The sequence below is a fragment of the Leguminivora glycinivorella genome, chromosome 12 (genome assembly GCF_023078275.1).
Source record: "Leguminivora glycinivorella isolate SPB_JAAS2020 chromosome 12, LegGlyc_1.1, whole genome shotgun sequence".
Lineage (NCBI taxonomy): Eukaryota > Metazoa > Arthropoda > Insecta > Lepidoptera > Tortricidae > Leguminivora > Leguminivora glycinivorella.
This window is the reverse complement of record NC_062982.1, coordinates 18,130,121-18,418,478: the sequence shown is the minus strand read 5'-3', so window position 1 is coordinate 18,418,478 and position 288,358 is coordinate 18,130,121. Positions and strand designations below refer to the sequence as shown.

General features: G+C 38.1%; 19 protein-coding genes across 29 annotated transcripts; 6 read left to right on the top strand and 13 right to left on the bottom strand.

Annotated features, from left to right (window-relative positions):
* Window positions 1-43,477: 43,477 nt before the first annotated feature.
* On the bottom strand, window positions 43,478-46,582 carry LOC125232032. The gene is made up of 4 exons (XM_048137642.1): window positions 45,597-46,582; window positions 45,073-45,501; window positions 44,567-44,963; window positions 43,478-44,149 (listed from the first exon to the last, which is right to left on the bottom strand). The coding sequence occupies exons 1-4, from the start codon at window positions 46,580-46,582 to the stop codon at window positions 43,478-43,480; spliced, it is 2,484 nt and encodes an 827-aa protein (XP_047993599.1).
* An 11,866-nt stretch (window positions 46,583-58,448) lies between these two features.
* LOC125231762 (mitotic checkpoint protein BUB3) lies at window positions 58,449-62,021 on the bottom strand. The gene is given in 7 exon segments (XM_048137333.1): window positions 58,449-59,022; window positions 59,025-59,041; window positions 59,578-59,710; window positions 60,131-60,242; window positions 60,681-60,839; window positions 61,089-61,313; window positions 61,630-62,021. Coding segments are annotated over 7 exon segments (996 nt in total). The 5' UTR covers window positions 61,843-62,021; the 3' UTR covers window positions 58,449-58,885.
* Window positions 62,022-62,479: 458 nt separating this feature from the next.
* Window positions 62,480-75,342, top strand: LOC125231560 (brefeldin A-inhibited guanine nucleotide-exchange protein 1). The gene is given in 5 exon segments (XM_048137017.1): window positions 62,480-62,856; window positions 63,338-66,502; window positions 66,505-68,034; window positions 68,037-68,182; window positions 74,325-75,342. Coding segments are annotated over 5 exon segments (5,109 nt in total). The 5' UTR covers window positions 62,480-62,732; the 3' UTR covers window positions 74,469-75,342.
* On the bottom strand, window positions 74,982-78,036 carry LOC125231561 (actin-related protein 2/3 complex subunit 1A-B). Its single transcript, XM_048137018.1, has 3 exons — window positions 77,801-78,036; window positions 77,641-77,722; window positions 74,982-76,405 (listed from the first exon to the last, which is right to left on the bottom strand). Exons 2-3 carry the CDS (start codon window positions 77,711-77,713, stop codon window positions 75,354-75,356), a joined length of 1,125 nt encoding a protein of 374 aa, XP_047992975.1. The 5' UTR covers window positions 77,714-77,722; window positions 77,801-78,036; the 3' UTR covers window positions 74,982-75,353.
* A 6,132-nt stretch (window positions 78,037-84,168) lies between these two features.
* Window positions 84,169-89,995, top strand: LOC125232115 (translin-associated protein X). The gene is made up of 6 exons (XM_048137731.1): window positions 84,169-84,229; window positions 84,296-84,530; window positions 84,974-85,115; window positions 85,959-86,118; window positions 87,541-87,660; window positions 89,127-89,995. Exons 1-6 carry the CDS (start codon window positions 84,217-84,219, stop codon window positions 89,306-89,308), a joined length of 852 nt encoding a protein of 283 aa, XP_047993688.1. The 5' UTR covers window positions 84,169-84,216; the 3' UTR covers window positions 89,309-89,995.
* Window positions 89,988-95,112, bottom strand: LOC125232114. Its single transcript, XM_048137730.1, has 7 exons — window positions 95,014-95,112; window positions 94,423-94,584; window positions 94,140-94,211; window positions 93,532-93,900; window positions 92,456-92,532; window positions 91,856-92,049; window positions 89,988-90,293 (listed from the first exon to the last, which is right to left on the bottom strand). Exons 2-7 carry the CDS (start codon window positions 94,513-94,515, stop codon window positions 90,112-90,114), a joined length of 987 nt encoding a protein of 328 aa, XP_047993687.1. The 5' UTR covers window positions 94,516-94,584; window positions 95,014-95,112; the 3' UTR covers window positions 89,988-90,111.
* LOC125232118 (cytochrome c oxidase subunit 6B1-like) lies at window positions 94,944-96,037 on the bottom strand. The gene is made up of 2 exons (XM_048137735.1): window positions 95,872-96,037; window positions 94,944-95,212 (listed from the first exon to the last, which is right to left on the bottom strand). Exons 1-2 carry the CDS (start codon window positions 95,934-95,936, stop codon window positions 95,047-95,049), a joined length of 231 nt encoding a protein of 76 aa, XP_047993692.1. The 5' UTR covers window positions 95,937-96,037; the 3' UTR covers window positions 94,944-95,046.
* A 2,139-nt stretch (window positions 96,038-98,176) lies between these two features.
* On the bottom strand, window positions 98,177-100,955 carry LOC125232116 (oxysterol-binding protein-related protein 11). Its single transcript, XM_048137732.1, has 5 exons — window positions 100,696-100,955; window positions 100,261-100,422; window positions 99,750-99,847; window positions 99,278-99,356; window positions 98,177-98,333 (listed from the first exon to the last, which is right to left on the bottom strand). Exons 1-5 carry the CDS (start codon window positions 100,879-100,881, stop codon window positions 98,226-98,228), a joined length of 633 nt encoding a protein of 210 aa, XP_047993689.1. The 5' UTR covers window positions 100,882-100,955; the 3' UTR covers window positions 98,177-98,225.
* Window positions 100,956-101,205: 250 nt separating this feature from the next.
* LOC125232112 (aprataxin and PNK-like factor) lies at window positions 101,206-107,574 on the top strand. 3 transcript variants are annotated; one of them, XM_048137727.1, is made up of 7 exons: window positions 101,206-101,399; window positions 101,677-101,748; window positions 102,238-102,676; window positions 102,873-103,219; window positions 103,722-103,813; window positions 105,484-105,644; window positions 107,327-107,574. In XM_048137727.1, exons 1-7 carry the CDS (start codon window positions 101,304-101,306, stop codon window positions 107,548-107,550), a joined length of 1,431 nt encoding a protein of 476 aa, XP_047993684.1. In that variant the 5' UTR covers window positions 101,206-101,303; the 3' UTR covers window positions 107,551-107,574. The 3 variants fall into 3 exon arrangements, with proteins under 3 accessions (XP_047993684.1, XP_047993686.1, XP_047993685.1); XM_048137729.1 differs by having other exon boundaries at window positions 106,702-107,468; XM_048137728.1 differs by having other exon boundaries at window positions 106,699-107,468.
* A 552-nt stretch (window positions 107,575-108,126) lies between these two features.
* LOC125232117 (cytochrome c oxidase subunit 6B2) lies at window positions 108,127-114,603 on the bottom strand. The gene is made up of 3 exons (XM_048137734.1): window positions 114,452-114,603; window positions 109,697-109,780; window positions 108,127-108,452 (listed from the first exon to the last, which is right to left on the bottom strand). Exons 2-3 carry the CDS (start codon window positions 109,774-109,776, stop codon window positions 108,284-108,286), a joined length of 249 nt encoding a protein of 82 aa, XP_047993691.1. The 5' UTR covers window positions 109,777-109,780; window positions 114,452-114,603; the 3' UTR covers window positions 108,127-108,283.
* LOC125232111 (serine/arginine repetitive matrix protein 2) lies at window positions 109,799-114,266 on the bottom strand. The gene is made up of 2 exons (XM_048137726.1): window positions 110,694-114,266; window positions 109,799-110,194 (listed from the first exon to the last, which is right to left on the bottom strand). Exon 1 carries the CDS (start codon window positions 114,145-114,147, stop codon window positions 112,180-112,182), a length of 1,968 nt encoding a protein of 655 aa, XP_047993683.1. The 5' UTR covers window positions 114,148-114,266; the 3' UTR covers window positions 109,799-110,194; window positions 110,694-112,179.
* A 101-nt stretch (window positions 114,604-114,704) lies between the features above and the next one.
* LOC125232110 (histone-lysine N-methyltransferase E(z)) lies at window positions 114,705-133,229 on the top strand. The gene is made up of 16 exons (XM_048137725.1): window positions 114,705-114,891; window positions 115,001-115,184; window positions 115,835-116,050; window positions 116,872-116,975; window positions 118,438-118,625; window positions 119,206-119,369; window positions 123,846-123,946; window positions 124,783-124,912; window positions 125,886-125,963; window positions 127,189-127,319; window positions 127,954-128,102; window positions 128,692-128,798; window positions 130,010-130,160; window positions 130,868-131,058; window positions 131,697-131,862; window positions 132,414-133,229. Exons 1-16 carry the CDS (start codon window positions 114,817-114,819, stop codon window positions 132,472-132,474), a joined length of 2,196 nt encoding a protein of 731 aa, XP_047993682.1. The 5' UTR covers window positions 114,705-114,816; the 3' UTR covers window positions 132,475-133,229.
* Window positions 133,230-134,012: 783 nt separating this feature from the next.
* Window positions 134,013-135,982, bottom strand: LOC125231878 (FAD-linked sulfhydryl oxidase ALR). The gene is made up of 3 exons (XM_048137471.1): window positions 135,644-135,982; window positions 135,209-135,411; window positions 134,013-134,800 (listed from the first exon to the last, which is right to left on the bottom strand). Exons 1-3 carry the CDS (start codon window positions 135,749-135,751, stop codon window positions 134,638-134,640), a joined length of 474 nt encoding a protein of 157 aa, XP_047993428.1. The 5' UTR covers window positions 135,752-135,982; the 3' UTR covers window positions 134,013-134,637.
* Window positions 135,983-136,832: 850 nt separating this feature from the next.
* Window positions 136,833-145,468, bottom strand: LOC125232124 (cytosolic Fe-S cluster assembly factor NUBP1 homolog). Its single transcript, XM_048137746.1, has 9 exons — window positions 145,299-145,468; window positions 145,141-145,221; window positions 144,473-144,633; window positions 140,863-140,964; window positions 140,322-140,412; window positions 139,106-139,177; window positions 138,598-138,791; window positions 137,416-137,602; window positions 136,833-137,022 (listed from the first exon to the last, which is right to left on the bottom strand). Exons 1-9 carry the CDS (start codon window positions 145,327-145,329, stop codon window positions 136,988-136,990), a joined length of 954 nt encoding a protein of 317 aa, XP_047993703.1. The 5' UTR covers window positions 145,330-145,468; the 3' UTR covers window positions 136,833-136,987.
* On the top strand, window positions 142,750-149,884 carry LOC125232121 (tektin-3-like). 2 transcript variants are annotated; one of them, XM_048137738.1, is made up of 11 exons: window positions 142,750-142,954; window positions 146,006-146,145; window positions 146,306-146,557; window positions 146,738-146,828; window positions 147,031-147,172; window positions 147,248-147,345; window positions 147,456-147,575; window positions 147,989-148,121; window positions 148,319-148,449; window positions 148,821-148,975; window positions 149,452-149,884. In XM_048137738.1, exons 1-11 carry the CDS (start codon window positions 142,910-142,912, stop codon window positions 149,660-149,662), a joined length of 1,518 nt encoding a protein of 505 aa, XP_047993695.1. In that variant the 5' UTR covers window positions 142,750-142,909; the 3' UTR covers window positions 149,663-149,884. The 2 variants fall into 2 exon arrangements, with proteins under 2 accessions (XP_047993695.1, XP_047993696.1); XM_048137739.1 differs by lacking the exon at window positions 142,750-142,954 and adding an exon at window positions 145,817-145,906 and having other exon boundaries at window positions 149,452-149,883.
* Window positions 149,885-150,422: 538 nt separating this feature from the next.
* On the bottom strand, window positions 150,423-152,605 carry LOC125232125 (cytochrome c oxidase assembly protein COX11, mitochondrial). Its single transcript, XM_048137747.1, has 4 exons — window positions 152,258-152,605; window positions 151,602-151,757; window positions 150,994-151,161; window positions 150,423-150,669 (listed from the first exon to the last, which is right to left on the bottom strand). The coding sequence occupies exons 1-4, from the start codon at window positions 152,492-152,494 to the stop codon at window positions 150,523-150,525; spliced, it is 708 nt and encodes a 235-aa protein (XP_047993704.1). The 5' UTR covers window positions 152,495-152,605; the 3' UTR covers window positions 150,423-150,522.
* A 16,542-nt stretch (window positions 152,606-169,147) lies between these two features.
* LOC125232122 (longitudinals lacking protein, isoforms A/B/D/L-like) lies at window positions 169,148-185,037 on the bottom strand. Of its 5 annotated transcripts, none has more exons than XM_048137744.1 (6): window positions 184,831-185,035; window positions 184,118-184,327; window positions 183,440-183,697; window positions 182,234-182,471; window positions 175,900-175,971; window positions 169,148-169,557 (listed from the first exon to the last, which is right to left on the bottom strand). In XM_048137744.1, the coding sequence occupies exons 2-6, from the start codon at window positions 184,289-184,291 to the stop codon at window positions 169,196-169,198; spliced, it is 1,104 nt and encodes a 367-aa protein (XP_047993701.1). In that variant the 5' UTR covers window positions 184,292-184,327; window positions 184,831-185,035; the 3' UTR covers window positions 169,148-169,195. The 5 variants fall into 5 exon arrangements, with proteins under 5 accessions (XP_047993701.1, XP_047993697.1, XP_047993698.1 ...); XM_048137740.1 differs by lacking the exon at window positions 169,148-169,557 and adding an exon at window positions 170,252-172,385 and having other exon boundaries at window positions 184,831-185,036; XM_048137741.1 differs by lacking the exons at window positions 169,148-169,557; window positions 184,831-185,035 and adding exons at window positions 170,252-172,385; window positions 184,470-184,632.
* A 5,223-nt stretch (window positions 185,038-190,260) lies between these two features.
* LOC125232213 lies at window positions 190,261-217,294 on the top strand. The gene is made up of 12 exons (XM_048137848.1): window positions 190,261-190,619; window positions 191,300-191,392; window positions 200,960-201,046; window positions 202,302-202,439; window positions 202,964-203,072; window positions 203,285-203,427; window positions 203,777-203,954; window positions 204,193-204,369; window positions 204,985-205,087; window positions 207,252-207,342; window positions 207,841-208,018; window positions 214,636-217,294. Exons 2-12 carry the CDS (start codon window positions 191,303-191,305, stop codon window positions 214,662-214,664), a joined length of 1,323 nt encoding a protein of 440 aa, XP_047993805.1. The 5' UTR covers window positions 190,261-190,619; window positions 191,300-191,302; the 3' UTR covers window positions 214,665-217,294.
* A 3,017-nt stretch (window positions 217,295-220,311) lies between these two features.
* On the bottom strand, window positions 220,312-286,566 carry LOC125231689 (frizzled-2). Of its 4 annotated transcripts, none has more exons than XM_048137213.1 (3): window positions 286,548-286,566; window positions 223,313-223,490; window positions 220,312-221,910 (listed from the first exon to the last, which is right to left on the bottom strand). In XM_048137213.1, the coding sequence occupies exons 2-3, from the start codon at window positions 223,472-223,474 to the stop codon at window positions 220,441-220,443; spliced, it is 1,632 nt and encodes a 543-aa protein (XP_047993170.1). In that variant the 5' UTR covers window positions 223,475-223,490; window positions 286,548-286,566; the 3' UTR covers window positions 220,312-220,440. The 4 variants fall into 4 exon arrangements, with proteins under 4 accessions (XP_047993170.1, XP_047993169.1, XP_047993168.1 ...); XM_048137212.1 differs by lacking the exon at window positions 286,548-286,566 and adding an exon at window positions 263,992-264,047; XM_048137211.1 differs by lacking the exon at window positions 286,548-286,566 and adding an exon at window positions 254,142-254,487.
* Between the last annotated feature and the right edge of the window lie 1,792 nt (window positions 286,567-288,358).

The following is a 288,358-nucleotide window of genomic DNA, read 5'->3' as shown; positions in this document are numbered from 1 at the left end:
CGCTGTTCTTCGAAATCTATTTCAATATTTCTTTGTTTTTTCTATACCTAATTAAAATATACTTATAGGTATATACAACGTATTTGTGTAGGTAGATTATTTTTCAGATTAATCAACCTTAAAGCAGAATGGATTTACCCGAGTTTGAAGTTAAGCGACACATTTATCATGTCAAATTCGAACTGTGTTGCAATATCAAGAGCCCGAAAAAATCAAAAGGTTATCACGCCTATACATATTCCTTGCTCAGTGTCATCATATAGACAAAGAATTAGAAATAGGCTAGTTTCTTACACTTAGGGCCGGTTGCATCGAACCGTCTGTCAACGTTAAAGCATTCGTTAAAAAAAATGTATGGGTAATTCCATAGACGTCTGCTGCCTGACGATGATGTGTCTGTTAAATTTCGTTGATGCAACTGGCCCTTAAAATAAAATATTTTATGCAATTTTATGGACGAAATAAAGCACTGCATAATAAAATTAGAAGAAAAATGTGGACAATAGTAAGTTACAGTAAGTAGTAGTAATGTTTAAACATAATTTATATTTAATAAGTCAAAGAGAAAGAGATAAAGTAAATCAATTGACCGTGACGTCACTCCTCAGAATTTCATAGTAATTCCATATTAGCAAATCGTTTCGACAGTTCTTAAAAAGAAGCTGATTTGACTAGTAGGAAACTAGTCTAATGTATTATTGTAAAACAAATAACTATTGGTCTATAGTTGCTAAAATATAATTTTATATATGCAAGGATGCCATCCAATCATTGATGCCAAGTGATTTGTTGATATTAGAAATTCAAGATCATCAAAGACCCGCCACTCGTTTCAAAATCATCATTAGCTATGCCGCATAAATCACCTGAGCCGTTGTCAGCGACATAATCGATATAATCGGTGTAATCGTAATAATCGATGGTGATTGACCTAGCCGTCTTTACAGTTTGAACTTAGGTCAGCCGTTAAAATCTGAGGATCTTAGCTTAGCCGGTTCGGGTCACTATGAATTTTGCGACCTTCCTCATCAAATCAAATGTAAAGTAACGAGTTACATGTCGATTAAAAGTTCCGAGTAGCTATCATTTATTATCATTTTATCACCCATTCAAAAATAATAGCAGTACAACCTAGAAAAATAAGTTTTGCTCTGACTACCAATACCTACTTAAATGTAACAAAATATTCTTTACATATGAAAATGAAAATGAAATATTTATTTTTCAAGTAGGCATATTACAATGCGCATATGAACGTCAAATAAAGCTACGCCGGCTCTAACCCTACGCCTCAGCCTCGAGAAGATTTCAGTCCCCCCTCAGTTGGGAGGGGGGTATCCACTATGGGACCGGCAAGAAACTCGGCGGGCAACTTCTTTTCAAAACATTACATCTTATAACTAACATGCATTAAATAACAAGATACAATTTAACATGCAAAAGTATTCATCAAAGAATATGAACAGACTAGGTACTCTATGGAAATTAATTTCAATAAATTATATTATTGCTTAATAATACGTCGTTCTTCTTCAGAGAAAACATATCAAATTGTCACAGAAGAAAAAGATAATATGAATCTCAATATCATTAAATATGTAATTTACCTACACAACATAAAATATAAAATATTTGATGTGCTTTCTTATCTGAACTGTGTCCTCTATACATAATACAATTATTTTAATTGCTATTCGTTTTTTGTAGTTTCTGGTTCGGGCCATGCATGTTTGTCTGTCAAATAGTCCTCGACTCTGTAATAAGCCTTTAACATCAATGATTTTTTTAAGTAGTTCTTAAGAGCTGGGAGGGGTAATCTCAAAGCAGTGTCAGGTAACTTATTATAAAAATGAATGCATTGCCCAACAAATGACTTCTGTACTTTACGGACACGAAACTTCTTTATGGCAAGCTTATTTTTGTTTCTAGTGTTATAATTATGGATATCAGAATTCTTAGTGAAACAGTCTAAATTCTTAACAACATAAATTATACTATCATAAATGTATTGGGAAGCTACAGTTAAGATATTAATTTCTTTGAAGAGTTCTCTTACTGATTCACGTGTTCCTAAGTTGTAAATAGAACGAATGGCTCTCTTTTGTAATACAAAGATAGTCTGTATGTCAGCTGCTTTGCCCCAAACCAGAATACCGTATGACATTACACTGTGAAAATAACTATGATACACTAGGCGAGCTGTCTCAACATTAGTCAGTTGCCTGATTCTCCTAACGGCGTATGCGGCTGAACTTAATTTGCTTGCTAGTTTCCTTATATGAGGACTCCATTGTAGATTTTTGTCCAATGTTAAGCCAAGGAACAGTGTTGTATCTACCATCTCTAAGCATTCATCATTCAAAAGTATTTTTGTATCGATTGGTTTAACATTCGGCAGAGAGAATCGAATACATTTGGTTTTCTTAGAATTAAGAAGTAAATTGTTGACAGTAAACCACTGCAGTACATCAGCTAACGTGCTATTAATTACATTGTAATCCGTAGATTTTCGGTCAACATTAAAAAGCAGTGATGTATCATCAGCAAAAAGTACTATTTCACAAAAGTTTTTTACTATACATGGCAAATCATTTATATAAACCAAAAACAGGAATGGACCTAAAATTGAGCCTTGTGGCACTCCTAATTGGACAACAGTCCCGCTAGAGCGAGTTTTGTTAACAACTACTGTTTGTGTTCTATTGCTAAGGTAAGAAGACATAAAGTTTAGGGCATTTATAGACAAACCATAGTGTTCTAATTTCAAAATGAGCGTTCCATGATCCACACAATCAAAGGCTTTTGAAAGATCACAAAATATGCCAATTGCATCACAAGAATTTTCCCAAATATTATATATATGTTTAATGAGTACCGAAGCAGCATCGGTCGTGGAACGGCCCCTTGTGAAACCGAACTGTTTGCTTGTAAGTAATCTATGTCTGTTGAAGTGTCCCAGTAGATCATTTAACATTAGCTTCTCAAAGACTTTACTTAGAACAGGAAGTATTGATATGGGACATATGTCAACTTTACCCTCATGTTGCCTAAAATTACCATAAAGTTGAAAATTCGGAAAAATATCTAGTTTCGCAGGAAATAATTTTCACGGAATTCCCCAATCGTAACAATAACCCTTTAGTATCCGTGATGGGAAAGACCCTTTAGTATATTTTTGCAATAAATAAAATACCTAAATAAACCTAATAAATAAATTCAGATACCTATTTCTATCGTTCTATCTGTTAGGTACTGTACTTATTTATTTAGAAATATATGTACGCTTCTTTCTAATAGATTACTTAGTTGCTATCCGCTAATGATGTTACCTTACCGCCCGAGGCGTTTAATGCCAATATAAATTATAATATAAAGAGACGCTGCTGCTGCTAATATAATAAAAAGCTTCTAAATCTTTGTATTATATTAATTCAAGGATTTGCGATTGAAATGTCTATATTGCGATTGAATATATTAGGAAAAGATATACTAATTATAAACAATTAATCAAAAACACAATGAATCAAAGTAAAATGTCTAGAACACAAGCAATCTAGGATTACTGGGTTAATTTCCTTCCAGTGCTACCCAAGTAACAATTTCTGGTCCTATAGTGGTCGAGAGCACCAAATTAAATCACATTAAATAGTCCTATAAATAGTCTATATTGGTACTGTAGAGCCGATTTGGCGCAATTATGCAGCCATTTAGTGATATAATAGGGCTATAGCAGTATCATCCGTGACGTTTAAGGTCTATAATGGTGATGTGATGATGACTATTGTGCCAATTTGTTGACATAGATGACACAGTAACGCTATTATAGTATCAATTTATGCTATAGTAGCATTTGAGATTCCGTTATACAGGTTTTTTGTTCTGTAATAGCAGTTGCCGTCCCTTTTAATGCGAATGAATGAAATTTCTAAAATAATTTAATGTGTGTAATATTTAACAAACGAGGAACTTTATGAAAAGTGGCGTGTGAACTTGTGAAGTTTAGTGTCAATCAAAATAATTTGGATTTCGTATAATTCCATCATTACTGCAAAAAGGTATGCGATGGAAATTTTACCGTTAAAAGAATATTAGTTTAATGGAGTATTTTAAGTGCGCCCTCGATTTATACCTGTTTTGAATAAAATAAATAAATATAATTTAATACAATAAAATTATTGGCACCATAGTTTCTACTATGGATCCAAGAAGTAAAACATACGCTTTTATAGTTCGACTATGTCACTTATCATACGCATTCACTGCCATAAGCCCGCCATTGTGGATTCAATTAGGATTGCATGAGACTTTAACTATATGATCCAGTTTAACTTATAAGTTCTTTATATAGAAAACAATACTTGTTTTCAATGTTTTACTATAGAAAGATCTTCTAACCAATTTTTTTTTTATAAAACATATAGTAAACTCAGCTATAACGCTATTGTGTTTTAAAAGAGATACCGAAACCATTATTCCACAGTTCTGTTATATAAAAGAGTAATTGTGACGTATACGGCGATGAGATATAAAAGGCATTAGAAAACGACTATTAACGCTTTTCAGAGCTATATAAACGTATCCTGAAAACTTCATTATACAGCAAAATAGCTCTATAATGGTATTCATATCACTACTACAGTGTTAAATACTGTAGCAGTGTTTTCCAAAGCCACTATATCCCAAAATAGTGGTATAGTTAGGTTTTAATTTCTGTTAAAATACGACTACTAAAAATACTATAAGCGGCTTATTGGGAACCTTAATAGCGCAAATTGATAGCATAACAGTGATTCCTAACACTATTATACAATAATATTGTTCTTTAGTAGGTTATTTGATCCTGTTATAGACCAGGCCTATAGCGGCTGTATAAAATGGTGATATAAACGTTTACATCACTTCCTAATAACACCTTTTAGCTGTATAACACAACAACTATAGCGGCTTGTCGGGAACCTTAATAGCGTAAATTGATTGCATAACAGTGATTTCTAACACCATTATATAATAATATTGTTCTATAGTAGTCATATTTGATCCTGTTATACATCAGGCCTATAGCGGCTCTATAAAATGGTGATATAAACGTTTACATCACTTCCTAATAACACCTTTTAGCTGTATAACGCAACAACTATAGCGGCTTCTCGGGAACCTTAATAGTGCAAATTGATTGCATAACAGTGATTTCTAACACCATTATATAATAATATTGTTATATAGTAGTCATATTTGATCCTGTTATAGACCAGGCCTATAGCGGCTCTATAAAATGGTGATATAAACGTTTACATCACTTCCTAATAACACCTTTTAGCTGTATAACGCAACAACTATAGCGGCTTGTCGGGAACCTTAATAGTGCAAATTGATTGCATAACAGTGATTTCTAACACCATTATATAATAATATTGTTCTATAGTAGTCATATTTGATCCTGTTATAGACCAGGCCTATAGCGGCTCTATAAAATGGTGATATAAACGTTTACATCACTTCCTAATAACACCTTTTAGCTGTATAACGCAACAACTATAGCAGCTTGTCGGGAACCTTAATAGCGCAAATTGATTGCATAGCAGTGATTCCTAACACTATTATACAATAATATAGATCTATAGTAGTCATATTTGATCCTGTTATAGACCAGGCCTATAGCGACTCTATAAAATGGTGATATAAACGTTTACATCACTTCCTAATAACACCTTTTAGCGGTATAAGCTTATAGAGCTAAAAGGTGTTACTGGAGGCTTTTATACGACAAGCGGTCACGCCGAAAACCTTTATACGACATCTATAGTAGCTTTTGGCGTCGAAAACCAAAATTATAGCACTAAAATGTTACTTGGGTAGTTTTTGTTCATTAGACAGATGTTGAATATAAACCTCACTTTGCAGAAATTAATGATCTTTGTCTAAACACACTATATCTACGAGTATCTAAACAAGTAGAGATGCATAAAAATAACTTTTCGCAAGAAGTTTATTACAAATGTTATAAATCATTTGCTAGCTATTCCGTGTGTGGACGAATACTATTTAAAGTATAATACGAGTACAATGACATTATATTTTATTCTTGACTACACAGGCGGGCGTTTCGCGGCCCTCTACCACTTATACATTATATTGTACGATTATACCCCCGCCTATACATTGACTTAAAAACAAGGGCTACCAATATCTTTATTAATTAACGGACAAAATCAGAAAGTTAATGTTCAAACCATAACATAAAAGATAGTTGTAAAAAGCCAGAGAAAGAAGTAAAATATGATATGACGCCAGTCATTAAGGAGCAGTAGGGTGCCAAATAGGCCTAAAACCATATCTGATTACAGAATCGGGTGACATTCCTTCCCATACCTCTTCCAAATCTAGGCGTATCAACTTTTAAATTAAATTAAATTAAATATTGTTTAATTCAGAAATAAATTTCCATATTGTATTAGTAACTTACTAATACAATATGAAACTACTACACATTATAGTTTTTATTATATACTTTATTTCGGATAACAACATATTTACAATAAAAAACTTAATTAGGTATATACAATATAAAACAATAATAACTATACAAAACTAAAATATAACTAATTAAACTAAATACTTACTTAAAAATAAACTTATAATAAATAAAAAATAATAACTGTAATAAATAAAGTTTTTATTATACGTTTAGTCATATTCAACAATTCATTAATCTTTATACAGCACGCTGCCCACACGTTTACTACTGCGATGCGATACGAAGTGCTATGCCATTTCACACTTCAAGATTTTATTCATGAATTACCAATTTATACTCGGCCACTTGCTTTCGTGAGAGAATATTTAGCCAAGAGACCTGTGAACTTTTAAAGCCTTTAGTACCTTTCCATGTTAAAGAAATACATGCAGTTACATAAGAAGCTACAACGCTTTTTAAAGTGACAAGGTATCAGAGGTATGTTAGGGTGACTACATTTCAAAACTCCGATGTAAAGAGGTTTTATCACTAGATGATCGTTGTATTATGAGCAATATTGTTATCGCGGTAATCCCTTTAATGATTCAAGCGCTTCCACCTCTCATTACCTTTATATAAGGTTAAATTTTCTTTGGTTTAACAGTAAATAAGTGATGGTGTGAAATGGTAGCGATGCTCAATAGTACCAACATAACGCGCGCAGCACAATTTATCTATAATTTATGGTTAGTTTAGAGTTCACGCGCCTCGATTACAGATGGATTATAAACGTATATTATTTGGATTAGGGTTTCTAAAATCAGTTTTGTGAATTAAGTATGGATTAACATACAAATAACTATCTAATCTGTGTGTGGGCGGATGTCGTTATATATTTGACGGCTGCGAAATATAATAAAAGGAATGGGTTTTTTATTTAAGTACTGGTTGTACCGAAACGTACGGTAGCTGAGCATGGACAATATAAATTGTTTAATAAATATAAAAATGGTCAGTTTAGGATCCGCCTACGATCGAATTTTCCGATAAATGTATCATTATTTAAATCGGCTGTAAAGTTGCGACACGTGCGAGTCAGGTCAGAATAAGATATGATAAGTTCAACCCTGTTCTAGTCATCAATCGTATTCATAATGCGTAAGTCTCTTTGCGTCCTTTTTTTTATTTATCCGGCCATTTTCGAAGTGCGCAAAATATATTATCTTGGAAAAAATGCAATACTTAATTACAACAATTAAATTTTATATGGGATATTCTAAAACTATTTATGCGAAATATCAAATTATCAATGCTTAGATTTTATACGACACAATATACTAAAATTAACAAGGTTGTCAAAGCTGCTGACAGTGAAGATAATAAAGATAAAGAAGTAAATATCACAGGCATAAATCACCAATTTTCTGTCAAACTCCGATTAAAAAAAAAAAGAATGCTTAGGGCGTGAACGACATCCGCAAATATAAATTAGGACTTGAACTTTCTCCGACAAAACTGTCAGAAACGTGACACTGGCCGTATCGCGTCACGCGCAATATAACAATAAATAAATAACCAATAACGTCAACATTTATAGGCGTGTCCACATAGCTGAACTTTAAACAATCACTGCCATGTAATAAAAAAAAACAACTTTAAATTTGAAACCATAGTGTTTGTATTGCATTGTTTATCTTGGTTTAAAGATGTCATTGAGGCTGTACTAAATCAGCATAGTTGATGTAAAAATTGATTTCCCATGTCGAGTGGCGATTGGTGGCCGTTTGGAGCGTGGGCGCAGTGCCACAGAGCAAATTGATACAGAAGGTGTGGTGGTACACAAATAGCTAATAGCTAGCAAATCAATGATGTCAGTAAAAAAGGAGAATACCCACATTTGTATGGAAAAATCTAACCTTTTGAATTTGCTGCCTTTTGCTACTGATACCGCTGGCTTTTATAGCACCAAAGTTGCGATACACATGCAATCAGAACATCAATGCAATAATATCCGAATCCCTGAAGAGCCACAGAGCCAAGACCAATTGAGCCTAACCCCCTTTCAAATAATTTTGATAGATTATTTCAACAGTGGTTATCTCCTGTATTTACGTGTATAAACTTGAGTTACAAAATCGTGCAAAAGTTTTATACAATACAGTTACGCCGACAGAAAATGCTTTGTACTTTACCATATTTTAATAGAATAAAATTTTGAAAAAAAATCCCCGACATAGTGGACCGATTTTCATGAAACATGGCTAAGAACACTCCCGACTAACTCAGCTTTCAAACAAAAAAAACTAAATCTAAATCGGTTCATCCGTTCGGGAGCTACGATGCCACAGACAGACACACACACGCAGACAGACAAGCAAACAGACAGACAGACACGTCAAACTTATAACACCCCGTCTTTTTTGCGTCGGGGGTTAAAAAGCCGTTCAAAAGAAAAGTTTCTAATGGGTTGGCAACGCGCATGTGACACCCCTTGAGTTGCAGGCGTCCATACGTTACGGTGACCGCTTTCCAGCAGGCGGACCGTATACCTTGTTTGCCACCGACGTGGTATAAAAAAAAAAGTTATGACAACGTGCAACGTTCCTCATAAATCATAATGCGAGCTTTCTGTACAACATAAGCTGTATTTTGGATACGGTGATAAATAATATTTTACTCTTCTTTTCGCCTTTTTCCACGATTGTTATCTGAGAGATAAGGATCCTCTGTCCCTGTCTTAAGGGTTGTCGGAACCATGGGAGGTGCTTTATGGAAAACTATAAAATGTTAACTCGTGGTAGGAGACAGGAGAGCTGCAACGGGTTGACATTTGGAACAAAATTGATTCAAACCGTAATTAATTTGGTAACTTAGGACTATGTTTACAATCTAACTGATTTTCAAAGGGTGCAAAACTCCTCGTTTGTTATTTTTAGGTCCCCCCCACATCTAGCGTCTCGCGAGCGTCGCGTCGGGCCAACTGTATGGGCAAAGCCTGACGCCGCGTCGACGTCGCGTCGACGCGACGTCTTTTTCCATACAGTTGGCCCGACGCGACGCTCGCGAGACGCTAGATGTGGGGGGACCCTTAACCCCCGACGCAAAAACGACGGGATGTTATAAGTTTGACGTGTCTGTTTGTCTGTCTGTCTGTGTGTGTGTCTGTCTGTGGCATCGTAGCTCCCGAACGGAAGAACCGATTTAGATTTTTTTTTGTCTGAAAGCTGAAAAAGCCATGTTTCATGAAAATCGGTCTACTATGTCGCGGTCGGGATTTTTTCAAAATTTTAGTTTTGTGGTTATTTATATGACTACTTTTGAAAACAGTTTTATTTTTGTGTTAAAATGTGGCGTAGGCAGAGGCTGGCAACCTGTCACTGTAATGTCACAGTTTCGTTTTCTGTCAACCTCAACCACAGAGAACCTCCTATAGAGTGGCAGTCTTGTATATTTGGTTCGCGATACGAGTCACCAGTGTTTGGGGTGCGAGGAGCGGGCGGGGAATGTGTTAAGCGCGCTGTGATTGGCCTTTTCAAGGACGGCGGGCAGTCGCGCCAGATGAAAAGGGACAGAAGTATGACTGTCCCTCTACTGACGCGTAAGTGGCCAATGTAAGTTGACCTATGCCGGCTCTGAATAAATTATAAATATGACTTATTTGTGGAATTTAATGCCGTCTGTTTTTAAATTTGAGCTTCTTGTTACCTTTCCACACCATTTCACACTACAGGTGGACATCTTTAAGGCATCAAAATACCCTTTTCCAATTTTTTTGTGCGAAAAACACGCGCTGCTTTCGGGTCTGTTACTTGGTCGATACTGATCGGGCACGGCGAGCGCCCGCGCTTATATCAGTGCAAATACTAGGAAGGCTGGCGACCGCGAGTCGTCTTGTAATAGATGTCTATAGGGGTTGGTCTGTGACCTCAACCCCTTACTTGCCAAGAGTTGCACTGAAACTTAGTAGTCTCATGTGCCTACCCCTTTAGGTGATACAGGCCTGATTTTACGTATATATGTCATGTATGTGTATGTACTTTTGAACTTATCTATGCATTATATTTAATGAAAGTGATAAATGATAAATGTGAAAAGGACACACTGACGCGGCTACATCACGCGACCGTGCTTGCCCTCCTGGACTTAACGGGACAAGACGGGAGTAAATATATACCAGCATGTAAGTACCTACATATATAGTCCATAACCTAGGATGCACAAGTAAGCGTAAACACCTAACGGCTCAGCCACGACATTGGTCTAAGCGCGACAGCGATGAGCGGCGGCCATACATTGGAGCGAGACACAGCGATGGGACTTTTCATTCGCACGTATGGCTGCCGCTCATCGCTGTCGCGCTTAGACCAATGTCGTGGCTGGGCCGTAAGTGTGCTACTAAGTAGGCATTAAGTAACGCGGCGTAACCCCAAGATTATCGGCGAGTCCTTATCGCGTAATTTCGCATCAGCTGATATACAACCTGGACGCCCCATAAACTAGGAAAGCTCATGTCGTACCATTAAAAAACAAAGCCCTAACCTCGTATAAAACTAGTGTCATTAACAAATAGATAGATTTACAGGCACCATAATGCTTTCTGAAACTCACTTGTTATTACCAACTTATTTATGTAACTGGAAATTTTAAAACCATTGAATACTATCTCTTAAGGATAAGTGCGTTAAAGGTTATGCAATAGTTTGATAGAAGCAAAGTTATGTTGGGATACCACTGCCACCCAGAGCGCATTGCCTATAAAGGCAAGCAATTTACAACCGAGCAAACTGCCAGCCTAGCCGAAGTGACAATCGTTGACGCCACGTTGCGATCGAAACGCGGTCTAGCTCTGTCGCGCCAGTATAGAAGAGCGATAAGGAGAGCTAGGTACAGAGCGTAAGTGATTGCGACGTTGGCTAGGTACCCAGAGTTGAAAACTCCAGCGTGTTATTTCTAACTAATGGAGGAGATAGAAAAATGTAAGATTTATAAGTACATATGAGCTTGACAAGACTCGATTTAAGTCCCATAAAGTAAAGTGATGGATATTATATCAGGTGTTTTTAAATTTAATTCCATTGCATTATTATAAATCAGTCTCATTTCTAGTTTATATGTCGTAATTATTTCAGGAAAAGTTTTTTTAACAGTAAGCTCTATAGCGATAAACGAATTAAAAATAAGGTTTTGGTTACAGTCACTTACTTTAATAATAAGCATGGGGTCTCATCCGGAACAGTGCAAAATTATTTCCAAATAGATCTCATAGATGGCTCTAAGTGTCACGATTGACGATTATTATTTTTTTATCAAATAGATTTAAAGGTATTTGAAGCGTCATAAATTAAATACATTATAAATTAAATACAAACATCGATGACAACACAAATTTAATGCATTATTTTAGAAATTTTCAAAGAAATAATATCACGTAATATATTGCTACTGACTATGACGCAACAACGTGAACAACCTGCGCGCGACAGTATCGAGCTACCTAAATTTTATTGCATATTGTCACTAGATGGAGCTGTCACTATCTACAGTATACTGCCAACGAAACGGTGCGATTGTGTGCGTTCCGTTCATTGAGATATATGTACTACGTACTATAGGCGACGTTGCCAGACGGAAACTCTGCACAAGCTGACAAATGCGCGGAGTGCGCGAAGCGGTAATTTACGCGTAGAGTAGTAAGTCCACCATCAGATGTGACACATTATTATATTCCGCCTGTCAAAATTATTTATTTATTTATTTACAACTTAAAAAATACAAAGTAAGCGATCACTGCCGCCCATGGACACCCGAAACACCAGGGGTGTTGGAGGTGCGTTGCCGGCCTTTAAGATGGATGTACGCTCTTTTCTTGAAGATTTATCTTCTTTTTTTAAAATACAAATATATACTTATATATAATAATATATATATAGTGCGGTCAGTTTTTTTGGACAAAGCGTAGGTATCCATTGTTCTCTTTTTTCATGACCAGGCCAAAGAAAACAGCAAAAAGTGAGCGTGCTAAAAATACAATTTTACTCAATAATGTTACCAATCAATAAACAAATTAACTTTTTTTTTATATTATAGTAACATAATTCATAAAGTAGTAAGTAGTTACCTAATAATTTTCCAAATTGAAATAAATATATTTCGCAAATCTATTAGAGGTGAAACACATTAGTAGGAACAATGAAAATGGCACATCTGCGCGGTTAACTTTTTAGTCTATGATTGCGTCACCAAAATCGCGCAGCCTCGCTCCCGCTCGCGTGTTCGTAGAATATTCAGCTGTCAGCCGATAATATTTGTTTGTGTACGTTAATAATGTAGGTATACGTTTGTAGTAGTGTGCGTGACAAAAAATGTCGTCTATTTCTATTAAACAGCTGCCAATGATCGAAATTCAAATTAGTTGAACAATTTCCATTGAAAAAAAAAAAAGTTTGTAATGCATCGGTCCGAATTGTGGATACTAGTTTTATCATCTTTTAGTAGATACAATTGAATGTAAAATTATTTATTTTGCCTGACACTCTTGAGTATTTTTTATGCCGTTATTTTAATTTTACAATATAATATTTGGAATATGGTGCTTATAATTATTAAATATAAAACATTTTTTAAATACTTTTTGATACAAAATCATACTTCATTGATTTGGAACAATGCTTTTTATCGGACCTACAGTCAACCAATTGGAACCCTAGGCCACTGTAGAACTATGTCATAGTAACGTTATAAATCAGATTGTAAGAAACCTCTTACTGCTTGTCATTTTGACATGGTTGTAGAGTGGCCTAGGGTTCCAATTGGTTGACTGTACATCCGACACTATCGGAAGCGTTTATCGGATGTAGGATGTCGATCTGACACCCGATATCGGATCGGATAATGTGAAAACGGCCTAAGCATTAACCGTTAGTGTGTTTTCACATTATCCGATCCGATATCGGATGTAGGACCGATATCCCATACATTGAAGCCGCCATCTTTGATTTTTGCCTTTGAAATCCTTCCGACATTTGCTACATGCACGACCGATGCGATGCATGCGAAATCAAACCTTATCGATATGGAAGTATGAGACACGACGATTGCCGACTGGCTAGGATTTCCGAACGCACACGAATGCGCGCTCGGTCGCCGATTTGCGGCGGAGTGGGCCTAGACCTCGACGCGACGCCGCACTTGCGTCGCGCGAAGCGCAACAGCATTTTAAAACATTATTATTGTACAAATATAATTATTTATTAACCACATCAGCCCCCCCCGACCAAACCAAACCAAAACACACTACATTTTTGCATTTTCCCCTCGCTAGGTCGGAAACACGCGTTTTGTCCTTCAATACCAGCAGGTAAAAACCCACTAGTGGATAAAGTAATTTGACCTTGAATATAGTCATATAGTGAATCTAGTGATGACGATATGTTTTACCACCTGTGGAACTCCTGGAAGCAGTGATAAACGCGTTTTTTGCGTTGTACTTTCCTCGCTATAGTGAGGGAAAATGTTGTTGTGTATCGTGGTTCAACTATAGAATACTTTCGCTTGCTCGTTTTTCAATTCCACACTCGCCGTTAAAATACAACTTTGCACTCTTGTATAACAAATAACTATGTATTTTATATTTTTGAATATATTTTTTCAGACTGGCACTTAAAAAGAGTTTAAACGTTTTTTTTTCTAAAAACCTAAATTTTTCAACAAAGGTTACCAAGGCTCGATCGGCGCGCCTAGTGGACGCCAGGCTTAAATTGTCTGGTCTTGGTGTTTTAATAATTTTATGTGTTTATAGTCGTAATTTATTTGCGAAGTATTAATTTTATATCTGTATTTTTAAATTACACTATGTTGTGGTACCGGGAAGCATATTTTAACTTAAAAGGACGTAATGACAACATTTCATACCATGTTTCAGAAAATAAATAGTTTCGGAGTTTAAATTAAGTTTGCAGTGTTTGCACAATTTTATGAATAAAAATATTACTCTCGAAAATGTTTTATCAAATACGTACTTTACATTTTGTTCATTATGTTTACTACATGTACATTCTTAGCTATTATACTTATGTATTTCTTACATAATAATATTCATTTCCATATTTCTAATTAACTACGCGCCTGCTTTAGAGTGCTTATATTTTAACAAATCAATGCATCCTTTGGTCGGGGCACAGATCAAATAATACTAGTACAGATACCTAATCCCATACTAAAAATGGGCGCCGTCCTAAGTATTCTAGACCTGTAGGCTAAATTTAATCCACACTCAAAGAGCTAGATGGCGCCAGTAGCCACGCGTGGCCAACAAAACTCTTATCAGTATCCTACGTCGAAATAGTCATCAAACTGCAACATCTTGCGACATCTGTTTTAGCTTTCACGGACTAAACCTATAACGTCACATGGACGATTAAAGTCGAACATTACTAGATGGCGTTGCCGTGCGGCTTGTATGTGTGCTCGCCGCGTACGTATAATATACTCGCTCTGTCCGCAACACATGTAAGCGGAATTGAATGAACGAGATCCGCGGCGCCCCACCCCGCGCCCCACGCCCCGCGCCCCGCGACCACGGCGCCGGCGACCTTGAGTTGAGAGGCCCCAGCCCCCGACCAAAGGATGCATTGATTTGTTAAAATATAAGCACTCTAAAGCAGGCGCGTAGTTAATTAGAAATATGGAAATGAATATTATTATGTAAGAAATACATAAGTATAATAGCTAAGAATGTACATGTAGTAAACATAATGAACAAAATGTAAAGTACGTATTTGATAAAACATTTTCGAGAGTAATATTTTTATTCATAAAATTGTGCAAACACTGCAAACTTAATTTAAACTCCGAAACTATTTATTTTCTGAAACATGGTATGAAATGTTGTCATTACGTCCTTTTAAGTTAAAATATGCTTCCCGGTACCACAACATAGTGTAATTTAAAAATACAGATATAAAATTAATACTTCGCAAATAAATTACGACTATAAACACATAAAATTATTAAAACACCAAGACCAGACAATTTAAGCCTGGCGTCCACTAGGCGCGCCGATCGAGCCTTGGTAACCTTTGTTGAAAAATTTAGGTTTTTAGAAAAAAAAAACGTTTAAACTCTTTTTAAGTGCCAGTCTGAAAAAATATATTCAAAAATATAAAATACATAGTTATTTGTTATACAAGAGTGCAAAGTTGTATTTTAACGGCGAGTGTGGAATTGAAAAACGAGCAAGCGAAAGTATTCTATAGTTGAACCACGATACACAACAACATTTTCCCTCACTATAGCGAGGAAAGTACAACGCAAAAAACGCGTTTATCACTGCTTCCAGGAGTTCCACAGGTGGTAAAACATATCGTCATCACTAGATTCACTATATGACTATATTCAAGGTCAAATTACTTTATCCACTAGTGGGTTTTTACCTGCTGGTATTGAAGGACAAAACGCGTGTTTCCGACCTAGCGAGGGGAAAAATGCAAAAATGTAGTGTGTTTTGGTTTGGTTTGGTCGGGGGGGGGGCTGATGTGGTTAATAAATAATTATATTTGTACAATAATAATGTTTTAAAATGCTGTTGCGCTTCGCGCGACGCAAGTGCGGCGTCGCGTCGAGGTCTAGGCCCACTCCGCCGCAAATCGGCGACCGAGCGCGCATTCGTGTGCGTTCGGAAATCCTAGCCAGTCGGCAATCGTCGTGTCTCATACTTCCATATCGATAAGGTTTGATTTCGCATGCATCGCATCGGTCGTGCATGTAGCAAATGTCGGAAGGATTTCAATGGCAAAAATCAAAGATGGCGGCTTCAATGTATGGGATATCGGTCCTACATCCGATATCGGATCGGATAATGTGAAAACACACTAACGGTTAATGCTTAGGCCGTTTTCACATTATCCGATCCGATATCGGGTGTCAGATCGACATCCTACATCCGATAAACGCTTCCGATAGTGTCGGATGTACAGTCAACCAATTGGAACCCTAGGCCACTCTACAACCATGTCAAAATGACAAGCAGTAAGAGGTTTCTTACAATCTGATTTATAACGTTACTATGACATAGTTCTACAGTGGCCTAGGGTTCCAATTGGTTGACTGTAGGTCCGATAAAAAGCATTGTTCCAAATCAATGAAGTATGATTTTGTATCAAAAAGTATTTAAAAAATGTTTTATATTTAATAATTATAAGCACCATATTCCAAATATTATATTGTAAAATTAAAATAACGGCATAAAAAATACTCAAGAGTGTCAGGCAAAATAAATAATTTTACATTCAATTGTATCTACTAAAAGATGATAAAACTAGTATCCACAATTCGGACCGATGCATTACAAACTTTTTTTTTCAATGGAAATTGTTCAACTAATTTGAATTTCGATCATTGGCAGCTGTTTAATAGAAATAGACGACATTTTTTGTCACGCACACTACTACAAACGTATACCTACATTATTAACGTACACAAACAAATATTATCGGCTGACAGCTGAATATTCTACGAACACGCGAGCGGGAGCGAGGCTGCGCGATTTTGGTGACGCAATCATAGACTAAAAAGTTAACCGCGCAGATGTGCCATTTTCATTGTTCCTACTAATGTGTTTCACCTCTAATAGATTTGCGAAATATATTTATTTCAATTTGGAAAATTATTAGGTAACTACTTACTACTTTATGAATTATGTTACTATAATATAAAAAAAAAGTTAATTTGTTTATTGATTGGTAACAGTTATTGAGTAAAATTGTATTTTTAGCACGCTCACTTTTTGCTGTTTTCTTTGGCCTGGTCATGAAAAAAGAGAACAATGGATACCTACGCTTTGTCCAAAAAACTGACCGCACTATATATATATTATTATATATAAGTATATATTTGTATTTTAAAAAAGAAGATAAATCTTCAAGAAAAGAGCGTACATCCATCTTAAAGGCCGGCAACGCACCTCCAACACCCCTGGTGTTTCGGGTGTCCATGGGCGGCAGTGATCGCTTACTTTGTATTTTTTAAGTTGTAAATAAATAAATAAATAATTTTGACAGGCGGAATATAATAATGTGTCACATCTGATGGTGGACTTACTACTCTACGCGTAAATTACCGCTTCGCGCACTCCGCGCATTTGTCAGCTTGTGCAGAGTTTCCGTCTGGCAACGTCGCCTATAGTACGTAGTACATATATCTCAATGAACGGAACGCACACAATCGCACCGTTTCGTTGGCAGTATACTGTAGATAGTGACAGCTCCATCTAGTGACAATATGCAATAAAATTTAGGTAGCTCGATACTGTCGCGCGCAGGTTGTTCACGTTGTTGCGTCATAGTCAGTAGCAATATATTACGTGATATTATTTCTTTGAAAATTTCTAAAATAATGCATTAAATTTGTGTTGTCATCGATGTTTGTATTTAATTTATAATGTATTTAATTTATGACGCTTCAAATACCTTTAAATCTATTTGATAAAAAAATAATAATCGTCAATCGTGACACTTAGAGCCATCTATGAGATCTATTTGGAAATAATTTTGCACTGTTCCGGATGAGACCCCATGGTCGGGGGCTGGGGCCTCTCAACTCAAGGTCGCCGGCGCCGTGGTCGCGGGGCGCGGGGCGTGGGGCGCGGGGTGGGGCGCCGCGGATCTCGTTCATTCAATTCCGCTTACATGTGTTGCGGACAGAGCGAGTATATTATACGTACGCGGCGAGCACACATACAAGCCGCACGGCAACGCCATCTAGTAATGTTCGACTTTAATCGTCCATGTGACGTTATAGGTTTAGTCCGTGAAAGCTAAAACAGATGTCGCAAGATGTTGCAGTTTGATGACTATTTCGACGTAGGATACTGATAAGAGTTTTGTTGGCCACGCGTGGCTACTGGCGCCATCTAGCTCTTTGAGTGTGGATTAAATTTAGCCTACAGGTCTAGAATACTTAGGACGGCGCCCATTTTTAGTATGGGATTAGGTATCTGTACTAGTATTATTTGATCTGTGATAATAAGTAAATAAATGGCACCACGGAGTTTTTCTATTTTTTCTGAATTGAATAGGTAAAGGTGAGTTACCTCCATATTTTATTTTCATTTGTTTCCAGAAGCTTCCTATATGGGGTACGAAGTCTACGAAAATGAAACTTTGATTAAGCTGTGAATATTTCCGTATTTATAAAGGTTTGAATTGGCGTTTTCTCTATCAACTAACTTGACTAGGTCCCAACAGGTTTTTATTATCATCATCATCAGCATTGGCCACTTTATCTATTGCAAATGATTGTTGCAGCATCTAGTAAATCATGTGTTGTAGGGAGGTTGATAGCAACGTCTTCGGTGGCAAAAAAAGTCCTATAGGTACGGTCACGGACTTTAATTGTTGATCCACTTCTAACTCATTTTATACTAAACAAGTCATAGTTAAGAATAGTTGAGGTATGACATGTCCAGCATAAAATTAGCTAGAAGTGGATCAACAATTAAAGTCCGTGACTGTACCAGAGCGGCATTTCCTACCACAGATTTAATTATTGGGTTGGTAAGAAAGTAATGAGCGGATCATAACCAATATTGTAATTTTTATTTAATTTATTATTTTAATCATTTATCAAAAATATAACGGCCTTCGTTATCTACTACTTGTCTCCATCGTTCTGGTAAAGAATGAATAGCATCGGCGAAGAAGTTCTTAGGTTTAGATTCAAAAAACTCAGCTATGTACTGTCGTAGATGGGCTTGATCATCGAACTTTTTTCATTCAAGGCATTTCTTAGCGATCTGAACAATGCGTAATCCGTAGGTGCCAAGTCTGGAGAGTACGGTGGATGAGGTATCACTTTCCAATCTAGCTCCAATAGCTTTAGCCAAGTCACTTTTGCAATGTGTGGGCGAGCATTGTCGTGTAAGAAAAAAACTTTAGCATGCTGTGGACGATTCTGACAGATTTTTTGGTTTAAATTTTCAAGCTGATTACAGTATACTGATGCGGTAACAGTCATTCCACTTGGTAGGAGTTCCCAGTGAATAATACCATGAATATCCCACCAAACGGACAGCATAACTTTTTTTGGGTGAGGCTCTGTTTTTGGTGCCTCTATTCCTTTTTCGTTTGGAGCTAGCCACTGACGTTTGCGTGTGTGATTTATACATAAGACCCATTTTTTTCATCTCCAGTGATAAGATGGTCCAACCAATTGAATGTGCGGCGAAAAGACAGAAGTTGTATGCAAATATCGGCACGGCGGTTTAGTTGATCTCTATCAAGTTCGTGCGGTATCCAAACACTGTATTTGTAGTTTTTTCCCAACTCGTGTAAATGTGTTTCTATGGTGACATGAGAGCAGCCTAACTCGGTAGCAAGAGTACGACTCGTTAGCCTCGGATCTCCTTCAATTAAGGTTTTTAATTTGGCTACATCAATCTTCACCGGTCGACCAGACTTAGGTTGATCTGATAATGAAAAGTCGCCACTACGAAACCGCTGGAACCATCGTTTCGCCGTGGCCTCAGACACAACTTCAGGAGCAACACGCTGACATATATTACGCACTGCTTCGGCGGCTGAATGGCCAGACTGAAATTCATATAGTAAGCAATGCCTTACATGCACTTTTAATTCGTCCATTTTCTTCCTTATATTAGCTCGGCGACAGCTAGTGAATGACTGACGAGAAACTGCGCGACTCGCCCTTTATATACTTTCGACCATAGAAGATTCTAGAACTCTCTCAAAAATTTTATGTGGAATTCAATCGATCGCTCATTACTTTCTTACCAACCCAATATAATCTTACAATTATTTTAGTTAATTTATTATGTTAATATTATTAATAATCTATGGAATGTATTTCCGGCAATAAATAATTTCATTTCATTTCATTTTCATTTTATTTCATTTTTATTTTTGACAGGACTCTGTATACCCAGATATTGTCACCGGTTGTATTGTAATTACTGACAAATCTGTATAATTTCTTGACTATTAAATATTTTTACATTGCAACATACCGAATATTTAAATAAACGCATATTAAATACTTATGCAAAATAAGCCTAAACATTCAAAAATAACAATTATCAAAAAAATAGCAGTCATTTACTTTCTAATTTGAACGGTAGTGTAAGTTAGTAACAAAGCATATTTTCGTTAATACAGCAATTCCCGTTTAGTTTGTACATTTGTATCACGTCTCCGATTTGGATAAAAATTGGTAGGCTGATAGAGTCCACGATGCTGAGCAGAATCCACTAGGTTTCCCAAAATGTCCTAGGTTAATTGTATGAAACTTTCATTTTTTGTTACCGAAAATGTATAGAAATCTGGTAACAAAAAAGGAAGGTTTCATACAAACTACATAGGACATTTTGGGAAACCTAGCGGATCTTGCTCAGCATCATGGACTCTATCAGCCCACCAATTTTTATCCAAATCGGAGACGTGATCCAAATGTACAAACTTAACGGGAATTGCTGAATAATGGTTGCATCCTTGCATCCTTCTTTGTTTCTGTCAAAATCATGTATGACATATTTAAAAAATCTAAAATTTAAATTATTATACAAAATCAAAGAGTTATAAGCTGTTATAACTTGATTAAGTTTCATTTCGTGTAAGAAAAACTTTTTAACAAAAAATAAAACCGCCTTCAAAAATAAGCGCATTACAAAACACGGAGAAACTAAAAAGCAAAAAATAATAAACCTTTGAATTCAGATTTCTTTTCGGATAGCAATAATCTAAACATCCAAATTATAAACAAATCAATTATTTTTGTAGTCGGTACCAGACCTGTTCGTCGCCTTGCTATTTCCCCACCCAACCATACGCAGGCTGGCCCCGACTCCAAAAATAATTGATTTGTTTATAATTTGGATGTTTAGATTATTGCAATCCGAAAAGAAATCTGAATTCAAAGGTTTATTATTTTTTGGTTTTTAGTTTCTCCGTGTTTTGTAATGCGCTTATTTTTGAAGGCGGTTTTATTTTTTGTTAAAAAGTTTATTTATTTGTTGATTTTTAGTGGTTCCTATTGATATTTTATGTATCAGTCCGAATATTATGTACAGTAGTGAAAGAATTATCCTTTAACTCCTAACCATTGAGGAGTTGACCTTCAATCATCAGCTCAGCCACATAAAATTATTACCATCAGGCGTAAATACTGGTGTACCTTTGAAAAATACACTAAAAACATTACATGTGCCTATAACATTTGAAGGGTTCCCTCGATTTCTCCAAGATCCCATCATCAGACCCCGACTTGGTGCCAATGGGACCATCTCAGGGTTATACCTGATCGATTGAAAAAAAAATTTTGAAAATCGGTCCATGATTCTCGGAGATATCGAGTAACATACATACAAAAAAAAACAAAAAAAAATAAAAATAATAAAAACATTCAGTCGAATTGAGAACCTCCTCCTTTTTTTGAAGTCGGTTAATAAATAGATTCAGCATTTTACAACTGTCAGAAATTTTCCACGGTGACTACATTTTCAAACAACACTACCATGGCCGTTGACAATGTCTCAATGTTGACGCAAAATTGTTATTTGCGTGATAATCTCAAATAATCAAACATAGACACTAAAGTCATGACGTTATAATTTATATGTATCTAAACAATTAAAAACCGTAATACAATTCCGGGATCACGTACACAATCGGCCTTACAGGTCCATTCGATCTTAAACTGATACCGTTACATCTGAAGGATCTCATTCGGATATATTATCATGCATTTCGCTCGTGCTTGCCTATATAAGTAATGTACGCTTTACAAGTGTACATACTTACGGCACAGTATAATAAAGAGTACTATCGCACAGTATGGTCACTCCCGCTCCCCGCTGAAAGTGCCGCCCACCCCCGCTCGGTTACCTCACAGTTACCGCCTGTCAAAAACGCGAACAGTGGACCTGTCATATGTCACTCATACAACCATAGACGCGTTCACCTACACGAGCTTAGAATGTGTGCTAGGAACGCGCCTCTTTCATATATTTGATCGCCAGTGTCCGAGATATGCTTACGGCTTGATCTTGTGCCTTAATTTTATTTCACCACCAATGGTTATTAATATACAAAGTTTGCTTATATACACATCGGAATTTCGGCACTTGACGAAACATACCTTACATTTAGGTATTTTGAGACCGCGGGCGTATCAGACTAGTTCGATAAACTTTATCGCATCGCTGCGTCCCTAAGTATCCCACTTTACAATTAATGCGGAAAGGACAACATAGCGTTATATCGTTTATCACGCGACCAGGCTTGCCTACCTGGACGATATAAATGTAATAATTCTGGTATTTTAAGAAGAATACAATTTGAAATTTAATACTTTGAGACTAAATCAAAGCCAAAGCTGAGTCAAAGCCTTTTCCCCTCACTAGCTCGGAAACACGTGTTTTATCCTTCAATACCAGCGGGTAAAAACGCATTTTATCCACTAGTGGATAAAGTAATTTGACCTTGAATATAGTCAAATTTTCTGCTTTAAAATTAATAAAAGTGTGTGAATCTAGTGATGAAGATGATTTACCACCTGTGGAACTACTGAAAGCAGTGATAAACGCGTTTGTACTTTCCTCGCTATAGTGAGGAGAAAAGTTTCGTGTTACACACGGGTGCAAATGTATTTTACTTCTCGTGTGTTGAAAAACTCGCAAGTTCAGGATTCTATTCTCGAACCACTCGCTTCGCTCGTGGTTCAACTATAGAATCCTTTCACTTGTTCGTTTTTCAATTTCACACTCGGCGTTAAAATACAACTTGGCACCCTTGTATAACAAATAACTATTTCCCTACTGCACACATTGCTGGACACACAAGTGTAATTTTCTGTTTGTGTGTATATAATTTTCTTAGGATATTTTTGTGTATTTGTTTTTATTATTAATTTCTTTTTTTTTATTTCACCATTTTGTCCTGTGTATGTGTGCTGTACTGAATAAATGTCTTTTCTTTCTTTCTTTCTTTAAATACCCATCAACCTGTTGGCGAGGACAAATAGGTACTGTGTCCTGTTTCACCACGATGATAATTGTGCCCGACCGACAGTGACACTTCGCCGATCATTGCCTGTTTAACAAGGAATTATTGACGCTGAGTAACAATGTTATTCGTTGACCCAGACATAGACACAAAATTGTCAATATGGTTAAATCCTTAAGCCACTGAATGACATCTTTCGGATACCGATCTGATGTCAGTATACGTTTGAATTGGCCCGTTAGTCGCAAATCATTTTATTACCCTGTCACAGTAACTTGTAAAACGCAAGTATAGGTTGAATAACTCAATTCAGAAAACGAAAAGGTGCTAAAGCGCCAACCGAGTTTTGAGATTGATACAAAGGTGCTAATGACAGTTGAGGTGGGCGTTATTTTAAGAAATGTCGCCATTAAACTGTAAACACGATGGAACATCTATGAGTTATATTATAAACATGCTATGGAAGTCAGTGTATGCTAATGAAGTATATCTAACCTTAGGCTAAAGGTGACACGGTTATTTCATAAATGATTTCATCGTCCTTAATTTATCGCAAAATTATACCAAAGCTGATCCATTCAAAATCATCATCCTCCTTGCGTTATCCCGGCATTTGCCGCGGCTCATAGAAGCCTGGGGTCCGCTGTGACAATTAATCCCAAGATTTGGCGTAGGCACTAGTTTTTCGAAAGCGACTGCCATCTGACCTTCCAACCCAAAGGGTAACTAGGCGATTTTGGAATCAGTCCGGTTTCCTCACGATGTTTTCCTTCACCGAAAAGCGACTGGCAAATATCAAATGACATTTCGCACATAAGTTCCGAAAAACTCATTGGTGGCTCACTCAACTCACGAGCTGGGGTTCGAACCCGCGACCTCCGGATTGAAAGTCGCACGCTCTTACCGCTAGGCACCAAAGCTGATCTATTCAAAATACGGATACAATAAAATGACAACTGGACCGCCACCGAAGCGGTAGACAGTTCTTCCCTTTTCATGAGTAGCGCGGCGATCCTAAATGGAATGATGAAAATCCCCAAAATGACAACACATTACTTAGGTACCTAATTGGTGTTTGGCTTGGATCAATTTCAGCGAGCACCAAATGAAATAAGAACCATGATAGATTATTTCGCGATTATTTTGGAGCATGGTTAATGTGGAGATGTGGAGCACCCAGATAGAAGATATTATACGCACGTTGCTCAGATACAGTGTGAATGAAAAAGTTTTGCTCCTTTGTCTCACGAATATCAACAAATTAGCATCTTGGCTAAGTTCTCTAGAGAGCTTAACAGTTAACAATCCTAAACATTAGCCATAAAAATACGCAAAGCTCAACATTTTCTCAGAACGATTATAATTTGAATTTCGAAATGTTTGAGCATAGACAATGAAGACGTTTTATTGGTGCAATATGAAGATGATGTGTGCGGTGTCATCGGATTGTAAAACGGACCGTGTGTGTTAGCTTTATATTGCTATTACTGCGTTGGCGCGTGTGACACACCCTTTATAACGTCATTGAAATGATTCCGATGTTGAGTCCCATGCCCACCAAAACACAATAAACAGAATAGAGGAAATTACCGAATTTACCGATACCGTAGCTTTTGGGTTGTCTCATGGAACATTTTGTATTCTGCGCCTTTCTCTAGTGACAAACATGTTTGACCGGCTAAAAGTATACATCGAAACAACAAAAGAGTAGGTAGTGCGCATGGTAAATAAATAAATATTATAAGGACATTCTTACACAGATTGGCTGTTCCACGATAAGCTCAAGGCTTGTGTCGTGGGTACAGCGGGGCAAATCCTGACTGGGGGGAAATTGTAACTGATCATTTTTTCCATTATTACGCTATTAAGTTGAATTCCACATGTATCCACTGAACACGCGTGCCATATATAACCAGTGGACACTCTAATTAATAATGAAAACATTGTAAAACTTGGATCAGTTGCATCTGTCCCCAATCGAAATTGCCCCGCTGTACCCTTACGTAGAAAACATCCATGACTTAGAAAAAAATATCTGTGCTCATCACACAAATAAATACTCTTACCGGGATTCGAACCCGGGACCGCGGCGTAGCAGGCAGGGTCACTACGCGCTAGGCCAGACCGGTTTTTACCTACTTTTTTAGCTGTAGTACTAACGTACCTAGTAAGCCCTAGCTGTTAGCCTTAACGGCCCAGCCACGACATTGGTCTAAGCGCGGCAGCGGTGAGCGGCAGCCATACGTGCGAATGAAAAGTCCCATCGCTGCATCTCGCTCCAATGTATGGCCGCCGCTCACCGCTGTCGCGCTTAGACCAATGTCGTGGCTGAGCCGTAAGCTAATTTGCAGTCAAAAGCTCCGTGGGCGAGCGCTAATGTAAAGCACCACTTACCGCCTTATTTCAGTCGACAATATACCACTTTCTCACGTTTAATGACAAATCGCACAAGAATTAATACAGCGCGCGTTTGTCCTGATAAATCAAAACGCAACACTCACAGCATGACTTGTATTACTACCAACATACAAAACAGCTTGCATACCCTTATTTGAAAGGTATTTGCTTGAAAATCGCCTATTTCTCCTGAATAATGACTCCATTGTTGTGCAATATTGTTCGTGCAGTTGTAAAAGATTTTATTGTTTATGTACTAAGGGTGGTAATGCTATGGGGGATGGTAAGTGGGGTTATATGGTGCCTTTGGAGGATGTTATTGCTCAGTGTCTTCGCTGAGGACTAGGGATGGGGCGAAATACTTGTAATTAAAAAAAATCGGCTTTCTTTAATATTTTTGTATGTTAATAAAATGTTAAACCAAGAACGATTTAATGCTGGACTGACAAAGCCCATACAAAAAAGCGTACCCCTGAAATGTATGGGACTTTTAGGCTTAAAACTAGATGGCACTGTTCGCAGTCTGGAAGTGGCAGAAATCTTATTTTACCCAAATATTTTTGCGTGTTTTTATGTTTTATTAGAACAAATGATATTTCTTTCTTATAAAATCATGATATCACGTCAATAGACATTTTGAAAAAGAAATTGTAGGCATCATCAGTGTTTCAGTGTAGTTATGATTCAATAGGTGGCGCTAAAAAATCGAGGTACGATTCTTAGTATGAAGTATGTAAATCCTATATAAAAACCACCATTCACAAAAGTGACAAAGGTATCATATCTACTACGTGTATCAAATCAAGCTTGACAGACTTTTGTCTACCCCATACAGATTAGAACATAACTTAATATTGTAAAGTAAGTGTAATACAAATAACAAATAAATCAAATTAAAACTACTTATTCGAAACTAATAGTTATTTTAACTAAATTACGTTCCGGCTATCACCTGATATGACACTTTTGTCAAAAATGCTAGCAGCATTGCCGCGTTGCACAGCCAGCGAAATTTGGTGGACCCGGTAAATGTTCTTTAATGTAACCAAATAAACAATGTTTTGAAAAAAACAATTTTCAAAAATAAACAATAAAATAAACTTAATATTGTAAATGTTCCCATTTGAATTTTTAGTGCAAAATAAAAAATTATTGACAGTAAAACTACATACTCCATTAAACCTTTTCCTTAATTTCACACATTTCACAATTTTTCTAAATTTCTGACTAAACATCAGTACTAAGGTCCCCTCCCTATCCCACTTTGTCCTCGCGCAGGGAGTTCCGCTAACTAATGCGCGCGCGCAGCCAGCCCGCTAATTTGACCAATTGGGTGGCCGGACTCCGGGGCTATGCGACTAATTTGGCACCAGTCCGCTAAGGGTATTGTTGAGGATTATTGAAATAGGTACCTATTGGAAAAGATCATTTTGAGAAATGTTGTTCAGCTAACATAATTATCTATTGAGTTTTTTGACTTTCATACTAGCCCTCAAATAATTGCTTTTCTCAGACATGGTATAAAATCAATAAAAGCCTGAAAAACGTTTAATGGCTGTATCTCCTAAACCGTGCGTCGTAGCGCAAAAATAATCTAATTTTCGTTCTCCTGTGAAACCCCCTTACATAGCCAAAAACCCCATTAAAAAAAAAAAAAAAAAGCAAAACTTCAAAACGTAGGCACCAAAAAATAATATTACTTCGTAGACCCCACACAAGTTGCAGTATGAACATCTGTAAAGCCCCTCTTTTTTTAAATTTGCTAAATACTTAGATGCTATATGTAATATATGTCACAAATATCTGTGTCTGGAAATTAAAAACGAAACTTGGTATTGGTACCCAATATACATTTTTGACCGATTGGCGATTAGTTGAAGAATTTATTAAGGATAATTATTTTTCAATAGTTATGTTTATCACGTATCCTCGACCGTTGAAACAGAACCTAGAGCAGTTATATTTTATATTTAAACATGAAATGTAAATCAATTGAAAACTATGACAAGACTAAACCGTATTGCAATTGCAAAAAAACTTCTTTCACGTCAGTTCAACACTTCAACTTGAAGAAGAACTGCCAACATGTCAGGTGAAACAATACTATCATTACTGGCCTATAAAGAGGTTGTTGAAGCTCATACTATTATATGACAACAACTAGTTGAAATTTCGCTAATTTGAGTGCTTTTTTTATCAATAATCGTTAACTAAGACACTTCACAGTCAGTCTCAGTCTCAATTGATATACATTCTAAGAGCCTTATTGTTGTTAAACAAAGAGCAAATTAATTGAGATGAAATTATTTTTTTACAATAATTGTAAAAAAATAATTTCATCTCAATTAATTTGTTTATACATGTATGCGTCCGTCCTTACGTTAATCCTCTTTATACTGTTTGATATCTAGAAAACTTTGAACTTTTACGGTTCGGTTTTTTAGAGAGAAGTTACTTTTTGAACAGAGTAACGTTCATTGATTAAGTGAAATATTTTATACCTACGCTATATACATCTTATTTTAGCAGTATTTGTTTTACATTAAGTGAAGACATTATATTTCCTTAAAATTAGAAAAGCTTAAACAACTATAATATTACTTTCGTGCAAGGAAAACACCAATTTTCCCAGTTTTATATAGGTACCTACAACATGTCTAACTCTCATGGGAGTACTAAGTAGTTGCACCTTTAATTCCCTTGTGTTTCTACACCCACGTAATCTATTAAAGCTCGCTCACACGTACGCGTCCTACCTCCGCCGAGCTCTCGTATCCGTGGAGAGGCGTGGAGTGGCTGATTCGGCGTATTGCACTGTTTCGAGTAACAAGTGCAGTTCCCAGGCGAGATGACTGGACATAGTCGTTGTGACCAGCTATCAATGAAACAGACTGAAATCCCATATTGACAACCGAGAGAGTATATTCATCGACAAAGAAATTGCGTACCTAAGTAAATGCCAAAGTATCTGTTTGGAAATTTTCCGTTTTTTTTTTTCGTTTTATATATTGTATTCCTGTCGACGAACGACGGACGATTGTCATCATTACCAAAATTTTGTATATATTTTTAGAAACTTTCTACTTGTACATACTTGACTAAATTGCTACAACGATAATAGTATGAAAACTCGGAAATTAAGATTTGCAGTTAGTCATAAATGTCATAATAGAGAAGCTAAAGAAATGTTTGAAAATGATTGAAAAATCCTTGTTGTGTTTTCCTTTTTCGTGCTGTTGCATCTGGGGATATAATTCATATAATTAAGCCACAGTACATTGCACTGTTTCCGCTTGATCAAACATCAACCTTTCCCGATTCACTAAAGCTATGATTCACACTTTCGAAACCGGGCTCTACGCGGCGCTACGACATTTTCGCTACATACGGGGAAACCCATGTAATCGGCTACGCTTCTACGAGCGGTGTACCCGACAGTCGGGTTCTTGGTAGCGAAAGTGTTAACTAATGACAACCATAATAATGGACACCCTAGCGAGACAATCGCGTTAGATGACGACTGTTTGATTTAGCTATTGTTGTTTTTGTTCTCTCAACGGTGGGATACTAATACGGGACTATACTTTAATAGCAATCGAACATTCCAGAGAATTAATCCATTTTACGACGTTAAGACGTGACTGGGCCTTTAAATTGCTTAGTTCAGGTACAACAACAATTTATTAGCTTTGCTGGTCGACTAATAGATATTGCACTATTGACCACAGTTTCTAAGTACGGTTTCTTATGTGATTTGTATTACATTACAAACAGAGACACATCCTTTCAGATAGAAAGACAGAGATGTATACAAAACTCTATTGTGAACTAAGATCGGACTAGCAGGGCTAAATAGCAATTGTAGGTCCAGTTATTGTTATCCCTTTGTTGCTTAGACTACTGAACTCTATTAATACGCCCTCTAACTCAAATCTATTAGTCTCAACTCAAAGCTATTAGTTTTCATAGGATTCACTAGAAATTAGAAAAAATGGAATTAAATTTGGTTCTAAAAAAATCCTATGCTATGAACAACTTGACATGTTTCTAAAAAATTAGAAAGTCTAAAATTTTTGAAAAAAAACTGCAGGTAATGAACTTTCAATGCAGAAAAGCTTTAGAAAATATAATGAGATACGTATTTGCTTTCCCGAAGAACTTGCTAAACACCATCAACCCTGCCTGCGCAATATATGACTCGAAAGGTCTGGGACACTTTGGTTATTTAGGTCACCAGTCTTTATTTTTTTACCTCCGCCGCGCCCACTACAACTAAGATATCAAATCAAACATAACTTTATCAAAGCATAAACCACATTCAATACCCCCACGACCGCTAAAAGTGTCATATCCTCATACGAGATATCCCCAACAAAGCCCAAGGCATTTATATCAAATTAGCGTGTGTCTGTTTGTGTTTCTCACCGCTATTGCCGCTACACAATGACTTTATTACAACTGTTACAGCCACTGGGCTTGCCTTCGTCTATCTTAGGAGCAGGTAAATGATATCCCAGAAAATAACGACTTGACGACCGTCGTCCTCGACGCAATGAAATAATTATTCTTTGGCAACTTGCTGCTGGCAACAAGCTTTGAAACCCGGTCATCTATTCAGTTGGGAATAGACGATCGTACGTTAAGTTTTCGTTTGTACTTATTATGACGAATATTCATCGGTACTTACCAATGGTACCTACCTTGTCCGATTAAATCGTCGGATATGTAGTATAGTAATCCAATCCAAAATAATTGCTTGTGGTTAATTTTGTCATTCGCAAAATTTGTCAAAACCTGCGACTATGATTGAGATTATCTGCAAGCAACCGACAGGCTAGGCTATATTAAGCCGCCAGAAGGAATATATAAATACATGCAAGTACTAATGAGAACCTTCGGTACGTCACGTTTTTACCCTTATTTGGAAATTATGCTCTTTAAGATTTATATAGGTGGAGGATAACCCTACTTTGTTTAGCGGATAATTTTCGTAATGGTTTTTTTCATGCCTTATACTAGGTTTTGACTTTAGTTAGCTATTGCTACAGCTAGTACAGGTCCAGATTAGAGGAAGACAGTTATAAAGATCATAATAAAAACTTGCGTAACGCCCGAATTGTTTTCATTGATAATACAGAAACGATGGAGGAAGGTTGTAAACAGATTTATTGGTGGCTGAAGCTACTGTCTTGCGTGTTTTAGCGGGCGTATGTGAAGATGTCTTTGAAAAATGTCGTTCGTTAACAACGGCATTAAAGTTTGAAGTGTCAGCTTCTATCTGCTTCGTATGGCATTTAATTTAGATTTCTAGCCCCCCTCCCCCCACCGTAAATTGATTGGGCTCCCAGATTACCTGGATAGACGTCCAGGGACGGGGAATGTGTGCCTAGGAGGAAATCCGTTTCTGTTCTTAAGTAACATGCGTTTTCTAATTTGATAAACATCAAGCATTTTATCCGGATAGGATATTATCATAAGTCATCATATTAATATTAACATAACGTTTCTTGATCCAAAAATATGATTTTCCATTGAAAAAATTTTGTTTGCATACTTTGGCCGGAAGTGTATTTCCTCTTTCCACAACGCCCCACAAAAAGAATGAAAAGCATCTAGTATTCATGGCGCCGTGGCTTGCGTGGGCGACGGTCGCGCGATGGTCGCGCGACGGCGATGCGACGCATACGAAAACAAACCTTATCGATATGGAAGTAGACGACGCGATGAGACGCGACGGCGCCCACGCAAGACACGGCGTGAGCAAGAAGAGTCAAGGGTCGCTCATGTAAACATCTAATTTAGGACTTAGGACACTCATATTTCAAGCTCAAGAATAAATATGTCTTCCGGATTACGAGCGTATTGACATAGGTTACGACTTTTGCAGATTTTACAGTTTTATCGGCATATTAGCAAGATTAAGCTAGACTTTACATCCGTCTTCAATCAGGCTTTGACCTCTCATGTCTAATAAAATAATATAATTCGTACAAGTCCGCGAAAACTCTTAAGAGGGGGTCGTACGAAATCCTCGAAAAGAGCATTCGGCGTTTAACAAATGCTGCTCACATTTCTCAATAAAATGAAATAAAATAAATGTAGTTATTATCTTAAAGAGTGTGTCTACAACTTTTGACTATTCAGAATCTCTAATTATTAAGGGTATAATAAATAAACCCACGCAAAGTTGACCCAAAATGAGAAAAACGTATGTCGCCGTTTAGTAAACTTTGTTAAAAAAATTCAATACTTTAGTTATAACATTAAGTGATTCTAAAAGCCAGATAAATGGACTAGAAGTTTTGAGGTTTTTTATATTTTTCCTCTCAAAGGCGACACAGAAATTTTACCTTAAATTTAAACTATCGTAAAATTTCCATACATTCGCCATTGCTGTCAGAATTCTCCTTTCGATTAGACGCCGTGAGCGGCTCATCGGAGGCAGACGTGTCGCTGGTCGCTCCGTGTTGACAATTAAATTTGACAAATATTTTGACAGAAAATAGTGTACGTACACGAAAAACCATACCAGTGTAAAACTGTGCTCAAAATAAATAGGGTAAATCAAATATGTCAGGTGGAGATCCAATCTCATTTAAAGTTTAAAGGTGCATGGCTTGTGCATAAAAAATAAATAAAAATATATCACATTATTAAAGAAAACAACGAACACAACCGAATGAGTATAAATTATTTCATTCTAGTTCGGTTAAATTGAAAAAAGTTTCATGTTTTCTTTTACTCATTGGAATACATTTTCATTACGCTGGTATTAACAGTACGTCATTTTAAAAATATATACGACAGCACCTACGTCAAATTTTGTCAACCAAACTTCACAGGTTGTATGTAAACAATTACAATTTAATTTATCCATACATATTTAGATACTTATTAATCGATTCTTACTTAGAATAGAAAAAAAGGGAATGCGAGCGGGTATAGGTATAGTGCTTCTGGTTCAAATTTAATTGTATATATAAAACAATGTCTCAATTTCATTAAAGATTTACTCTGTGCATACCGCGAACACGTAACCGTAAGTTGAAAACAATAATAATTATAAAGTACCTAAATACATCGTTGTTTAGAAAGCGCTTGTTTTGAATGGCACTTCTCCACTCAACTAGATATTCATGGAATACCAGCTGGTGACCAGCATAAAATGACTATGAACGGCCGTGCAAAAATATCTGATTTTCTATAGGGGGCCATAAGTATATGACGACATGTTCCCGGCAAAAATTGGTGATGCTCCGTGACTGTCAAAAACATCGTCTCTCTTTCTAGCGTCTCGCGAGCGTAGCGTCGGGCCAACTGTATGGAAAAAGCCGCCGCGTCAGCCCGGCTTAGTCATACAGTTGGCCTGACGCTACGATCGCAAGACGGTAGATGTGAGAGGGTCCTTATCCGGATAAATATCTGATCGGGTCGCTTAAAAATTTTTGATTTGATTCCTTATAAAAACCTAAATTACACTCTCATCCGCATAAATGTCTATCCATTGTTAAAGCAAATATATATCTTACGGGCTAGAAATCATTAATATGTAATTAATTTGCAATAACAAACCCTACTTAGTTGCCTTACAGCCGTAAGTTGTATGAGGTGATTTGACAGTTCATGAAAACGGTGTAGACTTATTGTCATTGGATATGTCTGTCTCATCTGTTTTTAAATTATGACAAGTAAACTTATTAGTCATACTTGTTATGGAGAATTTTTGGCCAAAAGCTGCACTTTTGGATGGAAGCAAGCCGCTTTGCATGGTGATAGTAGACATCATAGTAAACGATTTTTTCCGAGGATATCGAAATTTCATCCCTTAGGAAACCGAGCGTAGTGAGGTGTTTTATGAAAATAAAAAAAAATCTATCTTTTTATTGTATCGTCCGATTTTGACAAAACGTATCTCAAATGAAAGATATTGCTTTATATAATTAAAAAAAAATGAAACAAAAATTATTTTAAAAAAAGTAAGAAAAAAATTAAAAAAAGTAAATTTACGTCTCGCACTGAATAACTTCAAATAATGACAGACAAATTTTGTACAATGTCGATATATGAGTTTTTTTAAATCAAAGACAGATAAATTCATAGTTGAAAACTAAAGACCACATCGAAATCGGATTAGCATTTCTTAAGATACAAGTTGCCAAAGTTGGGAAAATTTGCTTTATATGGCCACTTTGAAATTCCTTTGCCAGAAAGTCAGAAATAATATATATTTCTTACACAGAAAAGTACATAGTGATAGTAGAACTCAAAATAATGTAAAAAATTCCGAGGATATCATAATTTCATCCCTTAGGACGACGAGCGTAGCGAGGTCTGTTACGAAAACCGAAAAAAAAAATCTAATTTTTTTGTGCGTCGTCCGCTTTTGACAAAACATATTTCAGTTGAAAGGTATTGACTCATGTAACTTAAAAAAAAATATTGAAAAAAATTGGGAAAAAAATGTAAAAGTTTAAAAAAAAAACTTAAAAGATTTTCGTATCACACTGAATAACTGCAAAAAACGGTAGACACGATGTATAATATCGATATATGAATTTTTTAAATTAAAGACAAATAGATTCATGATTATAAACTAAAAACCGAATCGAAATGTCTATTACCAATGCATACTTATAACTGTAAGAAAAATATAATGTTTCTGACTTTCTAGCTAAGGAATTTATAAGCGACCATATAAACAAACTAAGCCAACTTTGACAACTCGTATCTTAAAAACTACTGATCCGATTTCAATTCGGTTTTTAGTTTATAATCATGAATCTATTTGTCTTTAATTTAAAAAATTCATATATCGAGATTATACATCGTGTCTACCGTTTTTTGCAGTTATTCAGTGTGATACGAAAATTGAAGTTTTTTTTTAAAAAATCTTACATTTTTTTTCCAATTTTTTTTTCAATATTTTTTTTAAGTTACATAAAGCAATACCTTTCAATTGAAATATGTTTTGTCAAAATCGGACGACGTACAAAAAAAACTAGATTTTTTTTTCGGTTTTCGTAACAGACCTCGCTACGCTCGTCGTCCTAAGGGATGAAATTATGATATCCTCGGAATTTTTTATTTTATTTTGAGTTCTGCTGTCACTATGTACTTTTCTGTGTAAGAAAAATATATTATTTCTGACTTCCTGGCAAAGGAATTTCAAAGTGGCCATATAAAGCAAATTTTCCCAACTTTGGCAACTTGTATCTTAAAAAATGCTAATCCGATTTCGATGCGGTTTTTAGTTTTCAACTACGAATTTATCTGTCTTTGATTTAAAAAAACTCATATATTGACATTGTACATTTCGTCTGTCATTCATTGAAGTTATTCAGTGCGAGACGTAAATTTACTTTTTTTATTTTTTTTCTTACTTTTTTATAATTTTTTTTTAATTACATAAAGCTATACCTTTTATTTGAGATACGTTTTGTCAAAATCGGACGATACAATAAAAAGATAGAATTTTTTTCATTTTCATAAAACACCTCGCTACGCTCGGCTTCCTAAGGAATGAAATTTCGATATCCTCGGAAAATATCGTTTACTAAGACGTCTACTATCACCATGCAAAGCGGCTTGCTTCCATCTAAAAGTGCAGCTTTTTTTTCATAACTAGTATGACTATATTGCAAATCTAGTATCAGAAGCCTTTATACAAGTTTTTATTCAACGTGCCTTGTTAGTAGGTATGTTAGTTTGAGTCAAAACGTAGAAGCTAAATTTGACCCACTTTCCGGTTTCCGATTGAGCTGAAATTTTGCACACGTATGTAAATCAAGTGACAATGCAATATTATGGTATCATGGAGCTAATCTGATGATGGAGCAGAAAGGTGATCATAGGAACTGTTATGAAACGTCGTATCCCCATTGAGTCAGGGTTTTTTAGACATGTCTCGGAGAGCAATAGATGATTGTTGAATGAAAGGTAAAGTCGGCGATAATAGCTTGTGCCAAAAATGAAATTTTTGCAAAAAAAAACTTATTATAAATTGGGAGGTGTAATTTTTTATTATCTCTTAAATAGCATTAAGAAGAAAAACCGATCAAGAGCGCGTCAGTGTAGGGTTCCGTAGTTTCCGACATTTTACATAATGACAATTTAATAAATACCGTATTTTGGGGTGAAAAGGGTTCCGGGGTATATATTGTTATTATATTTCTAATATATAATGTTATTATATTTCTAATGTATATAATGTTACATATTCCTTCTATTTTCCGCAATCAAAGTAGGAAAATAATATATTTACAGTTTCATGTCTGTCAAAGTTGACGTTCAAATTTATTGGATTTTTACTTATTTTAATCGTTCATTATCCTTTTGAATGTGTATACACTTCTAAAGTTTATGTATAACAGAAAATCATAAGACATTTATTTTCATTTTTATAATGGTTTTCATGAAGAAAGCGATGCAACTGTGTTGGGAGAATTTTTACGGGATGAATAAATATCCGCGGCCTGAGGGGTGAATGGGATCAGGAATGGGGGGAATCGGGTCGCAAAGGGGTGAATAGGTTTACGAAGGGGGGATTAGGGTCGGATGAGGGGTGAATTGGGATGTATGGTCAATGCTTGTCACATTGTATAAAAGATATATAACTTGTTAGATAGATAGATAGTTAGATAGATAGCGTTTATTGGTAAAAAATAGTATTTTACACGTCAATAATTAATTAGGTTTAAAGATTCTTTATTCCCATAAGAATTTGTACAATTCACTTAAAATGAGAATATAAATATTATTAATGCTAACAAAATACACGACAATTTCTAGTATTAACTAAAAAACTTTAAATTGTTATTACATTTGGTAGTCAATTATACATTTATCGGTATTTATTATTTGTTATATAAAGAAAATTCTGTTAAATTTATAAATCTTAATATTTGTAAAAATTTGTAGAAAATGAAATTATAACATTACTTTACATTTTTAGTTGTTCCCTGTGAGGAATTCGTCGATAGTGTAGTAAGCTTTTTCTAAAAGTAGCATTTTTAAATTACGCTTAAATATTTGGTCACTGGCAGAATCGATTATTGATTTGGGTAGTGAGTTATATAACTTGGGTCCCATGACACCAAGCGACTTTCCAAATTTTGCTAGCCTGTACCTTGGAATAAAAAGTAGGTTTTGTCGGCGGGTGCTTCTAACGGAAGTTCGAGCGAGAATTATATGATTATGTAGATTTTCCCTTACATGAGTGCAGGCAATTTGTATATAAATACTTGGTAGCGTCAATATTTTATGTTTTTTGAATAGTTCTTGTGCCGGGTAGTCTAAGGGTTTGTTATCAATCAGGCGTACTGCACGTTTTTGTAACTTAAACAGTTTTTCACGGTCGGCTGCTGTCCCCCATAGGTCCACACCCTGAATGAGTATGGAATGAAAGTAGCCGTAGTAGGCTTTTTTCAGGTTTTCAGTAGATAGGCTATTCACAAGCCTGGAGAGCGCGTAATTTGCCGAAGCAAGTTTGTCGCAGCGCGCGTCTATGTGCGCGCTCCACGTTAGGCCAGCGTCAATAATAAAGCCTAGGTACTTTACCTGATTTACTTGAGGGACTGTTGTATTATTTACTTGAACATTTAATCCATCGGTAGGAACAGTGCGTAGCTGGAAGTGTACTAGATTTGTTTTTTCGATGTTCAAAAGCATGTTACCTAAAGTGATATTTTTATGAATGACCTCTCTGTATATGGACGCAATTTATACGTCAATGTATTGCTTCGTAGTTAGACTAAATACAAGAAATTAACACTTAGAAATATTAATCACACTTCTGTCAACCTCTACGTTTCTACTTAAGTCCGCAAAAATCACCCATGGTTGCTATAATATAAACGGATTACTTTAAAATAAAAATCATAAGTATGAAACTATACAACTAGGGAAGAAATAAAATTATTGTTAACCGACTTCAAAAAAGGAGGAGGTTCTCAATTCGACTGAATGTTTTTTTTTTGTATGTATGTTACTCGATATCTCCGAGAATTGTGGACCAATTTTCAAATTTTTTTTTTTGATCGTACGGGTATAACCCCTAGATGGTCCCATTGGCACCAAGTCGGGGTCTGATGATGGGATCCTGGAGAAATCGAGGGAAATCTTCAAATGTTATAGGCACATGTAATGTTTTTAGTGTATTTTTCAAAGGTACACCAGTATTTACGCCTGATGGTAATAATTTTATGTGGCTGAGCTGATAATGGAAGGTCAACTCCTCAATGGTTAGGAGTTAAAGGATAATTCTTTCACTAGTGTGCATATATTCGGACTGATACATATAATATCAATAGGAACCACTAAAAATCAACAAATAAATAAACTTTTTACCAAAAAAAAAAAAAAACCGCCTTCAAAAATAAGCGCGTTACAAAACACGTAGAAACTAAAAAGCAAAAAATAATAAACCTTTGAATTCAGATTTCTTATCGTATTGCAATAATCTAAACATCCAAATTATAAACAAATCAATTATTTTTGGAGTCGGTACCAGCCTGTGTATGGTTGGGTGGGGCAAACAGGCAATAGCAAGGCGACGAACAGGTCTGGTACCGACTACAAAAATAATTGATTTGTTTATAATTTGGATGTTTAGATTATTGCAATACGATAAGAAATCTGAATTCAAAGGTTTATTATTTTTTGCTTTTTAGTTTCTCCGTGTTTTGTAACGCGCTTATTTTTGAAGGCGGTTTTTTTTGTTAAAAAGTTTATTTTATTGAATAATTTTTGATTTGTTCTTTTTCAAGTTCATATAAATAATAAATTTTCAATTCGCTCAAAGGTTGGATGAGATCCCTTATAGGGATAAGATCGCCTTTGTGCGTCATAACTATACTGTATTTTTATGTCCTAACTTGTCTTATGTACAATAAAGTGTCCACATACATACATACATATATTTAAATAGATATCATACACGAAAGAAAAAAACGACAAGGCCCACGGTGGCTGAGCCGGAAATCGAACCCGGGCCTTCAGCTTACGCAGCTAACGTTATTACCACTAGGCCACCAGGCCAGGTTAAAAAAACCGGCCAAATGAGAATCTATTATCGCACAATTGTAAAACTAAATTATTTTTACTAGTTACCTCCAAAATACCAATTAAAATTGGGCTACATAGTACATCGTTTTCTGAAGATTTTGGGTTCATGGGGTCGGAACGGGTATAAACTAACGTAATTTATTGTGAATATGGCTAAAACCGACTTTTGAACGTCGATAGCAGTTTTTTTATATGTGCCATGCTAATTTTTTACACAAAAAATCTTCCGACAGTGTGAACTTTGGTTTTTCTTTGAAAATATGACGTTTTATTTAGTAATTTTCGCTCACCCTAACGTTGGGGTGAATAGGGTCGGGAAGGGGGTGAATAGGGAAAAGTGCTAGGGTTGACTCTTTCGGATTGCGAACAAAATATGACCTGTCACGAGCATATTATATTTATTTGACCAAAAAAATAAGGATTTAATATGTTATGAGTAGTCGGTAATGAAATCTACACATATCATAACGCTTAACCAACCTCTATAGTTAGATGGTGCTCTGACGCGGTGAATAAGTAAGTATGGTCGTGGGCAGTGCGGATAATGTGTCAAAATAAAAGCATAGTTTGTTGCTATTTTTCATGTTTAAATAAACTTCTAAACTAACGAAGTGGGTATTAAAGTAAAAGGTTCACAGTGAATATTAGCTTGCCAGAAATGTGTTTATCTATACCATTGTATTGAATTTTGTATCATAAAGTCAAACTAGGTATTTACTACTAATGATTTACTCTGTGGGGTGTCTTTGATCACTTGCATGGGGTAACATTGACCATAATGACACATAGTTGATTATTGTCTGATTATGTCACGGTACTTGTTGAGTTGAGGCTGATAATTGGATCTCTTCTTATGATAAATATTGAAATAATTGCAAATAAAGTTGGTTTTTTGAAGATGGTAATTTTTATTCTTGATCAAAGTAACCTCAAAATAGCGTTAAAGAGTTGTAATATTTGACTCTGCGAACCATTTTTTTTTTATCTTTTCTTGAGATAAAATACTTTTGTAAGGAATTACATTCGATTATCATTAAAAAAAATATAGTGTATCAAAGTAACCCCAATGTCAGTTTAAGTTTGATCACATCTTTTTTTTTTCTGCGTACATTATTTTATTTATTTATTTATTCTTTATTGCACATAAAACACTAAGTACAAATGGTGGACATAATGCCTTAAGGCCTTCTCTACCAGTCAACCACTGGGTTAAAAAGAAACATTTGATACGTGCAGGCATCGTGACAGAAAACAATAATCCTGATATCACTTATTTTGTTACCTTTTTATATTTTTAGCAGGAAAAGACTTAAAAAGTTGATGGTCCCATTTTTTTCTTTCTTAGTTACGTTACGTTGACCAATTTTGGAATTTATAGTTCTCTTACTCCTACATTTAATGGGTAAAAATACCCATTAAATGTAGAAACTAGAGAAGTTTAAATTCCCAAATCGGTCAATGTAACCCCAGTTTACGGTAGACACCGTCAACCTATTCTAATAATTATCTTTTTATTTGAAAGAAAATTCGTTACGATACTAAAATATGCAATCTAAGATAAAAATGCTTTTCATATAGTTACAAACTTAGTTCAGATTTTTTTTGTACAACTTTTAAAAATTGTTCTACATATCAAGTTCAAAATAATTTTCCTAGAAAGTCTTATTAAAATTCTGCTTTTGAGATTTTTTCATATTTGAGAAAACGGCCCTTATGGCCTGAAATACGGCATACGGCAGTGATATATCCTGTATATTATTTTCATACCTTAAACAGATAATTTTTGTATCCTATAACTAATTGTGCATAGACACCTATTGTCTTGTATATTGCGTCTTGTCTAAGATTATTTTTTACGTACCTAATCCGGGAGAGGTGGTGCTTCCTGCCGTCATACAGTTTTTACTAGTACGGAGGAATTGTTTCCTACCCTATTTTTATGTACAACATACCCACTGTAAAGTTATAATTATTTACTAAGGAAATAAATAAAAAAATAAATAAAAATATTGACATTGACATATGCTTTTTCGTATTTTGATGGTATTTTGACTGCACTGTATTTTTTGCCATGCTAATTTGAACCTTATCTTTGAGCGATGTTTTTTAATTTTCAGTTACATCACAGATGTTTATGACATGACATCTAGGTATTTAGCCATTTAAAAGAAACTACAAGGGGCTTTACAGACGTGGCGACTGCAACTGGTACAGGGCCTAAGCCATAATTTAAAATTATATTGTGATTTTTATATGTATTTGTGTTTTATTTAATACTAAGTATGAGTTTCAACATTTTCAACTCAAGGAACTGAAATTAAGAGAAGAGACTCGGAAATTGGGTGAGATCAAGAGTCTGATGCAGATGGCGATGGCGGTATCGGTATTGGATAAGATATGCGTCGATATTCCTTGTCTTTCTTTGTGTCTCTGACTTGACTGCTACTAGCTCTGTACTCTATTCATTAGGTTTAATTTTATACACATGCTTTATTTTTGTATTAAAATAAATGATAAAAACCTAACGACCAAAAAGAATAAAGAAAATATCTGATAGTCTTTAATACAACCCGTATATACGTAATGCGCAGCACAGGCAGGCAATTATGGTCGCGCGATAAGTGATAAAATAGCAGGCCGTCCCTATCGCACTATTTCTAAGTGCGATAGGGACGGCCTGATATTTTATCGTCTATCGCGCGACCATGCTTCCCGTACAGGCCTCTGAAGACCTGCAGGACAATCATGGTCGCGCGATAAATGATAAAACATCGTGCCGTCCCTATCGCACTTACAAATAGTGCGATAGGGACAGCCTGATGTTTTATCATTTATCACGCGACCATAATTGTCTGCCTGGAGGTATCGGCCTTCACACGCGTCTTTGATTAATGTTTTACAGAGATAGGCAGGCTGACGATTTTTTATCTAAATGTAGAAAAGTAACGCAAAATGAAGTGCAAAGTAATTTGAAATACACCTAGGTAAACAATCAACTGAGTAAGGAACGTTATCTACATATTTAGGTAGGTAAGTAAATTAAATTCACATGAGACATGAACAGAGGAGGAAAGCTAGATTACACGGATTTTATCTCTGTCTTCTTATAAGCGAACCTTTTTACAGTTTTAATTTTTCAAAGGAGGTCAGTAGTTAACTACAAACTCAAAATAACGCCCGTAAAAAAATTAAGGGTCACTGACCTTTCACAGTAAATTGAGGTAGTGTGAGTGAAGGGTGTTTGTGTGTGTAATGGGGTAATTTGACAGATTCTGAAAATTCTCCCTGCTCTACCCCCTCTTAACGCTTCGGCAAAACCTCCAATTTTGCTTGAGGTTGATATTTCTGGGGATTTCTATTTAATACCGTAAAATTTTCGCAAGTTAGGGCGCGGCTGAGACGAGATTTAGGTATTTCTCAATTAATAAAACTTACACAGTATATTAATATAACTTATAAGGAAAATGTGATAATTAATTAAATGTTTCGTTCGTACCTACACGGGCCGTTTTCACATTATCCGATCCGATATCGGGTGTCGGACCGACATCCTACACCCGATAAACGCTTCCGATAGTGTCGGATGTCGGTCCGATAAAACGCATTGTTCCAAATCAATGAAGTATGATTTTGATACTCATACTCATACATTTATTCAAGAAACAATACAGGTATTGTGTTTGAATCCTTAAAACTATATATGATGGTACGATAAAAATGCTAAATCTAGATACCTACTATACATTATAAAAAATTTTGTCTACGGTGTAGAAACAACTTCTCAACAAGAACTTTTTTAATTCTCTATTAAATAAAGAGCAATCTGTAATTGTTTTGAGTTCAGTAGGCAACCGGTTATAAATACAATATGCCTTGATGACCAGCGGAATGTGCAACAACCTCAAGTCTAGGACGAAACTTCACTTTCATGTTTTTGGTGCGCAGGTTAGGTTAGGTTAGGTTAGTCTAGGTTTTTTTTTTTCTCCTCCCTCCATCTTTTATGTATTTTAGATTTTTATATTTCAAAACTTGTGTCTTTTTGTTTTATGTCTTTTATTCTTTCTTTTTATTTCTTTTCTTTTCTTTTCTCTTATTATTACAATAAAATCAGACTAACTTAATTTGACAATTCCAAATTCTTTAATTACATGTTTAATTGGCATAACATTTGAATCAACTACAAAATAACAGAAATAACAAAACTTTAATACAATTTACTACATTCTTATGGATGTGAATGCAACTAAACTTAATAGCCTACATTTCTTATTTAAGGATTTAAACACTTGTCCATTATCAAACCTAACTAAGAATTAACAATTCCAAATCTTTCAAATTTGAGTTGATCACAGAATACAAAAATTTCAAAACTTAAATTACATACAATCAGATATGAGAATTTGCACACTTGTCCATTATCAAACTTAATCAACATTTAAGAATTCAGATCTCTTAAATTGGATCGATTTAATAATACAAAATTACCAAAAAACTAAATTAATTATAATCAAAATTGAAAAAGTTCGCAGGTGGTGACAACCTCGATCCTCCACTAATTGTGGTTGCCATCGAGGCTGCCAAGACCCAGCCACACCGTGTTCAGCCGACTAATTTTATTAAGAATCGCCCTCGGGGGGATGTACTTCGGCGGGCAGAACCTGTGGGGGGCTGGGGTCCTAAAGAACCCATAATATATGAAAATGTTCTTACTCTCGTCGGCTCCCAGTCCCCCTTTGTGCATTCGGTTAAGGTGTCTGTGGATATTCCTCGATACCGAGGAGTATCCACAGAACACACACTGTTGGAAACGTCCCTCCCTAGTTTTGGGGACACCCGCGGCAGAGGGTCCGCGGGCCAGAAGCTCCTTCTCTCTCCACCTCCTGGTCCGCGGAGAATCCCGGAGACACTCCCGCGGAGACAGAGCCGGGCCCGGGGGCAGCGCGATCTGCTGCTCGGTCTCTTCAAGGTGTGGGCTTCTGTCCCGCGGGGTCCCCGGGCCACGGTCTCCCTCGACCAGCTCCCCCATCCGTTCTTCTCCTGGCGTAGGCGTGCTTGGGGACCGCTCCGTTAGGGATGCTGGGTTAAGCAGTCTATATATGAGATTCTGCTGCTCTTGGTTCCGGCGTCGCATAGCGTCAAGCTCCGCCTGCTGTGACGCCATCACCACTATTATCAGTCTCCCCAGCTCCCTAAACTCTGGCTCACAGTTGCTGCACACCATTTTCTGTAATGCAAAAGATTCGTTATTCCACGCACTCACTCACACCGTTACTACTGTATATTTAACTGTTCTAACTTTGCACTAGCAGAGCAATACCACAACGACTAGACTACTACCAGCTACAAGTTTGGTCTACACACTACCTTCTTAGCAGGGTAATTTTGCCCCGTTAGCTATCGCCGCCCCTCGCATAACCCTCCTACAGAAATTCCAGAATGCCGGTCGGGTGTCGTCGCTCCCGATCAGTTCTCCAAAACTAGCTGCGCTAAAGGTCCTTCCCATGCTGTGCTCGCATTCCAACCTGAGGTAGTCGAATCTGGGACACTGCGTTAAGATGTGTGTAATTGTTTCCACCTCGGTATTGTCACAAACACAGCATGGGGAGGGGGCCAACTTAAACCTATAGAGGTATTGCCTAACCCGACCATGTCCCGTAAGAATCTGTGACCTTATGTTGTCAGCGTCCATTTGGCTGAGGATCCTCTTCGCTCTTTTTACGTCCTCAAAGAAGAGCCTGGTTCCGGATCCGGCCTCCGTGGTAGAGTATAGTCGCTGCCACCTTACCAGCGTGTCGTCCCTGATGGTTCGTTTAGCGAAGGACAGGGGGAAACTATCAAATTGTGGAGCCCGCTTGTCTCTCAAAGCTGCGTTTTTCGCCAGTTCATCCGCCCTTTCATTTCCCGGCATCCCCACATGGGCTTTTATCCACATGAGGGTGATGGATTTTCCTCTGTCTCGGGCGGTGTCCAGTTTAGCTCTGACTTCTGCCGCAATGGGGTTCAGCGACTCCGGATCTGAGATGGCCTGCAGTGCTGCTCTTGAGTCACAAAATATATAAGCTTTTTGCATTTTTTTTGTTTATAATTTCAGTGGCCCGGTGTACTGCCATCAGTTCAGCCTGAAACACAGAGCAGCAGTCATCCAACCTGAAGCCCGTCGCCGCAACCTCTTTGTTCTCTATATAACAGACCACGCCACTTCCGACTTTTCCCTCGATTTTGCTTCCGTCTGTGTAGCACTCGAGCACTCCCTCCTCCACTTGCTCCAAGTCTCGAAGTCGGTTTATATACCCGTAATCGATGCGGCTGCGCTTCGAAGGGTGTGGGAGCTGTGCGGAATGTAAGCGTTTTTGCAGAGATCGGTCCGGAAGGGTCTCTAGTTCTTTACCCCTCTTTACCTCGTAGAGGTCTCTTTGCTCCTTTAACCTCAGGTCCAATGGGATTATTCCTGCCAGAAGGGCGGCCGACACTAGGGACACAGTCCTATGCGCTTTCGCTACCCTTATAGCGAACGCCCTCGTCAGCTGGTGCAGCCTGTTCCTTGCGTACACTCTACGCCAGATCTCCCCCATGCTCCTGCCGCATACAGAATTGTTGGTTCAACCACTGAGATGTAAATGGTCCTAAGTATTTCTGGGTTAAGTCCCCATTGAGCTTTAGCCATGCGCGACACTCTCTTGTAAAGACCAAGTGCCTTTACTGCCACTCTTTCAAGATGGGACTTGAAACTGAGATTCCTATCGATGGTGAGGCCTAGCATTTTTATTTCATCTAGTAATTTGAGCGTGGTGCCTTGAAGAATGAGTTTTGGTTCGTCATATTTTAGTTTTTTGGTAATCAGCATGGCCTGAGTTTTGTGCGGAGCAAATTTCATTTTATTGGAGTGACCCCATTTCTCTACGAGTTTTAGAGTCTCATTTATCTTGGCCTCCAGTTCCTTAGTCGTGTCAGCGCTTGCCATCACCAGAATATCGTCTGCAAAGGCTTGGACTTCTTTCCCTTTTTGTTCTGCCTCCTCCAGGAGTGGGTCTAGCTGGAGATTCCACAGTGTCGGTCCTCGTCCTATGGATCCCTGGATGCAGCCTCTTCCCGTTTCTTTCTGGACTTCCTCTCCCAGGTAACCCAGCTTCACTCCCCGATCTTTAAGATAGCTACACAGTATACCCATAGTGTAATGGCTGACATTCTTTCTCCTGAGTTGCACGATTATCGCAGGCCACCATGCGGAGTCAAATGCCCCTCCGATGTCCAGGGATACGAGGGCCACCAGCTGTTTCTTCTTGAGGCCGTTGTGGACGAATGTGAGAGTGTCGTAGACTGCATCCTCTGTACTCCTCTGGGGCACAAACCCGTACTGCCTAGGATTCATTCCTTTCCCATTTTGGATCTCCCATGTCAGTCGTCTCACTATAATTTTTTCCAGGATCTTTCCTAACACTGGGAGCAGTCCTATGGGTCTATATGCCTTGGGCGTGTCGTAAGCGTCTTTGCCTGGCTTTAGGATGACTCTGATGTAGGCCCTTTTCCAAGCTTTTGGGAAATACAACGATCGGAGGCATTTATTGTACAGGTCAAGAAGTAGTGGTGTGGATTTGGCTATTTCTTGGGCGATATCAGCCGTAATACCGTCCTCCCCTGGTGCCTTCTTCGGGTTCATTCCCTGAATGACCGTTATCAACTCATTTCTTGTGAAGGGGGTAAAGTCTTCCGCTGTTGCCCAGTTCGAAACTTGCTCCCTGACTACTTCTGCCTCATTTCTAATTTCCTTGTGCTCCTGGTCATCTTGCGTGGGGTTATCATTTGGATAGAAAGTTTCCACCAGTTGGTTTCTTCTGGCTGTGGTTGTCCTGACCCCCCTTGCTTGCAGACCTTTCGCTTATTTCCCGTAGCAGTGCTATGTGTTTCCTCAGCTCCGGGAGAAAGCTATCTTCACTTTTTCGCCTCATTTCCTCTATTCCTATTTTTATTTCCTCTATTCCCTGGACGTCAGTTGATCGGTCTCCTATTGATTCCCTGAGAGCCACGACCTCCCTGGTGAGCCTCTCCACCGCCATGGGAGCACTGTCCATTATAGCTCTCCTCAGTTCCCTGATATCATGGGTTAATTCAGACATGTTGAACCCACTGTCAACTGGGGTGATTCTGGTGCACGTGGAGGTCTCCTTGGCGGCCATGCGGATCTCTTTTTTGAGTTCTTCATGTCCCTCAGTGAGCCTGTCGACTGGTTTGACAATATCATGCTCCAATACTCCTCTGATCGCGCAAGAGTCTGCCTTTAGCTGAGACAGCTCCTTTTTAAGGGCAATGGTGTCTGTAGCAAGCTTTTTCAGCTCGTCTGCGCGTGATTTCATCAGCGAGGAGACTTCCCTCGCCCTGCCTGCCCTCTCCCTCTCAAGTTCCCCGCGCATCCTCTGCCTCGACTCAGAGAGTTTCATAAAAAGGGCCAGCATCGAGAACATGCGGTCCACCACCAGTGTTCTGACCGATTTCTTTAAATTCCCCGCCGCCTTGCTCTCCAGCGCCTCCTTTGCTTGGGACATGGCAAGTGTTGCCTCTCTAGGTGCGTCCTCTATGGTTCCTGTTCCTACCGAGAGCCGGCGGCTCGCTGGGCTGTCGAGGTCTCCCTGTGGGGGTGAAACAGCGGTCTTCGCCAGTTTGACTAGAGAGTCAGGTGATTTAAGCCGTCTCTCAATACCAGCAGTTCCGCTAGATCTTATGTCTTCCACCACCGATACTCTTTTTATCATGAACCCGCAGGCCTGCACCCCTGTGAACCCCTCTTCGCCCACTAGCGATTCATGGGCTTCTACCTTTGGTGGTGGTGCCGTCCGACATTTCGGTTACTATGACAAATTGGCTCTAGAAAAGTGGCGCAAATGACGCAAGGACGCCGGAGACTCCAACCGTAGCAGCGACGCAGGCGACGCAAAGGACGCCGGACGCAAGGGACGCAGGCGGAGTAAAGGACGCAAGACGCAAGGGACGCAGGTGACGCAGGACGCAAAGGACGCAGGACGCAAGGGACGCAGGGGACGCCGACGACGCGGTGTGAAATGACTCGAGAGATTTTAGCTACTATAAAACAATTAAATAAACTACTTAAGCAGTTCTATACCCAAAACAATTTACAACACTATTGACACCATTTACTACTACTGAACAAAGTACTAGAAATATCCAGCATAGATGAACTTTACTGACCTTCTATCTTTCCCTTTTCTGTTCCAGGCAGCCGAGCAGTTGCAGCGTCACAGCCGACGGCACCAATCGCTTCAATAAGAAGAGGAGCACTCACACACTCACTCACAACTACCCACAGAATGACACTCCAAGAGAACACACGAAAACACACGAAAAGACTCAGAGGACGCAACAGACGCAAACGACGCAGGGGACGCAGTGGACGCGGGCGACGCAAAGGACGCAGGGGACGCAGGGGACGCAATCCGGGACGCAGAAAAGGACGCACCCGCCCGCTCCCGACCACTGACGACGCACGACTCGGGTTAGGTTAGGTTAGGTTCCCCCCCGAGGGTGCCCACCTTGCCGTGGTGGGGGGGCTTAGTAACCGTGGACTGGTCACCCACGGCGAAGCTAAGAGGTACCCAGGGCCGGCTTGTTGCTGGGCGAGCTGGCCCGAGGAGGATGCTCCAAATGGGCTTGTAAAGCCCACTTGAGACGCATTTGGGATCCCACTGCCGTGGGAGGGAAGATCCGGCAGTATGGGATGCCGCTCTGTGCCCTCCCTCGGTAGCCGAGGTGGGATCGCAGGGGGAGAGGCGTGATGGTATAGCGGTGCGCCACTCTCCCTACCCCCTGCGACCTTGGCGGGGCCGCTCCGCTGTAGCGGCATTGGTGGGGCCGCAAGGGAAGAGGAGTGCCGGACGCCGGTATTACGGTGCGCCGTTCTCCCTATCCTTTGCGGCCGACTAGGTTAGCGGTGGAACCAAAGACCATGTCCACCGCCGGGCGCCGGAACTTCTTTGGCGCCCATGAAACCTGCGGGTGATGGATCGGGAGTCCCATCACCCGCCTAAACGAGGTTCCGAGCTGGAAGGCCCTCCCGTGTTCCGAGGGCCTTCAGCGCAGTAAGCTGCCTAAGCAGCCTTCGAGAAGGGCCCGCAAGGGAAACGCTGACGGGGTATCGGAGGCCTACAACCGAGTGCCCGAAACCCCGTCCAAACAGCGAGCGGCGGAACGCCCCAGGGGGTTTAGTCCGTGCGAGTCGGACATACCCACTGGCTTCTCCCGGGCCAGTGGGATCCATAATGGATTCCCCCTGGGTCATCAAAAAAAAAAAAGGTTAGGTTAGGTGCCCCCCGCAGGTTGCTCACCTTGTCGTGGTGGAGGGGCTTAGTAACCGTGGCTTGGTCACTCACGGTGAAGCGAAGAGGCAACCAGGGCCGGCTTGTTGCTGGGCGAGCTGGCCCGAGGAGGATGCTCCAAGTGGGCTTCATAAGCCCGCTTGTGACGCATTGGTGGAGGACCGTCGAGGAAGAGGAGTGTCGGTAGTGCGGTGAGCCGTTCTCCCTGTCCTCGGCGGCCGAGGTGGGATCGCAGGGGAAGAGGCCTGTTGGTATAACGGTGCGCCGCGCCGCCGCGCCACTCTCCCTATCCTCTGCGAACTCGGCGGGGCCGTTCCGCTGTGGCGGCGTTGGTGGGGCTGCAGAGGAAGAGGAGTGTCGGTGTTACGGTCTGCGTTCTCCCTGTCCTCTGCAGCCGAGTTGTGGTGCGCGACAGGACCATAGACCTAATCTGTCGCCGGGTACCGGAGAATTTTCTGGCGCCCGTGACTTCCTTGTGGCGGACTCGGGGGGTCCACCACATATACAAGACGGAAGTCGAAGAGGAAGGCGCTCCAGCGTCACGCCCAGCTTGGCGGCGACAACCGTCACCGTATGCACCACATTTTCCCCTTTCTCCTCTGGGATATGCCCGATTTCTAAGTCGGCAAGCAGCGCATCCTGGTCCCGCTCATTCAGCTCCTGCTGTAGCCGTGACACTGTTTGATGCAGTTCGTTCACCTCCTCGCTAGGTCCGCAGGGTGCCGCTTCCACCTCTGCTACTTTTCTCTCGATCGCATCCAGGCGGCCCTCGACTCCATTCATGCGATCCGTGAGGCTTCTCAGTGTGGCCCGAATCTCCTCTCGAAACGCCCTTTGCTCCTCCATGTACTTATCGAGTCTCTGTTGCCAGTCTAACTCCCTGGGGTCGACATCAGGCGACAGTGGCCTTGATACCGAGGCGGGCGAAGGGGGGATGGTCAGCACGGCTCCGGCCCCGACAGGAGCGGGCGTGCCGGACGGCGCGGGCGCAGCAGGAGAGGGCGATCCAAGCAGCACGGGAGCGGCAGGAGAGAGTGCGGGCCGGGCAGCTTCAGCAGAAGAAGGCGCGGCTTTGTTGTCGCCTTGCGAGCTGTTGTCCCCGCTCTGCTTCGTATGGCATACCTTACAGAGCCAACCTTTGGGGACGGCTACATCCTCTGGTAGCACTACTCCCTCACATTGCCGGTGGAAAACCCCACGGCAGTGCGCGCAAGTGGCGGCACCTTTCGACGACAGGTAGCGTCCGCATCTCGAGCACTTTCCCATTGTGCAGTAATTCGCTTTGCCTAGTAAAGGTTTCTTGCAAGGAGTTCCGGCAGCTGTCGCTAGATGGCGCCTTTATTGAAATGCAAGTGAGTTCCGTCGTCTGCCGCTAGATGGCGTTTTATGACTACGAGCAATTCTTCACGGTACCCACTAACGTAAAAAAAGTCACTTTGTGATTACGCCTATAAAAGTGCTATCAACGCACTAACACTAGCGCGCAGCAGGCAGCGCTCACTCACACAGCTTTATACGACACCAGTGCACACAACGATAACGACCTGTGCAGGCAATTTATCGAATCACTATTTATTTAAGAAGGCGATAGCACGAGCGCAATAGTGTGTGTTACCGTTCGTGACGTCACTCTGTTACCGTTCGTGACGTCACAATGCATTTTCCCCCAACAAAAAAAAAAGGTTAGGTTTACTTACAAAAAATATTTTTAATTTTTTTTATATTTAATAATTATACGCACTACATTTCAAATATTTTATTGTAAAATTTAATAACGATTATAAAAATACTCCGAGTGGCAGCTAAAATAAATAATTTTACATTTAACTATATCTACTAAAAGATGAAAAAAATAGTATCCGCAATTCGGACCGATGAATACCAACAGCTGTTTAATAGACGCCATTTTTGTCACGCACACTACTACAAACGTATACCTACATCCTACATTATATACGCACACATACAAATATTATCGGCCGACAGCTGGCGGGGGGTCCGGCATGCCAAAAATGTCGGAAGCGTCCTGCCGATATCGGCAGTTCGATGGTGCCTCGGACAAAAACTGTCGTAGGATAGTGCCATCTGGATTAAATCCGCAATTTTTGCGTTTTATATCGTTTTTTAGTAATAATGATCTATCAAATACATAAATAAAGACCTGAAAGCGCATAAATCTTACATTTTACATCCTTCCTACATCCGATATCGGATCGATGTGAAAACGGCCTAAGATAAAGATAAGATAAAGATATTTTATTTTGCATTAAGCATTACCACATACAAGATGTTTTTATTTTTATTTTTTATTTTATTTATTATCCACACTTACAACTATTTTTACAGGCTAACCTAATACAATAGTGTAACTATTAATAACTATTATCTAAAGTATTTCATTACGTCTAAATGATATTATATCTAATGCTAATTTCGTAAATTCATTCAGAGAACATGAGAACAGGTCAATATGTTCCGCTATTATGTTGAGGGTCCGCACAGCGCGCGTCAGCGGCGCCCGGGCGACCAGGTTGGTGCGCCCGCGCGGCTCGGCCAGCAGGCGCGGCCGCCGCCGGCGCTACACGTACCTGTCGGGTACATGCACACTAACGTACCTCAACACCTCACTGTTGTACACTATACCTCTGAGTAATTTAAAAATATATGTCCCGAGACATAACTCCCTGCGCACCCGCAGTTCGTTGTACCCCACCATACCCAGCACGAATAAAGTCGGATACATTAAGGGGTAGAAAGGGTATACGCCATATTTCCACAAGTATAAAAACCGGATAAACTTGTTCTGAATACGCTCCACCATTAAGTGATATTTTGTTTCATGGGGAGCCCAGATCACGGCATTACATTCAAGGCTGCTGCGGACAAGTGCATTGTATAAGACGATAATATGTTAACAATTACATATTGGTAAGTTTACATACTTAACCAAATTTGGTATGCAAAAGAGGAACTTAAGACTAAACTTACAACTAACAAGTCTAACAACACATTTTTGAATGCTACACTCTGTGTCAAAAAATTCACTAAGGCTATAGAAATTTTTACTATTGAGCCATTGATGTAATTTCTTTTTAAATAATGTAAGATTCATTGTACGGAATCCAACCTTATTATAAATTTTTCTTATAAATCTTATTATAAATTTTTACACTTCAAACTAGACAGCTTTTTTGGTGTTTTGCTAACCGAGAAGGAGCATCCGGTAGTAATCGGTCTGGGTCACGGCAAGAGCGAGGATGATTATCACACGCTTTTTTTATTTAAACATGGACTTGTACGAATATGCACACGTAAAACGTCTTATTGACTCAACTCACGGCAGACTTCAAACTTTTTAAAGTGACCATTTGTCGACACTACGTGGCGATCGAAGGGTAGGTAAGCATTAATTGTGAAGTACCATTGCAGTAGGTATATCTTATACTTTTAAACGAGCAATTCTTTTATATTTATTCATTTATTTATACCGACGATCTCGGAAACCGCTCTAACGATTTCGCTGAAATTTGTTATGTGGGGGTTTTCGGGGGTGAAAAATCGATCTAGCGTAGCCTTAGATCCCGGAAAACGCGAATTTTCGAGTTTTCATGAGTTTTTCTTTCGCGTTAGTAAACGTAAAATCTTATACTTTTAAACGAGCAATTCTTGTATATTTATTTATTTATTTATTTATTTATATATATATATTTATTTACACTGACGATCTCGGAAACCGCTCTAACGATTTCGCAGAAATTTGTTATGTGGGGGTTTTTGGGGGTGAAAAATCGGTCTAACTTATCCTTAGGTCCCGGAAAACGCGAATTTTCGAGTTTTCATGCGTTTTCTTCGCGCGCCATCTCGTGTGCAGTAGTTGTACTGTTAAGACAGAATTCTTTCGGTCGATGTAAGTACTATTTATTGCAAACACTAGATGGCGACACAGGTCAAGGCTAAAACGAATAGAAAATACACTATTTGAGTTTTTGTGGCGAAATGCGCGCCATCTCGTGCGGAGTAGTTGTGTTGTTAAGGCTGAGAATTCTTTCGCTCGATGTAGGTACTATTCATTTTTGAACTAGATGGCGACACATGTCAAGGATACGACAGAACCGAGCGAAGCTCGGTTGCCCAGATATTATGATCGTTAATTTCGCCGCGCGCGCATCGATTCCGCTTAGCTCAGTCGTACGAGGTCGGTCTAATGTACGCAGATAGATCGTAGGTGTCAGGGTTTCGAATCCCGACCAGAAATTAAGTTTTTGTTTTTTGTCTTTTTTTTTGTTTTTGTATTTATAAGAGTTTTTTTTATCTAAAGACGTGATATATTAAAATAGAACCGAGCGAAGCTCGGTCGCCCAGATATTTAGTTCTAAAAAGAAATCTATAGGTATAACCACTCAACGGGATCGAATCACTTTTATGTATACCTACTCGGAAATCTATTTGATTGACTCAAGGCAATATTGCACAAATGTAACTAAGAGAAACCAACGCCTACACACTTGTTCTGGAGAGCACTCGAACAAACCGCGATTTAATTACTAATCATTCAGATTTAATGAAGAAATCCACGGCTTAGTCCCTCAAGCTTTTAGCCTAATTCACCGTTGATCAGAAAACAACCTTAAAAGTAAGAAACAAAGTTTTCATACGGATGCGTTGTACAAATGATATAGGTCATTCTGGATACAAATTGTCGAATCTGCAGACCGTACTTTCCTAAACTCTTATCTTTCTACTCTAAGTGCTTAAAATGAAAACTAGTGTCATGAAACATAAAGTTCACTTTGTCAATCGACATTTATGTGGCATGTATTCTTCTGAATACGGCCAGTCGAAATCTGCTACATGAAACCGTAGATCCAAAGAGGTATAAGTGTTATAAATTTGAGTATAAACAACGTCTTTTTATATGGAATGCGTGGGAGCAGGCCTCGGGGCCTACCTCAACAATGAGATGCGTGGAACAGTTTTAATTGAGCAATGAGTCTGTGGGCGGGTACTTTAATATGATGAGCATGATAAAAACCTAGTGAGGATCTGGGTTTCGCCCTGAGGCTTCGCAGTTTGAACGCAAGTGAATTGATCAGGTCAGGATTTGGCAAATCTTAGCATGCGAGGTCTTTCTACTTCGGTATCAATACTAATATTATAAATGGGAAAGTGTGTACATGTGTCTGTTCGTTTGTCCATCTTTCACGGCAAAACGGAGCTACAAATTGATGAGATTTTTTAAGTAGAGATAGTTGAAGGGATGAAGAGTGACATAGGCTATTTTTGTCTCTTTCTAACGCGACCGAAGCCGCAGGCAAAAGCTACTACTAGTTTATCAGTGATCTAGCTAGGTTTCCAAGTAGGGATTTATTGTTAAGATAAATATACCTTGTGAGAGGTGGATCTTTTTATAAAAGATGTTCTACCAACGATACAATTACCTAATACTTACAGATGTAAAAAAGTTCTTCACAAGTCATGGGTTTCAGGAAAATGTCAAAGTAAGCAATAACAAGAAAACAGCACACCGTTCATAAGCCAATCAAGAGCGATAAGTGTAGGTAACCAAATAAATTTTTAATAAGACGTTAAAGTTCTTTTCCCCTCACTAGCTCGGAAACACGTGTTTTGTCCTTTAATACCAGCGGGCAAAAACGCATTTTATCCACTAGTGGGTAAAGTAATTTGACCTTGAATAAAGTCAAATTAACTGCTTTAAAATTGATAAAAGTTGGTGAATCTAGTAATAAAGATGATTTACCACCTGTGGAACTACTGAAAGCAGTGATTAAACGCATTTTTGCGTTGTAATTTCCTCGCTATAGTGAGGGGAAAAGTTTTGTGTTACACTCGGGACTCGGGTGCAAATGTATTTTACTTCTCGTGTGTTAAAAAACTCGCAAGTTCAGGATTCTATTCTCGAACCACTCGCTTCGCTCGTGGTTCAACTATAGATTCCTATCGCTTGCTCGTTTTTCAATTCCACACTCGGCGTTAAAATACAACTTTGCCCCCTTGTATAACAAATAACTATTAAAAAAATCTATTTTAATCTATTTTATGCCTTACAGTTTGCTTTAATGATTTGATAAACCCTTCCGTAGTCCGCGCTGTTTAGCCTGTTTATTCTAACTGCGCAGACCCACGACCTCTGAACTAACCTTAAACTGTTCAAATTAGGCTAAAGATTTCACTAATATTATAAACAAGGTTACAGTTAACCCTCGTTAGCCCGAAGCTTTATTTAACGACTCCATCTTGTCGTCGCCATTTTGACGCGCACCGCGAAATGGCGTCGCTTGACCTCGGCCAGGGCGTGACTAAATGATCTGCTTTGAACCTTTATCTTAGATCTGAGGAGTAAGGTCAGTATTCCTGGGAATGAAAGTAGTAGTGATGCTTATGAATTTTGAATAAAAATATAAACAGGGATATTGAAAGCTGCAGCTCTCAGCCTAACTCTAACTATTCAACCGCTTCTTTTAGTGATATTGATGTTAGACAATATTGAAGGCCTAGAACACGACAAAACGCGACGTTTCTAAATAACAAAATTACTTATATTTCGATTAATATCAATATCGTACAGGTAGGTAATTCATATTACGATTATAGGTACCAAATGCAACTGAACAACGATTTTGAAGATAAAAAAAGAAAATGAAAAAATATCAGATAAAGTGGAAATATTGATCGATCGATTTTTTCGTTCAGTTTTCACAGCTTGATAGATATCGATCTATCTCCATGTATGAGAAAAGGTTACCAACACACCACAGATAAGCTCAGAACATACTAAAGACATGTTAAAGGCTGCAATAAGCTGAAAAGTGCACACGCACTAATAATAGCGACCCATAAACGGGACCCCTGACCTGGGAAGCGATGTGGGAACCGATAGCCACAATCGCGATAGCGTGTAGGTGTGGATAGATGATTCTGTGGAGTGGAATGTATGAAATTAAGGAAGGTAGGTACCTTGAGGCCGCTGGACTGGTCATTTTGGGTTCACAGTTGTTCACTTTTCACAAATCTTCCTGAATATTGTTAGTACATAACACTTTATGTATGTAACATACACTACACAAAACACCAAGCTGGAAACACACAAATATATAAACCACACGATGTGTTTTTAACTTTGCGGATAGAACACCTATCTGCATACCTATTTAGATCTAGTGTTCATTTTCTAACACAAGTAGACACATAATTAATAATTATTTTGACCTTGACATACCTACACGTGCATATTAATGAACATACATCAACATTCTTTTTAAAGATTAACGTAATACGTCTAAAAAGTTTTGATAAGTAAGTAATAAACGAAAAATTTAAATGCTCTATTGCACAAGTTATTTGTTATACAAGGGGGCAAAGTTGTATTTTAACGCCGAGTGTGGAATTGAAAAACGAGCAATTGAAAGGATTCTATAGTTGAACCACGAGCGAAGCGAGTGGTTCGAGAATAGAATCCTGAACTTGCGAGTTTTTTTAACACACGAGAAGTAAAATACATTTGCACCACAAAACTTTTCCCCTCACTATAGCGAGGAAACTACAACGCCAAAAATGCGTTTATCACTGCTTCCAGTAGTTCCACGGGTGGTAAATCATCTTTATTACTAGATTCACCTACTTTTATCAATTTAAAAAAAGTTAATTTGACTTTATTCAAGGTCAAATTACTTTACCCACTAGTGGATAAAATGCGTTTTTACCCGCTGGTATTAAAGGACAAAACACGTGTTTCCGAGCTAGTGAGGGGAAAATTACGTTTATTGCACATAAACTTATTTGGAGCAAAAATAATGAAAATAATGCATAGGTAGTAGGTAGGTAGGTACAGACTGTACCTACGGAGTTTTATACGGGGATCTTTCTTAGTAGTTAGGGAGTTATTCATTCTACTTAATTTGTATCTCACGGGCCGGGGGTCGCATGATCAAATTCTAGGCGCTACCCAGGCCCCAGGGTAATGAGGGCAAGGTTCATGATCCCCATCTCCCCATGAAGGATATATGGAAGAGTGATAGACTGATAAAGAAAACTTTTCGTTGCCGTAACGTACAACTCTCATGTTGGCTATCTACCCAAGCCAAAATTACCTGAAGTACTTAGCAGACCTAATCTCTAAAAACATTGTCTCTACAGGTCTACAAGAAACTTCTATTACGAACTGCATTTATTTGTACACACAAAAACGTACCTACAGCTAAACTTTGCACGCGTAAAATCAGAAAGGAATTCACAACGTGTTTTACACCCTATAGATAAAGGCGCACCAACCAACGCTAAATTAACACATTCGCGAGCACACAAGGGAAGCAGGGATTTTGCAATTAAAATTTAAGAGCGCTTGCCTATCTACTCACTTCTACACCCACCCATTCAATCCTTATTCGAATAATCTTTAAGTCGAAATTGTATTTGGATGGTACTTCATTAAATTTGCGCGTTTGGAACTGAGTAAATTGGCACTCAAACAAAAGAGTCGAGGTGTTTGCGACCACCTAAAGCTTTCTTAAGAAGTTGTATGCGAAGCCCATAGAGGTGTGTTTGCAGAATCCGTTCTGGTCGGTGGTAATTGAGGAAGTGGTTCGATGTTTGGTAAAGGCGTGTTTAGCTATCATAAGTGGATGCATGTTTCTAATTTCTAATGTGTTAACTATTTAGATTTAGCGTACCGTTAAAAATTAAAAGGTAGTTGAATATTTGAGGTTTTGCTAACAACTGCTAATCATCCGACTACATGCGTCAATGTTGAATCAAATAAATAGGGTGTTTATTTAATAAAGTCCTAAGTAGGTCCTTAAAAAATATAGGTGTGCTCTTTGTCCCATACATCGGTACTCCCAGATATAGGTAATAATTACTACATAAAATTAAACAACCTTTCATTATTCTGAAGGCACATTGCTTGCTATGTTGTTGCTGTTACATATTAGTCAGGCGCTTGAAACATATCATTTCTGTTTTATCAGGGGCGGCTGACTCCACGTTTCTTTCATACATTCCGGGGGCCGCGAGTTCGCGGCCCATAAAGTTTGACGACCTTCTCGCTGCGCAATAGAAGTCAATGTCGCATGCAGTCCGTTGACATTGAACTTTCTGTGCTTGTACTTTTATATATTCTGTGGTTTTAGACAGGTTATTTTGGTTAAAAGCATTTTTTGGGAAACAGGAAAACACTAGACAATTATGAAACTTAAATTTATTCGTCACTTATAGTAAATAATAGCTAACTTAACACATTTTTTCTACTGCCCGATAGTAAAATATGTCCGGTATTCAGAACATACCTAGTCAAATTACAGGTTAAGAAACCTATTTAAGAATTCTTCCCATTCGGACATCTTTTTTGTAACGAATGTTCATGCTAGACCGAGCCGGGCTACGGTTTATAGTTTTTAATTTTATGTAATTAATAACGAGTAATCTCGTGATTATTTACATTAATAAATTTGTTTTGGGAGGGAAAGGGAGTCATCTTTATAGAAACTTAAGTAATTTTAACGCTACACCTGATGTAAATGGTATGACAGAACGTATCAACCGAGGTCGATAGAAAACAATTGACGAAGAGTAGAAAATCTGAAACAATAGACTATCGGGGCGGGCTACAGTAATCCTTCTCATTTGGGCTTGGTCTCCTGGTCGGTGACGTATCGGATGTAGATGGTGTCCTCGGGCTTGGGGTCCTCCTGCTGCGACTCGTCCAGCTGCGAGCACGCGATGGCCAGCGCGGACCCGTCCGCCGAGAATGAGAGGAAGACACAGCCGTGTTGTATCTGGAAGACATATTCATATTGCTATCTCTTTTTCGAAAAAGGCTTATAATAACTCCTATACACTCCTCCAAAAACCGGTTTATCCTGATATCACCCCAGCTATATTCTAGGACAGCATCATTTATAATTATAATGTACGACGACGAGTGAAGCGAGGAGCGTTGCGAGTCCGATTATTACACACACTCAATCTGCTACTAATAAACATCTCTGTCTCTCACTCATTGTTCTGAACTTACGACCTAGGATTTGGAGTCACAAATAGGGTACAGGCTAAATTGACAAAGCCTCCTCTTGTAGACCCATCTCACCGATCTATGTCTGTCTATCTATCTGTTTGTATGTCACATTCTACGAGGTTTTTTTTTTCTTTATTATGCGTGGTCAGATAAAAGGATGCAAACTTACCTAAGGAGTTGACAGAGCCTCTTTTAGAAGCCGTCCCACTGGTCTAGTTCTGTCTGTATGTCCCACAGCGTAGTCTTTTCCCTCTATTGTATGTGGCTGTGTCTAACCTTAGCCAGTTTTTGACTTACCTGTGGAACTGACAGAGCCTCTTCTTGTTGAAGCCGTCCCAGATGTTAACATATCCGTCAGAGCCACCGGTCGCGAATGTGTTGTACACGGAGTGGAAGCTGATGGCATTAACTGGGTAAATCTTTTCTAAACCTGGAACAGACGCTTTTATTTCAACGCAACACTGGACACGGAAGCATGCAGTGTGTAGAGTCATACCAAGCTAAGTTGGCAACGATATTGATACCCCTCCTGTTAAGTAAATTTTAATGTAAAGAGTGTTCTATGGAAAAGAATGTTGTTGTGTGGTTGCCATCCACACTTCTAAGGCGCAAAAGCGGTATTAACAGACTGACTTGTCTATAAAAATATGGTTTCCAACTGTCACTTTATGGCGGTAGGTTAGTCTCCTGGGTGCTAACACTATTAGGGTCTCGCGAGCGTAGCGTCGGGCCAGCTGTATGGCAAGGCCTGACGCTGCGTCGGCGCGACGTCGACGCGACGTCTTTTTTCATACAGTTGGCCCGACGCTACGCTCGCGAGACGCTAGATGTGGGGGACCCTTATACCCACCTCCATCCTTGATCCGGTGACATTTGAAGGCATATTTCTTTTTCTGGACCTCTGGATTGCTATCCAGGTATTCCACCGCCACACGACCCTCGATAGAACTTAGAACGTAACCCTGAAAATATTAACTATTAGTATATCAAAATGAAATTTTTTTCACTTGAGTGTGTTTTGTTTTCCAAATGTTCACACAGAAAGCTAACTATTTGCGATCAACTTCACATCTGCATGGTAACCCCTAACCACGTCCTTAGGTTTTTTATGTTATAATTCAAATATCCAAGTGATAAAGGAATTTGGATATTTGGGGTTATTCCAAGAATGAGCCTACATACATTTCTTGAAACGTAGATAGCAATCACTTAGCAATCAGGAAAAGTAGTAGTTAACACTTTATTGCACAGAACAAATTACAAGTACAATGAATAATTATAATGGTTATGTACAAAGGCGAGCTTATCCCGGGAAAAGTAATAAGACTATACTGGGATTACTTCAATTTCCTCCCAATGTCTTTGATCACTGATAATTGAGTGAATAAATATTAGCATACCTGTTTGTTGGGGAAGACTCGGATGCATCTTGTCTGATATTTCAGCGAGGACTCACGTCGCTGGTTCACATGCCCCATGTTACGGACATCCCACACGAAGATCTTGCGGCCAGATGTGCCCACTACAAACTTCTCGCCAACTATGCTCATGGTGTAGACCTGAAAGTTTATAAAGAAGGTACACTATAATGCAGAATTTCTGAAACTATTGGTTGCAAGCGAATATTAATTTTGTCATGACTGCACTAGGAAATCTGAGCTCTAAGATAAATATTATGTAGAAATTTTTGTAGCTTTATACTTTAACTTTATTGATGACACACCCATCAATGCACAAAGGTAGAGGTACATATTGGCCTGAAGCTAAGTAGATAAAATAAAAACAAAAACAAGCAAAACACCAATTACCCTTTCATTTCCTTGATTATATGTCCCAACACAATTTGGTACTCTGCTGTCCCACATTTTAACAGTGCCATCCCAACTGCCCGTCAAAACAGCATTGACTTCATTAGCATACTCCACACAGCGGATAGCACCCTTGTGCTCACCGAGGCTTGTTTCTGAGCCTGCATTGAGATCATACATCTTGAGTGTCTGGTCAAGCCCTCCACTGTATGAGTGGACAGCATCCTGTAAAAATTGATTGTTTTTTATTATTATGATCTCTGTTATAGAGAAAAAATCTAGACACATTTATGAAATGGTAAAAAAAAACAACAGCACTTTAATTGCATTCAAAATATTTGCAAAATGTATTAGTTAAAAAATATACATTTTTATGTATTGAAAAAATACCACGACCTACTTTACAAAAACATTTAGGTTATAATTTCAGCCAAGGCAGTGATTTAATGTAATTTTGATTTTATCTTACAAAAACCTACAGCCTACTTAAAACAATATTAATTTTATACCGGACAGAGAAGAAATAATAGATTGTTCTCACCCTAAAGCAGACGTCCAAAACGGGAAGCTCATGGCTGTATTTATGCCGCTCAACATTCCCGCTAACATCGTACAGCCTCACGGAACAGTCCCATGATGACACCAAAAGGAACTGGTTGGACTTAGGGGCAAATTTAACGCTCGATATCACGTCTTCAGGTAGACTTTTCAATTTAAATTCGGTGCGGGATTCCGCGACCCGCGTCACTGTCATTGTGGAAGCAATTTTGTTAGGTTTGTCTAGTAACTTTGATTAATATGAATTGTCCGTTCTGTTGAAAAGGGCGAAGTTACTTATTACAAGCGATAAATGCCAATACCGGTGCTGAAAAGCTAAAACAATAAAGAAATCAACGAAATCACGAAGCTTGGCTCGGTAGCGACTTGAGTGACGTTTAGTTTCGTTTTGTTAAGTCGCTGTTTTAATGTTGTATGCGTAAGGCTACTGTATTAAAATATTTTTGTAATATTTTTAGATATTTATTAACTACTCTGTTTAGTACAAAAGTACGTTATTATATCCTATCAGCCTATCAGCCTATTTTTCCATTAGTATTCTCTTTCTTATATTTTTTATAATACAAGTTTAATTTTTTTTATGAGAAATTTGGGAAACAAAACGCTAGCCAACAAAGTAGTTGTATCGCAGCGTTCACATTAATTTATATTTTGTACATTGGAATTATTTTACTTGAACGTAATGAAAATAAGTTCATAAAAAACCTCAAAAGATAATTTTTAAATAAACAAGATGCAGTCATCTGTTTAACAATTATATTGAACATTGGTTCTTAAGTTATCTACTATAATTAAATGTCGATAAACACATATAACCTGAACGCAACTTTATTGACTTGACATGTTTGTGATGAGGTGTGAATCGTACTGTGGAATCGTAGATTCCGTCTCGAAATGATTTTAAGTAAATCAGTTGTTGCATAAAGTTTTGTGATGTTACATTTGTGTTACCTTAACTCATGCGAATAAATTTACGAACACGATACAATAGTGCCTGTTTAGAGTTATGTAAATATCAACAGAATCACCGCACACCACAGTCGATTCCAGTGGGAACGAATGGAGTGACTTCCAAATAAAATAACGATGCAAACCAACCTGAAAACTAAAGAAATGTTTATAGTACGAGCTTTAGAGAAAATATTAGCCGATAAGGACATAAAGAGGTCCTATCACAGCCAGCTAAAGAAGTCCTGTGAAGTGGCTTTAGGTAAGTATCGAATTGTCACTTGTCGAACCCGTATCAGATTGTTGTATAGAGACGGGCATTTTATTTTTACTAATTAGATTAGCACAATATATTCACTTGAGGAATTTTAATGGTGTAATTAGTTAGTAAATGTATTACAACCTTGGGAGTGAAAGTGGTGGGAGGTACCTGCTTGCCTTATCAAAGTCATTGGAATATAATCTAACTACTACTTATGTTCGAACCACTTCAATATGCGATGCTCATTAAGTGTAGACTTATTCAAATTGGTTTATAATGGCTTATGTTTTTTTGTACTAAACTGTCTGTAGTAAGATAATTAGTAAACAACTAAACATTGTATGAAGTCATGTCACTGCTAAGATGCCTCTAAATATGTACAACTGTGTGTTCAAATCATTATAGCACTGCATGAATTATTGAACAAACACAGGATGTGTCATGATTGTTTAACTGTACACATGCATTTGTTTTGTTACAGAGGAAATCAAAACAGAATTAAAAAATGGAGGTCAACCAGAAACTACTGAGAGTCCCACATCAGGTACACTCCCATTGCCCAAAAATGATGCATCTAACATCATTACAGCTGAAAAATACTTCTTACCGTTTGAACTGGCCTGCCAGAGCAAAGCATCCAGGATAGTGGTCACAGCTCTTGACTGTCTACAGAAACTAATAGCTTATGGGCATCTTACGGGTAATGTTCCAGATTCTACAACACCAAGAAAGTTGTTAATTGACCGCATAGTAGAGACAATCTGTGGCTGCTTCACTGGCCCGCAAACTGATGAGGGAGTTCAACTTCAAATCATTAAAGCTCTCCTCACCGTCATCACAAGCCAGCATGTAGAGGTTCATGAAGGCACGGTCCTCCTGGCTGTCCGAACCTGTTATAATATTTATTTAGCAAGTAAGAATCTTATTAATCAAACTACGGCGCGCGCGACCCTCACACAAATGCTTAATGTCATATTTACTAAAATGGAAAACCAGGCTCTTGAAACGGAAACTACTGAAGTACACCATAAAATACCCAATGGCAATATTGTAACTGATGACCAATCAAATCACATCAGTGAAGAAAATAAGAGTATTACACCAGGCCCTAGTGATAGTATGGATGATATTTTAGAAGCCAAGATCATTGCTAAGCAAATTGTGGACTCAGTCATTGACAATGCTGTAACAATAGCATTCAAAAAATCAGCTGAAGATATCAGTCAAAATGGTCAAGAAAATAATGAGAATCTAGATTCTCAAGACAGTGGCAGTGTATCCCACGAAAGTAATGGTCAAGCACCAACAGAATCTTCAATGACAAGAATACCATCCCAAGAAAGTGTGGATGTTGCTTCAGAAAATGATAATTCAGTTACAGCTAAGTTTACACACATCCTACAAAAAGATGCATTCCTAGTTTTCAGAGCTCTTTGCAAATTGTCCATGAAACCCCTGCCTGAAGGCACTCCTGATCCTAAATCACATGAATTGAGATCTAAAATTCTTTCTCTTCACCTCCTACTATCTATCCTTCAAAATGCTGGTCCAGTATTCAGAAACAATGAAATGTTTATCACTGCTATAAAACAGTATCTTTGTGTAGCTCTGTCTAAAAACGGAGTGAGCTCTGTACCTGAAGTATTTGAACTGTCTTTGGCTATTTTCTTGGCCCTACTCCAGAATTTCAAGGTACATCTAAAGAAGCAAATTGAAGTATTTTTCAAGGAGATCTTTATGAATATTTTGGAAACATCCAGTTCGTCTTTCGAACACAAATGGATGGTAATCCAAGCTCTGACGAGAATTTGTGGCGACGCGCAGAGTGTTGTAGACATATACGTCAACTATGACTGCGATTTATCGGCCGCTAACTTATTCCAAAGACTAGTCAACGATGTCTCAAAGATAGCCCAAGGGAGACAAGCTCTAGAGTTAGGAGCAACACCTAATCAGGAGAAATCGATGCGTATCCGAGGATTGGAATGCCTCGTTTCAATTCTAAAATGTATGGTAGAGTGGAGTAAAGAGCTCTACATTAACCCAAATCTTCAAACAACATTGGGCGAAAAACCAGTAAAAGAAGACCCAGACCATCACAGCATCAAGTCACATGGAGGTTCTAGTCTTAGCTTGGTCTCAACAGGATCAAGCAATGTTGGAAACAGGGAGACCTTGGATTCCCCTGAACAGTTTGAAGTTTTAAAACAACAGAAGGAAGTTTGGGAAACGGGCATAGACTTGTTTAATCGAAAACCGAAAAAGGGCGTAGCTTTCCTTCAAGAACAAACTTTGTTAGGAACCTCTACAAAAGAAATAGCAGAGTGGCTGCTAACGGACGAGCGCCTTGATAAAACATTCATTGGAGAATTTTTAGGTGAAAACGACGATCATTCCAAAGAAGTTATGTACGCTTACGTTGATTCCATGAATTTCTCAAACATGGATATTGTGGCAGCTCTTCGTCATTTCCTAGAAGGATTCCGACTTCCTGGCGAAGCCCAGAAAATCGACAGGCTAATGGAAAAATTCGCATCACGCTATTGTGAATGCAACCCAAGCAACACTTTGTTCACAAGCGCGGACACAGTTTACGTACTCGCGTTTTCCATTATAATGCTAACAACTGATTTGCACTCGCCGCAAGTAAAGAATAAAATGACAAAGGAACAATACATCAAACTGAATAGCGGTATAAGTGACAATAATGACTTGCCGCGTGAATACCTGTCGCAGATTTACGACGAAATAGCTGGCCATGAAATTAAAATGAAGAACACATCTAAACCGGGCAAGCACATGATCGCTAATGAAAAGAAACGCAAGTTTATTTGGAACATGGAGATGGAGCAAATTTCCACGGCCGCTAAGAATTTGATGGAGTCTGTTTCTCACGTCCAGACACCGTTTACGACAGCGAAGCACGTCGAGCATGTTCGACCAATGTTCAAAATGGCCTGGACTCCTTTCCTGGCCGCTTTTTCAGTGGGACTCCAGGATTGTGACGATCCAGAAATTGCCTCCCTATGTTTGGATGGTATCCGCTGTGCCATTCGCATAGCCTGCATTTTCCACATGTCTTTAGAAAGAGACGCTTACGTGCAAGCTTTAGCACGATTCACATTACTGACTGCTAACTCACCAATCACAGAAATGAAAGCCAAGAACATTGACACCATAAAGACATTGATTACAGTCGCGCACACTGACGGAAACTACTTAGGGTCGAGTTGGTTGGATGTCGTCAAATGCATCTCACAGTTGGAATTAGCGCAGTTCATAGGCACAGGAGTGCGGCCTCAATTTTTGTCCAGCTCTGGTATTAAACCACAACCTGATTCTCTAAAATTCGGCCTTATGTCTTCTTTGGATCCGAGTGTAAAAGAACACATTGGAGAAACAAGCTCACAGAGTGTCGTGGTCGCAGTTGACAGAATATTTACTGGATCTACGAGGCTCGATGGAGATGCCATCGTTGACTTCGTTAAAGCACTCTGTCAAGTGTCATTAGACGAATTGAGCCACCCAACAAACCCTCGAATGTTCTCCCTCCAGAAAATTGTCGAGATCTCGTACTACAACATGGGCAGAATCAGGTTGCAATGGTCTCGTATTTGGCAAGTGTTGGGCGACCACTTCAATAAAGTAGGTGCAGTAGCAACGAAGATATTTCCTTCTTCGCAGTAGATTCCCTAAGGCAACTGTCCATGAAGTTCATAGAAAAAGGCGAATTCGCCAATTTTAAATTCCAGAAGGACTTCTTAAGACCGTTCGAACATATTATGAAGAAAAATAATTCACCAACTATAAGAGACATGGTAGTCCGCTGCATCGCCCAAATGGTAAACTCCCAAGCTCCCAACATCAAATCAGGTTGGAAGAACATTTTCTCAGTATTCCATTTAGCCGCAAGCGATCAAGACGAAGCGATAGTTGACTTAGCATTCCAAACTACAGGAAAAATTATAACTGAGCTCTATGAAAAGCAGTTCTCAGCTATGATAGATTCATTCCAAGACGCAGTGAAGTGTCTGTCAGAATTCGCTTGCAATGCTAAATTCCCTGACACGTCCATGGAGGCTATAAGACTTGTAAGATCGTGCGCGACGGCAGTTGGAGCATCTCCACATCTTTTTGCAGAGCACGCAGGTCTTGAAGGCGAACAAGGAGCGCCAGAAGAAGATAGAGTTTGGCTCCGCGGTTGGTTCCCGCTATTGTTCTCCCTTTCCTGCGTAGTCAGTCGCTGCAAACTAGACGTCCGCACGCGAGGCCTCACCGTCCTCTTTGAAATCATCAAAACCCACGGGGAATCATTCCGTCCGCATTGGTGGAGAGACTTATTTAACATTTTGTTCCGAATATTCGATAACATGAAGCTGCCCGAACACCAGTTGGAAAAGAACGAGTGGATGACGACGACATGCAATCACGCGTTATACGCTATTGTAGATGTGTTCACACAATACTTTGACGTTCTCGGATCGTTGTTACTCGAGCAGCTATACGCTCAGCTTCATTGGTGTGTGCAACAAGACAACGAGCAACTCGCTCGTTCAGGAACCAACTGTTTAGAAAACCTAGTGATCTCCAATGGAACAAAATTCGACGACGCAACTTGGAGCAATACCTGCCAGATTATGTTGGATATTTTCAACAGCACGCTTCCCTCGGCACTGTTAACGTGGAAACCTGAAGAGGAAGATGAGGCACCCGCGCGCGGAATCCTTAAAAAGCCTCAAGCGGACGACGCGCGTTCCAGCAACCGCGTATTCAACAGTCTTTTGATCAAATGTGTGGTCCAACTTGAGCTAATCCAGACCATAGACAATATTGTCTTCTATCCTGCAACATCTCGGAAAGAAGACGCAGAAACGCTGGCGTTAGCTGCAGCAGAATTAACCGGTGGAGCGCCAGGCAGTGGGCAAGATTGCCAACGAGAAGAGCAAGGAATGTACAGACTTTTGAGTTCTCCGCATTTACTACGACTAGTCGAATGCCTGTTATGCAGCCATCGTTTCGCAAAGACGTTTAACACGAACAATGCTCAGCGCAACGTTCTCTGGAAAGCGAACTTTAAGGGTTCAGTTAAACCTAATATGCTGAAGCAGGAGACGCAGTCTTTGGCCTGTGCTTTGAGGGTGTTGTTCAAGATGCACGGAGACGAGTCGAGACGAGCGCACGCGGGCCTGTGCAGGCGCTGCTGTTGTCTGTGTGCTGTGAGGCTCTGGAGTACTTCGCGGCGCTGCAGCACGAGGCACATCGCGACGCGTGGACTTCTATACTGCTGCTAATACTGACGAGAATACTGAAGATGCCTGATGAAAGAGTAAGTACTTTTCAGTTTACTTAATAAAATTAAGGCTTTTCGAAGCTACAGTGTAACCAAAGTGACCAACCAATTAAGTCAGATTAACAGTCATGTTTAATTACATGTTCTTATAATACATAACTCGTTATTTTCAAATCTAATTCAAATTATTTCTAGGTATTTTATTATAGTCGTAAGACGAAGTGGCATATCTAACCAAGTTTAACTATTAGATAATTAAGGCTATCTCTGGCTTATCCCATATCAGAATCAGAATCAGAATATTTATTGGTAAAAACAATTTTACATGTCAACATCTTAGAACAAGGTAGATATTATTAAATATTTACACATTATATAAGTAATTATTATGTATCAGAAGGTACAGTGATTTTATTATTATTATTTTATACCTACTTATGTGGATCAATGAATTCCTGATATGTATTCGTCAATCGAGTAGTAAGCCATCTTTATTAAGAAAAGTTTTAATTTATTTTTGAATACTGTGTCACTGGCTGAGTTGACAACATCGACTGGAAGCGCGTTATAAATCCTAGGGCCTAGCACAGTAAGTGACTTACGAGCCTTTGAGAGTCTCCTCGTCGGAACAAGTAACAGGTGCTGGCCTCGCGTGCTCCTCCCGGGGGCGTGGTGATGCGCACGGGTCGGGAACGCGCTGAGGTTGTGCCTCACGTGCAGAGCGGCCTCAAGAATAAACACGCACGGCAGAGTGAGTATTCTCAACTCTCTGAACAAGGTCTGAGCAGGATGGTCATGCGGTTTATTTGCAATTATTCGGATTGCCTTTTTTTGGATTATAAATAATCTGTCGCGATCCGCTGCGCTAGCCCAGAGGTCTATTCCATAAATAAGTATGGAGTGAAAGTTACCGTAGTATGCTTTCCTCATGTTTTCACGTGATAAGGTGGGAGCTAGTCGTGAGAGGGCATATGCCGCCGAGCTCAGCTTGGCGCAGGTGGCATCAATGTGGGGTGACCACGTGAGGCCGGCATCAATCTTGAATCCAAGGTATTTGGCGTGGTCAACCTGTGGTACAACTTTTTTATCTGATACTATGTTGAGTTTATCACTATTTGTGTTGCGGAGTTGAAAATGAATCAGATTCGTTTTTTCAACGTTAAGAAGCATACCGTTTGCTTTGAACCAAGACGACATTTTTTCTATTGCCTGGTTCAATTTAGTTTGTAAGTTTGATACACTGTCGGCATTTACTATGATACAGGTATCATCAGCGAACATTACGTATTCAGGGTCGGAGCAAGCTGCCGTGATGTCGTTTACCAGTAAAAGAAACAGGTAGTTGCCCATCGTCGATCCCTGAGGAACCGCAGAACCAGCCATCGATTCAACGCTCGACCTTGAGTTTAATACGAACGTGCATTGTTTTCGGTTTGACAGGAACGATGCTACCGTTTTATGAAAGTTGCCTACCACACCGTATCGCGCCAATTTTTCGAGCAGTAGTGAATGGTCAACCAGCTCGAAAGCGCGCGACAAGTCGCAGAATATCGCTGCGACTTGTCGCCCGCATTCGAGGTGCGACAAAACCCGCGCGACGACTTCGCGCGCCGCGTGTACCGTGGATCGCCCAGGCTGGTAAGCATATTGCTGGACGTTCAATATTTTATTTGACGTTAGGTGGTCAATTATCCTTTTACTTAGCAACCGCTCAAAGACCTTGGAGACAATCGGTATTAAGGATATAGGTCTGTAATATTTTGGTAGGTCCATTTCACCCTTACCCTTGTAGATGGGCTGTACCCTTGTAATTTTTAAGGAATCAGGATATTCTCCCAGTTCTATACATCCGTTAAACAATTTTAGCAACAGAGATACGACAATCGGTGGCAGATAGTCAAGAGTACGTGTCGACATATCATTAATATCCTTCGAGTCTTTTGCTTTTATAGAGTGAATAGTTTTTATAATTTCGTCCAGAGTGAAGGGTTGAACCTGGAATGTAAACGATTTACCAGAAAGATATTGTTCCAAATATGCGAGCGCATCATTAATACACGGACCACTGTTGTTATCAGTGGCCGTGACGTAATAGTGGTTCAGCTGATTTGCGGCGGCGGTGGCGCGCGCGGCGGGGCAGTCGCCAGGGGACCGCTTGACGAGTACGTCGAGTGCCGTATTTCCCGTTTTATTGTTTTTGCAAGTCTCAGATGCAACGACTCGCCATATACTACGACGAATGTCATCTGTATTGGAGATAATGTTGTTTATAAAGTCGGTTCTAGTCTGCTTTACTGCGGTTGTGTAACACGCCTCCAGGTGCAATAATTTGGAAAATAACTCGGGAGTAGCTAAACTTTGCGACAACGTTGTTTTTAGTGAGTTAATTTGATTGCGCAATTCGCGTACAAGTCCGTTGACCCACATATTTACATGTTTTTTTACAGGGTGTTTTTTTAATGGAAAGTGTATTGTAAAGTAATGTTTAATTACATTTAAGACGGATTCTATCTGTTGACTAGGTAAAGACCATTTATTGAGTACATACGTCCAGTCATGATCATTTAGGCTACGAGTGAAATTATTTACATTTGTTCTCGAAAATAATCGCTTTGTGATATGACTACATTTCATGTTACATTTGCTGATTTTACACACTATACCTGTGCATAAATGGTCAGATAGATTCATGTCGGTACACAGGGTTTCTCTTATCTCTGACGCAGACAAATTAGTATAGATATGATCAATACAGGTTTTGGTTACATCGGTAATTCTAGTCGGTAATTTAATTAATTGTTTTAAACCATATTGTTTTAAGGTGTTAATTAAAGTCTTTGTATTCTTATCCTTAGATAAATAATCAATGTTTACATCTCCGGTTATTATCACTTTATATCTTTTTAAGGATTCTAGGTTACATAACGTGTGTAATTTCGAGAAAAATAGTAATACGTCACCACTCGGGGGTCTGTAGACGCAAACGACGATTAGGTCCAAACCGACACATTCGATTCCACAGATTTCAAAGTGGTCCTCCACGGCCAAGTTAGAGATTTCTTGACGATCAATAGCAGTGATGTCATTCTTCACATAAATGCAGGCACCTCCACCCTGGCGTGAGGATCTCGAGTACTGTGCACGAAGATTGTAGTCTAGAATGTTGACGGAAGTGATGTGATCTGACTTAAGCCAGTGTTCAGTGAGGCACACTACGTCTATAGGATGTCGTAATTGCAACTCGCATTCTAGTTTATACGTTTTATTTTGTAGGCGATTAATATTCTGGTGCAGAATAGTTATTTGAGTGTATAGTCGCTCGGCTTGCTCGGGTTCAGGGTCGGCTGTGGCTGGGAGACCTGGTCTCCCTGGGTCGGAGAAACGGCTGCCATATAGATACACTAGTGTTTATCGGCCAGGCAGATGTCGAAAGAAAGTCGTCGTATACACTATTTGGTATGCCAATTTTAAACGAGTTGTATGAGTCGTGTTTCGAAGGTATTTTTTCCACGGTGTATTTGTAGCCATCCTTTATGCTTTTTAAATGACCTATTAAACTTTCGGGTGTTGTGTCTGTTTTAAAAAAGCATCCGTGTAGATATTTCAAGGTATCAACTCCGCTAATTGATGAATTCATAGCGGTTCCTTTTATTGTTGTCGGTTTGTCGATTCGCCGGCGGCGGTTACTGTATTGATTTCTATGAGTTTTTTTATGTTCAAAAACTACTTGATCCTGCGTCGAATTTATTGTCAAGTCAGTGTTTGACTCAAGTTCTTGAGATTCAATTAAGTCACAGTCAGTAATTATCGGAGCATTACTCGTGGCAGTAGTTACGGTTAAGGTCTTTGTTCTTGCGTTATCCGTGGCGGTCGAATTTTGCGGGGAGTCTTGTTTCGCTGGTCGGTGCTTTGGCTCGGTTCGTCGGCTCTGTTTAGTACCTGCAGCCATCTTCTCTTTCGCTCGTACGGCAGTAGCTCTCTTTGCGCGGGGAGATGCATTTGTGGGAGCAGGACGGCCGGTTGGAGTCGATGAGCTTGGCGGTTTTTGGTTGGCTGTAGCAGCAACTGCGCCCGCTGTTAATCCGGTTTGGTTTAACTCTTTCGGTGACCCATCACTTTTCAGATATCTCACGAAGGCGACGGCTTCGTGTCGGCAATCTAAGCATAACATCTTCATTATTGCCTAAAAACGATAAATATTACGTCTGATTTCATCACATGAAGCTTATGTGATTTTATGTTTTAGGGACATTATCCCATTATTTTGTTCTTTGTTCCGTCTTAAACTTTCGAGTTTAATACGGCCAAATCATTTTATAGTGCACATTTATAATCTGCTTATCTTCAGCAAACATTATTAGAGTAGTTTGTCAAAGCGAACTCTACACCACACCAGTTGTGCTTACTAGTCTGACTTCTACAGTTTAAAAGATTGAAGGCGAATCGATATTTTAAGGAAAATCACCTCTTTCATTTACTTGCGGTTATAAACGAATATTGAGGTTAATATCTACCTACTGTATTGTTATCGTTTTCTTTTTTGTTTCCTGATTAAAACCCATAAATATCCTTGACGTAACGTAATGGATGAACTACAATACCTACAATACAACGGAGATGCAAATTTGTTTACAAAACTTAACCACAGACAGTAGGTATAATTGTTACGGCAAAGGCAAAAACCAATGCGGCAGGTTTCGTTACACAAATTACTGTACACATATTAAATTGTGACGCAGTTTGATCAGCAAACAATAAGCCTGGAGATTAAAGCGGAGTGGCTTATTGCAGGGCATCGTTCCGATAAACCAACGCGTCAGTGAATGTTGCATGGTTACAAATGCGGATTGTTTCTTTTTGTTTACCAAACAACACCTTGTTAAGTCTGTTATTAGACCCCATCTGGCATTCCCCGTTAGTATCACTGTCGAGTGAATAGATTTGCGAGATGTCTCCCCGTGATGTCCCTCCGGGACATCACGGCGTCCGATTTGCGGATAGGTTAGAGGATCCCTCTAAAATCCCAATTCTCTTACAAAAACAAAAAAAAGATTTGCGAGATTAGGTACCTACTGTTTTCTTATCGAAATCGTACCTTAAGAACGTCGCTCGCTTACACATGCGCCGGCCACCCCCTCTCAGTTACCTCACAGTTACCGCCTGTCAAAAACGCGAACAGTCGACCTGTCATATTTCACTCATACAAGCATAGTACGCGTTCACCTACACGAGCTTAGAATGTTTGCTAGGAACGCGCCTCTTTCATATATTTTATCGCCAGTGTCCGAGATGTGCTATAAGTATACTGTACATAATATGCGTGTGAGATGGTAGCCGATCGCATTGTGCATGCTTACCCAACTTACTCTCGCTACATCCATGCCTGTCTTTTAAGTTCCGCTCCACTGGCTCGATTAATCAAATGTAATGAACTGTGAATGGAATAAGACGATATTGGAATCCCTGGCCTTGCAATTACCATGAAATTTCACTAGCAAGTTGACAACCAGCATAGCATGAACCTAGAGGTGTTAATATCTAGTACCTATCTACTTAGATTCTGATATTTTTTCAAAGAACCGCTTGTAGAAACCGTTAGGTAAATAAAAAGAGACTAGTAAAATGAAATGATAATATACCTACCGTTATTACTTTCTTATGTAGGTTTCAGAATTATTTTATACTAGCATTTGCCCGCAGCTTTACTCGCGTTAGAAAGAGACAAAAAGTATCCTATGTCACTCTCCATCCCTTCAACTATCTCCAATTCAAAAATCACGACAATTCGTCGCTCCGTTTTACCGTGAAGGACGGACAAACAAACACACACACACTTTCCCGTTTATAATATTATTTTATAATTTCATATAAGTATGTACAATACGTAATCAGTGAGCTCGTTCTACTCTCTTATTACTGCTAGTCAGCCTTAACCTTTAACTCTTCGGTGCTCTGTGAGCACTTTGAATGGGCTGACTCATTACTCTATTTCGAATTATTATTTGCAAAGTATAATTATTTCCACCTATCAGTGAAGAAGATTGAGCAGGAAAGCGGAGCCTGGCGCTAGACCGGGAAAACGCTAGGTTGCAGAATAATAATTTCCACCTATCGTTACATTTGTATGTTGTTTCATGGATATTAGATTAGTCGACATCATAACTGTAACTTATTCCAGTTCGCCGCTCACGTCTCCCGCTACTACCCCCTGCTCTGCGAGGTGACATGCTTCGACGTGAAGCCCGAACTGCGATCCGTGCTGCGACGCGTGTTCCTGCGCATAGGACCCGTGTTCAGCATCACCGAGGCGCGCGCGCAGTAGCTAGTGACATCTAGCGACGAATGACGAAACTAACACGTATATCGCTGGTATTTTGAGAGTAGACGTAATAGTGCTGGAGTCGAAGAAAATCATGCAATGAAAACAAAACGGCCAATGCCATCTAGTGCTGTAATTGCAAATGCATGGTAATTTCATGACTTGCACGTGTATACTCTCTGCTTTCAATTATCATAAGTGTTATTTGTAGCAAATATGAGAGGAAAGAAGTAACCAGCGATAAACGTCGTGATGATGTAAGAATTGTAAGATATCATAAACAACAGATGAGATTTTTTTAGTGACTCGTTATTTATTATAGAATTTTAAACCTTATTTGGAGTAACGTTTTTTAAATGGGTACCAATAATCTTGAAATTTGAAGGAAATTTGGCTTAAGTATATTTATTACTTTATTTCTGCTGTTTATGATATCTGTGACGAAAGCAGTTTACGAATGTAAACAAAATGGCCTTATATTTTTGTAGGTTAACTTCGATGTTAAAAATAATACTGTTTCGTTGATTCTTAAATTTTAATGTGACATTGACGGTACTTCAGTAGTATTAAAAGTGATCTATTATAAATAGGGAGTAGTCTTATGTCTAATTTATATAAATTATTTCATTGTCGACAGTTAAAAAGTTAAATTGTATTATAGAAGTTGTACCTATAAATTATTGTGTTATTCTGTATATTTGAAAGTTTTTATTGTCTGGGAGCTGAATCCACCGCTGCTTTTCTTTTTTCTGGCTAGACTGATCTGACTGTGATCGTTCGTTCCCACGCTTTTCATGCTATATTATATTTTCTGACGGAGTGATTCAGAGCTCGCACGCGACTATAGTTATTCCTATGAATAAAATTATACATTAATCTGGTGTCGTTTTATTGGATTTTCAGACCCTCAATAGACCTCTCGAGGGAATCCAAGTCCCAGATAACTAGTTGTCCGTCCATGCCGGATGTGCTGAATTTTTTGGCATTAGCCTTTGTGCCCTTGTACAAATTGATGCTAGTTATAGCATTCTGGTGGATAGAGTCTAGGAACGTGTCATTAGTCTCGATCCGGGCCTGCCGGTCAAGACTTTGGAACTTCTTCATGGCCGAAAGTCCCCCAGACTCCTTCCTCTGAGTATTATCCAGCTTGGCAACGAACCTCAATCCGTTTCCATCATGGCAGTAGAGTAGTGGAATGCAGCTGTGGCCTGCCACAACAAGGGAGTTGTTGGTCACCCAGTTGCATCCCAGGAATGGCAGATATTCAGTCTTCAGTTTAATGACTTCCTTCTTCTGATTGGCGTCGGCAACGTTGATCGAGCTGTCATGGCCGACCCAGGCCACTTTGTTACCGTCAGCAGAGAAAGACACGCTATGGACCCAGCCGCCGCCTGAATGAGAATTAGGGAATTCCGCAAGCAGCTGGCCCAACGGGAGCTTAGTTCCCCACACATTTGGTCCAGGCTGGTCTTCAATGTCCTTGATATAAGCTGAGAACACCCTCACCTTAAAATCAGCAGAGCCAGCCACTAACAGCATATTATTTGGATGCCAATCCAGAGTAGTCACGGTAGAGCGAATAGGCTTCTTGATATGCTTAGAGACCCACCAGTTATTCTCCTTTTCGAAGTAACAAATAGAGATCAGGCGGGCGCCAGATCCGACAGCAAACTTGTTTTCCATTGGTGACCATTTCACGCAAGTGGCAGCTCGGTTGATGCGAAGAAGTACTAAAGTGGTGGTCCACTTGCCATCTTCGCCCTGGGTCCAGACATAAGCGTTGCGATCGACAGAGCAGGTGACAATGCGGTTGGTGTTGGGCGCCCAGTCAATGCCCATGACCCTCAGGTCATGTTCGGCGAGATTGTTGGTTTGCTTCCAATCATTGCCCTCCTTTTGGTAGATATGGACCTCATTGTTGTTGGGAGAGAATGCAATTTCTGCAACACAAATAAAAAAACAATAATAAATCCCGCCTAGGTGCATATATTCTTTTCATGGCTTCTGTTTAGCCATTAGAGCGAGGCACGTCGCTAGGCAATGTGCTCGCAAACATCGTGTTTTCCTCGGTCGAGCGACTTTCCTCGGCCGAGTCATGTCTACATTGAGATTGAGGAGGATTTATGCACAATATACAAGTTTTTCTTTATCAAAAACTACAAAACTCTGAAATCTGACCTGCTTGTATTTATTTTAGTTGTAGTTTGACCAACAAGGCATACTGAATGAATAAGTACAGATTACCAACAATTAGAAAAACAGACAACAAAACAAAATTGATTATATGGGTGAAGTAAAATGAGTTTTTGAACAATGTAATTTTCCTCAATCACCCATTGACCATGAAAGCTGTAGAGTTTGAAACATCGGGATGTATTGTAAAATTCACTATGGGCAATATAATTCCATTTCCATAGTTTTATTTCATAAGTTCATAACTATCGCGCTAACTGAAGATAATATTTTGTAAAACTGTCCATGTTTGACAACTTTAATTTTATACAAAGTTTGTTAATTTTTTTTTTAATAAGTTGATTTAACAAGGAAATTGGATGTTTTCCCCCCAATCAGTGTTTATATTCTAAAAAAAGAAAATATGTTATAGGCCGCATTATTATGCATTATAGTCTTATTTATCACAAGCTTATGTGGTGACCTATGTAAATTTAATTATTAGGACAAGCTAAAACTGAACAGTTTTTGTGAGCTGTGAGGAAGGAAAGTCCCAAAATTCTTGTTAGCTAACGGCATGGTTCTTCCTCAATCAAATCAATTACATAAAATTTAAATTAACATTTTATTATTTATTCATTAATTTAATTTAATCTTAATATAAATAATCTTTATTAATTAAACAAACATAAACAGAACTATCTGTAAAGCAAGCCAGGAATACCAGTCCAATGCTGCATTTTTACATAGTTTTACATATCAAGCTCAGACAGATGTCTTATCTTTCCTATGCTATTTCCACATTATTATTCAGTTTTTAGAGCCTCTCCTAACCCACTGCTGAGCAAAGAACTACCACAATTTTGATTTGATTGTTTTTGATTTGAAATGATTTTTTATTTTTATTTGAAATGATTTGTTCATGCATGTGGTGAATTTTCCACTGATCTCTATTGAGAGCAGTGTCCAGCCTCTACTTCAAACAGAATAATATTACACTTACGAGTTCTATCCTTGTTCCATGCATGGCAAGTTATTGGAGCGCATGAGTCACCGAAAGTCAGCGTTTGAGACATCGTAGCGGCCTGCAATGAGAAATGAATGCTTAAATTTTTCGCTATTCACTTCAGATCCAAGCAATGCATAGTTTTCACAACACTTACCTCAACTTTCTACAGGAAACACTGCAGTATCGTCACTCCCGCAAGGGTGTAGTAGAGATAAGAAATTCGTGGACTCTGGGCAGTCAACACGAATTTCCACAAAACTATTTACTAACAGCAACGAAATGGAGTTAATAGACACACGAAATAATGCAGAAAATGCAACAATAATGCGAAATTTTAAAATCTGAATCACCGGACGAAAACACCCAACTCGGCGATTATGACAGCATTGGGCTGTTAGAGATATAAATAAAACCGTCCCAATAGATAAACATAATGAAATTTTTAATAGATGTCAGAACAGCTTTTAACCATAGACAAATGCCGATACTAGACGGTTTTGACATCACTAAAAGTAAAGCCCCCATTCATGAGGATTAGGGCCCGCGCACACGGATGCAACAGTTGCACGGCGACATTTTTTGTCTCTGTCGTCACTCTTGATACGCACGACAGAGACAAAAAATGTCGCCGTGCAACTGTTGCATCCGTGTGCGCGGAGCGTGAATCTTTGAGTCTGTGCTGTGGCAAGCTTTATTAAAAAAAAACATTTGTCAAAAATCAGCGGAGCGGGCATGTAAATTTGGGAAAAGATTGGCGGTTGAGTGTCGATAGCGGGTGGTTGATCGTTAAAAATAATTGTAGTTTTTTGTAGTTTTTGGAAGCGATTCTGATTAAATTGCATTAATTACTGTTGATAATCCATTTTGATAGTGTCTGGCGTAGCGGTAAGTGTTTTGTGTTTGTGATTAGAAGTAGTTTAGTAATCATAGTAATAAGAGGGTAGTTTCGGGTTACCAAATCAGCATCCTCATGGAGGAGGGTGCTGGTTTGGATGATCCTGACGATGAAAATTGTAGCTTAGTGAACTTTAGTAAATTCACTTTGTCCCAACACGAGGATTTTGAAAGGTCGCAGGCACATGCTACAGTTTTCTCTACAGTCATGGGCAGAAAAAAGAAACGTGATTTAGAGAAACGTAAGGAACGAGAACGGCAGGATAATCATAAAAAAAATAATGCATCCCGCTCGAGGTCTCCCAGTCCGTCTGGGAGCCGATCTGATCAGTCAAGCCATTTGAGTAATTCAGATACACAGATACCCCCAGGACAGCAATCGCAAGCCGAATCTCAGACTGCAACTCCGCCGGCACATTTGATAATCGACCCGCAGGAGAATGTGACGCAGACTCAGACGCAGACCCCTAGTACTCTTTTTACCCAAATAGGTCGTGACAAATATACAGATAGGGACCAGGGACCTTATGTAGTCCATGTTCAAAGAATTGAGTCAGCCCCGGACTCGGGAATTTCCTTGCACCCGGTAGCTTTTGGTCGTTTCGTTCAAGATAGGATAAGGGAGTTCCCAAATATAGTGGCGGGCTCCATTAAGAAAATCGGACGTAACCGTGCTTCTCTGAGTTTCCATTCAGCAGAGGATGCCAACCAATTCATAGAATCACCCACTTTAACTCAAAACAAGTACAAAGCGTTTGTTCCGACATTTAATGTTACGAGAATGGGGCTGGTACGTGGAGTCCCGGCTGACTGGACGCCTGAAGAGGTGTTGACGAACATTCAGGTGCCAGCCAATTCGGGGGGAGCCACTCCCATTAAAATTAGACGTCTAAATTATAAAAAGACCAAACCTGATGGTTCTTACGTATGGTTACCGTCTGAAACAGTGATAATAACTTTTGACGGGCAAACTTTGCCAAAAAGAGTATACTTGTGCTTAAATTCATTAATAGTAGAGCAGTATCAATACCCTACAATTCAGTGTTTCAAATGCTGTCGTTTTGGGCACACTAAGGAAAAATGTAGGTCGCTCCCCCGTTGTTTCCGTTGTGCAGGGTCCCACACTGGGGACACATGTGACGTTGAAGATGATTCTGGAGCTTTGTGCTGTAATTGCCCTCAGGGATTGGGGGCAGGACATAGGGCGAACAGCAAATCATGTCCCGAATATATTAGACAGTTAAATATCAAGAAAACCATGGCTGATGAAAATATTTCTTATAATGAGGCGTCTAACCAGCACTCCAAGGTCAGAAGTAAGTCGTACGCAAATGTGACGGCTTCATCCCCACAATCTCCAGTCACTCAATCATATGTAAAAACTGTATTTCGGCAGCCTCGCCCACCACCTCGGCTTGCTAAAGGGTACGACAGAAAGGCCCACGAGGCTTTGACTAGGGACCCCGTAGTTGAGTCTAGACCCGTCTATCCTGACCAACAACAACACAAAGAAAACAATTTAATTTCTGATATTATAACTTTGATCACTTCTTTTATTAAAATATTTTCTCCGGCCACCCCCGTAAACCCTTCTCTGCTGTCCCACGTTGCGCCTATTATTTCATCTCTGATTACATCACATTATGGATCAAACAGTTCTTCAATGGAATTGCCGTAGTATCTCTAATAAAAAACATGAATTACTCTTCTTGGTCAACAAATTCAACCCTATAATTTTAGCCATATCAGAAATATGGCTCAAAGACAACTCAACTTTTAAAATCCCAAGTTTCTGTTCTCTAATGGACTGTCGCGCAGATGGCCGAGCTGGATGCGCCTTGTTCATTAGAGACCATATTCCTTTCCAGAAAATTCCTTTACCTAATAATAGTCCTCTTTTTCATTCCACTTGTGCCCGCCTAGAAGGTATTACCTTTTTATCTTTATATATACCGGATCCTTCCCCTCATATTTTAAAGCTACTGAGAAAGCTAATAGAATCCCTTCCCCAGCCCGTTATGATTCTTGGAGACCTTAATATCCATCATACTTTGTGGGGATGCGATAAGAAAGACGACGGTCTAGGTGATACTTTTTTGTTAGATATCATGGACAAATGCAACTTATGCCTACTGAATACTGGTGCACCTACGCTACGTTCTCTCCCTAATCACGCAACTAGTGCAGTGGATTTATCTCTGTCATCTCCAATTCTCGCGTCTCGTATAACTTGGTCGGTCTTGGATAGTACACACGGAAGCGATCACTTCCCTATTTTATTAAGTCTTCCTCTAGGAACCACTAAAAAACCTACGGAAAATAGACCTCTATTAAAATATAATATCAACGGAGCGGATTGGGATTCGTACAAAAAAGCTCTAGAAGTTGAATCTAAGGACTTGCCTCATATCACTCTAAATTCCATAGATATTTGTTCAGATGCTCTAATCTTAGCTATAAAAACGTCTGCAGATAAGGTTTTCCCTCTTAAAAATGTAGCCAAAGGTAAATTGGCTTCCCCTCCCTGGTGGGACAAAGAGTGTACTATAGCTGTCAGGAGTAGAAAGGCAGCAGAACGGTCATATGCCTTAAATATGTCGACCGAGAATTTCAATGTTTTGACTAAGGCTATGGCAGACACAAAAACATTGCTCAGTAATAAGAAGGCTGAGGGATGGAAATCCTTTTGTTCGGCTTTAAGTCCTTCTACTCCTGATGCAATAGTATGGAACAATATACGAAAATTTAGAAAATCAGGTAACCCTAATAACTGTCCTTTTCCCACTTCTTTGCAATGGGCTGAATCTTTTCTAGATAGAATCGCTCCTCCTTATGTCCCTGGAGTCCTTGATTCTCCCATTGGACTGCTTAATAACCAATCGACTGATGCCTTGGATCAATTATTCACCATGTTGGAGCTAAAAAACGTTCTAAAAGCAGTCAAAGACTCCGCCCCGGGACTAGACGGAATTCCATATTCATTTATAGCCAAAGCAGGAGATTCATTCCTTAAATATTTCCTCGATTTGATTAACTGCATTGTACTTTCCGGCCATCCTCCCACATCGTGGAAATCCCAACTGATCATGCCCATACTTAAACCCGGTAAAGATCCTAACGACCCTCGGTCGTATCGCCCCATAGCATTATCGTCAGTTCTAACAAAGATTCTAGAGCACTTGATTAAAAACAGGTTAGAGTGGTATGTGGAAAGTCGAGATATGTTAGGAAATTCGCAGTTCGGATTTAGAAAGGGAAAAAGTACAACGGACAGTCTGGCCATTTTCACATCCGACATTCGCCTCGCATTTTCAAAAGGAGCTTCGGTAGTCGCTGTTTTCCTAGATGTCGAGGCTGCCTATGATAATGTCCAGCTCCCTATTCTCAGGGAAAAATTCCGCAAGCTGAGAATCCCGGTGAGGCTGGCCTGCCTTATAGGTAACCTCCTCTCTGAAAGACAAATCATCTTTCGGGGTAAAGATCCCCAAATTCACCCTTCACGACTGATCTGGCGCGGACTACCTCAGGGCTCTGTGTTGAGCCCCTTGTTATACAATATATACACACATGACTTAGAGGAGTGCGTCTCAGACTGCCAGGTGCTTCAGTATGCTGATGACTTGCTAGTTTATTCTTCAAATAAAGACATAAGTACAGCCTGTGCATTCATGAATAACTCCCTCATGTCTTTAAACAACTGGCTCTTCACACATGGTTTGTCTCTTTCTCCCGCCAAAAGTTGTGCAGTCATTTATAGTCGAAAATTAGTTCTGCCAAACATTAATTTAACAATCAATGAAGACAAAATCCCTGTCCGTTCTTCTCATAAATTTTTGGGGGTTATACTTGATTCAAAATTAAGTGGGTCTTTGCACTTTGAATTCCTAATTAAAAAGTGCGAACGTGGGCTTAACACTCTCAGATGTCTTTCAGGAGTTTGGTGGGGTGCTCATCCTATTTCTCTTAGACTGGTATACAATGCCACTGTACGCAGTATTTTAGATTATGGCACTCACTTATTGGTGCCTGCAAACAAAGCCGGGTTGTCTCAGTTAGATAGAATACAATCAAGAGCTTTACGAATTATCCTGGGTGCTATGAGATCTTCCCCTATCAAGGCCATGCAGGTGGAATGCGCCGAACCACCTCTTAATTTGCGCCGCCAATTTCTGGCCGACAGTTACTTATTTAGATCCCTACAATTTTCATATCATCCCATTATCCATCGCTTATATGACCTAAAAGCAGTTTCGGTCTCGAACTGCCATGATAAACTACCATGTCTTGTGAATAGTCTAGCAAAATTTCAGTCTATAAGAGACCCAGTTTTTCATTCCTCTCGGCTTCCTCTGTTTGAATTTGACTATGAGGTTATTATACACCAACCTCGTGTTATCCTAAATTTTGACATTTGTCGTGATGACCCACATGCCGATGATTACATGTCCCAGATCCTTTCCCTCGAGTGGCGTGATTGGAACACAATATACTGTGATGCGTCTAAAATGACTCCGACGGGGTGTGTAGGAGTAGGTCTTTATCACTCCCAGTATGATATTGTTCAGAAAATTAAGTGCCCTCCTGAGACATCAGTTTTTACTGGGGAATGTATTGGTGTATTGGAGAGTGTAAAATATATTTTATTGTTTAAGTTACGCAAGACTATAATTTTCTCGGATTCCCGTAGCTGTCTTCAAGCATTGCTAATGAATCCTTTCGCGGTTCGCTTCCACAATCCTATCATATACCAAATTAAGGAAAACCTTATAAGATGCAGAGAGATGGGGTTTGAGGTTGCCTTAGCTTGGATCCCAGGTCACTCGGGGGTCTCAGGAAACGAGCGGGCCGACCGGATCGCCAAGGAGGCCATAGTATGCGGTGACAAGGTCCCGTTTAGAAACTACTGTCATGATTTGGTTCCTCTGGCGGCCAGGATGCTAACCCGGGCTTGGGCTGCTGACTGGACTGCCTCCAATCGGGGTAAGTCAAAACATTATTTTCTTGTGCAACCTACTGTATCCAGAAAACCCTGGTTCTCCAAAATTTATATTGAAAAACAGTTTTGTTCTGTTATTATTAGATTGAGGCTTGGCCATTGCTGTTCCCCTGTTCACTTGAAGAAAATACATATTAGGGATTCTTCTTTATGTGAGTGTGGATTGGACGACGGAGACCTTAATCACATATTTTTTGCGTGTCCATTATATAACCATGACAGCTTTTTTGAGGATCTTTTAAAACTCAAAGTCTCTTTCCCCACTCATATTTTGGAGTTAATCCATGTTAAGGATAGGGACATCCTTATGGCCCTCACTTCTTTCTGTAAGCTTAATAACTTAAAATTTTAATTTTTATTGTTATATTACATGTTAATCCAATTTTTTTTTTGCTTTCTATTTCTTCTCAATGTCTAATATTACTAATCCAGTAGTTGTGTTTCGTTGTCATCTAACTCTAACTAACCCCACTAAATTTTAGAACTGATTAAATTTATCAAAATGGATTGATAGCTATTACTTCGAACAAAATTTATTTAATTAAAAAATCGACATGACACTGGCAAATCATTTGGAAGCCAATAAAAAAAAAAAAAAAAAAAAAAAAAAATTGGGAAAAGTTGTTGTCAAATTTACATTATTTTGGCCTTCCTAACACATATTATTAATTTTCAGTATAATGTCAGGACGAGGTAAGTATTAAGCAACATCAGGTCTACCGCCGAACCGCGCCAAGTTTCTAATTTAACTATTTTCAGGCCGAAATCGCCGTGGAAACCGCAGCCACCACCACAATCAGAGCCACACATTATCCTCCGTGGCCAAAGAGACGGCCGAGTCTCTACCGGCAGATAGTCCGGTGTTAGCACTGTTTAAAGCCACGGCGCAGAAGCTCACGGATCGTCAGGACCGCCACGAGAGGCTCGTCAAACTTTCGAGGGATATCACCATCGAGAGCAAGCGGATTATCTTTCTGCTACATTCTTCTATAACGTAAGACATTAATTAATATTTTTTAATGAAAGAACAGCATTCTGCAGTTTTTATTGTGTAAGTATTTTTCTTGTTCTATCATTTATATATTCAGAAATCATTAGATTGGAATGGAAGATTGGTAAATTTCATTTCCCACCTTGACTCAATAAATATAGTTTAGTATTTATTTAGTTCAAAAGTAGCAGTAATTTATTAAAAGTTCCTCCAATGCACTTTATCTATTTTTTTATTTTTTTTTTTAATTTATTTATTTTTTCAATTATTGCATAGAATTAACACTAACAGTTAAACCTTACATGCTAATTGGCATTATATTTCTTAATATCTAACATGCATTAAACAATAACAAGTGCAGTGAAATGATTATTTTAAATAGGTAAAGTAATTTATTCATCTAAACAACAGTCTTCAACAGTTTTATTTATTATAAACTGTTTTAGCAAAGAGTCTGCAGACAAAGTCATCCAAGAGGCTAAGGAGCGAATTCAGAAGCTGATCCAAGGGCCCCTCAAGTATATTGGTTTAGAGCTAGAGAACAGCCCCGCACATCTTCACGGGAGAGCTGTGACTGCAGGCTTTCAGGTAAAAGATATCTTATTAGAATTCACAAGATAGGCTAAGGGTTTAAACTTGACTAACTTGAGCACAGACCAGCACACCTGGCCCCGTAGCCGAATGGCATTTCTCCGACGCCAAACGAAAGCGATACGCCGCTGGCTCTGTCGCGCCAATACGCAAGCGCGATAGAGATAGATATCTACTAGCGCTTCGTTTCGTGAGCGTTTCGTGAGCGATTGTGCCATTCGGCTAGCCACCCTGTATAGAGTGCATGATAGAGCTGTGTTTGTAGGATTTCTTGTAAAGACATTTTTAGATTTTGCTTGGTGATAAATACACTGACATTTTTAGGGTTCCAACTGTATCATAAAAGGTACAGTCAACCAATTGGAACCCTAGACCACTGTAGAACTATGTCATAGTGACGTTATAAATCAGATTGTAAGAAATCTCTTACTGCTTGTCATTTTGGCATGGTTGTAGAATGTAGAGTGGCCTAGGGTTCCAACTGGTTGACTGAACAAAAGGATCCCTTACGGTGCCGCTCTGTCCGTCTGTCTGTCACATTACTAAGTATCTGGAGAACTACTTATTCTTTAATTTTAAAGCATGGCATATGCATCTGAAGTGTCCCCGCTAGGAATTATAAAAAAAAAATATTTTAAATTCTTTTAAAGCAAGTAACACATAAAACCTATGCTCCAAATATTCAAATTATAGCTTTCAAGTGAATAGACTGTAGTGTGTAGTTCCTTTTTGCCATTTTGGTTACTAAAGAATTAATGAAAATATGTAAAATACATTCAATTACCAAAAGGATGCCATTGATTCATATTTTTCATACAAAATGTTTGAACATGGTTTCAGGAGTTCATAGAGGCATGGACATTCTTCACTCTCATGGAACGGAAGGAGATCATAACTTGGAAGGACGTGCAGAGCCAACTTACATATAAGGTGGTTGATAAGGACTCAGAGGAGGAGCGGACAGTAGTCACCATGCTCACTTATAATGATTATATGCTAGGTAAATATAAAGCAAATAGAAAGTCCCAGTAAAATTAAAGATATTAATCATCATCATTGGCCTTCGAGTCTATAACAGACTATACAAGTTGTGTCACGCAAGGCGACAACGTTTTTCATGGCTGTGTAAGCCAATGCGGGAGCGACAAACACGACCACAATTCTGGCAGGTGTAGTGTACCCGTGGCGAACATGTATTGCGCTGATGACGCTTGGCGCGCTTACTTGCAAGTGAGATATTAATACAAAAGACCCAATTCAATCATACAAAAATTGTCCTCTCTAAACAGGCAGTCTATGCCAAGACTAACCTCCTTATTCATAAACGTACACTAAAGTTATCAAGCCGATAAAGTTTGTTTGTCCCTTTCTATCACACCAATACGTCGGAAAGGGACAAACGAACTTTATCAGCTTGATAATTTTAGTGAATCTTTATGAATAAGGGGATAAGTCTAGTCTTTTGGATCCAAATCTTTCTTGTCTTGGACTAAAGACAAAATTACTTCTAAATGAACTGTATAAGATATGTATAACTACCATGAGACAGTGATGTCCTCTATTTATGTAAAGAGAAAACGGAAGTCATTTGTTAGAGCCCTATGTCCCTGATGAAGGATAAAAGGATATTATCATCATCGTCAAAAAGAAAGGTAATTTTATTAACTGTTTGATCATCAAAAACGTTGTATATAAATTTTCGTGCATTGATGGAGACGCGCTAGTAACGATAATAGTGGCATTAAAACGAAAGCGCCATCTGTGTTGGTTTCTATACCTTCCTTCTTTGTTCCAGTCTAGCTTATGAAAGTTAATCTGGAGAAAAATGTAGGTATGACTGGCTTCACAAGTCAAAAATATTAACAATATATACACTTTCTGACGACTGGTCTGGCCTAGTTGGTAGTGACCCTGCCTGCTACGCCGCGGTCCCGGGTTGGAATCCCGGTAAGGGCATTTATTTGTGTGATGAGCACAGATATTTGTTCCTGAGTCATGGATGTTTTCTATGTATATAAGTATTTATATATTATACAGTATGTAAACTAACGAAAACCATTTACTGTAACCCGTAAATGTCCAGGTGATACTGAGAAACTTTTACTATGGGACCAACACCCAAAACGCGAAATAAAAATTCACTCTCCCATAGAAAATACTTACTATAAAATAAAACTACCTATGAAACTGTCAGAAGATATTTTCGTGATTTCGGGGTTGATCCCATAGTAAAAGTTTCTCAGTATCACCTGGACATTTACGGGTTACAGCATTTACTGTTGTCGTTAGTTTACATACTGTATATATCGTTGTCTGAGTACCCACAACCCAAGCCTTCTTGAGCTTACCGTGGGCCTCAGTCAATCTGTGTAAGAATGTCCTATAATATTTGTTTTATTTTTATTTTTTTTTCTGTTTTTAGGTATAGCAGATCTAACAGGAGAACTGATGAGGAAGGCCATCAACAGCATCTCCAGTGGCGACAGCGAAGATTGTTTCTATGCTTGTCAAGTCGTGCGCGATCTGTACACAGGATATTGTGGTGAGTGACAGGTTTCATTATTAATATACCTGTAAAATATGTAATTATGTATATCTATAAAATTATTAACTCAATTTATTGCTTGTCAAAAAAAAAGCACCTTAACTAGAAATAATTACAAAAAGTAATCAGTCAATACCGCTCTGCACTGCCACAGTATAATAAAGAGTACTATCGTACAGTATGGCCACTCCCGCTCCCCTCTGAAAGCGCCGCCCACCCCCTCTCGGTTACCTAACAGTTACCGCCTGTCAAAAACGCGAACAGTCGACCTGTCATATTTCACTCATACAAGCATAGTACGCGTTCACCTACACGAGCTGAGACTGTGTGCTAGGAACGCGCCACTTTCATATATTTGATCGCCAGTGTATCCCGTTGAATCGCTATGGCCAGCCTTTGCACCAGAAACGATTCGGAGCGCGGGTCTTCTCCCTTTAGTCTAAGTCGACGGCCCGCCGTCTCCACGGCATTGTTAACTTCTAAGTATATTTACTATTATCTAGCTGAGCTGCTATTACTGTAACTTTGGTACCAGACATTTAGTTTCTTCAATTTTGTAACAAGCATTTGTTAGAAAGAAGCGGTTACAATGACGTCACGCCTGACTTAATCAGGTTGCAGGTGCAAATCCTGGCTAACCAATAAGTTTTTCGGAACTTGCGTATTAGCTTTTCGGTGAAGGAAAACATCGCGAGAAAACCTACATACCTACATCTGTGAAGGAATTCAAAGGTGTATGTGAAGTGCCCCATCCCTCTGAATTGTTGCATGTAGAGTCCATCTCTTATATCGGTATCTCGCCAAATGTCCTGCCCATTTCCATTTTTGGGATAGTGCATGTTGAAGAGCATCTGTCAGAATTTTGCTCTTTGCCACAGCACAGTATAAGAGGACTATCGTACAGTATGGCGACTCCCGCTCCCCGCTGAAAGTGCCGAATCGCCGACCACCCCCGCTCGGTTACCTCACAGTTACCCCCTGTCAAAAACGCGAACAGTCGACCTGTCATATCTCACTCATACAAGCACGGTACGCGTTCGCCTACACGAGCTTTGAATGTGTGCTAGGAACGCGCCTTTTTCATATATTTGATCGCCAGTGTCCGAGATGTGCCTAAAGGCTCAATTATTTATTTTTCTCAAACATGCAATGAAATATTGTCTTTACGTTCCTTAAAATGGGCTGGGAAGTATCGCTTTTTGGGCGCAACAACTCGAGAGGACTTTAAAGGGATTTCATATTATTTTTTAGGCCTGGGCCTGCAAAGTAACTTTTTTTTATAAAATATTGTCCTTTAGAGCATTTTTTTTTATTTCATTGTATGTTTGAGAAAAGCACTATACATGCCTCGGCGTGAAAACGGATTCCCGGCCTCGTATCCCTATCCGGGTATATACCCACTTGGCCGGAAATCCTCATTTTCCCGGCCTCTGATGTAATGTACTATATTATACTCGTTCCAGGTTTATTCGGCGGCGGTCGCGAGCTCGCCCGCAAGGCGTCCACCACGCGCGCCAGCGTGGCCAAGGTGGAGGCCGCCGTCTACGCTCTTAAAGTGCGCGGCGGCGAGGCGCCTGCGCAGTTACTGCTGCCGGCGCCCGGCGAGTGGGAGAGGGAACATGAAGAAGACGAAGGGTTTTACTAGTCTAACTTGTGTTCAGTTCGGCAGTCTAGCGTGAGCTAATCCAACTTTAGACACAGCATAAGGCCAGTAACGGGTTGGTAGAGCGAGTGGAGCGGCCGCTCTAGGCTCCATAACTCCATTTCGCTCTACCCTGGTTGAGTGTTCGGGCCGGCGCTGGCCAGTAATAACACTAATGACTCTTCTTAACAAACTGACTCCGCGCGGTATGTATGTATGCGCGCCGTGTACGTACGCAACGCATGTAAACGGGTAAGAATGAACGAGAATAAATTCTCATCCGCTTACAAGTATTGTATGTGTATACAGCGCGCATCGCATACATACGCACCGCGCGGAGTAAGTTTGTCAGAACAGTTACTTATACTGTGCTTCAGATGAAGACACATTTGCGAGGCTCTTTGTAAGTTCAGTGTTTTATATGAGGTCCCACAATAATGACGAACAACTCAATTTACATTTATTGCGATTTGCAATATTTTGTTCTACTTGCGTAGAATTTGTCTATTCCTAAGAAAATCAGTGTTTTTCAAAATATAGCCAGAAATTTACCATCACCTTAATTGAAATGAATCTAATGCTATTTGGCAAAAGGTTATATGACTGATACTGAATTGTATTTGTACTTATTTGAAATTACGGTTTATTAAACTCTTTCAAATTAAAATAATAAAAAAACACTAAATATCACATGTTTTATTATCCATAAAAATTTAAAAAACCTATTTAAAAGTAAAATGCAATCACAAAAACATAATCCATTCCTGTCTGGCACATAATCATTAAAAAAAAGTAAGCAATCTTGTCTATGGTTCAGGAGTCCAGTCCTCACTACCATCGCTCGCGAAAGGGTCTTCTTCAGATTCTGAGCCCTCCAAGTCTTCTAACTCTAAATCTTCCTTCAGCGGAGGTTTTCTTTCCCGCTTGGCTCTTAGCAAGCGATCACTGCGGTATTCTTGGCTGCTGTCAGAATCTGAGTCAGACGTATCTAAAATGAAAAAAAAAAATTAGGTTTTTTTGATGTGTTCCTGTTATCCCTCACCCCTCACTAGTGACATAGGGCTCTTAGAAGAATCTTCCACTTTTCACGATCCTGGGCGACTACTTCCAAATAATTCCAGCCTAGTCCACTTGCGCCAGCCTCCTTCTCCACTGACCGCTTCCACGTGATACAAGGCCGTCCCGACCGTCTACTGCCAGGTGTTTGCCAGCAGAGACCCTGCTTGATGGTTTTTTTTAGGAATGAGGATATTTGTACTCTATGAACGCAGTAAAGCATTCTAATTAACTAAGACATAATTACTCCAGCCAGCCTAGCCAACATCGCAATCGCTTCGACAATGAAACGCTTGTGTATCTCTTGCAGTTGCGTTTCCATAGCCGCGGAATGTGAACGATTGTCCACAAAGAAGTTTATTTGGAACCCCTAGGCCCCTATCACAGGTGCAGCTTAGGGTTTGCCCAACCCTATCGACGCGGAATCGGGTCTAGCCGACCAATAATCGCTAGTTAGTATGAAGACGCTTACGCATCGTCGTCGCTAAACGCATACTGTGTCGATGGATTTGGGGAGAGTCTACTCATCCCTCCCTACATTAAATAAAAACCGGCCAAGTGCGAGTCGGACTCGCCCACCGAGGGTCCCGTACAAACTTTCTTTCAAACTACCTAGTTAAAATAATATAACTCTAATGACTTTACTAGAAGAAAAAAGTATAGGTACTAATGAGCATTATTGTGTATAGCGCCATCTCTTCGTGAATTCGCTAACTAATTTGCGCGACCTGTATACTATGTTGGTTTTTCAGGGATAATTCTTTGTAATGTTAACCGATTTAAACAGTTTTTACTTTATTGGAAAGAAGACGCTTTACGTAACATCTCGTATTAATTTGAAGTACGATATATACATTCGCAAGGGTGGGTAACATGAAAGTAAAAATATGAAAAGTTTTTTGTGAATTAAAAAAAAGTTTCCAAGATACAAACACGATTATATTTTTCCTGTAATATTTAGCATAAAACCTATGTTTCCTAAAATTTTCATAATTTATAGTTGGTAAACTTCGGAGATAAGGGGGGGGAAGGGTATTTTTTTTACATTTTCCTTCAAAATTCTTTTTTTTTCCACAACAAAAAAATTATAAAAAATAGTTTATTTACGTTCAATTTGCGCTCTTTCTAACGATATCCCACTTGATCTAGTAACTTGAAATTTACAGTTTGCCCCCCATTCATTTTGGCCATTTTCTACAATTAAAATTCATAAATTAAAAAAAATTATACTTTCTATTTTTAGAGGCTTACAATCTTCATAACTATTCCAAATTTCAAGTTGATAGCATTAGTAGTTCTCGAGATATTTAGGAATGTGACAGACGGACAGAGTCGCACCATAAGGGTTCCTGTTTGTACCTTTTTGGTACAGAACCCTAAAAAGGCGGGTAGTCTAGTCTTCCTAAACTCGCAACGCTTGTGCTAAGGTCAGGTACCACTGGCGTATTTTAAACACCTGCTTTAAACTTTACACTATAAATGAATGCCACTTACTTTGACCAGGCCGATGTTTCCTAAACCTGATATATTCTGGCGGGTGCTTGTAGTTCTTAAAGTGTTTCGCATCCCGAATTTCGCACCGAATGCCTTGTGGACATATCTTCTTCGTGCCCCAGTCGTTGTCGCGCGGGTGTGAGTACTTCGCTAGGTGCGCTTTGTGAGCTGGGTTGGGGCGAAGTGCACGCAGACTGTAAAGTTAATAAAAAAAATATATTTGAAGTGAAATTATAGCTAAGTTTTTTTTTTAATATTTAATCTACCGCTTTCCATCGGGCGGGCCGTATACCTGTTTGCCACCAACGTGGTATTAAAAAAAAACAATAAATTATTGTACTTACGTTATTATATCGCGACTGTTGCGACATGTTTCGGGTCATTTAGGAGACCCGTCTTCAGGTATATAGCCCATATAGGAGTGCTCGCGGCGGCAAGACTGTGCATGTCGCAGTCGGGATATAATAATGAGTACAACCGTTTATTGATATGAATATGTCTCACGAAAGTTTAACATCTAAGTCTTTAAACTTCACTACTCTCTCTATTAAACTAGGGAACTATTATCGACACACTCAAGTTGGTTTACTGATAGATTACCTGTAACAATTTCCTCCATATTCACAGCGTTCACGCTTTGAAGAAGGTCTACTGTTCTCGTCTCCCACAGAACCATTCTGCAACAAAACATTGCAATTAACATTAAAGAAAATAAAATAAATAAATATTGGGGACACCTTAGGGACCGGCCACATCAGAGCGTCGCATGTCTCGGGGCGCGCAACGGACGTCCGCGCCACGCCACCTGAGTGTAATTCAAAAAACGTCTCCTCAGTACATTTTGTATAGGAAGGATGTAAGACGCGCCCCAGGTGACGTGGCGGCGGCGTGGCGCGGACGTCCGTTGCGCGCCCCGAGACACGCGACGTTTAAGTGGGAACGCTGGCTAGCTTGTACTATGGGTGCTAAGCGACGATATACATACTTAAATAGATAAATACATACTTATATAGATAGAAAACATCCATGACTCAGGAACAAATATCTGTGCTTGTCACACAAATAAATCCCCTTACCGGGATTCAAACCCAGGATTGCGGCTTAGCAGGCAGGGTCACTACCGACAGCCAGACTGGTCATCACTGAATAAAAGTAGACACATACAGTTCAACGCAATATAAAAGTGGTTACTGAAAAATTTTCCATGCCATTTTATTCAGACTTTGATTAGTTGTGACTTGTGACCAAATAATTATTTAGAGCTCTAGACACCCTCATGAATTTTAAAAATTCAAGAATTTATTTTATTCCTCATCAGCAGTCATAGCTAACTCTGTTATTAATTAACACACCCCAGTCATACCTCGGACACTGGCAATCAAATATATGAAAGACGCGCGTTCCTAGCACACAGTCTAAGCTCGTGTAGGCGAGCGCGTACTATACTTGTACGAGTGAAATATGACAGGCCGACTGTTCGTGTTTTTGACAGGCGGTAACTGTGAGATAACCGAGAGGGGGTGGGCAACACTTTCAGCGGAGAGCAGGAGTGGTCATACTCTACGATAATACTCTTTATTATACTGTGCCCCAGTATAAGATAAGCATGGCGGAGGATTCTTGGCTGTGAATGTTTTAAGAGGGGTCAAAACACTTGGGGGATAAAGAAATCTTACCAATTCATCACTCTCAACCTCCTGACTAGTCTGTTCATCAGACACCTCATCCTCTGATTCCTCCTTCCTTCTCTTCTTTGTATTCCTCTTCACAGGATTCTCCCATCCTTTTCTCTTTCTCGGCTTTTCATCATCTAAAGGACTCGTAGGAACTACTGATTCTTTGGTGAACTGCAGTGAGTTGTCTGAAGTATTTACATTGATTTCCTTTAGTGCTCTTTGAATAGGTTCATTACTTTGCAACTCAAACCAAAAGGAGTTTTCTAAGAACCCAAATTGATCACCAAAGTCTAATGTTGTTTTGAAAGTTTTGTTTAATATATCTTTTTCTTTGGAACCTTTTTTAGTTAGGTAAATTTTTCGCTGTGCCTGGAATAAAAAATGAGTGCCACATTAAAAACTGAAAACATCTCTCAAACCCTTTTGTATCAAGAGTCAATGAAAGTCACCAAATAAAATGTTGTATGATGAGATTTATTCCACCTAATCTGTGTAATACCAAAAAACTAGAGATCGGGATCTGTTGAGTACTTATTTAACCTTCTTTGTGATATATTGAGACTTTGGACATAGGGGTGAACGTTCCTGGGTGGGTTCCTTTAACTTACCGATTCGATAGTAACGCTGTCCTCTTTAACGATTATGAGACCCTGATTGTAAGATAGTCGTTTGTCGTCAAACTGAAAAGATAAGATTTTTTCTTAAGTATACAATTACATTTTTTTAGTTCGTTTTGGCTAGACATATTTCGTCTGTGAAACAATTTAACACCATTATATATTTGTCATACTCCAAAAGAAGAGTAAGGACTAAAATAACTAGTAAGAATGTATGTTGAAAAGTACAGTCAAAATAAATAAATAGGTAACAAAATCTTGTTACAGAACTTACTCCAATTAATTTATCTCTACCGATTAAATACGTTCCTGCCGGAAGCTGGATTTCACTAGGCTCCTCTGTATCAATGCGCACTAGTTTATACATTTCATAAATAAATAAATAACAGCAAAAACCAATGAAAAACTTCGAAAACAATATCGATAACAAAGGCGGCTAACGAGTAACGAACAAAATTTAAGCATCGCATTTGACGTTTCTGTGCCAGGGTTACCAGTTACAAATAATGTAAATCAATCGGACTAATAGGACTCACAGACGGGCGTACCGGACCCTAACGTCAGGTTCGAATATCTTCTTAGTAGTTTGTGGGTTCGAGCCTTGTTCGACCGAATGAAATTAGTTCACAAGCGAAGCGAAAAAGAGATATGCTAGATGGAACAAAGATGCGGCCTGGTACGCTGATCTGAGTTTGACAGTATGGTAAAATTTATCATCATCATTATCCTATAACAGTTATGCCTACTTATTACAGTCCACTATTAGCGATTTGGCGAATAATTCAAACAATTAACATTTAAAACAATTTTGAATTTCATTTCATTATTAGTTACAAAAATTTAAATTAATGACGACAGTTCTAACACTAGGTACACGTTAGAGGTGTATATAGAAGCACTATATGCGTCCCGGGAACGCCCCCTTCTCCCGCAATTCATCGAAGTGTTCGATCCAGAAGTTGGGGCATATGGTCTCAAAGTAGCGCTTGAAGATCTTGCAGTCGTCCACGTCACCGAGCAACCGCTTGCAGCGGTAGTAGTCGCAGTAGTTCATGTAGCATGCACTGAAATATTTAGTTACCTAATAATTTCTTACGATTACGAGCTACATTTTGAAACCTTAGCCTGGATACATTATGCTAGTCACTAATAGCATGAAAGCATGTTACCTATATTTAGATCGTCCTACTGCTGTATTAAACAGTTAATGAGCGGGCTTGTTCGCAACCAGGAAGTCTCAAATATATGAACGTTACATTGCTATGTATAAGAGTCAACCCGCTTGCTCAGTGCTCACCAGAGCTATGTCAGCAATGTGCTCGACTGCTCGTAGACCGATAGAAGCCGATAGCAAAGAACTTATCAATTCGTTGTAGGTTCTCTGAATCCGTCTTAAGCAACATAATTCAAGAATTGGCGCAACTTTACAAAAGGCAGAAAGATGATACTAGGCTACCGTACTATATGTACCAATTATAGGTACCTACAGTACCAACATCTGTTACTCTGCTACAGAGAAATAATTGAGGAGTGTGGTTTCAAAAGGGTTTATTTATTTCGCGACTCTACTTCTGATACAGACCCTAGGTGCATCTCATAAGCCACACTGTCAAACCAGTGCTGAAATATAAATAAATCCTTTTGAAAAGACACTCCTCAATTTATCATGGATACATGAAAAATTTGCTACAAAATATAAACAAAGCAAATCTGAAGCACTCACTTTGTCTGATTCTGGTTGGGAAACCTGGGATCGAAGCGAAGAGTCCTGAATTCTTGGTCACACATTTTACGTTTTGAGATTTAAACACTGTTAGAATGATGATGGTAGGAAATTTTGTAATTTAGATTTTAAAGATGGAAAATACTATTGCAAAACTGACATTGCATGAAGACTTGATTTCATGATTTGAAATGTTTGAAAGAACAAATGAAGTTTATTAAAATTATTAAAACTATAGACTATACAATGACAAAACGAATAAAACTCTTCGGTAATTAGGACAAAGGTTTAATAAAAATATTTTCATAAAATTAATAATTTACAAAAGAGACCATTAAATAATATCAGACGTCGATATACCTGAAATTTATAAACAATAACATTATATAACTGAGTAAATATATAAAAATCTTCGACCGAAATGTAGGAACTTAGTCTAAAATGTATCTTTTTTACGACGTTGTCCTTTCGTAAACACTTAAACAGTCATGAATCTGGCTAAAACATTTCGCACGTTTCATTATTTCTTATTAATAGATATCAATGGTATAATTTTATCGTTTCGGCAGCACAACAATATTAACTTAATGGAGCTGCTCTCTGCATAGTGAAGGTTTTTATAGTTTTATAATGTATTAAAACTAAAATTAATTTCGTTTATACAATTTTACCTACCTAAGGGAATGTGATAGAACATTTAATTTTCAAGTTATACACACCTACAGTACAGTCAGCTACAAACAGCTAACACTTCTAAGCCAACGATTTTCATTTACATTCAATACACGTTGGCAGAACTATTTCAACACCTACAAGGTAGAACAACACAATACCAAAACCGTTTTTATTATGTTGTCTAGCAACATGCTCTATGTTAAAGTACATAAATAGGTATATAAAAATAATTAAGAGACAAGAAGTTGACAGTTTGGATAGTTCACTTGTCTCTGACAAAAATAAGGGCCCATTTACACAGTGCGAGAACAACTGGCATGCGAGTTTTACCTCACATACATATAATCACGCCTGTATTCCTATTACATTACACTGAAAAGTCCGCAATATATGTAACAACAATCACATGCGATGCGAGTTTGCGCGCTTTGTAAATGGGCCCTAATACTGTTTCAAGGTCCACATTAAATCGGTACTCCCGATATAAGATTCAGAGATCGGGCGAATTTGCCAGTCAGAATTTAATTTAGATTGTAGTAGTGATATCGCGTCCATGAGACTCGAGGACTATGGCTCCGCGAGTTCCATCTCAATATGCCAGCCAAAATAACCTTGACACTATCCAATCAGGGCTAAAATTTGACCAACATGTCATGAAACTGGTAGGAAACCTCTTCAGTCCATTAAATTTGCCAGCCAAATAACATCTTTGACTCTATTTAGAGCATAGAGGAACAAGCACGGGAAGAGTTGCAACTCCATACATCAGTAAATGCAAGTTATTTGTAGTGACATCTAGCGTCACAATATGTGGGTTAAATTGTGGCGTAGGCGAGAGGCTGGTAACCTGTCACTGCAATGTCACAGTTTCGTTTTCTTTCAACCCCTTATTTGCCAAGAGTGGCACTGAAGCTTTCGCTGTTTCATGTGTTCTGCCTACCCCTTTATGGGATACAGGCGTGATTGTATGTATGTATGTATGTATGTTATATTATTAATTACTGTCTAATTAAACGAAAAAAAATAGTACCATATTTTATTACGACTTAAAAACCCGCAAAAAAATTATTTAAAGTTTACTTTTACGTGATCAGGCAAAAACAACATCAGCCATATTAATCTATAGAATATCTATGACATGACGTCAGTATACTTAGAAAAAAATATTTCACATTATCACACTCGTCAACGACTATGAATTTTAATACAATAGAGGTTGCTTCTATGGAGATCAGATTACTACCTCTAATTTCCATAGTTGATCTGAATTATGTGACGTCACTCCATTGGCCAACACCGTTTTCGGAGTCCATAATTTAAAAAAATCATACACACATCTTTAATTAAAAATACGCAGTCATCACGCACTTTTAATGCCCGCAAGCTATAAATATTGATTTCTTAAGTCAAATACTACAGAAAACAATAACTTGATGTGCTAAATTCGATACGAGTCTAGTAGCCTATACTATTGTAATATTAGCTAAAAATTGTTGAGCATTAGACTTTTTGTTCGTCGCGACATCTATTGACAAGTAGCAGTCCTGATAATTTACGGTAGTTTACGCGTGAATGGCGCTAGATGTCACTACCTTGCATTTACAACTCTTCCCTTTACAACTTTCCCCTCTATGATTTAGAGCACAATTTGGATTGACTGAAACAGTTGAGAGCTGATATTAATGATCATTGTCGTTCTTGAGGCCCGTAGTGGTGGCGTACTGTTGCTGCCGGTGAAGCATGCCGAGGCACTGGAGTAGGCACTGCATGCTTGCCGCTGACGTGGCCTGCATAAAAAAAGAATAAATAGTATTAGCAATGAGATGATGACAAGCACAAGCACACTATCGGCACATCTCGGACACTGGCGATTAAATATATGAAAGAGGCGCGTTCCTAGCACACATTCTAAGCTCGTGTAGGTGAACGCGTACCATGCCTGTATGAGTGAGATATGACAGGTCGACTGTCCGCGTTTTTGACAAGCGGTAACAGTAAGGTAACCGAGAGGGGGTGGGTGTCGTTTTCAGTGGGGAGCGGAAGTGGCCATACTGTACGATAGTACTCTTTATTATACTGTGCTATCGGGAAACGTGCAAACGGGCGGTGCAGATTCTGTCTAGAGTCTGAAGAAACGCCCCTGCATATCCTGGCAGAGTGCCCCTCTCTAATGCGTATACGTAACATGATTCTGGGCAGCTATTAGATACACCCAGAGGATGTGAGGTATCTCGACCTCAAAAAGATACTACAGATCTTCGAATTTGTAGGACTTGATCGAGAGTTGTAGTAGGTGGCGATCACAATAGATCAGAAATGATCGCAGTGATACATAAGGCGCTATGAAGCCTTACATAGCCCCTAACCAAGAAGAAGAAGAAGAATTAGCAATGAGATAGTGGCAGAAAATTATTACAATTACTAAATATTTCTGGGAACATTTTCGACATACAAATTTTCACTTAGCAAGTTCCCTTTCTGTTTATTGATGATTGGTAATGCTGCAATGTTCTCAAGTGTTGATGACTGTTTCATTTAGTTTTTACGTCACTCAAGTATTTCTCCATTTTAAAACTCGATTCTATTGCATGTTATAAACATAATTCAGGTTAGAATACGAGTAAATAAGTTGAAAATTACTGCCTCAATGGCCTCTGGATTGATCCAGACGCCATTGAGGCAGGCAGGATTCAAAGTCAAATTTCATTAAGTTACACCAGCACTTACTGACCTTTAGTAGTAATAGATCTGGGTCTGTGTGAGGGAAAGGAGAGTCTGAAGATTCAATACACCGAGCAAGGGATGCATCACTGAAAAAAAAAAAATAGGTTTATAATATTAATAAGTTTAGAAAAAAGAAAGTAACTAGGGATTGAACACATCATATTATTCTGCAGCTTAGCCAACAGAAGGTTTAGTAGCATTTTATTAGCTCTTTTATTTTATAAGTATCAGGTGACTTGTCTGCTCGTTTGCCTCCTATCCCATTAAAAAAAAAAGTTTTGAATTACAATACAATACTCTTTATTGCACACCTCACATAGTTTACAAGTAATGCATAATAAACAAAAACAAATTAAACAGAGGTAACAACAGGCAGTCTTATCGCTTAAGAGTGATCTCTTCGAGACAATCTTTGGGTACTACTTAATACTAATTACTTGTTGAATAAGAACAGGTACAATATCTGTTAGATGTTTTACCTTAATTCTGTTTGCTGTAGTTGCTGTCGCGCAGATGCCATAGCACCATGCACAGCAAGCTGCTCACGCGGCTGCAGTGGCGGGTTCGCGCCCATCGCCTAGAACAAAGTGTAGGTGCTAGAGGTTTTCTTTTAATTTACTTAGTACTAATGATTCATGGCATTCTTTTGATAAAAAATTAGTAAGAACTTGTTCTTACCAATTGAAGAGCAGTGACTATGAAACAATAACTAGATAATTCAACCTTCACACCTTCAACTAGTACATATGATATTACATCAGCTAAAAATTTACTTGAAAGTTTAGTACCAAATCAATTACATATTTAATTTTTTTCAGTGAACAGTTTCAAAAACAAACTCGATAAAAATTTAAAACTAAAATATAAACAGTAAAAAACAGCTGCTAGTGTATTAAATAATATAATATATAATATAATATAATAATATTGATACTACTAATACGCATTCAGTACATAATAAAATATTAAACAGTTAAAATGTGTAAGTACCTTGGTATGTATCTCTGCAATAGCCCGCAGTCCATCCACCCACTCTTGTCTCGCCCTAGCGTCTGTGGCACGCAATTTGAGCATATCTCCTGAGGCGCAGTTTAGTGTGAATGTGCGTGAATCTTCGTCACTCGGACAAACCACAGCCGCCGCCAAATGTGCCTGTAGATTACAATGTTTTTTTTTTTTTACTTTTTATGGCTGAGCTGGCTCTGGCAGTAAATAGACTCAGTAAACTTTTATAAATTTAACATAAAATAGACCCTGAATCACTACTAACGTCAGATGTATGGTGGCTAGTTCAATTTGAAATTTAATTCCATTAAAAAATAATTAGCAACTTTAGAAACCAAAATACATTACAGTCATAAAACTAGCTAGATATTACTGTATCTGTAAACATCTACAGCAAGGTATAAACTATTAATATCATACCTCTCCTCTAGCAGGCTGCCCTGGTTGTACGGTGTCTCCGGGTCCATCGAACAAATAGTACGAAAGTACTCCTGTCTCGGGGTCCACAGCGAACCAGCGCTGCTGCCAGCCCTTCACCACATTCGTATACTTGTACAGCTGCCCCGATAACGGCCGGTGAGACCCAAGTCCTCCGCCCTTCATCATTTTGTTGAATACGAACTACGATACAGTCGCTAAAATTATTTACATCGACTGTGACTGCTGCTGGTGTTTGACAATTGGATTTTGCGTTTTGTTGTCAAATGTAAGAACGAGTTTTTAATTTTATTTTAATATAAAATACACCTGATTAACTAATAAACTGCTGAAGCTTATTTTTATACCTTCATAATAAAAAACACAAGGCTATCAATTGATTCAACATAAGAGTTTCAGTATTTTAGTAGTTCAGTACCATTTCAGTACATATCCTTTGAGAACTAAACGTTTTTTGACACCTGTCATCAAGAGTAGTTCGTTACAAAAGAGTGTTGTTTTCGTTTCAGTATTCCCAGGATCGTTCTCAAGGTTATTTTCTCTCTCTTTGGATTTAATTTCTTTGTAGTATATGGTTTTTTGTTAAGACAATGGTGTTTAAGTTAGTGCGCATTGATGCGGAAGAGCCGAATAAAATTCAGCTGCCGCTAGGAACACATTTGATAGGGAGAGGAAAATTTCTCGATGTAAGTATTCAATAATTTGTGAAACCTATTATAATTTATAATGAAGGATAATACATCCCTTTAGCGGTGATTTTAATATTTCACTATTACTGTAGATTAAACTGTTTGTGTTTTGGTAAGTACCTTGATTATAAACAAACCTGAAGAGACAAGTTTACGTGATAGCCGTGAGTTATGACGCATCAGTCATCATCGATATTATGATTATTATGTACCGTGCCGTACCTACTCCTGATATTCATACCTATAGTTCCTTATATTATTCTATCTTTTTCAGTGCGAAGATAAACGAATATCAAGAAATCATGGTCATTTAATCATATCTGGGAACAGTGTCGTCATAGAGGCGGTAAGTATATTGATATTGAACATAAAATATTATTCAATTTCTAGAAGATATTAACATAAAAGTAAACACAAAAGGTTCTTGATTAATAACACAATTATAAAAAAACTAGCTTTTGCCCGCGGCTTGGCTCGCGTTAGAAAGAGACAAAAAGTAGCCTACGTCACTCTCCATCCCTTCAACTATCTCCACTTAAAAAATCACGTCAATTCTTCGCTCCGTTTTGCCGTGAAAGACAGACAAACAAACAGACATACACACACACTTTCCCATTTATAAAATTACTAGCTTTTGCCCGCGGCTTCGCTCGCGTTAGAAAGAGACAAAATGTAGCCTATGCCACACTCCATCCCTTCAACTATCTCCACTTAAAAAATCACGTCAATTCGTCGCTCCGTTTTGCCGTGAAAGACAGACAAACAAACAGACATACACACTTTCCCATTTATAAAATGATTAGTATGGATATTGTATTACTTTATACATTTTCAGTTGCACCAAAACCCCTGTTTCTACACAAAAAAGGGTTCAGAAGAAAAGCAAGTATTAAAAAAGTCCTGCAAAGAAATACTTGACAATGGGGACAGATTTGGTCTCTTGCCGGGCTCCTACTGGTATGAGGTGTTGCACTGTACCACAGACACGGACAGTCAAGCAACTGATGTGTCAAACACAGAGGAACTTAACCCAGGTGAAGGCAACACAAGGAATAGTCAGATAGATCAGACTTTAAATGCAGAAAATGGTACTACTAATGTTAACAACACAAGAGATAGTCAGATAGATCAGACTTTAAATGCAGAGAATGTAAATACAAATGTTAATGAAGAGAATAAAAATGAGGATGGAGATAATGAAGATTCTCTTTTGAATTTTGAGTTGAATGAAACAGTTGAAAATGCTGGAAGATCTGAATCACCATCATTACTTGGTAAGTGAAAGCTTCTTAAAAAAATATTCTCAACAACTTGTTGTAAAACCATGAATTCCTAATGTGTTTGAAAATAGTTTCCCAGCCTGAAAACATTTGTTACAAAAAAATACCTTCTATGTGACCTTCATATATTTATTTTATATTCTTCTTAAATGTTATCCAACCTTTATTATTACAAATTAATTATTTTCAGATCAACAAAATTCATCTGCACCTTTAAGTCCAATCACCACAGAGCCAACAGACCCACCTGAACCCACAGCACCCACAGACGTCTCAGAACCCACAACTGCTACAGACCCACCAGACCCCACAGCTCCGACAGACCCATCAGAACCCACAGATGCAATTAAAACAGAAGTTCAAACAGAACAGGAATCAAGAGAATCACCACCTAAAAGAAGTCACAGTCCAGAGGGGGATGATGGAGTGAAGAGGATAAAGACGGAGCCGAATGATGTTAAAGAGGAGTTGCTTGTGAAGCAGGAGCCTGATGCTGGTGATGGGGCAGGACCTAGCAGTGGTCATGCGGACCAAGCTGTGAGTATAAAACTTATCTCTCTCTTCAGCTTACTTTATTGGTGTGTTTTGGCTCTTCCCAAAGTTGTTTGATTGTTGAAATGTACAGTAATAATAAAATTTAAATTTTGTAAAAATCCCGGACCAAATTTCATCAGACATGGCTAAGAACACTCCCAACTAATTCAGCTTTCAAACAAAAAGAAATGAAATCTAAATTGGTTCATCCATTCGAAAGCTACAACAGTCACACACACAGACAGTCAAACTTGTAACACCCTGTCTCTTTTTCGTTGGGGGTTAAAAATGAATATGATCAATTTTGGAGGAAATTGTATGGAAAAACTTTATTATAGTACTTAATCATAATGTGACACAGTCATACATTCAAGGTATACGTAATACTACAAATAAGCACCCTGATTGATTAAATGTTCTGATATAAAATTTACCTAATACTTTTAAAAATCTCAGAATTATAAGTTTTGTCAAAAACTTATAGTAGTTATGTTTCGTATTATAGAGCGCATCAAATGCAGCAGACGGGAAGGCACCACCAAGCCCGGCGCCAGCGCCTCCCAGGGAGCGATGCTTGTATGGAGCTGATTGTTATAGGTAATTTAGTGTTGTACCTACAACCATAAAATTCATACTAACTATCGTCGCTCCGCAATCTAAGTGCGTTTTCACATTATCCGATCCGATATCGGATCTCGGACCGATATCCCATACATTACAGGCGCCATTTTGGATTTTTTCTATTGAAATCCTTCCGACATCCGATATCGGATCGGATAATGTGAAAACGGCGTAAGGCGTGTCTCGCGGCGCGCAACGGACGTCTCCGCCACGCCGCCTGAATGTAATTCAAAAAACGTCTCCTCAGTATATTTTGTATAGGAAGGACGTAAGACGCGCCCCCAGGAGACGTCCGTTGCGCGCCGCAAGACATGCGTCTTATGAGTGTGGATGGTCCCATTGGTCCCTTAGCCTCCAAAACGAGTGCACGCCATTTCTCCTGAAAATTCATACTCCATTATCAATTTGAAATCCATCCATTTTTATACCTGTCGTGGTAAACAAATACTCAACAACCACCGTGTAGTTTATGGGTGCCCAGCTTTAGATGTGCTATTCGTGCGTTGCCAATCCTATAAAAACCTGCAGGTACCTTCACTCCTTTTTTGAAGAATGTAGAACATCGGGAGCAGAAATCCAGCGATATGTGCAGTCGCCATCAGATGTATCGGACCGGCCGAGGTGCTCACAAATATCTGCTTACACCTCTATTGTATCCATAGTACAAGCTTTGCTGAGTTTGGGGCTAAGTTGATCTGTGTAAGGTGAATGAATGAATGAATGAATGAATGATTTATTTGCATGTGAATATTGGGTTTACATTATTAGGTGTTAGGTACAATATTTTATATTCGAATCTCCAAGATTCTACCTATACAGGTGTACATGCACTGTATATTGGCTTGGCTCGCTACTAATAGTAATAGAGTTTCACCATACTACAGAAAACTTACATATAAAGAGACTTATTATAAAATGTTACAATATGAGGCTATAATACAATTATACATCAAAATTATTAACAAATTAGGGATAAACATGTCATAGAAATTACAAAACAATAAAAAAAGAATATATATGGACTAATAATTAAAAATGTGAAAATAATGTCATACACATAAAAATTTAAGTTAAAATTTAGATTGAAATTTATAATTTAAAAAGTCATTAATACTATAAAAACAACACTTACATAACATTTCATAGAGTTTACGTTTGAATTCTTGAATTGGCAAGGTTTTTAGAGCTACAGGAATTTTGTTAAATATTCTAATGCACATAATGTATGCACTCTTTTTCCTGACTACTAAGCTATGTGGCGGTATTGGCATTTGATATTGTCTTAAGGGCCTATTGGAAAGATTCCCCTGTGAAGGAAAGAGTTCAGGATTTAGTTTTACAAATATCGAGGCCTCATAAATGTAAAGGGAAGGCAGTGGAAGTATATTAAGTTTAGGGAACAGGGGTTGACAGGATTCCCTATAGCGGACACCACATATAGCCCTAACACATTTTTTTTGTGCCTCCAATATATTTCATATTTATATTTATTGTGTGTGTTCAAATGGATATTTTTGACCACCTCGAACTGCGATATACTTGATAATGGCGACTGTACTAAAATCCCAGTCTATAATAAGTTAACAGTTTACATATAGCACTATACTCTGTAATTTACTCATTTATCTCGTTCCTGTATTCCACAGACGTAACCCAGTCCACAAGGCGCAGTTCGCGCATCCCCGCGATCCGGACTGGGGCTCCGGCGAGCAGGCGCCCTGCCCGTACGGCGCCGCGTGCCGCAAGCGCGACCCGCGCCACTGGCGCCTGCACTCGCACCCGCCGCAGGCCCGCATGCCTGCACCAGGTATAAAACCTATGCTAATTCTCCAAGAATTAGGGCTGGTTGCATCAAACCATCTGTCATCGTTAAAGCGTTCGTTAATTTTTATTGTATGGGAAGTTCCATAGACGTCTGCTGCGTGACGATGATGTTTCTGTCAAATGTGGTTGATGCAACTCGCCATTAGTCTAAGTAGGCTCTCTGATAACGCATCTTCGTTACGCGTCTCGATGACACATTTTACGGCGCCGCCTGCCGTAAACATAACCCTACACTGGCGCTTGCATTTGTACCCACTGCACCAGGTAACAATTCCATTAAAATGTTTTAGCCATAACACTAGAGTGGGGAATACTCCGCTCATAAAACTAGTGTAAGTTGGCTCTCTGATAGCCCGTCTTCGTTACTTTCTTTACGGCGTTTCGTGCCACAAGCGCGACGTTTAGACACTGGCGCTTGCACTCGCACCTGCCGCAGGCTCGCATGCTAATGTTTTATTAATTCATCCGACTCTGCCTTCCACGGCGCGTTATTCTAATTAACCCGTCATTTTTACGCGTCTCGATGACACATTTTACGGCGCCGCATGTCGTAAACACTACCCTAGACACTGGCGCCTGAACTCGCACCCGCCAACCCCAAGTAACTAATGCAGCCGCCGTGTTGTCATATCGTACATGAGTGACAGAGACACTACTGCTGACACTGGCGTCTTCACTTGCACCTCGCACCCACCGGAGGCTCTCACGCACCGTCACAAGGTAAAACGCGAGATTTGGGATTCGTACGAATCCCAAAACTAAGTGCCTTTCCACGACCTGTACCGAATAAAAGTATACCTCTTCTTTCTTGTGATATTTTGGAATTTTACCACGCCGTGCAAAATTTTGCGTAGATACTAAGTTTTACGAAAGCGACTGCAAGATGTAGAATTGTAGATCCCTCCGCGACCTCCGGTCTGAATATCGCACGCCTTTACCGCTAAGCCACCAGCGTTTCTATCTATATCTAAAAAATAATAAAAGTGCCTGTATCTAATTTTCTCATCAATAGGCCTAACATTGCCCTATGTCCCCAGCAGGTGCGCATGTCGTGGAAAGGCACGGGAACGTGTTCTACATCAACGCGCACGCCGTCAACTTTTACGACGACCACTTCCAAGTCGAGGACGACGATGGCGACAGCGTCGATTTCGACTACGAGTTCTAAACACTTTAGCAACCAAAAACCCGCCTGGTGGGCACTGGTGACCTTTGTTCGGATGCCGGACAACCCGCTGGGCGGGTTGTCGCTATACAAGCGGGAGGCTATAGATAACGACCGTCTGACCTAGTGCGCAATTTTTTGTCTGGTAGCGAATGTGTTGATCCAAAGTGACAGATGCTGAAAGCTGGTGCGATTGTGTTGCTCGGAGTCTGTCCCTCTGTATAAGAACCTAAATGCAACAATGTACCTATATGCTGATGAAGCTAAAGATACAGTCTTTCACTGTCTTTGAAGAAAGTAACTGTAAAATATTAACATCGAAAGTGACAGTCCAATAAGTATGTTTTAAAAGCTGGAAATTATAACCAAAATACGCATTAAGTTAACATTAAGGAACTAGAGTTTATACCCTAATGATTATAAAAACAGATTTTAAAGCCCAGTTCTATCATCTTAAAGAGAAGAATGTACTGTGATGATTACAAAGAGATTATGTTTAGGTCAAAAGCCGAAAGCGAGAAAGCGCCAGCGGTCGCAATCGGCATCAGAGTCCGACGGTTCAGATCGAAGTGTGTCTCCTCAAACCCTGATCCTGACAACGAAAAGGGCCCGGAAACCCCTAGTGAAGATAGACCAGGATTCAGAGGAAGAAGACCCGTTCGCGAGCGATGGCAGCGATGATTGGGTGCCACCGTCTGATTGTACTGAGACGCAGAATTATTGATTGTTATTAAATATTGTGACGTAATTTTGTTTTATTATCTGTCATTAAGACCCAATTGCACCAACCACTTAACTCAGGGTTAGTGGTCTGTCATCTGTCAAATTCCATATAAAATAGTGGGTTACCCTCGAGTTAACCCACCATTTTCGTTGGTGCAACTGGCCCTAAGACTCATAATTTTCCAGCTATTCCCTGTAAGGCCTCGTAATTTGCTGTGTATAAGAACCTAAATGCAACGATGTACCTAAGTCTTCTTATGCTGATGAAGCTAATATACTGGTTAAATCCATGTGTTATTTAATCAATTCATATCACATTATGATCCTGAACCTTTATAATAATAAAATTGTGCTAAAATATTGATATTTTATATAATGGTTTGTTTACATTGTTGACAATTTCTATTGACAGCGATTTTGAATCAACCGTTTACTGTCAAGTATGCTAGTGCTTGATGAGCATGACCCCGATATATTTGGATGCATACCTAGACTAAAGCGCAAGTCAAGGACACCTAGTAATATCGTTGGAGGGATAGGGACTTACATAAGGGATTTACGTAATGAAAACGCAAAGTTCGATTTAACTCATTTAATTTCCTAAATCACTTTGGCCTAAGCCATAACATAAATTAACACAGAATGTTCCAGACTACGAAACAATTTGTTGCACAACCACCCGTATCGTTCAATATTGTGCAATAAATTGGTCCGTATAGTTCTAGTGTAGCCCCTTAGATCCTGCCAGGGAATGTGCCCTCGCTGCGCTGGGAGTCCCACTTCTCAACCCAGTCGATGGGGCAGAGCGAGGTGAAGACTCGCTTGAAGTACTGGCAGGGCTCGTACTTCTCGCCTCGGACCTTCTGGCAGCGGTAGAAGTCAAGGTAGCTCTGGTAGCAGTATCTGGAATGGTTGAAGGTAGAATCGTGTCGTGAAATTGAACCTTTATTGTTTGTGGTACCTAATGTCAAAAAGACTGCCTTTTTTTGTAGGAATCCAAATATATAATGATTTTGTTTGTTTATCTAGAAGTAGAGAACGCAAAGTACCTACTTTTTCTAGTACAGTCGAGTTCATAAATATGTACATATTTTCACCTTAACTCGTTGCATTAAGGTGAAAAAATGTACACATATTTATGAACTCGACTGTACCTACCGTTGATTGTGTAGCTCGGGGCGTACAAATATTGCCAAGTAGAATCTTTCGCTTCGGCAAGCCGTCGCGATTTAACTTACTCTCGTTAGTAATATTCAACTCAACTCGGCCCCACCTTGCACAATGTACTATTATTGTAAAAGGAACCTCTGTTGCAAATAACAATGAGCCTTTATAAAATTTGATACCTACATAAACACTGCACTTCATAAAACAAAGGACCGGCAGGCGCCACCGATTAAACCCAGTTAGTTTACACAACAAAGGTTACCTAACGTTCACTACGCGTTAAAATCTAAACATAAAAGTCACTGGCTTTAGGCCACGACACGACTGAAATAAGTACTGTGTTAATACCCCAAATTATACTTTAGCTTCTAGTAAAGAGCATTAAAATTACTGCGATAAAGGGGTAATTTTCAAAAACGTTCATATCTACTACAAAACTGCTCTAACTTTTTACAGTCGACTAAAAAGACATGAATCCACTTTTTCACCTTATTACAATGCAATAAGTGGATACATCTCTTTGTAGTCGACTGTACTGTTGATTTACGCGATTTTTAAAATTATCTAATCTTTTTAATGCCAGACTGCTAAGGAACATGTCTTTTAAGCGGAATTGAACTTTTAAAATTCTCTACACCAGCTAAGTTGCTAAGAGAGCTGGGCTAAGTACGGCCCGCGAAAGGATAATCCGGCCCTCCACCGGTCCTTCAAAATAGTGTGTGATATAATGGCCAAAACTGTAGTAAAAATGCATTTTTGGTGTAAATCTGGCACTCCTCTAAGGGCCCCTTGCACCAACGAAAATGGAAGATTAACCCTTGGAATTTGACAGTTGACCCTGAGTTAAGTGGTTGGTGCAAGTGGGCCTAGAAGTCCTTCAAATTTTAACCACCGATGGAAAGTTTCCCCAACACTGCTTCTAGGCTCAACTTTCGCCATGTCGACAGTGGGGCCACCTGACAAGTAGGTATTATACTCACTTAGTCTGGTTCTGGTTGGGGAACCGCGGGTCGAAGGGCGCGGTTTTGATCTGGTCGGGCGATTTGATCATCTCAGGCATTTTGCTGTAAAGAAACCACAAATATCTTCACAATCCTTTATTAAAGTCATGTTTAACAGTATAAAATAACCAGCTATAGAGATAAACATGGTACATAAAATAACGCACGATACACTGCTGATGTTTAATTTAAAAAATCTTAATACTATATTATTAAGGCTATGGATTTACAAATATATGCTTTCATTTTATGTAAGGTCAATGCGACGAATACGTCTACACTACATGCTCTTACAGATGTAGTGCGAAAAGATTTGCCTTCGTATTGTTATGGAAACGTTAGGAACGTGTCATGCTATTTCAGTCAGTCTCAATACAAGACTGTACTGACATTGACTGAACTAGCATGACAAATACGAACGTGTCCGGAAAAATACGAAGGAAACCTTTATCGCAATACATCTGTACCACTTTAACCCTTAAATGCATGAATTTTTCTTATAAAGAGATATTAATATATGTGATAGACAATGGTTTTCTGACTCTGGGAAAAATCATAAAAAAAATATTTCAAATCGTTTTTTATACTAAATCATTGTTAGAAGTTAAATGGGCCAAATCTTATTTATATAAATATTTCATAATTGGCAAGTTCTATTTTAAAAAACTGACTACCATTAAAAAGGTACACTAATTTTGAACCGTCTATGATAAAATGTTTAAACATAAACTAATTACTAACTCCGAAAAAATCAGCCTAAATCACATCGTCCTCTTTTTTCACACTTTTCCGCCATTTCATCTCAATCCTTAAATAATAAATAGTAAATCATTATATTATTTAATTGTATATTAAATAATAATAAATAATGAATAATAATTAAGCTATAAATGTGATTTTGGATAGCTACATATCGAGCCACGGGCCATCAAATATATGATGCATATATACATCACCATGCATTTAAGGGTTAAACTGAGTTGAGAGAGCGGGTGTGAAGCTCTTTCTTTCTACATTTACACATGAAAGTTCCCCACACTGACCTTTCCACGGCACGAATAAAAACTGGTGGTGTACTTAAGTGTTCAAATGTAGCGAAAATTATACATAGGTACATTAGATGATAACAAGGAATTCAATGCTATGGTGGATAAGAATTAACGTCAGTACGTTAATTAGGTTGCTCGTATACATTTTAATAAGATTTCGGTACCTGTAGGTACCGTTTAAAGAAAGGAACACTTACATTAATATGATTATACTTTCACCTCGTTACACGACTGTAACTGAATTCTAGATTATATTTAGATTTTTGAGAGCTATGAAATCAGTATACTTCAATAACAATAGGTATTCGTAGTTAGACAAAAATCAGTTATATTCGTGCCATCCGTCTTGATAATAGCATTCGGTTACTTGTAGAGTAGAGCCGTAATGATTAAATTTAAATAACACGTAAATAAATATTGTATTAAAAAAAAATATAGCAATAGAATCATTCGAGAGGAAAAATATTTCAACCCTTTTACCGCCAAGCAACCCTAAAATAAAGGCAAACTGCCGTCGTTACAACTTAGTTTACCAGCTTGAAAGTATTTTATGGCAGTTCTGGTTTTTTTGAGTGACTGAAAGCGTTCTTGGCGTTGAAAGGGTTAGTCACATACATTTATTTTTTGTTCTTTTATAATCTTTCTCGAGCTTAGTCTAATCAATAATCATGATTACCTAATTGGCTCATGTTTTATAAAAATTCACACACATGCTTTTACAAATATTTTGTAATTAGTATACAGCAACAAACAATACTTATAGATGAACGAATTCAGTATTAATTTAATCATTCGTGAGCTATAATTATGTGGGTACAAGATAAATAGAAGTAACTTCCTTTGCGGAAAATGTATTTGACTCATACATAACATGAATTTAATATTTATTGCTATTATTTTAGAGCAAGACAATACTGTAATATTTTCTCATATAATTTATCAGTCTGAGCTAAGTTCTAAAATAAAATATGCAATTGTTTTAAATTTGTACCACTTAAAAAATATAAATATTGAAATACTTTTGGACCCGACAATAAAAAAACATCTTACTAGAGTAATAGTATTACTACTTTCTTATTGGAGTCCAGTATAATTACAATAATTCAAAACATTGATTACTACTGGTACAAACTTAAAAAAATTGAATACTAAATACCAATGAAATGTAAGTTTCACCTTGCGTGTGGTTGCAATTGTTTGAGATTGACTAATCTTTAAGAACATCAACCTTATTGTCTAGGCAAGAAGATGCGTGAAATGAAATGTATACTTATCCCAATCAATTTCAACCGTACGAGTTAGTTGCCCAGAAAGAGAATATCGCTCAAAGTACTTAAACGCAAACTAACTTTACTAAGAAAAAGTCTAAAATATACTAGACGAGACAACAATAAATTTATTTTAGCAGCTACATTATTTGACCAAAGGTCGCGTTTTGCGTTCCTCCTCACACGAGGTTTCTCTGTATTTCTTGACCTCCTGCATGTAAAGGGACCAGGCGTCCTTCGGAGCGTTATCGGCCAGTTGCTCCTCTATAGCCTTCGCTTTTTTTACTAGACCAGTCTTAAGCACGCGCCCGCCGCGCCTCTTCCCAATGAACGGCAAAACCGGTTTTTTAATTTCCGGTTTCTTCTCCTCAACTTTCTTAGTTTCCTCTTGCATCTTTTTGAACATTTCCAAAAAGCTGCCATCATTTTTAATCGGTAGTGGACCCGGCTTGGATTTAGATGATGACGGCTGGTGAAGGTCAGCCGGGCAAGCGGGTAATAGTTCAGCAAAGTTAGGCCCTTCTACCTCAGGTGGATCACCATATTCTATATCGTCAACTTGTTCTGGTTCAATAGCTCCTGGTGGTGGTTTTATCTCTTTAGGTGGAGATTCTGGTTTTTCCTTTTTCTTTTCTTCTTGCCTACTGCGATGAAGCTTCCAGAACCGTTTGCGATCAGCAACAGTGAATTGCCCTCGACGTTCTTCACTTGGTGTTCCGCTATGGCTTCGGCTAGAACGCGAGCTTTTAGAGCGGGAGCGCGACTTTGACGATCGACTCCTGCTGCGTCTTCGTCTAGATTTAGAACGGCTTCGCGATCGACTGCTCTTGCTCACGGAGCGCCTGCTTTTGCTGAGGGAGCGCCGTTTAGACCGGCTGCTTTTGCTTACTGATCGTCGTTTGGTGCGGCTGCTTTTGCTTATGGATCGCCGTTTGGATGGACTCTTAGTTCGGGACCTATGCTCGGACCTGCGCCGGTTCGACCTTGACCTAGATCGCGACGACCTAGAAGACGATCTCGAGCGGCGGTTGCGTTTGCTTTTAGGTTTCGGCGTCGGCGATCGAGAGTCCGACCCTGAGCTGGAAGAGGACGAGCGGCTTCTAGCATAACTTTTAGGCGGTGTTAGTGAGCTGTCTCTATTTTTCCGGACAGGTGTAGTAGGGCGTTTTTTCTTAGGTGGTGTAGTTGACCGTTCCTTTTTGACAGGTTGATAACTCCTGGGCGGAGTTATTGATGACTGCTTTTGCCTCGGTGGCGGAGTCTTAGGTTCCTCTTTTATTTTTCTTGGAGGAGTTATAACATCTCTAGTTTTCTTGGCTTTGTCCTTACTAAGAGGCAATTTACCCTTTCCTTTAATGTCTTTTTCTTGCCTTAATCTAGGAGACTTACTGGAAGAATGATCACTACTTGGTGAGCGTTGAGGGATAGATCTATTTCTAGAATGTGATGAAGATTTCTTCAGAGGCGGAGTGTAAGAATGTTCACGACTTTTACCTTTCCTAGCTAAACGTTTTTTATACGAGTCATTTGACCTAGATGAGTCAGAGGAGGTCCTCCTGCTCTTTACCTTCTTACGCGACAATCTTGATGAGGACCTAGATCTCGAGCGGTCACTGGAAGAATACTTCTCTCTTTTAATACGAATTGATCTACTGCGAGATCTGGTCTTCCGACCCTCATCATAGCTATCTTTTTTCTTTGAATATGCCCTATCTTTCTTTTCAAAAGGACTAACACTTTTGGAGTATGATCTACGCCTTCTTACTACTGTAATTTCTGTGGGAGGCCTTGGCAGAGGTGATGGCATAGCATTGTCATAACCATCCCGGGAGGAGTATGCATCTGTTGATGGAGGATATTTTTGGTAGTAGTTCTCAGGTGGACGCTGGTAGTAGTTAGCGTCGTAATTGTAGTTGTAGTTGGAAGCCCCGTAGCTCTGATAGTCATAGGGAGGAGGTCCATACTGACTGTAGCTGACGCCCGTCCAGGGGTCCGTGGTGGGCATGACTGGCGGAGGCGGCGGAGGCGGCGGGGCGGCGGCCCCTGCGTAGGGCGGCGCATACTCCGCCTCAGCGCCAGGCGGCCCGCCGTCCCATGCGCCGTGATATGACATATTTTAATAAGCCTCTTCGCATAACCTGGAGCAGTTTGTAGGTATGCACACACCTACAAAAAGAATAACTTTTCGGTGTAGACAACAACTCTAAATGACCCGAATCCGAGACGCCTTCGAATGTACGTAGACTAGCTCTTGTCATACATGATACGATAGGTGTTAAAGTTATGACGAGGAATAACATAAATTACGTAATCCGTAGCCTTTTATAAGAAAAATAATCAGACAGTGCATGCGTTATAAGGAAAGCGTATGATATGGATTTAAAATATATAAGAAATACCTTTCTATCCATGCTCACCTTGTTTTAATTTGCTTTTATATCCAATTTATATCGTGGAAAAATGGCAGCGTACACTCGCCTCAAATGCCCATAAACATTATAGATCGAAGCATAGACAAGAAAGTCAGTGAAAGTTACCACATTTCAATATTCTTGTCCTTTTCCCAGAACTTTACGGTTTCTATCGATACATTACATCTCTAAAGTATAGACCATAGATAAAGATTTTTGTCTATCTCAATCAAATTGTCACTGTCACTTTCACGGTATATACTTCTGCTTCGTATCGTACTTAACGCCCGCTCATTTTTACCGGTGGGATGCTTATTATGAAGAATAATTTTTAAGTGTTTCTCATGAGTGGTTAATTGCTTCAACTCGCGATGAGTAAATCGAAGGTTTCAGCAGAATGGAAGAAACGCGTAAAGTCCGAGTATATGCGACTCCGCCAAGTGAAGGCAAGTGCATTAACCTTTGTTTTGATTTAGCTAATGTTCTTTATTAAATCGATTCTTTGCTATAGAACCTAATTCTTTAGATTTTACATAATAGCATGTTTGTTTTTAGCGTTTCAAAAGAGCTGATGAGGTGAAGGTAGCATGGGCGCGGAACTTGCGTCTAATGTCGGAGGCTCTCGAAACACGCGATGCGGAGTTAGCGGAGCGCGGACGGCGACCTTTCTGGCCGCCGCCGGCGCCTAGTCCGAGCCATGAGGGGCTCATGAAGAAGGCTGAAGCTACCTGTACTGATGGTGAGAAATTTCATAATATTCTTTGTTTTCTATGGTGCTGTTACACGGGCAATACAATTGCCAGCAATCTCCATACCATTGCTACGTTTCTTCAATATGCACTAACTAACTATGGAGCGAATGCGGCAATGGTATGTAAATTGCTTGGAATAGTGCTGCCCGTGTAAGAGCACTGTTACACACCACACAGCAATGCTTCTTGAAGTATGATGTACACATTTAGAAGAGACTTGTGTCACTGTTAAAACTTGTTTTTTTATACGTTTGATATTTTAGAGACTATCTCATACATACTTAAACTCACAAATGTATTCCCCTAAATGAGTGGTATTTGCAAAGACATTAAGAGGTTTAAAGAAAACAAAATTGTGGCATTGCATAATCTATCTCCTTCAAAGAGCACTGTTTCTCCTTAAATCTTGTCTCAATATTAGGTTTCTTCACAGTTGGTCATATACAAATTGATTTAGTACAAAGAGTCAAGGCAGAAATAAAGATAGTTCTCTGAGTTTAGCCAAATTCTCTACAAATCAACCTTGCAGCTCTGGAATTGACACTAAAGCGAAAATATATAATTTAAGAATTACAGTTGTTTTACTAAAATTCTTACCAAGTGTACCTATTTACATATATATAACATAAAATTGCAGCTTCCGGCATTGTCACTACCCAGCAAGTACCAATCCACATAATCAACTCTGTCAACCCGATCCCCACGATGTACACCTGGGCACCGACTCAAAAGAACTTCATGGTGGAAGATGAGACGGTGCTGCACAACATTCCGTACATGGGAGACGAGGTGTTGGACCAGGATGGAACTTTCATAGAGGAGCTTATTAAGAACTATGATGGAAAAGTGCATGGTACGTTGGTTTATGCTATTTTTTTGGAACATTGTCCATGTCACATAGTACATTAAGTTAGTTATAATTTTTCATTCCAACAACATTGGTTAACACCAAGTCAGTTTAAGCTTTTAGACATGGAATACAATCATTGACAATTCATTGATGACAATTCTTGTCTTGCATTAATACCCAATTGTAATTTTTGACTTTCTTTTGGGAAATAATCATATAAATCTATTATTACACAATTACAGTAAAATTGTACCAGTACACTACCAGGGGCCTATTGCATAACAATTTACAACTCATATTACAAGCGGTAGTCCCCCTCCAATTCATTTTATAAGAAAGAGAGTTCCACTTGTAATACAAGTTGTAAATTGTTATGCAATAGGCCCCTGTATAATATAAAACAAACATAACCACAAAATTAAAATTTTGAAAAAACCCCCGACCGCGTTATAGTGGACCGATTTTCACAAAACATGACTAAGAACACTCCCGACTAACTCAGCTTTCAGACAAAAAAAAACTAAATCAAAATCGGTTCATCCGTTCGTGAGCTACGATGCCACAGACAGACACACACACAGACAGACAGACAGACAGACACATCAAACTTATAACACCCCTTCGTTTTTGCGTCGGGGGTTAAAAATAAAACTTTTATACTACCTGTTTCATCCAGAAAATTAAAACTACTTTTCAGAGTTCTCTTAAGCTGCCATTTAGTAGTGGTACAATAATAGGGTTGAGTTGGTGGATTAAGTAATAATATAAAAATGCTTCAACAAAACAAATTTGAAATCAAATTAAGCATACAAATTATATCACAGGCGACAAGGAGGGTGGCTTCATCGACGACCAGTTGTTTGTGGAGCTGGTACACGCCCTCATGACCTACCAGACCCGTGACGAAGTCGCTGATGAGGGACGCGAGGTATGTACGACCATTACAATTTGATAAGATCGAAATTCACATTTCTAACCATGAAGAAGTTAAGCAGATGCAGAATTACTTTGTTGTCCTTCCTGTAGGCTACTTGACCCTTTTTTAAAGTCTGTCTGTCTGTCTGTACATAGATTCAGATTCAGATTAATATAATTCATATATTTAAGTATATAATTAAGTACTGTCCAATTAACCGAAATAAAATATTTACCATATTTGATTATGACCTAAAAATAGAAAACTATATTAAAGTATACTTTTACGTAATCAGGCGAAAACAACACAGTCATGTTAATCTGTGCATCAGGTCATTCTACTCGAAAATAACATTTTCTGACTTTTGAGTATGAGACATAAAGTTCATTATGTTATAAAGTTGTGCCTGCTCGTTCACTGAAAAGATCGCTCCCAACTAGTACGATCTCCGAAATCTACTAGTTCGTTCTTTTAGGACATTTAATACAGTAGTACACCGAGAGAGCGAGAGACAAATTGTGCATAATAATATGGCGTACAGCAACGCTCGCTCGTACTAGCCGAGAGCTGATCGGCCGTTTTCGAGCGCTGTCGGTCCTAGTCAGTCGGTTATATTTCGGTTGCGGTCGGATCACACGGATCGCTTTGCTGTCATTGTCACTTCTCGGCTCTTCGCTCCTATTCTGTTGCGCGTGTGTGAGTGACTAAATGTACTAGAGAGCAGAATCATTTGGAAGTAGTTCGGTCTAGTACAGTCAAGTGTAAAAATATGGGTGTACACATCTTACTCAAAAATATGTCCTATAGCATCTTAGTCCGGTGTAATAAGAGCGTAGTACCATATTTATGAGACGATTATTTCGATACGTATTTTTGCACTTGACTTGACAGTGCAGGGAATCGTGTCGTTTGTACTATTAGTACATGTTCTACACAAGCTTATAGTGATTGTTTTGACATGAAGTAAGTTCGAATTCGATGACATCACTAAATTTCGGACCCGTCCGCGCCTCTCTAAAACGCTCCCTTAATACATATTAGTCCGATGCACTATTATTATTATTTATTTTGATAGACTAGCAGCTCTTCGAGCTGATGCGTGTATATCACTGCACTTGAGTTTATTTTGCACTTTTCAAAGTTCTAATATAATTGTCTAGTCTATTTTTGAAACAGTTCACTGACGGCGCGCTAATAACAGTTTCTGGTAGAGAGTTCCACATATTAACTATGCGATTCGGCAGGTAGTGTTTCTTAGGGTTGCTAGCACATGGAGGTTTGATAAGCTTTTTAGAATGCCCTCTTAGTTTTGAGTTCTGGCTTAGTATATATAGGTCTTTCATATTATTCACAATGCCAATGAACTTAATACATATTAGTCCGATGCGGATCGCTCCGCGCGGTCGGTCCGCGTGACGCTAAAACCAGCCTTACACCTATTTGCCTTATTCATGTTTTCACTTCTATTCAACAGAAAGAATCCAACAAAGACAAAGAAAAAGAAAAGCAAAAGGACACAGATAAAGAAAAGGATAAGGATCAAGAAAAAGACAAGGACAAAGAAGGAGCAGACTTGGAGAAGCAGTTCCCGATCTTCACCATCTTCCAGGCTATCTCTTCACAGTTCCCTGATAAGGGCACACCTCAAGAGCTTCGGGAGAAGTAAGCATACTGGGGTTACCGGGACTGGGGTTACTGGGACGCCTAAAAATAACTTGCTTAAAATACTCAGCGAAGTGTTGTAACTTTTTTTTTTCGTGTTCCTCAGCAATCTGTATCATTTTTAACCCCCGACGCAAAAACGACGGGGTTTTATAAGTTTGACGTGTCTGTCTGTCTGTCTGTGTGTGCGTGTCTGTCTGTCTGTCTGTGGTACCGTAGCTCCCGAACGGATGAACCGATTTCGATTTAGTTTTTTTTGTCTGAAAGCTGAGTTGGGAGTGTTCGTAGCCATGTTTCATGAAAATCGATCCACTACGTCGCGGTCAGGGGTTTTTTCAAAATTTTAATTTTGTGGTTAGGTTATTTAAAAGGCTATTGAGCCATAGAATCGCGACCCGTATTGAAAAAGTTTTATAAATATATGGACTGCTTGAATGAGGTGCTCTCAAAATCCCTAGTTAATAATTATCCATTGGTTTGGAAGCCCTTACTTTTCCAAATTTCAGCCACATTTAAAACACTTATGTTATGAAACACTCACGTGTCACATACTACTAACTTATCATAATGTGTTCCACAGGTACATCGAGCTAACATCCCGCAGCGACCCGGATGCCTTGCCCCCGGAATGCACGCCCAACATCGACGGCCCGCTGGCCGAAAGCGTGGCCAGAGACCAGACCATGCACTCCTTCCACACTCTGTTCTGTCGACGCTGCTTTAAATACGACTGCTTCTTACATCGTAAGTACACTTGACATATCTTGTTCCATATGTGGAACATTCATTTTATGACTGGAATTGTTGTCTAGTGCAAGGTTTCTTTAATTTTTTGTAGTCACGGGCGTCTTTTGGAATTCAAACAATTTTTATAAAAAAACTTCTAGGTAAAAAATTAAGAAAATTATTAAACATACACTAAGGGCCAGTTGCATCAACCACATTTGACAGACACATCATCGTCACGCAGCAGACGTCTATAGAACTTCCCTTTAGAAGTCTCACTTCCCTTTGAAGCTTTAACGGAGACAGACGGTTTGGTGCAACCGGCCCTGACTAAGGTTTCGTCAAGTTCAGTCCGTGGATTACACTTTAAAAAACTTTGGTTCTACTGTGTTTATAAAAGACTTACAGGCTGGCAAAAAAGAATGAAAAATAATAGGGCTGCCACCGTCGTTTTGCATGTGGCAACTATGGAGTAATTTTTATATTCAGAGAAAAGTAAGTGATAAAGTATGTACTCTGATAAAAAATTCCAATACAATTTTCGGAACACTTTGTTCTCATTTCTTTTGTGGAACGACGGGTTTCGTTTATGGAACTCTTGTTCCATATATGATATGTTTGTTCCATTTATGTGAAAGTTTTTACTAGTTTGTGGGACGGCTTTTTCGAGTTCTAAGCTATGGAATGCAACACCTAATTCAATTTGTGGAAAAATTTAAAACTGCGTGTTTTATTAGCGAGTACTCGTATGAGTTTTTTTTTCGAAATTTCAATACCATATTTTGATAGAAAATAATTTGTTCTTAGACTACCAGACAAAATTTTATTTTTGTATTATTTAAGTATGTTTATTTACACTTGTAAAGTGCATTTTACTGCAACCGTGTGTGAGTGATTTTATGTATTTACATTTAGGGTATATGTAATATGAGAAATATTGGCTTAGATATTTCAAGTGTGTACCTATAATTATGATATTATTATTGCCGGTTATCAAGTTAAGGTGGAAAAATACCTTATTCGTTTTTTCAATTTCTATAAATAGGTAAGCCATTTTCAACAAAAAAGGTAGGAACTTATTGTCTGTAAAAGGTGCTATTTTCATAATAGTTTCAATATAAAATCGATCTAATCTTACTTTGGGTGACTATAGTGGAGTGATTTGGAGAGACCTTTTATATTATTAAAATGTGACTATAGTATTTTTCCGCCTTTCTTGTGAAGGATTGCTCTTTAACTTAGGACGCCTTGTGATTAGTGTGGAAGCTTGTAGCAACACGAATTAGAAAAAAGTACACGGTGTAACTATGAGAGATAAGATGGAATACTTAATCTATTCACTTTTGCTGCTGTCTAGTGATCGAGAATTCCATACTCGGAATCAGCCTGCTTTTCACAAAGCGTCTCAGTGAAGTAGAGTGAAATGGTCGCTGACGTTGTGTTTCTGTTTGCGGCAGGAGCCCAGCCGGCAGGTAAGGCCGCGCTCACACGTCACGCATTCTCATTACAAGACATAAGGGCTCCACTCATCTTGCAACAAATCACATGCTATGATACATTACGCTATTTATTTGATCGACAGTATTTGTCGCTTTTACTAAGCAGGAAATGTTTTTAAAATTTAATGTGATGTTTTGTAAGCTCTGTGAAGGTCTAAAAGGACTATAACCAGCGAAAGTTGAATAAACCTAGTTCAATTATGTGGCAATACAGTTAAAAATAACGCAAAGGTGATTGATTTAACCGGTTTATAGAAGAAGAAAAAACATACAGGTGATACAGGATGCGACAAAAAAGTCATTTTCGACAAAAAAATTTCATCTCAATCGATCCGATACACAGTTTCACACAGTGTTTTTTTGGTCGACTTTTTATGAGGTGATCAGCTTCGAAATGTGGCTAATTCAACATTCGTGGGCAAGACTTGAAAACATGTCCAGCACAAATTGTAAGGATAAACTCAATAAACAATGAGATATCTTAACGTATAATAACATTTATAACTTTGTGCTTAGACATACATTATTTATAATACTGTTTGTTTATGCCTATTAAGGTCCGACCGAGAACGATATTTTTGTCTCGGCCGAGAACGAGACCGAGACCGAGATTCAATTTGATTCTCGGCCGAGACCGAGACCGAGACCGAGAATTTGTAAAACAGTAAAAAAATATGCCATTTTTACAAAAAAATGTTTTCATAATCGAAATTCACCTATTAACCAGGAAACCAAGAGTATGTTGGGTCCTGCTTAGTGTTTGGTTCCGTAACTACCCAAACCTACCCGCGCTTCTTACCTATCTACCGTAGCAAAATAGACTACGTCAGTGACAAAAACAACTATACGGCTCGCCCGGTGGTAAGCAGTCGCCATAGCCTATAGAGCCGCATTTCAGAGGTTTTACACGAGCAATTAATACCCTGACTTTTTGCAAGAAATCATAAAACAGGTTGTCGAATCGTGTTTTCTACGGGTAGTTTTCCAGGTTTTCCTTGAAAGTCTTTACTAAGCTTTACTTTGATTTTGACGTATTTTTAGGCACATGATTCACAGTTAAGGGACACGATTTTTTTTTTGATAGCGATTATTTCCAAAATTTTATGTATGTATATCAAAAACATGACTATGAAAAACCCATATTTACTAAAAAAAACTCTAAACAGCATCCACAAAGCTCAAAATTTCGTCCGATATTCCGTAATTCGCCATTTCTATCATGTACGGCAGGTATTATTCTAACCTGCTGCTTTGATTTATCGCGTCGTCGTTGTCGTTGTCGTAAATATTTTACACTCTTTTATGAATTATACCTAGGTATTTGTTAGTTTTTGGCTTAAAATATCGATAAAGACCCTACCAAAATCACTAAAATCGGGATACCAAACGGGCGATGTAACAAACTGAAAGCTAAAAACCGGACGCGAGTGCGCAATAAATTCAAAATCGCAGTCTCGGTTTTGCCGAGAATCTCGGCCCATTTTGGCCGAGAACCGAGACCGAGATCTCGGCCCGATTTTCGGCCGAGAATGCCGAGACCGAGACCGAGATCTCGGTCGGACCTTAATGCCTATTGCTTAATGTGAATATCCATACCGATAACCTCAAATATATCTCTTGGTGTATATGTATGTATGTTGGCATGATTGTATATCCAATAGTCCGCTCATCTCTTACCTATCATTTACATATCATTAGTAGTTAGATTTTGAATATTTAGTATATCTAGTTTTTAGTACACTATAGCTCCTTGCACGTTTTTAATCTCCATATAAAATATTGTATTAGCTTTATTACTTATATTATACTAGTATCATTTATACTCCATTTGTTTAGAACTTTACCTATGATTCAAACATACATATTAGATATCAGATCACTCAACACATTATTAGTATTTATATTTCATGTATATCAAGAACCAATAATACTTTTTGATAGTACAAAAAAGTACCTACATGATACATTCAATAAAAATAAGAGGAGAGAATTGGAGCTAAATTCAACCAGAAAATTATTTAAAACAAGGCAAAAGTATGGGGGTTTACAAGTATATTCTAAGGCTTACGGATTTAAAGTAGCTGACGTAGCCGCTACAAAAAAAAGGAGATCGTGAGGGACATGCTCGTGAAATGCACCACGTAACATAGAATAGAATAGAATAAACGTTTATTCGTGAACACAGGCAAGACAAAATACACATAATAACAACAAGACAGAAAGGAATGAAGTGCCACGAAATGGCCTCATCTCAGCGTGATATGAGGTAGATTTAATCTAAAGCCATGAAGAGAAGCAAATAGTTTAAAAAAATACAGCAACCAAGTAATTAGTTACATACATCATTATACTTATCATTCTCATGAACCATTTTTCTGTGAGACACTTGGAGCATTCGTTCAAGACGGAAGACGCAATTTTTTTGCGGGAAGGAGCCGAGGGGCTCTCAAATCTGTAGGCTTAGCACATGATTGCCGCGAGAGTATGTCGCCGCTAGATTAGATGACACGTCTTATTCTAACTATTAATGACATAAGGACGGGTAGTCTATCTCGCGGGAATCATGTGCTAACCCTGCTGTAACCATACCCTCGTGGCGCCAATGTACTTTCTAAAGTACATAATGGTTTCAATGGAATTTTAATTTTCGTGTAAACAAGTAAAATATAATTTCTTTTGTTTCTAAAATTTTTTGAACAAATGAAATGGAATTCAATCTCAAGTACAATAACAATCAAAATTCCCTAGCAAAAATTTTATATGGTGGGCGCTACGAGGCTATGGCAGTATATGTCAGTATATAACGTACAAATAGCCATGTCAGATAAAAGATCATAAGTACAATAAGTATGAGCATTGGCCCATTTTTATCGGCAGAAGTGTAAGCTCCTGAAAGCGTTTCCCGTTTGAATGTTCTAAGATAAGTTTTGTTTATTTTCAGTATAAGTCCACCTTTTATTTGTATAATATGTTAATATATATTCGACTGTGGCAGGTTTGCAGGCGTGCCACCCAGGGCCCAACTTGAACAAGCGGAAGGGCCCCGACCTGAAACCCTTTTCTGAACCTTGCGGTTCCAGCTGCTACATGCTGTTGGTAAGATATTATAGGTTTTTTTCTACTCCCGTGTTGTTATTCGTCATTTACAGTGTCGTGCATAGATCGTTAAAACCCTACATAAAAGATGCCAGCCTCCGCCCGGCGCCCCGCGCACCCACGCAAACGATGTAGCTCTTAAGCATTGTTAGGAAGCCTTTAATTGATATAGCGCGGGTGCACGGGGCGCCGGGGGCTGGCGGCGGCGCGGGGGAGTGCGAGCGACAGGGTGAGGCAGGAACAGAGGGGAGGCCGACGCGTCAAAATACAGGAAACAGTGCGAATATCACCAGTTATTCTAGAAAACTATTAAAATGTAAGTGCATGGTCGTAGAAAAAGTATTGTATGCAACGGTGTTTAACTGAGTCAAAAAATACTCGTGGCGTCTTTATTAACAATTTTCGGCTTCGCCTCAAATTGTTACTCACGCCACTCGTCTTTTTTTACCTCACTTAAACGCCAGTTGCATAAAATACTATTTAATGACAGCGATAAACCGGTGTTCTTATTTTAGCTGCCCTTTAATATTTCAAAATGGTGAATTCTTCTCATGATAGAGCACTTTTCATTCGAGTACCCTGTTACCGTGGCTACGAAGTTCGATGAGAGGCTTAAGTAAGGTACGATATTGAAGATATTGATTATGTTATGATTAAGTATAGCCGGTCTTAACAATGGTTTGAAAATAAAACTATTTCTCTACGTGCTTACGTTTTTTAATTTGTCGCTGTTTTCTATCGATGAAAATAGTTCGACCGACTAAATCACTATAAACTACACTACTGCTTTCACTGAGTGGTTACGCAACTTTTTTTAACTTTACGATTTGTACTAGGACGGCATAAGAGAGAAGCTGGCACGCGAAAAGGCGGCCGGCGAAGAAGACAAGGGCAAGTCCAACTCGATGGACTCGCCCAACGACGCATCCTCTGAAGACAGCAATGACAGCAACCGGTTCCCCAAGGGTAAGTTATTCCAAACTTTATTAATTCATTTATTTATTTATTTATTTAAACTTTATTGCGCAATCAAAAAAAAAGTACAAATGGCAGACTAATTATGTTACGCCGAAAAGTTTGAAACGTACAACCAATTGATTCCTGAATATTGACTTGTAAATAACCCAAGTGACAAAATTCGCTTCTCTAGGTTATACTAGTATTTACTTACTTTTATACTGGCTGCGCAATAACCCAAAATAAAATAAACATAATATTTTCAAGAGTGAACAGGCATCTTCTGGGCGAGCTCACTCCATCGTAGGCCACGTCTTTGCCTTTGGCTAGTCTGTGGCCAAGAGTAAGCCCATTTATAATACAAAAAAAAAAAGAGTTTTGGTCTCCATCATAAAAGCCAACCACTTTGTTCAGTGTAGATCTTTAAGACGCCAGCTTTTGCCGACGCTGAGCTCACGGAGGTCTGAACTCTACCCGCCCAACGATACTTCGGATGATAAAAATAGGACGCCGTCTATTTGGTCGATCCAAGATTTAGATTTATTTATTTCATAATATAAAATTACATTATAAATTATTCTACCTTAATCTATACGAATTTATATTATGATCGTCGAGTATGATTTTTAATGAAATGAAATGTCAATTACAATTTATAATTTGATACTAATTTAAAAAAAATTTAAAATATAACAATAATGATTTATAAGTAATCACAATGTAAATTTTTACATATAAAGAAAAAAAAAAGTAGGCATTATTGATGCGATCCTTCACCCATCCCATCCTTCCGCAGGTGGCCGAGCCAGCGGAGACGATGTGCTTTGGTTCCACCTATTTAGCTAGGCTAGTTCTGTTTACTTGTTGGAAGTAATTTTTGAAATGAAATGAATTTATTTGCGGAGTACGGGTTACATAGGGTTGTTATAATATAATGACAAGTTCTTCATATTCTACTTAAATAAGCATGCAAATCCCATAGGAAGCAGTAGTACAGCCGGGTGGAGCGGCGCGCTCGCTAAACCTGGCGCGCCTGTTGAGCCCGCATACAACGCGCTTGGTAAGTCTACAATACATCATATATTTGTAAACCAGTGCTTAATATCCAGAGATCGTTATCAAGTTGCACTTTTCGTGGCAAACGGTACGGTTGGCAAAAAAAAAACAAATACTTATATTTAAATATTCACTTTGTTCTTAACTACAATATAAATACTTACCTTCTTAGGATTACACCTCTACGGTACAAAGCCTTTTCCGACCAACTATATATTTTTAAAACAATATAGGTACGTAAATGATATTAATTATGTCATAAAAATACATTACGCCAAGTGTAGGTATATTATTTTAATCCAAATAATCAAATGCACTCTAGATAAGACTATCTAGAATTGTTATTAAAAGTACCTAGTTCAAGTCAAAAGTAGTGCACGAAGCCAAATCTGTTGAACAAATTTTAGTTATTTATTCAATGTAATTTAGATAAGTAATTATAAATATGTATATACATACAACATACATACATACAATCACGCCTGTTTCCCATATATGGGTAGGCAGAGCACATGAAACTGCTAAAGTTACAGTGCCACATATATGTATACCTATATTTCATAATTTGTTAAGTATATAATGTTTTAAATACTTGTGTATTTGTTTTTTTGCCAACCATACTCTGCCACCAATACAGCACGCTGATAACGATCTTTATTAATATCCATACAAAACACATAAATACACTCACACCTGTATTCTCAAACGGGGTAGGCAGAGCACATGAAACTATATGTTTCAGTGGCAGTCTTGGCAATTAAGAGTTTGAAAGAAAACGAAATTGTGATACAGTGACAGGTTGCCAGCCTATCGCCAACACTACAATGGAACCCACATTCTACAGTCAATTTCTACGATACGGAAGAAAAAGGAGTGATGAAATTCTTAACCCGTCACCACACGGGACCACATTCCACAGGCTTAACATTTGCTTTAAAATTATATACGGTGTCCCTAAAACCAATGCCAAAACGAAAATGTGATGTCCTATCACCCCTTATAATTTTGGCGTTGGTTTACGGGACACCCGGTGATTAAGCTAATTCTATGTCCTTATTCACTTCAAACAAGGCGTAAGTTTTAAACTCTTTAGTCACCTGTTGTTGTCTTGAAAAAAGTGAATATAAAGGTATCCAGCCGGTATTTTTGACGTTACTAAATTGCAGTAATAAAAACACTTTATCAAAACACTTTATCAAACTACTTAGTTATGAATAATTAACTTTCAGGTTTGACGGTGGGTGACATTCAATCCGAATGGACGGGCTCGGACCAGTCCCTATTCCGCGCCCTACACAAGGTGTTCGCCTGTAACTACTGCGCCATCGCACAGGTCATGCTCTCCAAGACTTGCCAACAGGTAACAATTTATTGAAATCAATCAATTAAATGAATTTTTACAATTATTTGGAGGATATAGCGATTCTATATAAAATTTCAAAATCGCGAGAGCGGCTTGTGTGCCGTGTCGTAGAGGATGGTAAAGCAGGAGAGGCAGTCGCCGCGCCCCCGCGCGGCCGTGTGCGAAATTCGTCGTTTTCTTGGGAGGCCCGCTAGATGGCGCTGCGCTTGCGAACAATATCATACATATATGTGCAAAATTTCAGCTCCATCGGAAACCGGGAAGTTGGTCAAATTTAGCTTCTACGTTTTGACCCAAACTAACATACTATTTTTATTTTTTTTTTATTTTATTGATTTGGGAAACACACAGCATTAATAATACATATGTCTTACAAATTAAAGGTAGCTCACAAGCCAAAACAGTTTCCACTTTAAAGTGAATAAGGCAAATTGAATAAAAGCTTGTAAAAATACGGTTTTCAAATAAGCTCTAGTAAAGCTATCTAGTCCTTGCTAATTTACCCGACCATCCTCATAGGTCATCATCATACCTATAGTCTATCACACATATTGATTACTCGTTAAAAGAAAAAATCATGCATTTAAACTTTTTTTTCCTTAGGCATTCTTATTGAGTTACTTCCTCACAGGTATACACTTACTGGATCAACACGGGGCAAGAAGAATGCCGCGTAGAAGCCGAACTCACCCCGCCACGCAAGAAGAAGAAGAAGCATCGTCTCTGGTCCGTGCACTGCCGCAAGATACAACTCAAGAAGGACTCCAACTCGCATCACGTGTAAGTTAACAAACGCTGCGCTAGAGGAATCATAGTTGAACTTACCTTGTCTTCGATGTAGGGAACAAATCAAATTATTAAATATTTTTTGATTTGTTTTTTTATTTAGTAATAATATAATTATATATAATTTATAAACTGAAATAGATACCATGCACTAGCCTTGTCTTGTTAGAAGAAAATAATCGTGTCAGGTCCGTGCGCTGCCGCAAAATACAGCTCAAGAAGGACTCCAACTCTCACCACGTAAGTATCAACATGGGGCTAGAAGGACAGTCGAACTCCACCCGCCCCGCAAGATGAAGAAGAAGACACATCGTATATGAACCACGGGTCTCTGGCATCGGCATCTGCGTACCTAACCTGACATTGCCGCAAAATATAGCTCAAGAAGGATTCGATTTTGCTAATCAAATGGAATTTTAAGACGGACCGGGTCGGAATTTGGAATACATATGGAATATTTGCGACATAAGAAGTTTTCTGTTTGAAAATATTTAAATTGTATACTTTCCCTATACAAAAGTATGAAGACTAAAATAAATTAAAGTAAACCAAGAGAAATCCAATGAACGAAACTTTGTTACAGATTCAACTACACGCCTTGCGAGCACCCGAACCAGCCGTGCGACGCGATGTGCCCGTGCCTGCAGTCCCAGAACTTCTGCGAGAAGTTCTGCCAATGCTCCAGCGATTGTAAGTGCAACACTTGATCATCATTTCAGCCGTCAATCGCCTACTGCTGAGCATAGGCCTCGCTTCATTTACGCCACTTATCCCGGTCCTGGACTAGTCTTATCCGGAGGTGCCCCGCAGTTTTTCGAATGTCGTCCACCAAACGAGCCAACGTATGCCAGGCGATTCTTACATCCGAAAGGGGTCACCAATCTGGTGAATTCGTAGCATTACGTCGTTTTCCACAGACTTTCGAACGGCGAATTCATGCGTTCGAGATTCAAAAAATCGGTCCCCTGTCAACATTTTGGTCCACCTGCCATCACTGCCTGGCAACATGTCCCGCCCAGTTCCATTTGAGTTTGGGAATGAGTGGAATGACCCACGTCCCGCACCTTAAACAAAGGATACTATAGACTAGACAGCCAAATAATAATACCACTACCGAACGAGATGGTCACATACAAATTATAATAAGAGTGACAGAGAGCAAAATGTTATTTTTTGTCTTTGTCATAGTTTCACTTTTCCGCCGCTGCCACAAACGAGTTTGTGGCAAACAATAAGGATGTGACTTGTTAAGCTTATTATCCGCCCAAATTATGTAGGTTGTGTATGGTAAACTGTCAGCCATTTTTAAAGTGATTCTTAAATTCGCTCCATTATTCTATATCTGTCCCTTACGGGTGTACCCTTGCGTCAAGTCTATAGTATCCTTCGTCTGAGTCCCGCACCAAGGTGCGGCATCGGATCTCGACATTCCTCACTCGGTCTTGAAGTTTAATGCACTTGATATCGCATTGTAACTAGATTTTTATTAGTGGTCAAATGGTTTTTTTAACTTGCAAACAGTTACAAACGTCGCTGTGTGCCTTAACACAAGATGAACACACTGTAGGTTACTTTAAAATAACAATACAAGTCGCGACTGATGCACTACATATATGCTGGCTTTTTTCTGGGACTTCGTTAGGTTTATAAGTTCATTCGGTAATTAGAGTTCGTTACCGGCCAAACGTCTCACTTTGTCGCTTGTTTTAAAGACGATTTGATAATTTGATATGTGTGTATAAAATTACAAGCAAATCTTGTCCTTATTCCCTAACATGCGACAAAGTGGAACGTCTCCGATCGTGAACACATGTATTAATGCATTTTCTGGTGCTTTCACCTTATTATTTTGTTTTCTATTCAAAAAATTTCGAGGTATATCTAAACTCTCTGTTATTCAGGTCAGAATCGGTTCCCCGGCTGCCGATGCAAAGCATCGTGTAACACCAAGCAGTGCCCGTGCTACCTCGGCGTCCGGGAATGCGATCCCGACCTCTGCATACAGTGTGGAGCGGACAGTCCGGTCTGTTGTCGCAACGTGTCTGTACAGCGGTGAGTTTACTAGTTAAGCAAGGCGTACATAATACGCGACCTCTGTCGTGTTTGGTGCAGAGTCCAGTATGTAGGTAAGTAAGTAAGTAAACACTTTATTGTACAAGAAAAAAATACAACACATACAATTTAAAATAAAAAGTCCCAATGCCTCCCCACAACGTTAAGTTATATACAGATTGTCACTACTTTAAAAAAATATCGTATCTCACGCTGTTTCTCAAAGTTAAAACGCAGTAAGTCTATATGTATTACATACTTACTACAATTTTCTGTTCATTGATAGACGAAGATACAAGTTTTTTTTAAAGTAGTGACGAGATGTACTTAGTTCGAAAAACTTTACCTTCGTATTTTTACGGAAACGTACGGACGTCTCATGCTATTTCAGTCAGTCTCAATACAAGACGTACTGACGCTGTCTGAAGTAGCACAAATACGAACGTTTCCGGAAAAATACGTAGGAAAAGCTTTTCGCCCTACATCTGTAAAGGTGTACATAATGCGCGACCTCTGCATACAGTGTGGCCTGTGTGAGGCGAACTAATCGTCTCTAGTGAACGGGTTCTTAAATAGGTACACAAACTCTCACTTTTTAGTTTTTCTTACATTTATTTTCCTTTCCTTTTAAAATATTCCATGCACTTTATTGTAGTAGTCGTAAAAAAAATACGTTCCAGGATAATTTATACTTGTTTTGTTTCCAGCGGCCTTCACAAGCACCTACTCCTCGCGCCATCTGACGTAGCGGGCTGGGGCATCTTCCTCAAAGAGGCGGCTCACAAGAACGAGTTCATCAGTGAATACTGCGGCGAGGTCATATCTCAAGACGAGGCCGACCGCCGCGGCAAGGTTTACGACAAGTACATGTGCTCCTTCCTGTTTAACTTGAATAACGGTGAGTGAACCTAACAGCAAGGTGTACGGAATGCGCGACTAGGCTAGAACGAGTTCATCAAATAGTATTTTAGAGCGAGGTCGTGACTACGTCAGTAATGTCCGCTTCCTCAAAGAATTTGATATGTCCCGATTAGATCGGTGGGTTTCTATGAACAACAACTGATTATAGCAAGAACGGTTTCTCCAAGCAAGTAAAAAATAATATTCAGTAAAGATGGTGTTTTTTTTACGCACTAGTGCGAGAAGTGGTTCATTATATACCAGGTCGAAACTTCGGAGGGCCATCTGTACTGAAAAACGTACGATACACGTGCGAAAAGGAAATTCGTAACTCGTGTCGATTTAAAACACTCCCTTTGGGCGTGTTTTAATTTATCGCCACTCGTTTTGAACTTCCTTTTTTACGCACTTGTATGTACTAATTTCGTTTTTTAATACGATCTATCAGGGACATCAGGGTTTAGTTTGTGACATTTAATATGATTATTGATTATAATGATTATGATTATATATTTTTTTTTCTATTTTATTGAACTCTTAAGAGTTTTTTAAATCGATTGTTATATTATACACATCATGTTTCGTAAAAATAAATAAAACATATGCAGTCTAAGATTATAATTACTTTATTCCCAGATTTCGTGGTAGACGCGACCCGCAAAGGCAACAAGATCCGTTTCGCGAACCACTCCATCAACCCCAACTGCTACGCCAAGGTGATGATGGTGAACGGCGACCACCGCATCGGCATCTTCGCCAAGCGCGCCATCCAGCCCGGAGAGGAGCTCTTCTTCGATTACAGGTACTTTATTACAGACTATCAAACTATTGTCACAGTATAGGATCAGCCGCGCAGTATGTCATTTCTCATCCGCTTATGGCGCGCACACATGCATACCACGCGGCGTACGTTTGTTAGAAGTGTTACTACTGTGCTACTGTGTTCGAAATATGGGTTTTCGCGACATATCGCGTCGGTTATAAATCGTTGACGCTTCTACGGGGATAATGTGAGACTACTTCGACACGAAACGTAAATTGTACCTATCAACGTAAACGAGCTTTGCTTACGCACAGAGGTCGCCTTGCTGTCGTCTTCAGTGGCCATACAGTCTAGTATGCTATTAGCCTCGTCTAGCTGGTTGGTAAAGGCTACAAGGTTAACTAGAGTCCTATTTCAGGGCAGAATATATTCGTTATAAGATCATGCTTTTTAAAGTCTTGGAGGAATTTCCACTCGAAAAAATAAGTCCACTTTAGTATCAATACGAGCTTGCAAGCCTAAGTATTTACCAAGCGGCTCGCGGATGAATTTGTCGGAAACATAATTTTATCCACTCGTATTAATTTCAGGTACGGACCGACCGAGCAACTCAAATTCGTCGGCATCGAGCGCGAGATGGAATTCTTATGAGAACAAACCAAACTGCAGCGCCTCCCGCCGCGCGCCGTCGCTACCGTCACCAGCGCCGGCTGCAAGCACGCGAGAGGCCACGCCAGCAGCAGCAACACCAACTCTAGAAACACTAGTGACAGTAACGGGAACTCGAACAGTAATGGCAGCAATGGTAACTCCCGGAGCAGCAGTGGTAACGGTTCTAATACGAGGAGTGGACTGGTTTCAGTTAGGAGGAGTAGTATTAGCTCGGCGCGGGCGACGCGCTCACGACCCTATGTGAGACCGTCGGGGCGGGATCGACTGACGTGGCGGTACAATCAATAATCACTCTTTGACGCGCTGTGCTTACGTATGTTATAGAAAAAAGCATGCCAGTAGCTGGTCGAACGTATAAGAGGCATGAAGTAAACGATGGCATAGTGCTAGTTTTATTATATATGTCAAATAATTTCAATAATTAATGGCCCTGGTATTATAAAAATATCAGAGAGAGACGGAATTCTCAACTGATGATTTAGATAAGATTTAAAGGTTAGTTATGTATGGTATAAGGCATTGAACTGAACATGTCTTTTGGCATTGATTGTTGTTTTCGGCCATTTTGAAAATGGTTTTAGACGAGCTGTGAAACACTCAATATGCGTGCTGTTCCATTAGTTTGTAAGATGTTTAAATGACAGACTAATACCTGTCCTAGTTTATAAGAATTTTTCGTCACAATATGTATTATATTTAACATCACAGTACACATTTAAATTACACGCAAAAGCGGGTACAAATTGTACTTTTTAATAAAGGATGAAACCACTGACTATAAACAAAACCATGAAACTGAAAAATATACTACTCCTAAGGTTTTATCTATAAAGTACCCGTTTTATATTCGTGATGTATGAACTATATTAGATATAACATGTTTTTCTGTTCCTTTACACTTATTATTAATGACTTTGTACTTTTACATGTTAATAAAAACAATAAAATCTCATATCTTTGTTTTAGCCTCAAACTGTATCGTTATAATTAACGCTATTTCATTGCCCTATTGTGAAACTTATGACACACTGGCTGTTATAAATTAGAGTTGTGCCTGCTCGTTCACTGAAAAGATCGCTCCAAACTAGTACGATCTCCGAAGTGTACTAGTTCCTTCTTTTAGGATAGTAGTACACAGAGAGAGCGAGAGATAAATTGTGCATATGGCGTACAGTAACGTTCGCTCGTACTAGCCGAGAGCTGATCAGCCGTTTTCGCGCGCTCTCGGTCGGTTTCGGTAGGATCACACGGATCGCTTTGCTGTCATTGTCACTCCTCGGCTCTTCGCTCCCATTCTGTTGCGCGTTTGTGAGTGTACTAAATGTACTAGAGAGCAGAATCATTTGGGAGTAGTTCGGTCTAGTACAGTGCAGGGAATCGTGTCTTTTGTACTATTAGTACATGTCCTACACAAGCCTATTATAAATGTAACAGCTTGGTATGGGAGCACCATTATAGGCATTAGCCCTGCAAATAAGGTATCAAAGTTTTACACAAGTAACAAGTAAAACAAAACATCCAAGTATTAACAAGTTTATGTCAACAAAAAAACTAAATAACATATAAATAACACTTGGACTTATCAGGCACAATAAAATTTTAAAACTTATGTAACTACAGAACTTTAGCCCACTTGCACCAACCACTTAACTCAGGGTTAGTGGGCTGTCAACTGTCAAAATCCATATAAAATGGTGGGTTAACCCTCGGGTTAACTCTCCATTTTCATTGGTACAAGTGGCCCTTAAGCAGTTAAAATACTTTATCTTGATACTCTTACTGGGGCAAAATTAAGTATCAGGTATATTTGGTAAATTCTTTATAACATCCAGATTAAAATGTATGTACATAAGTAGCTAATGTATATGAACTACATGTCAACGGTAAACCAATATTTCTACTTGAAGTGAATAAGCATCACATAAAAAACTTATGAAACATGAAAAAAAGAACTGCAATCAAAAATGATTACAGAATTGAATAAAATGTATAACCAAAATCAATATTTTATAACTAGTTAGTGACTGATGCTGTGACTCAGTATTTATGATGCAAATGCTTTCACTGAATTCAAGGACAACATATTATGGCCTCATGAGGTATTCCACTTCAAGGTAAGATTATTTCTAGTTAAAAGTTTTATCAATCACAGGAACCGTCGAGCCATCCGTCTTTCCACCTTTCATGCACTTTGCTGCAGTCAAACTCTGGTTTGCCCAGTTTCTCATTAACTGTGTTATGTCGCTCACACAACCATAGTGCTAGTGCGTTTCTTGATTCTGTCTTTGGAGGGTTTTCTTTTAAACTGAAAAATTCAATGGATTAAATCAAGTTATCTATATTTATCAAAAGGAAGAACATTCGGTCATTCTCAAGACGTAAGGGCAAATTCTAATTACAGTAATTACTGCAACTCATTTGTTTTCAGTGGACTTTCATTTCTAATTCTAATTTGTTTGAATTCAAATTCCATTGAAAATAGAAGCATTGCGGCAATTAGAATATGGACAAGACAATTGAGAATTACTGACTTAAGTATTTTCACTTTTGTAAATTAAAGCACCAATACCATACACACATATTGTATTAATGCATATCCATAGAAACTTATATACATGAACTGTACAACTTGTAGGGACTTTATAACTATGCATTTTATACTAATAATGATCTATAGTGGGTATTTTATTCTACTAATATTTAAAATACTCACTCTTCTCTAAAATCTATAGCACAAGGCTCACAAGGATAAAACTGGGAGAAGATATTGAAGAACTCTGTCATGGATTTGGCCTGAGCCTTTGTGGGTTTCTCAGGGTAGTAGGACGCCATGGAGTGTAGGAAGCCCCATGTCGCTTGCCCCAGCTCTTCCTTGTCTAGTGGGCAGTCCTTCCGACGTGGCTGTGAAGGGGTTTCCTGGACAGAAATATATAGAATACGTATAATGATTAGATGATAGTATATTTCTTTTCCCTTTCAAATGTGAAATGTAAGTTGGATACAGGATTATGAAATAGATTGTATACTTTACAAACATAACCATGTTACAACAAATCAAAACGAAGTATTACAGGAGCTTGTCCTGTTTTTACCATAGAATTTACCAGAAACGTGAAGAAGATTCGAGTCAAACATAACCTAGTCTGACCTTTTTCGGTGCTCCAGGTTTCGGGGGCTTCTGCGACTTGGCCCATGATTTGAAATCGGAACACGCCCGACAAGGCTTGTCCTCCTCATCAGAGCCGTGGGCCGACATGTCTGGTTATAGCCAATTAAACCACTATCAAAGACCAGGGCTCGTGAAAAGATAAAGACTGTTGTGCAACACCAATTTCAAAGGTTTAAAATTAAATATCACTTGACTATTGAACCCATTGACTTAAGCTTGTAAATACGTTTCAATAAATGCAATTGGAGATTTAAAAATTAATTTAAATGAAAATATATCGCCGGTATAAAGACCATCAGCGCTGATCTGTCAATGTCACAGGAAACGTCAAAATATAGTCACGTGTTTTATTTTTTCTGGGTTTGGATGACTTGTAAATTAGCCAATCTATTTTTTTATTGACTAAAACCAAAGACCTATATAACTTCGTATAGACCGATAGTCTAAGAAAAAAACGTACCCCAAAACCATACAGAAAAAGGTATGGTGAACTAGATGGCGATACACCTTTTTGGGGTACGCTCGGCTAGATGGCGCTAATGTTAATATTTGACATTTTAAAACATATCAAGTTAAGAATATGGGCCAAATTGTCAAAACTGAGGTTCAAAAGTTTTAAGGCTGTGTCGCGAGATGGCAGTCTATGCACTGTGATTACTTGGTGATTACACATTTTACTTTGACAGTAACTCTCTTTAATACTCGATACTCTTTGCTAAAACGTAGTGATTCAATGATCTTTGATAACGGTGATGAAAACAGTCATGAAAAAAGCAGGAGGGGTACTTTCATTACAGTCAGCAGTAATAACATAGCACAAAAAAACGCCGTTAAATATATGACACAATCTTATTTTATTTCCAGAGCTATGAGGGCACATCAGCCTTCAGCAGTCTTCTTTTTGTACTATGTTATTACCGGTGACTGTACCTATAAATATAAGAGAAAATTCTTATTTTATTCTTCACTATTACGATTTCGTAATCACGACACAAGTGTCACGTTTGAAAGAGAGGTAATTTATTATCAATAAAATATTTATGCATTAGCATTTCAGTTGTTTCTTTTCAGTGAATATACTGTACTTAGACATGTTTTTTTTAATTATTGATAACTATACTTACCTAATAACTTGAAGGATTGTAGATAGGAAGCAATGAAAATAAAAACAAATAAAATAACATTTATTTATCACAAATAAATAATTCACGGAGACATTATTTTCTGCACTAGCCAATAGCTAAAATACATTATGAGCTGGACTAGCAGTGATAAAATTGTATAAACTTGTCAATGATATATATAACAATAAGGCATTACTTATTAACTAGAAGTATTTTCACAGGCTGCTACAATTTCTGAAACAAATGAAAAATATCTAAATGAATTTAATGAATGCTCCATCACATTGACGGTTTGGGTATGAATGTCATCAACTAAAACGATTACTAAAAAGTGCTAAGAAGTGCTAAGAGCGCAACCTTCGTAAATTCTGACAAGGCTGACGACACACGACATTCGTGACGATCAAAGAATCAATAGTTACGCAGTCCCTTTATGTCGAAGGTTTCTTATAACCGAATTATGTCAGTTCCCGAAGACCACATCCGTCATATCAGCGCCGATCGAGCTCTGGGTCCAGTGTTAATGACCCTAATGGCGCTGCTAGCTTGAGGCAGATCAGGGCTACACCTTCAGTTGTGACAAGGAGTGTAGAAGAGTCATAGAACTTTGTGAAGCATTATACATACTGTCAACAATACCCATCAGCGCAATAACGGCCGGCGAGCCTGGCAATTCTGTGATAAAGTCGCGTCCGTCATCGCAGCAGCGTGCGAGTACTGGGTCAAGTGGCAACGCGCCTAGTAGGGGTACTGCTAGCTCGAGGCACATTTGGGCGGCACCGCCGGTTGTCGCTGGGAAGATCTCGCTGCGAGTCTGTGAAAGGTGAAAAATAATACAATGAAATGAAACAACCAAGGCATAGGTACACTGAATTGGATAAATATAAAATATTGAAATCGATTTATAGTCTGAAGGCGTTATATTTACCTAAACGAATGAAAGAGACAGGTCAAACAATGATATAAAGCCTTGCAATAGGGATAAATAAATAAATAAATATTGGGGGACACCTTACACAGATCAACTTAGCCCCAAACTTAGCAAAGCTTGTACTATAGGTGCTAGACGACGATATACATACTTAAATAGATAAATACATACTTATATACATAGAAAGCATCCATGACTCAGGAACAAATATCTGTGCTCATCAGACAAATAAATGCCCTTACCGGGATTCGAACCCAGGACCGCAGCTCAGCAGGCAGGGTCACTACCGACTGAGCCAGACCGGTCGTCCGGATGACTACATTAAAAAAAATGGCATTCTGTTTAGTCCGTTAGTTAGATCGTCCAAAAATACTAAACACATATTTTTCGCTTTTTCTAATTAATGAAAAAATACTAAGATATAGAGCTTCAAAGTTCCGACGTGGGGGCTTGTGGCGTCACTTCTAAATAAAAATTGTACCTAGGCGAGACGTCACGCGAAACTTCAACGCACTGTACCGTCGTCATTTTTCGTTTACGAGAAAAAATACGTGTCTAAAATTCTTTGATAATTTAAATGACGGACTAATTAGTTTTTTTTAGTCATCTCGCCTAAAACGCCGTTTCTTACGGGATGGTCACCAGTAAGACTCGTGCTGGTCAGGTGTTAAAATGATTTCAAAAATAAAACTAGCTTGGATACCTTACAATTGGGACAAATGAATAGCGACTGACACTGCGACTGCGACATATTCTCCACAACACCCAGTACTCTCGCGTTGAGTTTCACGGTGAGCAACGCGGTCTCTTGCGGAGTAGTGACCATCAACGCAGAAGTCAAACTAGCTCTGTTAAGTTATGTATTAAATATATTGTACCTTGCAATTGGGACATATGAAGAGCGACATATTCTCCACAACACCCAGTACTCTTGCGTTCAGTTTCTTGCAGAACTGCAGTTCTTTACGCACGTCCAGTAGGGCCGTTTCCTGTGGTGTAGTCACTACTAAGGTGCCGGTCAGACCAGCGCCAGTTAGGTATTGCACGGCGGATAGGTGCTCGTCTGACGTGCCTGTGAATATAGTAATTGCGTTACTTGTGTTCTTAAATGTATGAAATATGGTAAATATGCCTATAAACATCGATTAACCTTTCCTAGGACATCGGAGCATTACAACAAAGAATTTGGGCCGGTAACCGGGAGCGGCAGCAGCTAGGTGGTCTAGTTGGCCGTCCTCAGACTTGATCACTTTTTCTTTAGTGTATATTATATCTATTTCAGTTTTAAATAAAAAAAAAAGTGAAAATGTTCTAAATGAAATGGTATATCCGATGACAGAAAATCTAGAAGAGTTCTAATTTTACTTTGCTTTCCATGAGACTTACCTGGAGGCGTATCAATTAATAGGTAGTCTAGTTCTCCCCAGTCTACTTCGCTGAGGAACTGTTTGATCATACCTGCAATCAACAAATTAGTTTGCATTGCAATTCAATAAAAAAATCTGTGAGAGCGAGCTTCGCTTTCGGTAAAAAGGTGACATTTGTCTTCTTAGGAAATTTATTCTCCGGTTGCATCAAACTTTCTGTCACCGTTAAAGCGTTCGTTAAATATTATTGTATGGGAAGTTCCATAGGGTTCACTATTATCTGGCAGAAACTTTTTACGCATATATTTGATTCGTATAATAGTTCTTGGCAGAAGTCAAGTTTGGCAGAAACACCTTACGCAGAATATGCTTTGGCACAAATCATTTTGCAGATTTTTGTAATACCGAATCGTCTGTTGTCATAATGTTGATGAGCCTAATAGTCTTCTAGTCGAACAATACATTTGCAGATAATATTTATGCATAATATTTAGTTCGGCATAAAGTTGTAATTTGCTATTTGATAGTGAGTTGGATGTGTTGGGGATGCAAGATACCTAACACTCCTCGCTTCGCTCGTCGTCGTACCTAACGGAGACTCTGGGGCAGTTTTTCTTTTCTGATAGCGAGTAATAATTCTGCTAATGTAATATTATGCTAAAAGATTATTATGGTACATACAATTATGCTAAACCAAAGTCGACAAAAGTAATGTTCTGTAAAACAATATTCTGCCAAATGTATCTTATGCGTGGTAGTAATAATGCCAACTAAGTTTTCTGCTAAATTACCATTCGACCGAAAGTGTTTCTGTGAAACATGTTATGCGAAGTGTGTTTCGGACTAAAATTATTAGGCCAGATGAGGGTAACCCATTCCATAGACATCTGCTGCGTGACGATGATGTGTCTGTCAAATGTGGTTGATGCAACTGGCCCTAAGACTAGGTTAGTCTTCGTTAATTATTCAAGTATACCGTATACGGCATTATATCGAATACCGTGATGATTTTTTTTCACATGGCGTATTGTAAAAAAAAACTCATATTCCGTGTGCTAAACTGTCATGGTACGGTATTCGATAAAATCTCGTATACGGTACAAAACGGGGCAAACATTACGGCGTGGAAAACTATAAGGACAATTTTCATGAGAACGCCACATCACTACTTGGGGTCTAGTCAACCACTGATGCAAATACAAATTAGTAAGATAATAAACTGAAAATGATCGTACCATTCTTCTTCGGACCTCTCCAAATGACTGCGTCGTCGGGGCTGCCCAGCAGAAAACCGATGGACATTAGAGACAAATTGTCTGTTACGTACTGAAACATTTCAAATTATCATTAAAATATCATTACGTTTTTAGTAAGTAGCATAAAGCGAAAAACTAACTAATATGGCCCTGCGATCCAAAGAGAATCTTGGCCTCCAAAACGAGAGCACGCCACCTATCCCGGTCCTGCGCAGCTTCCTGGCAATCCAATGATTCAGCTACAAGCCGATGCCTGTAGCTGACACAGATCCGCCATCACACTGACTCCCCAGCGGTATTTGGGCCGACCCGTCAAGCGGCCACCAGTTGGTCTTCCCGATACTCTCCCATTTTTAGTAGATGGAAGAACCAGCGAAGTCTGTGGGATTTTATTACGCCGATGATATTCTCTATTTCGGCATTCCTTCTTATCCTCCACGTGCCTCTTGACAGGTTAAAGCGAAAAACGAATGATTCTTTTCTCGGTTTTTTTCCTTAGTCTAATTAAAAATTGACTTACCACAGGCGACCAGCCAGAGCCCGAGTTGTGGACTTGCTCGCCGCTCACGCCGAGAACTCGGGGCTGCGAGGGCCCGCAGATGTCCGCGTCCAGGATTCCCACCTACACACAACGGTTACTATTCATTAATTTCATTATTATACTTTACAAGTATGTACTTCCAAACACGCAAACCGTAGGTTCCTGGCACAATATTTCGTATAAGATAGAAGGACCTTCTTTTAGTGCACAGACGATGCGAGAATTCCTACGTGATTTTAGTTAGATGATGCGCCCACGAGAGTTTTTATGTGGTTTCCACTCAGAATCGCGAACTCTTTCAATCCTAAGGCAGCGCCCCCACTTAGGCGTCGCGTGTCTCGCGGCGCGCAACGGACGTCTCCGCCACGCCGCCTGAATGTAATTCAAAAAATGTCTCCTCATTGTCTCCTCGTTGTATAAGAAGGACGTAAGACGCGCCCCAGGCGGCGTGGCGGCGGCGGCGTGACGTCCGTTGCGCGCCGCAAGACATGCGTCTTATGAGTGTGGATGGTCCCTAATAGGAGAAAAAAGTGTCCCAAGGTTTTTTCCCATTCCGTTACCATTTTTTCATACTTTTGTATGGCGGTAACGGAATGGAAACTTTGAAAAATGTATGGAAATCTTGGGATATTTTCTTTTCTCCTATCAGGATCGAAATACCTCGCAATTCTGAGTATGAATCGCGTAAAAAATACCCATGTTACAAAAGAAGCGGGGTGGACAACCTTGTGGCGCACTTTCATACTATAAGTAGCCCATAGACCGATGTTGAGAGAGACAAAAAAGTCGCAGTTAAAAGTCGCCCGTGGGCGCACCCCTTACACTGATAATTGTTGAGGTTACGTTTCAGCACACCAATCAGACACCGCAATGTAATGAAAGTCGCATGTGAGATCTCGCACACTGTAAATGGACCCTTAGAACAGTTAGCACTGTGAATGTAGAAATACATGTAGTAATGTAAAATATTTAGTAATACGCGATTAAGTTGGCCGACTCGTTACAAAATGGACAATACAATATAATCATCACTTTCTCCCTAATCCCTCTTTATCCCACTCTACTATAATCGATATCATTAAACTGTGTTAACATACCGCTACACGCACTTGATACTATGCAAATGTTTGATGAAGAGCTCGTTAGCTGGCCACTTTGAACCTCGCCCTTTTATAAACAACTAGCTTTTGCCCGCGGCTTTGCTCGCGTTAAATTCGAAAATTGCGGAATGCTCCATACAAACTTCCACTCCCCATTTTAGGGAAGTGGGGGGTTAGAAACAGACAAAAAGTAGCCTATGTCACTCTCCATCTCTTCAACTATCTCCACTTAAAAATCACGTCGATTCGTCGCTCCGTTTTGCCGTGAAAGACGGACAAACAAACGGACACGGACACTTTCCCATTTATAATATTAGTATGGATTTTCATGAAAGTCACCTAGAGTTCAACAATAGAAAGCTACGTATAGAAGCTATGAGAGACTGATGAGCCCTGGGACAACCAACCAATCAACAGAGACTTAGGCAAAATAATTATTTAAATTTTATGAAATGTTTTCCTCGCTTATGAAACGCTTTGTTGAGTCTGTCTGTCGAAGCATGCAGAATATCGTATGTCAATTTACTCAACGCGGCATCCTTGTATTCCTTGTCTACAAAGAGTACCTACATTTTGCATTACCAAATGCTCGATACAATTATATGCAGTTTTACCTCGAAAACCAAAAAGTCGCAAACACCAATAACGTATTAGGTTTATACGCCTTTTTAAAACCACGCAACCTCAGCAAGGCTTATGACATATCAGTGTCGATTTAGGACCGTGCATCAATTGAATAACGTTCAAATTAGCTCATCGGTTAACGGTTTACGTATGGCTATGTTTGACCTATATCCGCGGTGCCTGCTGGTACCGGCACGAAGGCCGTAGGTTGCGAATTCTTCGTTTTCCACTTTCAGCACTTGGGATCAATAGACGTGAAGATCTTGTGTTTGAGGGGACCAAAGTGAAGTGAGTGGTTACAGATGGAGTTTGGAAACTCGCATGAAAGACGCTCAAGGTATAACAGGGTAAGATATTTTTTTAACTTTCTGTAATGTTTGTGTAATTAGTTTATATTTAATACAGTAAGTATACAACAGTATTTATAATCAAGAGCAGGTTGCCTAAAATTTTCATCACTAGCTTGTAACATGTACACCTTTTTAAAAATGTAATAAAGCTTTTTTATTTCAGAAGTGTCATAACATAAACCCAGATGTTTTTATTATTGTTAGTGCCATAAATTGTCTCGTGTTTGACCCATCATGACCCACTTTTTACGAAGTCAGGTCAAAGTCTCGATTTAAAAACATCTAACCAACTACTGTACAGTCAACCAATCTGTATCCTAGGCCACTGTAGAACCCTTTCACAGTAAAAGTCAAACTGACTTCTATAGCAAATAAAGCATGGTGGCCACATAACAGGGTTCTAGAGTGGCCTAGGATTCTAATTGGTTGACTGTACCCATTCACTCATTTATTAATTGACCTTTAAGTTTATTACAGACTATTCAAACAGTGTCATGTAAAGTAGTTCCTACTATAACACTAATTAACTATATTAAAAACAGCAATTTGTTGAATCCTTAAAAGTGGAATTGGAATCTGGCATTTGTTAGGATTCAACTAAATCAAATGGGGTTATTGTATATAGTGAATGTAAATTATCCTCGTGAGACAGAAGACAATTATTCGATTTTGAATTTGGAACATTATTTTATTTCTATGTATAAGAGTTGAAACTCTAATATATAATATGTACTTGTACAAGTATGCCGGGACTTACGAGGTTATAGGTATAGTCTGATCTGTCCACAGTACATGTTGCTAATCAGGTACAGCATTCAAAATTATCTGCACTGGAGTTTGCCCCTCAGACATCCATAACAGAGATACATAATAATTATGTATATTAAAAGGAAAAATGTGATAACATGATAATTTGATTAATGAAATGTTAATGAGTGTATTGCTGGTATTGCAAAAAAATATTTAAGCATATTTTATTGACTATATTATATGTCTACCAGTGGCGGCTGGTTTCAATTTCTGCTAGGCAACACCAAAGCAAAAAGAAACCTACCTTAACATTAGGTACTTTACTAGTAATCAATTTTAGGCAAGCCGGTGGGAATTGGCTTGTATGGACCAGCCGCTGCTGATGTCTACACAATTATTTTTGACTTATCTGAGTGATATGTTATAATAACATTGAACTAATTGCAACACAACTGTTTCATAATAGGTTCAAAGTCAAAAGCACAAACAAAAGAGTAGTCAACATAGACTGTGTATAGAAATATCCAATTGACTTCATTTTATGGCTATGAAGTGACTAAAGATTAGAATGAAAGTATTTTTCATAAATAAAGCATATTCAATAGGTATAGGCAAATATAGGAAAAATATCTTGTTTTTTCTTCAGAAGAGTCCAAATGCCAAAAACAATTACTGTGTATGCAAACTGTAAAACTTTATTAATTTTACCTTTAATCATATGGCAAAATATCTAATCTTCATTCATACTCGATACAAAAAACTTACATTAATATCCGGATTCTTAGCAGCCAAAGCGTGCCCGAGCAGGGAAGTCACAGTGCTCTTTCCGACACCTCCCTTGCCAGAGAGGATGAGGATCTTATGTTTCACTTTAGAGAGTCGCTCCTTGATTATTTCTATAGCTGGATCGGGGGCTGATGCCGCACCTGTTAATATAAGAAGGGTCTTAGGCTAATGCATTGTTGTTCGGACTTTTGATTAATTTCTTTTTAATAAATAAATATTGGGGAAGCTGTATTCATCTAAATAACTATCTGCCGTTTGGTAATCCCTGCTTTAAGAATACTGACACAAGATATACAGAGATAAAACCAGTGATGAAGTGTTTTTCCAGTAGGTATAATATAAAAATGTAAGATTAAGTTATAATATCCTGTTTATGTAATGCTGAATCATCATTAGGTAAATGTTGTTATTTTGTGATAATATGTTTAAAATAATAATGATTTTTTTTTTAAGCTTGGAGTAATACTAATTTAAGAAATTTAAATACGGAAACTACCTCATAAAAGTAATGTAATGTTTTTTTAAAGCCGAAAGCAATATTTGTTTCATCTGTGTTGTTTCAGATAGGTATATTTGCTAGAACTAGAGGCAAACTAAGAATATGGTGCAACATTTCGTTATGAATTTTAAGTATTGTTTACACTTACCCGAGGCACAGAGGTTTTGGTTAGGGCATCCGGCGCAGGCTGAAGCTTTGCCCGCATCCTCACTGCCGGTGCCGGGGCAATCTGATAACCAAACATTGTTATTTATTGCATAAAATTGAACAACTTGTGGTTACCAAGGTACATAACTTGACACTCACGTTGGGGCGCGTTATCCGGGACGCCGCTCATGATAATGTTTGTCTTATATCATCGACGCCGACTAAGTATAATCGATATTATGCTACATATAACATGAATTAGTAAAGTAATGGAGCTATAATGTGAAAGAGCAGTGGAACACCGTGATATCGCGACAAGGGATTGACGGACTGTCAAGTGTCAAACTGTTGATGACAGCTGATTGACATATTTTTTTTTTTTTTTCTGATTGACATAAACACTGCAATGTTGGTAGCCCGCGTTTCGTTTCTGCAGAAAAAAAGTATTTCTTTAAATAGAGTATGAAAATATTCCGTTTTAAATTGTAATTAATTATTGTATTCTTATTCAATTAATTTCGTTATTGTCGTTATAATACGCTTATATGGCTTTTTTTATTATACAGGAATATTATGCCTTTTCCATTAAACGATCGTCTTTTGTTAATAATACAAATAAAAATATTTATCTTGAAGTTTCCCACCTTGACTTGAAATATGTCAAGTTTATTCAAATTTGAAATTAATCCTAAATTTTTTTAACAATTTATTAAAAATCCTAAATTAAATTCATATTTAAAATGGCGAAGGAAGTGACAATGTGCTCGGTAAAACCTATGATAATATCCATAGATCCATACATTATTCATTGGGAAAACTTACCTGTGGGCTGTGACTAACTAAGAAAACGTTTACACCTTTTGCAGCAACTCCAACAATGGAGCCCCACGAAAGAAACTGCAGGGGCACCGTTGGCGCCGCCGCAGGTTGGGTACTGCTTCCACACTCCAAAGAAGCACCCTTGGAGGCCTATCATGGGTTACGAGGAGATCGAGGTCACTCCGATGTAAGATATAGTTCTTGAGGAAAGTAACTTATTTCCTCTATCTTTAATCATTAACTAACTAAGTACACACTTTAAAAACACAATATGCCGCATGGAGAACCTACGAAAAATATTTGAACATGGATAACGGAGTTAAGTCATTGGTATAATCTTTTTCCAGGCCTTCCCAACCCATAACCAACACGATGGTCGATCCATGCTACACCCCAGCGGGCATGGCAGCGGAACCTCTCCGGTTCCCTAATCTGGTGACCGGTTTCGACCGGAGCCCGGAGCACGCGGCCCGCGCGGCGCTCTACACACGATACACGCAGTACGAGTGGAACCAGAACAGCATCAAGAACTATAATGAGTCTGATGCGAAGAGAAACTTCTCGGAGCGCGTGAGGAATGATATCATGAGGATGCTCAGGTGAGTTGGAATGGAATAGCTGCTAATGAAAGCTAGGTTTCTTCAGCGAAAAGGGGAATAGGGAAATCAAAGGATAAATGCATGAAAAGGGAAGGAGTTGCATATAGCTAATTAGCCAGTTGGAGTTTGATTTTCCTGATTTTAAAAGGATAAAATTATTATGCACGCATTATTTTTTAGGGAAACTGATGAAATCGGCTCACAGGGTCAAAGAGACTCAGGCAGAAGGATTGGGGAGCGAATAACCGACACAACCTTTTGGAGGAACGAGGTGAGCTCGTGCAAATTTATACACAAAGCTGAGCTACTGATAAAAGACTAGTAATATATTATGCTCATATAGATATAGGCGGTCCGCTTTGCTAAGACCAAGAATCTACGCCATATAAGCAGTAAGATTATTGTGGACCACATCTTAGAAAATCGGATCGGTTATAATTTTTTTTATTTTTTAAGACTATGGGTGTTTCTAGGTGTCAATAGAGATGGAGCGATTAGTGTCAACATGTGAGAAGCTGAACGACACTCGGAGGCAGTTGGAACGAGCCATCGCGGGAATCGAGGGGCCCTTGCATATCGTACAGGAGTGTCTGTACCATCGAGAAAAACGACAGGGTACGCTTGCACAAAATTTCTACAAAACCCACTACAAGCTCGTATCCAAATCATAAATTCTGTATTTCCATCCAGGTTTGGAGCAAGTCCACGACACGGTAGAACAGTCTTTACTAAGGGAAGTCGGCATTCTGCGCGAGTGTCAGGACAAATTCCGCAATATGCTTGAGAAGGTACGAGACACATTAGTAGACTGGATCTTTCAATTTAACTACATTTCATTTTCCATTATTTTTCTAATAGGATTGACTAAATTTAACTAAGTAGTATGAATGTGCGACAGGTGCGCGCACAATCCAAGAACTGCCGCGCCACACAACACGAGCTTGAAACCGACATGAGGAATAAGGAATACGCACTGGGTATTGACTCTATGTGCCATCAGCTCAACAACTTCTCCAAGGTAAACCTAGTTTGTTTAATTATAACAGATAATCGCCAACATTTTCTTAACTTGCAGTTTTTTTTTGTTTCTTACCGCGAGTTGGAAATAGCTTTGTGATACTTGTGATGATGGTTTCAAATTATAAACCGTACCTATAGCTATTAATTTCTTGTCGTTGATTTAAAATCCGGTCAGTTAGGTAAGTAGTTAGTAAGCAATAGGCAGTTTGTAAACCCCACAGTAATGTGATAAAGAAGTAATTCCGACACAGCCATCCTGTTAGACGCATCAAGTCCTCGTGTTTTGTTCAGCAATTGGGAATCACAATATAATCAATATATTAATCGATTTTCACCTAACCATACTTGTATTCAAAAGTGCAGTGATAAATATAATCTTAGCAAAGATTTAACTACGGAAGTTGATCGCAGGGCTTACAATTCTACGCGGGCATAGAGCGGTATGACCCGACGGTGTGCGACACAGAGCGCTGGGCCGCCGCAAGCGCCGCCACGCTGCAGCGCTCGCAATCCGAACGGGCTAAAGCCATCCAGATGCTTTCAGGTAAATGTCTATATACAGTCATTCTATTGTCCACGGTGGGGTAATTTACCTATATCTGCACTATCTGCAGTTCCCAAAAACACATTTTTAAGAATTTTAACAAGCGTTTGTGTGACGGAATTAGAAAACTATGAGATTCTGTAAAGCTTTGAGCGCATATTACCTATAGTTTTTGTTAATGTATCAATCATTTACAGACACGGATAACTTAATCAACGTGTCGGCGACGGAGATCTGGGATCAATGGAGCAACACCAACAGCGCGTTCACGCGCCGTATTGCGGAGACTATTGAGATCAAGAACAAGCTGCAACTCCATCTTCACAAGGTTTATCAACTCTTTCTTATCTAGATTCTGTAATCTTCTGCTGGGCATGTTTCACTGCACCGATAGCATGGTCGCGCGATAAACGATAAAACATCAGGCCGTCCTGTTCGCATTATTTGTAAGTGCGATAAGGACGGCATGATGTTTTATCATTTATCGCGCGACCATTTTTGCTTGCCCGGTTACGTTTTTGGCTAATTAGCATCTCATCCCAAATTATTCTCCAGGGCATGAAGGCAGCGACGTAATATCACGGTTGAGGTGTCTAGCTTTTGCTTTCTTTGTTAGGCTACCCCCTCCTCCTTCATCTTTCCTAGGTACATTAGCACCAATAACATCCATTCAAACAAAACTTATGTCGCTATTCTCAGGTGCAACAAGAAATCTTCGACATCGAGAAGACTCTAGAGCTCCTGAACAAGGCTATAGAGGACAAGTTGCAACCGATGCGTGTAGCACACACTCGCTTGCAAGCGCGTACCAACCGACCACATCTCGAGAAGTGCCGCGACGAAGCGCAAAACCGGTATTTTGCTCATTTTATACTTTCGTTTCGTTTGATTTTTGGATCTTTTTGCTGATATAGTCGCAGAAATCCATTCCATATTCCTTAAAAATCCCTAAGAGAGTTCCTAGTTCTCACCTGGAAAAGTGCTTGCTATTCCTTTATCAAAAGAATCCACTGACAGACTAAGGTCTCTCGCTTAGGAAATCACTTCCAACTTTGTCAGAAGACGAGCTGTCAGGAATGAGAAGCTACAACCGAACAACAGTCAAAACTAGCGATGTGAACACACTGGAGTTTAACCAAGAGACATTCGTTAAAAAAGATGCAAGGTTACCGGTTGATTTTGTGTTTGGTAGATGATGATAAAATGATGATGATGATCCTTCCGGCAGATTTCGACTATTGCGACTTTCTCGAGTCCTACCTCCAAAGATGACACTCCTAGCCATCAATCGTCCGCAAATATCTTGACAGTTTCTTCATTTTCATTACAGACTAGTCAAAGAAGTGTGCGACCTCCAAGAAACCATGGAGACTCTCCGCTCCAAGATCGCCACGGCGGAGGGCACGCACCAAACCCTGCTCGGTGTCCGCGCCGGGCTGGAGGCAGATCTGCGCAACAAGAGCGCCACGCTCTTCATCGACCGCGACCAGTGCATGGGGCTCCGACGCGGATACCCCGTCACCGCCGCCATCAAGTCCTAAGTCGATTATGGAGCGAATCCGTTGAGAGCGGGGTATCTCTAGACGTACGTATACGGGCGTAACAGGGCTGTCTCGCTCTCAAACAGAATCGTTGAATCAGCGTCTCAGCGTCACACAATCGGATTGTCTTGTACTCCAATTTGCAAATGTAAAGGATCTCGTTGGTTTGGGTTGTTATAAATTATGAGTAAATGTGTAAAAAAATGCGGTGTTTTGATTTCCTAAGGGACTAAGAAAATTTACCATTCTTCCAATAAAATTTTCTACTGCACCAACATCACTTGCTGTCTTGCTATGCTACGTCTCTGTGTAACAGATTAGATTGTCCAGTGCAGTGTTTGGTTTCCTCAAATAATATGCTCAACATTCAACTGTGCTAGATTGACTTCATATGCGAAATTTCTATTTACATACATACAATCACGCCTGTATCCCATAAAGCGGTAGGCAGAGCACATGAAACTACTAAAGCTTCAGGGCCACTCTTGGCAAATAAGGGGTTAAAAGAAAACGAAACAGGTTGCCAGCCTCTCGCCTACACCCTACACCACAATTTAACCCGTATCCCATAGTCGCCTTCTATGACACCCACGGGAAGAAAGGGGATGGTGAAATTCTTAACCCGTCACCACACAGGCTAATTTCTATTTCATTAGAAAATTTCGAGGGATACCCCTAAAACTGCCTACAACACTTATGAATGTCAATTAAATCATTGAACAAGGATGTCGTTACATGTTGCCCGACTAAAAGTCACGTATGTGCATTTCATTATTATTCAAAATAAAACTTAACAACCACAGCATCTTAAGCAAAACAAATGCATTCTAATCTAATCTTATTTACAATGAGTCGTGTCATTATTGCTTGACATACGCGGGCACCGGGAGTTTCAGGCCCTGCTTGGCCTCGAAGAAGGTGTAAGACAGAACGATTTCATCTACATACTCCATTTGGGGGTCCTGGGTAAACTCGGGGTCAATGTAGAAGAAAACTGGCATGTCCACCTGAAACCAATTCATATGGATTCATTTATCAATTATCATTCAAAGTGTTGGTACAGTCTCTAATTGTGATATTAATTTAGATTGTGGGAGAAATTGTGACTACTCTTCTTAGAACCGAGTATCTTCTCTGAATAGGAAGACTTGGAAGGTCAGAGTTCTTAAAATCTTGGGATTGGGTAGCTGTAAAGAGGTGGTAGGATATTTTATTAAAATTTCAGATTAACAATTATTATGTCCATATGCTTTTGAAGTATTGTAAGGGCACAAATGGATTGCATGTATTAATTAACAAATTAGTTAGTGGGGTTCCACACTGTTCAATACCTGTTCGTGGGGGTTGAGTTGCTGCTCCTCAAAGCAGAAGCACTGGATCTTGTTGAAGTATTGTCCGGCCTCAAATGGGATGACATTGTACGTGCTGATGCCCGTCACAGGCTTGTCAGTAGGGTTGCGTGCTGTGTAGAATGCGAGGGCAGTTTCGCCAGGCAAAACCTGAAGAGGTTTGATACCTAATGTTATTCAAATGAAAATATATAGACTAAATAGTTTAAAGATTTCACAACAACAATTGATGGACCAAACAAAAAATTGTGGTCTATTAACTCTGTCATCCTCAAGTTCCGGTTAGAACTTTGGACCGTCAACATCAGCTCCTGAGGACGCCTCGTAGAGAGGCGAAACACGTGTCGAGTTTTGTATTTTTGGTGGTGGGTTGTTATATTTATATGCGTATTTATATTTATTTTTGCGGTGGGAGGGTGGGAAAATTAATTGCATGTAAAACATACGCAAGTATAACGGGTTAAAACTGATTAACTTGCACGTTATCAATTCGCGGATTAGCAAAGTAATGTTCTAGTTAATGATTAACATGGATTTCCGCAAATTAACGCCTGATTCCATCGATTATCATTAAAGCAATAAATACTCACTGTGATATCTGGCTGTTGTGGTTTGAAGTTCCACTGCATGGATGAGGCCACATCAGCATTGAAGCGCACACAGATGGGCCGATGCTTGACTGTAGTCATTGTGCTTACAACATCACTTGCCTCGGCCAGTCCTGTTGTTCCTCCATAACTGTAGGCCTGAAAATATATCCATGTGTTAGCTCACATACTCCTGCTGCTACCTAAAAGACAAGTGGCTATAAAGATAAGTAATTTCAATTGTATGCAGTATCATACAATTGACAACATTGTTTTGAGTACAAAACAATGTTTAGTCAACATACGAATGGATATCAAAATTGGGTTAAAATACATATAATAAAATAAAATACATACTTCTACTGCTGTCTAAAAGACGTGGCTATAAAGATAAGTAATTTCTATTGTATGATACTCAAAACAATGTTTAGTCAACACACAAATGGATATCAAAATTGGGTTAAAATTACTTAATGTGTTATTAAATAATAAAACTAATATCACTTACACTTTTAATATTTAGTTCTCCCATTCATTATAAGTAATTGTGTTTATTAACTGATGTAATTCTTTGTCAACATTTATTGATGTCATTCACAATATGTGCAAACTGTATTCTAACAGGAAAATGTAACAAATTATTGTGAGGTTAGATTTACCTGGCAGAATATCCGGTACAGGGGCACAGCTGCGTAACTTAGACCCACAGTCAAGACACCCAGAGCTACAACATAGTTTAACGTTGATCTGATATTCTTCTTCTGGTCGTGAGCTCCTCGAATAAAGAAGTTGGAAGGACATTTCACAGGAGTCAATAATTTCGGTGTAGATCTGATAATACTGTTCCTTAATAAATTAACATTACACGTATTTATTAATATAAGGCGATTCATCATGGTGTTAATGTTCAGTAGAATATTACAACATTTTTATTAAAATGCGAGAAAATATCCGCCTGATAAACATTTAAAACTCATTTTTTTTATGTCTAATATGACATGCCTGTGACAGATAGAAGACGTATTTTTCTACTCACATGTGACAAGTTTGCAATGTTACAATACAAATTTAAGAGAATGTAATTTATTAAAATAAAATTTATATAATTATTTTTAATTCGTTTCACTTTATCTCAGTAAAATAAAACAAATTATTACGAACAAATCGGATCAGACTGTTTAAACCAAAAACAATTTAACAGTGTTGCTAGCTTAAAAACAAGGAAACGGATATCTCTTTACGTCGTGAGTTATTTGACACTTATTTTGAATCAGAAAGGCTTTTGACACTACAGCACGCTTTTTTGAGATATTAAAAACAGAATAGACTAAAGATTTGTTAATACCGTCGCATTATTTGATTCTTACATTGAAGAAAATGTGTCACCAAATTAATTGTCAAAAGAAAGCAACAGTTCTGTAAGTATTTTTACCTACCAAAGTTTACAAATTATTTACTTCCGTTCCGTAGTAAAAGCTCCACTTTTATACTTTCCGTTGAAATTGTTACTCGTCGGTGACCACGATTGCGTTCTTTCACATAAGGTTAGTCAACGAACCTTGAATTATCATGTTCCATGAACAAAATAGGGCAATTATTGAAACGTTGATTGAAAATAAAACTTTCCCATAAAAGAATAAATTACTTTAATATCACAATTTTGTTAAACCTACGTGTGCCTTTGTGCATCATCGTTTGTATTCTAACGACAGTTTATGTTTCGTCTTGATGTGTGCATCTGTGTGCGTTTTCTGATAAGCTTTGTAATTACAGTCTAAAAATGGACATCGGAACATGGGTTCTTTTCCACATTCATAAGTAACGTGTCGCCTGTACGTGCTTTTATGCCGGTATTTTCTCTTGCATTTCTCACATTCGTAGGACATGTCATATTGGGACCAGTAGTTTTTTGTCTTCATTGGCATAATGGGCATCATGTTTTGCATCATTGTTTTAAAGAATTCAACCTCACCTGAAACAAGAAGTCACGATCGTAATCTACTTCTCATTGACTCACACTATGAATTGTTCTAAAATTCTACTTACAGTAAACTCTAGCTAATGCTAATATTCTCGAGATTTCATATCCTTAGGACTAGGTCAAGGAACTATTAATGAAAAAAATATATTAGGTAAATTGAAACATTTATTCACATGCATTTCCAATTTAAAAAAGAACAAACCAAACACACTCAAAGTCGTTAAAAATACAATAATCATTTACATAAAATTGCGTCTTTCGAAAATTTGAGGATTGATCATTTATTATTAGAAAATCATGTAAAAGTTTTACACAAGTTTGTAAACTACCTAGTAGTGCAACTTCAAAGAATAGCTAGAAAAGATGAGAGAATCCACAGATTTATTATATAGCGCTCCGTAACGGCTCACTAGATGGCGTTGCGCTATTTCAATGATCAAACAACCGAATCAAACAGGTAATGCCATCTATCATTGATGTATAATCCTCGTAACTTTCGTAATCTCACTGTTGCATAGATAGTTTATTATTATGTGATAAATTATACAATTTGATTAACTTCATTTTAATTTTAGAAATTATTTTCGGACAAATTTGTACAATTATACTCTTTCTTCATAAAAATATAACTCTCTCTTTATGATACAACAACTGTTTTACGTATTTATTCTTTAAGTTTGATCGCCTATTAAATATAGCATTAATAAACAGATAGGTAGATCATACGTTTGATTCAAAACAAAATCAATAAACCCCTATTTACGAACCGACCGTCTAATAGATTAATGTCACATCTTTAACTAATATCCAAAACACATTATCTAGTAAATAACCATAATAATTTACCTAACAGTAATTAAATCTATGTATTTTATTAAAGCACTAAAATCTTAGGCTAAGAATCGACTGGTAGATTCTTTGGTTTCAATGTTGCGCGATTCAAATTTGAACTTTAACGGTAACTTAGTATAACAGTAACAAATGCAATAAAATCATTTAACAGAAATACTGTACTAATACATTTTTTGGTTACAAAACGTTTGATATACATAACATAACACTTGCTCACGACAAAAATATCATCCGGGCGGTAAGTGAGTCTGTACCATTACTGCATTACCTAAATACATACCATACAATCTTGTTTTGTTTGTTGGAAATCAAATAAAATGGAAATCTGATGCTACTTTTGGAAGTAGGCTTTATGACAATCTTACGAATTAATTGACCGTTTCGTGAAAGCACCTACATAGTTGGGGCTATATACCTATCTATCTAAACCATATGTCCAAGGAACATTAAGATCGTATGGAGTTTGGGCCTGTTTTTTTATAGCAACTTTAGGAGAGTTGTGTGATATTCGAAGACAAGAACTATAGAAGTTGCAAGTAGAGAAATGAGGAATCTAGGTAAGTCTCAATATTCTGCGGCACTGCACTGTGGGACTGTGGTTTGTTGTAGGTAAATACTATAGTTCTTTTGTCTTTGATAATATGTAATACTATAAGATCTCACTACCGTTTCCCGGTTATACTTTACGATAATACATTTTCTTTGGTAACAAGGAACACACACTTAACAAATAATTATTCATAACAAGAACAAGAAAATATAACAAACTATTCGTAATAATGCATAAATGTCTTCCATAAAACTAGTTACATTTGTCTAAAATTTCATTATAATTTAAAACGTGAATCAACAGTCAAGATAAATAGCTGCCATACAGTAACTGCCAACAATAAGTCATCATACTCATCATCGTTTGAAAAGTAAAATTCATCAAATTCATATAAAAATTATTATCAGTTTTATTTTTTACTGCCTCTAAGTATATTCTCATCGCTCTTAAATAAAGTTCTAATATTTGGTTTCTTACTAAAACTTTCTAATTAAAATATAAAGGCACAAAATTTGGCACTACGTTTGAATACTTACATAGCCTCTACGTTATTGTGCTGACATTAACTCGGTTATGTTAAAGGCACTCATTTACATACTTGAAATTAATAATATTACTAAATCTTGAAATCATTACTTCCGATTCCTAGATCTGTATTTATAACTTATAAAGTGGTTAAGTAGAAAAACTTTATAAAATTGTAAAACTAATTAAACAAATTCCAACAGCCTATCGGCACTATCTTATGTTTAGCCGGTGGGGTGGTTCCAACATTTTCTGAGGCTTTTAATGTACCTAGAAAATCCAAAATTATTTAGGCGTAAACAAAAAAAAACTTGGATACACCGGTGGCATTTACAGTGGGTATTGTATTATTTTTATTAGATAAACAAGCCTTTGACCATTACCTAGCCACACACTGATTACGGACACGATTCTTATGTCGTCCCATTAATGCAAATACCGACTAAGTGACTTTTTGACGAAATCGAGTTTTTAGCACCTATAGAATAAGGTTTTCAAGGGCTACAATATGTTAAAACCCATGTATTGATACGACGCTGCATTCAAAAGATAGCTGTCGCATAAAGTTACTTAATGGTCAATTTTTTGCATTATAAACTGCCAGAATGTGATATGAATATTTAATATAAACTTTTATGCTTTATCCGCCAAGTAGAACATTTTAATGGTGTATAGTGTTTTTTTGCATTCAAAGATTTTGTTAAAGTAGCCATCTTATGTTCTACAAAAAAGTTTAATGTGTACATATTTGATTTTTGCAAATAAAACTATCAACAAAATTATTTATTTTAAGCCAGGCTAAATACACCAAATGTCTTTAAGATGTTTTTCCAGAAGATGTTTGTTTACAAACATCAGCAATGTCATACTACCAAAAAGTTGTATAGGGACTATAATAGGTTTTGCATGTGATGTGACGAAGGAAAGGATAACGGTCTATTACTGCAAATACCGACTATGTGTAAATAGGCGATTTTGAGATAATGCGGTTTTAAAGTTTGAAGGCACGTTTTATATGAAAACATAAAGAAATGTACGTTATGTGTATGGCATTTTAAAACCTATATTTTTTTGTTTATTACTTTGTCGTATATATATTCAGAATGTATTTAGTTGACGATCAAATACGATTTAATGAAACAGTCGAATACCTACTTAGTTGGTTTTTCCTGTAGAAATAAATGTTTGCATATTTCTCTTCTTTATACATAATTATAACCCATTGTTTGTCTTAAATTAAGCTTCGTTTTTCATATGATGTTTTCGTGATTAGCAAAAAGTGCGTTGAGAACCTCCTCCGTTTTTTTAAATTGGTTAAAAATACACTAACACAAACGGTTTAAGCTGAAGTAATCGAATTCAGTGTAATTTTATGTTTCATAACTTCGATGACCGTTACTAATTACAGTGTTACATTTAAATCAAATCTTTTTTGCCACTTCACCGACTGGTAAATTCTCTCTTAGTTCTTCGAAAACGGACGAGAGAGTTGCATTTTATCGACCAAATCTTGTGGTTTGCATTAGTGCAAGGTTATTTCATACTAATTTTAATTTGGTAACCCAAGCTGGTTGGCAAATAACCTTAAATTAACCTTTGAATTACGATAAATAATACAAATCGGTTCAGACGTCTGTGAGTAATCGCATAACATGTATCGTTGTTTTAACAACTCGAAGTGGAATTGGCCTACGAAACTAAATTCACTGCGCCAAAGTCACTGTATTGTAGACGTAGGTAGATGATATTCTTATTATTAATAAAATAGTGATAAAGTTATTAAACGTCATCTTCATCGCTGTTGATTCCCATACAGCGACATCTAGCATCTATTTTTAACGCCTTACCAGGTGAGCGTCGAATCGAGCCCTGCATACATTTACAATGAACGGTGAATCCGATTCGACGCGTCGCTAATGGACGTAGTTTTATAAGAAATTCAGAAGGCGGTTAAGTTCATGGCGAGATCTGGATGTAGCACAAGGCAAGGAAATCAATGCCACAAATTGAACTCCAGTTCAGTAGAATCACCTCAAACCTCGTAACGTATCATACCATATTTCTATCTCGGTCTAAAGCTCGATAAACAACTAGCTATCTCTGCGTTCAAGAAAATGGACTTATGCAGACGTTTTGACAAAGGTATCATAACTAAATAGTACCATGAGTGCTTCCAATCACTTAATACCTAGTTAGTCTAGCATTGTCAGCCGTGTTACGGATGTGTTTGTATCGAATTCCACCAGCGATGAAGATGTTGTTTAATAACTTTTTATCACTCTTGCGCAGTAAGTGTGCAATCGCACGCAGGCGTATCAGGAATTCAGGAGTAAAAGAAAAAACTTTTTCCCAAGGGAGTGTTTAAATTTGTATTTTGGACTACCATAAATACTTTTTTATCTTTTTATTGCAAGTGTGATGAAAAACACTGCGTGTAACTGGGGGCGTAAGAATATTGCAAACATGATTGCTTTAAATCGCTCCAGAAACCTATGTGATTACCGTTACACATTACTTTTCCTTACTTATTACTTCATCTAAGCCTACATTTTAGTGACTTTGGCGTAAATGATTACTAGAAAACTTTAAATAAACTATTACTTCAGGTTATTGTGCGTACAAAAACTATTTACCTATATTAAATGTAACAGTGTAGATAGTGAAATTTTGAACATAAATTATGGCGGACTTCGGATTGCTGAGACAGTGAACTAGTATGTAGTAAGTACCTATGCATATTATGCTATTACCCAAAAACGCATTAACCGATTTGTAAAATTCTTTTTGTGATTTCAAGAGAATGCTATTGCGTTATTTCTTGTTAAATTTTACTGAAATCGGTTAAAGTATTTTGTGAAAAATCTCCTAAAACCGGTTGAAGAGGATTTTTTTCCAAAATTTTTTTTTGAGAATAATCCTTCAAAACCTCAAATAAAGTATTATTAATGGTTAGTAATGTTAAAAAACTTTTTATTACAAATGTACCACTTTAATTAACAATGATAAGTGAAGTTTTGTAACATAAAATTAGAGCAGCTATACTTCCTGCAGCTAAAACCGCCTATGTCATTGAGAATATTTAATATATTTTGAAATAAGTTCAAAACTTTTGTATATTTTTTCTTTTTTTGCAAATCATTAGTAAAGTGTATGAAAAGCAAAGCTTAATCAAAGGGAAACACTGCTTTATATGTATTAATAAAAGAAATATACACATTTTTATTTCTACAGGAAAAACCAACTAAGTTTGCTACTATTTTTTTTAAATCGTAGTTTTATCGGCAATCAAACACAGCCTGGATAATTTTTACGATTAAGTATTAAACAATACAATACGGGCTGTAGAATGCTGTATACAAATAGTAATTTTTTTCATGTTTTCATATGAAATCGTACCTTCAAACATTAAAATCGCATTATCTCAAAATCACTTTTTTGCACATAGTCGGTATTTGCAGTAAGGGGACGATGTAGTCTCTGGGGCGCATATACACGGTGTAACATAAGGAAACCGAAAGATTGTATCGATGCATTTCTGAGACCAAATAAAGGAAAAAATGTTATATGAATTTAAGTAAATTTCGGCGAATAAAATGTATATTTTTATTTTGAAACGGCCTTTTAGCAATATGTCATTTGATAAGTACCTACTGAATGCGCCAATACATCCTATAGGGCACAGCTATTACACTAAGTCGGTGGCTACAGGTAAGCTATCTGTGCCTAGAATTCATAATTATTTTGGTGTCAGATCGCTAAAAAAGCGTATTCCATATCTGCTCAATAGCTTACCTGAACACTGATTTAAACTTTCACGATTATTACACATAATTATTTTTAAAAACCGGGACTTAATCGCGTATAACTACATATTAAACTGACCTCCAACGTTTCAAGGACGGCGTTGTCCCCGTGGTCTCGGAGAAGACTGGCTTGAAATGACATCAACACCTTCTGACAACCGCGCGAGTTTTTCGAACTACCCGCACTTGGTTTTGATTATCAACTTGAACTGTTATCGCACTAGGGATGTTACTCTGTCGACATACAACACTGACGATATTCGATTTAACGACTGTCGATATTATTTTCGGCTTACACTTATTAATGACAGGATTCCATGTGGATGAGATCCTAAAACCTTCGTCCCGATTGAAATTGCGATGTTTTTTGATTTCAATGGCTTCACGCACTTTTCTACTGTAGAAATGGCGTTCCGTGGAAAGGACTTTAGGGTCATGTAGTTCGATCCAGTGGTTTGGCCCTGACTCTAACAAATGTTCAGCCACGGCAGACTTGTTGACCTGACGACTGTGAAAAATCGTCAGGTCAACAAGTCTGCCGTGGCTGAACATTTGTTAGAGTCAGGGCCAAACCACTGGATCGAACTACATGACCCTAAAGTCCTTTCCACGGAACGCCATTTCTACAGTAGAAAAGTGCGTGAAGCCATTGAAATCAAAAAACATCGCAATTTCAATCGGGACGAAGGTTTTAGGATCGCATCCACATGGAATCCTGTCATTAATAAGTGTAAGCCGAAAATAATATCGACAGTCGTTAAATCGAATATCGTCAGTGTTGTATGTCGACAGAGTAACATCCCTAGTGCGCAAACAGTTCAAGTTGATAATCAAAACCAAGTGCGGGTAGTTCGAAAAACTCGCGCGGCTGTCAGAAGGTGTTGATGTCATTTCAAGCCAGTCTTCTCCGAGACCACGGGGACAACGCCGTCCTTGAAACGTTGGAGGTCAGTTTAATATGTAGTTATACGCGATTAAGTCCCAGCTTACCTGAAGCCATCCGAAGTGAAAAGCACCCAAACAAATTTAAAACTATGCTAAAAAAACATTTCCTATATATATTACAATAATTTATATTATCTATTATTTAAGAAGTTTAATGATTTTTCTTTAAGTTAATTTAATTGTTTATGTAATTGAGAGACTGTTGATCCCACAGACAAACTCGTTCTGTTCCAGAGTTTTGTGGGACTATATGTTAGACGTAAGTTTGTCACTGTATATTAATAACAATAAATAAAAAAAATATATACAAATTGCGCCTCGTAAAGGCAGCATCGCCATAAAAAGCATTTTGTACCAAGAAATATAAAAAAAATGTTTATTTTTTTTAATAGTAATAACGCAGTAATAAGGATGAAATCTTTGTATGACATTTTCATCGTTGAAATGTGATCAGGAATATTGTTTTAAAAGGATTCGGTTTCTTCATGTTACACCGTGTATATATGCTTCATACTAAGTATTTTTTTATTATAAGACGTAAAAATTGCAATAAATCTACTGTTTCATATATATTTTAGATGGGCTGTTGGGCGCTTGATAATTTTGTACGCTTTTACTGGATTGTTCGATCGCTTAGTATGTCCTATACCTACTCTCCAATAATTATTTATAACTCCAGAGTAGAATGATCCTTTGTCTGTCAGAAATATAATGGTACTGCCAGCATATTTACATAGACACCAGCCACTTAGGTTGTTAGTGGGGACGTTTATCGACAAAAAGAGGCCAAACCTTTTTTTTCTTGACCAAAGCATGAAACTTGGCACAGTTGTTCCTTATATCAAAATAAGCCGATTAAGATCAGGAGCCTTCGGGAGCCTCCCCCCTGGGGCTCGGGAGGGGGGGTCAAAGTACCGCTTCACCCGGCTTGCTTTGAAAAATTCTAACATAGCCCGTTTAGTTCATAGGTCATGTTTGGTATCGTTTTCGAGTAAATCAATAACGTAGAATTCATTTTTGGTACTAAAATTATAATTTAATGGTAAATAAAAAAAAAAATTAAAAGTTTGAAATTTTCATCTATGATTTACAAATTAAAGTCATCATAAATGTCAAACTGTTTGCTTTTTCTACAAATGAAAAATATGATATGAAAGCCTATTTAATATAGATTATGAATAATATAACTTTTACCCACCTTTACTAACGTTAAGTTTCATAAAAAAAACTTTAAGCCGCGCGGCGTCGGGACGCCGCGAGCGTAATTTTAAAATACCTTTATTTTAAAAAACTCTATTAGAACCCGTTTAGCTATTAGGTCATGTTTAGTATCGTTTTCGAGTAAATTAATAACGTAGAATTTAGTTTTGGTACTAAAATGACCATTTAATGTTAAATATAATTTAAAAAAAAATATTATTTTCTGTGAGTTGCAAATTCAAGTCACGATAAATGTCAAACGGTTTGCTTTTTCTATAAATATAAAAATATGATATTAAATCCTATTCACAAAGGATAGTACGCGTTCACCTACGCGAGCTTAGACTGTGTGCGGGGAACGCGCCTCTTTCATATATTTGATCGCCAGTGTCAGAGGTGTGTTAATGCATAAATAGAAAAAGATTCATTATTATTGACTCTGGTGTCGACAACGGCAACACTCGGGTCGGACCACACGATCTAAAGACCGACTGTACCTGTTATTTATTCATTGTAGTGAATCCTGAAAGAAATTTATATAATAGTATTTTATACAATCGTGATATAATACAAAACTTTTCAGTCGAGTACCATGTGTAGTACGGTACGAGAGTGAAAAGCTTAATTATATCACTATTGTATACAATACTTTTTCTACGATTCATCATCTTCATCATCAATGGATGGAAATATCACCATTCATGCAAGTTAAAATTAATGTCAATAGAGTCGTTCACCGTTGTATCAACATCGAATTACCTATAGCAACCAATTGTTTGTAATAACCGTCTCTGATTGGCCGATAACGCGACAGATAAAAAAAATGTGTTTCAGATGCAGGAAAATTTGCTAGGTATCGCAAATTAGTATAGAAATTGTATGAAGTTCTATTTTTGAAATGATTATAGTTAACTAAAGTCAATTATAATGAGCTTATTATAATTGAGTCGGAACTGCCATAAAGTATCCAATACTGAAAAGTTATCACTTATAGTTTAGTCTGTGGTGTCCTAATTGACAGATTACTCATACTCATACTCATACTATACATTCCCTTCACAGAAACATAGCTGGGTACATATGGAACTGCATAAAGAAGGCTCTACCCTCTTTATGCAGTTGCATCGGTTTTTGCAACCTGATTTACATTTACATCTTGTAACTTCTAAGCATATACTGGCCACTTCAGTGTTGTCTGACCAGTGTGGTACCCATTCGTCTCCTTCTTCCTTCCATCCCCAAGAAGACGGACTTGGCAAATTTTGGTGTGGCACCAACGCCTGACTCCAAACAAGAACGCCCTGAGTCCCATTTCTCAAAACTGAAAGTTACAAGTTACAAGCGGAAGTCTCTTTCCAACTTTTCATATTAGACATTGACAACCAGTTGAAAATTGTAACTTGTAGCTTCGAGAAATGGGCCCCTGGTACACTGTGCGCAGTATATGCTGATCCAAGGCAGCCTCTGAAGGAGGTATGTTCTCCAATTATTATATATTAAGATCATAATATATATGTAATGAACTATTCATAAGAGCTTGTAACTAGGCCTACATGAATAAAGATATTTTGAATTTGAATTTGAATTGTCGATCTTTTCTGGTACCTAAAGAGGTAGGTACTTCGACCACTCATTCACCGTTGCGCAACGACTTGGTCTGAAACAATATGTGCATTATCATTTTAGAGTCTACAACTATCAAATTACAACTTTTTGGTGGATCACGTAACCTTCAGTTTTACCCACTTACGTTACGTACCATAGAAAATTATTACAAACTTTAGTAGAATCTGATTTGCCTCTGATATTGCTCCATCTTGTAATAGTTTGACACCTTGAGTGGCCTGGCTAAGCTTCAAAGCCAAAAGAAAACGTTTCTAGATTAGACATAGTATGGGATAGGTACGATAAACGCAGCTTGAAACGATCAACAAGGGAGAAACATGGCCACCCAAGGCTTCAAACTATTACGAGATGGAGCAATATCATAGATAGGCTAATCAGATTTTACTAAAGTTTGTAATTATTTTGTATGATAGGTAAATGTGTAATAGTGAAGGTGATCCACCAAAATGTTGTAATTTGATAGTTGCAGAATCTGTTTAAATAAAATGACAATGCACATATTGTTTCAGATCAAGGGTCCTTACGCAACAGTGAATGAGTGCCGGAAGAACCTCTTTACTAAAAAAGATCGACACTTGGAGAACATACCTCCTTCCGAGGCTGCCTTACTTCATAATATACTGCCATTTGTCTAAGACTGGGGCTAAAGACATGCCAACCACACCCTTGCTGCCGACGCATTAGGACACCACGGACTCCACTGCCAGTCTATTGCTGGCCGAATTTTGTGACACACTGCACTTAACGATTTAATCCGCAAGGCTCTCGGCACAGCGAACATACCGACAACCCTCGAACCTGTCGGCTTGTCAGCAGCAGACGGAAAGCGGCCTGATGGTTGCTCGCTTTTGCCTTGGTTTCTGGGACGACCCTTGGCGTGGGGCGTGACCTTGGCTCCGTCCAACGTCTAACGCTCGGCCCAGAAACCAGGGACTGCTGCTGCAAAACGCCCAGTTTAAACGCGCAAATATGCATTTTTAAAAAACAACTACATATTTGCGGCAATTGCATTTGAAATATTTGGACCATGGTCATCAGACACCAAGCATTTCGTGAAGGAAATTTCCACCAAACTTGTCTGGGTGTTTGGTGACATACGCATAGGCTTTTACATCATATTTTTTATTTAAAGAAAAAGCAAACGGTTGACATTTTTGTTGACTTGAATTTGCAAATTATAGATGAATTTTTTTTTTAATTTATTTACCATTAAATTATAATTTTAGTACCAAAAATAAATTCTTTGTTATTAATTTACTCGAAAACTATATCAAACATGACCTAATAGCTAAACCGGGTCTAATAGAGTTTTTAAAATAGAGGTATTTTAAATTTACGCTCGCGGCGTCCCGACGCCGCGCGTCTTAAAGTAATTTTTTTGTGGAACTTAACGTTTGTGAAGGTGGATAAAAGTTATATTTTTTATAATCTATATTAAATAGGCTTTCATATTATATTTTTTATTTATAGAAAAAGCAAACAGTTTGTCATTTATGATGACTTGAATTTGTAAATCATGGATGAAAATTTCAAATTTTTTAATTTTTTTAAATTTTACTTACCATTAAATTATAATTTTAGTACCAAAAATGAATTCTTCGTTATTGATTTACTCGAAAACGATATCAAACATGACCTAATAGCTAAACGGGGTCTAATAGAGTTTCTAAAATAAAGGCATTTTAAAATTACGCACGCGGCGTACCGACGCCGCGCGTCTTAAAGTAATTTTTTTGTGGAACTTAACGTTAGTAAAGGTGGATAAAAATTATATTTTTTATAATCTATATTAAATAGGCTATCATGTCATATTTTTTATTTATAGAAAAAGCAAACAGTTTGTCATTTATGATGACTTCAATTTGTAAATCATGGATGAAAATTTCAAATTTTTTAATTTATTTTATTTTATTTACCATTAAATGATAATTTTAGTACTGAAAACGAATTCTACGTTATTGATTTACTCGAAAACGATACCAAACATGACCTATTAACTAAACGGGGTAAGTTAGAATTTTTCAAACCAAGCCGGGTGAAGCGGTACTTTGACCCCCCCTCCCGGGCCCCAGGGGGGAGGCTCCCGAAGGCTCCCGATCTTAATCGGCTTATTTTGATATAAGGAACAACTGTGCCAAGTTTCATGCTTTGGTCAAAAAATTTAAGGTTTTTCAATAAACTCCCCAACTATGTGTAGGTATAGGTATGTAGAGTTTTCCGGCCCGCAATTTTTACTGTTACTTTACGACACTGGATTGCTCAAATTGTACACTAGATACCTGTAAAAAAAAACATTTAACACGTGGACACCCGTCGCGTTGGTGTCGGGTAGACTGTAGGATGGTCTGCATTCTTCATTTATGTCTTCACCATCCTCTTGATGAATTTGTAGAGTTAAGTATTAGGTCCAAGAATTTTCCTTCTTTGAAACTGTTAACAGCTGTAACAGAAATGATTCATAATTTCTTCTATCGACAAACGTATCTTCGACATGGCCATTGATAACATATTAGAACTTATTATTATGTTCATAGTATCGCATTTATATCAAAATAGCTAATGGTTACTAGTTTTCAATTTTTTAATCTAAGGTTAAACGCCATCTAGTGAGTCGAATGCAATTTTATAGACTTTAGTATCCTATGATGAGTCTAATGAATGTCTCATTATCAATGACCATTTTCAATAAGTTTCATTATGTTGTGAGGTTAGGTAACAGGGGGTAAGATTGTAGGGTTTTTCTTGAGGAGAAAGATGAAAAATGTACCGTACTATAACGAAGCACTACGGGCGGCTTTCTACATTACTCGACAAGAAAAATCCGTCCGTCTTACCCCATGTTTCCTTACACTAAAACTACTGCATTCTAGGAATTGAAGCTGTCAAGCTTAAAACGTGCAAAAAGTCAAACAAATTTGTCACTAGAGAAAAAGGCGTGATATTTTCTTATTATTATGGGGCGATATACCTAATACAATACGTTCGCCCTTACATTTTCTAATTTGCCGCTGTTTTCCAGTGACGGAAATGGTTTGACAGACTTATATCTACAGAATGGTAGTGATACCGACCGGAAGTTAGAAAAATTGAATTTAGTAGTCATATAGGGGTGTTAATCTAACATTACTACTGTTGACTAAAGTTATATTCAATAATATTTTATCTATTCTCCAAGTTGGTTAGTTTTATATTTCAGACTTAAACCCAATGTTAGTCGCTACAATAAATTAAGAATTACTGACATTAACGCACTGGTGTGTCATTCCGATACGAAATCCACCTTCTCCGGCAAATCTTTATGTAGATGACGTTCGTGCAATAACAGGTTGTGTTTCTGATAGGCCCGATACACACAGTAAGGGCACTTAAAACTGGGCTGTTTTCGGCACTCATATTTAATGTGCCGTTGGAGAGAACCTTTGTGCTTATACTTGTTCCCGCAGTCCACACATTCGTATAGCGTCCATCCAGCCTTACCGCCGCTCAAACCCGAAGAACCATAACCCAATATATAAGGAGTGTACAACTGTGCAACTGAAATAAAACGCAAATCAAAATAAAACGTGCAGATACTTAAGCTACCACCGTTACTATAAAGCCAAGCCACCTTTAAGAATAATATGTGCCGCCAAGCGTAGGATAATGCACCATGTCTCCCATTAATTTGCTTTGTCTACAGGTATATCTATATCTACCTCCTTATATCATACATACGACCATTTAATTCATATTCTTAATATTAATCCGTTTTCACAGTACCTATATGATTAGCAAGGACCCGTCTGATTTAAATAATGGCATAGCTTGTATAATAATTTATCTTGAGAGCAATAGTTGACGAGTAGGTAAAATTGTGAAAAACTACCCGCTGAATAATAAATCAGACTGATCACCGTTACAATATTTCAAAATACCTAAAAATGTAAGTTTTATCACTTATTTATCATGCAATGTTAGTGTTTGTTAGTTTTATATCCCACACAAGTCGCCCCAATCCATAAATCCCAAATTTGGCATTAGCAAGTGAAACCAAAGAATCAAGTATAGCAACTTTATTAAAATACAAAATGGTTATACAAATACAATCAAATGCATTTAATCACTGTAACTTTATCAACAGATTACACTTGGTTTTATCACCTAGCAATATTCTATAGGCAGTATCTAGATTTGTTCATTAGCAAAAACCCTAATTTCACACACGCGTTTTTTTTTACGCGCGTTAAGTCATAGTAATACAGAAAATCTGTCAGTGAGAAGGTACATAATATGTGTCTTTCTAACACTTTTAACCAGCACTGAATAAACGCTTATGTGAAATAGGGGTAAATACGTCACTAGGATCATGATCTTACCAATAATTAGGAATACATTAGTTTTACTAGTTTGTCATCGCTCAGTTTTGTTCGCGTATTAATTGTCTGCAAACATTACATATCACAGTTATGAGAAATGCTGAACTTTTCAATGAAGTTAGATTCTTCAAGAGGATCACTTTCGTCAAACTAACGCTTCTGTGTTTGAACTAGTGTAGAAACTGGAACGTTTTAAACCCTAATGACTAACAATTGAAGGCACTTAGTTTTATATTGACAAGCTTCGTATGGTTGTACTGTGAACTTTACATTTTGATTGTATGATGGTAACTCCGGAAATAACCTACGATGGTACCATGTTAAAACTACTAAATCACCAGTTTTGATCATTTGTTCACAATTTTTAATAAGCTTCTGTAACATGGTACCGACACTATCTTATAATAATTTCTAAATGGTAATGAATGTGTAAATATTTACTTAATCTACGTGGAAGAATATTTGAACTTTAAAAAAACTTGATTGTGCACTAGGTATTGATACGATTAACGAAATTTTAATGGCAGTGTCTTCCGCTTCAACGATTAAAATCAACAATTTTCATAAGGCACTTGTAGCTATTGCAGGTCTGACCTAACAACCATGATTGGCCCCAAAAGGAATATTTATAATTAAAGATAAAATCACAAGATCGTATCAATTAACAGACATATTTACAATTTCAGGAACTACCGAGTTTGTCAATTGTCCACTCAACTGATACACGGCTATAAGAATTTTAACATATAAAAACTCCTAGACTAAGATAAAATAAATGCATTAGACGTAAGGAGATCTAAAAATAATAGAAAAATTAACTTAAGTGAGTATTACAATATAATGGAACATGCATTATGGCAGAGAACTAGAGCTTGCTTACTAAGCGGTAATAGCTTCATTTTAATTACAACTAAAATATCATTTCATATAATATACGAGTCGCACATCTCTCAATCACGATTTTATGCATCTCAAACTATTGTCAAAATACTTAACAAAATGTGGCAAGTTGTACACCTCAGATCTGACGATACTGAACATTTAATTCTAAATTGTACAGTTGTTTGTACGAAATCTGTTAGCAATGCTGATAATAGTAACTGTAATTGGTAACAATTTTAAATAAAGAGTATGTAACATCAAAGCTCCAAAATCACGGAACTTACGCCCTAGTACAGGAATGATAAGTTTACATAATAAATGCTGTACATAAAATAGTAAAAAGCGTAACTATACAAATCACTTCATCTTAATCTTATTGTATACTCGTAAATGCAACAGTTTCTTACACTGTTGCAATTATACTGCAACTAGTGTGAATACTATGAGTAACTTGTCGTTTGTGGTATCTTATTGTCATCACTCGTTGATGTCGCATTTAGTGGGTAACGATTATAGGCACCATTTGTGACCTAGCTGACGTCTACATCTAACGTGACTGCCTCGTGCCACTATCACAAATAGATTTCATCACAATTATCACAATCAGGAAAACTTCGGATTTTTGATACGATTCTTTTCACGTCTTGACTAATATATACTTCGCACGATTAAATAACTGTAAATATTAACATCAAAATTGGTCCTTGTACAAAAATGTGTCAAAAAATATCAAAAAAAGACTGTAACACCATCAATACATACATACATACATATAATCACGCCTGTATCCCATAAAGGGGTAGGCAGAGCACATGAACTCAATACAGCTTCAAAATTCTTATAATATGGAGTATTTGATAGTGACTATACCGGTCGCGCTATGTGCAAGCGTCGACGTTGTCCTGCTTTATGTACTGCTCGGGTTTCATGTGGACTTCCCGATGCATGCGCTCCATGTGGCGTGCGATATGCATCTTCTGTTTGGCCCGATATACGCAGTAGGGACATTGGAATTGTGGTTCCTTCCCGCACTCCCACTTCTGATGGTTGCGGAGGGAGGACTTGAGCTTGTAGACGCGGCCGCAGTCGGGGCATGTGAAGCTGGGCTCGCCCGGCGCCGGCGGCAGCTGCGGTCCGCTCACGCGCATGGACGCCACGAGCGGCAGCGCTAGCCGCGCCGACCACTGGTCCCAAGACAGCCCCCCGATCCTAGTGAAAGACACGTCCTCCGGCACGGCTCCTGAAATCGCCACAGACGTCATAAAACGATCACACGCGAACACACAGACACGCAACATTCAACATTCCCGTGTGGTTAAACAGTTACAAGCAACGTATACATGTTATATACATAATAAAATATATATAAATACAAAAAAGATACATAAACTATTGAAGATATCTACTGTGAGTATCCACCGAGTGCTGTGATGAAAGCTTTGCAAAGGAAAAGTAAAAAAAAGAAACAAAAAGGAAATCATAACGTTTATTTTTTATGAATAAATTGTTCGATGAAGGTGTATCGTCGTTCAATTCCGTTTATTTTTATGCATATCTATATACCGGCATCATCGGCACGCGATGCTAAGGAATGGTGTTACTGGACCGATACGGTTCTAGCCACAACTCTAACAAGTTTGTTACTTATAAGTAGTCTCCCGACCCATGGGTTTTCTTGTCTACCTGAAATTATTAATTATATTAGTATGAACGAAAAACAGGAAAAACTGGAACATGCAAAGTGAAAAATAAGCTGCGATGGGTTCACATTTAACATGCAGTACATGCACTGTTAATCAACTATATGTAAATATCATGACAAGACTTACCAATAAACATTACCAACATTTCGTACATTTAAAAATGTATATTACCCCTTAATTAAAACATGTTTTGTTGGCAGGTAACTAACGTTTCAAAAAGAAAACAAGTGGTTCATATATATTATAACTATATTTGATTAAACGTTTCTACCAAATAAACCCCAAAATATTCATATAAAAATCACACTAATTAAACTAGTTCTCCAATAAAATTAACAAACAATTTAAACGACGTACCATTCGTTTTGAATAATAATTCATGCTACATATATTCAGTGTCCAAGAGCGTAATAAATATATGATGGGAATATTGCATATTTTAATCAGAACAGTTTGCATACTCGGTTATATGACTTGAATGTTTCTACAACAATAACTTCTTATTTCTTACCATCACGTTAAATCTAATACTGACTTTGGTCAAATAGCTTTGTTATCCTAGTTTAACAAAAAATATTAACAGTCAATATGTTAAACAAAACTCGAATAGGTTATTGCAAATAAATATCAGTTAATATCAAGATAACAATTTACATAATTTTGAACACATTTTCTATCCCAGTTTACCGAATAACAACAATATCAAAAACACCATTAAGTATTATAATATTATAACTACAGGTAACATTGTAGGCACATTATGGATGAGCTTTTATTACTTAATCGTGTTAAAAGCAATAGATTCTCAGTATTCTGATATATTTGCTCGGTGGAATAGCCTCGTCTCGTCAACAAACTCAACACTTCAGACAGTCACTTGAGAGATCTATTGTTTTCCTATAAAGAACTGCAAAAGCAGCTTTATTAACATTATTCTTACACTAATAAATAAACAATTTAAATTAATATAACTTTGGGTTTGCTACAACGGTGTAGAGATAGGAAGACAAGGTAATAAATAATGGTCCCTCGAATTTAAGTCTAAGTTAGGAAAACAAAAAGAAATAAATTAAACAGGACTAACAACGATTTGGTTAATAATGGATGTAAGACTTGACCATCAACAAAAATTATAGTAAGTTTCTTACCCGTGAGATAAAGATGAAAGAAAAATATAACCTACAAAACAATTAGGGTCCCCCCACATCTAGCGTCCCGCGAGCGTCGCGTCGGGCCAACTGTATGGAAAAAGACGTCAGGCTAGATGTGGGAGGACCCTTATATATTTTTACCTAATTAACTAATCATTCTAATATCATTGCACTACAATTAACAAATTTGGAATTACATATTCCTTATAAGGAATGATTGATTATAAAACTAGAAAAATTCGAGCTACATATGGTATGAAAATTTATTGCTTTATGTCAAGTCCGATTAATATCAAAATATTTACTACTAGATTCTATATTTTCATTAAATATATCGCTTTGGAAATAACGGACATTAACTCTAATATACATCCGACCTGGGGCCGTACTCCCGATAAAATACTTGGGTCAGTCTTAACTACGATCATAAACTCTAACAAAAACAACAAAATTAACACTAATGCCGTTAGGGAATGTGCACATTACAACTATTCTCAGTGTATATAAACTCTTTTAACGAAAAGTTAAAATATAAATAATAATATTATTGCAGTACCGATTTGGTTAGGTATCTACTTTGGTCGAATGAAGTCTAAACTAGATTGATGTTTTTTTATTACGCCTGACTTTGTTGCTGGCGTAGATATACCACTCGTTGTTGTGGTGTTTACGAATGTGAACGCCAAGATTGCCTCTCTGTTTGGCCTTGTAGGAGCAGTAAGGACACTGATGAGCCGGGGCTTTGCCACCACATTCTACGTTCTCATGACGACGCAGTGTCGACTTCCAGCGGTATTTCTTACCGCAATGTCGGCACTCGAATTGACGGCTCGCATCGTCAGAGCTGTTACCGTCGCGACGCGAATATTTCACCTCTGTCTTGTTCTCTTCGTGCTCATCGCCCGGTACTGAATGATCGTAGAAGGCCTCAGTGTCCTCAGGTAGGACTATGTCGTCCGTATCGTCGTATTCCTCAGAATCCAGCTCTTCGCGTTTCGGCGCATTGTTGTTTTGCAAAAAGGCCTGTTGCAGCAGATGGGCTTTGAGGTCGTCAGGAATGGCGGCTAATGAGTCGAGAGGATGCTTGGGCATGATGGGCGGCTTGAGGATGTTGGTGACCTGGATGCAGGCTGGCACTAGCGCCGCCAGCCCGGGCTGCGCCTGCGCCGACAGCAGCGACAGCAGGGCGGATGGCAGCCCCTCCTTGTGCGACTCTGAAATCCAATATGTTTAACATGTTGCAAAATAAAAACAAAAGCGCGACTACGTACTGTTAATACTACCAGAGGCTAAAATAAATTAAGGAACCAAAGAAATGCGTTATAATAATAAATTAAAAAAATTATAATCTCTGTTAGAAATAAGGCGAAGCTTCTAATCATGCAGACATGCACAATCTCGAGATTATCTTCCCATAAGAGGATCGGGCGACGAAATGAAAGGCCCGGCTACCGTAAGTCGTTTAATAGATTTAAAAAATATCGAATATCATTATCAATAATACATGTATACGAGGCTCATATAAAATTAACGTTTTAATATCATCTAGGGAAGATCGAAGAGTTAAGGCACTAGTATAAAGCACTGAATATTCTCGTTGTCAGCGTCACTCGACGCGGATGGGCGCGGAGAGCGGCGCGGGCGCGGGCTGGCGCGGCGGGCTGGGCGAGCGCGCCGGCCGGTGCTCGGGGTGCTTGCGCTCGAGGTGCTTCTTGAGCTCGTTGCGCCGGTGCTTGCTGTACGTGCAGTACGGGCACTTGTACTGCGGCTCGCGGCGGCACTCCAGCGTGATGTGGCGCACGAGGTTCTTGCGCGCGTTGTACACGCGCTGGCAGTTGGGGCACTTGTATTTGTTGCCCTCGGTCTTGTACTGCGCGCAAGGTAAGTTGGCGGGCGGGTCGCTGCGCGGGAAGATGTTGTAGCGGGACTCTTTTTTCGAAGTTTTCGGTTCGGGCTCGGATTTGGGAGCTTTAGGAGTGGCCGGCGGCGGTTTGGGAGTTTGTTTGGCCGGCTGTCGCTTGTTCTCTTTAGTGTCTTCGGGCATGATGAGCGAGTTGGGAGAGGTGACGTTCTTCAATACTGCGAATGTGGTCGCGGTCGGAGGCTCTTCCACCACTTTTTTACTACGAGTCACCACTCTGTTCGGCATTATCAGTCCTGAAAGAGAAAAACTAAATACAGTTTTTCGCTTAGTTGCGAATATAAGAATAATTAATGAAAGCAAATGTAAATAAAAACAAATGTGACGTAAAGAAAACCATATATTGAAAGTAAAGAAACAGTATCAAAGTTTCACATTTTAACAAAATAACAAACTTCTAAATATTGCAATGATAGCAAACCTACACTGCTACAAATCAATGGAATGTATTGTGTAGTTTATGAACAATGTGTCTAGCACCTATATTACTAATCAACAGTTGTAAATATTTATTAGGAACATGACAGTTCATTCGAGATCAAGTTCTATTCTAAATTAATAGCAACTAAATATCTTTAAACCTACTACTAATTAACTGAAAGATAAGTTTTTCTAAATGGCAAATATCTATGCGTAATTAAACATTTAAAGAAAAAAATCAACAGTAAATAAAAAAAAAATTAAAAAACAAGTATCAAAAGGTAAAATTCACAAAATGTCACGGTTTTTCTTCCTTCTTAATTTTATTAACAAGTTCTTGGTACTCTTGCAGCCAATTAGGATGTTTATGAGCAATATGACATGTCAATGTTTTCTTTTGTGAGTATTTTTTACCACATTTGTCACAGCCAAATTGAGGACCTGTTACACATTCATACTTTTCGTGCCTCAGTTTATTTCTTCTATACTTATATAGCTTTTTACAAGTAGAACAAGAATAATGACTATCTTTGTCAGCAAGTATTGGTTTTCTTCCCCTCTTTTTAGGAGGCATCACTTGCGATAGTTGCGATTCCTTCTTTGAAGGTCTTCCTCTTTTTTTGTATGTTTTCTTAACGATCAAGTTCTCTAAAGTTGCTTGTTCTTGTTTAATTTCTAGTCCTATTCCTTTCGCGAGTTCTGAGCTCTTAAGACACCCTCGAGTTAATGGGAAAGGGGTTTTTGCGTAATGTAGGTCGTTAATGAGATTTATGGGTCTTTCTGGAAGGTCAAAGAATGAAAAGCAATAAATATTGATAAGTAAAAAGATTAACACAGTTAAGAATGTGCATAGAAACATAAGTGTGTTGATAGATATTAGTACAAGGTTTGGCGTGTCTGTTTAGTACTTTTTTAATGACAAATGTATTTGCTATGAGACTGAGACAGGGATAGATAATTGGGATTAAGAATATTTCAAGTGGTTAATGTTTGTGTGAAGGTTAATAGCTTGGCATATGACAGGGAAATAGAATTCCTGATGCCTATTCTACACTTTGGCCTACTAGTCTAACTTTTAAATCAATATGTATGTAACGTTGTGTACCTTATGACAAAATGAAATGCGCATCCAATATCATCGGATTCTTTACGTCGCGACATGCTTTCAATAATCTCACGATTAGCCTAGTTGCGGACAATGATGTTTTTCGTCTAAAGAACATGCACAATAAATGAGAACGCCTATAAATCGATTGATGATTTAAAACATGAATCTATAAAAAAATACATCTGCAGTGAAATCACATGTGAATGCAAAAAATAAAGAAATAATAAATAAGATAAATAAGCCACATTACCATCAAACTACAAATTAAAGTAAATAAAGTTTACCTTGTTCCATCAGCCGCTTCCGAGGCACATCCAATCCAATCTTCTATAAACGATAGTAATAGTATGTGTCACTATCTGTGCCAAAATAAAACTTCTACCGCCGAGCGATAGTCGCACGAAACCCGCTAGCTCTTAATAGCCGAATATAATCAATCGAGGGTGAAGTGAGGTGTTTGTGCACATTTATCATGAATCTAATTCATATTAAAAATAAATACGTGTATAATAAATATGAGAAAAATTACTTACCAATGAGCTCACTCCACATTAGGACAAAGAAGGTTAGCACTATTGAAAGTTAGGTATTACATATGCAAAGTATAATACAATATCTATGAATAGTAGTAAGCATGCAGTGATCTACTGGCGACCCCACGACAAAGCGAGTACATAACGTCATACACATTCAAGTGGAAACAAATGTAAAACAAGATCAACTTACCTTGTCAATTACCTCACCTTTATAAAAAGGCTACAGTAAAAAAAACCTTTTACCAAAATACCTTTACCTGTTGCACTGAAATATTTTCAAATTGATATGGATACAGAAATATAAATTGTGATAAGATTAGTAATTTATAATACTAATAATATTAGATACTAATTAATATATGGTTGAATTTTCACATGTGAAAACACTAGCACTCTTTCCGCCGTCGTGAAATATAATATTTTATATATAACAAGATAAATAGATTATTTAAGCAATGACTGTTTATCTCATCAAATTATGGGAAGACATTGCGCATTTCATCCGTTCCTTAGACGTCTGGGACAATGGACTTTAAGTCATTCATACAGCAAAAAAAATCTTAAGCAAATTACAAATATAAAGTGCGTTGTCCCAGAATACCAAACTCAAGTCCAAATAACACCCTGCGTCAGCATAATAGAGTATAGAGGTTTGTATTCAAGCATAAAACTACGCAAGGTGTTTTGGTGCAACGTTGCCGGTATGTCACCAGCAATGTTGCCAGAGTCATGTGCGGGCTTACCTTGCGAGTCTCGAACACTGTCACTCGAATTCATGATTTCATCCTGAGATCTTTCCATATGCCATTGAAAATCTAGAAAGAAAATAAAATATGATATAGTAATTATAAGAAAATTTTGTAGATAAATTTACTAATAGTACTTTGACAAAGCATAATGTTACTAATTACTTTAATTTGTATGAATAATTAGTTCTATGAACATCTTTTTGCCACATCAATGTACTAGTCAGTCCTCATCAACTTAGAAAATCATACATACAATGTGTTTGGGCAGCAATGGCAGTTTGGACTACGCTACAGACGTCTTCATATATGAGGAGTGTCTTTTCAAAAGGGCTTATTTCCATTTTTTCTTTTTTTTTAACTATGAATGCAGTTCTTTTTAGTATAGAAAATTACGTGTTGTTTTGAGATTAAAGCTCAAAAAGTCTCGCCTTGATCTTTAAAAAAAAAGGGTAACATCAAAGTTTAGAACACATTTTGAAAAATGTGTAATGATTATTTATGTGGTTAAACCAATGTATGTAGTACAACAACATTGATATCAACTAACTTAATAGTCATACTTGTTATGGAGAATTTTTAGCCAAAAGCTGCACTTTTGGATGGAAGCAAGCCGCTTTGCATGGTGATAGTAGACATCATATTAAACGATTTTTTCCGAGGATATCGAAATGTCATCCCTTAGGAAACCGAGCGTAGCGAGGTGTTTTATGAAAATAAAAAAAATTCTATCTTTTTATTGTATCGTCCGATTTTGACAAAACGTATCTCAAATGAAAGGTATCGCTTTATGTAATTTAAAAAAAAATTGAAACAAAAATTATTATAAAAAAATTAAGAAAAAAATTAAAAAAAGTAAATTTACGTCTCGCACTGAATAACTTCAAAGAATGACAGACAAAATGTACAATGTCGATATATGAGTTTTTTTTAAATCAAATACAGATAAATTCATAGTTGAAAGCTAAAGACCGCATCGAAATCGGATTAGCATTTTTTAAGATACAAGTTGCCAAAGTTGGGAAAATTTGCTTTATTTGGCCACTTTGAAATTCCTTTGCCAGAAAGTCAGAAATAATATATTTTTCTTACACAGAAAAGTACATAGTGACAGTACAACTCAAAATAAAATAAAAAATTCCGAGGATATCATAATTTCATCCCTTAGGACGACGAGCGTAGCGAGGTCTATTACGAAAACCGAAAAAAAAATCTAATTTTTTTTTGTACGTCGTCCGATTTTGACAAAACATATTTCAATTGAAAGCTATTGATTTATGTAACTTAAAAAAAAAATATTGAAAAAAAATTAGGAAAAAAAATGTAAGATAAAAAAAAAACTTAAATTTTCGTATCACACTGAATAACTGCAAAAAACGGTAGACACGATGTATAATATCGATATATGAATTTTTAAAATTAAAGACAAATAGATTCATGATTATAAATTAAAAACCGAATCGAAATCGGATCAGTAGTTTTTAAGATACGAGTTGTAAAAGTTGGCTTAGTTTGTTTATATGGTCCCTTATAAATTCCTTAGCTAGAAAGTCAGAAACATTATATTTTTCTTACAGTTAGAAGTATGCATCGGTAATAGACATCTCAAACATCATAACAGACATCATAAACAATTTTTTACGAGGATATAAAAATTTAGTCTCTTAGCAAGCCGAGCGTAGCGAGGTCTGTTACGAAAAACAAAACAAAAACAGTTTTTTTTATTGGATCGTCTTTCTAAGGGTTTCTAAGGGATGAAATTTTTATATCCTTGGAAATAATCCATCCATACTAATATTATAAATGCGAAAGTAACTCTGTCTGTCTGTCTGTCTGTCTGTTACGCTTTCCCGCTTAAACCACGCAACCGATTTTGATGAAATTTGGAACAGACAATCTTTAGACCCTGAGACAGAACATAGGCTACTTTTTATTTCGAAAAAAAGGGATGAAGGGGTTGAAAAAGAGGTTGAAAGTTTGTATGGGATTTCTTAATTTTAAATGATAAAACCATGAAACTTTATATTTTAGCACTTGATAAGAAATCATTAAACATATATTTAAAGTCACATACAGGTCGAACGCGATTAATTAACATTATTTTTACCTTTAAAATAAACATGGTGGGAAATAAACATTAACTAAAAGCGGGTAGATTATATTTATTTGTCTACCCCGAACATTTATATAAATTAATATCGGGTAGTTTTGTGTTGTTTACATCTCCGGTGACATTTTGCTGGGACGTCAGTCTTCCGCGACCACGGCCAGTGCAACCTGGCCGAAACGTTGGGAAAAAAGGTAAAAATAATGTTAATTAATCGCGTTCGACCTGTATGTGACTTTAAATATGTGTACAAAGCGCGAGAACTTAAAGTGTTATATCATTAAACATCTTGATAGGGGATAGGGATAGGGATAGCGATAGGGAAAGCGATAGGGATAGCGATAGGGATAGCGATAGCGATACGGATACGGATACGGATAATATGGGTATCGTTAGCGGGATACGGATAATCGGTCGGCGGTCTCTTACAATCAATGTGCTCTAAGACGATCGTTGTTTGCTTGCTTGAAGATTACGTTTGCGATAAGTATAAGCAAAATGTAAAAAATTGTAAGGGGTAATAGAAAAAAGTACTTTTTACCCACCGATCATAGTGTCGAAATACGGGCTATGTTCATGTTTATAAAGGTTTCCCCAGCGTATATAGAATTACCTACGCTGTGGTCGATGTGTAATATTTCTACAATCATTGCAAGCAAAAGTATTATGTGCAATCGAAATAATCGCAGATAAATATACCTACAGAGAAACCTACGGTCCCTACGGATCCAAATGAAAATCTTAATGAATACTTTTATTACGCGGGCGAAGCCGCGGGTAAAAGCTAGTCGTTTAATATGATGTATATTACCAATGCATACTTATAACTGTAAGAAAAATATAATGTTTCTGACTTTCTAGCTAAGGAATTTATAAGCGACCATATAAACAAACTAAGCCAACTTTGACAACTCGTATCTTAAAAACTACTGATCCGATTTCGATTCGGTTTTTAGTTTATAATCATGAATCTATTTGTCTTTAATTTCAAAAATTCATATATCGATATTATACATCGTGTCTACCGTTTTTTGCAGTTATTCAGTGTGATACGAAAATTTAAGTTTTTTTTTTAATCTCTTACATTTTTTTTCAATATTTTTTTTAAGTTACATATAAAGCAATACCTTTCAATTGAAATATGTTTTGAAATTTTTTTTTCGGTTTTCGTAACAGACCTCGCTACACTCGTCGTCCTAAGGGATGAAATTATGATATCCTCGGAATTTTTTATTTTATTTTGAGTTGTACTGTCACTATGTACTTTTCTGTGTAAGAAAAATATATTATTTCTGACTTTCTCGCAAAGGAATTTCAAAGTGGCCATATAAAGCAAATTTTCCCAACTTTGGCAACTTGTAACTTAAAAAATGCTAATCCGATTTCGATGCGGTCTTTAGTTTTCAACTATGAATTTATCTGTCTTTAATTTAAAAAAACTCATATATCGACATTGTACATTTTGTCTGTCATTCTTTGAAGTTATTCAATGTGAGACGTAAATTTACTTTTTTTATAATAATTTTTTTTTTAATTTTTTTTTAAATTACATAAAGCAATACCTTTCATTTGAGATACGTTTTGTCAAAATCGGACGATACAATAAAAAAATAGAATTTTTTTTCATTTTCATAAAACACCTCGCTACGCTCGGCTTCCTAAGGGATGAAATTTCGATATCCTCGGAAAACATCGTTTACTAAGACGTCTACTATCACCATGCAAAGCGGCTTGCTTCCATCTAAAAGTGCAGCTTTTTTTTCATAACTAGTATGACTATAATACAAAATCCAAAAATAAAATAAAATTTTTTTTAAATAACATTTACGCTACAAGGCCACAACAAAAGGGCTTAATTCCCAAAAGTTCGCATCAAAAGTGCTTAATTCTCAAAAACATATGGTAATTAATTACATATTTATTTAGGTACACATGTTACGTTTGGTGTAATCATAGCATTAACGTCAACTTACAATATTATTTTGCAAATTAAATATTAATTTCAAAATCAATACCGTTGAATTATGTTTTTCTCGATTTCCCAAAAAAAGTACAAAGTGGAAATAAGCCCTTTTGAAAAGACACTCCTCATATTATGATATAACTAATTATAAAAAAATTACGGTATAATTTTTTATCGGATCTAAAAGCCCTGAACATCTCCCCAACGACATCCCAGGACAGACGGTCCTAACGCCTACGTACAAGGAGGCCCAACTCCAATTGAAAATGGGAATATGGCAGAAAGAAAACGAATTTTTTACTTATTTGATCATCATAGTATTCGTGGCTGCCAGCCCTGCCATAGCTAACGAAACAGACTGTATAGAGCGTTCTTGAATCAGACACTACAAGTGTATGTCAATGACTGCAGGCTTCAATCAATAACTTTATCTATTGGTTCTAAGTTCTAGTGCATCAGATTGTTTCAGGGTATAATTAGAAACGCAATATTTAATTCAGGTTGTGTAGAAACTCTCTTGTAAAACATCAGTCATCAGCAAATCTATTGAAAGTAACATATGTAAACATTTGTTGTCAGTTTCTTTTTTTGCATTTGTAAGCCATTATAAATTGTACTCAAATATGTGCATGTTTAACTTAAAACACGCAGCTGTGACGGATTTGAATGATAATAGAATATGTATGTTCTAAGTTATGATCTTTTAACATTGTCTGCTTGCCCTTGCTTGAAATAGCAATTGTTATGGGCAGTAGTAATAAATGATGGGGATTACAAAAATATGACAAGGTCCCTTAAGTATGTGTGTAAATAACCTTTGCTTTTCTTATTAAAGACAAATAATTAACCAGAGATGATTAAAATGATGTATCATTATTTTTTGGTATTTTAAGGGACTTTTAACACATTGAAAAACCAGTTATAATTAAAATTTAACAACACATGTGTTCCTTGGTAATAAAGATTCAGACTAGAAATTGTAGCAACAACATAAACCAATCGTAATTCATAACATTTGGCTGGTAGTCAATTACCACCAATAACTTGAATGATGTAAACACATATGACCTTGAATGAACTAACTTCTATTCAAGTAGTATATACCACTTAATAATGTAAATATGAGTAGGCCGTTGTTTTACACGTTTCTGTAAATAGCACTGCAACATACGTGTTACAGTTTTTTGTAGCGACACTTTGACGTTAAAATGTTTTTTCACCACACCAACTGGTAAAGGCCTACTTTGCTACCAGCAACTGGTTACAGCAAAGTGATGTTAAAAGTAGGGCTGCCATCTCGAATTTCGCCAAATCCGGACCAAGATTTAAAAAACCCGGACATTTGGCGTAAATCCCATTTTTTCCCCGGACGAGTCCGAAGAAATGATTTAAGTATTAACATGAAAAGTGTCCGGGTTTTCCCCGGACACTTCTTGACACCCCGCCCGGACGGCCCCGGACGGCCTCCAAACTAGGACAAATCCGGGGAAACCCGGACGGATGGCAGCCCTAGTTAAAAGGCATAGCGAGTCACCAGTCACCACTATATTGCATGTTTCTTTTATTTATTCAGTATAATAGTAAAATGATATTTTATGTATATCCTGAATAAAAATTAATCTCTGGCCATGCACTTGTTTGTATAAATTGACTTATGATGATTTGTTTACATAACGAATTTGAATATCCGTGCTAAACTACAGTTTTCTAGCACTAACCTTTAATACCATCATAGAGCAAAGGCACAGGTCGACAACAAGACTTATAAGGGACTAAAGGGTTGAGGGTTGTTCTAGTTTGTTCATCTAACCTTACCTAAACAACTGATGAAACGATCAAACAGATCGAAAAAAAAAAAGAATGATTTGATCAATTTGGGCAAGAGTGCTTTCATGAAGTGTGTCTGAGTGTCAGAATGTTCAACAGAGGAGCATTCTAGGAGTTTACAGTTGTTATACAAACGAGAATTTTCTGAAAATTGACTGGTGTTAGAGGATTTTTCCCAAATTATGTACAGAAAAATGATCCCCGATGAGCGAGTACGGAACAGCCCATGGAATGCTCTTGTAAGAAGTATTTCTAAACCGATTCATGCGAAATTTGGTTTCTACTTACAGCGCACAGAGCCACTAACCCACGAGTCCTCATTGTGAATCATAACAGTTTTTTAACTAGTGGGATAGCAACTTAGTTAACCAGTAATTAATTGAGTTATTATAACAATTACAAACAAGACATCTTATAATAAAAGAAATACTAACTGCGTACGACGTCGTTATGTGCCACGGCCGGTGGCTCTTCGGCCTCCTCGTCCAGCGTGAGATCCTCAACACCATCTCTAGCGTTCTCCTCCTTGCAAGGGGGCTCTTCCCCGTTCCCATGGATTTCTGCAGGCTGTTGTACAACTGGGGGGATTTCTACGGACATGCGGCGCGCTTTCTTCCTGCGACGGGTTGGGCTTATGGACCCTTCGCGACTGTCTATGCTACCGTCTCGGACCTAAACAAGAAATTGTTTGCTTTTATAATGGAAAGGCCATTCATATGTTTGTAGTCTCATGAATTAATACCTTTCGTAGACATATCACAAGTTTTAAACATACATACAGTAATTCTATATGTGACACAGGAAAAAAACCTTGTGGAAAGCTAGGTTTAATTTATGTAGATAAATACCTATACTTAGCATTCATTTACAGGATGAATATGGACAGGATGTGGTGATGGTAGGTAGGATTAGACTTAAATATTGTTCTTAATTTATAATGGTCATTATAACTATAATATGAGAAACACGATGAATGATGAAATGAAAAGTATTTTTACTTTAAAACTATACATATGTCATTAGTAAAGCTGGCACTAAAATAGTACATTAAGATACAAGTGCGTAAAAAAGGAAGTTTGAAACGAGTGGCGATAAATTAAAACACAACCAAAGGGAGTGTTTTAAATCAACACAAGTTACGAATTTCCTTTTCGCACGTGTGTCGTACGACGTTTTTCAGTACAGATGGTACTCCGAAGTTTCGACCTGACAAGGTATGAACCACTTCTCGCATTACTGCGTAAAAAAACACCATCTGTACTGAAAATGTTATTTTTCATTTGTAATGTGTTACTTGTCTCTTTTTGATATTTATCAATAAGGGTAGTTAGAATATCACCATAAAAAATATTTTGTACTAAGAATATAATGATGTGGGTTTTCTCTTGTTACACTATGCATTATGTAAAATAAAACCAGTTGATATTTCTTATTTTGTGGTCCATATTATGGTTGCTGTGTTGTGAAGTCAGATCTGTACCTTTAATATTAAGTAATCGGTAAGTTAAGATATGCTGGAGCCAACATGGAATAGTTCTGAGACAGTGTTTTTGTATCACCTTATGTAACTTATGTGTTTTTAATATATGACAATGTGTAAACATAAATAAAGCACAAAAGACAAATAAAATGAAACAAACCTGTGGTGGTGGAGACGGAGCACGAGGCGGGTGTGCTGGGGCGACCTGTGCAGGGCGCGACGGTGGCCTGGACGGCTTGTTGTCAGAGAGGCCCTTGATCTGCAGGGACTCGGCAGCCTTCAGCAAGGCTGCCAACTGGTCCTGCGAGATGTTCACCTCTCCTCGGTACATATAGTCCATCATGGCTCGTAACTCTGCATATTTCACATCTTTCAAGATGATTATTGGATGCTTGTCATATTGCTGTGATAGTACATTCTGTAACAAAAACATTGTGTTGTTTGTTGTGTGCAGGTAAACATTCATTTTGAAGCTATTGTAAAATTGCATTGTCTTAAAAGCCTATGTTTGAAGTTGAATAGTAGAATGCATTCCAAATTTAATGTTCTTTTGTTTAAGTTACTAATTTAAATCTAGACGTCATTGATGCAATTTAGCAAATCACAGTTAATGAGCGTCATTGGGTAATGTGAGCCAATAAATGGGTACTTTGGAAAAGTAGTTTGCAACAACTTTCTGTTGCCAACTCATCTGTGTATTAATCTAAGTCAATTGCTAAGGCATGAAAGCTAGAACGAAACAACTGGACTGTTTATTAGAGCAAAACTGTGTTGCCTTGTAAGTTAAACACGATAGCAATTGACCTACATTACGTGAGCGCGTTAACAAATTACCAACCTCGAAATAGGGACTGCACGCCGACAGGACGACTTTGTGCGCCTTTAGCGTCTGGCCCTCGGCCGCGAGGGTACAGTCCACGTGAATGCCTTTCTCTAGGAGTGTGTCGAACACGGACACCAGCGTGGACTGGTGATTGTTCCAGCGTAGACAGAACTGCTGGTCGTCGTCCATGCTGCAGTCGTCGAGCCACTCGCCGCGCCCACGGTTCTACATCAAAACATTCCTTCATCAACACAATTTATACACCACGCAATAATTAGGCCACTCAGAAACTTCTCCCGATCACAACAAACAACGATTTATCAGTCGCGATTATCACGCGCAAACGGCAATCGTCTCACCAATTCACCTCATAAAATGATATCACAACCCAACTTTAACTTTAGGGACCACATACGAGTCGGCCCTAAGCGACGCGGCACTCTCGACACAAAGAAAATGGCCGCTTTTCCAGCGCGACAAAAAATAAAATGGCGACGAAAATTCTAAGTTTTACTATTTTCTGGACAAAGTTTTCATGACACATATAACAGATTCAAGTTCAACACGGGGCCGCGACACGCTGAACTTCCACAAAGTTTGAAGTCAACAAAGAAACTTCTGAGAAACTTTACTTCGAAAGTTCACGAGTGGAAATTTTCAAGATGAAAACTCGTAGCGAGCAATGCTTATCGCGGTCGTAACGCTACATCGGAGATCTAAACGCTTACCTTGACTATTTCATTAACTGTTGTATGAAGTTTTAACACTGTTTTAGATAATTTTGAAGTGTTTTAACAATGCTACGATTACAGTTCAGCACATTTGCACACCCGCCAGCTTTCTTGAATGAAAACACCTACTTTAGAGTAGATACACTATGCTATGTTGCAAGTTTAGAGAAAGGCACCTCTACAAAAATCCAAATGAAGTACAAGTTGGAAGCGACGCAGTGACCCAAAATAAGCTTCAAAATGTTACCAGCGTCAAATAATCAGAAAGCTTGAAAACAAACATTCATGAATGCATTACGTTATTTTCCGTCTATTTTGGTCATTTAGTACACTGGGATAACGTTTTGAAAATGTTTATTGAATGTTATTTACCACAGGAACAGTCTGCGCTTGTTACTTGAATACCTTTCGATTTCTTGTCCTTGACCTATTTAATGTAAACTCGTGACACGTTTCAGTTTAATGTATGTGCTATTTATGCAAACAAATATTCATAGCCAAATCGATTATAATAAATAAAATATAATAAATAAATAATAAAGTTTAATAATTTGTCCAAAACATTGCCAGTTGGAAAAATAAATAGACGCTTGTTTGCATATTCGTTTTTATTGATATCAGCGCCATCTATCGATACATCTACGTATTTTTACAGTTTCTCACTACTTTGCAGTTTGCAATAAATAACCGCGGCAAGCAAAAACTACGAGTAGTGCTTTGTCATAAATTTATTATCCCTAAATGTAGGACGCATGCCGATTGATTAGGCACCTTTTCCAGATCGAAATACCTAACTAGACTAAAACTGGCAACAGTATATAGTTTAACTAATGTTGTTATATGGAGACGACGGGTTAAGAATTTCACCACCCCCTTTCTTCCCGTGGGTGTCGTAGAAGGCGACTGTGGGATATGGGTTAAATTGAAGTGTAGGCGAGAGGCTGGCAACCTGTCACTGCAATGTCACATTTTCGTTTTCTGTCAACCCCTTATTTGCTAAGAGTGGCACTGAAACTTGAGTAGTTTCATGTGCTCTGCCTACCCCTTCATGGGATACAGGCGTGATTGTATGTATGTATGTATGTATGTTATATGGAGAGTCTTGTTGAGTAATTAATTACCCGTTAATTATATGACGAATAAAACGCTGTATTCATATGCTTATAATACCCATGCTTATATTTAGCAAGTAATATTTCGCTAAAAATAATCTTTACGAAACCTATTTCTTATTTCGTTTCATTATTTTTAATGATTTTTGATCCCCTCTATTAGAGTGCATCAGAAATGGGACATCTCCAAAAATCGTTTTTGGAGGTGCCCGAATTGTGGTTTTGGCCTTACTATTCGGTTTCCTCTCCGTTGCTAATACTCAATATTTGTGTATTATGAAAAGTGTTAGCCAGCAAAGCACTACTATCAGCCTGGACCCACAATTAAACTACTAAGAAGATACTACGTCCTGGACCCCAGGCTTTGACAACTACTTAATCTCAAGATTTGGCGTAGGGACTATCTTTACGAAAGCGACTGCCATCTGACCTTCCAACCACATAGGTCTTTAGTGCGTTTTCACATTATCCGATCCGATATCGGATGTAGGACCGATATCCCATACATTTAAGCCGCCATCTTTGATTTTTGCCTTTGAAATATGTGCGTTCCCATTGAGGGTCCACGTTAGAATTTCGAGCTTTTGATTGTGTCAGTCTTTAGTAAAAGTTCTCAAACGATTGTAAATTCCACCAATAATTTGTAAAAGTAGGCACTCAAAAGTTACATTCGGTTAAAGTTGGACCCTCAGTCGTGCATGTCAGGTATCCATATTTCATAATCCACTTCAAATTTACAACTTCTGTAAAATGACTACTCTTAGTAAAAGATATGTAAAACTAATTTCATTAATTGTGACTCCTTTCTGCTTACTCAATACGAAAAAAACCGGCCAAGAGCGTGTCGGGCCACGCTCAGTGTAGGGTTCCGTAGTTTTCCGTATTTTTCTCAAAAACTACTGAACCTATCAAGTTCAAAATAATTTTCCTAGAAAGTCTTTATAAAGTTCTACATTTGTGATTTTTTTCATATTTTTTAAACATATGGTTCAAAAGTTAGAGGGGGGGACGCACTTTTTTTTCCTTTAGGAGCGATTATTTCCGAAAATATTAATAATATCAAAAAACGATCTCAGAAAACCCTTATTCATTTTTAAATACCTATCCAACGATATATCACAAGTTGGGGTTAGAATGAAAAAAAAAAAATCAGCCCCCACTTTACATGTAGGGGGGGTACCCTAATAAAACATTTTTTTCCATTTTTTATTTTTGCACTTTGTTGGCGTGATTGATATACATATTGGTACCAAATTTCAGCTTTCTAGTGCTAACGGTTACTGAGATTATCCGCGGACGGACGGACGGACGGACGGACGGACGGACGGACGGACGGACGGACGGACGGACGGACGGACGGACGGACGGACGGACGGACAGACAGACATGGCGAAACTATAAGGGTTCCTAGTTGACTACGGAACCCTAAAAATGGCATGCAGAATGTGGTCCCTCAATCGATCGCGATAAGTTCACATTAAGAGAGAACAATAGTATTATTTAAAATATAGGTGTGACTGAGAGTTAGTAATAGTACTCGAATCATTGTAAAATCAAGCTTTAGTTTGTAAAAGACGCCGTTCAAAAGTTTCGATTGATTAAAGGTGGTCCCTCAATTGAAACGTTTGTCATAAAAATAAATCAATTTACGTAACAATTGGTCGTTAAATAGACAATTGCTATAGTCTACTCGTTAGTAAAAAATATTTACTAACTGTTGCTCATTGATCAGTAAAAACAAATGTACTATTTTACTTTTTTACTTAAAATAATAATCAAATGCCGGCGGAGAAATACTACGGGTTAGATGACCACACATTAGAATTTTGATGGATAATTAAATAATCACAATTTAATGTCACAATTTTAGTTTTCTTTCAACCTCTTTTTGCCAAGAGTGGCACTGAAACTTGAGTAGTTCATGTGCTCTGCCCACCCCTTTATGGGATACAGGCGTGATTGTATGTATGTATGTATGTATGTAATTAAATAATCGTACATTACGTCATTACGGGAAAGAAGGACTTACAGGCTGAGTAGGTGTATCCGGCTACTATTATTTCATTATCTAACAAATTCCTAATGTGTTTTTAGTATTTCTTCGCAGGCGTTTGATTATTATTTTAAGTAAAACGGTACATTTGTCTTTACTGATCGATGGAGAAATAGTTAGTAAATATTTTTTACTAACGAGTAGACTATAGCAATTGCCTATTTAACAACCAAATGTTTCAATTGAGGGACCACCTTTAATCGATTGAAACTTTTGAATGGCAACTTTTACAAACTAAAGCTTGAATTTGCAATGATTCGAGTACTTTTACTAACTCTCAGTCAAACCTATATTTTAAATAATACTATTGTTCTCTCTTACTGTGAACTTATCGCGATCGATTGAGGGACCACATTCTGCATGCCATTTTTTCTTATTGAGTTAGCAGAAAGGACTCACAATTAATGAAATTAGTTTTACAAATCTTTTATTAAGAGTAATAGTCATTTACAGAAGTTGTAAATTTGAAGTGGATTATGAAATATGGATACCTGACATGCACGACTGAGGGTCCACCTTTAACCGAATGTAACTTTTGAGCGCGTACTTTTACAAATTATTGGTAGAATTTACAATCGTTTGAGAACTTTTACTAAAGACTGACACGTTCAAAAGCTCGAAATTCTAACGTGGACCCTCAATGGGAACGCACATCTTTGAAATCCTTCCGACATCCGATATCGGATCGGATAATGTGAAGACGCACTCAGACGGCGTGCGAACTGTTAAGACGATACGGTAGGGGTCAATTCTCCAAGTTTTGAAGGAGGAAAGAGTCGAGAGCGGAACCTCGATTTTAAAGATTTTTTTGAAATATCTTTTGACTGAGTTGTTCTTAATGGACAATTTTTTTTCGATAAATCTAGTTAATAACACTTGTATATTTAACTAAAATTTCCAAGTTGAAAGGGGGGCTCCTTTCCATTTTAGCATTTTCGCTACCGTATCCTCTTAAGTACATTGCATAGCCATCAAATACCGCAACGTATAATAAAACTCGTATGCGATTTCTCGTACCGTCTAAATGGGCCCTAATGGAATTCGAATTTACTTATAGGGTACTTCCCGTTGACCTAGAACTATCAAATTAGGCTAGTATTAGTAACATCTTACAATACGAAGTGAAATCTGACAACATTACATTTAAAAAAAAAACTGAATAAGGCCCCATTTAGACGGTACGACGAGAACTCGCATTGCGGTATTTGATGGCTGTGCAGGATTGTATGTAATTGCAGCCCGCAATGTAACTAAAATCGCATGCGAGCTCGCACGCCGTCTAAATCAGGTCTTAAGAGTTGATACAGATGTAGTACAAATCGTTATTCCAACTTACAACTTATTAGGAATACTGATTATATTGAACTACTATAATGTATTATGTTAAGTACCTAATTAACCTACTGATGATGTTGTAGCATGACATGCAAAATACGAACGTTTTCGAGAAATTACGATGGAAAACTATTTTTATTTACTTATACTTAAATTGGGTTGCAGCATGTATCCTTTCTATGTCCGTATCTTTTTAGGGTTCTGTAGTCCGCCATGTCCGTTATTGTTCTGTCCGTCTGCCCGTCCTGCTTTGTTCGGTGGCTGTTAAAGCTAGAATACCTACTGCAATTTGGTATTTATATGTTAGTGTAAAAGCCCATAGTACTGTAAAACAAGGGATTTACCGGAATAACCTAGGTTTTACCTGTGCCGATCGGTATATGCTAGAAATGTTGAATAATGACCGCTAGCTTCGGACTTTCAACGAAAATTCGATTCGGTAAATCTGGAACTAAAACTCTGAAACCGGACTAATGCTTATTTAGTTTCTAGCAACAGTTGACATCTACGAGTTTATATACCTACATGATTAAACATTCTTATTCCTACCTATAGATTAAATAAAACTAAAATGTTTGAGGGTAGTTATACATTTAGGGCAGAATTTAATTTCCTTAAAATTACAATAGTATTTGGAACTTAGAATTTAACTAATGCTTATTTTATCGTTACAATTAATATTCAAGATTAAAAACAAACGCATGTAACCGTTACAAGCAAAAGACAGACCGTCGTCGGCCGCGCGGCTTCGTTATAAAAATCAATAGCATTAGTAAGTTCGTTCGTACAAACGAATTATACGATTCTCTTAGTGTGCGTCCGTGTTGGTGTGCGGAAAACAAAAAAAAAGCCACCAGCGAAAATTCTTGTAATAAAAATCAATCGGAGCGAGGAAGGCGCCGCGCGGGGCGCCGACTGGTCGGGCGCTCCCCCGTATACCTACAACTCTATAGTGCATCTACCTCCTGCCTCCCCGTTTTATTCCGCGAATTCTACTTTACACCTCTTCCTAAACAATCAAAAAACTTTCTCCGGAACGCGTAGTTTTGTAGCCTTGAAAGCTTTAGATTTCAAAAGATCGCTTCGAAACTCGAAGCGGGGGGACGACGGGGCGAAGTCGTTTTGTTTTTATTTCTTCGACGAAAAAAATAACGCCGCCCTGCAGCGTCCTAAACATGCGCCACGCAGCTACGCGGGCCCGGCCGGGTGTGTGCGGGATTCACTTTCATTTGCGACATCCCATCCCGAAGGTCACCGCGCGGCAGCGGATCCTGACCGTGTTCTAGGTAAGTAAAGTTCGTTATTCGCGCCCTTTTCCCACGTTTATCGCGTCCGTGTTTTACTTCGTCCTTCGCAAAGACGGTAGACTTTCGCGCACGTGTTTGGTGTCCACGGTAACGCGGGGAGAGGGTTAACACCGCAAGTTTTACATTCACTATTCCCGCGTCCGCAGGTGCGAGCGGATACTTGTGTCGCCGAGTCACGTGTTCCGATAAAGTTTTGAAATTTACGCGCGTCCAATATGTTACTATCCGAAAGTTGTATGTGGGTATCTAGTTATACTTAAGTTTGCGAGCGTCCCGGCAAAAACAAACAGAATTAAAAAAGCGCTGGCCTTGCGGGCGACAGAAAGGGAGGGAAATTAACTTCGCACTCTTCATTTGTGCACCAATCGAGAAAAAATTCAATAAAGCTCGCTTCCTTTTGTCTAATTGCCTATGTATACGTACTTATGCCGACTGTTCGATTGCTGCGACATTTAGAAGGAAAATGGAGCATTTCGCTGTATCGCCCGCGAGGGCCCGACCTCTCGACAATAGGTACTTTGTCTAAATTACTTTCCTTGTATTTTGATTACACTTTTAAATGCAAATTATTTATTTCTTTGATATTTTTTTGTTCTTGTGAGCTTTATTAAATAAAGTTTGTTTTAAGATCAATATTAAACTGTTGTTTTTCTTTGCAGGAAATGCCCGGCCGCGGGTTTCCGCAGGTCAAGCACGAACCGGCCTCTGAAGACGACGACTCGCAGTACGCACACGGCTACCTCACCAATCAGGTATACCATCAAACTCCATGATTTATTATATATCGCTTTATTATTTCATCTTATGTGCTTATTATAGTAATACCTACTGGATGCACATGAAACTACAAAAGAATCTTGAACTATTTATTTTGAGAGGGTAGTTCTTAGGTTTTAGCTTTATGTTCTATGACGCCTAAATAATTCTCGTTTCAGTATCTCTTAAGCATAATATGCCAAACAGCCAAACTCTATAATTTGTAACTTCGGAGCATTCTTACCATTCTAAAACGGAACCCTAAAATAGGGTTGTGTCGACTTTTGACTCGGAGCGGTTATTATTAAATAGCATAATAAGTAAAGTACCTATAATGGTGTTTTACAACACAACATTCTTTCAACTTCATTACATTTGTAGCCTCGCAATACCTATTACAAATAATAAAAAAAAACTTATATTATGTTGTTAAGTTAGGTAAAATTACTTCGCACCTAAATCGGGAGTCATCAGCTAGCACTCATTTATCAAAAATTGAAAAATATGTGAGTTAAACAGTATACCTACTTAATTTCATAGTTACTCTTACAACTTCAAAAAAAGCAATTCCATTTTTTTCTCGCTAAATAATTATTAAATATTTATTAACCCCCGACGCAAAAACGAAGGGGTGTTAAGTTTGACGTGTCTGTCTGTCCGTCTGTCTGTCTGTCTGTTTGTCTCTCTCTGTCTGTGTGTGTGTCTGTCTGTGGCAACGTAGCTCCCGAACGGATGAACCGATTTAGACTTAGTTGTTTCTTGTTTGAAAGCTGAGTTATTTAAAGGCATTCCACGAGAACGTCTCCCTTACGAAATACAATTCTCCTAAATTCAATACCTACTCCGGCGTAGCCGAATGGCAATCATTGACGCTAAACTTCGACCAAAACGTAGTCTAGCTCTGTCGCGTCCATACAGAAGAGCGCTAGCTACCATATAGTACATTACGATACAAGTGCGACAAAAAGAAAGTTGGAAACTAGTAGCGTTAAATTAAAACACGAGTTACGAATTTCCTTTTCGCACGTGTATCGTTCGACGTTTTTCAGTTGGCCCTTCGAAGTTTTGACCCGACATAATGAAATGAACCACTTCTCGCACTAGTGAGTAAAAAACACCATATGTACTACTGAAATAGTACATTACTATATAAGTGCGAAAAAAAGGAAGTTCGAAACGAGTGGCGATAAATTCGATACGAGTACGACTTTTTTCAGTACAGATGGCCCTCCAAAGTTTCGACCTCGCATATAATGAACCACTTCTCGCACTAGTGCGTAAAAAAAAACACCATCTGTACTGAAATAGTACATTACGATACAAGTGCGTAAAAAAGGAAGTTCGAAACGAGTGGCGATAAATTAAAACACGACCGAACGGAGTGTTTTAAATCGACACGAGTTTTCGCACGTGTATCGTACGACGTTTTTCAGTACAGATGAGCCTCCGAAGTTTCTACCTGCCATATAATGAACTGAACCACTTCTCGAACTAGTGCGTAAAAAAGCGACCATCTATCTGTACTGAAAACGATATTTTCTTAAACGTTTGTGCGTTTGGCTACGTACTGAAAAGAATTAAAGCGATTGTGTCTAACAATATTTCATTAATTACTTAGCTAGCAAATAGTAGGTGCATTACGATACAAGTCCGTAAAAAAGGAAGTTCGAAACGAGTGGCGATAAATTAAAACACGACCGAAGGGAGTGTTTTAAATCGACACGAGTTACGAATTACCTTTTCGCACGTGTATCGTACGACGTTTTTCAGTACAGATGGCCATCCGAAGTTTCGACCTGACATATAATGAACCACTTCTCGCACTAGTGCGTAAAAAAAACACCATCTGCACTGAAATAGTACATTACATCAGAGGCCGGGAAAATAAGGATTTACGGCCAAGTGGGTATATACGGCCGAGCGAGCGTGCGAGCGAGGCCGGATAGGGATACGAGGCCGGGAATCCGTTTTCACGCCGAGGCATGTATAGTGCTTTTCTCAAACATACAATGAAATAAAAAAAAATGCTCTAAAGGACAATATTTTATAAAAAAAAGTTACTTTGCAGGCCTAGGCCTAAAAAATTATATGAAATCCCTTTACAGTCCTCTCGAGTTGTTGCGCCCAAAAAGCGATACTTCCCAGCCCATTTTAAGGAACGTAAAGACAATATTTCATTGCATGTTTGAGAAATAGTACATTTCGTTATAAGTGCGAGAAGTATGTCATTACTGTCAGAGAATGACATTCTCGCACGTGTGACGAACGACGTTTTTTAATACAGTTGCGAAAAAACACTACTACTTACAACGAAATAAAACAATCCGAACTATCAATTTTCCCATGGACATTGACGGATTATTTGACAATTCAAAGGCGTATTTTTGAAGCTTTTAAACTTGCGTGCATATTTTCGAGTTTGCTATTCATCTAACATAATTTATTTCATTGGGTGCCATAAAAACATAAACATTTACGATTTGGGACGATTGTTTAATGTACAACTACATTTTAATTTAATCGATCCATTTATGCCCCGACGTATTGCAAATAACGTAAAATAATTATGACAAATCGCGTAACATATTGAGGTTTTTTGAACGTGCATTAAGTTAAAACATGGTAGACGCCTCTACTTTGACAGTAGAAGACGCGTTTCGTTCCAATCATGTTCTGTTTACACGACTCATTATGACCGATTTTTCAAAGTATAAACCATTTTATAAATTATGTTTAGTATGACTAAAAGTAAACTATTACATATGAAATATTAACGTTTTAAATATTAATCACTTAATAGTATGTTTATAGTTTTATTCTGTCTTAGTAAACTAGACTAATATGAAAACAGCTCGATACGTAGTCGTAAAATGGAACGTATATACTTTTTACGCACTAGTTCGTAAAATACAACTTCTCGCACGCTAAACAGCCAAAAAACGGGCACTTTTTGAGCAACTGTATTAAAAAATATATTTTCGAGCTTTGCGACTTTAATTGAAGTATGTAGCTGTCATATCAAGGCAAAAACATTTCATAAGGGACTATCCAAATCATATCGTTACCGAAAATTGGCTGAGACGTTTTTGAGAACAGATATATAATACCGATGTACAAAAATAACACTAGAATGAATTAAATTTTCTTGAGACATACTTACTCTACCTCCACCGCGGCTCTTAAATATGTCATGGCCTAGCCGACAAAGAATAACAGATAAGTCAGTATTAACATGGAAGTATGATATTAAAAACAACCCCTTGGATTACACCTGGAAGGGAATCGAACTCCATGAAAATCAACGGAAACGGTCGTCATCTTATAACGGAAATACATACCTAGTTCTATCTTTATGACTGTAGGTTGAAAAGAATTATTTAAAATTAAATTAAAACATAATTTTCAGACTTACACAACACATACATAACAACATAGTTTTCAACTTTATGGGATACAGGCGTGATTGTATGTATGTATGTAATTTTCAGTACAGATGGTGTTTTTTTTACGCACTAGTGCGAGAAGTGATTCATTATATAAATAAATAAATAAAAATAAAAAGCCTGTTTATTCCGAAACCAAAAACCTTAAAAATATAAAAATAAATTAAAAATACTTAAAAATAATTAATTTGGTTTGGACCCCTTTCGGGTAAAGGCCTCCTCCAGCTCCAGCCATCAGTCTCTGGTTTTTGCCACAGTTGGCCAATCTGTGGCTATTTTGCATAGGTCGTCCGACCATCTTGCGTTGGGTCTACCGTCTCTCCTCTTGCCACTAGGGCCCTTCCACATGGTAGCGATTTTTGTCCACCTATCTGCGTGCATCCTGGCTACATGACCCGCCCACTTCCATTTTGATTTTAAACTATATTCTAACGCATCAATTATTTTGGTTTTCGCTCTTATGTCTTTGTGTCTTATCTTTTCCTTGAGCTTTATTTCCATAATGTTGCGTTCTATAGCCCTTTGGCATGACGTGATCTTATGCCTTGCCTTCTGTGTATATTTCCAGGTTTGGCTGCCGTACGTCATTGTTGGAAGTAGGTACGAGTCTATAACTTTTTTCTTCAGCGTAAGAGGGAGTTTGCTTTTTAGAATTTCTTTCATGCTCCAAAATTTGTTCCAGGTTTTCTTTATTCTTTTGTCTATCTCCTCTATGTTGTTTGATGTTTTAAAAGATAGTTCTTTACCTAGATACGTGAAGTTTTCTACGTATTCTAACCTGCTATTTTCTATGGTTATCGACGTTTTGTTGTAATTCGTCATCAACTTTGTCTTCGGTAAACTGATTTCAAGGCCAATTTCTTTGCTTACTATATTCAACGAAGTTAACATGTATTGCAGGTTTCTTGGCATGTCTGAAATGAGGAATACGTCGTCTGCGAAGCAAAGATGTGTAAGGTTTTTTGTTGAAATATTTATTCCTCGGTTTTTCCATTGTAGAGTCCTCATTATATACTCTAATACTGTTATAAACAGGGTTGGAGAAAGAGGATCTCCCTGTCTTACCCCTCTTTCTATTTTAATTTCAGGTCCAATATTTTCAAGTCTGACTCTACTTTTGCAATTTTTGTAGATGTTCTGTATTACGGTTATAAAAGTAGGGTGGACTTTTGCTGCTGTTAGAGACTTCCAAATTGCCGAGTGCTCTATAGAGTCGAACGCCTTTTGGTAATCGATAAATCCAAGGTAGAGCGGTGTTTTAAATTCTGTATGCTTTTCTATAAGTTGTTCAACTACTTGCAGGTGGTCTATGGTGCTGAAGCCTTTTCTGAAACCTGCTTGTTCCACTCCTACAAAGGCCTCTACTTTCGGTGATATTCTTGCTTGCAAGCCTGCTGAAAATAATTTATAGAGACTGGGCATTAGGCTTATCGGGCGATAATTCGTAATATCGGCCGGGTCTCCTTTTTTGTAGATAATCGTTATGTCCGATTCAGTCCAATCACACGGTACCATTTTTTCTTGTAATATTTTGTTAAACAGTATGGTTAAGGGCGTGAGTATGTACGGGCAGCTAGCTTTCAGTATGTCGTTTGTAATGCCGTCTGGTCCGGGGCTTTTTCTTGGTTTTAATCTTTTTATAAGCTGTAAAATTTCAATTTCATCATACTTTTCTATCTCTTCTTGCTCTATTTCGTTAGGTAAGTGGACATCTTCTAGGGTAGTGCTACGAGTATACGGCCTCTTTTTATACAATTCTTCGTAAAATTTTGTTGCAGTTTCCTGTATGTCCTGCCTAGTTTGATTTGATGTAGAGTTAGTTTTTAATTTTGATATCCATTTTTTCCCTTTATTTAACTCTTTATATGCCATTTTTGAACTACCCGAAGTGGAGAGGTGTTTTCTAGTGTTTTCATTCTATGTATATAATATTCATGCCTAATCTGTTTGTTTACTAATTTATATAATTTTTTAAGCTCTATTTTTTCTTCTCTAGTACGGGGTTTTTTGTTTTGCAGGTCATGGCGTCTACACCGGTCAAATCTTACATGAAAATCGGCTAAAAAAACAAAGTGTGATGTAAAGCTGGATTTTTGGTATGTTATTTGGAGTCCTTGGGGGAATGTAAGACTATATTTTGCAAGCAAAAAAAAAGTGTGCTAACTTCGTAATTTAAAAAAAAAAGTAAAAAAATCGGACTTTTTTTGGTTTTTATTTTTTTATTAAAAAACTATGCGTTTTTGGTCAAAAGTTGCTTTGTAATGTTAAAAGCGCATTAAATTTCAAACAGTTTCACATCTTTTTTATCAATGTCCGTCAAATAGTTTTCGAGATATGAAGCGTCAAAAAAGGTTAATTTTTGACGCATTTATAAAATGTAGCGTTTTGCCAATATTTTTAGACAAATATCTGCAAAATACTTCATGATATGATATATATTGCAATATAACATTGTATAAAATTTATTTTGCTTTAGTTTTAGTGCAAATAAAGGTCAGTAAGACGAATAGTTACTTTGGTAAACAAAAAAAAATCTATAAATAGAGAAGCCAAGAGTCTGGTAGATTGGTTAAGGTAAAATAGTTTACGCTAAAAGTTTTAGGTTGAAAGTGCTATCTATTCGATCTTACTTTCTTTGATATCCGTTTATCTGAAAAAATTGTCTAAGGTAACTTTGAATCGATTTGACTATTACTAATGAAGAAATAAAATATAGTAAAATTTTGAAGTTTAGTAAATTAGAAAAATAAAACAGAATTTAGTTACATTTTCCTGGTTCTGCATCTTGATGGCACAACTCCAACTCCATAGAAAGTCCACTTGAGTTGTATTTGACCACCAATTGCTGTGGAATAAACTACGGGAACGGAAAGCGCCCACGCCAATTATTAAGATACTGGAGAAGTGGTATTCCCAGCAGAAGAACGTAGTAAGATGGAAGTCAACTCTGTCCACCGCCAGCGGGCTAAACTGTGGCGTGAGACAAGGAGGCAGTATGTCTCCGGCTCTCTTCAGCGTGTACATGGATGGGCTGTCGCAGGCTTTGACCAGTACCGAGGTTGGCTGCTCCATCAATGGGCAAATGATAAATCACATCGCATATGCAGACGATATGGTCCTACTAGCATCTGTGGGAGCTATGCGTAAGTTACTTGCAGAATGCGAGAGATACGCCAGCCAGCATAACATGAGATACAATCCGGACAAGTCTGAATTTATGCTCATGGAGGCAGCACATATGCCCACACATGTACCACCTCTTTTGCTTGATGGAGTTCAATTGCGGAGAGTACACGAAGTCAAATATCTTGGCCACATCTTGTTCTCCAGTTTAAAAGACCAGGAGGACATAGAAAGGCAGAGGCGAGCCACCGCAGTAAGGGCAAACATGTTGGCTAGAAGATTCGCCAAATGTAAAAAGACAGCTGTTCCTCAGTTTTTGTACAAGCGTGTATACTGTCGAGTTATGGTCCGACTATACCTGCGCGGCGGTGAGAGACCTGCGCGTGCAATACAACACATACTATGTACTGATATTTCGTTAAACGGAGAATACTATGATTCGGGCACGTCCACGACAACGCTCGTGAGATAGCATCGATGTTATTGACCCTCAGTGATATGCTTTAAAAACCAGTCCGTACAAGAACAATTTCGGAACAATCTGATTCAATTAATGAGGGTTTTCTACTCGTAAATATTTTTTTCCGCCAAGCGGCGAGCCTGAGGTCTTTCGGAACGTAAACTTAACTTACTAAATAAATGTTGATTTGATATACGCAAATATGTGTCTGAGTAATACTTGAACAGCCCCCAAATAATAATAATTCGTTCTCCGCTACGCCTCCTGTAAATATATGTAAACTATCCCATTTGGCCATTACCATCCACCGATTATTTCTGATCCAGTTATACTAGACTTATGATATAATCCTATTTTTTTAAATAACTGGCACTCTTTTGGTCTTATTGAAATTTTTATTTTACAATTTATGTAATAGCCTGAGTTGTTTTGCTGATACCTGTCTCAAAATATTAGCAAAACGAATATTTTCATAGAAAGGGGAAAAATGCTCTTTTTTTGACGTTTCATATCTCAAAAAATATTTGACGGACATTGATAAAAAAGATGTCAAACTGTTTGGAATTCAATGCGCTTTCAACATTGCAAAGCAACTTTTGACCAAAAATGCATAGTTTTTTAATAAAACGGCAAAAACCAAAAAAAGTCTGATTTTTTTACTTTTTTTTTTAAATTACGAAGTTAGCACACCATTTTTTTGCTTGCAAAATATAGTCCTTTTTTCCCCCAAGGACCCCAAATAACATACCAAGAATGCAGCTTTACATCACACTTTGTTTTTTTATTTCTCTTTTTGACCAGTGTAGTCGTTTTATCAGGTTTTTTGTTTCTTCCGAAATTATAGAGACTTTTTCCTTGTTGATCTTCTTTGTAGAGTTTGGTAGACTGGATATAATGCGTTTTTTAATTTTGTCGTTTTATACTTGTACTGTTTCTTGTGTTGTACTTTGCATTACATCGATAAGATTTTCCTGTAAGTTATTTTTATATTCAATGCTTTCTTCTTCAGTTTTCAATACTTGTGGTAAAGGGTGTCGAAAATTTCTTCTGATTTTTTTCTGTTTTGATAGCACCGCTGTTGCTCGTAATAGCCGGTGGTCAGATGGGTATGTAGTTGTTAGAACTTCATAGTTATTTATTATTCTTGGGTTTGTAGTTAAGATATAGTCTATTTCGTTCTTAGTCGACTGGTCCGGAGATATCCACGTCCATCTGTTTTGCTCTTTCTTATTAAATAAGGTGTTAACTATTGTTAGCTTGTTTTCAGTTGCGAATTGTATGAGCCGGTGTCCTCTTTTGTTTCTTGTTCCTAATCCATATTTTCCTGCTATAAAGTTCTCTTCCAATTTTGGTTTGCCTATTATTGCGTTGAAATCGCCAATTACAAATTTTGTTTTTTGTGAATCATTTAGAGCTTTTTCAACAGTGTCATAAAAAAGTTCTATGCATTCTTCAGTAGCAGTACTTGTAGGTGCATGTACTTGGATTATGGATATTGTTTGTTGTCCAAAGCGCAGGTTAAGTACAGCGACTCTCTCAGTGAGGCCTATAAAACTTGTAATATTGGGTTTATATTTTTTTCTAATAAGAAAGCCTACATCTAAATGGCCTTGTTTCTGTCCATAGTAGCAAAATATGTGTGAATCGTCTTCTTCAATGCAGTTGCCTTCTCTTCGTACTTCTGATAGTCCGATGATATCGAATTTCACTGTTGTGATAGAGTTTTTGCACTCTATCATTTTTTCTGTAGATAGTAATGTTCTTACATTGTATGTACAGATTAATAGCTTGCTGTCGTTATTATTATTATTTTTAAAAGCTGGAGGGTTTTCATTATATGTCAGGTCGAAACTTCGGATGGCCATCTGTACTGAAAACGTCGTACGTTACACGTGCGAAAAGGAAATTCGTAACTCGCGTCGATTTAAAACACTCCCTTTCGAACTTCTATTTTTACGCACTTGTATCGTAATGTACTATTTCGTCGTTTGTTCCCAACAGATGTCAATAGAATCTATTAGTTTAACTTTATACTGCAGAACTGTCCTTCTGTCGATTTGCTCGATCTTATTTAAGATAATAATAATATAATATAATTATATTCGATCCAAGTTCGATCTGCTGTTTTATTACTAATTTTTAGTTTTTTTTAGTTATGTGTATGAAGTGGTTCTATACTTTTAGAAAATTTAACCTGCTTTAAGTAAAAAGTGGTTAACAAAATAAATTTTGGTAAAATTATCTTATAGTTTCCCTAAAATTGCGTTTTAGCGTGGAACCCTAAAAATGAGACAGAAATTGTCAAAATGTTCCAGTCTCTTTTCAACTCTTCATTTATTAATTTTATTGTTTTATTTAGGTTTAAGTTTCTTTGGGGCTTTCATTAAAATTTTGCCCAGTGTGCCATTTTGGCGCAAACGAGGAAACAAGCCTGCAACCCCCCCCCCCCACACACACACGCACACACATACACGCACACACAAACACACACACACATTTATAATAATTATTATATGATAATGGTGTGCGCTTTTCAGATACTACCGTCGCTGGAACTCCATCCGGTGAAGATCGAGGTCGATATAGACGATAATGCGTCTGCGCACATATTACGACACTTACAGGTACTCACTTACTACTTAACTAGGTACATAGCTTGCCTGTAGTGTAGTTATTGTCCTACGGTTCACGTAGAATCTTAAATCAAAGTAATTGTTATCACTTAGATGCCAAAATCTCGCGCTGGACTCTGAGAGCTACCACGTGGAGGGGACCTGCAGGAAAAAGACGCGCCGGCAAGCCAAATAGCCGTTGGACTGATGACATAAATAAAATAGCTGGAGAAAACTGGAACTATGTAGCTACAGACAGGGATCGATGGAAGTCCTTGGAGGAGGCCTTCACCCGATGAGGGGTTCTTGTCCGCCATAAATAAATACCACAATTTTATTAAATATTAAATTATGATTAAATTATAAATTAAATTAAATTAACATTGACATAACTAGGTAATTAGAATATAACTATAAATTGTGACGACATTCGATGATATGTAATAGCTTAACTTGGACTCGAAATAAAAGGCTTTTTTATTTTTATTTTATTTTATTTTTATTTTATATTTATTTTTATTTTTAGATGCCAAAATAAAATGAATTAACGTTTTTCCAAAACGAACCAACATTTGCTGGCGCAGTCGGTAGGATTCGAGTATTATTTTCAAAGTTATTTAAAAGTAGCTTTTAAAGTGTAATGCAGAGAGGTAAAAGTTATCATTATCAGGTTTGAATTTTGAGTAATACTTCGTCTTACAGTCATAATCGTAACCCACTACTTACCCTGTAGACATATAAGTTCAATTTATTTAATATGGCAGCCTCGTGGGCCTTTGCCAATGACAAGTGTATTACATAGATATAAAAAACACCGATGTGTGCATGTAAGTGATTAGGCCTTCACGTTGCACTGGTGGATAGCTGGAGCAGCAGTACAAAGCATGATGGCGGCCGGGACCACGAACTGCCGAGTGATGTCCGTAGAATTGGATATTCGCATCTCCAAACGAATTCTTCATCAACTGCACCCTTTGCGTAGGCTATTTACTGCATAATATCCTATCAAACTTATACATTAAATAGCAGAATGCAAAAATAAAAAATACATATTTGGAGAACGATCCGCCATGATCCATGGATCAATCGAAAGTCCATAAGTAAGTTATCAAGGCTGTAAAAGAGAAATCCTTCAAAGGTTACGAAAAGGTGGGTGTGACTTTACTACAGTTGTAAACTCCCATATTAGGCTGTGGCTCACGTGGATGCTTTCCATGAGATGGTCAAACAAGCGGGAGTTGTTTGTCAGCAATAAATACATTTTCAGGGTTCGGAGAGCCTGGAGGAGCTAGCGCCGCCGGCGCCGGCGGGCCCCGCCGCCACGCCGGTCGCCGTCAAGCAAGAGCCTGCCGAGCCCGCAGTCATACTTGAGACCCTCGCGCCGGCGCCGCACTCGGATACGCTGGTACGTAAAGAAGGGTTGTTAGATTTGGAGAGTCTGGAAGATCAAGGTCACGCCAGTCACAGTCAAGCAGGATCCCGCCGAGCTAACTAAGTTTGACAGACCCTCATGCCGGCCCGCATGTACTTAGCAAGATTGTTAGTGAGTTGGCGTTATCCTTGGGGTTGGAGAACGTGGACGATCCGGGAAGGTCATTTGTTGGTGTTGAAGTAAGTATTAGCCCGCCGAGCCCACCGTTGTGCAAGAGACCCTCGTGCCACACTCGGACATGCTGGTACTTAAGGAAGGAGGCGAGGGTTATCAGCCTTCGAGAGTTTGGAAGAGCTAGGTTACGTACCGCCAGTCGCGGTCACGGCGATCAAACCCTCCCGCCATGATGTTATCTGATATTGCTGCTGGTATTCATGGTGCTTTATCGTCGTTATCATTGCTTTGTCCCGCGCTTTCTGTTGAAATATAAAGGTCACTAGCCATTCAAGTACCATTCCTTTGCTTTTGTCTAACTAATTACATTTGTTTATTTCCAGGGTTCCATGCTCATCGACAGACATAAAACGCTGCCCGGCGCGAACGATTCCGACTCCATGGATTTCATGCCTCTCCTTTCTGTTAAAGACGAGCCTCTCTCTGAAGGAGGTAACTTTTAACTACCTATTTTATGAAAAATACAGCAATGTTTTCCAAGTTACTTCTATATTAAAACAGTCTGAATAATATGCGGACATTTAGAAGTACATGTTTCGAATGTGGTCCCATATGTTCGATCCTTATTCCGAAACAGGTACGCCAATGAATGCGTCCTCCTCTTACGATTTCTTACTCTCTAGTTAATGAGCCTTATTTTTCAGAGCAACACCACTTGAGTGGGTCGGACACAAGTGACTCCAGCACGCAGCCTGAACCTCCTCGCGGCAGCCCCAAAAACTGGACGCAGCAAGACATGGAACTGGCTCTCGAGGCCTTGCGGACGCACAACATGAGCCTAACTAAGGTATATACTACTGACCTGAACTTGTCTACCGTGCGATTCTCTGTCACTCGTCACTCCGCTCTTCAGGCAAGGAAAATATAGAGAAGAAATCACAATGATTCACTTTAACCAATGGGCTGGACTGTAAAAAGCGGTCGTTGTTGTTGGACCATTAATTCTTGGAATTTTTCAAAAGTGGAAAGTTCTTTCTTCTTGGATACTTACGATCGGGCAACTGCTGTGTGGAAGGAGTTTGAGATTATCACACTATGTTTTAACTTATAAATGGCCACACTCTAATGACTCTTGACCACAGACTAGCCAAAGGCAAAGACGCATTATATTATGTACCTTCTTTTTTGTCTTCCAGGCATCAGCCACATACGGAATCCCATCAACAACGCTGTGGCAGCGCGCGCATCGGCTCGGCATTGACACGCCGAAGAAAGAGGGCGCGTCCAAATCGTGGAGCGAAGAGGACCTTCGAGGCGCGTTGCATGCGCTTCGGTCCGGGGCTATTTCTGCTAATAAGGCTAGCAAGGCTTATGGTTAGTTTAAGTCCAAATAGTTTTGAACAGATCAAATGAAAGGGTGTGTGATTGGGTGTAGGAGGCTTGAGGAGCTTGCTTGGCTTCTGACAACTTCCACATGTGTATTTTAGGTACATACTACCATTTACTACCTATATCTTCTAACCACAACTTCTTACTTTCGTATTTAAATTACTAATAGAGCATAGGGATGTGTCAGAATGTATGTTACAAATAACCTTTGTGGTATTCACAGGCATTCCTAGCAGCACTCTCTACAAGATCGCTCGACGCGAGGGCATTCGCCTCGCGGCTCCATTCAACGCGGCGCCCACAGCTTGGCGGAGAGCTGACTTGGAACGGGCGTTGGCATCCATCCGCTGTGGTGCGGCCTCGGTACAGCGAGCAGCTTCGCAGTTTGGCATACCTACAGGTGAGACAGAAGATACGAGAGAAAGAGAAACAGATAGATTTGTGCTTGCGGCTCAATGCAACGTAGCACCCACCGCCTGGCAAGGAGCAGACTTGGAACGAACGCTGGCTTCCATTCGTTGTGGAGCGGCTTCGGTACAGCGAGCGGCTTCTCAGTTCGGCATACCTACAGGTGAGACAGAAGATACGAGAGAAAGAGATAGACTTGTGCTTGCGGCTCCATTCAACGCAACACCCATCGCCTGGCAGGGAGCAGACTTGGAACGAGCGCTGGTTTCCATTCGCTGTGGAGCGGCCTCAGTACAGCGAGCGGCTTCTCAGTTTGGCATACCTACAGGTGAGACAGAAGATATGAGAGAAAGAAAAGATCGGCTTGTGCTGGCGACTCTTTTCAACGCGGCACCTTCAGCCTGAGAGAGAGAGCATCTGACGCTGTGTTTCAATTTTAAACAAAGTCTAGTTTTCCCTTTACGGTGCAAGGTCAGATGGTGGCAGCGACCGATTTATGATCATGGTGATAATGACTGATCCATAATAACAGGCGTGGCTTAGCCTTCGAAAAAAGCCGAGTCTACCCGAGGAAGATGATGATAATATGATTTTTTGGTAATTTCAGGCACGCTGTACGGTAGGTGCAAGCGGGAAGGAATCGAGCTGTCGCGGTCTAACCCTACGCCCTGGTCCGAAGACGCAATGGGAGAGGCTTTGGAAGCTGTTAGGTAAACCCTCTTCATTTTCAAAATCTGAAAGATGAAGATCCATAATTCCAAGACAAGGACAAGTGGCGTACTAGAAGAGAGACCTATTAGTGTAAGGTCTGAGTGCCGAGTGTACGCTCATATACACAGATGTCATATATACCATAGATCAAGCAAACGTATCTACTTAGCGTGTCAAATGAACTCAGTGAAATCCACTGAGTTGTCCGTCTTTAATCGCAGCTTGCAGCTTTCGGGCGTCAATTTTTGTAAGTTGAAGTCAATCAAAACATAAAAAATGCCTCGTTACGTGATATTCAATTGCAACAACACAAAAATATGAACAATCAAGAGCCTGAGACATATTTAAAATTACAGGCAAGAAACAACTTCAGTACAAAATTTGACACGCTCGGCCCCTATACAAATAGATGAACTTGTTTCTTCTATCTAAATATAGTTCTGTGCTCATATATAAGGTCCTAATTTATTAGATGCAGATATTTTTACAGCTGATAGTACTCGGTCTCTGGTGTATATTAAACCGTGAAACATTATAGCTTTTACGATGTTTTTTTGGAGAAAACGGAAAAACAAATTTGCTACGTAAAAACACCCTGTTTATGTGATTATTAAATGAAAACTCATTGAACAGATTCTAGTACCTCTTTTACGTAACTGTAACTGGCCACTTTAATGACATGTGCAGTTTTCCCGCCGAACCTTTACGACATTTACAACAAACAATTGTTGACATGACAGAAAGTGTTATTGTGACATGTGATAATGCACATGATGTTTTTTTTTAGACGAAATTATAATTAATTTTTTTGTTAGGAAAATGAAATCAAAAAAGTTACATGAAAAGATTTCTTAATTTATATTTAAAGTTAATTATTTTAATGTAAAGTATCATGTGTTAAAATATCTGCAACTAATAAATTAGGACCTTATATTGGTCGTAAATAAAAGCACAGATAAAAACATTAGATGCTCTACAACACGCTAGAAAGCTAAAATGGAGATGGGCTGGACATGTAGCTCGTCTGAAAGACCACAGATGGACAGCCATAGTCACAAACTGGATAGGCCCAGCTGGTAAACTCCGAAAGGGCAAACCAAACATGCGCTGGGAGGACGACATTGAAAAGATGGCTGGTCCAAATTGGAAGAAAACAGCACAAGATCGTGAAAAATGGACATCTTTGGAAGAGGCCTTCACCTAAGGGGTTCCTACAAATTAGAATTAATAAAATTAAATTAACAAAAGTTATTGTAATTTGAAAGGAAATAAAAGGCTTTTTATTTTTATTTTATTTATATAGGTCGTGCAGCGGGGCGGGGCATGCAGCGTGCATGTCAAACAATTGAAGCTCATACAAGTGTCCTGAGTCGACGCTGTAAGCCTGTCCCGCTGCACGCCCCGCCGAACCGAACGCTGCGAGCGCCCAGTCAGGCCTAACTCAATACTCAATCTTACACAACTTACATTTAAAGCCTCTATTCTGCTAAGTATACGCATAGGCTTAGCAGTGGGCGATAAAGTGCTGATATGAGGAACTCGGAGGACTGGCTATTGTCCCAGAGCTGTAAGAACTTCTTTTGACACATGACAGCGTCCACAAAACGTAAACTCGCGCAACCTAATGAAATTTTAAATAAAATCCTGTAATAATATTTTAAAAAATAAAGTACTTAAAAACAATATTTCGCTTACTTTAAACATAATCTAGTAACACATGTTACATTTTTGCGGATCTTCGTTAGTGAGTATTTTACGATATTAATTTATCACGCAGGAATCCTGCGTCAGGATTTACTTATTATGTCATTTATCATTCATTTTTATGTTTAAACTAGTGCTGTGGCAGAGTCTGTCATTTCGATTCAAATGACATTTCAGTAAGTTGATAGAAATCGTATAGTTTAAGCGCCTCCTTGTACACAGGGCTTAATCGATTCAATCGTTAGATTTGGCAAACGATACCTACGTCTTAGCCACATCGCAACATACTTCAAAACAAATGTGTCAAAAATGTGAACTCTTTCAAATCCGGGACAATAAGCGACTATGGCGACTCGACTCTAAATTATGGCTAATAAAGGCAGCAATGCCTATTCTATGAAGGTGAAGAAAGATGAAATCGTTTCTATAGAATTATTAATTTACTTGTCTTGTTTCCAGGGTGGGACAAATGTCAATAAACCAAGCAGCGATCCACTATAATCTGCCTTATTCGTCACTATACGGACGGTTCAAGAGGTGCAAATATCAAGTGAGTACTTATTGCCGTTTTATTGATGTTGCCTGAAGCGCGTTACATAGCCAAGAAACAAGTAGATCCCTTTTCCACGGTTAAAAAAATCTTTGCCACAGAGGAATAAGACAAAAATTACGAAAATAAGCAAGATAAAAATACACGTTCCTACAATAATTTGTTAGCAGATGGCGCTGCTAGCGCAGCAGTTCTCAGTTTCATTTATTTTGTTAAATAGTTGTTTTCAATAGATGGCGCTAAATACCGAAGTCTTCTTGTTCTATTCATACTTAGCCTGATATATGAAACGTTAACTTCAACTACGGAAAGAATTTGTCTGATTTTAAACTTAGATACTGAACTCAGATATTTTAACAACAAACCATACACAAACCTTAGTTTTGACGCCGGCTTTGTACGCGCTATAAGTTAGAATTGGGATACTTGATTCCTCCACCTGAACACATCGTGGTATTATTCGCAACTTATCTAACTCCAATATCTATTACCATACAGAGTCCTCAAGCAATGCCCCAGCAGAACATGCCAGAGATGGAGATGGAACACCAACAGCCTCAAATGTACTACCATCACCAAGTGCATATGCCCGAGGAGTATCATCAGAGCTACATGGCGGAAACGGAAGCCATGCATGCCCCTGTCATTCAAGAACCTTATAGCATGTATTATCAAGGTGAGCAATGCCCCGTTATAACTTTTTTTTTCACACACAACTCAACACATACTAACACAAACACAGACTTAGGCAGGGCATTCCACTCCTTGGCGGTTCGCAAAAGAAATGTTGAAGCGAAACGCCTTAGTGCGTATTTTCGGAATACTAACCGTGAAGCGATGCCGCATTGCTGATTGTCTGGTGAAAAGGGGACGGATTAACAAGGTTGTACAGTTCCTCAGCACATGCAGCGCATCTGGATATCGACGACCGGTCTGGCTAGTGATCCTGCATCCTAAGCCGCGGTCCTGGGTTCGAATCACAGAACTAAATCAAGATAGAAGGAAAAAGTGTATCTACTTCGCGTGCGAAAAAGTTAAATAGCGAGCAACATTGTTCGCCGCGCAAGTCAGTCTGCTCCCGACCGCTGCCCGCGAGTGACATACAGTGAAAAATACAAAATGGGTCGGTATTCGATAATTGAAATGAAATGAAATATTTATTTTCCAAGTAGGCATATTACAATGCGCTTATGAACGTCAAATAAAACTACGCCGGCTCTAACCCTACGCCTCAGCCTCGAGAAGATTTCAGTCCCCCCTCAGTTGGAGGAGGGTATCCACTATGGGACCGGCAAGAAACTCGGCGGGCCACTTCTTTTCAAAACATTACATCTTATATTTAACATGCATTAAAAAAAAACAAGATACAATTTAATAAGCAAAAGTATTCATAAAAAAAAATATTAACACAAGAAATTATACAAAGTACAAAGCTATTATGATTATTAATAAGAGATGTTAGAAAACGATAAAACGATAAAAAAAAAAAAAAAAAAAAAGATGTATAGAGTCTCTAAGTGTCAAAGTACATCTAAAAAAATTATACATGAAGAAAAAAACCGAATAACTAAAATAACTTTAGAGTTGTAAAAGACTCTTGTTGTCTTAAGCAAAGGAAAAAAAAATATATGTATACTTAATCTACTTTTTTCCTTGGAGATGTATATGGTCTCCAAGAGTCAGAAAGAAAAATAAACAAACAAGGACCGAACAGAGTGCCTCAACGTAATCTCATTCAAAATTAATGTTACATAGAATAGCATAGCCCCTATTAGCTGAAACAGACCGGTCTTCACAAACAGCACCCGTTCACGAATATGGCGCGCATCTCAGCCATCGCCTCCCTCAACCATCATTCGGGAAGGTGGCGACCCGATCAACGACGTCACCGTAAGCAAAGACTTTTTAGCGAGCATGACATGTTCAAGCTGTCCGGGCTGTATTAACTGTTCAAACACCACCAATAAAAGCAAGGGTGTTAAACAAAGTGTTTCCTATCATCGGTAAGTATCATTTGTCCTAAAATATTTTTTATTAAATAAAAAACACGATTTTCCTATTTTTAACCGACTTCAAAAAAGGAGGAGGTTCTCAATTCGACTGAATGTTTTTTTTTTTTTTTTTTTTTTTTTTGTATGTATGTTACTCGATATCTCCGAGAATCGTGGATCGATTTTCAAAATTTTTTTTTTGATCGAACGGGTATAACCCCGAGATAGTCCCATTGGGACCAAGTCAGGGTCTGATGATGTGATCTTGGAGAAATCGAGGGAACTCTTCAAATGTTATAGGCACATGTAAGGTTTTTAGTGCATTTTTCAAAGGTACACCAGTATTTACGTCTGACGGTAGTAATTTTATGTGGCTGAGCTGATGATGGAAGGTCAACTCCTCAATGGTTAGGAGTTAAAGGATAATTCTTTCACTACTGTACATATATTCAGACTGATACGTATAATATCACTAGGAACCACTAAAAATCAACAAATAAATAAACTTTTTAACAAAAAATAAAACCGCCTTCAAAAATAAGCGCGTTACAAAACACGGAGAAACTAAAAAGCCAAAAATAATAAACCTTTGAATTCAGATTTCTTATCGTATTGCAATAATCTAAACATCCAAATTATAAACAAATCAATTATTTTTGAAGGCGGGGCCAGCCTGCGCATGGTTGGGAGGGGCAAACAGGTCTGGTACCGACTTCAAAAATAATTGATTTGTTTATAATTTGGATGTTTAGATTATTGCAATACGATAAGAAATCTGAATTCAAAGGTTTATTATTTTTGGCTTTTTATTATCATCAAAACATTAGCTGACGTACGGCCGTCAAACTAGTTTTCCATTGCGGCTTTAATTTGACGAGTCCGACCTGGCGTGCGTTTAATACAAGCGATATAAAAAAAAGGCTATTCAAACTGTCGAGACAAAGTGAAGGTAGATTTGTTATTTTGTCCGTCGAACTTACGTCGAACTTAAGAATAGTGGTGTACCACGGAACTATATCGTCATGTATGCTGCGATTTCCTTATTCGATTTAAATCGATTTTGCGAAGCAGTGGAAATTATAATTATGTTTTTATATTGTTATGAAACTATACATATAAAGTACGAGTGAAAAGTAAATTTAACTTTAAAATAGGTTACAGTTACGGTATTAACGTTGAATTTGTGGTCGGCAGAAAAACAAATACAAACATAATACGCTCTATATTTATTATGAATAAAAATAACTCTAAAAATGTGTTAATGGTTAATTATATTTATATATTACTAAAAGTTGTAACAAATAACATGAGGATAATGCTGTGAGTACATGGTCGATTTTCTTAAAAATAGTACGAAATATTAACTGGTATTAATACCTACCTACTAAAATCTTTGTTCCTGGCCTTAGGCAAATTATATACCTACTAGTGAATTGTTTGTCATCACACGAATACAGGTATATACTTACTTCATTTCACAACGAAGATGAACATCCGATATTTTTAACTTCGGCGGGCATCCCGCACGCAACCTCCACAATCGATCGAATGGGTTACGCGTAGAGATGGGCGGCGGGAAAATACCCGGGGTAGATATCGGGTATTTACCGGGTATTTACCCAATCTACCCGATATTTACCTTTTCTACCCTAATGGGTGGGTATAAATAAATATTGTAATAAAATGGGTCATAAATTGAATTTAATCGTGAAAAAATGTTTTCTTTGTATTGTATAATATATTTATATTTTATTAATATAGTTCTATAAACATTTATCGAAGTATTCGTATTGAATAAGGAATTTGTTAAATATCATTGACATGCTTGTGTGTTTTGTTACCTCCTCCTCCTAAACGGCTGAACCGATGGGAATGAAATTTTGTGTGCTTATTATAGTTCCACTCAAGTAACAATTTCTGGTCCTATAGTGGTCGAGGACACCAAATTAAATCACACTAAATGGTCCTATAAATAGTCTATATTGGTACTGTAGAGCCGATTTGGCGCAATTATGCAGCCATTTAGTGATATAATAGGCCTATAGCAGTATCATCCGTGACGTTTAAGGTCGTTTATGGTGATGTAATGATGACTATTGTGCTAATTTGTTGACATAGAGGACACAGTAACGCTATTATAGTATCAATTTATGCTATAGTAGCATTTGAGATTCCGTTATACAGGTTATTTTGTTTTATAATAGCAGTTGCCGTCCCTTTTAATGCGAAATTTCTAAAATAATTTAATGTGTGTAATACTTAACAAAAAGTGTTCTAAACGAGGAACTTAATGAAAAGTGGCGTGTGAACTTATAAAGTTTAGTGTCAATTAACATAATTTGGATTTCGTACCTATACTTCCATCATTACTGCAAAAAGGTATGCGATGGAAATTTTACCGTTAAAAGAATATTAGTTTAATGGAGTATTTTAAATGCGCCGTCGATTTATACATGTTTTGAATAAAATAAATAAATATATTTTAATACAATATAAAAATATTGGCACCATAGTTTCTACTATGGATCCAAGAAGTAAAACATACGCTTTTATAGTTCGACTATATCACTTATCATACGCATTCACTGCCATAAGCCCGCCATCGTGGATTCAATTAGGGTTGCATGAGAATTTAACTATGATCCAGTTTAACTTATAAGTTCTTTATATAGAAAACAATACTTGTTTTCAATGTTTTACTATAGAAAGCATAAACAGTATCAATAAATGTTGTTTTCTTTTTAGTATGACAAATCTAAACTACAATTGGTCGCTATGTGTATTTTTAAAGTTAATTTCTAGAAAAACACTGTACGGAACCACATACCGCATCTTTGGCCTGATTTCATAATTACGATGTATAAATAAACACCATAAAGCAGCCTTTTAAGGTAAAAATTATCATTTAAAAGTAATCGTTTTCTACTCTTATATATCTGATTTGGTTTATAAAACATATAGTAAACTCAGCTATAACGCTATTGTGTTTTAAAAGAGATACCGAAACCATTATTCAACAGTTTTGTGATATAAGAGAGTCATTGTGGCGTATACGGCGATGAGATATAAAAGGCACAAAGCTATATAAACGTATCCTGAAAACTTCATTATACAGCAAAATAGCTCTATAATGGTATTCATATCACTGGTGTTAAATACTATAGCAGTGTTTTCCAAAGCCACTATATCCCAAAATAGTGCTATAGTTACTATAGTTAGGTTTTAATTCTGTTAAAACACAACTACTAAAAATACTATAAGCGGCTTGTTGGGAACCTTAATAGCGCAAATTGATAGCATAACAGTGATTCCTAATACTATTATACAATAATATTGTTCTTTAGTAGGTTATTTGATCCTGTTATAGACCAGGCCTATAGCGGCTCTATAAAATGGTGACATAAACGTTTACATCACTTCCTAATAACACCTTTTAGCTGTATAACACAACAACTATAGCGGCTTGTCGGGAACCTTAATCGCGCAAATTGATTGCATAACAGTGATTTCTAACACTATTATACAATAATATTGTTCTATAATAGTCATATTTGATCCTGTTATAAACCAGCACGGGTAGCATGGTCGCGCGATAGACGATAAAATGTCAGGCCGTCCCTATCGCACTAATAGTAAGTGCGATAGGGACGGCCAGATGTTTTATCATTTATCGCGCGACCATAATTGCCTGCCAGGCCTATAGCGGCTCCATAAAATGATGATATAAACGTTTACATCACTTCCTAATAACACCTTTTAGCTGTATAACGCAACAACTATAGCGGCTTGTCGGGAACCTTAATAGCGCAAATTGATTGCATAGCAGTGATTCCTAACACTATTTTACAATAATATAGACCTATAGTAGTCATATTTGATCCTGTTATAGACCAGGCCTATAGCGGCTCTATAAAACGGTGATATAAACGTTTACATCACTCCTAAAAACACCTTTTAGCGGTATAAGCTTATAGAGCTAAAAGGTGTTACTGGAGGCTTTTATACGACAGGCGGTCACGCCGAAAACCTTTATACGATATCTATAGTAGCTTTTAGCGTCGAAAACCAAAATTATAGCACTAAAATGTTACTTGGGAGCTGTTTGTTTGGTAAAGCCTACTATCTAGCCGAAGTCCAGTATCTAGCCGAAGTCACATAGCATTATTACAGTCTGAATTCAAAGCAAGTGTTAATTAAAATCACACGTGGACGTGGCGCTTGTTAGCTAAGTACAAACTAAAGTACTTATAAATATCCCATAAATAAAAATTTAAAAAAAGTAACTGACCGGTCAAGTGACTAATTGCACCCTTTCAATACGGATGCACCTACCTGGCGTTTTGCAAAGCTGTGACCTCATTGGCTAATGAATTTGCATTTGTCTGTCCACCGTGTTTAAGTTAAGTAAGTTATTTGAATACTTAGTGGGCCTAAAACATCTGGGGAATACAAATATTTAATAGAATGTGGTAAATTACACATGATATATTGGAATATTTGGAATTTCTGTTAACATTTTAATATTAGTTAGTCAAATATATATATTCATTTTAGTAGAAAAATATATTTCAGTCATGTAAATTAAGAATAATCTTTAATTTTATAGATTATTTTTTATACCCGCTCATTTGGGTAGATACGGGTAAATACCGGGTGGATTGGGTAGATATGGGTATTTTCCCGGTATTTACCCGTCAGCGCCCATCTCTAGTTACGCGGCGACAACGTTCCCATCACTAAAGTACACTCGTGACGTCATAGGCTCGACACAAAACGTTACACGCTCGGTTTCGCTGTTAATGGCCGAGCATTTTCCTTCTATCTTGATTTAGTTCTGTGGTTCGAATCCCGGTAAGGACATTTAATTGTGTGATGAGCATACATATTTGTCCTTGAGTCATGGATGTTTTCTATGTATATAAGTATGTATTTATCTATTTAAGTATGTATATCGTCGCTTAGCACCCATAGTACAAGCTTTGCTTAGTTAGGGGCTAAGTTGTCTCCAATATTTATTTATTTATTTATATACTATCACATGGCGGAACCAGAAGCCTTGCATACCCCTGTCATTCACGATCCCTATGGAATGTACCTATAATCGCTTTTACTATCGGGAAGCATGACCTTCTCCTCTTTGCCTTCCAAAGCAACCATATTTTCAGGTAATATATCTAAAGGGTAAACTAAAACTTCATCAGGTTATGGGCCCATCACGCTTCCTCTATACTTTTTTTAATAAATCATGTAACGAGCAATAAGCGGCTGACGCCTTCCTTAATACTTACTTTTCCTTTTCTAGGTTGCAGCAGCAGTATCGCGACGAGTTGAGGGTACAACGCCTCAGGAAGCGAAGGCCCATGACATTGCGCTTTCTGAGGGACGTAGTAGTAAGTACGTACAGTCATTCCAAGACACTTTAAGAAGATTTGAGGCCCCCAGACAAAATGAGGGTATTCTTATACTTAGCGTAGGTACAAGCTTCTACAATGTTGAGTCGGTAAGACTACGGGAGACGCTTTGTTAACATTGACAGTTGGTTGGTTGTTTCTCTATGTTGCGGTTTGCGATGTAGTGCAGTCCATTCCATAACTATTATTTAAACTCATGGCTACCGAAGACACATCATAAATTCTTAAATTAAGCCGACATTCAACTTTTTAAATTATCGATAAAGTCTGTTTATATCAAAGGCATGTCTGCGGTGACCTTAATACAGTATTTCCATTTTAATATATTATTGAATAATGAATTCATTACAATAATCAGCCTGAACGAGTACATGATAGTCGTAGTGTAAGTAATTTTAATAAGGTGTAAAATAATGATTACAAATCATTTTGTGAAACGAAATACGTAAACAATGGCAATTTGATTAATAAGTAATTTGTGTCGGATAACAAATTTAGCTAGCGTATTTTTATAAAAAATATTTTTTCGATTAGTCTACATAATAAGTAGGTCATGGAAAAAAATCTAAGCATGGATTTAAAGCCTGACCCTGACCAGAAATTTATGACTACGCGCCATGTTGCGGAATTTCATTAGAACTATTTTCTTCATACTAAACTGAACTGTCACTCCATACATCAGAATAACAGCGCCCTCCTGACAATAGTTATATATTTTTGGTCAGGCTTTATACTATAGATCCTTGTACTGGTATGCATGGACGGGTTCTTTAATGACACATACCTACGTCGAAGACATATGTGTACCTATATCGGAAAACGGTCGAATAGAACTGATTCGTTCTAAAGTAAGAGGACACCAGTGTGCAACTATCTATTCTCCATAAGGTTAGGGCTCTGTGCTGGCTACTTTTGTTGTTTTAAGACTTTTAAGCCAATATTCCATGTGATAAAGGGAGTAAGTCTACACGAAGCAATGGTCTTCCAACTTAATAATACCGATCTGAGCTTGTTGGTCTGTCGACCGGTATCTAAGGATCTTTATAGCCTCGTAAGGCCCACCATAGCTAATTTTCCCATTTTGAATTTGAACCTTATTCTATAAATAAATTGGTAAGATTTTCGTTTGTTTCAAAAATCAATGTAACAATTGAAATTATACTTTATTCAGTTCATGGAAGGTTCAAATTAGATTGCAACACTATGTACATTGTAATGTACATTGGGCCTTACGAGGCTGTAACTCACCTTTATAATTTGTCAACTAATGACGTAAATGGTTACAATCATTATGGACTTCCAGCATATAGCAATATTATATTTGTAATTAACGCATTTTCATTCCCAATATATTTTTATAATCTAATCTTATTGTTAAGCTTCGAATAAACTTCCGAACCGTTAGCTATGATGTAAATTAGGTAGTTTAAGTAATTCTAATTAGAATAATAATAACATAGAGAGTGATCGATGTCTAGTCACCAAAACTAAGCTAAAGCAATGTTGTATCGTTACTCTTTTTCTCTCAAGTATCGGATCGGTTGCACCAAACCGTCCGTCACTGAATTTAGCATTCGCATAATTTGTTGCATGGGAATTTCCATATACTTCTGCTGCGCGACGTGTCTGCTAACTGTGGTTGATGCAACTGGCCAATAAGTCGGCCAATTTTCTATGTTTATTATTCTAAGGAATTTTAGGTTAGCGGGATCTTTCAGAGAATGATAATGGTTAGTGATATTCCTGTTTTCCAGTTATTGTTATTATTGATTTTGTAGATTCTTAGCGAAGTAGACTGCTAGAATAGTACAACTGCCATTAATATACGTAATTTACCTATATAATATTATAGTGATAAGGGTATTTAAGGGCATGTATCAAATTAAACCTTGTAAAAATGTTACAATATACCTAACTGCACTCATGTTAACAAAACTTGAATCAGATAAATTTAAATAAATATCTGCAATAATCCTTTGATTCAACTTTTGTTGACAAAATTGTAGTTAAAATTATAACATTATACATTTTTCTTTTATTGCTTTAGTCACCTAAAAATACAATGTAAGGGCCCATTTAGACGGTACGAGAACTCGCATACGAGTAACACATTGCGGTATTTGATGGCTGTGCAAAATTGTATGTAACCTCAACAGCCCGCAATGTAACTAAAATCGCCGTCTAAATCAGGCCTAAGCGTAAAAAATAAGCAAGGAGACGAGACAAAAATCCCTTGCGTCCATGTGATTATTGAATTTCGTCTTGTACTGTGTTTGAAGTAAATACGTAATGATGTGATATTTATAGTAACCTAGTATGTCCAACAGTATTATTAGTTACTTCGAATTTTAGTTTTAATTATCTTGTTGACATTATTGATTATGATTGTTATTGCAGCACAGTCTCATGCAATATGTAAGTATTATTGTAAGATGTCACAGAACATTATGTTAGTCTCAATCAAAAGTATAGATGGCGCTACGTGATGTTTGACATTAGCGCCATCTAGCGAATTTGAAGTAATTGTTCACCGTATGGAAATACCGTATGGAGTATGGAGCCTATCCCTAAAAAGTGTAGGTAAGAAGAAAACTCCAATAGGTGATACTATGGAAAGTGGAGTGGCGCAGATTGTATGGGTAACCTAACAATTCTTCTTTTTCCGAAAAGACCCTGTTTCTTGATAGTAATCTGGCATACATTGTTTTTGTTACTTACTTGGTTTTGTTATTATGGCTGTTATTGAGTTTGATTGGTTACTGAGACGAACGACAGAGGAGACAATGTTCAAATTAGTACTAATGGTTTTATATTCTAGTAACTAGTGCTTTTAGAACTTCTAAAAATATAAACTTGATAGACTGGAATGATTATTTTCTTTGCCTCCTATGAATACAGTGCATGAAATATGATGAAAGGAATACCTACAGCGTTTTATATTTAAAAGGGAATGGGTCCTAAGAACTTTTGCTGTATCTGATGTGTCTGTTCCCAAGTCATCATCCTCCTTGCGTTACCCCGGCATTTGCCATGGCTCATGGGAGCCTGGAGTCCAATTTGACAACTAATCCCAAGATTTGGCGTAGGCTCTAGTTTTTACGAAAGCGACTGCCATCTGACCTTCCAACCCGTGTCTGTTCCCAAGTATGTACTCTTAAATATATCAACCTTTGTGGTGTTCCGTACGGGATTTGATGATTCTTCGATAGGTTTATACTCACCCGAGGGCGTTGTTAAATTTTAAATTCAGGATGACCGTAAAAAGATATAAAATAATTTGTTTGTACATAAAAAAGTCGCTTTATTCAATATTATCTACAGTTAGATATAAAATAAATTACATAATGATCTCCGCACCGCAGCGCCTCGAATACAATTACAATCTCTCAGTCGCCGCTGTGATATAAATTAACAATGTACAAAATTACACAATTGCACGTCTAACTCTATAACAGTATCTTTTGAGCGTTTATTTATAAAGCATTACACATACGGTCAGTTTGGGTGACCTAACACACTGCCCTAAGTCAAAACGAAGTCACAAAAGTTACATTCCGTTGTCTATGGTAATTCGATCGTCAAAACATGTTCAAAACGCATATTTTACAAAACAAACTGCCATTTAAACGTAAATAATTTTAACGCAATCTTTAATTTTATTAAGAACAGGCATAATCAGGCCTGTTATTTGGTCTTTGACAGATTTATTTACACAAAATGTCCAGTTCAAACATGAAATATGGTTTGCAGTTTGGCAAATAAGTTAAGTGGAAAACTATGTAGTACTTCGTTTTTTTCTTAGAGCAAAGAAATACAAGAAAAAACTATCCATACACGCAAAATTTGGCTTTGAATGGATAATTTCTTCATGCATTCATAGCAAGTCATATATTTAATTTTAATCAATGGCAGCACTGTGCTTCAGTCGAATGTGGGGCAATATGGAACTTCGGGGCATGGCACTTCATGTACTAAGTCACAGAGGGCGCTAGTGTCGTTGACTGAATGAAAGAACGAGTCATAACTAAACAGAATAAAAAGATTCATTCAGCCTACGTTTATTACTACAAGCGCTATTTATAATTCAATATACAGATGGCAATGTCTGTTTTAAAATCTATTTATTATATGGCAGGAAATGCATCGTCAGTACAAACGTTTTAGTCTTCAAAGTTACAATAATCTAACATTCAAGACGTCCGGCAGAACCGTTACATAAGAATATATTATCACTTATTTTACAAAACTTGTACTTTGATCAGCAATCTATGTAGGCTTGAGTTTCCAATTACGGGAATTGAAATGTGAAGACTCATCAGAGAAATTGATAAGCTTGACAAATTATATTCTTTGAATGAATTTGCATGAATATGTATATCTGACATGAAGTTTTTCACAAATTACAAGAAACATGTACATATTTTATATTATTCAGCTAATAATTACGAGCTATTTCGATTCCACCAAGAAAAAAAGTCCTTTAATGGATAGAGTTCCAAATTATTAATTGAAATAATATGAAAATTCCCAACTTTAAATAAAATGGCCTTAGGCAGAAATTGTAAATGAACAGATTTCATAATGATGAGCCTACACATTTCAGAGATAGGATATTAAATGCATTAAGTCTGAGGTTTTCTCTTGATAGAAGTTATAATGCTTCTGCAAACTTCGTTATGTGCTTAATTTACATTTAGGTAATAATAACAGGTTTATTGCTAGTAAAGTGCACATAGCGAGTCTTGAAGAAACACCTTATAAAAAACGAAAGCATTCGAGGGATTTGACAGTCGATCAGACTTTTTTAAGAACTACACAAGCCAGAAATTTATTTAACAATTAAGATATAAGTATATTGGCAGTAGTTTGGCAGTCATCATCGCTTTTAAAATTAAATAACTTACTGACTTGTGAGCGGTATTGCCTTACTATTTTTTGATAATTTGTCGTACGCTTAATATTAAAATGTGAAAAGCGAGAGGGTAAAGTGAGTATATAAATGTATTATGGGCATTTCGAGGCGGTTAAAAATACATAGATAGCGCTTTCGTTTGTCCATATTAATATTAAGCTATCAAATTAGAGACACCTCGGTTTTAGCACATTTATGAAAGTCAGTCTGATTTGAAAAATAAATATAAAGTGACAAGGGAAGGCTCGACGTCGCGACCGCCGTCCCGCTTAAAAGGTCTCCAGAAGGTCAACGAAATTGGGGACGGGAAAATCAGGGGTCAGAGAGAGAACAACACTAATAGTACATCAGAGAAGGACAGGCGCCGTCGTCGGTTTCGCTCAAACGGACCTTTCGCACGGGGTTTCTTAAAACTAGTTACGTATATCGCCGCGCGCGCGTTACACTAGGACTAGACGCGCGGCGGCACCGCCACACTCGGCTCACGGGATATCACAGGCGAACCCGGGCCCACATTCGCAAGTCTTCGTCCCGACTTCATTCAGAGAGGGATCACTAGTTCGAAACGGTCACCCGGCCACAGACGCCCCAAAGTATAAGTCCACACGGGCGCGGGCTCCGGCACTACACAGAGTCAGTTTTCGTTCAGTCATGGCACATTCTACACGGGTCCGTAGTCGGACAGAGGCTGGCCGGAGCGGGCGGACGGCGCCGAGGGCGCGACCGGCGGCACGGAGGGTGCCAGCACGGGCGCCGCCGCGGGGACCCCCGCCGCCGCCGCGCGTCACACGCCGCCCTTCACCAGCGCGCGCTGCGCCGCGCCGCCGCCGCGCCCGCCCCGCCACACTCGCCGCCACGACTCCAGCGTCTTGCCCGACCAGATCCACACCCCCGACGTGATGCCGACGGCCAGAGCCATGAAGTACTTGAGCATCAGCGCCGCGTACAGCGGCCGCGGCCCGCAGCGCGCGCCGCACGCGGTGCGCCGCAGCCACGGCGCGTGCCCGCTCGCCTCGTACGCGAGGCAGCCGAGCACGCAGCCGGCGGGCACCGCGTACAGCACGCTGAACACGCCGATCCTGATCATCAGCTTCTCGAGCTTGTCCGCCTTCGAGCCGGCGCCGAGCCCGCCCTGCCGCTTGATCACGGACCGGATCCTGAACAGCGACACGAAGCCGGCGAGGAGGAACGTCGCCCCGAGGGCGAAGTACACGATCAGGGGCGCGAGGACGTACTTCTTCAGGTTCTCGGGCGACGAGTTCCCGACGTAGCAGATGCCGGCGACCGGGTCCCCGTCGACGGCGCCGGCGAGCAGCACGGCGACCGTCTTCGCGGCCGGGATTAGCCACGCGGCCAGGTGGTAGTACTGGGCGTGCCCGGCGATCGCCTCGTTGCCCCACTTGAGACCCGCCGCCAGAAACCAGGCGAACGACAGGATGACCCACCAGATCGAGGACGCCATGCCGAAGAAGTATACGAGGATGAAGACGAGGGTGCAGGCGCTCGGGCCGGCCGCGGAGGTTTTGAGCAGGGGCCCGTCGCACGCGATCTCGTCATGGCCGATGGCGAGCCGGGCGAGGTAGCCGAGGGCCACCATGAAGTAGCACGCGGACAGGTAGACGATCGGGCGCTCCGGGTACTTGAAGCGCTGGGAGTCGATGAGGAAGGTGGTGAGCGTCATGAGCGTGGAGGCGGCGCACAGGCCGCTCCAGAGCGCGACCCACACGCCCGCGAACTCCTTCTCCTCGCGGGTGAAGAAGGCTCCGCGGCAGGGCAGCGCGCAGCCGTCGCCGGGCAGCAGCGCCGCGAGCGCGGCCGAGCCGTTGTGCCGGGCGGGCACGAGCGGCGCCCGGCACGTGCACGCGCACTCGTCGCTTGCGGCCGAGCCCGGGCTTGCAGCCGGGCCGCTTTCGCAGTTTTTTGAATTGGGATCCTTACACTTGTAGTGCGGCCGGCGCGGCGGCGGCGGCGCGCGCGGCGGCTCGGGCTCCTGCGCCCGGTTGGTCTCCTCCATGCAGAGCTTGTCGGGGTCGCCCATCCGCGGCAGCTTCTCGCAGGCCATGCGCTCGGGCCACTGGAAGCCGTACTTCTGCATGAGAGGCGCGCAGCCGGCCCGCGCCCGCTCGCACACGGATCGACAGGCGGGCAACGGTTTCGGGTAGTCTTCGAGGCATATTGGGGTGTATACTGAGCAGAGGAAGAACTTGAGGTCGGCTGAACACTTGATTTCGACTAGTGGCCAGTACTGGTGCACCTGAAATAATAAAGAAAAGACATTAGAGTTTTGTGACGATTAGAAATACACAATTATGTACGCGGGGCGGCTCACTCCGCGATTCTATCACCGCGCTACAAGTACATCCTGGCGGCCGCGAGTTCGCGGCCTACTCAGGGGTGGCGGGCGTTCTCACGGAATGAACGTTCGCACTTTCTATTGTTACTTTACATCGCGAGGCTTTTGCTAGCGATGTTCGCGTGTGGAATGCTAATAATATTTAGTTAAATAGACATATTCAATAAAATAAATACCATAAGACATTCTTACACCGATCTACTACTGATTAAGTCCCACGGAAAAGTTCAATAAGGCTTGTGATGTTGGAACTTGGACAAAAATATATAAATACAGTATATATACCTAGAAAGTACCCAAGACTTGAATATAATAGTATAACATTTTATGTGAGTATTAATTAATTCGTTTGAATCCATTGGTAACCCTATCGCCGGGCGCCGCGCACGTGCGGCTCGTTTCTTTGTAAGAATTTTGTAGGTATTTAAAAAGGCGGCATTTCGTGAACATCAAAGGAGTGGGCCTTCTGTACTTGTACTATTATATATTCTGTGACATTACCCACTTTTATAGGCACTACTCTAATCGATAAATATATTGCTGTGACTCAGTGACTAAAATATTGTCTTAGTCACAAATTCCACTTGCTATAGTTTTAGTAGAATCCTGACTAAATTATTCAGGCCTCTTAAATGACTAATCTTGTGGTTAGGACATCAAAGTGGTTTTCGCACATCTGAATCTGAGTAATTGTTTAAAATAAACTTATTTACGATGCGGTTTCTATTAGCCTGAGTGGAGTTAGGGCCGTAAAGTAGACTAATGCAACGTGTCTTTCAGACTTCTTGATTGCTATTTTATGATCGAATTTATCGCGTAACACAGACAAAACAAAGTACCTACTTTGAAAGAATCAGGATTACGTCTGTTTGTCTTTTCTTGATAAACAAAAGGCGTTTATTGCCCAATTGTAGAAGTCAATAGTAGGTAATTTAGATGTTGATATAATTATTAGAAGGATCGTCGTGAGAGACTCTTAACCACATTAAATCCGTGTCAGTAGGAGAGCTAATTTATCCTCACAGACTGCGCCAGTAACTAACGCCAAAAAGGAGGGCTTCAGCGCCGCTAGCGCCACCATGACGAGTCACTGTGAACTACTCGCCAGTAACATGAGACCTACCTCAAGGCCGGCCTCCTCCTGCGTGTCATGGTCCAGCTCGTTAGGGAAGGCGGTGAGGTTGTATTGTACCCGATGCCACGACACATGGGGATGGAGATCTCTTCGCAGCGGGGCTGCAGCGCCGCTAGCGCACACCATGACGAGTCACTGTGAACTACTCGCCAGTAACATGTGACCTACCTCAAGGCCGGCCTCCTCCTGCGTGTCATGGTCCAGCTCGTTAGGGAAGGCGGTGAGGTTGTACCCGATGCCGCGACACATGGGGATGGAGATCTCTTCGCAGCGGGGCTGCAGCGCCGCGGCCGACGCCGCTAGCGCCACCACGACCCACAAGCGCAGCATTGTGCTATTCTCGCATCTGAAATGGGGAGGAGAAAATATTTAGAATTGGCATACATTACAGACATGTTATACTAAATAAAGTTTAAGATTCATTAAATACTTTATATACATAATGACAGTCTGTTTGGTGATATGAAATTGGTGTTTCCGAACTGTAACTTTAGTGTTTCTCATACCCAAACCGACGGACTGATTTAGTGATAGACAGGACAGTCCCTTGCAACTTCTAGTAGACAACGTCTGGTACTATATTTACATGATTATATTATGTATGTCATAAAAAACAACATTCTTAAAAAGTTATCAATCTCGTCTAAATGTGCCTCTTTTGTTTATCATATGACGTGATCCTCATTATCAAGGCACTACATGTACATACCTACTTAGATTAAATTAATTAATTCCTAGTATTAGGAAAGATTTAAGAAAACATAAAACTAAAATCATTCTTGACGTATTAGAAGATCACAGAGGGCCAAAAGTATTTAGAAGAAAGTTAAGACCAGGATTAAATCAAATAGTTAAATTAAAGGACAATGATAACAATTTGGTAACCAACCGTGACGAAATTGTTAAAATTGTTGAAGAGTTTTATGGTACACTTTATGCATCACAAACGAACGCACCACACATAACTATAACTGATCCCAGAGCACCCCCATTCCCTTATAATGATGAAGAGCCCATACCATTAATAATAGCCAGTGAAATTAAAAAAGCACTGTATCAGATGAAAGCTGAAAAGTCTCCCGGCGAGGACGGCATTACATCTGACCTTCTTCGGGCAGGTGGTGATCCTGTCATCAAAGTTCTCGTTAACCTATTTAACCAAGTCTTGAGAGGTACTCGCACACCAGAATCCTGGAAAACAGCCATAGTCACCATCTTGCATAAAAAAGGAGACATTTCAAAACTAAACAACTATCGCCCCATAAGCCTTCTCTCCCACACATACAAGTTATTTGCAAAAGTTCTGTGTAATCGTCTTACTCGTACTCTCGATGAATGCCAACCTCCCGAGCAGGCTGGTTTCCGGAGCGGTTTTTCGACGATCGACCACATCCACGTAGTAAAGCAGCTTATGGAGAAAAGTCACGAGTACAACCGTCCTTTGTGCATGGCATTCGTAGATTACGAAAAGGCTTTCGACAGTGTCGAACATTGGGCCGTGTTTGACTCTCTCCATCGCTGCTCAGTTGATGCTCGCTATGTGGATGTGCTCCGGGAGCTATACAGCTCGGCAACAATGCAAGTCCGGCTTCATAGACTCAGTGACCCAATATCCATCCGTAGGGGGGTGCGCCAAGGAGATACCATTTCACCCAAGCTTTTTACGACGGTACTTGAAGACGTCATAAAAACGCTTGAATGGGACGAAACTGGTATCAACATCCATGGTGTCTTCTTGTCGCACCTGAGGTTTGCCGACGATATTGTATTGTTCGCCGAGACCCTAGAAGAGCTCCAAGGCATGGTCGAAGACCTGTACCATGCTTCTTTGAAGATAGGTCTTAAGATGAATATGTCCAAGACTAAAGTAATGACGAACATCTCTGGTGATTCGGTCTCAACCATTATGGTGGGGAACGAAGAGCTAGAGTCTGTCAAGCATTACGTGTATCTTGGACATATTCTATCTTTTGACAAAACACACCAGGAGCAGGAGATCTCGAGGAGAACCCAGCTGGGTTGGGCGGCATTCAACAAGTTGGCGGACATCCTCAAACCTGTTAACATTCCACAATGCCTGAAGACTCGCCTCTTTAACCAATGTGTCCTGCCCACCATGACCTACGGTGCCGAAACATGGACGCTCACTAAAAAGGCTGTGCATAAGATCCGAGTTGCACAGAGAGCCATGGAGCGCGCCATGCTCGGTATCAAGATTCAAGATCGGGTGAGGAATGCCGAGATCCGTCGTCGCACCAAGGTGCTAGACGTGGGTTTCGTCATTACCAAACTAAAATGGAGTTGGGCGGGACATGTTGCTAGGCAGAGTGATGGCAGATGGACTAAAATGTTAACAGAATGGTGGCCGCTCACAGATGTAAGAAGCGCTTGGCATCCGTTGGCTCGTTGGGTGGACGACATCCGGAAAATTGCGGGTCACAACTGGATGAGACTAGCTCAGGACCGGGACAAGTGGCGTACTAGAAGAGAGGCCTATGCTCAGCAGTGGGCGATAAAGGGCTGATATGATGATGATGATGATGAATTAATTCCTCTACCGAGTTTCATTATGAAAGAAACAACTCATACTATATTGTGCATTAATGTACTAGTCCCTCTCCTGCTCCTGCAAATAAATTTCTATTCAGAAGGGGTCACCTTTCTTTGTATCTGACTATAGCTATACGTCAAAAAAAAATGTTTAAATCCAGTTAAACTACTCTTAAGACTCTTAACGTAGGTTAAATAGGTACAAAAAATGTTACGGCTTATCATTATCACCATTTGTGAGTGTGCACGGGAAAACGTCCCACTTTCTCGATTGCTATAAAGCCGCTTTGTCAGTTTATTCATATAAAGATACAAGTAAATCTCGTCTTAACGGTAATTGACAAAGTGGGACGTTTTACTAAACACACTCACATTTCTTGTATCGAATGCATCTTATGCATCGCCCCAGTCAAGGCCTATTTCGTTCCGAACTGAAATTGCCATACGTGTTAATTAGATGTATGGAACTTACGACCTATTGTTTCTAGACAGGGAATTATCGGTGCGATACGGTATCAGTGACTACTGTGGAGATATCGATGGACGATTTTAATTTGGATGTCATTGCTAGGGGTAACTCGTGTTTTCTGTAATCTAAGTATTTAATATCTTGTATTTTAAAACAATTGAATATTGTATTTTGTAAAAGTAAGGACAGTGAGCATCAATCGGTTTATATATTCACTGTGTCAGATAAAGTACCACATATAGCATACCTTTGTTAATCACTTCACTATCACTATCACTACATAGTATAAAACAAAGTCGCTTTCTCTGTCCCTATGTCCCTATGTATGCTTAAATCTTTAAAACTACGCAACGGATTTTGACGCGGTTTTTTTTAATAGATAGAGTAATTTTAGAGGAAGGTTTACATGTAGTACCCGTGCGAAGCCGGGGCGGGTCGCTAGTATATTATAAAATAAAATAAAGACGTGTTACTTTATGTTTGGGGCTTTGGCCGCCACAGTAAATTCGATGCGAAAGTACCTGCCTAGTCAAAGGACATTAGATTATTTTTCAAACCTTACGGTGGTACCAATATAACTACCCACCTAATTAATAGTTATTTGTTATACAAGGGGGCAAAGTTGTATTTTAACGCCGAGTGTGGAATTGAAAAACGAGCAAGTGAAAGGATTCTATAGTTGAACCACGAGCGAAGCGAGTGGTTCGAGAATAGAATCCTGAATTTGCGAGTTTTTTAACACACGAGAAGTAAAATACATTTGCACCCGAGTGTAACACAAAACTTTTCCCCTCACTATAGCGAGGAAACTACAACGCAAAAAATGCGTTTATCACTGCTTCCAGTAGTTCCACAGGTGGTAAATCATCTATATTACTAGATTCACCTACTTTTATCAATTTTAAAGCAGTTAATTTGACTTTATTCAAGGTCAAATTACTTTACCCACTAGTGGATAAAATGCGTTTTTACCCGCTGGTATTAAAGGACAAAACACGTGTTTCCGAGCTAGTGAGGGGAAAAAATATTAACATAATTAGCTCCAATTTTACAGCTACATATTTCACAAGAACGGCTCACATTCACCATTTACACGACACGACTCGTCCCTAAATCACTTAAAATTTATAAATAGCCCAAGTTTTAACCTCTTTAGCCATAGATTAGTATCAGTAATAAATCAAAACCCCGTTGCGCGCCGCATTTACACGGGAAAGCAAATAAACCATACCGGGAGCGACAGGTCGCCGGATTTAGTTCGGAGTCGAATAGATGTATTTATTTTGGGCCTAACATGTGCCCTGCCCTGTTAATGTAGATTAAGCAAAGACAGATGCTGGAGAGTTTGTGCCTACAGGACTTGTGGTCCCGGAGGCATTTGTCAGTAAGCGCGACGATTCTGTGCCAAGTACTATCAGCTGCAAGTGCAAGAAATTATGAATGAATTCATTGATTAATTAGCCAATACTTTTGCAGCTGATAGTACATATGAAATATAAAGGAAGTTTGAAAAAGTAAGTGAGACGCATGGCATGTCATGATGTCATACAAAACTTAACTGCTTCTGATCGAACTTGCAACACATATTCAATTGGCATATATCGGAAGAAAATAAATTGTGGACTTAATGTGTAAAGACACACCCATTGCTTTTATGTAACTTCTAAGCAGATTTCATTAGACTTTCCTTTTGATTCTTCGCAGCATAGGGTCGTTTTATATCACAATAAAACAACTCTCCACTCCACTACGTCTTTAACCCCATTTAGCGCTATCATCGGCTGCCAAACGCAATGAAAGTGAGCACCCCGCCTTAAACTCTATACTCTATGGCACGTCGCCGGCGCCGACGTCTGAACACGGCTTAATGTGCTTTTAACGACACACGATATCGACACGTGCGTCTATGTCCAGCCTTACAACCTTACAACTTATTTTTACCATCAACCATGCCATTATCAACCTTACCTCTGAAAGTTAAGGGCTGTTGCAAGTGAAAGAAAATCCGGTACGATGCAATTCAAATTTCGAATGTTTAAATTATTTTTTATCGACGCTTGGGTTTATCTAGTCTGTGGTAACGGATTCAGGAAATGGAAATATTGTGTTGTTTCAAGCTTTCATGTTTTATTAAGATATTTTGGATGTTATTCGTGTTGCATAAAGTAAACTATGATGTTGGTATTTGGTATGCGCGCGGGACAAGAATTTTTACAACGTAATGATTTTTGTGACACTTTGTACAAACAGTAGTTTTGTAGCTCCTAACTCCGCTTCAACTCCGACTTTGAGAAGATCATTTCTGGACATGCCGTAGGCTTGTAGTTTGTAGTAAATATTTTATGTCATAAGCAAATTTCCCAAACCAGCATAAAGCCTGGTTAGATTCCATGATAATCTAGCTTTAGCACACGGCATGTTATCAGGCCGGTACCGGCGTGGCTTGTAAACCTCGTAAAAATGAAGCCAGCATTCGTCGTAGTCAGGTATGTATGTGCGGGCCCACTGCGAGCGGAGAATCTATCTCAATCAACTTATCCAAGGGATTTAACATAAAATCCCGTAAAGCTAAGACTAAGACGTTAGAAGATGTTATAAGGGTTCCGTGCTAATTTTTTTATGAAGCCAACTAACACACGCGGTGAGCGATTACCACCGTAATTATCTGTACATGCAACACCAGAGATGGAAGTGCCAAGGGACAATAGACGCTGCAACCAGCCAGGACATGCCTGCTCCATTCTAGCCGGAGTACCAGGGGACGTAATTTTGTAGAAGAGACACGCTCAGGGGTGGAGGAGGAATGGTTATATTATAATCAGTTGGCTATGCAGCCTAGAGCCATTAGAAGGTAGGCAGGGCAGAGCGTGGCATGTAGATGTAGATCTTGTTAAACTGAAGCTGACTTGTTTGCCAAATCTTAGTAGAAACTAGTGTCCTCAATTACCTCTGCTGCTCACAAACCCGCCATAACAGCGACCCCACAATACATGTTTATTCCGGTTCAGTGGAAACAGTAACGTCGCCTTACGGCCAAACGTACCAGCTATTTCTCTACAACAAAAACGTTCCAAGAACCATGAAAATCCTGGATTGTACGCCATTTACGGGTAAGCTATTTTAAAACTTAGAGGAAGAAGGGAGTAAGGGGCTATGAAAATGTTGAATTATTTAGCTGTTCCTGTTTTGAGTGTTGTATTGAGTTATTATGCCTTCCGGGAAACGAAGTGGACTAATATTGCGCCTGCGTGGTTTAATTGCCCATTGTTTGAGAAAGCTAGAAATATTCAGCGTTAGCTCAGACGTAGGGTTTGCAATCCGGATATTCGAATATCCGAATTATTCGAATATCCGCCAATATTTTTATCCGAAAATATTCGAATAATCCAAGTGAAATTATCCGGATAAACGGATAATTTCTATAAACATTATTTTTTACTTATAAGTAATATATTTAATAGATAGACGTCACTGAAACCAATTTCGATCAATTCTTAATACGGACAATGTTATTGCTAACAAGTTAACACCTATTTATCTTCAAAATCAAACTAATATTTACAAAACAAAGAAAGCATTCGTGGACAAGAAGTAAGCAGAATGCCTCACCCCACGCACTCAGTTCTTATCAAATATTCGATTAATTGTATGATTTAAAAAAACAGAAAAACGTTCAAGTATTATTTTTTAATATGAAAACGTTACCCCAACCTACTTTCATTACTGCTAATAGCTAACCTGAAGTTATCTGTAAAACCGTACTTAATAAGGGAGATTTATACCTAGATTTCCTGGTCCCTTGTTTTTTGAAATTGAAATTTAGCGCCTCACTCCGAATTTAGCTGTTATCAGTTCCATGGCAATTTAGTACGCCAGAATTCCCTCCACTTCACTTAGAAATATAAGGCATTTTCCTTTTAAGTCCTTAGTTACTTACATTCATACACAAAAATCGGTCTAATTACTACTTATACTTTGAAATCTTAGTCGATCTACTGATCAGCTTGGAAACTAAAACCCATCAAATTGCTGCCGAGCAATTTGAGGCGTTTTGGATTTGAATATTTAAATAAGTTCGCCTTTGTACCTCCTCCTTCTTCATTTTTTTAAATTTTATGTCTTGTATATTTTATGTTGGTGGTACAATACTTATTTATCGCCTCTCCCCTTCCATTGGTACTTTGGTACCAGCCACTGTGCAACTAAGGTCTAAAATGATCCACACCTGGATAGGAAGTGTCTTCGACTAATTGGTCTTCTCTTTTTTTGGTTATTCTGTTTTGAACGAGTACCTATGCTCAGTTGCTCATTCCTGTTCTAAGACCCTAACCAGGACGCTTTTGTTTAGAGCCTACGAAAAGAGTTTTCAACTTTTTATATTAAGTATCCGATCCGGTCCAAGATGACATCTGTAGGCCTAGCACATGATGGCCGCGGGAGTATGTCGCCGCGAGATAGATGCCACGTCTTCTTCTAACTGTATTAATGACATAAGGACGGGTAGTCTATCTCGCGGCGACATACTCCCGCGGCCATCATGTGCTAGGCCTACTGGTACGGGCGTAGGCATTTATGCAAATGACTAGTGACTACAGTGGTAGTATCAGCATGGGCAATTATGCCACTGTCTTTTAAGCCGAGACATACGCAATAATTACCTGTGTACATAAGAATATAGTTAGACAAATCCAAGGAAAGAATATCTATATACTCAGCGACAGTCAGGCGGCACTCAAAGCCTTCACATCGCCCAGAGGTGACTCTTGACTGGTATTAAACGGCATCCAAGCTCTTAACAAGCTTGGAAGGCAAAACAAGATGCAACTGGTATGGATACCGGGGCACGAAGGCTTCATTGGCAATGAAAATGCTGATGAACTTGCCAAGGCCAGGTCTGAAGACAACGTCACAAGGAACCATTAAAACGGCTATGAAGGACCATACAAAGGCTAATCACCAAAAAGAGTGGGATACCCTGGTAGGTCTGAAGCATTCAAAGCTCTTTATGCGGAGGGTAGAATCTGGATGGAGCAAAAAGCTAGGAAAGCTAGGCAAAAGACAACTCCAAATTATAACGGGGGTGTTCACATGCCATTACGGGATCAAAGGAATGTTGGCCAAGATGGGACACGCTGACTACACAGATTGTCGCATGTGCGGCGAAGAGGAAGAGACCGTCAGACATCTAATGTGTGAATGTCACGCCCTCGCCAGACAAAGAATGAAGAACTTTGGAGCAGGCTACCTAGTACCAAAGGACATCAGAGAGCTACCCATGAGCCTCATCATCCGATACGTGGAGATGGTCGAGAAGCTCCTGAATAGCTAAAGGATCTTAAGATCTAAGGGGTAATTGCACAAAAGATCCCGATGGGTCGAAGTGTATCCGGAAGGGCCCCGCAGATTTAAGATGAGTATCCGATCCGATCGAGCGAAGGACCGACTCCTATACATTCTCGAAATCATTCAAGGCGCCATCTTTGATTTTTGCCTTTGACATCCTTCCTATATCCGATATCGGAACGGATAATATGACAACGCTGTATCGCCTATAACCATCATCATATCCAATGTTGTTGTCTCACCTTCCACTCTACACAAGCCATCCTCTCTACCATCCATTTCCAAGGTAAAGGTGTTGTCAGAAAAACTTCTCGTTATACGTAACACCTAACTAATCACTACTACTAACTGTCTTATATCGACAGCTCACTATCTGATTGCAAGATTCTAGTCATAGAACTAAAGATAGAGAGCTAGGTGTGTTTTAATTTCTACAGTTTGCTGATTTACGCAAAAAATAAATAAAAATGTAGGTAAATTTCGCATTATGGCGCTCATCTATCTCAGCCGTTATCAATTCCACGCTTTTACGCACCTGTAACATTAATTTTGTTCCATTTAATAAATTATCCGAAATTATCCGAATTATTCGAATATTCGAATAATAAAAATTGTATTATCCGAATTATTCGAATTTTAAAAATGCGTCGGATAATGCAAACTCTACTCAGACGTAATTAAAGTTTCTTGTTACGCTCAAATATGAGTGGCTATGGCTATAAGCAGTACCTAGTATTGCAGTGGTAACCAGAATTAGAATAAATTGAGATCATTCATTCAGGTATTTTGCAGAAGAAACCTTGTAGGTAGACCCAAAATGAACGGGTGACACTAAAATATGCAGATATTTTTGAGCACCTCGGCCATAACGATCGAACCACGTGGTTAGTGATGTCTCTTGATAAGCCGATCGAGCCGTCGCCCATCGATTTGGCAGCCGTCCATCCTGCGTCTGATGACGGCTGCACTAATCTATCGAAGCCTTGCGTAATCTTTGTACGAAAACATGTTATCCTACACTTGAAGTCTTTATAGTTTCTTATGGTTTTTTCCTCTCGATCCTGGAGTGCTACGTCTCTCTGATCTTTCACTGTCGACCATTATATTAACAATTAACAATCTTCATATTGGTAGCAGCTGAAGTTACTTCTGACAGTTCTGACTGCAGGCAATATTTTGGTTTTGCTGCTACATTGGTAATTATATGTAGACTTTCTAAGCTCAGGGATCATAGTAATATAATTGTACTCTGTATCTGGTAATTACAAAAAGTAGATATAGGCACGGTGCGTTTTCAAGAAATAGGAGCTGCTCATTTCTGTTCTAAGAATTTTATCATGCTTAGCTTATTATAAGATTGGCATCATACATAATCTCAACTCAAGTAGATGATAGCAAGGTATAAAACCATTGTTCATTTTAAGTAGCATCTAATTCTTCAACTACGTACATACCAGTTAAACATTTAAAATGGCATGCCTTCCTTGCATATTAACTCCAGAACACGTGGTTTCTGTTTACGACTTGTCCCATACATTAGACTGAAAGTGTCATCATGGCATCTAACCCGCTCTAACACTTGTAGAAGAGAGAGAGACAGTTTTCCACTGTGGGACAATTTGGTGTGACCGCGGTCGGGAGGTGAAAACGCGAAATGTTTAGTGATAGTTTATTACGAAAGTTATGAATTTATAATGTTGTGCGATAACGAGAATTCTTGGCTTCCAAATTACTTTAAAGATTATACAGTAGGCATTGAGTTTATAGGGCAGTTTTTGCTCACGACTTGGTCTGCCTAGATTGAGGATTTCAATGATAAAAGTTCGCCTATGTCCCCTTCCGTAACTCATATTACATTTATAGTGAGAGTCGTCAGTCGTCAGTAATTGGAAAAGCAAGTGTCGAGTCCATTTAGCACAAAATTTCTTGATAATGGAATGAACAAGACAGACAACTTGTATAACAATGTCTAAGCCTAATAACTAATAACAGTTTGTGAAACTTTATGGCGAAACCGCAAGAAAGCGCATAACTACAAGAATTCTCTATGCAAATAACGCAGTAGTGGTAACTTAGGCATCTTCAACTTGTTCATATCTCTGTCCGTTTTTAAGGTACTGTAGTGTGTGTTGGTATTGTAGTATCTACTTGTACTACTTGCGTACGAGTTACTGTTGTATAATAAGAGTCAATGTCCTGTGTCTAAAAATACATTGAGCTGCCAATACGCTGACTGAGCTGACTATACTATTAAATGGTAAATAAATGTTATGTATAACAACGCCAATAATAATAAAATGCCGAAACCACCCAAATCACGCTTTTCTAAATTTTAATAAGGCAGTACATTGGGTTGGGAGGTCTTGCCTAAGGTCGGTTGCACACGCGCGGACGTCGTAAAAACGCAGTAAAGCCGCAGAGACCACACGTTTACGAGCGTCCTGTCCCGTTATTCTGAAACCTATAATGCGTTAATTTCTAGTATAATTAGACCTCTAGGTTAGTTACAAACTAGAGGCAAGCAGACACTCGTTGTTATATTGGTCCCACGATATATGAAGCTTGAAGAATAAGGTGTGTAGAAATCAAAATAGAAGACAACGCCACATTGTTTGCAGCAGGAAACTTGTATTGAAAAGATAGTCGAGGTATTGAAAGGTTATTTTAGAGGTGCTTTCAACCATTATTAATACAAACAGAGGAAGGAAGGGTAAAGAAGTAAATGGCTTCAAATAATGACTAAGCTTAAAATTAAGATTTTCACAATAATTATGCAGAATAAAAGTGGTTTTTGCTATTTTATTGAAAAGCTGATAGAAATGATAATGTCAACGGATCGGCTATATTTTTGCGATTATATCGTTTGACATAAGACCTAATGACATCATATAACCTAATACGGGTTTAGGTACAGGTATAACTATGTTCCAAGAACTATAATTAGAGTAGGTACACTGTTAAGATACGCCCACAGCGGCCAGACCAAGTTAACTTTTGTGGAGTATCCGTAATGTTGCCTATTTAATTACATACTCGTATTGTCGTGTTGCACATTGGTGAGCCGCAAAGTACATACAGCGTGCAGCGGCGCGAATGCACTTTTACGACTAGATTATTTGATTTTCATACGTGTAAGTAAACACGTATTTTACAAGTAGTTTTCTTCCCAGTCACCCAGTTCCAACTTTCTTTTTATAGCTTCTTAGCGAAAACTCTCCATTTCGTTTCTTATCACTTTTGAGGTGAACTTGGACTTTCTAAAGACCCTTCAAATCGCAGCGGTTAACCCTTTGCGTGCTGGGTAACGCTTTACGACGAGTCGTGTCGTAATCGTAAATATACCAAACCTCGAATCGTTACGCGTTTTACACCGCATTTGATTTACTATGGGAATTGTATTAGGGTGAGATTGAATTTCTATCTTTGTTTACAGTCACGGAGAAAAGAAAAAGAACAGAGTTGAGGACTGTGAAGTCCATGGATGCTGTATAAGAAAATGACCTGTAACTTTTCAAACTAACTGTTACGATAGTATTATTGACCAACAAAACGGTATGGCCTAACATTCTCCCCTACAGATCGAATTTCTAGACAGACTTTCATGAAATTTAGTAAGAAAGAAAAGAAGGTTCGAGCCAAATGTCTCAGATAATGTCAACGCGGTTAGCTAGCTCCACAACTCATCAGTAACCACTATAGTATTAACCCTGGTATATTTGATTGTAATATTACTAGTAAATATTCCTAAGCTTGTTAAGACAGCCCTTTTAATCCTCTTAAACCTAATGTAAATAAAGCGCAGCTGAAAGCCTGTTTAAGGAGAGAATTAATCATTGTTATTATATGCATTGTTCTTGAAACAATGGACAATCTCCCGCGTTATAACACCATAAGTATTAAGTAGCAACCACAGTGTTGTAAAAGAAAGGTAAAATATGTGAAAGTATAAAGCTTTATAGATATAAGCGGAACTATTGCTGTGGGAAAGACGAGAATATGACTCGTTAGAAGACAATATTTATTCAAGATTGGTTTGTTAGGTACAGTTTTACAGTTCTACACTATAAGGGTAATATAAGGTACCCTACACACATGACGCGACAGAGCTTGGTAGTACTACAAAATTATAATATATGGTATGGTACCATATTATAATATGGTAGTAGGTATATTAAACACGGAAAAACGCCCATTCAGAGTGGGGTAATCTATACCACCTCAAAAATCTGACAATCCATAACATTCACGGTAAACTTATTTACATATCGCTTGCCAACAAACTAAGTAAATAACTACGTTCGCACAAAGGAAAGGTACCTCTATTATTATAAACAAATGGACCATAATTTACATAACACGATTGAAAACACCAATTGTTAACGCTATCTGCACAACTGAGTCATCGCATTTGAAAATGTACTGCATACTCGATTTGAGATCATAACTTCCATATCTTGAACTCCATGTTTACAATAACAGGGAACGTAGACAAATAAGAATATAATGTACGAACGCTTACGATAATATCGTAGGGCCGTTACTATGTGAGGTGTGCAATAATAGTTATTTGTTTTACAAGGGGGCAAAGTTGTTGTTTAACCGCACGTGCCAATATTGATACCCGAGCACGCGAAAGATTCCAATATTAAGTGGAATCTTGAGCGTTGCGAGGGTTTCAAGGCACGAAGGTTAAACAAACTTTGCCACCGAGTGAAACACAAAATTTTTCACCACACCAACACGAACAAAATACTGACTATAAAACATCAAAATAAATCAAATCCATCAACTTATTCAATATTTATGATTCAAAAAAAACATTTGTAGGTAAATTCTACCAGCCAGCTAAAGACATCGAGTTAAAATTTGTATGAAAATACTATGCACTCTTGTGAATAAAATGCAATTTTGCTATCTGTTTTCGAATAGCAAAGTAAGCCTTTATCAGTTAGTGTGGTGAAAAGAGTATTGTATTGTATTGTTATCGTAGTTATCTCTATCGCTCTTCCGTATTGAAGAGACAGAGCCAGACTGCGTTTCGATCAGCGTCTAGCGTCAACGATTGTCATTCGTGCACCGAAGTTCCAAAATGCAGTCTATCTTTGTCGTTGACTCCAAATTAAGTCGTAATTAGAGCGACAGAGAAAAATGCCCGATACTTTCTTTCTTTCTGCGGCTCGCTATACATAATAGGAGATCTATATATTACACTAGTTATGCCGAGTCGACTCGCACGAGAACCGTTGGTAATCTCCTCGGCTAATTACCTCAAATACTAAGGTATTTAGGTAGCAATCAATCTTACAAACGAAATTATGTTTACAGCGTAAACAGGCGTATCATTGAATCAAGCGAATGTTTATTAGCGCATTAGAATCATAATGACTGGAAAATGTGAACTAAGGTAAAATCACCATTTTAGATAGTTGTCTGAGCATTTAAAGATGTCTAGATATGCTTATTTGCGCTAAAATACTCTTATAATCTCCTTATAACTTTTTGCCTCTTATAAATTCTTTGGTTATAAATCTTACTAATTGGCTATTGACTCTTGATATCAACGGCAACGTTGAAGAATATACTTATACTTGCATAAACTTTTTAACAAAAAATAAAACCGCCTTCAAAAATAAGCGTGTTACAAAACACGGAGAAACTAAAAAGCCAAAAATAATAAACTTTTGAATTCAGATTTCTTATCGGATTGCAATAATCTAAACATCCCAATTATAAACAAATCAATTATTTTTGTAGTTCGTCGCCTTGCTATTTCCTGTTTGCCCCACCCAACCATACTCAGGCTGGCCCCGACTCCAAAAATAATTGATTTGTTTATAATTGGGATGTTTAGATTATTGCAATCCGATAAGAAATCTGAATTCAAAAGTTTATTATTTTTGGCTTTTTAGTTTCTCCGTGTTTTGTAACACGCTTATTTTTGAAGGCGGTTTTATTTTTTGTTAAAAAGTTTATTTATTTGTTGATTTTTAGTGGTTCCTAGTGATATTATATGTATCAGTCCGAATATATGTACAGTAGTGAAAGAATTATCCTTTAACTCCTAACCATTGAGGAGTTGACCTTCCATCATCAGCTGAGCCACATAAAATTATTACTAGCAGGCGTAAATACTGGTGTACCTTTGAAAAATACACTAAAAACATTACATGTGCCTATAACATTTGAAGAGTTCCCTCGATTTCTCCAAGATCCCATCATCAGACCCCGACTTGGTGCCAATGGGACCATCTCGGGGTTATACCCATACGATGAAAAAAAAAATTTTGAAAACCGGTCCACGATTTTCGGAGATATCGAGTAACATACATACAAAAAAAAAACAGTCGAATTGAGAACCTCCTCCTTTTTTTGAAGTCGGTTAAAAATAAAGTCTCCTAATAATAACAAAATAAATAACTAACCGATAACATTTTATTAAATATCCGAACCTTATTTCACCGAGTTTTATCTGAATTATATAGCTTTCTTGAGTTACCCCAGAACTCAGTACAATCGGACGTAGCAACGCACCCTGTGGGACTCCCGAACTCATTAAGTTAAACTTCTGCCATTAGTAAACAGACCCATTTGCGTATGACAGCAAATATTGTGTCAATTAATCAACGATAGCTGAACCTTGTCGAATTTAGACGATGACGTCCGAATAGGGGCTACATTCAACATACAAAACTGTAGAATAGAATAGACAAATTATGCATTAATAACAAAAACAGAAAGGAATGATGTGCCACGAAATGGCCTCATCTCAGCATGTTACTGGTGATTGTGAGTCCGTACATAATTCAAGATATCAGCTATTCAGTCGCGTTAAAAAGTACGCTGTAGGTGCGCTACGCTACCAGTAGGCCTAGCACATGATGGCCGCGGGAGTATGTCGCCGCGAGATAGACTACCCGTCCTTATGTCATTAATACAGTTAGAAGAAGACTACTGTAGGCCTAGCACATGATGGCCGCGGGAGTATGTCGCCGCGAGATAGATGCCACGTCTTCTTCTAACTGTATTAATGACATAAGGTCGGGTAGTCTATCTCGCGGCGACATGCTCCCGCGGCCATCATGTGCTAGGCCTACTGATGTGCAATGTAATTAACCGACTTCAAAAAAGGAGGAGGTTCTCAATTCGACTGAATGTTTTTTTGAAATTTATTTTCAAAGAGAAAACACCTCGATGCCTGGCTTAGGAAACGGATGCAGAAAGCGCAAGTCTTAGATATGATACTCCTCTGTTGTCTGCGCAAGGCTAGCACATGATTGCGAGATTATGTCGCGGCGAGATATTCTTCCCGTCCTTATGTCATTCTACGATTTACCTTTGATGTTAAAATTGGACAGATTGTCGTTTACCATAAATGTTTCGTATCAAATAGGGGCCAATAGCTTTGTTATATCGCCATTAAAGCCCGAATGGAGTCGTTCATTAATTCGCGCCCTTTGCAATCAGCCGAACTGGGTCAGCGTTTCTTCGGCGATTACACGCTCGACAAATCAAAATGCGCCCGGTGGCCGAAGGGATGAGCGGGCAGCTAAGCTGTTTAGTGAAGATTACTTTCGTATCCAATGAAAGAAAATCTGCCTAAAGAGAGGTAGGATAGGAATCTATATATTTAGATCATACTTTGAGCAGTTTGGACACAGCATAAAGTCGACAACTCACTCATGTGTCTTTACCTTGATGTTCTTTTATCAATCTCATCTACTTTAGGGTTAACTGGAAGGGATCTCTTAAAGAGGTAAGTTCGCCTTTGTATATACTATGAGCCATATTTGTATTGGGCATAAAGAGCTCTCGCATGCTTCAAGTGGATATCTTTTATTTTGAGGGAAGGAATTATATAGACGGAATACTAGCTGGCTTTAGTTACAAAAATAGCCCTAATAGGATTTAATCTAGCCGCCACCTAAGCATTTTAGATAGCTTGCAAATTAGGAAGACTTGTAATAATAGGCGTTAAACGTTGAAGCCATAGTTGGTCCGTACAATAAGGATTCAATTAGAAAAGCTGGATTTGTAGCCGCTCGTGTATATCATCCAAATAATTAAACCACGTTTGTAATTTATACATATTACGCTTGAAATAATGCTTTATCGAAAAGTAGAATAACTTCCCCATCACAAGGCGGAATAATCAAGGGTATTTACCGAAATCCCTGTTCCGGGTCTGACCGGGCTAACTAGGTTAACTCGACGACTCTTGACGCAATTTCGAGAATTAGTCTTCTTCCAACAGCCTAACCTATTTAAATTTAAACCTTCCCGTCCTAAGATAAGGAAGATCAACGCTGCGGAAAAGTCAGACTGCGGGACAACTTTTTTAATCTGACCGAAATAAAGTAGGTACTTATGCATTTAGTAAAAGTTTTATATTTCCTTACTACATCAAAGGCTAAAATATGTGGCTTTCTATTTACAGAACAGTAAAAATATAAAAGAGTTATAATATTAGACATGTCTAATATTACCTCATTTTCATTCATTAGGCATTGCATTTAAAAAGTGTTTCATTTCAAAGACATATCAATAACTGTTTTACTGACATGGCATACTCACTAGTATGTTGTGTTTACACATGAACACATGTAACAATATGTATAACGAATCACATGTCTGCACGGTATACGGCTTAGTAAATAACATTCCATAACGGATTACCTTTACAGCCGTCTGCATAGCATCATGCAACTTACAACGTCATTAATCCATACAAGGATTACTGTGAGCAGTTCATAGATGGCGCTAGTTAATACCACTCGACGCGTTCCAGACGCGGAGTCGACACGAGATTTACGGATATCCGCCCCGCTTGAAACAATATTTGGCTGTTTAGAACGCCGTTGCCTTCGATTTGTAAATCGTTCAAAGAAACTGGAGCAGATTCCTTTATGGACTCGCTTTGAATGTTTTATTTTTGGTAGACTTGTATATTTAGTTTGCCTAGTCCAAAATAAAATGACAATAGTTAAAATTTTAAATTGGTTTACTGCGCTGAAATCTTTGAAATAATAGTACATTGTGCAACAAGGGGAGGAAGTTGAATATTACTAACGAGAGTAAGTTAAATCGCGACGGCTTGCCGGAGCGATTTAAAGACTCGAGTTAGTAATATTCATGCTCCCCGAGTTACACACAATGTTTTTCATCACATTTGAGAGAAAAATACAGAGGAAACAGTCATAAGGCAAAACCGGTGGCGTTGCGACCAGTAGTGTATCTTGATCTACATCAGATTATTCATATTAAATCCATTGTTTTTGATAACAAACACTTTTTGAACGAAAACAAACACAAAAATACTGCATATACATTAAATGCAACGTTCAAAAAAGCATATAAATCATAAAATTTAACTAAAATTGTAGGTCATTTTCCATTCCTTTAAATATTTTGGTCTGTTGTACTCTCCGTTGCTAGGCAACGGTGGGTGCCTCGCGTACGCCCGCGGTCAAGCGCGAGTAGAGAGCATATTGTCAGATTGTAAATTATAACAATTTATCTAAGTTAAATTTTACGAAACAAATGCAAAACACACTGAAATAATTGTAAAACATAAATAAAATGCATTTTATATACGGTATAATATATTTTATAGCTTAATAGTAAAATTTTGGTTGTGCAATAAAAATCCTTGGCAGATTGAAACATCCTTTGCCTGAAGTATTGTACGGATTGTATAAATTTTTAAAACTAAATCCATTATTCCCTTGGGAATAAAATAGTACATTATGCTTCAGTACACGTAGACGCAATGATACCTTTAAACAGCAAATGTGATGAAAATTATTTTATTGCTTTTACTACCTTGTTAAAGTTATTGTTTAGAAATTTGCGAGTTTGCGAATAAAGCTACCTGGCATTTATTGGCATGGCAATCTGTATTGTTCTAGAAGGCCGCTGGCGACAGAGAGGGAGGACAATGCGTTTCGCAGACACCCCGTGAAACTAAGCAGACTGGACACCAAGTCGAAGTCGATAAATTTGTTTAGCGGCGGTTTGAAAGCCATGATAAATCGTTAAAAAAGGATCGGATGATACATAGGGGTTCCTTCGAGATATATTTATGTTTGGTTGAATGCATAAGTTATCAACTTAACGGTACCTAGACATGAGTACCTTTAATATATGTAATAAAAGTAGCATGATAGCTTATGGTTAATTCAATTCTGTTAATATGTAGTAGGTAGGTATTTCATCTATGAAGTCAATAAAAGGTATAAGAAATAAGACATGATGACACATATTCGTCAAAATAAGTAATTAAACATGATTAATACTTGCTCAAATGCTCACTCTAATTACAATGCGATTAATACAACTAATTACACGTAATAATCAAAGAAAATCTGACAACGTCGGAAATCCTTTTCCTGTTCCAAACAGGAATTACTCAAGTTATGAAGTTCTCGTTTGTTATTCGATCGCGGTCTAATTACGGCCACTCCTTTGATGTCAGTCGGTGTATCAATAATTTATGCTATTCATAGCTACGACTGCGTATCGCTATGTTGAGACAATTGTGCGTTATCACAATAGTGTAGCTTATTAATATGAAAATAACCACCCGCCTGTATAAATTAATTGGCCCTTACCGAACAAAGGCGTAGAATTTGGGCCCTAATTTAAATATCGCCAGAAACGCTTGCGACTTCAGAAATGTCATTCGCTGTCCCTTTTGTTTCAAAACGGGGGCTTTTTTCGTATCGATCCCTCGCAGGTAACCGGGAATGATTTATTACCGAGCTTGTTGGTTCAAATAATCGATTCCCCAAATGCTTTTAACTGCGCGAAAATATACTTTAACTTCCCGAGTTAGAGACGGGTTTCGTCTGTTAATGGTTCGCATCTCCAGTTAATGGTTCAAAAGCGTGTAGAGTAGAAATATTTGGACAATAAGCGTTTGCTAAATTTCAATGGGAATTTATAGAGCACTAAATCGGGGAGTCATCGCGTCGGACATTAAAACACAGGTAATTCAGGCGTTATCCAAATATTTGCCGCGAATTATTATGACTGCAAACAGACGCCGCACGAGATACGTTTAAAGCGTTCGCTTTTAATATTTTTATGGTCCGTCGAGAGAGTTACGGTACGAGTATCGCAATCATAATATAAACATGTACCGACACTATACTAACTCAGCCATATTTAATTTGGATTTAGGATATTATGACAAATTAATAAGAATATAAGAAAACACGGTTTATATTCTTATCAGTTATCATTATCACATTGACAATTAATTAACTCTTGTTTTATTTCCTTTGGAACCTCAAACTAACTAGATATCTAAATTGTTTTTTTTTTATTAATAGACTTGTACATTTTACTATTTTTTACAGGTGTCCACGTGCTTTAAAAGCAAAAAAACAAAACATTAAACTTTTATAAAGTACGGGGACGGACATTTAAAGCGTCCCCCTGTTGGTCAGACTCCCCTATTCAACGTTTTCTATTGAGTCCCAGCGTTCCCGGCAAATGTCTGTAAAATGTCACAGTAAGTACGGTAACTGTGACACTGCGAACCACAGACCCAGCTTTTGTGAGAGCGCAGACACCAATATATCTTAGAAGCTACAGAGAGAGCACGTAAAGAGCCGTGCTCTAACATAAGACCCGGAGAAAACCTAGACAGTCTCGCTACGGCACTATTATGTACTGTAAATGTACATTGCGTTTGATTTTATTCCAGCAATTTCGGCATTTTTAGTTATTCGGTAGCTCTCATTTAGAGACAGCACAAATAACACAACAAAAATAATTATGACATTTTATGCGCCAAAACAATCTCCAACCGTGTAGTGCAACGGAAACTTCGAATTTTTCTAAAATAAACTAGAGTTGAAAAACATGTAGTAAATATATTATCATATACATATTTATCGCATTGATGTAGGTACAAAACAAGAAACACAAATATTGTGATTATTGTGTTTGTAAATTACTGCTACTTTTATTATCCTATTTACGTACACTCGTACAGTCAACCAATTCGAATCCTAGGCCACTGTAGGACCTTTTCACAGTCAACGTCAAAAGTGACTTCTATGGCCAATAATGCACGGTGTCAATAAGACAGGGTTCTAGTGTAGCCTATGATTCAAATTGGTTGACGGTACATATAAGTTTAAGTGGGACAGAAATAGGTGTTGTCGAATGCTGCAATAAATAATCTTTACAAGGTGTTCTGATTGGCGATAGGAGATAGCGCACGGAGGCTCACTCGTATCTAGGAGGTCGTTTTATGGCACTTCACTGTACTTTATCACGACTGTTACGTTCCACAATAATATATGGGTGCTTCCGCATTCAGTGGTGACCATATATTGTATGTTGTGCTATTGTAACCTTCTTTGAAACTTTTAGTTCGGATTTCGGAGTTTATTTCATTTAGTACCTATTCGTGTATTGTGTACATGAGCGCTAGTTAAACTTAAAGGTATGGGTGAAGAATGTCATTTTCTGGCATGTCATTTCTTTAATTCAAGTCAAATTACACTTAGCAGCAACTATTAGGTTTAGGTTTAAAGACATTTATTCTCATAAAAATAATACATCACTGACATGAGAACATATTTTAAAATACATACTTACATCTAATTTCATCGTCGCAACAACATAACAAGATAGGTAAGTAGTTATTAGTTTAATCATCTCGACTAAACGTTCAACTAGTTTTGCATTTTTATAATAGAGGTATGTCTTCAATTACATGCTTGTGAAGATGCGATTAGCAAAATTAAATCAGGAAATACATTTTCTAATATCTTAAAAATACTCTTCAAGCTTATTCTTATTGAAACACATTTTCCCTATTTAATTCTGCTAAGTAAGCGCCTGCCGACAGATAACGCGGCATCGGGCTAAAAATATGAATTGGGTAAAAATGCGCAGGGTTACCATGTGACATTAAGAGGGTCGTAAATCACTGCCACAGATAAACAGAAACGTGAGACTGAACATGCTAAGTAACACCTGCGAATTTTGAGATTTCGATATCGTGTTACGGACAAGTTTTGTGTTAAAGTTACCTGTTTTTATATAGAATGAGACTTCTAAGCTCATTGTTTGTTTGTCTAGTCTTAGTCTATACAATATTAAGACTCTTAGAACAAATTAAATTATCTTCATAAAAAAATATTTTGATTTTACACTACTTACTGTTTCACTATACATAAATTGTAAATAAATGTCATATTATACAAAGATAAAATTACCAAGCCTCCAAGTTGGGCACTTGTTGGATTCAAAACAGCGACCTCCATTGTAGCCACGGGTTTATTTATAGTTAATATTACTATACTGCTAGTATTGTCGCTTAAACAATAGAATAGGTTGCGATTGTGGCGAAACCTTTATTAGGGCTTAAAATTTACTTTAATTGCCTTTAAGTGCTCGTCCACATATAAGAAAGCGACGAAATAAAAGCATAAAAGAAAGTTACCAAAAACACAATACGTCAAGCTTTTAGGCCAATAGGTACATATATTCGGACAAAGACATGCGGCGAAGTGCCGCCTAAAAAGGCGAACACGAATACTTCATGCAGCTTCCATTCCTGGCGCGTGTTTGTTATGAGTTATCTCGGCTGATTTACCGATGCTGTTCAAAATGTTCACATACTTTATAACATTCGTGCACATTATAAGGAACTTGCAAATGTAAGATGTAAATTCCGGAGCATTATGAACCATCATGCATTAAATAACAGAGACATGTGGACAATATACTCACGGAAAACATTTATGGTAACTGCGTCAAAATATCGGGATATCGACAAAAACCAAAAAGGTAAATCACGGTCTATATCCGCTCATGTAATTAAAATAACCGTGAATCTTTCAAAACTCTCAGAAAGATGTAGTCTACAGGAATATTTTACTAAATAACCTAACCACAAAATTAAAAATTTGAAAAAACCCTCGACCGCGCGTCATAGTGGACCGATTTTCATAAAACATGGCTAAGAACACTCCCGAATAACTCAGCTTTCAGACAAAAAAGCTAAATCTAAATCGGTTCATCCGTTCGGGAGCTACGGTGCCACAGACAGACAGACAGACAGACAGACAGACATACAGACAAACACGTCAAACTTATAACACCTCGTCGTTTTTGCGTCGGGGGTTAAAAATGCTTGTGTAAGCGTTATAAAATAGTACACATTGGCATTGAACTACTATGTACTACGTACTAGAAATGACAACTCGAACATATTCTGTGCGCCGACCGGCAGCGGCGGCAGCGCGAGGCGCATGCGCGTGAAGCGAACCGTGTCATAGAGTAAGACTTGACCACATAGACGCGACACTTTTATTGTAGACCTTTGTTTTATACTTTGTGTGTGAAATACTAAGTAGTTTACTTTTAGCACTATTATACATTATGTTATATTTAATTTCTACTCAGTGAAATCAACATACGTAATTGTTTATTTCATAAATTTTAATTTCCCTTGAATAAAATTAGTTTTGTAAGTTTCTGTCGCTCAGAATAATAATCGCGCCATTCACCTTGTTTTACCTCCAAACACCGGTTGCATTTAATACTATTTCAGTTTTGGTGTCACTATTTTTCGTCAATAATGAGAATTCAGAAATAATTCAAAATCATGCTTATTGTATAATATTATCGACTAAAATTCGTATTAGAACCGTGTAATATTCAAAACTATAAATTGAAATAAATATTTTTATATTATATATTGAAAACAGAATATGATCACAATTATTATACCTTATTACCTACATGTCATGTCTGCGCGATTCATCTATGATTCCAGTTGTCAAAATGGCGGCCATAGCTTCGCGTTTAAGGAGCCCGTCCCTTCATTATAATAATTACTTAAATTAAGTTAGATCAAAATAGCTTGTCTACTAACCGATGAAATGTGACACCGTCACTTTTATTAGATTTTCTCGTATGGCTTCAACAGTATCTTATAGCACAGGAAGGCATTTTTTCATTTTATTTGTGTGCAGTCAGAGACAACCTCCTCCTACCACGCGCAGAGACTGACTGAGGCAACATAAGTCCACTGGACTTATGTTCGTGGCGCAAACTTTTTGTTCGCCGTGTCCTCTCTAGTACATTATACCTCAATGCACATTGGTAAGATATGAAACGGTAGTTTATCTAACTGTGTTACATGTGTTAACACTATCTTCGATAAGATTTTTACAATCTGTATATATTTTTACAATCGCCCATTGTATTGATCGAAATCAAATTCTTGTATGACTTCTATTTATAAAACTAGTAATTCATTAGATATGTATCGAGTAATTGTTTATCTAACTTACTCTTTTTTAACCCCCGACGCAAAATCGACGGGGTGACAGTTATAAGTTTGACGTCTGTCTGTGGCATCGTAGCTCCCGAACGGATAAACCGATTTAGATTTTGTTTTTTATTTGTTTGAAAGCTGAGTTAGTCGGGAGTGTTCTTAGCCATGTTTCATGGAAATCTGTCCACTATGTCGGGTTTTTGTTCAAAATTTTAATGTTGTGGTTAGATTATTAATATAGATAATATCAGAAGAAATAAATTATTATTAATAATCTAAGTTATTTTCACACTAAAAACTGTATCCTTTATTCATATTCACATTTATTGTATCCATTTAATTCCATTTATCTATACACTAGGCAAGAACTTGTTGCAGGTGTTAAAGTTCTTGCCTAGTATTTGAATTTAATTTAAGCTATAAAGTTTATATTGAATGTGTATGTTTGTAAACATTAACATACATACGTGTGGGTAAATTAATGAAATTTACATACAGGTCAACGAGCGTAGAATAAAACGTAGCATAAAATCGAGTATACACAGTAGCTAAGTGTAGGTCATAATCATAAAGAATACAGTATAGCTTTTGCCTTCATACCAAAATAGAATTAGGTATATCCAGTAAAAGGTTGATTTAAGTTTCATTGATGGTACACGAATTCGCAAGCTATTTTGGACTATTGACGTTACATTCAATTCAGCCGATCAGTTAAATCCCGTATTGTAATAAAACTCGCTTGCGAGATTTCGTACCGTCTTGTCTTAATCAGTGCTTATAGTTGTAGCTTTGTGGTTTGTGGAATTAATAAACTACAAAAAACGAATAGCAATTAAAATAATTGTATTATGTGTAGAGGGGACACAGTTCAGATAAGAAAGCACATAAAATTTTTTTTCAAGATTTATCTTTTTCTTCTGTGACAATTTGATATGTTTTCTCTGAAGAAGAACGACGTATTATTAAGCAATAATATAATTTATTGAAATTAATTTCCATAGAGTACCTAGTCTATTCGTATTCTTTGATGAATACTTTTTTGCATGTTAAATTGTATCTTGTTATTTAATGCATGTTAATTATAAGATGTAATGTTTTGAAAAGAAGTTGCCCGCCGAGTTTCTTGCCGGTCCCATAGTGGATGGATACCCCCCTCCCAACTGAGGGGGGGACTGAAATCTTCTCGAGGCTGAGGCGTAGGGTTAGAGCCGGCGTAGCTTTATTTGACGTTCATATGCGCATTGTAATATGCCTACTTGAAAAATAAATATTTCATTTTTCATTTTCAATGCGTTATTATCAAGCAACAATAAGTTACCAGTTACCCTTTTGGTTGATATTACATATTTTCTCTCAAGATTAAGTATAAAATGGTATCCTGCTGGCCGTGACGTGCGATGATCGATCAGCTCGGCCATGTTTAATTACGCTTATCGCGATGATTTATTGATATTGCTCCTATCGCGCGATAGCCGGTGACACCCAAATGTTTACCAATCGACTTTAAACGAACCAATTCTTGATCATTTTAAATTTAGAGTAAGTTTTTTTTGACGATGTTTAGGTGATACAAATATGACTATGCTATCACCGTGTTCTTGAAAAGTGACTTTTAAATCGATGAATGTATTTTCATTTTGAGTGTGAAAACTTTGTGTTGGCATCTCAAGCGGCTACTTGAAAAGTTAGAAACTTCGCTATTTGTATTGTTAACGGGAGTTATTTCTCAAACTACTTATCGAGAATTCGATGAAACGATTAAACTCGAAGCAAAGTTTTTAAAAGTTCTGCTTCTTCTATACAAGTTATGTGTCTAGAAACTCTAGAATTCTTATTGTATTGTACAAATTGATACTAAAGTAAATTGTACTTTTAGGTAAGCATTATAAAAAAAAAACAGCCTGTTATTATGTCGCAATAGGTACGTAAAAACTTATAAGAGGATTAGATTCAAATAAATCCGCTGAAACACATCAATATAAGTACGTCGAGATATGATTTAGTCCGAACGTGTAGCTTATCTTTATCTTCCTATTTTTGAACGTAACAAATATTAGTTTAGTTATCTGTGGTAGATTAACTGTGTGCGCGTGTGGGTGGGTCTTTATTTACGTGCGGTCGATACTCGTTGCATTTCCTTTAATCACTGCATCGAGTGCAGTAGCCTTATCTATGGAAACTATCTTACTTTATGCTAACAGTCCTTTTCATTTGATAACATTTGACATGGTTCTTAACAAAATCGATTACAGAGCGTTTCTAGATTAAGGAACATTGGCCGAGCACAGTCATTTGTTAGGTAACCGCTTAGTTAAAGGTATTGTGCAGAGTTGGGAGGACTTATCGCTCTTTGTGTAAAATGTTATTATTCACGTGTAGGTATACCTAATCCCAATAAGCGCTAATTTGAATAAGCTAGTTCGACTTCTGACTTAGGTAACTTTGCAAAAAAAAAGCTACGCAGACTTTTTTCTAGACAAGGGATTAGTAATATTAGTATCTGCCTGGCGCACATCCGAAAAAAACTAAGGAGGAATATCTCTTATCTCTGGTAGCGATAATCTCTCGCCATGGATATAGTTTTAAATTTATTTGTCTATCGTAAAAGGGCATAGTTAAGTCAATGGGTGGGCCGGTGGGGCTTGTATAAATAATTTGATAAATGGTGACGGTAGCGCAGCGGGCGTCGGTCGCTCGTTATAGTTAATAGTTGCTCCCTTGACGACATGGGATCGCTGCAAGATGTTCATCTGCCTATTAAAATAATAGACGCCATGTTCGACTTTGATTCGAAAACGCATTTTGTTTGGATCTATGGTCATTGTACTTATAATACTTATATGTATTATGTAGATTCTATTCTATGTTTAAAAATATATGTTTTAATCGAAGAATCTATGGGATTTTAGATGCCTGAATTTATTTATAATTCTATACCACCCGATTTTTAAAATGCGGGTGCAAGTTCTTTCGTACCTATGTATGTACTTGTGTCAGCAGCGTATTAATTACACACGCTTCGGTAAAACGGTCAGCCCAAAAATATGCGTACATTTACGTTAATTTACGGGTTTTATGAGTCTAGGCCATCCGCATTAGCGAAGCATGCTAATTTCCATTCATAAGCAAGGTGATTGCAGGGTTACCAGTCTTGAAAACTATTATGGGTACAGTCACCGACAATATTATCACACAAAAAGAAGGCTTTAAAAATATCTGACACAAATTTATTTCTGCAGCCATAAGAGCGTGTAATATATTTAATGCAGCCTTCTTTTTGTACGATACCATTGCCGACTGTACCTACTATCTTCTTGCATTATACCGGTATTTTTGCCACAGCTCACAAGAGACTGCGGAACCTAATATCTATTAGTTTATTCTAAATTATAATAAAAAATCTGCACATGCAACCATGAAAGAGTCTCGAACTCTCGGTATTGTTCCGGTTTATCGAATTGTCGAAAATCTTTTTGGTTATGACATGGGACACACGTGTGACAGACCAGATAATAAAATAAGGGTATAAACCGACTACAAAGTCGGTAGCCCTAGGCACGTTACACACAAACGGCGCATTGTCCGCACCAAATGTTTGCCTCTCGAGCGTCGAACCCGCTTTTACCCGCGCTCAAATAAGCACTAATTATATTTAATGCGTTTTACCTGTAATTAGGAGGTGTTAGAGTACGTGGAACACTCCTCTGCGAGAGCTTTATGTGCTGAATACAAACACGGATGAATCTAATCATTATTGTAAACAGTGTTGCGTAAAACAGTACAAATCATGTGTATCCTATCTATTCGGTTTACTAACGTTTTGTAATCGATTACAAGCTTGCTTCTTAATTTGATTTATAATTTAATAGTCTCTGCGGAATTATAGACTGAGTGGGGTCTGTTACATACCACTCTTATCGCATAAACTTAAAACTTATTGGTGCGTAACTGCCCATATAGCAAACAGTAGGATTTTGAATAATGCATTTATTACTATTGAGTGCTGCAGGCCTAGCACATGATTAGCGCGATAGCTCGCCGCGACATAGGTCACACGTTCTTTGTTTAATTGTCATTTATATGGCATAAGGACGAGTAGATAGTCTATGTCGCGGGGAGAAAATCTCGCGCAAATCATGTGCTAGCCCCGCTGGTACTCGTAGTCACAGTATAATGTGTAGTAGTTTGCCTTAATTCAAGATTTATTCACAAAAAAGTTATTAGTCGTCTTGTTAATTTATGGTGCGAAAGCGCCATTACACAACTTGACATGATAACAGATTTTTCCCCTCACTAGCTCGGATCTCGTGTTTTGTCCTTTAATACCAGCGGGTAAAAACGCATTTCATCCACAAGTAATTTTTGACCTTGAATAAAGTCAAATTAACTGCTTTAAAATTGATAAAAGTAGGTGAATCTAGTAATAAAGATGATTTACCACCTGTGGAACTACTGGAAGCAGTGATAAACGCATTTTTCGCGTTGTAGTTTCCTCGCTATAGTGAGGGGAAAAGTTTTGTGTTACACTCGGGTGCAAATTTAATGTATTTTACTTCTCGTGTGTTAAAAAACTCGCAAGTTCAGGATTCTATTCTCGAACCACTCGCTTCGCTCAACTTTGCCCCCTTGTATAACAAATAACTATTACTCAGCTCCGTGAATTTTGATTTAAGTATAATACTATGCAAAAAAATAACCACCTACTAGTGCTAAAGTAACTAAGTTCTCAAAGTAACTAAGTTCTCAAAACTCACAACAAGTTGCCTAGAATTAAATGAATAAATTATGCGACATTGCAACATTTGCAACGCCGCGCGTAATGAAGGCAACACCATTATCATGCGGATAGGCGTTAATGAATAATCCATTTATAATAGAATACCTGAATTTAATGACGACTACTGTACCATTAGAATACTTAATAAACATATCCGTATGTAATGTAGCTTTGTTAGAGGTAGGTTGATTAGTTATTAGAGTAATTTTTATGTCCTAATTAAAAGAATTTTTCGTGTTTTTGGCACTATCTGTGATCTTATCTTTCTGAGGGGCAAAGGGGCACCGTACGGATACGGACATTAAGACGATACGATACAGGTCAATTCTCCATACAAACGCTCTCGACTATTTCCTCCCTGGTTTTTGAAGATAGAGCAATGATTTTTTCAACACAGATTTAACTATTATTTTTATCTGTGTCGGACCGTTTTGATTTTTTTGCTATGTTTACTTTAAAAGACGCTGTATATTTTTGATTGGCTCTAGCCAATCAAAAATTTCTAAAAACGGCCTTTAACAATATGGCTCAAAAAAAGGTGTGATACTCAAGATCGGTAACAATTAGCCAAAAAATCTAAACGGTCCGACACAGATTATTTCATTGTTATTCAGATTCCAAAATTTCGTTTCGTTTAAATAAGTTTTGAAGGAGAAAACAGTCGAGAGCGGAACCTCGATTTTCAAGATTTTTTCGCAATATCTTTTAACTGAGTTGTTCTTAATGGACATTTTTTTTATTCTTTATTTTTCGATAAACCTAGTTAATAACACTAGTATATTTAACTGCAATTCCCAAATTAAAAGGGGGACTCCTTTCCATTTTAGCATTTTCGCTCCCGTAGCGTTAATAATACTTATGTCTACGGTCGAATACTAGATGTATACTAGGTGCCTATGCCTGTTTGAAAAAAAAAATACTGCTTATATCCAAGATAATCTGTCATTGATGAACTCAGACTACTCAAGGGGCCTTAGGTAAACCAACAGATTCATCCGAATTTGTTCATATCATGGAATGGAATTTATCTTGCATTCCATGTTTCTGACAGAACAAACTACACTCTGATACCATTCACTTCGTCAGTAGAAAAAACCGGCCAAGAGCGTGTCGGGCCACGCTCAGTGTAGGGTTCCGTAGTTTTCCGTATTTTTCTCAAAAACTACTGAACCTATCAAGTTCAAAACAATTTTCCTAGAAAGTCTTTATAAAGTTCTACTTTTGTGATTTTTTTCATATTTTTTAAACTTATGGTTCAAAAGTTAGAGGGGGGGGACGCACTTTATTTTCCTTTAGGAGCGATTATTTCCGAAAATATCAATATTATCAAAACACGATCTTAGTAAACCCTTATTCATTTTTAAATACCTATCCAACAATATATCACACGTTGGGGTTGGAATGAAAAAAATATCAGCCCCCACTTTACATATAGGGGGGGTACCCTAATAAAACATGTTTTTCCATTTTTTATTTTTGCACTTTGTTGGCGTGATTGATATACATATTGGTACCAAATTTCAGCTTTCTAGTGCTAACGGTTACTGAGATTATCCGCGGACGGACGGACGGACGGACAGACAGACATGGCGAAACTATAAGGGTTCCTAGTTGACTACGGAACCCTAAAAAGGCGGCGAAAAAATGTTGGCGAGAAGGTTGGTCATAGTGAATTTGCTCTTCTACTGACAAAGTGGGTATGCCATAGTATAGTTTAAAAGCAAACACGACCGTCGGAAATTCGCGGACACCGGCAGGCAGTTAATATCGCCTTCGACAGGAATACGGGCGAGGAAAGTACTGCAGAGTAAAAGATCGTAAATAAAGCCGTGAGTCAGTCCCCGAGCAGTGGCTTCGCTCTATTTTCGACTTGCAAATGAGAAAGTGCATCGACAGTGAATAACCTATAGGTACCTAGGCATCCGGATTCTAGGGACAGTTTTGTGTAGGTGTGCTTATGTAGTCTATGGCACTAAGACTTTGTAACTGTGTATGTGTCAAATCCTATCCACCTATCCTTGGTTCCGTCTTTGCCATTCATTTTGGCTACGGAATGTAACCCTAAATTAAGGGTTCCGATTTCCTCTTTATGCGGTACGGAACCCTAAAAGTATGTAAAATTGAATAGAATTTAACAAGACTCAGAAACATAGATGAGTCAAAGGTCACCCTCTAATAATCGGGTAATCCTCTTTAAGAAATGTTTAAGAACTGATAAGCATTTTTTTTTTATTATTTATTTATATCATAAAGAATTTAAGTTGTAAGCTGTATTTAATAAATCTGCCTATGCAGTTATTCACATTGTATAAAAAGCCGGTAAGTGCACTGGATAGTATCAATCAACCATAGGTGATATCAGTTTATTTCATAAAGTGGTCAGGCCGAACAGGTAGTTATAGGCACCTGCAGGTTATGTCAACAGCACTCGAGGGTGCACTAAACCGCTGCAGTGGCATTATCTCGACCACTTATCGCTTAAAAACAAATCCGGCTTATCTGAAACTAGACACGTAAATTACGTCGACTTTGAATCAATATCCGATAGGACACCTACCGCTCGTCAGCCAAGCCGCTTGTCCAAACACAACGGGCACTTCTTGCACTACACCTCACCGTCTTTTAGACCACCTAATTGAATCCATGTTATCATTAAAGTATCGATCAGTCACACGCGGCAGAACGTTTCTCAGCGACGCGTATATTTTTACATTCGCTTGAGATATTTTCGATAGTCGTCCAGTTGAACACTCACACTAGCACGGTTAGGTTATATTAGTAAGATAGTGTTTCACTATTTTCAATAACTTGTAGTTCACGGATCAGCTGAGCGATTGTTTCAAACAATAATAGCAGAGTTTACGAACACTGACGAAAATTATGACGCGCATTAACACCACGACGCGCGGAGAGGGACTGAGCGACCGAATGAAGTGAATGAACGAGGGAGCGTTTCGGGGCGGGACAGGCCGCGCGCGGGGCGCGGTAAGCTTCCGCCCGGCGTCCGGTAGATGGCGTTAGGCGTCGTTTTTCCCTAACCATGGCAATAGTACCCTACCGGCACAGCGCGTTCACGAAAGCTTCAGCGTTGAGCTTAGGAGAGAATATAGATAAGTACCTACTTTTCTTGAGCTTTAATAATTCCGCCGACGAGGACGAGACCGCCCGCTTACAAATTACGAAAACGTTTTCAAATTCATTCTCATCTAACGTTTGCTCACCGATTTACGGGCGTCGCTTGCGTACGCCGATGTCCGGAATCAATTTGCACGAACGCCCGGGGCTTTTAAGATTCCACGTTAGCCAACAATTTCATTTTGTCAATAATCGCGACGGAAATTAGTGTGTACATTGCATTTGCGGAGGTTTGTTCGATTTCCCGGTAATGTAAAAATTCTATTAAAGCTTCGGATTGGGCAGGACGAGTAGGTAATCGAGAATGAAAATCGATTAAAGTTGGTGAAGCCGGGACGTCTATCTGAAGGGTCGATCTCGATGAAACTCATTTTCGGCGGTTCATTCCCTCTGGGTGAAAATAAAGAAAACATTTGGATCTCCTATCTCTCGAAAGCTTAACTTGAAATTACTATTTCAGCTACAATCCGTAAAATGTTTCTATTTAATGAACGTTAATAATGGAAAGAAAGTATCTGTGAAACATAAAATGACAAACGTTTTACAGTCCGTTTCCCATACAACCTATTCAGAGTTCACGCATGAAAGTTCCTAAATAAAAGCCTTTGTTGTTCCTTTGTTTTTCCGCAACCTGTGTTCGCATTAAAAGCACCTGAAAGATAAAATTGAGATATTTATTGCGGGCTTACTATGATAATTATAATGTACTTGAATAAAACGTTAATAAAAGGCGTTAGTGGCGCATAAACAAGGCTTGCCTATGACAGATGATACCCGAACCATAAACAATAGAGTGGCCGCGATACGGGAGCGATAGCCGCTGATTTATGGTCGCTGGAACGCCTTAAATCAATTACTATGACGGCCCATAGAGTAGTCGATATGCAGAGATAAAGCGCGATCGTGTGTTCCGAAGTCGGTGTCCCGTAAGGATGGTTCCACAATCTGAACGTACCTATGTTAAATATGTAGTTAATAAAATAAAATAAATATACGTAGATAGGTGTAATTGTGTGTTCCGCAGGTGGATTCTTGGTCTCTAAAGGATAGTTCCACACTCCTAATAAGACTAGGTATTTAGGAAAAAAGGTGAAGATGGTATTGTAGTGTCTTACGTTGAATCTGATAGGTATACTAATGCAATAGTTAGGTATTGGGGTGACAGGAAATCGAAAGTCAACGCGCTCACTATTATGTGCGCCCATTACAAATAAACTTTACCCAATTAATTATTGCAGAAATTTACCCGCTGAATTCCAATCTTTTTAATTTAACAAGCGAAACAAAACAGGTGTCGCACAACGGATTTGGGAAGGTTTAAATAAATAATTTAAAATTATAAGAGATTACGACTTTCTAGCACATCGTATCAGCATTACGATACAGCGAGGAAATGCCGCCAGGTACCTTGATATAATACCTCAGGTGCCTATCTTAGATCTAAACTAGCTCTTAAGCTGTCTGGTATAGTTTTAGTTTATAATATCGAAATTATACGTACTCTTACAATGAACATTATAATAAAATAATTGGGCATTATTTTGGTCATATTAATAAATAGTATGATATTGATACCGACACATGTGAGGGAACATCATTTTTAATAACACAAAATAGTATATTATATAACGGTAACGTTATGAAGGCTATAAAAGTTGAGTACCGCGGTTAGGTCACGAGGCTTGCCGAGTGGCCTAAGTAAGGTACGAGACTTTTATAGCCTTCATAATGTTACGATTGTATACTATACTTTTTCTACGACAGCCAAATACATACCTATTCGAGAATAATTAAATGGGTTACTAACCTACTTCATATAATGAAATTTTTGTGGATCTTAGCATTGAGTATTCTGTCCACAATGTTGATGGCGAGAACTTGTTGCACAATTCTTCAAAATGTGCCAACAACGCGGTTTCAGAGAAAGTTGAAACATTTTTTTGCAATTTTCGTGTCAAAACAATCATAACATTTTTGGTACGCTTTATCTGACTTTTCAGGTAACAAATTGTCAGTCACTTTGAGCGCCATATAGCCTTGATTTGTTCGGATGTACATTGTTCACCAGAATCCCTCACAATTACTTAAGTTTTTGCACAATAACGTCAAATTAAAACAAACTACACAACACTGAAAATAGTTCAAATAGTTTCGTCAAAAGTTTACAAATGTCAAACATACCATAGACAAGAGAAATAGAAAATAAGCCGGTTTTCAATTACGAAAAATGTGGTTGCGTTCAAGAATATTTAAATGTCGAATGTAAAATTATTGGATAAACTTATGATTTTTACCTTTGTTTTGCAATATCTAATATGTAAAACGCATTTCAGTTTATTTTTTCATCTTGATTTAAATTATGAACCTAAATATTATATTATTTATTAAAAGTTACTTATAACTGCAAATGAAAACATACCTGATAAATGGAAGTTGTGCTTTTAAAAAAAAATTAATAGAACTCCTATATTCATATGATTACTGCTAGCAGTAACCATATGAACCTATAGACAAATAGACTTTCTTATCGTTACTCAAATGAACTCAATTTGGATACCGCTGACAATAATCTAATTGACAAATTTAAGTGCTGGAGTAGAAAAAATATAGTAATGTGATAGCAGACGGTTATCGATAATAAGTATAATAACGTTTAATTAAAATTAAACAGAGACAATTAAATGGTAATATAAAAGCGATAGAGCGGTTTGTCTGACCTTTCGAGATAAGGACCACCAGCCAATTATATTAAATGTAGGGCCGTTAATACCAAATCTTTTAGATACTAGTCCATTCGGACCTATTGACAGCAGTCAAAACATGTGAGTGTGTTTAGTAAAACGTCCCACTTTGTCGGTTACCATTTACTTGTATATTTATATGAATAAACTGACAAAGCGGCTTTATAGCAATCGACAAAGTGGGACGTTTTCCCGTGCTCACTCACATATATTTACTTTATTTACCTACACGAAACTATAAGGTGTTACGTGTATACTTTAAGTACGGACTAGGTGTATAGTTGTGCAATTCCACCTTGCATGCTTATTTTGTAATGTAAATGAAAGTGTTACTCTTCATGTCTAGATAAGGATTAAAAGTTTGCTATGTATGTAAAATTGAATTATCCAATCCATAAAAAATATAGAATCTTTCAAGGCATTCATGTTCATGCAATAAGGTATAATACATATAGGTTGATTTACGAATAGAACACTGCATTTTGTAATGTGATGAGACATTTTCATTCACTCATTCGTTCAATTCCTGCCAACACTTTTGAATCCACCTATACATTTACAGGGTTAGTTAACCCTGAAAATTTTTAGAAAAGGCCATCTAGAGATCATATTATAAAAAAAGAGCACAGATATAATTTTGTTCCTGAGTCTTGGATGTTTTCTATGTATATAAGTATATATTTATCTATTTCTAGTCGCTTAGCACCCATAGTACAAGCTTTGCTTAATTTGAAGCTGTTATCTGTGTAAGGTGTCCCTAATATATAAAAGAGTATTACCTATGCATATTTAATTAATAACAGAGTTATATCTTTACAAACTTGCTATAATTTCAATTTCATTTCAAATGTGTATTTTAGAAGACTTTCAGGTTGCTCCCGTACTTAAAGCTTAAAGTTTAAACTCATATGTAATTATGTTTTGCAGATGTCGAGAACCTCCTTTTTTGAAGTCGGTTAATTAAAAAAAAACTAAAGTTTTTATCAGATTCGAGGTATAAAACACCCGTATATTTCTCACTAAGCTGTAGTAGCTGTTGAGCTAAACTATTATGATCGTTCGAGCAAGCTACACAATCACTATTGAACGGCTAGACAACACAACAAGTAAACTAAGCTCAAACTAGACAAACTCCTAGTTGCGGCTACCAGGCGGCCAGAGCGCGAGGAGCTATAACAATGGAACGTAGTCGAGCTAGCATTCACAACGCATACACAACATGTGCTTACAAAAACTATCCAGTCTCTTTTCTTCGATTTACCTATTGGTGCGAGCTCACGCTCTTACCTGGTTCGTTTGAAGCGATGCATTATGTAAGCATTGGCAATAAAGTCCTAGTACACTACAGCGTAATGATGTAACCATACATACCTTCGTGTAATACATAAGTTCTTCTGCTTCTAATACATTAGTAGTAAAGTTAAAGAGCGTAACAGTATAAAGGTTTATTGACACATTGGCTGTTTCGAAAGTAGCAAGTTCGCGGTTGACTAGTTCAGTAACTTTAGCTTGTCGATTTGAACTAAGACGATTCTGAAATAGAATAGGAAATACACGTGCGGTACTAACAATGGTTATAAAGGAAACCGTTAGCTATAAATGAGCACGGTTTATCTTAACTGTTCCTTTCAATAAAATTGTAAGTATTTACGTAAATACGTACATAGATTCGAAGTATGCAATTAACATTATTTTACCTTTTTCCCAAAGTTCTGTATGTGACTTTAAAATATGTGTACAAAGCGCGAGAACTTAAAGTGTTATATGATCCATTTTATTCCATGTTTTACAATGTTTGCATTAAGTATTAATTGTGTGTCCACTGGTTATATATGGCAGGCGTGTTCCGTGGATACATGTGGAACTCAATAAATAATGGAAAAAATGGATCAGTTACAATTGCCCCCAGTCGGGATTTGGCCCGCTGTACCTTACATTTAATAGTTATTTGTTATACAAGGGGGCAAAGTAGTATTTTAACGCCGAGTGTGGAATTGAAAAACGAGCAAGTGAAAGGATTCTATAGTTGAACCACGAGCGAAGCGAGTGGTTCGAGAATAGAATCCTGAACTTGCGAGTTTTTTAACACACGAGAAGTAAAATACATTTGCACCCGAGTGTAACACAAAACTTTTCCCCTCACTATAGCGAGGAAACTACAACGCAAAAAATGCGTTTATCACTGCTTCCAGTAGTTCCACAGGTGGTAAATCATCTTTATTACTAGATTCACCTACTTTTATCAATTTTAAAGCAGTTAATTTGACTTTATTCAAGGTCAAATTACTTTACCCACTAGTGGATAAAACGCGTTTTTACCCGCTGGTATTAAAGGACAAAACACGTGTTTCCGAGCTAGTGAGGGGAAAATAAAATGTACGTTGTGTCTTGATCGTTGTGTGGTGACAGCTTCATTCATAAAGGCAATTTCGGTCTAGTATTTTCCTCTCGTTAGCAATTGCTATACCTACCTACTTTCATATTTTTTTTCTAATGATGTACCTACCGGTCCTACCTAACTAAATCCATACTAATATTATAAATGGGAAAGGATGTGTGTGTGTGTGTCTGTTTGTTTGTCCGTCTTTCACGGTAAAACGGAGCGACGAATTGACGTGATTTTGTAAGTGGAGATAGTTGAAGGGATGGAGAGTGACATAGGCTTCTTTTTGTCTCTTTCTAACGCGAGCGAAACCGCGGGAAAAAGAGTATATACATATGTATAAAGGCACAGCTATATACATTCCACCAATAACGAATGATAACAATAAAATTCCGAATCTACACGAAAAACAAGTAAAACAACGTTATTTCTTTCAAATGCAATTTGATATGAAATTCATTCTGCTAATGCATCGGTCACACCTCGTCAATTTAGGTAAACAAGACGACGACATATAATGTCTTTATTCTTTTAGCTAATTGTTTTTTCAGCTTAGGGACCGTCCCCACTCAAGAGACGCATGTCTTGCGGCGCGCAACAGACGTCTCCGCCACGCCGCCTGAATGTAATTAAAAAAAAAGTCTCCTCAGTACATTTTGTATAGGAAGGACGTAAGTCCGTTTTCACATTATCCGATCCGATATCGGATGTCGGAAGGATTTCAATAGAAAAAATCCAAGATGGCGCCTGTAATGTATGGGATATCGGTCCTACATCCGATATCGGATCGGATAATGTGAAAACGCACTAAGACGCGCCCCAGCCGCCTGGGGGTGCGTCTTACGTCCTTCCTATACAAAATGTACTGAGGAGACGTTTTTTGAATTACATTCAGGCGGCGTGGCGGAGACGTCCGTTGCGCGCCGCAAGACATGCGTCTCATGAGTGTGGATGGTCCCTTACAGCTTTTGTCTAGCTATAAAGCTATTCTTTAAGTTCCCCAAAACACGCAAAAACTGTAATCTTATTTGATTTGATAGGGATTTTTTTCTTATTTAAATCAGTTACTTTAAATAATTCCGTAACTTATAAAAAACTGTCTTATTTTGCTAGGTTTAGGCACAGAGTATAATAAGTTTAGTTTAGGTTGAGGCGGTAGAAATAAACTTGCAATTTTATTTGCCAAGAGTGGCACTGAAACTTCAGTAGTTAAAATGTGCTCTGCCTACCCCTTTATGGAATACATGCGTGATTTTATGTATGTGGTATGATTATTTGTAAAATTATACCTTCATGAATTATACCTTCACCTAAGTAGGTACCTAAAATTTCCACTTAGGCATTGGCATTATGGTAATGGATTCCATACAAGTAATCAATTCAGCTTGATTGAATTTGCGGGTCCTATTTATGCTAATACGATTTCAATTGGCCAGAAATAGACCTGTCTAGACTAGATCTTACTAGGGACTTGTTGCCTAGCTACTGAAGGTTTTGTAGTGAATTTTATCAATTTAGACGCAGAACACAATACTGAATAGAAAGCGGCCGATTCGAACAAAAGATCATAAGACGTGACACTGATACGAATACTGATTTGTCAGTGTGAAGTATGGACTGTCAACGGTAATCCGTAAATTGTATTTATTGTTGTGACACTTGTCCGAATAGGGGTACTTAAGAGAAATATAGTGAACGTAAATCGTAAGTCTAATTCACAATTAACAATCTTATCCCACGGGTACTTATGTCTCTAGAGCCTACGAAAAACAATACAGTAGAAATTATTGTTAAAAAGAAAATAAAATACTTAAAGATCGAATCCTCATCCCTTACAATACAAACTATGTCTGATATGCCTTGTCACATACAGGTATCCTAAAATTAAATTAGATATACGCCATGCCCTGATTTCAATGGAAATATAAGCTTAGGATTATAATTTATAAATTAATAATACCTAATCTTATTTAGTCTTAACATTATTTTGATGATTAATGAGTCTAGCTGATGGAATAACTTAGGATTTGCTGTTGATTAATAGTTTAACTTATCTGAATTATGAAATTTTACCTGTCTGTAACGCCGTGGCTTGCGTGGGCGACGGTCGCGAGATGGTCGCGCGACGGCGATGCGACGCATACGAAATCAAACCTTATCGATATGGAAGTATGAGACGCGACGGCGACGGTCGCGCGATCGTCGCCCACGCAAGACACGGCGTAATGGAAAGGTGGGTCTACATATGAATTTGGAAGCTACCTACTCGTAGGAACAATTACAATCTAATTGTAATGTAAGTGTACTTAAGCTTTGATATTTCTTATTTCGCAGTTAAATTTGACTCTTTGGATTTGACTCCGATCATTTTATTTTCAACTAGCCTTTGCCCGCGGCTTCGCTCGCGTTAGAAAGAGACGAAAAGTAGCCTATGTCACTCTCCATTCCTTCAACTATTTCCACTTAAAAAATCACGACAATTCGTCGCTCCGTTTTGCCGTGAAATACGGACAAACAAACAAGACACACACACTTTCCCATTTATAATATTAGTATGGATAATAAAATTTGCCTCCGGTTACTACTACCGATAAGGTAGGATATAAAAGCAGATAAAGGCGGATATAACCTAAATGAGTAATTATTAATTATTTTGCTGAAGCAAACCACAGACCCAATCCTTAAGTATGAATTTGGGTACCTAATTACTGACTAGCTTCGTCTATTATCATACCTAATTACCTAGTTCATATGTATTATTGTTTATTTCTTCCTTACTCCTGTACTATACCTTTGTTAATTTGAATAACCGAGGATATCGGTTTTTAGGGTTTCGTAGTCAACTAGGAACCCTTATAGTTTCGCCATGTCTGTCTGTCCGTCCGTCCGCGGATAATCTCAGTAACCATTAGTACTAGAAAGCTGAAATTTAGTACCAATATGTATATCAATCACGCCAACAAAATGCAAAAATAAAAAATGGAAAAAAATGTTTTATTAGGGTACCCCCCCCTACATGTAAAGTGGCGGCTGACATTTTTTTTATTCCAACCCCAACGTGTGATATATTGTTGGATAGGTATTTAAAAATGAATAAGGGTTTACTAAGATCGTTTTTTGATAATATTAATATTTTCGGAAATAATCGCTGTTAAAGTAAAAAAAAGTGCGTCCCCGGCCCTCTAACTTTTGAACCATATATTATGTTTAAAAAATATGAAAAAAATCACAAAAGTAGAACTTTATAAAGACTTTCTAGGACTCTCTTTCTATTGTTTTGAACTTGATAGGTTCAGTAGTTTTTGAGAAAAATACGGAAAACTACGGAACCCTACACTGAGCGTGGCCCGACACGCTCTTGGCCGGTTTTTTTAAAAGATACTATCTCTAAATTCGCTAACTACAATAAAACTGCCGGTTGAATTAAAGCGCCATGCGGGCGACCACAAAATCAAAGGACGTTTCTTTTCCTTTTATTTAAATTTCCTTTTAAGCCTTTTACTACCTTACATCTTCCTAACGAAACCGCATAGTCTATTGTTCTAACATTGTATACATAAAAGGGCGTAAGTGCCGCTGTTTTAGTATTGGAGTCAGTCATTTTGTTTTATGATCGGTAACTGTAAATATCAAGTGGGAAACCATTGATTTATGCATTTATGCCAATGCGGGCTACCGAGTTCCATAGTAATGTTACTCATTTTTGTGTTGCAAAAATGATATACATATTATGTATAAATGTATGTGGTAGATAGAAGAACAGATATTGCTTGGAAATTTGATTAATAATCAAAGTAATTTTTACAAAAACCTCAGTAAGGTACAGCGGGGCAATTTCTTCTCTCGCAACTCAACTTACTGTTAAGTTGAGTTCCATATTATAGAGGTATGTATCCACTGAACTCGCGTGTCATATATAATCAGTGGACACTCTAGTTCATAATGTAAAACAAGGGAAAAAGTTGCATTTGCCCCCCAGTCGAAATTAGTGAGTAATATTAGTCATTGAGGTATATGTACTACGTATACCTCAATGGTAATAGTGTAATAATGGAAAAAATGGATCAGTTACAATTGGCCCCCAGTCGGAATTTGCCCCGCTATAGGTACTTTAATATAATATTTTGAAAAAAAGAAGAAAATCTTACTTGATCTGACACGCTCAAGTTTCTGTGTGTTGAAAGCGATGAAGCGATTGCCACTGTGCTACCAGCAATGCTAACATAACCGTGTTATTTGTCATTAGGCACTGTATTAAGGTTACATTCAAATCATAACTGCAGCAGAGTTGCTGTTGCAGCAATGCTGGGGCCTTATTCGATCACTTATAAACGTCAATGTCGCGTTAGCATGTTCTATCCACCACATTATGCGTCTCTTTATATGATCAGCAATAGCGTATTCTGACTCTGCAAAAGCAATACTGTTTCAACCTTTATCCAAATGTAACCTTTAGGGGAAGTTGTTATCAATTATTTTAAAATTATTAAACGTAAACCCGCATATCAAAATAACCCCGGAAGTCATAATCCGGTAGGTAGGTTAAAACAGTGATTGAATTAAATAAATAAATATACTTAGTTATTATCTACTTGCAATTCTGATGTGATGTGCGAGTTTATTAGAGCTACATAGAGGTTGAGTCAACTATTAAATTACCAACATATAATGCTCATATTTCGTAATTTAGCGTATTCTAATCGTGGACAGGCTGCTTCTCCTGATATTTACCAAAAATTAAGTTCTAATAAAGGCTTGATCGGTGAAAACTTGTTCAAGAGAGCCCTATAAGTTTGGAGGTGTACTTTTAGGAATATTAACCCTATTTTGCAAGTTAAATTAGGATGCTAAGTGCGGTGACACTTTCCCAAATTATTTATTCGGGTACTAAATTTAGGAAGGTGTAATGTAACAATGACGCGACCTTTAAAAGGTCGAGGGCATTCAGTGGCATACGCAATATCAAAATTTAGACATAGACATAGACATAGAATGGCTTTATTTAATATCATAATGTTACAATGTTAAAATTAAAATAATTAGGTCAAACATGGATATTAAAATATATTTCGTATTCTTTCAACCCCAGATTTCAATAGTGGCACGGATGGCAATTGCCATGCCCTCGACGCAAAAACGGGGGGGTGTTATAAGTTTGACGTGTCTGTCTGTGTGTGTGTCTGTCTGTGGCATCGCAGCTCCCGAACGGATGAACCGATTTTGATTTAGTTTTTTTTGTTTGAAAGCTGAATTAGTCGGGAGTGTTCTTAGCCATGTTTCATTAAAATCGGTCCACTTTGTCGGGGTTTTTTTTTTTATTTTAATTTTGTGGTTAGGTTACACCTACCCCGTTTGTGACTATACGCGAAAGTCGAACTATAGGCGAATGTATGTTTCCATTCAATAATAGGTTCCACAGACAATAGCAATGAAGAGATTAGTCTCTGGCCCATTTCCAAGCGCTAATGTTGTCTATGGTCATTATGGCCAAACAAGGCTTTCAACGAGGTGGGTCATTGTGTGTGGACATGTGTACGAGGGGTGATCCAAAAGTAATGATAATCAGTATGAAAGACACATAAAATGTTTAATAAAATAATTTATTTTTCTACGTAATCTCCTTCCAAGTCTACACACTTGGACCATCGTTTCTCCAGACTACGAATTCCTTTAAAAAAAAATCTTTTTCTTGACCCTCCAAAAATGCCTCCACAGCGGCCATTACCTCGCCATCATTCAAAAATTTGTTGCCTCTAAGATCTTCCTTCAGCCGTGGAAAGAGATAAAAGTCGCTGGGGGCTAGGTCTGGCGAATATGGGGGTGTTCCAGCAATTCGAACCCTGAATCACGGATGGCAGCCATCGCAACACCGGCCTTGTGGGGCGGTGCGTTGTCCTGGTGAAACAGGATGCCAGCTCGAAGTTTACCCCGCCGCTTTTCTTTGATTGCCTCTCTCAATCTGCGTATTTGGTCAGCGTAGTAGGAGCCCGTAATAGTGGTTCCCTTTTCCAGGTATTCGATCATTATGACTCCCTCAGCATCCCAAAACACTGAAGCCATGACCTTACCAGCGGAGCTTGCTACCTTGAATTTCTTCGGTGTAGGGGACGACGCTCGCTTCCAGGTCATGGATTGCTGTTTGGTCTCAGGATCGAAATGATGGATCCAAGACTCGTCCATGGTTACAAACCGACGCAAAAATGTTTCGGGATCAGTTTGAAATTTTTCAAGATTAGACTTCGAAATCTCACAACGTATTTTCTTTTGTTCAGCCGTTAACATTCTAGGCACCCAACGAGCGGAGACTTTTTTCATATGTAATTCATCAGTTAAGATTCTTTGAATGCTGCCATACGAGATGCCTGTGAGCTCAACTAGATGCCTGATAGTCATCCTTCTATCTGTTAAAACGAGATCATTAATTTTTTTTACGTTTTCTCCAGTAAGGGCGACAGATGGACGGCCTTCGCGGTGTTCATCTTGAGTGGATGTTCTTCCCAAGTTAAACTCCTTTGACCAGCGTGCCACTGTAGAATACGGCGGAGCGGACTCCCCCAGTGTTCCCACTAATTCAGCGTATATATCTTTAGTACACATTTTTTTCAAACAGAAGTATTTAATAACCGCTCTCACCTCAGTTTTCTCCATTTTTGCGATATTGTTCCGACTGCTCGTGAAAAAACAAATGCAACTCTCTGACAGATACATATTTTTTATTTTTATTTTTTTTTATTTACTAAGGAGTCTTTGTGGACAGTAACGGCATACCTATTTATTTTAATCCGATGCAAAAAGTATTCAGTTATCATTACTTTTGGATCACCCCTCGTACAATTAATTAGCTATTAGCGTATGGAACTACTGTTCGCGGTCTTGTATGTACGATTGGAATGTAGGTTCTATTCGAGTTCTGTCGTTAAAGGCTACCGTCGTGACAATTGGTTTGTTTGAATAAGAAAATTGTGTAAGTGTACTCGGGTAATTCTAAACGTCAAAAACCGTCGGTAAATTCCGAAAAGGGACCCCTTATTACTATGGAATCAAGGGTGACGTTCGGAATTACCCGAGTACACCTTAATGTGGATTTTCGCGTCAAAAAGCTGTCAGAAACAGAGCTGCGGGTTTAGTGATGACTTGGTGATGACCTAATGGGGTCCCGATATCAACGTTCGCTATCCCCGGTAGGTACCTACCTAAAAACCATGCTTCACAACAAGTTTCGATAGGTCAATTGACTTGTTACATTTGCACATACAGTGATCTATTATCAATGTTCTCTCCACGTATTATCACTGTTCTCATATTCGTTTATTCCCGTTGAAACGAAAAGATTTTTCATGATTTGGATATCGCGTAACATACACGATAGATAGGTTTTTATATCTGTTTCTTGTAATAAAATATATGTAAAAAAAAAAAATTGGGGGACACCTTACATAGATCAACTTAGCCTCAAACTAAGCAAAGCTTGTACTATGACATGTAAAAATGTATTACTTTTTACCAATAAATGTCTGAATCTGAATCTGAATCTGAATATGGGTGCTAAGTGACGATATACATACTTAACACTTTCGCTACCAAGAACCCGACTGTCGGGCACACCGCTCGTAGAAGCGTAGCCGATTACATGGGTTTCCCCGTATGTAGCGAAAATGTCGTAGCGCCGCGTAGAGCCCGGTTTCGAAAGTGTTAAATAGGTAAATACATACTTATATACATACATAGAAAACATCCATGACTCAGGAACAAATATCTGTGCTCATCACACAAATAAATGCCCTTACCGGGATGTAGGTATGATCTCTAGTTATTCTGTTAATCTACAATAATGTCCTTACACGTACTCGAATCAGCTATGTGAGCTGGGTCATTTTTTTCAAAGTTGTCAACCCCACTATTTTCGTAACATGGCTATTTTTTACGCGATTAATACTCAGAATCGCGAGGTCTTTCGATCCTGATAGGAGAAAAAAAAATGTCCCAACATTTCCATACATTTTTTCGAACCTTCCATTCCGTTACCGCCATACAAAATGTATGAAAAAATGGTAACGGAATGGGAAAAAAACCTTGGGACACTTTTTTTCTCCTATTAGAAATGAAAGAGCTCGCGATTCTGAGTGGAAACCACATAAAAATTTCCAAATAAAAAAAGTGGGGTGGACAACTTTGAAAAAAAAAAAAATGGCCCAGCTATACCATGTAATATGAACATCCTGTGTAACTCTAACAAACTCTTCCTGGGACAGAAAGCTGTCTTTGAGTAATGAGCTCGAGAGCCAATAACCAAACCAGCCGTGCCATTTCACATTTCTGACGTATGGCGTTACAAATTCCAAGCTTAAGTGGACTTAAGCTATGAATTCTAACGTCGTACAATATAAGGTAAAATACCCCATAATGGACGGTGATGCCATTATGGACAAAAAAACACAAATCCTTAAAAATAAGTATCTAAAATAAGTTTCTAAAAACTGACGGCTATGTACCATAAACTAGAGTTGTAGAGCTGTTTCATTTTGAAGTTTCAATTAATGCGGTTATTTCTGAAGGATTTGGCGACAAGATAAAATTCACCAGTTTACTGAAAAAAATATCAAGACGAATTCTTAGTAATGTTGCTAAGAGAATTGAGTTCATGTATAAAATAATAAAAAAATAACGCACGGTGTAATCTTGAATGCGTTTTACTTACTGCATTAAGCATGAGGTAAAACATACTAGTTTGTTGCTCCAAAGATATAAAGAAATGACGTTATTTTGCGAGTGTCCATTACTGGACCCGAAAAACTGCGTACCTCCTATAATGGACAAGGAACAATTTACAAAACCAAAATTTACAAGAAACAATCCTATGTTAAAATAACCCAAACTAATTGTATTTATGGTGTATTAAATTGACTCATTGCGTATCAGTTGGCTTTAAAAGTAAAATTTTAAATTTATTTCACTGTCCATAATGGGGGATCCATTACTGGAGAACTGCCGTCCATAATTGGAGAAAAAACACCTAGTTTTTATTTGTTAACTATGAAGAAACCAATAGGTGTATCTATTCTGCAATACGCTTGAAATGTAAAAGAAGGATAGGACATTCAAGATTTAACACGCTTAGCCGTAGAATTTTTACATTTATCAGTGAAATATCAAAAACAGGCGAATTTTTTTCTTAAACTGTCCATGATTGGGTTCGTCACCTTATTTGAAATAATTTGAGTGTCTGTCCGCGCGCGGTGCTTAAAGATTAGTTTGCCTTTACTTTAAGTAGGTCCTTACATATATTTAGCTAAAAATAACCATAGCTCAATGAGTTAGTTAAAATAAGGTACAATAAGTATCGAAGTTGAAAGTGATAAGTATAAGTTTGCTACTTAGGGACTACTAAAGCAAAAATGCATGTTCAGCACGAAAACGAACTCTCCGACGAGATCCAAATTACAAGTGATGTAAATCTGGGATGTGTTCTGGCACCCACGCTCTTTGACATATATTTTTCGATGGTCTTGAGTGAGGGATGCTCTGCATCAGTATTGTAGTGCCTTTATATTAATGTAATATAATGAAATTGCGTTAACATAATTCACTTTGTGTATCGATAAAACTAGTCTATTCAGAATATGCTTTTGAATGACCTAACGGCTCAAGCGCATTTCCAATATTTTCATACCAATATGACTGCCTCACAAAACCTGTTATATCGTGTAAATCGTCAATCCTACCCCAAGCGACACTGTCGCCCGTCGTTTCCCGGAAAGCTGAGTTGTCAATCGACTACCTGCCGTAATCTGTTAGCTGTCACCGTGACAGATTGACGATACGGACCCCTTGACAAGTAAGAGTATCCCTTTATCCTTCATGTTAAGGTCCGTGGCGTCTTAAGTGAAATATCTAGAGGTCCCATCGTGTGGACGTAGTTTATAATCCTACCCTTGTTCTTTTCGCGACAGTTTTGGTGTTTAAGACGATTTACGGGATTAAAATTGACAATGAGTGCTCATGGCTCATAGAATGGGTTAGTCTTTTGTTAGAAATATATGGACTGTGAATTGTACTTAAATATTGAAGTAGATTAGTTATTAAAATATAGATTAAGACGATGCGGGTATAAGAAATAAACTAAGCGCCGGAAGAAATTACATACTTTCTAGGTTTTTCTGCTGAACGACTGATTACTAATCCCTTCTGGAATTTAGTAGGTATTTTGCCTCTCGAAAATATTCTTCACTAATTTATACTCTTCAAAATGGACCATCTAATCACCTAAACACTAATGACTAATGAAGGATGACTTTTATGTCTTACGAATAATACATTATAAAATAATATATTATAAAATATGAATATGAGTATTTAATAACTCACCACTATAGATATGTTAGCACAGTTATGTAGCTGCCATCCTAGCTCTCGCAAAATGTTTGTCGCAAAATATAACGTAGATAAATATACAGTGTGGTAAATTGTTTGTACTTGTATTGTATAATGAAAATGAAAATGAAAATGAAAATGAAATATTTATTTTTCAAGTAGGCATATTACAATGCGCATATGAACGTCAAATAAAGCTACGCCGGCTCTAACCCTACGCCTCAGCCTCGAGAAGATTTCAGTCCCCCCTCAGTTGGGAGTTGGGAGTTGGTTATAGGTACATAATACATTTGTAACAAGTATTGAAGGGGTTGTTTTTGTGTAATTAATTAAAACAAACACATTCCCACGAATAAATAGTTAAAGAAATATAAACGAGTCAAAAATACCCCCATCCCAATAAAACCAGCAATTACTAGCTGTTTAAACAGCCACTAATCAAAATTAACTAAATATAACTAACTGGCCCGGAACTAATAAAGCGGAGTTGGTTTAATTGTTACCACGTTTACTTTTAACTGGGGTTTAACAAAGAGTTAAGTTGGATTAGAAAACATCTGGATGTAAATATAATGGAGTATTGATAACGTGTTGAGTTCACTACTTGGAGCATTACCTACATGAAATACCTAGGTCCACCGTGTAAATGAGAATTTTCTGCAAATAGGCTAGATCTTTTTCCAAGGCTATGTGCATAATTCTGCAAATATATCGCCTGCTTTAAATGCGAAAAAAAATCGCAACACACGAATGTGTTTATCAGCTAACGTAAGGAGGAAGAATTAAGAAATCCTACATACAGATTGTAAGGACGAAGTACTAAGAAAATCCTACATACAGATTAAAGGCCAATTCTAACGTACACATCAGGTATCTTTAGGACATCTTAAGGACATCATTCGGAAGTCATGCGTTTCTCACGAGCTCGTATTTAGTTATGATTGACCGGACTTAGCATATTGGGTAGGGCCAGCACTAGATAATAACGCACATGTTTGTTATTTTATGCTAAAGGAAAAAGATCGTTTTCTGGCATTCTAAAATTCCAAGCTAATTCGATTGTTTATTTATGGCTTATGGCCATCTGGCATGTAACATTTCCTTTCCTTTCGCCCGTATAACCTCGACAAACCCAGCAGTTTGGTCGGAGACCCTAATAGTGACTAATGCTCCACATAGCGCTATGGGTGACAGTACGTCATTGCGAAAGACACCGTATAGGGCCACGCGCGTGTCCTATCCTTATTCGATGAGTAGGGGCACCAGGCTACCAGTCAGAGATATTTTTTTTTAACTTTTTTTACAACATTCCGTGCTATTTCTCGTATCTGAGTAGGGGCATTCGGTTAGGTTAGCTATGAAGCAGATTAATACCGTATTGTATAATCATCCAATCAGCATCGAATATCTATATTGTGACTGCCAAAGCACAAAATATATCGTAATATAGCTTTGTTACCATAAAAGTAAATTTGTATTTCGGTGTATTTGGCGATTTGTCTCACACAGTGTATCCAATGATGACTGTAAAGATTTAACTTTACTTAAAAATATCTTGCTCATTTGAACCCTACCTACTCTGAAACAAAATTCAGAAATGCTCTTCATAGCTTCTTTTTTGTCGAATGCTTCTTGCAGCAAGAAGTACGTATTTGTGGTCCAATACCCTCAATACATTTGTAATGTTAGTGGTTAAATATCGACTTGTAAGATTTCATTACATGGCCACATATGAACTTGTAAAAAACGTCGGCTTCGAGAGACGAGGCTTTGAAATTGATCTGACACGCCCTAGTGTCTCCACAAAGTGACGACTTACATCGTGTAGATATGTACAAGCTACGTTTTCGATCTATGTTATGAAAAAAACTTTAGATGCGTGACTGAAATCTAATCAAACTAGTGATTGCTGGATGTGGCATTATTAACCGACTTTAAAAAAGGAGGAGGTTCTCAATTCGTCGGGATGTTTTTTTTAAATTGTATATTTGGGAATACAATAGTCTTCCTAAGCAGCTGTTGCTGGTCACCCTAGTGCCCGGCGCGCGCGCAACTGGTCCAAGGCTAGCCCACATTGTGCGCCAAATTACCCTTAACTCGATAACTGTGGCTAGAAACAAACACATGCTAACATTGCTAACTGGTCGTTTCGGATACGAAATTGTTTAGGTGTTAGTGTGAATTTGATTTTATTGTCATTTTGATATCAATGTACATTTAATTTAAATTTTCATAATTAGAAAGATAAAGTTTTACCAAAGTACCTGATTCGAATTGCATTTAGAGCAAAATTTTCTTCTATACAACTTCCATAAAGCACAAATACGTTACCTGTCCGTTTGAATCCCTACATTAACGTTTTTTTTCTAATTTTAAGCTTAAGAGAAGATTTTCTTGTAAAACATAACGTGAACATTTTTATAGATCCTATGTTTATGTCTACTTTATCCTTTTGAATTATGGCATTTTGTGTTAATCGTACGTGTGTGTGTGCAGTGCACGTAAGTACGCTACACTTTTCCCTGAACCCAAAGGTCATAATTATTAAGTATTATGGCAGGCATATCGACGAACTCATAAAAAATTATGCACCCATTACGTAACGCATCTAATCTCTGTAATTAATCTTAAGTGTGACCGTTGTCATTCTTATCGCCCAACCCTGCGACCAGACTAGGCCTGATCTATGATAAGAAACTAGTTGTATAGATTATGAAGTCATAGTAAAATTGGTTTAGCATAGAAGGGCTACATGGAGCGATGAAGGGTTGTTGCCGTTCCACTCGTTTACCAATTCAATACATTAATATTGTCTTCGGTTACCGCGATAGTTAGGTACTCATGAAATAAAACTATGGAAACGGATTAAATCGCGTATAATGAATTTACAATTCATTCCGACGTTTCGAACACTTTACAGCGTTCGTGGTCAACGGGTGACTGAGGAAAAATTACAATGTCGCGCGATTTAATCGGTTTTAATCCGTTTCCATAGTTTTATTTCATGAATCCAATATATTATTAGTTTGTTGATCCCCCAATACGAATAGTTCGAACTAAAAGCAATGAATCTCGTCATATTGTTCTAGCTCTCAACTCAACAGAACCTACGATCTCAATTGCTTAAGTCTAATATCTAAATAATGCTTTTCAGCATTATTTCAATACATATATTGCTGCAATAATGTTATGAAACTACTACTAGTAGGTACATATAATACTTAGGTCAACTTGGTCAAATTATCCTGCCCGCTGTCAGCGGACCTAGAAATTTCTTACACCGTCTTAACCCGTTCGGAGGCGGTATAGTAGGTAAAGACTTTTAAAACAAACTCAGTTGCCAAGTTCGATGAAGCCTAGACTCAACAAAAATCTCGGATCACCATATACCGGTTACTGGTAGTCTCCAAACCTCGACTCCCCACTAGCACAACAGCCCTGTGGTTTCCTCGCGGTATCAACACCCGCGCACACGGGTATACGGTTACCGTATGTGACACCGGATTTTTTAAGCGTGTTACATACTTACATGTCTCGCGCCTTTATTGAGGTAACCGTATACTATCAATTTGAGGTTATGAGAGATCCGAAATCACTTGACCGTAACGCGGGTTGTGTTACGGAGTAAAATTCGATATTTATGTTTGTGGGGGAAGATTTTTCTTGAGACAATCGACAGTCGTCCAAATGTTTTTTTTTTATTTTTATTATATTGCTAGTTTTGGGCTCAGAGAGGTAGGTATATCAAACATAAAATATATTCTTTGTCTACTTTTGACGTGATAATACAATATGTATATGCTCGATCATATTTCTAATACAAAAGATTTACTATAAAACTCATAATCATAATATACATCAGAATTAAGCTAAATAGATTTAACTGTATAGAATTTATACATACTGTCCATACTGAAATCAATACATATAATAAATGTATTTAAATATTCGAATTCTTAGGTTACAACAAAAACCAGGTCACATCAATAAAAATCCTTATCAGCCAGATGACATTTATGTTTAAAAAGCACATACATTACATATTTATGTGTCACCCATCGCCTCTACGCTTAAATCATAGACCATGGTATGCTGATTCAATATTCATAGATCTCAATCAAGCCTACAGTTACAACATGTCCTCAATATCACTCAAAGTATGTCAACATTAACACATACTAACGTGGCGCCAAATCAAAACAGGACACCCACATCGATTTAGTAACAAAAGATGCAACAAGCTGAAACAAAACATCGAATTTGGACCTAGTACACTTGTCATTCTATTCTTGAAAATCCAGTATGAGGAAACTCAAGATACGTAGCAATTATGAGTATTCCTAGCTCATAGTTACGCTGGTTGCTGAGGCCAAGACTATTGATTGGCTAGGGAATATCGGACCACGCACGTTCGTATTTGGAATTGACATTCCCGATCAAAACAAAAGAGATGCGAATCTGAACTGCACGCATTCTATTTTCAGTTCTATCTGCCATTCCTTTAGTCAAAATTTGCTTGACATTCAGTACAGGTTTTAAGGCATTTCAGTTTTTGAGTCATCGTGTTGCATTCCAACAGATCGCCTTGCTAATGCAATCGACTCCCGCGCATTGCATTTGTTGAAGGTTACAAAAGTTCGTTAAATACGACCAGTCTTCTTTGATCACTGATTATGAATAGTTGATACGAATGGTAGGGTCATGATATACTGTGCCAACTGTCCTCAGATAGGTATTAGGGTAGTCACAGCGATAATTGTGTTGGTAAACATCTTAATATGTCCGTGTTGAAATGTCAGTGTGTCGAATGCCGTTAATGCGTTAATTTGTATTACCCTTTATAATATTCATAATGTTAATGATTAAGACATTACAGATTATAATCATTAAAATTATTATTTCTTTAGGCAGTGTATTTAGTACTATAGTGACAGCGATGTGTTAAGAAGTGGTTAAGAACATAACAAAATTTGGTAGACGTTTCAAATAACTTTTGAGCAGTGTTATCAAAACCGTTTTCAAACTTAGCTTGGGCTAAGTCTATTTACCTAAGTCACCCTGTGTTTTCATATTATCCGATCCGATATCTGAGGTCGGACCGATATTCCTTATATTTACGCCATCATCTTTGAGTTGTTTCCTTTGAAATTCTTCCTACATCCGATATCGGATCGGATAATGTGAAAACGCACTAAGTCGTATTTCAGCTCATTCAGTCTACAACACCAACAAGAGCTAAAAACGAGCTGCTCTAATTCGATACGCCTTTAAATATCATAAATACAAACAAATAACTCAATATTAATTGCAAATGGCCGCCATAAAGATAAAAACCTTGACATAACATTCCGTTTAGCATACAAGTTTATGATTAACAAGATTTATGAATGCAGATATTCATGTGAATATTGTGGCGAAGGAAAAGGAATGGACAAATTAAATTATTGAACGAGGTAAACGCGGGGATTATTAAATTTAGTTGTATTATAAATTATGTTTTGTATTGGTTTGCTTATGCGGTGGTTGCGGTGCGTTAGCGATTTGAAAGAGTTAACTGATTTTTATGTTTTATCATGAAGACTAAATACGGTAAAAAAGCATACTGTCCACCATACTTGCAACACTGGTATGTTGTAGATGGAATGAAAATTCAACAAATCATTTTTGTAAACATACCCTTAAAATGTCTTAAATAAAAATCCCATCTTGAGCCTCCTTGAGTTTGAGATATTTTTAATGTCATAAGTTTGGTCGAAAGAAACCATGTATATGAGTCAGTAGATATAGTGACATTTGGCTTGACAGATGTAAACTGCATTTAAATGCAAATGAACTTGTAAGTATGGTCATCCTTGATATTTACGTGTTCATGTTAAAACAATAAATTAATATTGTTAGTACTTTGTACATGTACGATGTAATTTATAGGCTATAGCTACACAAGTAGAAGTAAGGTCAATAAGATCTGCTCCTACACGTCTTTATTTACTTACGTACATATGTATACATAAGAAGTAACTATTATGTACCTTTGCACTATTTTTAAATAGGTAAAACTAGGAATAGCTTGTAAAAGAACGTTTGTGCTTGGCGCTGTGAGTGGCGCTACACAGTAAACTTTTAGCTTTAAGCTTGGTAGACAAACAGGAAGCATACGTAGTAAATCTGTAGGCTTCAAATAAATTTATCTGTAACAGCCCAAAATCTGCATTTTTAAGTGTCCAAACCCGCACTGTAAACAGCCTCCGCCAGCAGGAGACCCGATAGTAATCGATACCGCGGTGCTAACGACTCCACGACGATGATCGTTTCTTTTTGTGCGCCCACGCAAGGCCTACCGCGAATGAAGAAAACCGAAACTTTATTTATTTTACTAGTCAACTTTAGTATACTTTTTATTACGGGCTCCTAACTATATTTTAATATTGATATCGAAATTATGTAGTTGTTTAACAATTATTTCGACTATTTAATAACTTTCCGCCACGTACGGCGAAGAGGAAATGAAAAGACATAAACGCGCTATGATTTCAGGACTATGCTCGCGTTGATGTCGTTTACGTACGATTACTTATTTTATGCATTGAGCTACTTTTTATAATGATTTAGGTTTTATATGAGAAATATAATTTAAAACTGTAATAAATTACACATATGAAAGTAAAAGATCGAACCATCGTAATCTGCAATCGCGGCCACAGTTCACAGTTGCCCAGAAAAATAGACAAAAATAATGCAAGGTTAACTTAGTAAATTTCGTCACCTAAATTCAATTCGAAAACTCACTAATTAAATATCACGATTGTCTAAAATACTAATAAATCGTTCTTTCTGTCATTCTTGTTCGAGCGATAGACGGAAAAATCGATATAAGTACAATAGGACGAAGTGGTTCGCGGTAGAACCCTTGGTAGCGATGGACCCGATTGCGTTGACTTCACACCTACAGATATGTGGATGGTTTTAGGAATGCGATTTGGTTTTCTTGCGTAGATGTTTGCGGCATGAAGAAAAACGTATTAGATATCTAAATACCTCCTCGCATACCAAACAAAATCTAGTTATCTAGTTGCATGACTACAAATATGCAAGCGCGGATCCAGCTTCGTGCCCAGGGGGGGGTCACGTGGTAAAGGCCCGGGGCCCCAGGGGGGGGTCACGTGGTCTATTTGTATGGCCAACTTAGGCTCCAGGGGGTCATGACCCCCATGACCCCCCCCCCCTGGATCCGCGCATGCAAATATGATGTACGTAAATACAATGAAGTCACATCTATTTAATGGGACTGGATACTGAGAAAATGATAAAGTTCAATACACAGTAATCACAGTATAATTATTACACACACGAGCACGAGTACCTGAGCATTTCTTTTTTTCTTTGCCACTTTTATGAAGTCTGATATTTTTGAAAAAAAAATGCTATTTCTACTCAGAATTACTAGCCTTTTCAATCCTAGTAGTAAAAAAAATTGTCCCATACGATTTTTTCTTATTTTGTTACCATTTTCTGTACATTTTGTATGGGGTAACAAAAGAGGAAAGTAACAAAAATGTATGGAAATTCTGGGACACTTTTTGTCTCCCAGTGAGATTGAAAGTACTCGTGATTCTGAGTACAATTGACCTAAAATTCCCTAAAACAAAAAAAAAATATTGGCAAAAAATAAGCGCGTTACAAAACACGGAGAAACTAAAAAGCCAAAAATAATAAACCTTTCAATTCAGATTTCTTATCGTATTGCAATAAGCTAAACATCCAAATTATAAACAAATCAATTATTTTTGTAGTCGGTACCAGATCTATTCGTCGCCTTGCTATTGCCTGTTTGCCCCACCCAACCATACACAGGCTGGTACCGACTCCAAAAATAATTGATTTGTTTATAATTTGGATGTTTAGCTTATTGCAATACGATAAGAAATCTGAATTGAAAGGTTTATTATTTTTGGCTTTTTAGTTTCTCCGTGTTTTGTAACGCGCTTATTTTTGAAGGCGGTTTTATTTTTTGTTAAAAAGTTTATTTATTTGTTGATTTTTAGTGGTTCCTAGTGATATTATATGTATCAGTCCGAATACATGTACAGTAGTGAAAGAATTATCCTTTAACTCCTAACCATTGAGGAGTTGACCTTCCATCATCAGCTCAGCCACATAAAATTATTACCATCAGACGTAAATACTGGTGTACCTTTGAAAAATAGACTAAAAACATTACATGTGCCTATAACATTTGAAGAGTTCCCTCGATTTCTCCAGGATCCCATCATCAGACCCTGACTTGGTGCCAATGGGACCATCTCGGTGTTATACCGGTTCGATCAAAAAAAAAATTTTGAAAATCGGTCCACGATTCTCGGAGATATCGAGTAACATACATACAAAAAAAAAATAAAAAAAAAAAAAAAAAAAAAAACATTCAGTCGAATTGAGAACCTCCTCCTTTTTTGAAGTCGGTTAAAAAAAAAAGAAATGCTCACCTACACTTTTTTTCGAAGCGATATCATAATTAAACTACTTAACTACTTCAGTTCTTGACTACATACATAGTAACTTTCTTTAGAATATTTCTACAGACCCAGACCAGAAAATAAATACCCAATTCACTGATAAATCTCGCTAGACCTATTACAAGCTTTCACCTCTAAAAAGCTCAGCTATTTAATTACAGTATTGGAAGAAAGCGTCTGACAGACTGACACCCTTATTTAATCAACCTGCCTCAGTCTGTTGCCTTCCTTACATACCTACCAATCTATCTACCACTCTTCCATTTATAAAACGACGTAACTGCCTAGATTTTTCATTAATTCTAAGACTTTTCGTGTTTGAAGACCTTTGTTCTAGGACATTCCATAAAGGCTGGATTTAATTAGATTCGCGTCAACTTTTTCGAGCGAACGCTTGAATTTAATTACTGGAGATATTGAACTTATTCTGATCTGTTAGACACCTAAATCTTTTGGTAAATCAAACACCTTAATTAATTGTCTGAATCGAAGCTGTTAAAATTATACATACTTGATTATTTTATCTCCTAGAGAAGACTCTAGATCGTATCACTAATTTATTCTTTATTTTATGTCTTAGTCCAAGTCTCTCTACAGTATTAAATTCAGATAAGTCTGCAGTGTCTGCACTACCAGCCTAGCCAAAAGCTCAAAGTGACAATCTTTCATGGCACGTGAATGGCAATCGAAAAGCACCTGACTGTGTCGCGCCAATAGGTACAATCGAGTTCACAAATACCTTTACAAACCAACATTTCAAATATGTCGGGTTCGAATCCCGGTAAGGGCATTTATTTGTGTGATGAGCACAGATATTTGTTCCTGAGTCATGGATGTTTTCTATGTATATAAGTATTTGTATATTATGTATATCGTTGTCTGAGTACCTGCAACACAAGCCATGTTGAGCTTACCGTGGGGCTCAGTCAATCTGTGTAAGAATGTCCTATAATATTTATTTATTTATTTATGTATATGTATGCACGACCTTATTGTCATTTGTCATAGAGATGAGTAAATGTATTTTTGGCATGTTGGCTTGTAAAGATGTTTGTGAACTCGACCGTACCTGGCAAAAGTGGCAAAGCAATAAAGAGAGCTAAGTTAGCGATTGTGACGTTGCCTAGGTACCCATATTAGCATCCATATTGGTTACTTAATTAAATATCATCATGTGATTATGATAAAGTAACAAATTAGCGATCAACGACCGCGAGTGAACGTCCGATTTATCGCATGCAAATTCACACCTCAGCAGAGTCAATCGAGTCCGGTATAAAGTCGCGGACACACAGTCACATCAGACTTTACACCTGACACTTAGGTATAGATCTACACCCTTTGCAATTTTTGTATCTGAACAAAACCCAGCCATAATTGGCACTTTCTAAATATCTGGTGAGATTGTAGCCAAATGGTTTAGGTATCTGTTTCAAAACTAAGAATTTATACACAAGTAGGTATATACATAGATTTGAAATGTATTAGGTACTTCATAGCCATGTTTTAATCAAAATAAAGTGCATGCCGTTTAAAATAAACAAGCATTTTTTTATTATTCATATGCCAACAACTTTGGTTATGAGTGAAACTGTTAGCATCAGATATGCTTTAAATTTAGTAGGTAAGTTAATTTCTTGCCAGTTCGGTTTTTTTGGAGTTCACGGCTTTTTAACCGACTTCAAAAAAGGAGGAGGTTCTCAATTCGACTGAATGTTTTTTTTTTTTTTTTTTGAGAAGCTACTCTCTATAGTCATAGTTGAAACTAAAGTTGAACCTAGTCCTAGTATACTCGTGTATACAGTCTCTACAATCGAGTCGATTGCTCGTCAATCGATAGTCGGCTAACGAACGGTATCGGCCGTCCATCGTAGATGGCGGCGGCTAGATTAAGGAGCTCCTGTATGTTTGTACGAATGTACAGTCGAGTTCACAAATATCTTTACTTTACAGTCATACCAACATTCCAAATGTACACCTGTTTTTAGGGTTCCGCCTATTTATAGGGTACCCTTATAGTTTCGCCATGTCTGTCTGTCCGTCCGTCCGTCCGTCCGTCCGTCCGTCCATCCGCGGATAATCTCAGTAACCGTAAGCACTAGAAAGCTGAAATTTGGTACCAATATCGCCAACAAAGTGCAAAAATAAAAAATGGAAAAAAATGTTTTATTAGGGTACCCCCCCTACATGTAAAGTGGGGGCTGATATTTTTTTTCATTCTAACCCCAACGTGTGATATATTGTTGGATAGGTATTTAAAAATGAATACGGGTTTACTAAGATCGTTTTTTGATAATATTAATATTTTCGGAAATAATCGCTCCTAAAGGAAAAAAAGTGCGTCGCAATAACCCCCTCCTACTTTTGAACCATAAGTTTAAAAAATATGAAAAAAAATCACAAAAGTGGAACTTTATAAAGACTTTCTACGAAAATTGTTTTGAACTTGATAGGTTCAGTAGTTTTTGAGGAAAATACGGAAAACTACGGAACCCTACACTGAGCGTGGCCCGACACGCTCTTGGCCGGTTTTTTTAATTTTCGTTGTACCTATATGGTTGTACATACGTATTGAAGGACCTTTACTAGGATCATACCGGGTTTTGTTTATGCTTATCCAATATATTTTTTTTTATTGGGGACACCCACGGGACACCTTACATAGATCAACTTAGCCCCAAACTAAGCAAAGCTTGTACTATAGGTATAGGTGCTAAGCGACGATATACATACGTATATATATAAATACATACTTATATACATAGACAACATCCATGACTCAGGAACTAATATCTGTGCTCATCGCACAAATAAATGCCCTTACCGGGATTCGAACCCAGGACCGCGGCTTAGCAGGCGGGGTCACTACCGACTGAGCCAGACCGATCGTCTTTGTGTTATTACAATATTATATCAACCAATATTAGTTACTCTTCAGATCTTAATGCCTTAACGCGTAGGTACATTTATATAGTTTTTAAACGATTTAATTTATTTTAACTGTTGGTTTTATCAATAAAACCCTATCGAGTATCGCTGCATGACGCGGACGCGGCAGCATGTCTCGTAAATAGCATTGGCCATTATAATATTGAAATTTTAACCATACATTTGCTATTCATTCTCTTTTACATATTTATAGCTTACTCGGAGATATGGCAAATAATAACTGTTCACTTCACCTACGGCTATTAAAAATAATGGAGCGACCTTTGGGTTTATAAATATCAATTTTAGATGTAACTATAAAACTTTATCCGTGTATCATATCTATTGATTTTAGCGAGCCGAGAGGTATTAAATAAGAAGTTGTTTTTAAGTACTTTAATAATTCCAAGCATTAAATATGTTAAATTAACTTATAAAGGTAGGTGTTGGCTGGAAACTAAAAATATCGGTTAAGGACTTAGTACTCGTATGAGAAAAAGGCGACCATAATAAATATTTAATATAAAAAATGCACCTTTGATTTGTTATCGGGTTACCAATGTTCAACTATTCCATTTCCATTTCATATTGATAAGTAGCTCAAGTACTTCTCGAGATATTTGAGCGGATCAACTTTTTGACCAACAGTTTTGAGTGTCTTTGGCGTTACTCAAAATAAGTACCAAGAAATTGAACTTCTAATGATCAAAGTTTCAGTTTATTGGATTGAACAGTTAGGACCTTGAATGTTAAACACACTCCACAAGGTGAAAAGCAAAATAAAATGGCAACAAAGTAAAAAATCGGCGGTCAGATTTGAGTCAAAATGTTGATTCGTTTATTTAGTAATGTCATAATGTGAGAGACACACGGACGGAGTCGCACCTTAAGTGTTCCTTTTGTACCTTTTTGGTACCTACAGGAACGTATACAGATTTTTTTTCTGTCCGTGTATTCTGTCATATCTACCTATGTAGTATATTGAACCGTCCCACGCAGGCATGTCATCAATAATGCGAGCGCGTATTGAATCGCATTATCCTCTACATGTATTTATTTGCCCATGATTTGGGCGCACGTGATCTGACTGCGGACCCTAAACGCCAATCCATTGCCTTTGAATTTACAAGCAAGTTGTTGATATTGGCGTTCAAATGGACACTGTGGAGAACAGTACTGTAATAATGACTACTTGATTTACGTTTAAATTTTCCATTATTTCGGTACGTAGGTGATATACCCTACTGATATATGAGTATTTACTAGGGATGGTTTCTTTTCTATTGTTTTGACCTATACAGGTACAGCTCCAAGAGTGGTACAGAAACTTGAGTAGTTTGGGAATACTGGCGTGTTTATACGTAATGTACCTACAAGTATTGATAACATTTTGGTGCAATGAAAAAAATAGTACATAATTGAAATAGCTAGTTTTAAGAAAAAGTAGTTTTTAACATGCGGACGGTGTCTAAGAGACATCTATTTATTTTTGACATTTTTGGGATTGGTTTCATAGTAATAGTGGCTATGCTAGCAAATGGCCAATCATCAGAACAGAGCAAAGTAATCTGTAGAATATGAAGGGAAGCATATCCGCATAAACATGACATCTAATAATAGACGGATATTGAAGACACTTAGTTACATTTGCATACTGTACCTTGGCGCCTATAAGCTGCTAATAATGCACGGACGGCTCGGCTGACAAGCAGGATGTCGATTTACTAATCGGTTGGAGGAAAAATTTATATTCATCGAGTGACATCAGCACTCGATCCGTGTGTGGTATCGATATCGATACATTACGATAACTTTGAGTTAGATCTTTTTGAAATATGTAGTATATTTAGGCTTTTTAATCATTAAAAAATACAGTAAACCCATATTAATAGTCGTATATACTCGCTCAAATGATTTTAGTACGGAGACAAAGAATAATGAAATAAATAAATAATTATTTTTTTTTGCGATTGCTGCCGCGTGATACCTTAGTTGTAATATTGTAAAAAGAAATGCTACATAGTTTCAGTTCTTATATATCTAAAGGAAAGTCAATTGAAATCATTCTAATACAATCAAAGATTTTATGACTCTGCCATTGTGTCTATCTTTTTCAGCGACCGAGATAAACGTTCCACTTTTAATTGTTATGAGGTAACTAAGTTAAGTGGCACAAAAAAGCATATTCCTTGACCGTACTAGCGGGTATAATAGAGCGAAGATTTCACGGTATTCAACGCATGGTTACACGCGTAATCGAGCGGTACCGGCGCACGCGCCGTGCCGGCTTCGGATCATCTCGAGATAATTGGCCACAGACTTATTTGTGTGGCGTTTTCAAATAGTTACAATATGTTTGTTGTTATACGTCTTTTTTGACCGTTCTTATTCCTTAATAGTACTACTTGCAGGTATAATGGGGCGATGCAAAGATCTCACGGTATTCAACACAATGGTTACGCGTGTAATCGAGCGGGACCGGCGCGCGCCGATTTCAGATCCGTCTGGGGATGATGCGGATAATTGGCCAAAGACATATTTGTATGGCGTTTTCATAAACTTACAATAGGTAGGTACTTATATCTATATATAACTACGTCCTCTTTGACCGAACTACTTGCACATACACAATAGGCTGATGCAAAGATTTCACGGTATTCACGGTTTCACGGTTTCAGGAACCGTTGTTCCTGATGAGCAGTCTCGGGATGAGTCTGATAATTTGTTATCAATCTTTTTTTTTTTCACTTATCCTACAGTTACAGTCAGTTACAATCCTAGAGATCTATAGAGGCCTGATACGACTCTAGAGTAAATATCAAATTTTAAAAGCGTATTTCTACATTTCACTTCAAATATTCAGACAATTACGCAAATGAGCCCAAAGACGGCATCTCCAACGGCTTGAATATTCTCCAAAGCCTTAAAATTATTGTTTACAATACCCGTCCCCGTAATTAGACCTCCTTAAGGCTAGACAATCCCCTCATTAATAAATCTAATTAACGATGGTAATTTTAATTTCGATAACTGCAGCGGGCCACGGGGCCACAAATTACGCCCGGGATAATTTACGCCGCCATTACGCCGCCGGTTGACACCGGCTGGCCTCATTATACCCGGCCCGGATAAAAAATATAATGTCAGATAGTTTAAATGTGTAGAAATTTAGTAGAACGTCCCACTTTGTCGGTTACCACATGGACGACGTTGACGACGATGATATTTGCTGGTATCTTTAGACGAGTAATTGGCCAAAATGTCCGGAGTTTTTTTTTCAAATTTATAAATGAGCTTACTCTTGGCCACAGACTAGCCAAAGGCCAAATACGTGGCCTACGATGAAGTGGGCTCGCCAAGAAGATGCCTGCTCAGTGGCACGTTTTGGTGTAAAATGACACAAATAAAAGAGTGTAATATTATAAAATCTTACAAAATACATTTTTTGGGTCGAAAATTGAAGTGTCTTTCATTTAATAATCCTTGTTGGTCTCTATATTACGTACTCTATACTATATGCTATAGATAGTTTGGTGATCCACGGTCTACGTAATACATTAAACACTCGAGGTAATTAAGAAATCGACCCTGATATATAATACAAGATATAAAGGCTCAAAAAAAAATATACACCTAATTAAAAATAATACATGAAAGGTCGCTTAATGAAGACATATATCTTTAAGGATTTTACATAACACAACATGAAAGGATCCTGTGGGAAGCTAATATACCTGTTAAACATTCTAATATATCAGTTAATGAATATTAATCTGCGTGGGTAGATCTTGATACGTCTGTTGCTTCATTTGAAGTTAAGCTTCGTTTCAAAATATTAACATGGTGTAAAATCTGAATTTCACCAAATAAATAAAATTAAATTCCTTATAAATTAAAATAACGAACATTAACATGCCCGCAAATCGTCCCAATTCACAATTGGCTGATAATTTACCGGTAACACTGATCCCATTACCGGTAATTGTAACCGGGTCTCGGTAAATCATTGGTAATTACCGGTTACCGGCTCGTTGCCGAATTAGCGGTGCTTCAGTGCGGTTTGCATATGTCCGCTGGGATTTAATAGGTTGGATATATAAAGATTTAATTTAATGTTGTGTTTATGGATATTATGAAACCCTTTTAGTGTTAAAGAACCTGTTTATGTTTAACTTAGCACTGCACTGATCATCAACCATCTACTAACGATATGCTGCGTTCGTGGCCCACAAAGTGGTCTCGCCGGAAGATCAGCGCTGACCCCTGGGTCAGCATCTATGCTGAGGCGGGACCATATCGTGGTAAACCCGTCATACATTTTTTAATATTAATTGTAAAATTGTATATAATACTTATGTAGATTATTATGTGTTTACCATGAATAAACTATTGAATCAGAATCTTGAATATGGTAACATAGAACATTTACTTGGCACTGGCAGGCCGCGTAGACCATATCGTAGTCATCTCTCTTTATCAATTATTGAAATGACATCACTCTTCAGTACCTACTAGTGCGGCTAAAACAGAGATACCTGCGCTACGGAGTGTAAAAGATTAATCCCCTTATTCGTAAACGTACTCTTAAGTTATCAAGCCGATAAACGTCGTTTGTCCGTTTCTATCACATCAATACGTCGGAAAGGGACAAACGAACTTTATCGGCTTGATAACTTTAGAGTACGTTTATGAATAAGGGGGTTAGCCTATTGTCTTTGCAGCCAGAGCAGAGTAAGTACCTAAAGACTGCAAAGTTATCATGGACAAACTGGAGCACGAGACCTAAAATTGTATAGGTACACAAACTCCCACGAAAATGATCCTATAGGTAATTAAGTGGTTCGTGAACAAAGTCTCGTACGAAGCAAGAAAATATTTTGTGTAAAATTACTTACATTCTGATTTACTGCGTGAAAAGAAACAGCTGCGCTATCTGAAACAACACAAAATATGTGATAATTATTATGCCTTAATTTGCAATATTTTCGCGAAAATAAACATATTCAGTGTAAATTTATTTTTTATAATTTCGAGTGCAATAAAACCGACATAAATTACTTTTTCAGTACAGATGGCGTTTTTTTTACGCACTAGTGCGAGAAGTGTCGAAACTTCGGAGGTCTATCTGTACTGAAAAACGTCGTTCAATACACGTGCGAAAAGGAAATTCGTAACTCGTGTCGATTTAAAACACTCCCTTCGGTCGTGTTTTAATTTATCGCCACTCGTTTCGAACTTCCTCTTTTTCGCACTTGTATCGAAATGTACTATTTCACAATGAATAAAGGATGTGTTTTCGTAATGAATAACTATTTTCAGGGTGAATTGAATATACATAGTACAATTTACTAAGAGCCCAACTCCATTAAATTCGCGTAAAACAAATTGGGTAAGTATTCCATACAGTTTGATGACAGTTTGGTTATGGGAAAACTTTATTTTTTTAATTGAGTCCCATAGTAAAATGTGCACAGTATGACCTATATACTCAAGCCCCCATGTATAAAATTTCGGTAAACTAAACTAAAAGTTAACCTACTTGTGGCAAGGACTCGTGGAACTTTTGTGTCTTTGCAATAAAAGATTTATGTAACATTGTAGGCAGCGGGTAGAAGAATCACCTAGATTATACTAGGGGGCAAAAATTTGCATATCGAAATACCTACAAAGGGTGATAGCAACTTAGTAACTATGTCAGAATTGCGTAGGGTACCTAATCTGGGGTCAGAATTGTGTAGGGCACTTTGGCGCCAACTCGTATCAGAGTTCAAGTTAGGTCAGTGAGCCATTGGACTAACGTACGTCAGTATCGAACTAATAGGAATTAAAATTACCTTATTTTATTTTATACTCCTTATAGTTCAGATACGAGTATATACTTGAAACTGTGTATGTAATGATCGCCTTTATGCCATAAACATTTATTTTTCTGAATTACAATTTCTTTATTAAAACGATGATGTATATTATTATTTTGATGTATAATATTAATCACCTTAATTTTTTTTATAATCACCCCTAACGCTTCGAAAAAAGAAGTTATTTTAACTCATACAGGAGATGAACCTATATTATCCTATTGTGTTAAACTACTATGATAATAGTTTTTTTTTGCATATTGATAATAGTTATTTTATAATAAGAAATCATTAATTGAATCGAGGAATTAATTAAATTGAAGCGGTAAAGTGAATTCTGATAAATTCTAATGAATGGTAATGCCTATCTACACCATTACTGCACGTTTATTGAATTTTATAGTCTGATAACGGATAAAGTGTTCATTGTATTTAATAATAAAATGAGTGCTCATGAGATTAATTATTATGTGCAGAATTATTTTTATGAGACTACATGTTCGCGTAATAATTATCGGGTGTTTTATCTATAGGTATTATTATAATGTCATGTCTAACATAGGGACTTAAATAATTCTGACTTTAGTAAGGTACAGCGGGTTAAATCTCGACTGGGGGGCAATTGTAACTAATCAATTTTTTCCATTAATACACTAATATGATGTTGAGTTTTACATGTTTGACGACCGGTCTGGCTCAGTCGGTAGTGACCCTGTCTGCTAAGCCGCGGTCCTGGGTTCGAATCCCGGTAAGGGCATTTATTTGTGTGATGAGCACAGATATTTGTTCCTGAGTCATGGATGTTTTCTATGTATATAAGTATGTATTTATCTATTTAAGTATGTATA

Bases quoted from the DNA above. Each gene is read 5' to 3' on its own strand.
- LOC125232117 (XM_048137734.1), bottom strand. From the start codon at position 109,776: ATGCCTGAGATGATCAAATCGCCCGACCAGATCAAAACCGCGCCCTTC. The intron at 108,453-109,696 runs GTGAGTATAATA...CAACCATTCCAG, and splicing joins CCCAACCAGAACCAGACTAA to ATACTGCTACCAGAGCTACC.
- LOC125231561 (XM_048137018.1), bottom strand. From the start codon at position 77,713: ATGTCTCAAACGCTGACTTTCGGTGACTCATGCGCTCCAATAACTTGC. The intron at 76,406-77,640 runs GTAAGTGTAATA...TTTGTGTTGCAG, and splicing joins ATGGAACAAGGATAGAACTC to AAATTGCATTCTCTCCCAAC.
- LOC125232114 (XM_048137730.1), bottom strand. From the start codon at position 94,515: ATGTATAAACTAGTGCGCATTGATACAGAGGAGCCTAGTGAAATCCAG. The intron at 93,901-94,139 runs GTAAGTTAAAGG...TTTTTATTCCAG, and splicing joins ACAGCGTTACTATCGAATCG to GCACAGCGAAAAATTTACCT. The intron at 92,050-92,455 runs GTAATCTATCAG...TTAACTTTACAG, and splicing joins TATGGAGGAAATTGTTACAG to TCTGCGTGCACTTCGCCCCA.
- LOC125231689 (XM_048137213.1), bottom strand. From the start codon at position 223,474: ATGCTGCGCTTGTGGGTCGTGGTGGCGCTAGCGGCGTCGGCCGCGGCG. The intron at 221,911-223,312 runs GTAGGTCACATG...TTATTATTTCAG, and splicing joins AGGAGGAGGCCGGCCTTGAG to GTGCACCAGTACTGGCCACT.
- LOC125232112 (XM_048137727.1), top strand. From the start codon at position 101,304: ATGGTGTTTAAGTTAGTGCGCATTGATGCGGAAGAGCCGAATAAAATT. The intron at 101,400-101,676 runs GTAAGTATTCAA...TATCTTTTTCAG, and splicing joins GGAGAGGAAAATTTCTCGAT to TGCGAAGATAAACGAATATC. The intron at 101,749-102,237 runs GTAAGTATATTG...ATACATTTTCAG, and splicing joins ACAGTGTCGTCATAGAGGCG to TTGCACCAAAACCCCTGTTT.
- LOC125232118 (XM_048137735.1), bottom strand. From the start codon at position 95,936: ATGTGTGACCAAGAATTCAGGACTCTTCGCTTCGATCCCAGGTTTCCC. The intron at 95,213-95,871 runs GTGAGTGCTTCA...TAAATATTTCAG, and splicing joins CCCAACCAGAATCAGACAAA to TGCATGCTACATGAACTACT.
- LOC125232110 (XM_048137725.1), top strand. From the start codon at position 114,817: ATGAGTAAATCGAAGGTTTCAGCAGAATGGAAGAAACGCGTAAAGTCC. The intron at 125,964-127,188 runs GTAAGTCTACAA...ATTAACTTTCAG, and splicing joins GCCCGCATACAACGCGCTTG to GTTTGACGGTGGGTGACATT. The intron at 131,059-131,696 runs GTGAGTGAACCT...CTTTATTCCCAG, and splicing joins CCTGTTTAACTTGAATAACG to ATTTCGTGGTAGACGCGACC.
- LOC125232111 (XM_048137726.1), bottom strand. From the start codon at position 114,147: ATGTCATATCACGGCGCATGGGACGGCGGGCCGCCTGGCGCTGAGGCG.
- LOC125231878 (XM_048137471.1), bottom strand. From the start codon at position 135,751: ATGTCGGCCCACGGCTCTGATGAGGAGGACAAGCCTTGTCGGGCGTGT. The intron at 135,412-135,643 runs GTCAGACTAGGT...ATTTCTGTCCAG, and splicing joins AACCTGGAGCACCGAAAAAG to GAAACCCCTTCACAGCCACG. The intron at 134,801-135,208 runs GTGAGTATTTTA...TGAATTTTTCAG, and splicing joins GCTATAGATTTTAGAGAAGA to TTTAAAAGAAAACCCTCCAA.
- LOC125232125 (XM_048137747.1), bottom strand. From the start codon at position 152,494: ATGATGAATCGCCTTATATTAATAAATACGTGTAATGTTAATTTATTA. The intron at 151,758-152,257 runs GTAAATCTAACC...ATATATTTTCAG, and splicing joins TGTACCGGATATTCTGCCAG to GCCTACAGTTATGGAGGAAC. The intron at 151,162-151,601 runs GTGAGTATTTAT...AAACCTCTTCAG, and splicing joins CACAACAGCCAGATATCACA to GTTTTGCCTGGCGAAACTGC.
- LOC125232122 (XM_048137740.1), bottom strand. From the start codon at position 184,291: ATGGACGACGACCAGCAGTTCTGTCTACGCTGGAACAATCACCAGTCC. The intron at 183,698-184,117 runs GTTGGTAATTTG...TTTTTGTTACAG, and splicing joins CGTGCAGTCCCTATTTCGAG to AATGTACTATCACAGCAATA. The intron at 175,972-182,233 runs GTTAGTATTTCT...TTTTCTTTCTAG, and splicing joins ACATAACGACGTCGTACGCA to ATTTTCAATGGCATATGGAA.
- LOC125232213 (XM_048137848.1), top strand. From the start codon at position 191,303: ATGCCCGGCCGCGGGTTTCCGCAGGTCAAGCACGAACCGGCCTCTGAA. The intron at 201,047-202,301 runs GTACTCACTTAC...ATACATTTTCAG, and splicing joins ACATATTACGACACTTACAG to GGTTCGGAGAGCCTGGAGGA. The intron at 202,440-202,963 runs GTACGTAAAGAA...GTTTATTTCCAG, and splicing joins CGCCGCACTCGGATACGCTG to GGTTCCATGCTCATCGACAG.
- LOC125232115 (XM_048137731.1), top strand. The intron at 85,116-85,958 runs GTAAAAGATATC...ACATGGTTTCAG, and splicing joins CTGTGACTGCAGGCTTTCAG to GAGTTCATAGAGGCATGGAC. The intron at 86,119-87,540 runs GTAAATATAAAG...TTCTGTTTTTAG, and splicing joins TTATAATGATTATATGCTAG to GTATAGCAGATCTAACAGGA.
- LOC125232121 (XM_048137738.1), top strand. From the start codon at position 142,910: ATGGAGTTTGGAAACTCGCATGAAAGACGCTCAAGGTATAACAGG. The intron at 146,146-146,305 runs GTAAGATATAGT...ATCTTTTTCCAG, and splicing joins GAGATCGAGGTCACTCCGAT to GCCTTCCCAACCCATAACCA. The intron at 148,976-149,451 runs GTATTTTGCTCA...TTTTCATTACAG, and splicing joins CGCGACGAAGCGCAAAACCG to ACTAGTCAAAGAAGTGTGCG.
- LOC125232124 (XM_048137746.1), bottom strand. From the start codon at position 145,329: ATGAGCGGCGTCCCGGATAACGCGCCCCAAC. The intron at 140,965-144,472 runs GTAAGTTTTTTG...CGTTGTGTGTAG, and splicing joins CTAAGAATCCGGATATTAAT to GTGGGAATCCTGGACGCGGA. The intron at 137,603-138,597 runs GTACAATATATT...CACCTTTCACAG, and splicing joins TCATATGTCCCAATTGCAAG to ACTCGCAGCGAGATCTTCCC.
- LOC125232032 (XM_048137642.1), bottom strand. From the start codon at position 46,582: ATGAACCCGAAGAAGGCACCAGGGGAGGACGGTATTACGGCTGATATC. The intron at 44,964-45,072 runs GTTGGATGACTG...TTGTGACTCAAG, and splicing joins GTTGCGGCGACGGGCTTCAG to AGCAGCACTGCAGGCCATCT. The intron at 44,150-44,566 runs GTTAGGCAATAC...TTTGCATTACAG, and splicing joins TTCTTACGGGACATGGTCGG to AAAATGGTGTGCAGCAACTG.
- LOC125232116 (XM_048137732.1), bottom strand. From the start codon at position 100,881: ATGATGAAGGGCGGAGGACTTGGGTCTCACCGGCCGTTATCGGGGCAG. The intron at 100,423-100,695 runs GTATGATATTAA...TGTAATCTACAG, and splicing joins GGCAGCCTGCTAGAGGAGAG to GCACATTTGGCGGCGGCTGT. The intron at 99,357-99,749 runs GTAAAACATCTA...TTTTTTTTTCAG, and splicing joins CTACAGCAAACAGAATTAAG to TGATGCATCCCTTGCTCGGT.